Raw genomic sequence first — 260,159 nt, forward strand, 5'->3', positions numbered from 1 at the left:
GGCGGGACTGAGAATTCCCCACTGACATCAGGACTCAGCCACAGCCACTTGAGCACCGTCAAACGCAGCCACCTGTGCCCAAACGCAGCCACCTGTGCCCGTCAAATGCAGCCACTTGTGGCCGTCAAACGTAGCCACCTGTGCCCGTCAAACGCAGCCACCTGTGCCCAAACTCAGCCACCTGTGGCCGTCAAATGCAGCCACCTGTGCCCAAACGCAGCCACCTGTGCCCAAACTCAGCCACCTGTGCCCGTCAAACGCAGCCACCTGTGCCCAAATGCAGCCATCTGTGCCCAAACGCAGCCATCTGTGCCCGTCAAACACAGCCACCTGTGCCCAAACTCAGCCACCTGTGCCCAAACGCAGCCACTTGTGCCCGTCAAACTCAGCCACCTGTGCCCAAACGCAGCCACCTGTGCCCAAACTCAGCCACCTGTGCCCAAACGTAGCCACCTGTGCCCAAACGCAGCCACCTGTGCCCAAACTCAGCCACCTGTGCCCGTCAAACGCAGCCACCTGTGCCCAAACGCAGCCACCTGTGCCCATTAAATGCAGCCATCACTAACCCCCCTCAATTACTTTCTTTTAATAAATGTATTACAATGGATGCTGTGCCCCCGCTGTATGTGCTTTTAAAAAACGATGTCACTTCATACCAAATTTCGCCGGTATACGATCATGTGACTCCCGGCTCGTCCCGCCCCTCTCCGCTCTCCTCTCACATGTCTCCTGAGTCCTGACGTCAGCGGGGAATTCTCAGTCCCGCCCGCTGACTATAGTTATCGTATCAGAAGAGAGGCGGGCGGGACTGAGAATTCCCCACTGACGTCAGGACTCAGGAGACGGAAGAGGAGAGCGGAGAGGGGCGGGACGGGCCGGGAGTCACATGATCGTATACCGGCGAAATTCGGTATGAAGTGACATTGTTTTTTAAAAAAGCACATACAGCGGGGGCACAGCATCCATTGTAATACATTTATTAAAATAAAGTCATTTTAGAAATACGCTCAGAGCGCTTTCCTGGGGGGGCGGGGCTAGTAATAATGACGTCACCGGACATCGATTTTCCGGTCCTTATGCATTGATGCCGCATCGGGGACACCCGAATCGCGATGCATCGATACAACGATTAATTTCAGCACCCCTAAGCGGTATACTCACTGCTCCTAAGATGCTGCTAGCAGGACTTTTTTTTAGTGTCCTGCCAGCACACCGCTCCAGTGTGAAAGCCCTCGGGGCATTTCACATTGGAGAAATGGGAACAGCTTTTTCAGGGCGCTTTGCAGGCGTTATATTTAGCGCTGTAGCGCCCGCAAAGAGCCCCAGTGTGAAAGGAGTCGTAGTGTCTCAATACTCAAATGTGTCACTTTTTTGGCAGCCATTCTTTTGCAACTTTGAATCTGAAAAAAATACTTAAAGTGGATGTAAACCTGATACATGAAATTTAACCTAAGCACATATATCTATAGTGTTTTCTTATCTCTCTCCAAAGCCCTGAGTCCCGTGTCTTTCTGCTCTTTCGTTGCTCTGTTATCAGCATGATAACTTCTGACAAGTTCTTGTCAACCAAGATAAAACCAGCCTGAAATTTGTGTTGAGGGAGGTTGCTATAAATAGATTAGCAGAGAGCTTGACTTGCAACAGCACAGCTCTGCAAGTCTCTGCCTATGTGCCAATCAGCTGTCTTGTCTGTATGCCAAGAATCCACTCCCAGTGCTGAATAGGGAGAGAAAATCTCTAACAGGACATGAACTTTCTAAAGAATATAGCCGAATAAAGCCGAAGACAGCAGATATACATGTAAAATATCTGTAGGGAGATTTATTTCATCTCTATGTATCTTCTGAAGCTGTTCACTTCACTGGGTATATGTGAGGGTTTATATCCACTTTAAGTAATTAGCCAACGCTTCTGAGGTCTTATGTGATTCCTTTTTTTGATTTGCACTAAGTTCATTTTTTTGGGGAACCTCCTCTTCAAAAAATTAATTCAAAGAAGGAGGAGACCCCTAAAGCTTTGTCGGAAAAGAATAACTGGTTGAGCCAGCAAAAAGTATCATGGGCAATCAGTGTCGGCCTGTGCATTGGGGGTGCAAAATAGGGTGGGCTTAGGGCGCAGAAAGTGCGCCCCGATCCCATCAAATTGTGTGTCGAAAGCAAATTAATTTTTGCTATTTTTCACACTAACGTTCCTCCCCGCCAATCAGGAGGCAGGTCATCAGACCTGTTTCTCGATTGGCCAAAGCCTCAGGCAATTCTATTGGATGCCTGGCGCTTAGGAAGAGGAGGCACAAGCAGAGGAGACACGCGCTGGACTTCAGGAAGGACACCTCCACCACTGCTGCTGCTCTGGAGGAGAAACAGTCAGGAGGACTCAGGTAGGACAGGACACCAAAGTCCAGTGGTAAGTGCCACACCTCCTGCGGTGATTCTGGGGGTGTATACTTTGTCTTGTGAAGCTGAGCTGTATACTATGGGTGGAAGCAAGTGGAATACATTGGACGGAGTGGGTGGATTCTATAAAGGGTGGGGCTTATAAGTGGGAGGAGTCAAAAAGGAAGAGCGGGTTCTGGCGCCCCCCATCTTAAAACTTCACCAGCCACCACTGTGGGAAATACTCAACTATGTTGTTACAAGGGCACCAGTATGGCTACAACCACCTTACACAAAATATTGCTGCACATGGCATTGGCACAGATAGGGGTAACATGAAATATAGGAAAGTTGTGAGTGGTTAGGCAGGACCTAGACTAAAAACTGCAACTTATCATGATGAATTAGATTCAGGCTTTGGTTGTGGGAACAACTGGCAGAGGGAAGTGAGAAATGGCATAGGAGAAGGAGTAGACATCAGCAGAGAGAGTGGGAAAAGGCTCAGAAATGGCAAACTTTACCAAAGCTGCAGTAAGGGGAGGCAAAAAGGTTCTAAAGTGGGCATCTGTGGCACCAGGTGAAAAGCCCCATCTGCATCACCTTCTGCACTGTGTGCAAGTAAAAACAAAGCTACAGTCTGTGAGCTTCCTCACTCATGCAAACACATCACTTTTCCTGTGGTTAAAACACAAAAACCAAAACCAGAGGACCCATTGGCTTCCAACTCCCCCCCACCATCTTTGCCACTATATCGTTCAGTAATGATGATGGTGTAGCACTACTCCTGCAAGGGCTGCTGGTATTTATTTGTCCCCAGTGGTTGCCCTGACCATGCAAGCCTCCCAACACCTCTGACACTCTGGGTTCTGACATACTTCAAGCAGAACATACAAATGCAAAGAGACCAATAATTAGTAAGATTTGTAAATCAACACTTTACTAGAGGATTGAGTCAACCAGACTATAAAGGTTACAGATATACTCCAATTTGAGTGACATTGCAATAAAATGAGAAAATCAGAACACACGATGAAATAACAATAGTAATAAGTCAAATGACTATAATAAACAGGCTGTAACAGATTTATGACCCCAGAAACAAGACAGGGAAGAGAAGACGTTCAGGCAGTTCACTCCCTCTAGGCCCTTTTGATTTGCACTAAGTTCATTTTTTTGGGGAACCTCCTCTTCAAAAAATTAATTCAAAGAAAGAGGAGACCCCTAAAGCTTTGTCGGAAAAGAGTAATGCCCCGTACACACGGTCGGATTTTCCGACGGAAAATGTGTGATAGGACCTTGTTGTTGGAAATTCCGACTGTGTGTAGGCTCCATCACACATTTTCCATCGGATTTTCCGACACACAAAGTTTGAGAGCAGGATATAAAATTTTCCGACAACAAAATCCGTTGTCCGAAATTCCGATCGTGTGTACACAAATACGACGGACAAGGTGCCACGCATGCTCAGAATAAATAAAGAGATGAAAGCTATTGGCCACTGCCCCGTTTATAGTCCCCACGTACGTGTTTTACGTCACCGCGTTCAGAACGATCGGATTTTCCGACAACTTTGTGTGACCGTGTGTATGCAAGACAAGTTTGAGCCAACATCCGATGGAAAAAATCCTAGGATTTTGTTGTCGGAATGTCCGAACAAAGTCCGACCGTGTGTACGGGGCATAACTGTTTGAGCCAATAAAAAGTATCATGGGCAATCAGTGGCAGCCTGTGCATTGGGGGCGCAGAAGTCACAAGAAATATGAAGTATTTAATAAATGGTTGCACATATATATATATATATATATATATATATATATATATATATATATATATATATATATATATATATATAGTGGTTGTATTCTGCCACAGGTTCTATGAGCAGAGTCTGACGAAAGAAGGTCCTTGGAGAATAGGTATCCATAGCTATGGTGGGGCCCAGAGATGTTACTGTACAGTAGCAGGCCAATGAGGCTGAATGTAAGAGACATTGTATTCTCCCCTGCAAAGACCCCCCAACTGGTCAGGTGTCTACATGCAGTATCTTTAGGTAAAGTGAGAGATAAAATGGGCTTCTGCCCGCTCACTAATCCAGCCGATACATGGGTCCTGTGAGGCAGGATGTCTCTGCGCAGACTCTTAAATGTCTGCAGCATGTTGTGAGGTGCCCGAATGGCAACCTAAAGGCCCAGAAATCCAGCAATGACTGCGTGGGTGTAAAGTGGATGAGGACCCGATCAGCAATGCAGTGGATGCGGTGACAGCGAAGCCACTTTGTGCCCAACGATGCAGCCAACAGGGTGAGAGGTTCCAGCTCTGCTCAGGAGTGACAGCCTCCTGTTCTTACAGCTCTGAATCCCATGTCTCAATAGAGCAAGCCTGCCCAGGACAGTCCAATTTATCTGCTTGCCCAGAATTCTTTGGTCTTTCAGCACTCTAGAACTTTCAGTTTAAACAGTATCAAGTCTAGCGTGAATCCAAGCAACCAGACTACATGTCCCACAATCCGCTGCTATCAATGAGTGGCTTTTCCTCTGCATTCAGGAAGTGATATGATTATTCCTCACATTAAGCACTAGGGGAAAAGAGCTTCATGTATAGCATGCAAAGGAGTGTTCCTGAGTGAAGGTAATAACACAGCCAGCACTTGGCTACAATAGGTCAGGCACTAAGGCATCATAGCTTAAAGGACACACCATCATGTCTGATGAACAGAGTAGGTACACAAAGTCATACACAGGGCCATTGCTAGAATTGTATAAGACCTGGGGCACATCTAGGTACCTCAAGCAGTGATGTGGCAAACAGTGTGTGTGGCCAAATTGCGTTAGCAGCCAGATTAAAGGGGTATGATTGAATGAAATAAAAGCTTGTTTGTACCCATAAAATATGCTTTGATTGATGAGCCACAAGCACAATCATTAAATTAACCACTTGCCGACCAGCCGCCGTCATTATACTGTGGCAGTGAATATTATGAAAGTGAATATTATGCAGAGCATATCATATGAAATAGTATTTAGCTGGTGGTGTATGGCATATTATAGATGGATGGTAATGTATAGAATATTATTCAGTATATAATGTATATATACAGTATATAATGTATAGAATATTATGCAGAGTATAATGTATAGAATATTATCAGAAGAGTATTATATGGATGGTAGTGTATAGAATATTAGACATAAGATAATGTATAGAATAATATCAGTAGAATATTATGTGGATGGTAGAATATTATACAGAGTATAGTATTTGAAATATTTTACTGACTCTGCAGCATATGGTGTATTATACAGAGGATAATGTATAGAATACTATCAGTAGAATAGTATATGGATGGCAATGTATAGAACAGCCTTTTTTCAACCAGAGTGCCTCTGGGGTGCCTTGAGGTTTCTTCAGGGTTGCCTTTTCAAAATGCCTAACAATTGCCCAAAAATGTATACAGGCCAGCAGTTGGATCAAGCTTGCATTTTAGTTACACAAAGCCACAGGTTTTTATTGTGCACCATTTCAACCTTCCAGCCACCAGCCTCCTAACAACCAGTGATGTCATCAGTGTTGATAAGAAGGGTGTTGATCACCAGCACAGCATCCTTGTTTAACCCTCCCCTGCCCCTCTCCATCAACACTGGGGTGACTGGGCTGAGTGATAAAGAGAAACTGAGGGAGAAGAGAAACACTAGAATACTACCCTGTTTCCCCGAAAATAAGACCTAGCGTGATTGTCAGGGATGGCTGCAATATAAGCCCTACCCCCCAAATAAGCCCTACCCTGTTTCCCCGAAAATAAGCCCTACCCTGAAAATAAGACCTACAAGGACTTTAACTAGGGCTTATTTGGGGGGTAGGGCTTATATTGCAGCCATCACCGACAATCACGCTAGGTCTTATTTTCGGGGAAACAGGGTAGTTGGTATCAGTGTGCAAACGTGTATTTCCTTTGGAAGAATAAATCACCTCTGATGCTGGGTGTCCTTTGTGTGTCGATGCTGCCACATTATGTAAAACTATTAGAATAGTTTTTTACATTTTAGAATGGGGTGCCTTGAGACTGTCCATCATTTTAAAGAGTGCCTTGAGATTGTCCATAATTTTAAAGGGTGTCTTGACTGAAAAATGGTTTCAAAACACTGGTATAGAATATTATTCAGCAGATAACATTTGGGAAATTATACTGAATGCAGTGTATGGTATATTATACAGAGGATAATGTATAGAATAATATTAGCAGAATACTATATTGATGGCAATGTATGGAATATTTTACAGAGGACTGTGTGTACACTATTATCAGTAGAATTTTTTATTGATGGCAGAGTATAGAATATTATACAGAGGACAAGGTATAAAATAATATCAGTAGAATATTTTATGCTGTAGATGGAAGTGTATGAAATATCAAACAGAGGACAATGTATAGAATATTGTTAGCAAAATATTACATGGATGGAATATTATGTAGACTAGATAATGTATACAATATAATCAATAGAATATTATTTGGTTGTTAGTGTATATATTAAACATTATAACATAAAAATATTACTTGAATGGCAGTGTATGGTGTACAGTACATAAAATAATGTAGAGAATATTACATAGAGGATAACATTTGGATATACTGATAGGAGGGTATGGCGTATTGTGCAGCATCTCTGGACAATGTCACTTTTCCTCCCTGTATTCCACTCATATCTGATCATTTCCCTGACTGTATATTTTAGGTTTTCATGTAAACTTTCCATCTCTCCCACATTATAGCGCTGGGAATAGAAATACTTGTTGGAAGCAAAGGGGCCTCCGGAGGACAGTGAATCCATCTCTCCTACACATGTTTCTCTGTAAAGATAAATGTTTCTCCATGTCATGTTTTCATGAACTTCAGAAAGTGGCAGTTGAACGTCAGCACCAGACGTGTCAGCTGATGGTGTTTGTACAGGATAGAGGCCATGGCGTCACTCCATTACAACACTTAACATTATATGGCTGGCAGCAGGTCGGCCCTATAGCAGAGTGTTTTTTTTATATTGTTTAATCTTCTTCTTCCTGGAAGTGACAGAAAGTTTATAGCAGAGGGGCACAACCCAAAGTGAGGAGGACCTAAAGGAGTTCTCTACATCCCTAAAGACTTACCTGATCTTCTCTTGAACGTCTAAAAAGGAAGAATATTGACTTTTAGACTGTTGTGTGTAATGTGTGTCCCTCATGTGAGGTTGTTTTAGGAAAGGAAAGCCAGTGGGATAACCCAAAAAGGGGGCTCATGTGGGATGGGGAGTAGGCACCTCCATACACCAGGAGCCGCCACTAATTGAGATCAGGGACTGTTCTGACTTCTTTCTCTTTATAGTGCCTCCCACTAGAAGGGCTTGGATGGTACTTCCAGCTAAGACTTGTCCTCAGGCATTACCTCTTACTTGTAGCGTGCAATAAGTGCAGGCCCAGTTGTGGTCAACAGCAGCTGCTGCTAACTTGTGGGTTGCCGCTGCCACCCTGTTGGGTTAGCAGTGCTAGGAAGTGATACGGCATTCCTACGATAACTAAACCCATTCCTCCTTTCATTAGTAAACAAAGTACCGTATTTATCGGCGTATAACACGCACCGGCGTATAACACGCACCCCAATTTAGGAGGGAATTTTAAGGAAAAAAAAACTTTTAGGAGGGAAGTTGAAGGGAAAAAACTTACATATAAATGCCCATCATTGCAGCCTTCTCAGTGCAGCCTTGCCCCAGTGCAGCCATGTCAGTGCAGCCTTGTCAGTGCAGCCTTGTCAGTGCAGCCTTCCCCAGTGCAGCCTTCCCCAGTGCAGCCTTGTCAGTGCAGCCTTCCCCAGTGCAGCCTTGTCAGTGCAGCCTTCCCCAGTGCAGCCTTCCCCAGTGCAGCCTTGTCAGTGCAGCCTTCCCCAGTGCAGCCTTGTCAGTGCAGCCTTCCCCAGTGCAGCCTTCCCCAGTGCAGCCTTGTCAGTGCAGCCTTCCCCAGTGCAGCCTTGCCCCAGTGCAGCCTTGCCCCAGTGCAGCCTTCGATCCTCTATCCCTGCCATCCTGGGCTTCAAAATCGCCGACCGCGATTTGAAAATGGCGCCGCCGGCGCCGAAATACACAGAGCCGGTCCTCGGCTCTTCCCGGCGGCTCTCGATCACTTTCGGCTCCACTCGTAGTCCCGAGCAGAGCTATCCTAACCTAGCCGAGTAGGTTCGGATAGCTCCGCTCGGGACTACGAGTGGAGCCGAAAGTGAACGAGAGCCGCCGAGAAGAGCCGAGGACCGGCTCTGTGTATTTCGGCGCCATTTTCAAATCGCGGTCGGCGATTTTGAAGATGTGACAGCTCGGGATCACAGGAGATCGGCGTATAACACGCACCTGCGATTTTCCCCTGATTTTAAGGGGAAAAAAGTGCGTGTTATACACCGATAAATACGGTAGTTACATGACCATAATTTACTACTGGTGCTGGGGGGGACACAGCATACGGCCAATGTGTCCTGTGTTATGGTCTCCAGGAGCCATCTTGGGAGAGTCTGGGACTAGCTTGACATGAAGCTCTCATGAGATTTCAGCTACCATAGCATAAAAGGGGCCATGCAATTGGAAAGTTTGAGATAGGGTCAGGATCCTGATTGTTAGGGACAGAACAGGGTTGGATTCTGCTTCACCTGATAAGTGGAAAGCATTGGGAACTTAGGTTCTGGTCAGCTGAAGAGAAAGACATGTCTTGGGAAGCCCCTGTACCTGTAGAAGCCAGTTGTGATTAACTGAGGTAGCAGCAAAGAAGTCAGTATTTGAGAGAAAGTAGAGCTTAAGAAAGACAAGCATTGCTTGGTCCCCTTTATGAAAGAACTGAACACTCAAACTGAACTGGTATTTATGGATAAGTTTACCTTACTGATGTGGTGGAGGAATTGAAAAACCTGAGCAGTGTTTCTCAACCTTTTTTCACTCAAGGCACCCTTTAAAATTATACACAATTTCAAGGCACCCTTTAAAATTATACACAATTTCAAGGCACCCTTTGAAATCATGGACATTAATCTCGAGGCACCCCATTCTAAAATGTAAAAAACTGTTCTAATATATTTACATAATGCAGCAACATCCTCACGTAGGACACCCAGAGTTAGAGGTGATTTATTCTTCCAAAGCAAATACACTTTTGCACACTGGTACTGACTAGTATTCCAATGTTTCTCTTCTCCCTCAATTGCTCTCCATCAGTCAGCTAATGTGACCACAGTGCTGAGGGAGAGGGGTACAGGATCATAAAACAAAGATGCTGTGGAGATGACAGACGTCCTCCTTATCAACTGATGACATCATTGGTTGTTGGGATGCCAGTGTCTAGAAAGTTGTAATGGTGCATAATGAAAACCTGTGGCTTTGTTTAACTAACAGGCAGGCTTAATCTACCTACTGACTTGTATACAATTTTTGATAAATTTTTAGGCATTTTGCCAAGGCACCCCTGAAGAAATCTCAAGACACCCTGGTTGAAAAAGGCTGCCTTAAAGTATTACTGTATTTTCCGATTTCTTAATAAAACATTTTCCTAAAGGATTTGCTTTGTTCTCTTGAAACCTCTGCTACAATCTATGCACATGCTTTACAGGTTTTTGATGCATTTACACTTGAATTCAAATTTTAACCCCTTCCACTGTAGTGGCCTCACTGAATTAGGTCTTCTTCTGTGTGGCCGCATATGTGCATACCTGTGTTTTGGTGGAATAGCACACCCCCAGCACAGAGAATGAGCTGTCCGACAATTCCAGGTCTTATACTTAATATAAGTTGTGTAAATAAATACCGTCCACAGGCAGCTTAACTATTTAATAAGACAAAGAAGTTGAATCCAACACAATATTACTTCAGTTAATTGCAGTACATGGGATGTTTTTCCAGTCCTTTGAAGTGTAAGATAACAACAACTTTCCTAAGCCCAGTCTCTGTGAAGTACTAACCCTGACTGAAGGAAACAGGGAGGGTTTAGCTAGGACTCAACTAACTAGCAATATACAGGACTGCTGGACAGAGGGAGAAAACAAATTGCAGAATAATGAAGTTGTAGTGGCACAAAACAGTCACTAGATGTCAATGTACTACTGAACAATAATAACGTAACATAGTTCAATACAACACATCAAAAAATACATGAAAGTGGGGCAGAACAATGGTCAAGATTACGATCCAAAGTCATGGTCAGTGTGTTTTAGGTTTATTTCCTCTTGTCAAGCCACTCCTGAACAACAAACAACGTCAGAAGCGTCTTACCTGGGCTAAAGAAAAACAAACAGACCTGGTCTGTTGCTCAGTGGTCCAAAGTCTTCTTTTCTGATGAGAGCAAATTTTGCATCTCATTTGGAAAACAAGGACGCAGAGTATGGAGGAAGAATGAAGAGGCACACACTGCAAGATGCTTGAAGTCCAGTGTAAAGTTTCCACAGTCTGTGTTGATTTGGGGAGCCATGTCATCTGCTGGTGTTGGTCCACTGTGCATCATTAAGTCCAGGGTCAACGCAGCCGTCTACCAGCAGATTTTGGAGCACTTCATGCTTTCACAGACGAGCTCTATGGGGATGCTGACTTCATTTTCCAGCAGGACTTGGCACCTGCCCACACTGCCAAAAGCACCAAAACCTGGTTCAATGACTGTGGGATTACTGTGCTTGATTGGCCCCAAACTCGCCTGACCTGAACCCCATAGAGAATCTATGGGGCATTGCCAAGAGAAAGATGAGAGACATGAGACCAAACAATGCAGAAGAGCTGAAGGCCGCTATTGAAGCATCCTGGTCTTCCATAACACCTCAGCAGTGCCACAGGCTGATAGCTTCCATGCCACGCCGCATTGAGGCAGTAATTGCTGCAAAAGGGGCCCAAACCAAGTATTGAGTACATATGCATGCTTATACTTTTCAGAGGTCCGATATTGTTCTATGTGCAATCCTTGTTTTATTGATTGCATGTAATAGTCTAATTTTCTGAGATTGTGGATTTGAGGTTTTCATGAGCTGTAAGCCATAATCATCACAATTATGACGGCTTGAACTATTTTGCTTTGCATGTAATGAGTCTATCTCATATATTAGTTTCACCTTTTAAGTTGCATTAGTCAAATAAATGAACTTTTGCACAATATTCTAATTTTTTGAGTATCACCTGTAAATCAATTTACAGTTGGAACCTTCTGACTGAGAACAACCTTTTACTGAACCACATCATCCTCTGGTGGGCTGGATGTTATTTAAACATTTGAATAACAAACTAAGACACACTGCCAGGTCTCAGTTTCTGCATGCGCCTGTCCTCCAAGATGATCCTATTGAACAGTTGCTAGACCAAGACGATCTGTGTAAATTTCTCTCAACTTTATATGGTGCGCATCTTAGTACAGATTTACCTGAGGTTGAACGTTTATGAGATCTCTGGAAGGCGGATATCCCAACTCTCGACTGAGAGAACTGGGAAGATTGTCTAGAAAGTTGTCCTAAAGTGGTCATTTCCTCTGGCGACAAACTAAATGTTTGCAAAGAGTTTACTATATGCCTGTTTGGTTGCACAAAATTTATCCTAATCGATCACCCATTTGCCCTAGATGCTTGATCTATCCGAGTACTTATTTCCACATGTTTTGGGATTGTCCCATGGTTTCATCCTTCTGGGTAGAGATTTTTGACCTTTTTAATGTTAAACTCCAGCTGAACCTTCCTGTGACACCTGAATTGGCCTTATTGGGCATTCATGATGATAATCAGCAACCCCACTATACTAAATTGCTGATTTCTTATTTGTTGCATTACGCCAAGAACAAAATTTTATGTAAGCGGTCGGTCCGCTACATCTCCTCCTGCTGTTTTGTCCTGGGAGTCCATGATTACTGCTGCTTTGCCTATATAAATTGACATACCTCAGTCGTGGCTGCCCTTGGAAATATGATAAGGTGTGGCTTCCCTGTACATCTCAGATGACAAAGTTCTTACCATTTGAGTGTCCCTCTTTGCTATGGCCGGACAGAGTCTGGTATGCTCTCTTTTTCCTCCTGTCTCACATTTCTGGTGGCTGACTCCTGCATCCTCTCTACTCCTTTTCCCCTTCCTTCTCCCTACTCCCCCTTTCTTTTTCCCTTGCCCCCCACCCCAATACACTATTGTATTACTTTGCCAAACTACTGATTTATTACTTTGCCATGCAAAATTGTTCTTTTCTTTGTTTATTGTGCTTTGCTGATTCTATAGTTTTCTTTAACCACTTAAGGACCAGCCTCGTTTTGAGATTTTGGTGTTTACATATTTAAAACAGTTTTTTTTTCTAGAAAATTACTTAAAACCCCCAAACATTATATATTGTTTTATTTCTAACACCCTAGAGAATAAAATGGTGGTCATTGCAATACTTTTTTTCACACCGTATTTGCGCAGCGGTCTTACAAGCACACTTTTTTAAGGAAAAATTCACTTTTTTTGAATAAAAAAATAAGAGAACAGTAAGATTAGCCCAATTTTTTTTATACTGTGAAAGATAATGTTACGCCAAGTAAATTGATACCCAACATGTTACGCTTCAAAATTGCGCCCGCTTTTGGAATGGCAACAAACTTTTACCCTTAAAAATCTCCATAGGCGACATTTAAAAGATTCTACAGGTTGCATGTTTTAAGTTACAGAGGAGGTCTAGGGCTAGAATTATTGCTCTCGCTCTACCAATCGCGGCAATACCTCACATGTGTGGTTTGAACACCATTTTCATATGCGGGCGCTACTCACGTATGCGTTCGCTTCTGCACGCAAGCTCGTCGGGACGGGGCGCGTTTAAAAAAACTATTTTTTTAATTATAATTTATTTTACCTTTTATTTTTTATTTTTACACTGTTTTAAAAAAAAAAAATTGTCACTTTTATTCCTATTACAAGGGATGTAAACATCCCTTGTAATAGAAAAAAAGCATGACAGGACCTCTTAAATATGAGATCTGGGGTCAAAAAGACCTCAGATCTCATATTTAGACTAAAATGCAATTAAAAAAAAAATAAATTTGTAATTTAAAAAAATGATTTAAATAAAATGGCCCTTTAAGAGCTGTGGGCGGAAGTGACGTTTTGACGTCGCTTCCGCCCAGCAATTGTATGGAGACAGGTGGGAGCCATCTTCCCCTCACTCATCTCCATACCTAACAGGAAACAGGACACGATCGCCTTCGCCGCTGCCAACAGCTCCGGTAAGCGGCGGAGGGCACCGGATCGCGGCGGGGGGGGCCCCTCCCACACCACCAATAAAAGTGATCTCGCGATGAATCCGCCACAGGGACCACTTTTATCTTGTAGCGGACCGCCCGCTGAAGACGAGGATACCGAGGTTATGGCAGCTAGCTGCTTCAAACAGCCGCCGTAAAACTGCGGCGGGCAGTCCGTAAGTGGTTAATGAATAAATCCTATTTGGGAAAAAAAAAACATTAAACAAAATGTATCCACATCATATTATCAGTTATCACTGGCACAAAGGGGGAGATTTACTAAAATTTGTGCATTCAGAATCTGGGGCAGCTGTGCATGGTAGCCAATTATCTTCTAACTTCAGCTTGTTCAATTAAGCGTTGGTAATAAAACCTGGAAGCTGATTGGTTCAGAGCTGCACTAGATTTTGCACACTCCGGTTTTAGTAAATCAAGTTTTCCTGCAATGTGAATGCCTGTAGCAGTTTGTGTAACTTTCTAACCATTGTATCTCTATTAACAGTGATTAGCTTCCTTTATCAGGAATCTTGCCCCCCAAGTCTTATGCCTCCTGGGCCTGCAGTCTTGGGAGGGTTGCTACAAGAAGGCAGGCATGGATTTTTAGGCCTGAAGTTTGATGTTGGAAGGTGACTCCAAGAGTAGTGGAGCAGAAGGATGGCTGTCTCTTCCTGCAGAGGAAATTTAGCTGCCATGATAGTCTTGAAGGACTGGACACAAAGTTCTACTATTAGAACCTGCAGAAACCTAAACTGCTGGCCAAATACTAGGTATTGCCACTCTAGGTTTAAAGGCACATCATACCAGTCTGTGAGAGTGGCTGAAGTTGTCTACCAACCTGTGAGATGGTTGTAGTTGTTTTCTCCACTTGAGCTAGTTATGGTATCCAAAACGCTCAGGTATCCCATAAGCCTTGCACCCCAGAGTTATATAAATACATTTCACATCCATTTATCAGTTGCTGCCTAATGGTTGGTGCTCTAGGGGCTGTGAGACTGTTACCCATATAGCAGGATCCATTAAAATTCAACAGTTCCTTAGAGGGTACTGCTACATGTGGGGGATAATCTGGGAAGCCCATTTTTTGAGGTACCTGAAGTAAGTTTTTGTGCTGCAGTAACCTATAGCAGCTGACTATGGGGGGGAAATTTGTATTGGACTGTGTATTGTGAACATCTTGGGAAGTAAAGAAATTGTGCAGCATGAAGGCGAACAGTTTTTTCTAGGGCAGGCATGTCCAAAGTCCAGCCCGCAGGCCACGATTGGCTTTTGGTTTTGAACAGCCCGCCTGGTAATTTGGACATGTATATCTTTTGTGGCCCCCTACTAATCCTCGAGAGCCAGAGGCCACAAAAGATATACACGCTGGCTGCCTTGGAGAAGGTGGAACGAGTGCCGCACATACAAGTGAATTTCCTGTTTACACGGCTGCCTCTGTAATAGGAAGTCCTGTCTCCTGGGCTGCCATTGGACGACTGTTCTGTCCATCATAGGAGGCGGGACTTTGGATTAAAGAGGCTGCCAAGAAAACAGATTCTCCTGTATGTAATCTGTTGGCGCTCGTCCTGCCTCCTCCCTGTCCCATCCGAGGTTGCAGATGGGCATCAATCAGGCTGCACTGATGGCAACGGTGGGGCTGAATTCATGACAATGGTGGGACTGCATTCATGGCAACGATGGATCTGCATTCATGGCAACGTTGGGGCTGCATTCATGGCAATGGTGGGGCTGCAGATGGGCACTAATTAGGTTGCATTTATGGGCACTGACCCTTATTTTGCTTCACAGCTCTTTATTTAAATTTTTTTTTTTTCCTGAAACTTCCCTCTTAAAGTGAAGGTGCGTGTTATGTTCCGATAAATACGGTATAGCCAAATAACACGCCCAAGCTCATCTCTTCACCACACACAACCACGAAGGTAAGAGAATTCTTGTTGGGCAGTGTATTAGTGCTTGGACGAACACACTTAGACCGAATTGTAATGGTTTAAAAAATGTCAGGCAAAATGGTCAGCCCTCATGCACGTTCACTACATCAAATCTGGCCCTCTTTCAAAAATGTTTGGACTAGGGAGGCTGATCACTGTGATTGACAATTCTGCTGGTGGTTAGAGAGCTAAAATAAACTTTGGGAAATGTGCAGACCGTGTCTGGAGCAGGAGGAACTCAGCACCTGCATGCCTAATATACCATGTGATTAGCAGGGGAGAAAGGAGGAATTATCTGTTGCTGTTGCTTCTGCATGGAGTCATCCAGTGTGCACAGAGACTGTTGTACATGGCTGTAGAATACACCTAGAAAGGGAGAGAAACAAACCCTACTGTGCCCTTCTCGTCCAATGATTGGAAGATCTCTGGCCCAGGAATTTTTACCATCCTGGTTGTATAGAGCAACTGGAGCAGAGATACCATGATACAGCTGCAACCTTCTGCTGTAGGGAGTGCCAGGACCAACTCAGACGCCAGCAAGGCAAGGCTAGATCCATGCAGGGGGTTTTTGCAGCTTTGGCCCTCTTTTTTGTTATCAGACCCGGGTCCCTCCTACACCATCAGCTCCTGGCTGGAACCATCCGTATGGACTCTTTTCCATAGTATTGTGATCCTGTTGCCAAAACACACATGAAAAAATGTGCAAAAAACACTGCGCTAACTGGTGAAAGGGGAGCAGCTACATACAGTGTGACAAATACGATATAAAGATGGTGAATAAATGTAGCGCATAATAAACAAACCAAAATAACAAAATAGTGGTGATGAAATATATTAAAGTCCAAAAGAAACACAAGTCCTTGAATACAATGTAGTGAACTAAATAAGTGATAAACCAAAGTCTATTAGCCAAAGGGCAGATGATTGAGAGGTGTAATATCCAACTGTGTATGAACACGGATAAAATAGCTGAGGATGGTGGTAATTCCAAGTGTTGGCAAGAAACTGTGTTGATCCATAGATGGAATCACATCAAACGAAAAACGGCATCAATGAGAGAATGATAAGTATAAACTCTTACCAGATCCAATGGACTCCCCTGTCAGCGACATGGAGTCTGGAAGGCAGTGTTCCACCAAGGGCATATAGGAAGATATCCCGACAGTCAGAACCTCTGAGTTGAACTGCATGGAGACCACGGGGATCACCAGGTAGGTTGTCACAGTAGAAACCCACGGCAGAAATCTGGCAGATGGGATGTACCGCGTATGGCAGAGACTGGGCATTCATTCCCATCAGGTTAACATGTGGAGAGAAAAATTTTGCCTGTCTCCATGTGTTCATCGCAAAACACACATGCCAATCGATCTACACTATTTTGTTCACTTTTGATTTGTCAACATTGACATATAACCCATACAAAAAATCATATCTTGGCCGTCTCCTGAAGAAGTGGGCGCTGTCCCATGAAACACGTAGATAGCCTTAAGCCTTCATGAATTGTTCATTACATGCTTCAACCAATTATGGGTCTTATATTGTAATTATATGCTTGATATGTGGATATTGATGATGTGATCGTAATCAAATGATATTAATGTCTTCTTGTTAGTCATTTTAAATATTTGTGTAATAGATTTTGTAAATTTTATATACCTTGTTTGACCTTATTTTTAGCACCACTCACAAAAGTCAGATGGGCAGAGTTCTCTTTGCCGTTTTCTGCATAAGTGGAGACTGAGGGGTTTATTTACTAAAGGCAAATCCACTTTGCACTGCAAGTGCACTTGGAAGTGCAGTCACTGTAAATCCGAGGGGGACATGCAAGGAAAATAAAAAACAGCATTTTTGCTTGCACATAAGATTGGATGATAAAATCAGCAGAGATTCACCTAATTTCAGATCTTCCCCTCAGATTTACAACAACTGCACTTCCAAGTGCACTTGCAGTGCAAAGTGGATTTGCCTTTAGTAAATAAACCCCTGAGTGTTGCTAGGGTTCGAGTTTAGGTGGCCTTTCTTTATATCTAGTTTCTAATCAGCTGCCCTGAGCGATGGTAGAGGCAGTGCCCTCATTAGTGCCAGATCCAGACTGGACTGTTCTGGACTAATTACAAGACAGCCAGAAACCAGTAAGCCTACCGTAGTGATGGGAGAAGTTGATAGTGATGAGGCTACTTTCATTAAGTTGCAGTTAGTGCCTGCTGAGGAACTATATATAGAGACTGATTCCATTGTTCAATCAGATCGTGACAGAACCATAAGACTCAGGGGTTGATTTACTAAAGGCAAATAGACTGTACACTTTTACAAGTGCAGTTGCTCCAGAGCTAAGTAAATGAGGTAAAGCTTCATTTACAAAGGACACCCAATCACATGCAAGGAAAATTAAAAAAAAGCATTTTTGCTGGTACATGACTGGATGATGGAAGTGATCAGATCTCTTCCTCATTTACTAAGCTCTGGAGTAACGGCACTTACAGAGTGAAACTGCACTTGCATAAATGCACAGTCTATTTTCCTTAGTAAATCAACCTGTCAGTGTCTTTTGTGGGTTGAGAGTGTAATATTCCCTGCCACAATTGAGCACAGCACTGGTAGTTCCTTTACCACCGCTGCCCCCTGCTGGACATTAAAAGGTTGAGGTGCCTGTAACTCCTCAAGCTACTGAATGAACTCCTGTGTTCTCCCTGGGTTTGACACCCAAAAGCACTGTCCAAATGAGCTAGATTGCAGAGGGTAGGGATTAAAGAAGTGGCACAAGAATATGGATTGGTATACCGTTATGTGGCTAAGAGAATAATGAAGGCGATAATTAAAGCAGAGAACTGATTGGTATTACTCGACTGTTCGAGAGTACTTAGGAATCCCAAAGTTACATAGGTGGTTTGGAGATAAACAGTTGTGTCAACCCCAACAGAGTGGTGATTTGCCTGAGATAAAACACTGGGGGAGATTTACTAAAACTGGAGCATGCAAAAGCTTGGCTGCCATGCACAGCTGCACCAGATTCTGCACTCTCCAGTTTTAGTAAATAAACCCCATTGTGTTGTTTCACCAACCATTTGTTCTGGGTTGTCTTTGAATCTATGTTTAAGTTGTTTGAATCTAAGGAAGAGCCTGCTGTACTTTGGTAATACAAAGCCAACAAAGAGAAAGAGTTGGGGCCCTGGAGCTAAGAATGGGCCCACTGGACTTTGGGTTTACAAAGACAGTAAGAAAAATGTGAATGGCCAGGTATTTCCTAAGTTACGGTTGGGAGTACAAAATATTTTTGTTTCTTTCAGTGGGTGTGAGTTTGGCTGTGTCCCTAGAAAGCTCTTTGAGGGCTTATAGTCAGCCTTTTACTACAGTTTGGTAATAGTGGATCTCTGAATAAAAGAGGTCTAGGTGTTACATGTTTTTCTGCCACTAGGTGGTGATAAAGTAATGGAAAGTGAGGGTGGACTTCAGACTTCAAAAAAGAGATTTCTTTTTTTTTTTGAAAGTCAAAGTTTATGTAACATGTTTATGTTCCCCATAAGTTATTGGGAAGAAGCATCACTCTCCCATGAGGCTTTGTCGTGTGAATGTAGTTTTATTTTTTTCTTTTCTTTTGCAGATTGAGTTCCTGGTAATATTTCTACAGGCAACTGCATCTGTTTAACATCTACAATGTAAAGTGATGCAAAGTATGGTGATGTTTCTTGTATGCCTCTATACAATGGCTGTTTGGGCTATTTATTGTTACCCCTAGACAGGTTATTGCTACTGCTAGACAAGCTAGGAGGGCTCATTAATACTCAGCAGCTCCTTAAAGCGGTTGTAAACCGCTGGGTTCTTTTTTCAGACCTGCTAGGTAAAGGCATAATGTGCTAGTATGCATTGCATACTAGCACATTATGTGAAACTTACCTGAAAACGAAGCCTCCAGGGATGCGATCTCACTGGAGGTAGCTTCCATCTTCACCCATCTTCCTTTCGGATCTGCGGACTCCGACTGTGTGACTGGCCGGAGCTGCGATGACGTCACTCCCGCACATGCTGTCACTTATGGCACAGGAATCTGAAGGAACGGCCCGGGTGGCCGTTCCTTCAGAGCGCATGCGCCGATGACGTCATCAGCTGCATATAAATATATCCTAAACGGAGCACGTTTAGGAGATATTTACAGTACCAATTGCTAAGCCTTATTAGGGGCTTACCTATAGGTACAATTACAGGACTGAGGTTTACTTCAACTGTAAGGGGTACCTCAATATCATATTCTCACATGTATTAAACAACAGATGTTAATTAATTTTGTATTTGTAATAATGACTATAGAGGATTTGGGGTTGTTTTACTAAAACCCAAGTGTGCAAAATCTGGTGCAGCTCTGCATAGAAACCAATCAGCTTCCAGGTTTTAGTGCCAAAGCTTAAGTGAACAAGCTGAAGTTAGAAGCTGATTGGCTACCATGCACAGCTGTACCAGATTCTGAGTGCATTAGTTTTAGTAAATCTCCCCCTTTGTGTTACGGTAGCTGTAGAAACATTTCAATTTATAGGAATATCTCCTTTTGTGTACAGTCTGAATACTCTGTAATAAATAGTGGAAGGTGCCCGGTTCTGAGATGTGTAGAATTCCTGAAGGAGATTTGGGAGATTCAGAAGGCTCCTCGGACAGCATAGTGATGTCATTGCCGCTATTTATACATCTCCAGCTACAAAGATTCCACAAAGTCAGAATGTGATGTGAGGGGGGATCATCAGACATCCAGTCTGGAGATCTGCTGACCATTGAGAGGGGGAAAACGATGAAAACATGAGCGACATTAAACTGATCGTCCTGGGCAGCCCTGGAGCTGGAAAATCTGGTAACTTCCTAAATATTTTTTTATAGAAATAGAGAAATGCAAGGGGTCATGTCAGGAAGGATTTGGTGCTTTTTTTCACCCGTCTCTTAGTTATGAAGATGTCTGAAAGATGAACTTTCTTTGTTATCTATAGCAGCCAATCAGGTTCTTTCTTACAAGTGATTGAGAAGCAAGATTCAACATGTCAAATAATCACAGTGTTAGGAAGAATAGATCATTTTTACTTTGATCGTGCTGTGTGTTTATTTTGTGACACAGTTGTACACAAAACTAAAGATAACTGTGAGCAGATATTTAGGTTCCAGCACAGATTTACAAGTGAAACGAAAGATCTCATTGGTCACCTTGGGAAATACTCAAGGATTTTGAAGGAGAAATGGCAGCCAGTCAAATATTTCCCACTAATTTTCTGCGCAGACCAACTCCTAATATATGCTTGTATTCATTGGTCACCTTGGGAAATACTCAAGGATTTTGAAGGAGCAATGGCAGCCAGTCAAATATTTCCCACTAATTTTCTGCGCAGACCAACTCATAATATCTGCTTATATATAGGGCTACTGCACAAAAAAAGGAACTATCATCATGGATATTTTTGCATAATTTCATTGATTTAGCTTGGACCAATGTAACTATGCATATACCGTACTTGTGATTCCCTCTAGAAGTTGGAAATCACTGTAGCAGGCACCCCTACTACAAGGATCTCTACTAGCATCCAGGTCCCAGAAGAGGATGAGGTGGAGATCGTTATGTCACCACCAAGCATCTCCACCTTATCCAGAGAACACTTTACATTTATTGAGAAAATGCAAAATGAACTCTAAATGGTGCTTGCGCTCAGCGGCCAACCTCCTGTGTTTAGAATGCAGCAGGACAGCTGCTTGGCACAGTACCCGCGTACATATTTGCCAGTACACCATGAATCTTCAAGTAATGTCCAAACTCTTGGCACAGTACCCAGAAACTAGTGGAAATCACTGTAATAGAGGTGTCTACTACAATGATTTCCCACAGGAATGGTATATGCATAGTTACATTGGTCCAAGCTGAACCAAAGTAAGATTGTAAAATATCCTTGTTCAAGGTTGCACCCCTTACCAATGTTAAACCTATAAAGTGTCAAACCCTAAAAAGTGCTAAATGTCCTGTGGTCACGGTATTAGGTTCCAAAATGCTCCATGATTAATTACATACACACACAAAAAAGCAAAACAGCTAGCAGAAAAGTGTCACCATCAGAGGTAGAGAAACTTCTTTATAAACAGTACCCATGATATCTTAGATGTTCTCCTGTGAATCTCATCAGACAGGTCTATACACACACAGAACATGGGACATAAATATGGCTTTGCTTGATTATCATTATTTGTCAGCTGCAGGTTCATTTTCTTTTTGTCAATTTATATTCAGCTCTCATTGTTCGTTTCCTCACCGGAAGGTACATCAGCGAATATGCCTCAAACTCTGGTAAGAGAGACAACTGACACCCTTCTTCTTATTGGTGGAGGATGAATTTTATTTAAAATACCCAAAGTATTAAGACTTAGCTAGGACTAGGGTCAGGGTTAGCTTTGGAGTTTGGTAAGGGTTAAGGTTAAGGTAGGATTAGGGTTAAGGTTGGGCTAGGATTAGAGTTGGGATAAAATAAGTGTTAGGTTTATTATAAAGTTTTTGGTTTACGTTATGGTCAGTATTAGCTTCAGGATTAGAGTTATAATAAGAATCAAGTTGGGATTAAGATCAGTATTTTGGGCCAGAATTAGGTTACAGTCCTTGAAAGGATTAGTGTTAGGTTTATGATATGGTTCAAGGTTAGGGTTAGTAAAGTTTAGGATTAACTTAATAGTAAGGGCCAAAATTAGGGATTAGGTTTAGGATAAGGATTAGGGTTAAGGCTGGTACACAAAGGGCCAAATATTGGCTGGTTCAGCAGAAACTGGGTGACATTTGGCCCATGTGTACAGCAGCCTCTCCAGCAGAAGCTGGTCTAACCACCAGCCTTTATTGAACAGGCATGCTGGAAAATAAGCAATCCAATCAGCGCTTGCAGCCAATGGCTGTGAGCACTGATCACACCAATATCCATGATAAATGCTTAAGGATCCCACTCAGGCTGTCAAGGTCTGAGGAGTTGTATGCCACTGGCTGGATAGTGAGGGTGCAGGCTGAGGAAAGGTGCGTCCAGACCCAAAGCATACTGCAAAAATAGCAAGAGATAGCCTGGCCGCTGCATACCTCACCCAGCCTGAGTGGTTAGCAGGTAAAAGCAGCCTCTGCTTGATTCACCCACGGTGCAAAACATGTTGGAGTTGTGGTCCAAGTAAATCGAGCTGAGGCTGCTTTTACCTGCTAACGACTTAGGCCGGGGAAGGTGTGCGGCGGCCAGGCTATCTCTTCCTATTTTCAAACCAATATCACTTCTACACAATTGAGTCGCTAGCACCACAATGATGTAAATCATCTAAAAATATTATAATAATGTGCCACAGAAAAAATAAATAAAAAATAAAACTTTCTTATAAATTAATGTGTGTCAGATATAACTGACACAACCAGGTGTCAGTTATTTGTCACCAAGTGCAACCAAATAAATAGTATATTTCTAAACAGAACATGTGAATAAATATGCATTATAAACAAATAAATACATACATTAAATTGGTCAACAGTGCACGGCGAATAAATAAACAACATTTAATAAATTCATCATATACAAAGTGCATAGTTCATAAACCAGCCTTACATTTTTCATGACAGCAACATAAAAATCACTTCAGAAAAGAAGGTATTGGAGGTGATTGATATTTTGTTAGCCTCTTCCCTTCAAGCTGGGAACCACGCTTTGTTCGGAACATTTATAATTTAAGGGCCAGCCTGGAAGGTGAGAGTGTGTTCACAAGGGAATGGTGGTGGTTACAATGAAATTGTTATTATACAAAGCTACAAAGTAACTATAAAGATCACAGAGCATTGTTTCCACACACTTATATAGCAGGGACTATATATATATTATAATAATTTTTTTGTAATTACAATTTTATGTTATGAGTATTCCACAGGTCTGATTTATGAGCTATGCACCATACACTCTGTATTTGATGAATTTAGTAACTCTTCATCACTGTGCACTTTTAACTAATTAAATGTATTTATTTATTTGTTATTAATGCATATTTATTCACATCTTGCATTTGGAAGTATGTTATTTTATCGCACTTCAGTTATATTTGATGCACATTCACTTACATATTAGGAGGATTTTTTTAAATTTAATTTAGCATGACACATTATTATATACACATAAATAGAAATAAACTGAGAGCAAATTTACTTGAAGGTAACTCTTCCGCATTTTCAGGTTTGGGTGGAGAGAGGAAAGGGATCACACCCCTATTAATATTAATTATTGTTTGTTTCCTCGTTGGGAAGATTACTCCTCACATTATATTAATGAAAGATGCAAATTTTAAATGAGATGAGATAAAAACTCCCCAGCAGAGGCAAAGAAGGTAATGGAACCTGAGAGGAATGGTTAGGGTGAATAGGGTTAAAGTTAGTTTTAGGATAAGTATTTGGAGTAGGGTCAGAGTTAGGATGATAAGTATAAGGATCAGGAACAGGGTCAGAGTTAGGATGATAAACGTTATGGTTAGGCTCACAATCAGTATTATGATCGGGAATAGGTTCAATGTTAAGATAAATAGGATCAGGAATAGGGTTAGATTTAGGATAATAACTGTTAGGCTCAGGGATAACTATTACGATCAGGAATAGGGTCAGAATTAGGATACATACAGTATGAGTTAGGCACAGGATAAGTATTAAGACCTGGAATAGGGTCAGAATTAGGATACATACAGTATGAGTTAGGCACAGGATAAGTATTAAGATCCGGAATAGGGTCAGAATTAGGATACATACAGTATGAGTTAGGCACTGGATAAGTATTAAGATCCAGAATAGGGTCAAAGTAAAGATAAGTATTAGACTCAAGATAAGTATTATGATCAGGAATAGGGTCAGAGTCAAGATGAATAAAATCAGCAATAGGGTTAGAGTTAGGATAATAATTGTTAGGCTCAGGGATAAGCATTAAGATCAGAAATAGGGTCGGAATTAGGATGCACTCCATAAAACACTCCAGCGCTAAATCCAGGGGTTCTCACTTTCACAGTGCTTCAATGTGCAATGCCTCTCTAAGGTGCAGCCCTTCTCAGACTGGGAAATCTTCAAAACACTGCAAAATCTATTTCAAAATGCAAGATAAATGGATACTCACAGGTGAATAAAAAATGAGCATGATCAGCTCTGAATAAAGGGGTCTGTGCCCCGAAAAACACGTTAGCAATCCTATTAGTTTTGGTCCCATGACGAGCACACCACGTTCATTTGAAGCTTGTGTGAATCATGCTCATTGTTTTTATCCACTTGTGAGAATCTATTTATCTTGATAAATGTATCAATGGTAATGCACAAGGTGTTTGCGCCCTCCTGTGTGTGTTTTTCAGAATTAGGATAATAGATATAGGTTTGGCACAGGATAACTATTAGGATCTGGAATAGGGTCAGAGTAAAGGAGCTAAGTATTAAAGTTTGAGTCAAGTATTAGGATCGGGAATAGGGTCAGAGTTAGGATGAGAAGTATTAGTGTTACACTTAGGATAAGTATTAGAGTCAAGTGAATCGCAATCTGTATAGGCATTGCTCTGGATTTAGACTGCATCTTATCATAATCAATAATTTCCTCGACGTAGCAGGGTGTATCTAGATTGTGATCATCTGGTTTTGTTTCAGAATGTGTGTACACCAAACAGATGAATGTGGATGGGAGGCTGACCGGCCTGGAGATATATGACCCATGCTCACAGGTAATATAGAGAGACATCCAAACACATCTGTGTCATTAGATACAACCACTATGTAAGAGCTTTGTGGAGCACTTGTGTACATTTTTATCAGTGACAGTGCTTCTCACATTGTGTACTGGGGTCTCCTTTCACTGTCGTACAGTCTCTTTGTTCTTGTAAGTTTAGACTCAATGTAAATTACAATCACAGTGCATTCACTACTTTAATAGTGTTCACTACAAGCTGTCACTAACTCGTCACATGCTCAGACAGGGATGATGACATCACCACAGTATCACACTAACGGGATGCATGTGGCAAGCAGGATCGGTTTTAAACTCTGTTGCTGACCAGGGTCAGAGGTAGGAATCAAAACTGGAAACAATAGATACAGATAAAGGTATCAGGGTCACATACCTCCCAACTTTTTGAGATGGGAACGAGGGACACCTAGTAGCAAAAGTATGTAGGCATAGGACACACTCTCTGCCATGCCCCCTTAGAGGAGTATTATATCCAAAAAAAAAGAAAAAAAAACAAGATTTGTTTTTACCACTACTATTCCTTTATACTGGCTTTTGAAATGTACAAATGCAGCAATTTAGAAATTGAAGGAATGGTTTAGAACTAGAAAAGATAAATAGTGTATTTTATATACAACTATACAGATCAGACCAAAATGAGGGACAAATGAAGAGGAAAAAGGGACATGTTCCAAATCAGGGACAGTCCCTTGAAATCAGGGTCAGTTGGGAGCTATGGGGTTAGTTTCCTGCTTGTTCTTGAAAATACATTACCATGATGCAGAATAGTAGTTCATTCCGGTCTGTCATTTCATGTGAATAAAAAGAAGCTGTCGATGAGCAAAGAACTGAGCCGGGCAGACGGTTTCTTGATTGTGTATGACATCAGCCGAAGATCGTCCTTTGTCTTCGCCAAGACTATAATCTGCAGCCTACGCGAGGCCAATGTCAGAATGTGTAGGAGGTAATGAGAAAGTGGGACAAGAAACTATTGCCTGATCAGAGTCTATCTGGATGTCATTCAGATTGTTGAGGCAAATACTGAGCACCAGGAATGTTAATGAGCAAACTCCAGCAATCAATTTGTTTTCTTATCCAAAATTATTTTTCTGAGTGATGCTGACAATAGTGATTCCTCAGTGTGCTAACCAATTCTGCCACTCGCCTCTAATGATCATTCTTGTTTTGTTATGTTTTGTCATTACACTTATAATGCCGTTTTATCACCATAGTTTTATATCTGGCTGGAGCTCAGCTTTAAGCTGACCAAATCTTCATGTATACCTGAGAAGATGACAAATTCCCTTTAAATAAGCCCATATATGGGCCCACATAGTGAGTCCAAATGTATATGGCTGTTATAAGGCCTTCACAATATATGTCTGGACACAATATTTACAAAGCCTTTTATCTGTAAATGTCTTGGGTTGTGCTGTCAGTGCATGGGGTCTCTCCACCATAATGTGGTTTCTCTGATATTGTCATGTTTGCCATTGCAGAGACACAGAGGCAGGGCTCTTCTTAATTGGTAACAAGCAGGACCTGTGCCACATGCGGGAGGTGCCACAAGAGGAAGCGCAGAAGGTGGCCTTGGAGCATCGCTGTCACTATTATGAACTCTCTGCAGCTGAACAATGCCAGGAGGTCAATGACATGTTTACCACCATCGTCAGAAATATCATCTTACAGAACAAAATAAAAGATAAGAGGCGGCCAAGTGGCTCCATGGCCAAACTGATCAGCAACGTCTTCGGGAAGAGGCGCAAATCCGTCTGAGCAGTTTTCATGTCATTTAATAGTAGAAAACAATATTGATTATTGCTCCACCCTCCTATACCTCCCCTGACTTTGCACAGATAGAAGGACCTAATTATATAGGTGATTATAAATCCTGCAGATATTATAAATAACATTCATGGAAAAAAAGTCACTATTTACACAACCTTCAAATGAGACAGTATGAAGGTTCATCCTCAAAAATGAAAACTTATAGAATAAAAAAACAAAACAAATGAAATCAATACTGTGTTTACAATAACCACATAATATGTCTTTTTACCCACAGTAACAACTTCACACCCAAAAATGCCAAGATACTAAACACACAAAGCTGCAGTAAATGTACAGAGATGACCTGAATAATATACATAAAGGAATATACACCCTGTCTGCGTCCTATCAGATCCCAGAAGATGTCCCCATGTCAGGGGGTGATGGGCCTTCTTTTTCCTGTTATACTCACATTGGCTTGAATTTTTTTGTGTGTATACATATCTATATATATATAGATATATCTATATATATATAGATATATCCATATATCTATATATATATGTGTACTGTATATGTATAAGATTTTCCACATTTTGTCATGTTACAACCAAAAACGTAAACGTATTTTATTGGGATTTTATGTGATAGACCAACACAAAGAAGCACATAATTGTGAAGTGAAAGGATAATGATAAATGGTTTTCAAAATTTTAACAAATAAACATCTGAAAAGTGTGTCATGCATTTTTATTCAGTCCCCTTTACTCTGATACCCCTAACTAAAATCTAATGGAACCAATTGCCTTTAGAAGTCACCTAATTAGTCCACTTACAGACCGGAAGATTTTTCATCTTAAAGACCAGGCCATTTTTTGTGATACAGCACTACATCGCTTTAACTGTAAAGTGCAACACTGTACCCAAACAAAATTGATGTCCGTTTTTTCCCACAAATAGAGCTTTCTTTTGGTGGTATTTGATCACCTCTGCGTTTTTTATTTTTTGCGCTATAAACAAAAAAAGAGCGACAATTTTGAAAAAAAAAAAAATTATATTTTTTACTTTTTGCTATAATAAATATCCCCCAAAAAATGTAAAAAAAAAACAAATTTCTTCATCAGTTTAGTATTCTTCTACATATTTTGGTAAAAAAAATTGCAATAAGCGTTATAAAGTTATAGCGTCTACAAAATAGGGAATAGATTTATGGCATTTTTAGTTATTTATTTATTTTTTACTAGTGATGGCAGCGATCTTTAGCAGGACTGCGACACTGTGGCAAACCGTTCAGACAGTTTTGACACTTTTTTGGGACCAGTGACATTTATACAGCAATCAGTGCTATAAAAATGCACTGATTACTGTGTAAATGTCACTGGCAGGGAAGGGGTTAACACTAGGGGGCGATCAAGAGGTTAACTGTGTTCCTTGGGAGGTGCATTGGGTCCCCTCCGCCGTGCAGCTGGCATGCCTGCTATGGCTCTTAAAGGAGCCGATGTACAGCTACGGCGATTTGTGGGAAAGAGCCGACCTGCCACCGTATAATGACGGTGGCTGGTCGGCACGTGGTCGACCCTTATGGCATATTATACACAGCAAAAATACACTTTGTCCTTTTTTTAATATCAAAGAAAACCTCTACTGAAAACTTTGGAGGGTAAGACATTTACATTTACGATTACCTTTTGCATCCCTGATGTGAAAATGCTCCATCGATTTGCTCTTTATCCTTTACTTGCACATATCGCCTGTCTAATGATTCCAAGTATAGTCGGTGGGGAGGAGATGGAGGAATTTTATATGGACCTTATCAGTAAAGCTGAAACACTAACATTTAAAGTAAGAATTTATGATAATCCTAGCCCTCTTCCCTAAAACCAGTTTTTGGTGGAGGTTAGCTTAAATGTAGGAGCTTCCCTTTAGACTAAGGGCAGACAGTATACCATTAGCGGCAGCACAGACATTAAGTCTACCTGAATTAACCACTTAAGGACCGAGCCTCTTTTTGAGATGTGTTGTTTACAAGTTAAAAACAGTTTTTTTTTTTTTGCTAGAACATTACTTAGAACCCTCAAACATTATACTTTTTTTTTCTAACACCCTAGAGAATAAAATGGTGGTCGTTGCAATACTTTTTGTCACATCATATTTGCGCAGCGGTTTTACAAGCACACTCTTTTGGGAAAAAATACAATTTTTTAAATTAAAAAATAAGACAACAGTAAAGTTAGCCCAATTTTTTTTTATATTGTGAAAGATAATGTTACGCCGAGTAAATTGATACCCAACATGTCACGCTTCAAAATTATGCCCGCTCGTGGAATGGCGACAAACTTTTACCCTTAAAAATCTCCATAGGTGACGTTTAAAAAATTCTACAGGTTGCATGTTTTAAGTTACAGAGAAGATCTAGGGCTAGAATTATTGCTCTCGCTCTACAGATCGTGGCGATACCTCACATGTGTGGTTTGAACACCATTTTCATATGCGGGCGCTACTCAAGTATGCGTGCGCTTCTGCATGCGAGCTGGGTGGGATGGGGCACGTTTAAAAATTTATTTTTTTTTTTCTTATTTATTTTACCTTATATTTTGTATTTTTACACTGTTTAAAAAAAAAATGTGTCATTTTTATTCCTATTACAAGAAATGTAAACATCCCTTGTAATAGAAAAAAGCATGACAGGACCTCTTAAATATGAGATCTGGGGTCAAAAAGACCTCAGATCTCACATTTACACTTAAATTCAATTAAAAAAAAATTGTCAATAAAAAAAAAAAAAAAATAAGAGGCTCTTTAAGAGCTATGAAGTGACGTTATGATGTTGCTTCCACCCTGCATTGTTATGGAGATGGGTGGGGGCCATATTCCCCTCACTCGTCTCCATGCCCAGCAAGGGTGAAGATCCGATCGTCTCCGCCGCTGCTGACGGCTCCGGTAAGCGGCAGAGGGCACCGGAGCAAGACGGGAGGGGAGCCCCTCTCCCGCTGCCGATAAAAGTGATCGTGCGGTGAATCCGCCGCATGAGACCACTATTATCGGAAACCAGGCCGTCGGCAGAACAAGAGGATACCGGGGTTATGGCAGCTATCTGCTGCCATAACAACGATATCCCCCTTCAAATTAAGGACGTATATCGGCATGCGGTGGTCTGGAAGTGGTTAATATGTTACCTCCAGACTTACCGTCACCACTAGGCGACATCCTGGAGCCCACCAGCAAGTGTCAGTTTGACAGAAATCACATGACTGCAATTAGAATGTTGTATACCAAAAACTGGCAAATCTGTCATCCTTCAGCTGTAATGGAACATGTAAAAGTCTAAATATTTAATCTTCAAATTCATTATATAAGTCATACATTTCAAAAGCCAGGACAGTATTATCCAAATAATATCTAATAAAGCTCAACTTTACACCCTACATCATTTCAGAGTCTAAAAGCTGAACTCCAAGCAAACCGTTAAATACACAGATGAAATATATTCATGGGGGTGGTTTTACCTGCCAAAAGGATTTGTATTTCTGTCCATCTAGTTCTGAGATTTACACAGCTCCGTCAAACAGCACAGCCCTGTCAGACAGATCTGATTTTTCTCTTCTGCAGTTAAAGTGTTTGTAACCTTAGCAAAACATTAACTGCCAGCCCCTCTCTTGTATGCAGCCATAACATACTGTGTAATTTTATTTTTATTTAATCTACGCCTCTAAATACCTTTTTTTTTAGAGATCTTCAGGCAGGTCACGTGACTACCGGCCGCTCTATTCCTCCGAACCAGGCCTACAGCAGGAGGGGCTGAGATCTCCCTCTGACGTCACCTGGGGAGGTCACGTGATAGCCATGCTAGCCGCTCAGCCCCTCCTGCTGTAGCCCTAGATCGGAAGAGGAGATCGGCTGGGAGTCACATGACCAGCCTGAAGATATGTGAAAAAAGTATTTAGAGGCTTCGATTTAGAAAAACAGTTCCACTGCTTGTTATGGCTGCATACAAGAGAGGGGCTGGTAGTGAATGTTTTAAACTTTTCTACTAATAGCCACAGGAGGGAGGGGAGGAGGGGGTGGCGGAGACACAGAGGCATGGAGCTGACAGGCAGGGAGGGGGGGCAAGAAGCACAGAGGAGAGCTGCAGATAGCAGCGGATGACAGAGGAACGTAAACTGACCACGGTGTCAGGGTTCAGCAGCCATGACAAACCATGGTCAGTTTACAGAGGCAGAACCTGGCAGGATCAGTCAGGTTTTTTAAAGCTTCCAGAGAGTCAGATTAGACAGCACAAGCACTGTGCTGTTTAACCTGCTATAAGGGAACAGGATCTCCCTTTTTTGTTTTTTTAGGGTTACAAACACTTTAAGTTTCACTTACAGGTCTTATTCATCTCCCGCCTTGTGTCTGACAGTGAGATAGAAATCACTAAACAAACAAGCTCACCTCTCAGCTCTCTCCTCTAAGCAAGTTACTTACCACACGAGTACTGAAGCACAGCTGACTAGTACCTTGTGATGCTATCCCAATCCCATGTATAGAAAAGAAAGGTTGACAACAGTACAAACTTGGATGCATATTGGTTGAGCACTTAAACTAAAATGAGTGTAGATGCAGTAGGTTCTCTTTAAGCTGCTGGGAGCCTGAGCCGGCCACTCCCGCCGCCTCCACAGCCCAGCGCTCCAGTGAGTGTGGAGGGGGGGGGGGGCGCAGAGCAGAGAGACGCTGATTGACAGTCAGGAGCTTTCTGCTCGGGGAGCTGTGAGAACTGAGCAATCAGCGATATTTGATTGCTCGGTTCTCAGTGTTAAAGGCATCGGGGGCCCTGCCTTTCCTACTACAGGCTGTGTTTAGAAGTTCTGGTAATTAAGCTTTAAACCCTTAGAGTATTCTAAGTGTAAGTCTCTACTTGGGGGCTGATGAGATGTGTTATCCCTCACAAAAAATGTAAATACAAACTGCCAGCAGGTATAACGTATAATGGAGTCCCTGAACTCCAGAGAGGAACCTGGCGTCCTAGGTGTGCCAATTGTTACACACTGCCCCCCTAGGAGGTTTTTTTCCTACTTATGAGTTGGTTTAAGTTCGGTTTGGGTACTCAAACACCTCGAGGTTTATTTTGTGGGGTGTGGGGTGGGATGGGTGTTCTGTTGTTTTTTTGTCTTTCCTTTCTGTTTTTTTTTTTTTTTTTCATCTCATTGTATGTTTAAGTGCCTTATACTACAGACAGTGTTACGACAGCATAAGACCAGACTGTATCTTGACGATTCCTGCTTTGCTCTTCACCTGCCGATGCTTGAATGGGATACCGGCGGGCTATGTGTGGGTTAGGTTATTGCCCTCTTCGGGCTCAGATATATCAGGCTATCCGGTGGATTCATTTGCCTTCCCGAGCTATGGATTCGATAAGAGTCTTGTCTTGGAATGTCAGAGGACTCAACAACAAAATCAAGCGCTCTCTGGGCTTTGACTATCTTAGAAAATATACACCTCATATTTGCATCCTTCAAGAAATGCACTTGGTGGGAGGTAGAATAATGGGCCTAAAAAGACCTTGGATGGCCCACCATTATCATGCCACACACTCCAGGTATGCCCGGGGGGTTAGTATCTTGTTTCACAAATCGCTCAATTATGAACCCCTTAATGTTGTTATAGACCCGGAGGGTCGTTATGTACTGCTACACGCTAATATAGACATACTAGAAATGGTATTGGTGGGTGTGTATCTGCTGCCCCCAGCTAATATTTCCCTGTTACAAAAAATAATCACCCTGATTGCTCAATTCCACACAGAAAATGTGATCCTTACGAGATTTCAATATTCCACCCAACCCATCTTTAGATAGATTGTCCCCAGACTCGGCTACGGACTCAGTGCTGTCCTGCTGGGCTCAGGTGTTTGAATTGGAGGATGAAAGAAACACCCATCGGATTGAATGTTTACATGCCATTCTTCTTCCTATAACACACTTTCTCATATTGATCTCATGTATGCCAGTTTACCCACGCTCCCCAAAATGATTGGAATTGAGAAACTTCCTCAGGGAATCTCTGATCATTCCCCATTGATGTGTACGGTGCAAACACCCCACAGGCTGATAGATTATGGCGTTTATCTAGGTTCTGGATAGAACACCAAACTATAGAAGTAGAAATGCTCAAGGAGATTAAACAATTCTGGTTGATTAATGCCAACACCTCTACCCAGGGGACTGTCTGGGATGCTTTTAAAGTCTACATCAGAGGCTGCTATTTGTCAGCCATAGCTCAGGAACGTAGGAACGATAGAAGCATATTGGAGGAGGCGGAGGCTAAAGCTCATGATTTAGAAACCCGCTTCGCCCTTACTTCTAATCCTATTACAGCCCAAGACATGAAAGTAGCATACAGGGAGGTAATGCTCCTCAGGATCTTCGCGCAAGGGAACAAAACAGGCGGCCTTCTAGCCTGGCTGGCCAAGGAACAATCTCCGATCTCTACCATAGCCCGTATCCGTAAGGGAGATGGGACCCTAGTGTCTGACCCTATGCACATAAATGTCCGCTTGGCTGAATACTACTCGGCCCTGTATTCCTCCAGGGCGCGATACTCCCCTGAAGAGCTTTGTGAATTCCTGGACGAGATACAGCTCCCGATGCTAACTGCAGCAAGGGAGAGCTTAGATGCCCCAATTACTCTGGAGGAGGTCCAACTAGCGCTGGACTCCTTGCAAACAGGAAAGACTCCGGGAATAGACGGACTACCACCTGAATTTTATAAACAATACATACAGGAAGTAGCAACTAAAATGCATGTCATGTTTACTAAGACTCTACAGGATGGCAAACTTCCACTATCTATGGCAGAAGCCGTTATAGTGGTGATTCCCAAACCAGGGAAGGATCCCCAGTTATGTTGCTCCTACCAGCCCATTTCCCTGCTCAACTTGGATGCAAAAGTACTGACTAAAATTCTCGCTAGGCGCTTAAACGAGGTAATACTCACCCTTATACATGAGGACCAGGCTTTATGACGGGCAAAGGAACGGATATTAACATTCGTAGGTTGTATGCTGTCCTGGCCTCTGGAGATGGGGATGCTGCAGACTAAATAGTGGCCTCTCTCGATGCGGAGAAGGCCTTTGACTCAGTGGAGTGGGGCTATCTCTGGGAGGTATAAATAGAAAAATCCGCGCTTAAGACAGTGTGAGAGCTGCTGCCTATTCCCAATTAGTACCCCAACAGGTCCAATATGAAAGTAAATAAAGTGATAATGGAATAAAGACGGCGCTGCCCTCAATAGACTAATAAAGTAATAATAAGTGACCCCAAACTCTATATACACTGAGTCAATAAAAATACCCCTAAACCCAAAACAGATGCCGCAGTCTCAATAATTTCAACTCTAGTAATACATCAAATTAATAAATTAAAATCCTCCCAGTGAATAGATAAATAAGTGCATAGTATAAGTGATAGAATGAACTGTGATTGAATGTACAATAAGTGTTTCCTCAAAAATCAAAAGTTTTAGGACAAAAAAACGCCAGAGGTGATATAATTATTATGCTGAAAAATAATTAATTGGATGTGTGTGTGTTGGTGATACTGTGGTCTCTACGTATCATTACCATGTGTGTGTGAAAAAGATTCCTAACAATACCAAAAATATTAGGACACCCTGCCACTTATGTGTGAACCATAAAAACATAGAAAACTTGTTTGTGACACCCTATTGCACACTACTATTGGGTATATTGCAGTTATTTAAAGTTGTTTAAAAGTTCGTACAACAGCCATAAGACCAGTTATAAAATTACACATTCAGCACCCATTATTTCATAAAAAAAGTCCATGCCAGGGGTCATCCTTTACTGACCAAGATGGAGAAGACAAAATTCACCCTTATAAAAGCTGTAGATTTGAAACTTTAGGGGACACTGCAGTGACTTCCGTGCCTTACACTCAGGACAGTGACTTACAGGTGCACGCCCCCCTATCACACCCCACTCACCAGAGATGAACACCCCTGCAGGGGTACCGAGCGACTGAGTGGGCGTCCCAGGGCATGCGATATTCACTCCAAGTCTGCTTACTGTCCTCTCCAACATTCGATCCTCACCGCTGCTCCCAAGAAGTATAGTGATGTGATCAGGATACTACAGCAGTTTGCCACCTCCAGCTCTCCAGTATACCGGAGCAACAGAAAAAACAAAGGGGCCCTCCTTGGTGAAGTACGTTATGTCCAATTTATTGCACAAAATGTTAAGAAAAGGTTACAGTAAAAGTTCCATTTCATTTGTCCACTTGTTTACAAGCCAAAAAAACAAGAAAGATGCATAAGACAAGCACCGCTGTATGCAGGGTTGGAGCCGGCTGCTAGCCGCGGGTGTGCGTTCCACCGTGCGTTCCAGCCAGCACTTCCGGGTTGTGACGTGTGAGCGTGGCTCCGCCTTACGCGTTTCGTCATAGGACGTTTTCAAAGACGTCCTATGACGAAACGCGTAAGGCGGAGCCACGCTCACACGACACAACCCGGAAGTGCTGGCTGGAACGCACGGTGGAACGCACACCCGCGGCTAGCAGCCGGCTCCAACCCTGCATACAGCGGTGCTTGTCTTATGCATCTTTCTTGTTTTTTTGGCTTGTAAACAAGTGGACAAATGAAATGGAACTTTTACTGTAACCTTTTCTTAACATTTTGTGCAATAAATTGGACATAACGTACTTCACCAAGGAGGGCCCCTTTGTTTTTTCTGTTGCTCCGGTATACTGGAGAGCTGAAGGTGGCAAACTGCTGTAGTATCCTGATCACATCACTATACTTCTTGGGAGCAGCGGTGAGGATCGAATGTTGGAGAGGACAGTAAGCAGACTTGGAGTGAATATCGCATGCCCTGGGACGCCCACTCAGTCGCTCGGTACCCCTGCAGGGGTGTTCATCTCTGGTGAGTGGGGTGTGATAGGGGGGCGTGCACCTGTAAGTCACTGTCCTGAGTGTAAGGCACGGAAGTCACTGCAGTGTCCCCTAAAGTTTCAAATCTACAGCTTTTATAAGGGTGAATTTTGTCTTCTCCATCTTGGTCAGTAAAGGATGACCCCTGGCATGGACTTTTTTTATGAAATAATGGGTGCTGAATGTGTAATTTTATAACTGGTCTTATGGCTGTTGTACGAACTTTTAAACAACTTTAAATAACTGCAATATACCCAATAGTAGTGTGCAATAGGGTGTCACAAACAAGTTTTCTATGTTTTTATGGTTCACACATAAGTGGCAGGGTGTCCTAATATTTTTGGTATTGTTAGGAATCTTTTTCACACACACATGGTAATGATACGTAGAGACCACAGTATCACCAACACACACACATCCAATTAATTATTTTTCAGCATAATAATTATATCACCTCTGGCGTTTTTTTGTCCTAAAACTTTTGATTTTTGAGGAAACACTTATTGTACATTCAATCACAGTTCATTCTATCACTTATACTATGCACTTATTTATCTATTCACTGGGAGGATTTTAATTTATTAATTTGATGTATTACTAGAGTTGAAATTATTGAGACTGCGGCATCTGTTTTGGGTTTAGGGGTATTTTTATTGACTCAGTGTATATAGAGTTTGGGGTCACTTATTATTACTTTATTAGTCTATTGAGGGCAGCGCCGTCTTTATTCCATTATCACTTTATTTATCTCTGGGAGGTACTCCGCAGGTTCGGGTTTGGTCCGGTCTTTGTCTCCTGGGTCAGGGCAGTGTACAGGGCCCCAACGGCTAGAGTATGCATGGGCACGGTTCTCTCTCCAACCTTACCCTTGAGTAGGGGTACCAGACAGGGATGCTCCCTCTCACCAGGCCTTTTTGCCCTGGCAATTGAACCTATGGCCGCTCTCCTTAGGTCCACACCTGAGGTACGGGGGATCTTACGGGGACCCCTCCAAGAAAAGGTGTCGTTATACGCTGACGACACCTTGTTATATCTTAGGGATGATGGAACTTCGTTGCAGGCGGCCCTTTCAGTAATTAACACATTTGGATAATACTCTGGTATATGCATAAATTGGGGAAAGTCAATCCTATTCTCTCTCCACTCTAGAATCAGCCCATTGCAGACGGACCGGCAACTTCAAAGGGTCTCCCAGTTTAAATATTTGGGAGTGGAGATCCACTGAGATTTAAAACAATATGTTGCCCTAAATTTGAACCCAGTGGTCAATCAATTGTCTCAAAAATGTCACACATGGAAATCCCTGCCTCTAACCCCTGTGGGTAGGGTTAACTTAATTAAGATGTCGGTATTGCCCAAGTTTACTTATTTATTTTGCCAAACCCCGATCTCTATACCGGTTACCTTCTTCAGACATCTGGATAGTACAGTTACTTCCTTTATTTGGAATGGGAAGGTCCCTAGGATAGCAAAAACAACTCTACAACTACTGGTTACACTAGGAGGTCTAGCCTTACCCTGTTTTCTGAAGTACTACTGGGCAGCGGTCCTGGTAACTGTTAAGTGGTGGCTCTCAGAGAACCCGGCCAACCCAGCATCCACCCTAGAGGCAGCACTCCTTGGTTCATACACAGAGCCGAGGAATCTGGTTCACAGGGGCCCTAGGTCTAACTCACAGGTTACCTCCCCTATTGGTGCATCCCTTAAAGTGTGGGATACGGTTAACAAGAAGCTAATGGGACCCAATGTTTGGTCCCCAGCAACTCCCCTTTGGGGCAATCCTCATCTGCCCCATTTCCGCTTCATCCCAGATCCAGTCCTATGGGCTAGGCATGGTATCACAACCCTGGGTGATATAGTATTTCAAGGACAACTAATCTCCTTTGACGCTCTAAGAAGAAATAGAGATCTGCCGAACCACATTCTTTAGGTTCCTTCAATTGCGTCATGCTTTTCGCTCTCAGTTCCCTAATCCGCTGGTTCTGGAAATGTCCTCTGTGGAGAGTGCGCTCAGGTTACCTAACAGTGGGAGAACATTATCTACAGTGTACAATATATTGATATCCTGCGACACTTCTAAGGTCTCCCTGCTGTATGAGCTCTGGAAGGGGGACGTTCCGGAATTAGCGGATGACAATTGGGAGGAAGGCATTCAGCAATATTTACCCCTGGTAATTTCAGCGAGAGATAGATTCATGCAGTTGAAGTTTCTTCATCGGTTAGCGAAAATATACCCTGATAGAACAGCAAACTGCCACAGAGGTTACTTGAATGGAGCCGATTTCTTTCATGTGGTCTGGTCCTGTCCTCATGTGGTGGAGTTCTGGAAAAGTATTCTAACCAAGATTAACTCAGTAGGGAATCTGATGATCCCATACAGCCCAATCCCTCTCCTACTGGATATTAGTGATTTCCTTGAGGTCTCCTGGGGGGAGAAATTGTTTATCTTTTATACTAAACTGTATGCTAGAAAAGCAATACTAATGCAATGGAATCAACCCCAACCGCCCACTAAACAACTCTGGCAATCATTAGTGAATGCAGCATTACCGTTATATAAATTAACATACTTGGGTAGAAATTGTCCCAAAAAATTTGATAAAATGTGGGCAGCATGGGAGAAGGCGAAATATCTAACTATTGAGTAAGATCTGTGGACCATTACCCACTGTACCTGTCATGAGTTCCTCCCACCAGTTGTCCCCTAACCCTACTTTCTTATTTAAGATGTGAATAAGGTCGTACGGAGGGTACTTAACGAGACCCCTCCCGAGGGTAATTTTTTTTAGAACTATGCTTGTAGTATTTTTGAGCTATCTGATGCAGGGAACCTGTTAACTGGTGGATAGTTGTGCTGCTAAGGTTTTACCTGTTATGCTATGTAAGAAAAACTGTGATTACTGTCTGTAAGCTTTTGTAACTCGACATAAATGTTTGTTTTGTGAAAATCTAAATAAACTATATGTTAAAAAAAGGCACCAGGGGGAGAGATGTAGCATCGGACCGATGCTGCATCCACCTAGGTAAGTATGAATCTGAGAATAAAAAAAAAAAAAAAAAACATACTTCTCTTTAAAGGGATGACCAACAGCTCTGAAAATACTTGCAAGCTGTTTGTGACCTAGGAAACCTTTCTGTCAGACTTATAATTAGAGAAAAATGTCCTGTTAACCAAAATGCTAAGAGAGCAAAATCAGAATGCTAGACAGCAGTGGCGGTGCATCCATTAAGGAAACACAGGCACCGCCCCCACTCTCCAGCCACCCTCCTCTATGTATCATGAATAGGTTCATGCATATCATGGCTGCCTTTGTCACCCACTATTCAGGCGCCTGAATTTCAGCTGCGGGGTGTTTTTCTGAAGCACCTGATTAGAGCCACGGGCTCAAATATGCTTCAAAAAGGGTGGACTCGTGGCACAGAGCATTGCGCTCGGAGTCCACCCAGATGTGTTAGAAAAGCGAATGATTATTCGCTTTTCCAAAACTGAACCGCCTCTCAGGAGGCGCGGGTCTAATACCCATCACCTGATTGGCTGAATGCACAATTGGCCGCAAGCAGAAGGCAATAAGAGACACACGGAGGACACGGGAGCCGCCACCTGACCCACGCTACCCGTCCCACAGCTCCGTCACAGTGGCTGCATATGATGGGGCACAGTTGGCTGTATATGATGAGGTACAGTTGGCTGCATATGATGAGTACAGTGGCTGTATGGGATGGCCACAGTGGCTGCATTTGCTGGGCACAGTTGGCTGCATATGATGGTTACAGTGGCTGCATTTGCTAGGCACAGTTTGCTGCATATGATGGGCACAGTTGGCTGCATATGATGGGCACAGTTGGCTGTATATGATGGGCACAGTTGGCTGTATATGATGGGCAGAGTGGTTGCATTTGCTGGGCAAAGTTGGCTGCATATGATGGGGCACAGTTTCTGCATTTGCTGGGCACAGTTGGCTGCATATGATGGGCACAGTGGCTGCATTTCCTGGGCACAGTTGGCTGCATATGATGGGCACACTTGGCTGTATATGATGGGCACAGTAGCTGCATTTGCTGGGCACAGTTGGCTGCATTTCCTGGGCACAGTTGGCTGCATTTGATGGGCACAGTGGCTGCATATGATGGGCAAAGTGGCTGCATATGATGGGCACAGTGGCTGCATATGATGGCACAGTGAGGCTGCATTTGATGATTTTGTTTCAGTATTTTTCAAAACACTGACATTTTCTTTAATAATATAGATTTTTAAAATATTTTTGAAAATTGCAAATTTTTTTTGCACACGATTATTATATTGATGTTAGCACATGTTTTAAGTTTGTAATATTTATATTCAGGGGCACTGCACAAAAACAGTGCAAAACAGTCCACTGTGAAGAAACATAAATTGAGTGTGAAATAAATGAAAGTATTAAGTGTAAAACAAAAGCCGCAGTGCTGAAAGTGACACACTCCACTCAAGAGGGTTCCACCACCACTGTGCACAAGCCTCTTACCAGCTGCATGGGATCTCCAAATGATAAGAGATCATAATAGCACTCTGTAACAGAAATGGTGGTAGCCAAGGCCTCCAAACCCCTCCTGTTCCATCAATCTCAATCAAAAACTGCAAGGGAAATCAAGAAACAGTAGTAGTGAGTAGCACTTTCACCTAGCAGTAAGAAGGGTCGCTGGTTCGAATTCCATCCACGACACTACCTGCCTGGAGTTTGCATGTTCTCCCTGTGCCTGCGTGGGTTTCCCCCGGGTACTCCGGTTTCCTCCCACACTCCAAAGACATGCTGGTAGGTTAATTGGATGCTGTCTAAATTGTTCCTAGTATGTATAAATGTGAGTTAGGGACCTTAGAGTGCAAGCTCCTTGAGGGTAGGGACTGATGTAAATGTACAATGTATATGTAAAGCGCTGCGTAAATTGACAGCGCTAAGTACCTGTAATAAATAAATAAATAAAAGAAAGGGCACAAACCAGTGTAAAACTGCTCAAAGCCAGTGTATTTATTCATATATTGCACTCACATAATGGAGAGACAGGATTACTAAGCAAAAACTCAGCTGCTGATTCTCTGGTGGAAGTGACATCCCCACAAGTCAGGATCGATCCAAGGTGTTTTGTCAGTAGGCAGATGTCATCAGGGGAAGAGGACTTTAATTATTCTACCCAGCTGCAAAGTTTTTATGTACCTGTGAATGTCGGAAAATAGTTATTTTATAGAACACCTTTTTTTAAAAATTAAAATAACAAACATGTTATACTCACCTGCTCTGTTGTGCAATGGTTTTGTACAGAGCGGCCCAGATCCTTCTCTTCTCGGGCCCCCTGTCAGCGATATTGGCTCCTCCTCTTCTTTGTGCATCCCTATAGTAAATGGCTTGCTATGGGAGCACATGGTGCCTGCTCGCTCTAGAGCTGTGTGTCTGTGGAGCTGCGCTTTCCTTCTTACCAGGAAGGACAACGACAGAGTAATATAAAAGGTTTTTTACTTTAATGCAAGAAATGCATTAAGGTAAAAAACATTTTTCGCTTTAGTATCACTTTAACTTCCATGTGGATTCATGTGCATTGCACACCAAAGTTGGTGCCTTTTATCTAACACAACAAGAGTGCACAGAATTCTATTATTTATTGGTATCTACCAAATGCACAAACCCAAAGCTTCACATCCTGCTGCAAAATTATTCATGGTCCAAATTTTATAGCCATGAAATATACGTAGCTGTGAGACTGAAAAAGGATTCAACCAATGAAAACCTGAAATGTGTCAAAAGCAATATTCTAGCCATTGCTGACGTCTACAGGTTTGCATCGGTTAATCCACAATTAAAAGCGATTTTGTGTCTCATGGCTTCAGTTGTTTTGTTTGCTAAATAAATGCCTTGTTGTCCACCCTGATAAGTCATCCGTGTGCTATACTACTTATGGCTATGTGAGCTTTCCATTTGTCCATAAACGTTGTTTTTTTTTTTCAATGAAAACATATTCACCCTTCTGCGCTCTGCGAGATCGCATGTGATTCGCACCACACTGCAGTGCAAATCACATGCAATGCGATTTCAGCCTTACAGATAGTATGGCTGATATCGCATTCAGACCAAACCCGCACTGGACCCTTTTTTTTTTTGGTCCGCACCAGAATCGTGTCCCATGGGTGTTCACACCCATGCGCTCCGACTCATGTCCAAACTGACAGTTCGCAGTGTGATATGCGAGCTGAAATGGGGCTGTCATTAACAATGTATTGACACTCCCGGCAGTTCGCATATGGCAGTGTGAACTGCCGTGCGAGTCGGTTGCGATGCGGGAACCTGTAGTGGATTTGCAGGGTTCCTGCATCGCACAAGTGTGAACCGAGCCTTAAAAGCGATTTTGTATGGGAATTTCTGAACAATTGTAGCATAGTTCAGGCCTAAGTAAAAGTACTGTACTCCATGTTAACTGGAAGCTTTGATGGTTTCAAGGAACTATACTACTAACTTATATTATAAGTATACAAAATCTTTATTTTACCAACAAACAGTTCATACAGGGTCTCACATGTCACTGTAGGTTACTGCAGTTGATCTTCAGACAAAACTCTCTAACTGAAACCTCAGAGTTCCATGTGAACAGTGCGGGGAGGGTGAGGAGTCATTCCATTGGGCAGGGGAATGGAAGATGTCTGACGGACTACCCCTGTTGTTGCTACTAAAGCTACATTCACATAGCTATAACACAGCCATAAAATGTTACTAATTATTAGGCGACAAAAGTTCCTGTGTAAATAGATCCATTTCTTGAATGCATAAAAACAGTCCTGATCTTTTCTACTATGGTATACAGTGTATATGCATACCTCCGATGCAGTTTCTTTGGATTTTGTGTTACGGATCTGAACGCAGTGCATGTTTACACACATGTGAATATTTCCATTGAACACAATGCAGCTGCGTTCAGATCTGTAAATAAATTCTTGTAAATATGTTTTCTTTTTTTGCCATTTACAGTAAATGAGGCCTAAAGAACTATTTTGAACAGCGGAATGGCAGCTGCCAGGCTTAACTAGATCAGAGAGGCACAGGTGAAGCTTTTCTGGCTAAGGTCTTACCAGGAATCTTGGGGTGTCTGTTCTAAGGAAGGGCTTTTCATTTTAAAGCTCACCACAGAGCAAGGGATCATACTTTAGGTTTGTCTTAGGTGGACTTCATCTTTTGGCAACATGGCCATCACCAAATCTAGTGACATCAGTTCTCTAAGATCTAGAATTACTTGCATCAGGTGATTATTCTGACTATAACTAACTTCCAAGAGACAATTTCTGCTTGGCTACTTTAACCCATTCCTGCCGACCACACACATATATGTGGCGTCAAGGAAGTGGGCTTTTTTCCGCGCGGCCGCATATATGCATGCTTTGTGCTGGGAGCACGCCGCACAGTACGGTCCCAGCACAGACACAGGGCTCTCACCAACAGCCCCAGGTCTTGTGCTAACTAGAGGTGCACCAAAATTTCAGACGCCAAAACAGATTGGCCCAAAATTGTGTTTTTTGCATTCGGCCAAAAGAAAAAAAGGTGCCGATAATGGCACGGAAAAGAGAGCGGTCTGCCCCAGGTGCCGCACATTGCGGGGCTGTCATCCTGGCATGCCCCAGTCCTCCCCTCCCTCCTTGTCACGCAGAGCGGCGATCTCTCTCTGTGTCACGGAAATGAATTGTTCAGCAGCTGCTGTAACAAACTCCCGCCTCCTGTGATAGACAGAACACTGATCCAATGCCGTGAAATTGAATCAGTGTGACGTATCATAGGAGGCGGGAGTTTGTTACTGCGGCCACCCAGCCAATTCATATTCAGCTCCTTGACACAGCGGGAGATCACCGCTCTGTGATCTGGCCACTTCTGATAGGCACTGGCGAGGCTGCATCTGATGGGCACTGGTAGGCTGCTTTTGTTGGACACTGATGAGGCTGCACTGATCTCTTGTACCATGTCTGCAGTCTGACCATTTCCTGTAATGTGTGCAGTCTCTGACCATCTCCTGTATCATGTCTGCTAGAGGTGCACCGAATGGAATTTTTGCTAATACTATTAGCAGTGTGTTTAAGTATAATGACTTCAGCCCCTGAATGATTTACCCCATTCTTGACCAGGCCATTTTTTGCGATACGGCACTGCGTCGCTTTAACTGACAATTGCGCAGTCGTGCGACGCTGTACCCAAACAAAATTGATGTCCTTTTTTTCTCACAAATAGAGCTTTCTTTTGGTGGTTTTTGATCACCTCTGCAAGTTTTATTTTTTGCGCTATAAACAAAAAAAGTGCGACAAGTTTGAAAAAAAACTGTATTTTTAACTTTTTGCTATAATAAATATCCAAAAAAGAAAAAATTTAAAAAAAAAACTAATTTCTTCATCGGTTTAGGCCAATATGTATTCTTCTACATATTTTTGGTAAAAAAAAAAAAAAAAAAAAAAATCACAATAAGCATATATTGGTTTGCACAAAAGTTATAGCGTCTAGAAAATAGGGGATAGATTCATGGCATTTTTATTATTTATTTTTTTTACTAGTAATGGCGGTGATCAGCGATTTTTAGCAGGACTGCGACATTGCGGCGGACAGATCGGACACTTTTTTGGGACCAGTGACATTTATACAGCGTTCAGTACTATAAAAATGCACTGATTACTGTATAAATGACACTGGCAGGGGAGGGGTTAACACTAGAGGGCGATCAAGGGGTTAAGTGTTTCCTAGGGAGGAGATTGCTGTTCTAATCACCAGGAACAGATGATCACACTGTACTCCCCTGACAGAACTGGGATCTGTTTGTTTACATTGGCAGATCCCCAATCGTGCACCCGCTGTAGCTATTACATGAAGCGCCGTACCGGTACTGCGATTCGTGCAATAGAGCTGCCCTGCCACAGTATAACTGCGACGGCTGGTCGGCAAGTGGTTAAGAGATTGCAGACATGATACAAGAGATGGTTAGAGACTGAGGACTGCATTTTTCTTGAGCTTTTCTTGCACTAAAGGTGCCAATAATGGCCAACAATAAATTCATATTAATTAAAATTGATGAAATTAAAAAGTCAAATATAATACAATTATATATAAAAATATAAATATATTTTTTAAAAACTGTAATTTTCGGTTTCAAGCTAAGTGCATCCTGCAGTTTCGGCACCAAAATTTCCATTCGGTGCAACTCTAGTTTGGATGTATCTGGTGAGGTCAGAGAGTGTCCACAGATATTCAACTATTTTCTCAGATCCAGTAAAGATTATTTTAGCTTAGTGGATGCCATGGGATTGATTTACTAAAACTGAAACTAAAGTCTAATTTTTTTTTTTGTTAACAAACAAACATGTCATACTTACCTGCCCTGTGTGGTGGTTTTGCACAGTAAAGCCTGGATCCTCCTCCTCTCGGGTCCCTCTTCAGCGCTCCTGGCCCCTCCCTCCTGTTGAGGGCCTCCACAGCAAGCAGCTTGCTATGGGTGCACCCAATCCAAGCCGAGCCGCAGCTCCCTGTGTCCATTCAGACTCAGAGCTGCGGTCCGACCCCGCCCCCTTTTCTCCTCATTGGCTGACTGACTTTGATTGACAGCAGCTGGAGCCAATGGCACCGCGCTGCTGTCTCAGCCGATGGGGGGGGGGCTCCTGAGGCAAATAAAAAAACCTTCTGCCTTTACAACCACTTGAACAGTTTTTTTGTTAAAGCTTAACTGAACAAGCTGAAGTTAGAAGCTGATTGGCTACACAGCTACACCAGGTTTTTCACTCTCCAGTTTAAGGAAATCAACCCCATAAAAAGCAGAATGATTAAAAGATGAGCATTTCACTACACATGTATTATTATTATTTCAAGTCTATGGTTTTGTTTTGCTCTAAAGGGGCCTGAACTATAAGGCTTCATGTACACTGCTGCTGGTAAATGGACATTTAGGAGCAGTTGGGCGTTTTTTTCCAGCTGCCCCGAACTCTCCTCTATGTTATCTTATCAGTACATCTACACAGGGTCATTTATAGTCGTTTCTAGGCAGTTGTGTTTAGAAACATTTTTTGGAAAGTGAAAAATTGCGTTCAGGACGGATGTTTAGAGGCATTTAAAACGCCAAACACTTGTAACAGCTTGTAAACGCGGTTCACACACGTTTAGCCGCGTTTCGTTTACAGGCGTTTTTTTTTTTTTTTCAAATATCAAAAATTTAAAATGCAAACGTAGCTAAACGAGGCAAAACTGATGTTTTTAAACGTCAGTTACTATCTGTCAAATTAAATCGTTCAGGAGAGGTTGTAAAATGTCTGTGTACATTAAGCTTAACAGATATCTGAAGGTCATCAGTGAGTTTCAGCCCTACCAAATTCCAGCTTTCAGTGTATTATAAAGCACATTAGAAATTATGGCTCGTATATAATTGGGTGCCATAGGCTAAGCAGACTCTTTGCTCCACTGTACTTACTGAAACATAGGCAGGGACTGAGAGTCACAGGTGGCCTTTCTACTTCAGGACATTGGCAAGACCACCAGCTAGAACTCTCCACTCTGCATCACCGACTCAGAAAGACAAATATTCTTCAGGTACAATACAGCCTAAAGAAAACGAACACTAGTCTAAAAAGATTTCATTAGCAACTTGTAGTGAAACCTCTAAAACAAAACCACAAATAGAAATCATGTATATTTAAAGCAGCGCGGCTTGTAAAATCCAGACAGCAGGATACAGTCATGTCTTCAAGGGGAATGAGCAAAGGGAGAGGATCTGAAGTCGCCTGCTAAATCATAATTTGGGGTCATACCTGACATGCCAATGGATGTAACAGGGGAGCACACATCAAAACATTGACAATGATTCTGTTAAAAAAAAAAAAAAAAAAAAAACATTGGCAATGAATCAGAAAAAGGATCAGAAAAGGGGACACACTGCAAGGTCGTGCGTACCGTTAAGTAGAAAACCTTGAGTGGGCAAGTTATCAGAAAGAGACGGGGGGGAGAACACTAGGGATAAGAAAGGAGGAGGTGGCAGAGGAGGGAGAGGGGAAAGGGAGAGGAAGGGTGAAGTAGCCAGTCATCCCACTCCCAGGGCGGAGCAGAGCAAGGGAATCTTCACTCAGCGGTTGACCTCTCGGCAAGGTAGGTGTCGGTAAACACAAATTAATTCCATGGCCTCCAGGTTTCCATACACACCTCTTCTGTGTTACGTAACGTGGCTGTGAGTTCCTCAATGTCCCGTATCATATTAACTTAAGCGAACCATAGAGCCTTCGTAGGGGCAATTGTTTAATTGTCATTGCTGTCACCATCTAGAGAGCCAGGGACTGAAGGCTGAACCCACGCCATGAGTATCTGCCTCATAGGAATGTTGTAAAGTAGTATTAAACCCAAAACCAAACATTAATTGCAGCTTACCAATTCTTAGATGTGATGACTGCATTCGTTTTTAGACTTCTATTTCCATCTGGTCCAGCCAGCAAGTCTGTAGTTTTACAAAAGCACAACCTCTCCAGCAAAATGTATCAATCTACGTGGAAGAGACGAACAACTTAAAGATAATTTTTTTTTTTTTTAAATAACAAACATGTTGTTATTCTTACCTCCACTGTGCAGCTCGTTTTGCACAGAGTGGCCCGAACCTGGTCTTCTGGGGTCCCTCCCCCCGCAAGGACTCGAAACCTTCATGCGAGCTCCCTCGCATGGTGTTGAGTGCTTGCGGGCACGCTCCCGTGATACAGCCAGTGGCCATAGACGCTCACTGTATCACTCAGGCCCGCCCCCGATGCGCCGCGTCATTGGATGTGATTGACAGCAGCGCGAGCCAATGTCTGCGCTGCTTTCAACCCATCCACTGTAACCAATTAACGGCCAGGCTGAGCAGCGAAGAGGACTTTCGAGGGGTCAGGTAAGTAAAACGGGGGGGCTGGGGCGGGGCCGGTATTGTCGGATGTTTTTTCACCTTAACGCATAGAATGCATTAAGGTGAAAAAACTTTTACCTTTACAACCCCTTTAACAATGAGAGTGGTGAATAAAATGTTCAGGTTATATTTATTCATGTAAAACCTTTATCCCAAATGGAAAAATAAACTGCTGTAATTGTTTATAATGTGTGAGCTGGAGTTTGGCTTTAATTTGTTAGTGTTTCTAAATCTGCTAATACATTTAATACTACCCTCCTCCCTCTCAGACTGTCTGCGTTGCTGTGCCTCCTCTTTTCAGTCCTTCAGAGTTGTGTCTCACTAATACAGGAGATGTGTTTTTGGCCAGATCACCAGGTGAAAACAAAGGGAGGGGAGCTGTTGCTGTCGCCACATCTACTGGTTGATAAGCTGAAATATGTTACTTTTCTGTTTTTGGGTTTAATACCACTTTAAGGCTCGGTTCACACAGGGGCAACACGACTTGCAGGCCGACTCTGTGAGGCGACCCGCACACGACTTCAGCAGCAACTTGCAAAACGACTTCTTTTCTCTTCCTGCCGTAAAGACTGAACAAAGTGCCCTCTTAGTTGGTATCAGAACTAGTGCTCCACTGGAATATTTCTCCTCTATTCCTGCTCCAGGGACAACTCAACATTGAGGAATTTCCTCCCTACGTTCTGAGTAGGAAGGTGTGCGTCTCCAGCGAAGAAACAGACAGCCCCTGACAGAGCTGCTCTTACAACTTTATCCAAAACACAAATAAAAAGTTTTGTCTTGGCCTACACTTTAATAAATCTGAAAGCGTTAAATCAGGGGTCCCCAACCCCCAGGCCGCGGACCGGTACTGGTCTGTGCCTTGCTTGCAGTCAGGCCATAAAGGCTACGCTGAAAGAGGTGCGGCAGGCGAGCACAGAGATGACATCATCATCTCTCCCTGCCTGCTTTGGATCACCACTGTTCCGCCTTCTGACTGTCATAGGAAGGAATGCAGTATGGCAACCGCGCATGTGCCAGTAAAACCCCGCTCTTGAATGCAGGATGCTATACCGCTAGGGGGAGGCTGCAAGAAGAGGGATACACGTAGGTGTTTTCACTGCAGAAAACCTTTACAAACTGGCCTTAAAGTGACACTTGCTGCATCTGGTGTTTGTGCTGGCAGGCTACAGTGGGAAGCTGCATCTAATGGCAGGATAATGACGAGCGGTGACAAGTGACGTTGCATCTTGTGGCAGGGGATGGTGGCAAGTGGCGCTGCATCTTGTGGCAGGCAACGGTGGCTAGTGAAATAATCAGGGCTCCCACTGATTCTATGGCGAGTTTAACTATTTCATTTTATAATACAATTGGGTCAATTCACAAAGCTTTACCACATGCGAATGTGGTTGTTTGTTTTCATTGTGTGTCTAAAATATTTATTCTCTGTCTCCATTATGCCGCGTACACACGGTCGGACTTTTCGTCTACAAAAGTCCGATGGACTAAAGCTGGCTGACAATCCGATCGTGTGTGGGCTGTCCCGGACTTTTAGCGGACTTTTCCAGCCGCAAATCTGACGGACTTTAGATTTGAAACATGCTTCAAATCTTTACGTCGTAACTACGCCGGACACAGAAATCTGCTCGTCTGTGTGCTAGTCCGACGGGCAAAAACCCACGCTAGGGCAGCTATTGGCTACCAACTTCCTTATTTTAGTCTGGTGTACGTCATCACGTACGAATCCGTCGGACTTTTGTGTGATCATATGTAGGCAAGTCCGTTCGTAAGAAAGTCTGCCGCAAGTCCGCCAAAAGTCCGTCGAAAGTCCGTCGGACAGGCTGTCGGACTTTTGTAGACGAAAAGTCCGACCGTGTGTATGCGGCATTAGAAGCTGAGATACCTCCACTGGAACTATTATGGGTACTGTTGAGGCTTTGGTGGGTCTGAGACTGTTGTACCATTACTGTTGGAAAGCGCACATTATTCCTATGGTTGCTGTCATCCAATAACCTTCGCTGATCATTGTTTCAACAAGAGCCAGCGTCTAAGTTCCTGACATTAGGATTTGCTGGAAGAGATGTGACAGACATGTACTTGCACTATCTAATGATCATACTATTTAGCAGGGTTTAAAATGGATAATGTGAGATCATGGCAATTAGTATGCCTTGGTTTTCACTGTTGTTAGTGTGATTCTTCAAAACAGTGATTCTTAGAATCGCCTTTACATATAATTGTAATAAATATTCAGCTGAATGACGCTTTCATTATTTACAGAGGACCACACAGCACAATGCCCATAAAATAAGCCCAGTGGTTATCCACACGTACCTTGTTTGAGTCTCCAGATGGTATCATGGTGGTCCTAGATTGGGTGAATTCTTGTCATGAAGGCACAAATTTCTACTTGACGGTACGCACAACCTTGCAGTGTGTCCCCTTTTCTGATTCATTGTCAATGTTTTGATGTGTGCTCCCCTGTTACAGGGGTGAGCAGTAGTCAGTATGCTACAGGCATGATGTAGGGATTACCCTAACGTTCATTTTCCCTGGGATTGCTATTGAACTGTTTTTCTCTGTTAGCTACTTATATGTTGAAGGTTATATTGACAATGTTTTAGGCTATCTTTCTATAATGTTGGTGTTTATGTATGACTATGACTTTTGTACATAAATAAAGGAATTATAAAAAAAAACAAAAAAAAAAACTTACCTAAGTACTGGACACCCTCCGACACTGGGAAGGAGGCAACCAAGCTATTTGGGCAACCATAAGGAGGCAACCAAGCTATATGGGCACCTGGAATGAGAAGACCCACCTATGGGCACCTGGAAAAAGACCCACCTATGGGCACCTGGAAAAAAAAAGTACCCACCTATGGGCACCTGGAAAATAAAGACTAACCTATGGGCACCTGGAAAATAAAGACTAACCTATGGGCACAACACACCAACGGGTACCAAGAAAGAAAAGACCCACTAATGGGCACCTGGAAGAAAAAGACCCACTAATGGGCACCCAGAAAGAAAAAACCCACCAATGGACACCCAGATGGAGAAGACTTATCTATGGACAACAGCACGCCTACAGGCACCCAGAAGGAAAAGACCTGCCTACAAGCACCCAGAAGGAGAAGACCCACCTACGGCACACCACACCTATGGGTACCTAGAAGGAAAAGACATATCTATGGACAACAACATACCTATGGGCACCTAAAAGTAAAAGACCCATCTATGGACATATGGAAGGAGAAGACCTGTCTATGGACACAACACACCTATGGGCACCCGGAAAAGAGAAGACCCACCTATGGGCACCCAGGAAAAGAGAAGACCCACCAATGGGCACCCGGAAAAGAGAAGACCCACCTATGGGCACCCGGAAAAGAGAAGACCCACCTATGGGCACCCGGAAAGGAGAAGACCCACCTATGGGCACCCGGAAAAGAGAAGACCCACCTATGGGCACCCGGAAAGGAGAAGACCCACCTATGGGCACCCGGAAAGGAGAAGAACCACGTATGGGCACCCAGAAAGGAGAAGACCCACCTATGGGCACCCAGAAAGGAAAAGACCCACATATGGGCACCCGGAAGGAGAAGACCTACATATCTACCTATAGACACCTGGAAGGATCAGACCTACCTATGGACAACTGGAAGGAGAGGAGCCACCTATGGACAACTGGAAGGAGAAAGAGACACCTATGGACAACTGGAAGGAGAAGACAAACCTATGGGCACCTGGAAGGAGAAAAGCCACCTATGGACACTTGGAAGGAGAAAAGCCACTTACGGACACCTGGAAGGAGAAGAGCATGCTACGCAACACCTGGAAGGAGAAGAGCCACCTACGGACACCTGGAAGGAGAAGAGCCACCTACGGACACCTGGAAGGAGAAGGACCACCTACGGACACCTAGAAGGAAAAGACCCACCTACGGGCTCCCGGAAAGGGAAGACCTGCCTGCGGCACACCACACCTATAGACACCTAGAAGACTTAACTATGGACAACATACCTATGGGCACCCGAAAGGAAAACACCCAACTATGGACACATGGAAGGAGAAGACCTGCCTATGAACACAACACATCTATGGGCACCCGGAAAGGAGAAGACCACGGGCACCCAGAAAGGAGAGGACCCACCTGTGGGCACCCGGAAAGGAGAAGACCCACCTATGGGCACCCGGAAAGGAGAAGACCCACCTATGGGCACCCGGAAAGGAGAAGACCCACCTATGGACATCCGGAAGGAGAAGCTACACCTATGGGCACCCGGAAGCAGATGAGAGCCACCTATGGGTACCTGCAAGGAGGTGACCTAACTAAAGACACCTGGAAGGAGGGGACTAATCTATGGACACCTGGAAGGCGGTGCCCTACCTATGGACACCTGGAGGGAGGGGAATCACCTATATACAACAGCTTGATGTTCTCCTCCAGGGCCACAGAGACATTCTCCAGATGCATCTGACTGAAGGTAGGTGCCTGGTTGTACTTTCTGTCCATCCTTTTCTAGCTCAACACCTCTAGCAGGCCGACAGTTGGAGGACATCGCTCTGCAGGTTTCCCATCCTCTTGGTGACACATTTGAAGTCCTCGTTACACCACCGGGTGAAAGTGTTCTGCTGGATCTTCTTCCATGGAGCGTCCTCCGCCAGGTCCTTCTCGGTCACCGGCATCGTGCGGGAGATGGAAGAGCTGAGCGCTGCGATGTCTCCGTGTGTGAGAAATCAATGGCGCGGTTCCGCGATCGGCAATTACTGCGCAAGCGCGACCGGGCTCCTTCTCCCGAAGGTTCTGCTACAGAGCCGAATCTATTGTTGGGCGACTAGTGCCATCTACTGGGCAACAGATTATAAAACAGCTACTGCCAGCCTCGGGATTCTGCAATACTGCCAGAGCCATGACCCTCCACAACTGTCAGCCAACCCAACCAATAGCGGGGGGGTGGGGGTTACAGATGTCCCACAAATCACTTATACTGCTTCATTCAGTTGATTCATCTGTATTCATAATTCACTATTATATTTCATATAAGGAAACCTCATAACAGATATGTTCTTGTGTCTTGGTGGATCTGGGTCTTATCATTTACTGAGCAGTCTAATAAGGAAAGCAGAGGGGAGAGGAGACCTCCTACAGATGGAGAGGAGCTCCACGGAGACCTCAGTATAAAGAAGACATCTTCTAATTGTACTTTATAGAAAAAGAAATGGGAATCAATCAGTGCCTTTATAATGTGACAAACATATCATCAGCTCAAAGTTAGAATTGAGGCACAACAATGGGATTTTCATCCAGTGGCTTGGCTCTTGCTCTGTGAAGGGGCTGTGTGCATGTTGTGCCTGCAGAACTCCAATGTGAAGGAGAACACCCCTCACATCTCAAGAAAAAAAGGCTTTTTAGGTTTGGCCAGTCTAGTGCCATCTCAAGTCCATGTTCTTCTACTTGGCGGTTTCTGTAACTCTCTAGTCCTGCATCGAACACGGAACATCCCTCATGTACATGTGAACACCATTTACTGCACTATCACAGTGACCCCAGGCTGGAATGAAACAACCCCAGGAGACACCTCCATGCATAGCTCCCAACTGTCCCTGATTTCGAGGGACTGTCCCTGATTTGGGGCAATGTCCCTCTTTCCTTCTCATTTGTCCCTCATGTTTGTGATCTATATAGATGTATATAAAATGCACTTTTTATCTATCAAAAAGTGTTTACCAGCACTAAACCTTTCATCCAATCTCTAAATTGCTGCATTTGTAAATGCCAAAAGCCAATATAAAGGAATAGTAGTGGTAAAAAAAGGACTTGTGGGTTTAACCAATCTTGTTTTTTGTACAATTCTCCTTTAAGGGGACGTGGCAAGAGGTGTGTCCTATGCCTGCATACTTTTGCTGATAGGTGTCCCTTATTCCCATGTCAAAAATTTGGGAGGTATGTCCATGACATCCTGGGCTCTGAGGAGGGGAGTTAAAACACAATGGCTGTCATTCAGTCTGGAAGAGGAGACCCGTCTATTGGAGGAATGGACCTTCTGTGGGGACAGTACCAGTATTTTTTTTTAATTAATGGGCAGTTTATTTTTATTTTTAACAAAACACACAGAGTTCTACTTGAGGGCCAGTTCACACCAGATGCTGTTCTGTGCACTTTTTTTCTGCACTAAAAATGTATGCACGGTGTTTCCCATGTGTTCCAACGGCTCTAGTTCACACCAATGCAGTCAGTTCCAGACAGTTTCCGGTCAGTTTCTGCACCGGAAACTGACTGCACTGGTGTGAACTAGAGCCATTAAAATACATGGAAAACACTGTGCATGCATATTTTAGGGCCAGTTCACACCACAAAAATGCACTCATACGTTCCAAATCAGTTTTTGCTTACAGTTTACACCACAAGCAGTTCCAGTGCGTTGTTGATACAATTTGCTAGGTTCCAGTACAGTTCTGTGCAGAAAAAATGCAGCACACTCTACTTTTTTTCTGCACCAGAAACTGACTGCACTGGTGTGAACTAGAGCCATTGGAATACATGGAAAACACTGCATGCATTTTTAGTGCAGAAAAAAAGCGCACAGAACTGCATCTGGTGTGAACTAGCACTAAGTTAAAAATGTCTTGATTCCATATTGCTTCTTTACCCTGCGTTCAAACTAGTGCGATGTGGGAACTGGCGCAATTCCAGCGCTGGTTCCCGCATTGCTCCTCTCCCGCAGGCAGTTCACACTGCCTACTGCGAACCGCTGCGGATGTCATTAACAAAGTTATTGACACCCCCCAGTTTAGTTTACAGATCGCAGTGCGAACGGTGAACTCGCACAGGAATCGGAATGCATGGACGAGAACACTAGTGCGAGGAGATTCTAGTGCGGGAAAAACAAGTCCCTGCACTATTTTCTGTGCGAATCTAAAGCGAGTTCAGCCATACAACTGTAAGGCTGAACTCGCATCTCACAGACATCGCATGTGATCGGCACCTGCAGTGTGGGTCCGAATAACATGATTCGGATCGCAGCAGTGTGAACCTAGGCTTAAAGTGAAACTTTAGTCAGAAAATGACCTCCTACTAGATCACTTCTGTACAACATTAAAAATAAGTATCTATACCGTTTAACCACTTGAAGACCAGGCTTACAAGTTAAAATCAGTATTTTTGTTCTAGAAAATTACTTAGAACCCCAAATATTATATATATTTTTTTAGCTGAGACCCTAGAGAATAAAATGGCAATCGTTGCAATATTTGATGTCACACTGTATTTGCGCAGCAGTCTTTCAAACGCAATTTTTTTGGAAAACATACACTTTCATGATTAAAAAAAAAAAAAAAACAGTAAAGTTAGGCACATTTTTTGTATAATGTGAAAGATGATGTTACATGGAGTAAATAGATACCTAACATGTTATGCTTTAACCCTTTCATGACTAAGCCTATTTTTGACATTTGGTGTTTACAAGTTAAAATCTCTAGAGAATAAAATGGTTATTGTTGCAATATTTCATATCACACGGTATTTATGCAGCAGTGTTTTAAACGCAACTTTTTGGGAAAAGGGACACTTTCATGAATTAAAAAAAAAAACAAACAGTAAAGTTAGCCCAATTTTTTTGTATAATGTGAAAGATGATGTTGTGCCGAGTAAATAGATACCAAACATGTCACGCTTTATAATTGCACGCACTCATGGAATGGCGACAAACTACGGTACCTAAAAATCTCAATTTTTTTTACGGTTACCAGGTTAGAGTTACAGAGGAGGTCTAGTGCTAGAATTATTGCTCTCGCTCTGACAATCGCGGCAATACCTCACATGTGTGATTTGAACACCGTTTACATATGCGGACGCGACTTTCGTATGCGTTTTCTTTGCTGCACGAGCTCGCGGGAATCAGGCGCTTTAAAAAAAAAAAAAATTCTTATTTATTTTAATTATTTTTATATTTATAAATTGTGTTTAAAAAAAAATATTTTTTTTTTTAATCACTTTTATTGCTGTCACAAGGAATGGAAACATCCCTTGTGACAGTAATAGATGGTGACAGATACTCTTTATGGAGGGATCGGGGGTCTAAACATACGGTGGATCGGGAGGCCTGATAAGAGCGGCGGGAGGGGGGGACGTTCCCTCCCGCTCCTCCGGTATAACAGCCGAGCGTCTTTTAGCCGCATCGGTTGTTATACCTGGAAAGCCAATCCACGGCCCTAAAAAACAGTACCGGGATGATGCTTGCAGCTGCGGGCATCATCCCGGTATAGCTACCGAAAGCCGAGTACGCACATCTGCGTACGCTCGGCGGGAAGGGGTTAAAATTGCGCACACTTGTGGAATGGCAAAAAAACTACAGTACGGTACTTAAAAATCCATAGGCAACGCTTTAATTTTTTTTAAAGGTTTAGAGCTACAGAGGAGTTCTAGAGCTAAAATTATTGCTCTCGCTCTAACGATCGTGCTGATACCTCACATGTGTGGTTTGAACACTGTTTACGTTTGCAGGCACGACTTACGTATGCGTTTGCTTCTGCGCGCGAGCACAGAGGATGGGGTGCACTTTCGATTTTTTAATTAATTTTTTTTTTTTAATTTTTTTTACAATGTCCCTTTAATTTTTTTTATATCTTTTATGGCTGTCACAAGAAATGTAAACATTCTTTGTGATAGCAATAGTCACATGTCAGATATTTTTTGGAGGGACCCCAAATCCCTCCTTTGCACCTAAAAGCATTCAAAACGCCAAGTTTGGCTGTTTTGAATACTGTCATTTTTTTAACCACTTGCCGACCGCCTCACGCATATATACGTGAACAGAGCGGCACGGGCAGGCAAAATCACGTACCTGGTACGTGATTGCCTTCCCGCGGGCGGGGGGTCCGATCGGACCCCCCCGGTGCCAGCGGCGGTCGGCATTTGTCTAGGAGCGATCAGAGATGAGGGGGAGGCCATCCGATTGTGGCCCCCCCCTCGCGATCGCTCCCAGCCAATGAGAGACATCCCCTGCCTGTGTATAGTACACACAGGCAGAGGATGTGATGTCATCTCTCCTCGGCTTGGCAGTTTCCGTTCCGACGCCGAGGAGAGAAGACATCCAAGTAAGTGTAAAACACAAACACACACAGTAGAACATGCCAGGCACACTAAACACCCCCGATCGCCCCCCGATCCCCCCCCCCCCTGTCCCTGTCACAAACTGACACCAAGCTGTTTTTTTTTTTTTTCCTGATTACTGATTGGTGTCAGTTTGTGACAGTTAGAAGTGGTAGGGCAGTGAGTATTAGCCCCCTTTAGGTCTAGGGCACCCCCCTAACCCCCCCTAATAAAGTTTTAACCCCTTGATCACCCCCCGTCACCAGTGTCGCTAAGCGATCATTTTTCTGATCGCTGTATTAGTGTCGCTGCGCTGGTGACGCTAGTTAGTGAGGTAAATATTTAGGTTCGCCGTCAGCGTTTTATAGCGACAGGGACCCCCATATACTACCTAATAAATGTTTTAACCCCTTGATTGCCCCCTAGTTAACCCTTTCACCACTGATCACTGTATAACCGTTACGGGTGACGCTGGTTAGTTTGGTTATTTTTTATAGTGTCAGGGCACCCGCCGTTTATTACCGAATAAAGGTTTAGCCCCCCGATCGCCCGGCGGTGATATGCGTCGCCCCAGGCAGCGTCAGATTAGCGCCAGTACCGCTAACACCCACGCACGCAGCATACGCCTTCCTTAGTGGTATAGTATCTGAACGGATCAATATCTGATCCGATCAGATCTATACTAGCGTCCCCAGCAGTTTAGGGTTCCCAAAAACGCAGTGTTAGCGGGATCAGCCCAGATACCTGCTAGCACCTGCATTTTGCCCCTCCGCCCGGCTCGGCCCAGCCCACCCAAGTGCAGTATCGATCGATCACTGTCACTTACAAAACACTAAACGCATAACTGCAGCGTTCGCAGAGTCAGGCCTGTTCCCTGCGATCGCTAACAGTTTTTTTGGTAGCGTTTTGGTGAAATGGCAAGCACCAGCCCCAGGCAGCGTCAGGTTAGTGCCAGTAGCGCTAACACCCACGCACCGTACACCTCCCTTAGTGGTATAGTATCTGAACGCATCAATATCTGATCCGATCAGATCTATACTAGCGTCCCCAGCAGTTTAGGATTCCCAAAAACGCAGTGTTAGCGGGATCAGCCCAGATACCTGCTAGCACCTGCGTTTTGCCCCTCCGCCCGGCCCAGCCCAGCCCACCCAAGTGCAGTATCGATCGATCACTGACACTTACAAAACACTAAATGCATAACTGCAGCGTTCGCAGAGTCAGGCCTGATCCCTGCGATCGCTAACAGTTTTTTTTTTTTGTAGCGTTTTGGTGAACTGGCAAGCGCCAGCGGCCTAGTACACCCCGGTCGTAGTCAAACCAGCACTGCAGTAACACTTGGTGACGTGGCGAGTCCCATAAGTGCAGTTCAAGCTGGTGAGGTGGCAAGCACAAGTAGTGTCCCGCGCTGCCACCAAGAAGACAAACACAGGCCCGTCGTGCCCATAGTGCCCTTCCTGCTGCATTCGCCAATCCTAATTGGGAACCCACCGCTTCTGCAGCGCCCGTACTTCCCCCATTCACATCCCCAACCAAATGCAGTCAGCTGCATGAGAGGCATTTTCTTTATGTCCTCCCGAGTACCCCTACCCAACGAACCGCCCAAAAAAAGATGTCGTGTCTACAGCAAGCGCGGATATAGGCGTGACACCCGCTATTATTGTCCCTCCTGTCCTGACAATCCTGGTCTTTGCATTGGTGAATGTTTTGAACGCTACCATTCACTAGTTGAGTATTAGCGTAGGGTACAGCATTGCATAGACTAGGCACACTTTCACAGGGTCTCCCAAGATGCCATCGCATTTTGAGAGACCCGAACCTGGAACCGGTTACAGTTATAAAAGTTACAGTTACAAAAAAAAGTGTAAAAAAAAAAAAAAAAACACTAACAAAAATTAAAAAAAATAAATAGTTGTCGTTTTATTGTTCTCTCTCTCTCTCTATTCTCTCTCTCTATTGTTCTGCTCTTTTTTACTGTATTCTATTCTGCAATGTTTTATTGTTATTATGTTTTATCATGTTTGCTTTTCAGGTATGCAATTTTTTATACTTTACTGTTCACTGTGCTTTATTGTTAACCATTTTTTTGTCTTCAGGTACGCCATTCACGACTTTGAGTGGTTATACCAGAATGATGCCTGCAGGTTTAGGTATCATCTTGGTATCATTCTTTTCAGCCAGCGGTCGGCTTTCATGTAAAAGCAATCCTAGTGGCTAATTAGCCTCTAGACTGCTTTTACAAGCAGTGGGAGGGAATGCCCCCCCCCCACCGTCTACCGTGTTTTTCTCTGGCTCTCTTGTCTCAACAGGGAACCTGAGAATGCACCCGGTGATTCAGCCAGCTGACCATAGAGCTGATCAGAGACCAGAGTGGCTCCAAACATCTCTATGGCCTAAGAAACCGGAAGCTACGAGCATTTTATGACTTAGATTTCGCCGGATGTAAACAGCGCCATTGGGAAATTGGGGAAGCATTTTTTCACACCGATCTTGGTGTGGTCAGATGCTTTGAGGGCAGAGGAGAGATCTAGGGTCTAATAGACCCCAATTTTTTCAAAAAAGAGTACCTGTCACTACCTATTGCTATGATAGGGGATATTTACATTCCCTGCGATAACAATAAAAATGATTAAAAAAAAAAAAAAAATGAAAGGAACAGTTTAAAAATAAGATAAAAAAGCAAAAAAATAATAAAGAAAAAAAAAAAAAAAAAAAAAAAGCACCCCTGTCCCCCCTGCTCTCGCGCTAAGGCGAACGCAAGCGTCGGTCTGGCGTCAAATGTAAACAGCAATTGCACCATGCATGTGAGGTGTCACCGCGAACGTCAGATCGAGGGCAGTAATTTTAGCAGTAGACCTTCTCTGTAAATCTAAAGTGGTAACCTGTAAAGGCTTTTAAAGGCTTTTAAAAATGTATTAATTTTGTTGCCACTGCACGTTTGTGCGCAATTTTAAAGCATGTCATGTTTGGTATCCATGTACTCGGCCTAAGATCATCTTTTTTATTTCATCAAACATTTGGGCAATATAGTGTGTTTTAGTGCATTAAAATTTAAAAAAGTGTGTTTTTTCCACAAAAAATGCGTTTGAAAAATCGCTGCGCAAATACTGTGTGAAAAAAAAAATGAAACACCCACCATTTTAATCTGTAGGGCATTTGCTTTAAAAAAATATATAATGTTTGGGGGTTCAAAGTAATTTTCTTGCAAAAAAAAAAAAATTTTTTCATGTAATCAAAAAGTGTCAGAAAGGGCTTTGTCTTCAAGTGGTTAGAAGAGTGGGTGATGTGTGACATAAGCTTCTAAATGTTGTGCATAAAATGCCAAGACAGTTCAAAACCCCCCCAAATGACCCCATTTTGGAAAGTAGACACCCCAAGCTATTTGCTGAGAGGCATGTCGAGTCCATGGAATATTTTATATTGTGACACAAGTTGCAGGAAAGAGACAAATTTTTTTTTTTTTTTTGCACAAAGTTGTCACTAAATGATATATTGCTCAAACATGCCATGGGAATATGTGAAATTACACCCCAAAATAAATTCTGTTGCTTCTCCTGAGTATGGGGATACCACATGTGTGGGACTTTTTGGGAGCCTAGCCGCGCACGGGACCCCGAAAACCAAGCACCGCCTTCAGGCTTTCTAAGGGCGTAAATTTTTGAATTCACTCTTCACTGCCTATCACAGTTTCAGAGGCCATGGAATGCCCAGGTGGCACAAAACCCCCCCAAATGACCCCATTTTGGAAAGTAGACACCCCAAGCTATTTGCTGAGAGGTATAGTGAGTATTTTGCAGACCTCACTTTTTGTCACAAAGTTTTGAAAATTGAAAAAAGAAAAAAAAAAAAAAATTTTCTGGTCTTTCTTCATTTTCAAAAACAAATGAGAGCTGCAAAATACTCACCATGCCTCTTAGCAAATAGCTTGGGGTGTCTACTTTCCAAAATGGGGTCATTTGGGGGGGGGGGGTTGTGCCATCATGGCATTTTATGGCCTTCAAAACTGTGATAGGCAGCGAGGAGTGAAATCAAAAATTTATGCCCTTAGAAATCCTGAAGGCGGTGCTTGGTTTTTGGGGCCCCGTACGCGGCTAGGCTCCCAAAAAGTCCCACACATGTGGTATCCCCGTACTCAGGAGAAGCAGCTGAATGTATTTTGGGGTGCAATTCCACATATGCCCATGGCCTGTGTGAGCAATATATCATTTAGTGACAACTTTTTGTAAATTTTTTTTTTTTTTTTGTCATTATTCAATCACTTGGGACAAAAAAAATAAATATTCAACGGGCTCAACATGCCTCTCAGCAATTTCCTTGGGGTGTCTACTTTCCAAAATGGGGTCATTTGGGGGGGTTTTGTACTACCCTGCCATTTTAGCACCTCAAGAAATGACATAGGCAGTCATAAACTAAAAGCTGTGCAAATTCCAGAAAATGTACCCTAGTTTGTAGACGCTATAACTTTTGCGCAAACCAATAAATATACGCTTATTGACATTTTTTTTACCAAAGACATGTGGCCAAATACATTTTGGCCTAAATGTATGACTAAAATTGAGTTTATTGGATTTTTTTTATAACAAAAAGTAGAAAATATAATTTTTTTTCAAAATTTTCGGTCTTTTTCCGTTTATAGCGCAAAAAATAAAAACGGCAGAGGTGATCAAATACCATCAAAAGAAAGCTCTATTTGTGGGAAGAAAAGGACGCAAATTTCGTTTGGGTACAGCATCGCATGACCGCGCAATTAGCAGTTAAAGTGACGCAGTGCCGAATTGTAAAAAGTGCTCTGGTCAGGAAGGGGGTAAAACCTTCCGGGGCTGAAGTGGTTAAATCTGGCGCTTTTAGGGCTCCATTAAACCAGAAGTTATGTCATGATGTCGCTTCTGGGTTACTAGATCCGAGACCCGATGAAAGCTGATTCCGACGTGCCGGCTGGTTGCTTGGGCCTCCTGGTGGGAGAGCCCGGGTGGAGTGGCAGAAGGCGACGGAAGGGGTGGGTGGGGGACGCCCCCCCCCCCGCTGCTTGTGATAACAATCGACAGGACACTTGGACATTCAACAGGCTAACGTGTTTCGAGGACTCTTCCTTAGAGCCGACCAGTTGGTTTGCATTTGTCACTTCGTGAGAATAATACTTACCACTTTTATAAATAAAAACAATGTTTTATGGATAATTCACTAGGCCAGCTTTATGGTTTCAGTGTTTTCAGACTTCCCCAGTCTATGAGAGCAGCAAGGTGAGTCTTAACCAAAAGAGCCAGGATGTGGATCTAACCAACTGTGTTCTTGGGTCCACTTTCAAGCATAGGAGGTTTTTAAAAGATTTGAAAGTTAAGGAGGAGCTCCAGTATCCCCACAAAAATGTAAAAGTCAGCAGCTGAAAATACTGTAGCTGCTGACTTTTAAATATAAGGACGCATACCTGTCCAGGGATCCAGAGATATTGGCACCCGAGCTGATTCTTCAATCAGCTTCAGGTGCAGGCACCACTGAAGAGGCAACGAGGGTCAGTTTATATGCCCATAGTTATGTGTGTAGTAAGACTGATTTCAGCTAAGAATCATATTTCTTGTATTTCACGTTGAAACTACTTGTGACAGGTTGCGGTTAAAGACACTGGACTTACTCACCCCCCCCCCCCCTCCCATCACAGAAACCTGCTAAGTTGTTCCTCTTTCTGTGCAAGGAAAACGAAAGTTTTGCATAAGGTTTAAAAATACATGTTTTGCAGAACTTGTCTGGTTTAGGATTGTAATGGAAATTTGTAGGTTCTGTATATAATTGTATTGTATTTTGTATGTATTGCACACTGCCCTCACTGTGCACACAGCACTAATAATGTTTTCAGTAAATGTTTACATTCTTTCGAGTCCTGATTAGAATTAGCCTGCCTATGTAACTCCCCTTGTTACCATAAACGTACAATTGTAATATTAATGTGATACCTACGTAATCATGTGCATAAAAACCTTCAATTGCGTCATAATAAAGCAGAACAGTAGTTTGGAAAGATGCTGAGCGTATCTTTTGTGTCTGTTCCCTACTGCAGTTGTTATTATTAATTTGGAACCACTAATTAATATGAGGATAGGAGTTGCCTATCATCAATTTAACCAAGTCAAGGATGCGTAGGTTGATTTTAGGTTGCTTTTTAAAAGGTTAAAATGTTTGTATAACGGAAATGTACCGCCTGTTCGCTTGTAACGCAATATGCTGAAATTATATGTACACTGTATGAGCTGTATTTTGGACACTTGACATTTGGACGTTAGCCGGGTCAGGTGGTCCACTTTTGGCCAAAAGTGGAATAAATCTCCCATAATTGAGTCCTTTGTCCAGCAACGTCATTTTACCGATATTCTACTTGCTACTTCATTTGGTACATTTGGCCGTGAGGGGGGAATATCGGTGTGACCTGTTGAGGCAGGTGGCACTGTTTTCCACCAGACCTACAAGGAGTGGTCCGAGAGGCCAGCCCTGTGGGCTATATCGTAGTCTCAAAAGGCGCCTTCTAGAACTGTTATCTAGGAGACTGCGCTGTGTCCCATTTGGTGGCCTGCTGTGGACGACCTTGGTGGCGTCAAAAGGACCTGGGAACCTGAGAAAGCTGGAGCTCCAACGGAAACAGGTGAGAGTCTTTTTACTTTTGTTTTTGGATAACATGACAGATCGAGAGAAGGGAAGTCTGATCACCTTCCGAAAGGGACGTCCGTTCAGATGATTGTGCATATTTCGGACAAATCCTCAGTCAGTCAGTAATTTTTGGGTGGGAGTGTCTGGTATGATTGATGTGTGTATGAGACATCACTTTGTGGTGAGGCGACAGTTGACCTTTTCTAAGTGCGTTTTCTGGCCGGGAGACCGCGCCCAGGCCACTGACCGAGGGAAGCGTTGTCTATTGTTCCTACTTGTGTCGAGAATTCAGACCCCTTACTGAATTCTCATCATTTACCCTACCCTCTGTGTCTGTCTTGGTGTCTTTTAGGTTATAAGTATGGGTGGGAAACATAGTGTTGAATCTCCCCTACAGTTCATGATCTCCGACTTTAGGAAGGGATTTTCTAAGAACTGCAATTTAAAACTTAGTCCTTAGAAATTGATAACATTGTATGAGAAAGATTGGCCCCGCTATGGAACGCAGTGGCCCTCGCGGGGAACCTTTGACTTAGAGACCATTGACCACATTTTTGAGAATATTATGTCAGACTCACAGAAACATGACCAAGACACACCTTCCAGAAGGACTGTTCGTCTGGATGATTGTGCATCCCTCGAATAAATCCTCAGCCAGTAAGTTAGGAGGAATATCTGTCCGCATGATTGTGCATCCCTCGGATAAATCCTCAGCTAGTCAGTCAGGAGGAATGTTCGTCCAGATGATTGTGCATCTTTCGGACAAATCCTCAGTCAGTTAGTCAGTCAGCTAGGAGAAAACGTCCGTCTGGATGACTGTGCATCCTTCGGACAAATGGGAGATAAAGACCTGCAGTGGATAGAAGCCACAAAAAGAGGAACAGTGCAGAATTATGGTTATGACAAGAGTAGTGCCACTGACAAAACAAACAAAACACATATATTCTCAACCCGAAGAGACAGATCAGCCTCCCCCATATGTAGAAGAACGAACCTCAGATAGAGACAGGTCAGAGCCATGTCCAAATGCCCCATCCAGTAGACAAGAGGACTCAAGTTGCTGTCCACCTACATCAGATTCAGCAAGTTTGTTAATGCCAAATCTCAGTAAATATACTCCTAACAGTAACACTCTGGGTATAGGCAGGACAGAAATAGGGAACTCAGTAGTAGTCAATGGGCTCCCCAATCAAGTGTCCACTTCCACTCTGGGAAATCCCGATGCAAATAGCCGGACCCTTGCCTCGTCTTTCAACATACCTCTGCAAATGCCCCTAAGGGAACAGGCGGTGGGGGGACATCGAACTCTAGTTTACACCCCTTTTACCACAACAGATTTACTGAACTGGAAGATTCATAACCCTGCCCACTCTGAGAAGCCCCAAGCCATGACAGATTTGCTCCGGTCAATAATTCAGACCCATAACCCCACTTGGTCGGACTGTCAGCAACTTTTATTGACCCTTTTTAATACTGAGGAGAGACATAGAATTAACCAAGCAGCGCAGAAATATAAAGTCAAAAGACCCTTCCTAACAGAAAGACTTTGTAGTTTGGGGGGCATCAGGTCTAACACCAGTTCCTGTAGATGCCAGATTGCCCTATTCCCTTGCTGGGCAGAGACTTCCCATTGCTAAACTCAGAGCACACATATACTTCCAATATGACGTAAAGGCTATCCTAAAATTGCCCCATCCCTCTGAAGCCCGCATACTGCAAGACATCCCAGGACTATGGGCAGAAGACAACCCACCAGGATTAGCCAGACACATTCCCCCAATCCTTATTGAATTAAAACCAGGAGCCACTCCAGTCAGCCTGAAACAGTACTCAGTCCCTCGAAAGGCCCTAGTAGGAATACAAAAGTACTTGAACAAATTCCTACACTATGGAATTCTAAAATCTGCCAGTCTCCCTGGAATACACCTCTACTCCCAGTACAGAAACCCGGAACAGCGGACTACCGTCCTGTTCAAGACCTCAGAGCGGTCAATCAGGCTGTAATGACCATCCACCCAGCGGTCCCGAACTCATACAACCTATTGGGATTAATACCGGGGGAGGCCACCTATTTCACAGTTCTGGATTTAAAAGATGCCTTCTTCTGTCTCAGAGTGGCAGAACAATCCCAGCGCATTTTTGCTTTCCAGTGGGAGGACCCAGAGACTGGGGGTAAGGGACAACTGACATGGACACGTTTACCCCAGGGATTCAAAAACTCCCCTACACTATTTGGAACAGCCCTGACCCAAGACCTGAAATCCTTCAAGTCTGATCCTGAGAATAGAGTCCTCCTTCAGTATGTGGATGACCTATTGATCACCGCCAAAAATAGAGAAGAGTGCCTTCAAGCTACTAATTAACTGTTACAATTATTGTGGGAGGCAGGTTATAAGGTGTTCCGGAGAAAGGCGCAATTGTGCCAAGAGACTGTAAAGTACCTGGGATTCAGAGTATCACAAGGACAGAGACAATTGGGAGAAGGCAGGAAAGAAGCTGTTTGTCAGTCCCCCCCCCGACTACCAGACGGCAAGTACGTGAATTTCTGGGGGGCGGCAGGATTCTGCCGAATCTGGATACCGGACTTTGCCACAAAAGCCAGACCCCTCTATGAATCCACAAAGGGGGGAGAAAAGGAACCCTTTCAATGGGGAGAACAACAAAACAGAGCATTCCAAGACATTAAGGTTTCCCTAATGCAGGCCCCCGTGCTAAGCCTGCCAGACAGCCAGAAAGTCTTCAACCTGTATGTCAGTGAAAAACAAGAAATAGCAGTAGGAGTCCTGACACAATACTTGGGATCGTGGCAGCGCCCTGTAACATACCTTTCAAAACAACTGGACACTGTAGCTCAGGGCTGGCCCTCCTGCCTGCGGGCCATCGCAGCAACAGCCCTCCTTGTGGCAGAGGCTGACAAGTTGTCATTGGGTCAGGAGACTTATGTCCAAGTTCCACACCAAGCACAGACATTAATGGATTACAAGGGAAATCACTGGTTCACTAACAGCCGAATGGTTAAATACCAAGCTATGCTGTGTGAAAATCCTCATATCCACTTAGAGACTGTAAACACTTTAAACCCAGCCACTCTGCTCCCCATCTCACAAGAACCAATAACTGATGACTGTCTCCAGGTAATGGATATGCAAGCCGACCAGACTTGAAAGACAGCCGCTTGGAAAATCCAAACGTTGAATACTTTACTGGCGGAAGCAGTTTTGTAAAAGATGTTTATCCCCAGATATGGAATCCCCTCCGCCATAGGCTCAGACAATGGCCCTGCCTTTGTCCACAAGTGCCTCCAGGAATTAGCAACGGCACTTAAGATTACTTAGAAACTACACACCACATATAGGCCCCAAAGCTCTGCAAAAGTTGAACGAATGAACAGCACGCTCAAGTCACAACTGGCCAAGCTCTGTCAGGAAATCCAAATGAAATGGACCTTGATGTTGCCCATTGCTTCACTGAGAATTCGAAGTACCCCAACAAAGAGGACAAATCTGTCCCCTTTTAAGGTACTGTATGGTAGGCCCCCACCCATCATTAGAGGGATAAGAGGAGACTTGCATCAGATAGGAGGGGTAGTTAACCGTGAATTGATACAGAGACTTGGGGAGAGTATGCAAGACATAGGGAAATGGGTTCAAGAGAAACTTCCCATAAGCTTGTCGAACCCAGTACACCCCTTTAAACCAGGAGATACAGTGTGGGTAAAGGAGTGGAACTTAACCCCACTAGGGCCAAAATGGAGAGGTCCTTACACTGTTCTGCTATCTACCCCAACAGCCATTAAGGTATCTGAGGTGACACCCAGGATACACCACTCCAGGGTAAAACGAGCTGCTGACCTCACAGACTCCTGGCACAGTACAGTAGATCACCAAGATCCTTTGAGACTGAGATTGACAAGAGAAATCAGAAGATAGAAGGACTGCAGCCCTGTGGCCAGCACACCCCTGGAAGCTGCTGGCTCAACGCAGGGCAGAAGATAAAGGACATCTACTAAGCTCTGCTCCAACCACAGCCCGGACGCTGGTTGGTCTACGCATAAGCTGAAGCTTGAGGATATTCATCGATGTAATGTTTACTAAAATCTTTATAATGAGACTGTTGATAGCCATAGCAGTGATACTGGCCGAGCTAAAAAGGGGGGAGGGTAATTCATGTAACCCTTGTATAAAGACCACCAGAGTAGGATCCATAACTACCAAGATGTTACTGTGGCACTCTCATTATCAATGCAAGGGCACAGTAGCTGGTACCTGCATACATAATGAGACTACCTATTCAATGTGCTCCGTTGAAAATCAGATAACCTGTTATGACCCCACTTATGCACCCTATAAAACTTGGCTAACTGTTCGGAGCTTTAAGCTGGTAAACCATACCCTGATCACCAACTCAAGTATTGCAGAGACAAGTTTTAATTATTTTCTGATTCTCCCTATAGTGTATGGAGTGCTAATATTTTTACTCTTTTTGTATTCCTATTGTTATCATGGGCCAGGGGTCACTATCCCAGTGTTTTATAAGTTAATGAGAGACCCGACTGGAGCTGACAATGGGGAATAGTCTCGGTAGAAGAATGTTTTGTACTTGCTAGTGAGGCCACCATAAAGAAGAAAGAAAAAAACTGTATGTTATCTAGTGATGCTTAATCTCGCTCATATTAATCGCTATGATTATGATTAAATGGGGGAATGAAGTGGCACTGAGGGTCAGTTTATATGGCCATAGTTATGTGTGTAGTAAGACTGATTTAAAATTTCAGCTAAGAATCATATTTATTGTATTTCATGTTGAAACTACTTGTGACAGGTTGCTTTTAAAGACACTGGACTTACTCACTCCCCCTCCCATCACAGAAACCTGCTAAGTTGTTCCTCTTTCTGTGCAAGGAAAACGAAAGTTTTGCATAAGGTTTAACCACTTCAATACAGGGCACTTATACACCTTCCTGCCCAGACCAATTTTCAGCTTTCAGCTCTTTCGCAGTTTGAATGACAATTGCGCGGTCATCCAACACTGTACCCACTAAATTTTTATCATTTTGTTCCCACAAATAGAGCTTTCTTTTGGTGGTATTTGATCACCTCTGCGGTTTTAATTTTTTTGCTAAACAAAAAAGAAAATACCGAAAATTTTGAAAAAAATAAAAGTTTTGCTTTTGTTTCTGTTAAAAAATTTTGTAAATAAGTAAGTTTTCTCTTTCACTGATGGGCACTGATAAGGCGGCACTGACAGGTACTGATAAGGCGGCACAGATGAGGTGGCACCAATGAGCGGGCACTGACAGGCACTGACGATGGGCACTGATATGCGGCACTGGTAGGCGGCACTGATATGCAGCACTGATGGGCATTGATAGGCGGCACTGATGGGCACTCATGGGTGGCACTGGTGGGCACTGATAGGCGACACTGATGGGCACTGAAAGGCTGCAAAGATGGGTTCTTATGGGTGGCACTGATGGGCACTGGTAGGCGGCACTGCTGGGCACTCATAGGCGGCACTGCTGGGCACTGATACGTGGCACTGATGGGCACTGATACGCGGCACTGATGGGCATCCCTGGTGGCACTGGCAGTGGTAGGCATTGTATGTGGGCACTGATTGGCAGCTGCCTGGGCACATATTAGTATTTCCCTGGGGGTCTAGGGGGCATACCTGGTGGTCCAGTGTGGATGGCTTCCATGGTGGTCCTGGGCGGCTTCCCTGGTGGTCCTGGGCGGCTTCCCTGGTGGTCCTGGGTGGGATCCAAGGGGGGGCTGTGCTGAGTAATAATCAGCACAGACCCCCCCCTGTCAGGAGAGCAGCCGATCGGCTCTCCTCTACTCGTGTCTGTCAGACGCGAGTGAGGAAAAGCCGATCACTGGCTCTTCCTATTTACATCGTGATCAGCCGTGATTGGACACGGCTGATCACGTGGTAAAGAGTCTCCGTCAGAGACTCTTTACCTAGATCGGTGTTTCGGGGTGTCAGACTGACACCCCGCAACAACGATCGCCGCGATGCGTGCCTCCGGGGCGCGCAGCGGCTCAATATCCTGCGGATGTCATATGACGCCTAGTCAGGATATTGAAACCACTTTGCCGCCGTCATTCTGCTATATGGCGGGCGGCAAGTGGTTAAAAATACATGTTTTGCAGAACTTGTCTGGTTTAGGATGTGTAGGTTGACTTTAGGTTGATTTTTAAAAGGTTAGAATGTTTTGTATAACGGAAATGTACCGCCTGTTCGCTTGTGACGCAATATGCTGAAATTATATGTACACTGAATGAGCTGTATTTTGGATACTTGACATTCGGACACTAGCCGGGTCAGGTGGTCCACTTTTGGCCAAAAGTGAAATAAATCTCCCATAATTGAGTCCTTTGTCCAGCAACGTCATTTTACCGATATTCTACTTTTTACTTCACCACCTGGCAGTGAAACCTTCAGGCTTCACAGCCGGATTGCTACTGCGCATGCACGAGTGGTGCTGCGCTTTGTGGATGGACCCACAATCTACTGGGACCTGTGTCTGTCCCAGAAGGCAATGGGGTGGAAGAAGAAGGGACTGGACATACGTGTAGATCGCCGTGGTACCCGCTCCACCCTCCCCACCCAAAAAGTGCCAAATGTGGCAGTGGAGGGGGTGCAAACAAGCAAAGCTTCCCCTTTTGGATGGAGCTCCGCTTTAAGTTGAGGAAACAAGCAAATGTGAGTTAGCAAATGTGAGTTAGCAATCCTGGCATTCCGGTAATGTAACTTTTTTTAAGCTGTTTAGTTCCGCTATTTGATTTACTTCTGCTCAGAGGCTCTGGGCTTCAATAAAATGTGTGTAAAAGGGTGGCCAGACCTGTAAAACATCTGAGACACTGTCAGTTATGTACATTTTCTGAGCACACTGTTGGTTATGTCAGGGAGGCAAAATGAGGCAACAAAATGACAGTCAGTTTGTTTGGTCTATGGAACTTCTGGACAGGACGTTAGCTGTGTGTGAGAAGTTATTCCTAGCAACAATTCCACATAAATATAACAAGATTTTCAGTCTAGATAGTTCATTGAAAATGTTATACAATTATCTGTGAATTTTATGTAGCGCCCCCCCTGGGTCTACTGGGAGCAAAGAAGTACCTCCAGAGACATGGGGCAAGCTTACATTCACCCCAGGGCTGAGTTCATGGCTATAATGGGAAGTTAGAACAGAATTTGGGCGAAAGTCACTTTATATGGTTGCAATGCTTTAATAAGGAACTTGAAAGAAAAATACGAGAGAGGGTTGGGGAGGTTTCAGATACCATTTGTAGATCACTTACAGACTCCTTGATTCCAAAGGTAAAACGGCCTTCTCATTTAGCAGACTTTGACAACCTGGATAGGCCTCTCACACAGACCTAGCAGCCGGTAGAATTTCTGGACAAGCCTCTCTCACAGACTTAGCAGCCAGTAGAACTTCTGGATAAGGCTCTCTCACAGACTTAGCAGCCAGGGGCTAGTTACCACGGTTTAGATTTGTAGGAACGAATTCAGCTTCACAGTGTCAGAACCTTTAAGCCATCTGGCAACACGGTAGGAGTAGTTTAGGTATAGGCCGATGGGCCAAAACCAGAAAAAGGGAACATTGTTGGACCAAAAAATAGATAAGTAAAACTGTCACAACATAGAGCAATACCATGCCTAATAGAGGAGGTTGAATCTACAGGCCGGTAATGCCCTACATTGTTACCCCATACATGAATGATAAGAATGAAGGGGACTAAAACAAATTGTCTCAGGTAATACCAGCAGCCAGTGTAGGCCATGAAAACTGCGACAGCTAATTCTACCAACTGCAAAATGAAAATTCTCCCCACAGTATCAAAATTCAGCATGGCAAGAGGCCTAATAAAAGAAGGAGTCAACAATGATCCAAAGTAATTCTGGGGAGAGACATGAAATCAGAACAAAACGTGAGGGCGAACATATAGCAAAAATTTTAATGATTCCCATCTACCTAAAAGCCATCTCTGTCATCCGAAAAAACCCATCCCATGGGCAGCAATGGCTGCGCCACTGGGAAAAGAGTACATGGGAAAAATCATGAGGAGGCAAGACCAGTTGGGAAAAGGAAAAGGTGCAAGACCAGTTGGGAAAAGGCGCAAGACCTGAAAAAATTTGAATTAGTTGAGGTTGGAAGAATAAGCGAGAGATAAAAACAAAGGATTCTGGGATCAGCACATCCTCTGAGTTACCATAAACTGGGCGTTGGTCCTCAGCAGCAAGTTCACTAACCCTAAAGGTGCCAAAGAATGCCGAAGAAAAGACAACTCAAAACAAGTGAGCATTAAAAAGTGCAAAAACAGACAGAGGGCAAAATGGAGAGGAGGTCGGTTAAGTTGTGCACAGAAAACAGGTGCCGAGAATAAGGGAAGCAAGTCAGATGTTTGCAACCATTTTCCTTTAAAAATCCTCCGAATAAGAAAACTTTTGAGATGTCCTCCCAGCTGAATAGTCTGAACCAAACAATACAGCAGAGGGAGCGGTACCCACTGTGGAACCAGCCACGACTATATCCTGCAGGTAGAGAAGGTAGGAGAAAAGATCCAGGTGCCCGACCTCTGGGGGTAAAGGGATATATCATTAACAGGTGGAGGCACCCATTCGTCCGAAAGTTGCCGACAGGTTACCTGGGAGGTCTGGGAGGGGAGGCACGGAGGGTGAGGGGGTGGCAACACTAGTCAGAAACGAGACTATACAAAAAAGGAAGGACAAGGAAGACCCACAGCAATTAGCTACATCTGAAACCACACAGTCAACTGAAGATATCCAAGCACCAGAAAAACACAACAGGGAGAACAAATGTAGAGAGCGTGCAGAAAGGCAGTTAACCACTTGACCATATTAGGTAAGGGCTCTAACAGCAGAATGTTACACAACAAATAGTTGGGCCAATGAGGTCAGCCAAGGCTCAGCAGACCAGTCATCCTGGAACAAAATGCCAAAGCTACAGGAGCTGAATGCAGACCTGTAAAAAACTCCAGCTGTGTGTTCAACAATTCCTCCATTCATCAAAGAAGGACCATTAGAGGAGTGCAAGAAGGACAACCACGCTTTCAAGTCATCACGCATGGGAGCTGATAATTGGTACATAATGATGTGTATCTGATATACATATCATAGACGCCCACAGAAGGGACTGCCCATCAGAAGTATGTGGAATGTGAAAACAAGATGGCCCAAAAAGGTTGAAGCTGCTACAGCCATAGCTTCCTAGAGTCACTTGGGAATTTAACCAAGGAAAGAAGCTAACCCCAGGAAGTCGGCAGACCATCCCCACAATGTCAATCTCAATGCCCAAAAGGACAGAAGATGGGCAGGACCTCCATGCTGTTGGGATGGAACAGTCGCAGTGTACAGAAAGGAAGCGAAAGGCAAATTTGATGTCAGCTTTCACCAGAAGGATAGAAGCACCAGAGAACTTAGCAAAGAAAGTGCTGTATCAAAAGTGGCGTATTGGACCCAAGAAATCTCCTGATCAATACCACCATTAACTGAGAAGCCTGCAGGGAAATAAAGTGTTGTATAAGTTGATATATACAGTATCTCACAAAAGTAAGTACACCCCTCACATTTTTGTAAATATTTTATTATATCTTTTCATGTGACAGCACTGAAGAAATGACACTTTGCTACAATGTAAAGTAATGAGTGTACAGCTTGTATAACAGTGTAAATTTGCTGTCCCCTCAAAATAACTCAACACACAGCCATTTATGTCTAAACCGCTGGCAACAAAAGTGAGTACACCCCTAAGTGAGAATGTCAAAATTGGGCCCAAAGTGTCAATATTTTGTGTGGCCACCATTATTTTCCAGCACTGCCTTAACCTTCTTGGGCATGGAGTTCACCAGAGCTTCACAGGTTGCCACTGGAGTCCTCTTCCACTCCTCCATGATGACATCACGGAGCTGGTGGGTGTTAGAGACCTTGACCTCCTCCACCTTCCGTTTGAGAATGCCTCACAGATGCTTAATAGAGTTTTTAGGTCTGGAGACATGCTTGGCCAGTCCATCACCTTTACCCTCACCTTCATTAGCAAGGCAGTAGTCGTCTTGAAGGTGTGTTTGGGGTCATTATCATGTTGGAACACTGCCCTGCGGCCCAGTCTCCGATGGGAGGGGGTCATGCTCTGCTTCAGTATGTCACAGTACATGTTGGCACTCATGGTTCCCTCAATGAACTGTAGCTCCCCAGTGCTGGCAGCACTTATGCAGCTCTAGACCATGACACTCCCACTGCCATGCTTGACTGTAGGCAAGACACACTTGTCTTTGTATTCCTCACCTGGTTGCCGTCACACATGCTTGACACCATCTGAATCAAATATGTTTATCTTGATCTCATCAGACCACAGGACATGGTTAGCGTAATCTATGTCCTTAGTCTGCTTGTCTTCAGCAAACTGTTTGCAGGCTTTCTTGTGCATCATCTTTAGAAGAGGCTTCCTTCTGGGACGACAGTCATGCAGACCAATTTGATGCAGCGTGCGGCGTATGGTCTGAGCACTGACAGGCTGACCCCCCACCCTTTCAACCTCTGCAGAAATGCTGGCAGCATTCATACGTCTATTTCCCAAAGACAACCTCTGGATATGGTGCTGAGCACATGCACTCAACTTCTTTGGTCAACCATGGCGACTGAGGCCTGTTCTGAGTGGAACCTGTCCTGTTAAACTGCTGTATGGTCTTGGCCACCGTGCTGCAGCTCAGTTTCAGGGTCTTGGCAATCTTCTTATAGCCTAGGCCATCTTTATGTACAGTAACAATTCTTTTTTTTAGATTCTCAGAGAGTTCTTTGCCATGAGATGCCAAGTTGAACTTCCAGTGACCAGTATGAGAGAGTGAGAGCGATAACACCAACTTTAACACACCTGCTCCCCATTCACACCTGAGACCTTGTAACACTAACAAGTCACATGACACTGGGGAGGGAAAATGGCTAATTGGGCCCAATTTGGATATTTTCACTTAGGGGTGTACTCACTTTTGTTGCCAACGGTTTAGACATTAATGGCTGCGTGTTGGGTTATTTTGAGAGGACAGCAAATTTACACTGTTATACAAGCTGTACACTCACTACTTTACATTGTAGCAAAGTGTAATTTCTTCAGTGTTGTCACATGAAAAGATATAATAAAATATTTACAAAAATGTGAGGGGTGTACTCACTTTTGTGAGATACTGTATATACACACACATTTTTTATTTATTTATTTATTTTTTATTTTTTTTGGTTACCACACCAAGAGAGGAAACCCGAAGGAGCATTAGGGGTGGATGAAAGGGGTCCACCCCCCCCCCCCCAATTATATCCCGACTGTAAGATCCAAGCCTCCCTACTGAGAGGGTATTGGTCTAGCCAGTGCAACATCCTTGAAACTTTCACTGACATCCTTCGTCTTAGGAGGGTTGAACTTGGAACCTAGTTTGGTAGGTGGTGTATTCCCCATTCAGAAAGTCGACTGCTGGGTGGGCACCACCACCAAGGGAAAAGTCGTGCGCACACAGTGGCTCTCATTAAACAGTCAGCAGTTGCCTATTTGTATACCAATGACGATCTGTGCATGTGACTGAAAAGAAGTGGGCCTGTGCCAACCATATGCAGAGTAAAAATCAGCGCTAGAGTGAATAAAGTTGGCAGATACCAATGCAGGTCAATATACATATACCATAGACTAACATTTCGGCAGTCAAAACTTAGTTATTTCCAGGCAGCCATTTTTGGGCAAAACTGGGTATCAAAATTAAACAGCACAGCCCTCCATATATTTTGTAGACCTCCCAACTGAGATCCACAGAACTGAATAGGGAAGAATGGACTAATTCGGTATTTTTTTTTAATTAATTTTTTTAGAGCATTGCATAGGCACAGAAACCCATAGTTGCCAACAGTCCCGATTTTCCCGGGACAATCCCGATTTTGGGACCCTCGTCCCGATTGGAGAGTGTCCCGAATCGGGATTTTCCATAAGGAAAATCGGGAATGTTGTTTTTTTTTTGTTTTTTTGGAGCAGCGGGCTCCAGCAAAATGGCGGCCGGCGCCGCCGCTCTATTTGCCTCTAGTGTTGAGTGGAGAGGGGAAGGGGGCTCGATCCGTGCAGCCAATGAAGCGGCTTCTTTGGCTGCACGGCCCCTCCCCTCTCCACTGAAGTGAGCCGGCGCCGTGTCTTCCTGAAAGTTCCCCAGCCCCGTACTGCGCAAGCGCTGCGCCTGCGCAGTACAGGGGGTCCGGCATTGCCGAGGGGAACTTTCTCGGCAGAACACCGGCCGCTCCTCCACTGAGCGGGGGCCGGGCTGCATTGAGGGGGGAGGCTGCACTAACTGAGGGGGGGCTGCACTGAGGGGGGCTGCACTGAGGGGGGGCTGCAATAACTGAGGGGGGGCTGCACTGAGGGGGGGAGGCTGCACTAACTGAGGGGGGGCTGCACTGAGGGGGGTCTGCACTAACTGAGGGGGGGCTGCACTGAGGGGGGGCTGCACTAACTGAGGGGGAGGCTGCACTAACTGAGGGGAGGCTGCACTGAGGGGGGCTGCACTGAGGAGGGGGCTGCACTGAGGGGGGGAGGCTGCACTAACTGGGGGGGGCTGCACTGAGGGGGGGAGGCTGAACTGAGGGGGGGCTGCACTAACTGAAGGGGGGCTGCATTAACTGAGGGGGGGCTGCATTAACTGAGGGGGGGCTGCACTAACTGAGGGGGGGCTGCACTAACTGAGGGGGGCTGCACTGAGGGGGGGCTGCACTAACTGAGGGGGGGCTGCACTGAGGGGGGGGAGGCTGCACTAACTGAGGGGGGGGCTGCACTGGCAGGGGCACCTGATGCAAGGACAGACTCTGGCGGGGGCACCTGATGCAAGGACAGACTCTGCCGGGGGCACCTGATTCAAGGACAGACTCTGCTGGTGGCAGGCGACGTGGCTAGTGACACGCTCAGGGATCCCACTGATTCGGCATTATGGTGAGTTGAATGATTTAATTTTATATTACAATGTAATAATAGAAATAATGCGCTTCAATCATCCTGACACCATAACAACCATGGTGCCAGGATGATCGAAGCGTTAACACCAGGTGTTTGGAGTATCTTTATCTGCTGATTGTTAAACTTTCTAGAATACACATATTTCTATTGTTGTGTAGGATCTGGGGCTGCTGTCCCATCATTCCTCTCTCCCCCTCTCCCTCTCCCTCTCCCCCTTTCCCTCTCCCTCTCCATCCCTCATTCATCTCAGACTCTAACCACACCCTCTTGAGCAACGCCAATTTAAGCCACGTCCACTTTCATGCAAGCCACGCCTAATTTTCATGCAAGCCACGCCCACTTTTCGTGCGCCGCAACTATTATTTTTTGCTAGACCACACCTACAAATGAATGCCCCGCCTCCTAATTATTAATCGGCTCCGCCTACAGCCAAAAAAGTGTCCCACATATTTTTTTTTCAATGTTGGCAACTATGGAAACCCTGCAGCCAGTTCCCAACAATGCAAGGAAGGACCCTCAGTATTAACATCAATATCTTTCTATATGTCAACTGTCTATGTATCACGGCGCCATTTTTAAAATGTATTTATTTAATCCCCTGTACTAAGTGCAAATCGACGGGGGAAAATTGATTATAGAGGGCTACCCAGGTGAGAACCAGACCCTGGGGATGGAGTGGGAGCCACAGCTGGCGTGACAGCCAATAAAGTAAACAATAGATTTGATTGGACTGCTGCACAAATGTATCAGTGACCCTAAAACAGCTACACTTGACTTATCCCAGACCACCCCACAATCATACTTACCCAAAGGCAGTAGACTAGGAGGACTGATGATTGCTTGCAGAAAGAGCTGGAAGGAGAGTCTGACATCCAGAAGTTGACCCTGTGTGTCAGAGGTTGTGCTGGGACATGCAGGGTTAATAAGGAGCCTCCTGCCTCAAGTGACACAGAAGCCCTGTCAGAGAATCTGAGGCATGTCACTTGGGGAGGCTGTAACACTGAAATCACATGTCACTGAAGAGGAGAGCAGGCTGGCATGCAGGCTGAGGTAGGAAAGAGTTAATAGGTGCCTCCTGCAGTATGGAAACCTGATCTCTCACACAGGCAGTGAGAGGAGATGAGTGAAATGCTGGAGGGGATGAGAGCTGACAGTATACATCAGTTCCTGCCCTGTAGGGCACAAGGACATCAATCTCTGACAGAATCCAGGGAGTGAAATGCTGCAAGTGTCCAAGGTCTGAGGTCCATTCACATGTGATGGAAATGGTCTGGGAATCCTAGGATAGGGAAGGCAGTGTCCATTAATAGAGGCAGATGCTGTATTAAAAGACTTCACATGCTGTGGGCAGAGGAGTGAATGATGAAAGTAGGAGAGGAGCCAGCACCATCAGCACCAGTAGCTGTGGTGAAGGGCCCCATCCCATGCAGGAATGCATAGTTGCCAACTGTCCCGGATTTCCCGGGACATTCCCGGGACTTACACTCCATTCACAAATTTTTTGTGTCCCGGGAAATGTCCAGAAAAATCCGGTTTTTTATTTTTGCCGCCGCCGCTGCCGCCGCTAGAGGTCTGCGGCCGCCATCTTGAAGAAGCTTGAAGACGGCTGGGGGGGGGCTAGACGGAGCTCCTCCGACGCCGCCCACCCTCCGCCCCGCCTCACTCCGCCCACCCTCCGCCCCGCTCCGCCCCGCGTCACTCCGCCTACCCCCGCCCCGCTGCCAGGGGGTTTTGCCATGCATGCGGTATTCGAAAAGACCGGCGGACACCTCTGAGGTAGGGGAGGGGGGGCGCACGCCGCTGTGGGAATTTGTAAGGGGAGCTCCACTGGGGGACACCTGATGTGAGGGGGGGCTCCACTGGGGGACACCTGATGTGAGGGGGGCTCCACTGGGGGACACCTGATGTGAGGGGGGGCTCCACTGAGGGACACCTGATGTGAGGGGGGCTCTGCCGGGGACACCTGATGTGAGGGGGGGCTCCGCCGGGGACACCTGATGTGAGGGGGGGCTCCGCCGGGGACACCTGATGTGAGGGGGGGCTCCGCCGGGGACACCTGATGTGAGGGGGGGCTCCGCCGGGGACACCTGATGTGAGGGGGGACTCCGCTGGGGACACCTGATGTGAGGGGGGGCTCTGCCGGGGACACCTGATGTGAAGGGGGGCTCTGCCGGGGACACCTGATGTGAGGGGGGGCTCTGCCGGGGACACCTGATGTGAGGGGGGCTCTGCCGGGGACACCTGATGTGAGGGGGGCTCTGCCGGGGACACCTGATGTGAGGGGGGGCTCTGCCGGGGACACCTGATGTGAGGGGGGGCTCTGCCGGGGACACCTGATGTGAGGGGGGGGCTCTGCCGGGGACACCTGATGTGAGGGGGGGCTCTGCCTGGGACACCTGATGCGAGGGGGGGCTCTGCCTGGGACACCTGATGCGAGGGGGGGCTCTGCCGGGGACACCTGATGCGAGGGGGGGCTCTGCCGGGGACACCTGATGCGAGGGGGGGCTCTGCCGGGGGCAGGCGACGTGGCTAGTGACACGCTCAGGGCTCCCACTGATTCTGCATTATGGTGAGTTGAATGATTTCATTTTATATTACAATGTAATAATAGAAATACTGCACTTCAATCATCCTGACACCATAACAATCATGGTGCTGGGATGATTGAAGTGCTAACACCAGGTGTTTGGAGTATCTTTATCTGCTGATTGTTAAACTTTCTAGAATACACATATTTTTATTGTGTAGGATCTGGGGCTGCTGTCCCGTCATCCCCCTCTCCCCCTTTCCCTCTCCCCCTCTCCCCCTTTCCCTCTCCCCCTCTCCCCCTTTCCCTCTCCCCCTTTCCCTCTCCCCCTTTCCCTCTCCCCCTTTCCCTCTCCCCCTTTCCCTCTCCATCCCTCATTCATCTCAGACTCTAACCACACCCTCTTGAGCCATGCCCATTTAAGCCACGCCCACCATGACGCATAAACCACGCCCATTTTTCGCCACGACGCGCTTCACGCGCCGCACTTGTGTTTTTTTACTGAGCCACGCCTACAAACGAATGCCCCGCCCCCTAATTATTGTACGGCTCCGCCTACAGCCACAAAAGTGTCCCACATTTTTTTTTTACAATGTTGGCAACTATGGGAATGAGTATAGGGGAAGAGAAGCAGTTTCCAGGGGATGTGATGGCTGAGAGACACACTCTTTGGGGGGGGTAGTAACAGGGGTCCATGAATTATAGGAGAGGTCAGGGCCATGTAAATGAACCTGTAGAGCTGAGGACAGAGTGGGGATTGTAGAAGTGGAGCCAGCAAATGTATTGTCTGTGGCTCCAGTACTAATCCAATGATGTCTGACTGAAGTACTGAGGATCCCGTAGGGGCTAGGGATCAGTCAGTATGGTAGATCAGAGCACCTGTGAGATCTTTGTAGTGAGGGGCCTTAGAACAGAGGGGGGATACTCACCTAACAACTCTTGTGAATCTCCTCAGAACAGTTGGATGTGCCTCAGCATAGCCTTTTCCTAGAGTACAGGCTCCACCCAGACACCTCAGGTCTTGTAGCCAATCCTAAGGGAGCTACTTAACTTCCCTTTTAGGTTCACACCCACAGTGATACCATGCTTCCAGCGGTCCAGGCTCCCTTTCCCTAAAGGCGGTTCAAGGGGCCTTCAGTATCACTGATCAACTTGGGAGCAAAGCCTCACTCCCAGGAGAGTGAAACTTTCTTCCACATTTTAAATGCAAAGCAAACTAGAATGTAAGCTAAAAGTCCATCCCTTTCTATAAGTAACTTAGCCATCATCTAGCCGCAGAAATCATTATGACTGAAGTCCTTAGTGGCAAAGTATTGAAATTACTGTACACATGTAGAAAATCTTGACCACAAAGTTCTCAAAACCTAGAACTATCTGGCTATGTACCCCATAGTCAATTTAGAGTAAAGAACTTTTCTCAGTCCTTGTTCAAAGGACTGAAGACTCTTTTCTGAGTTTTAAACAGGAACAAACTGTTGCTTTAGAGCAGAGACTGATATTTGCCAGCTGAACTATGACAGTCCCTTTAAATGGTTATCAGTAGAAACAAGGATCTGGCAAAGTAACTGGCTTCCCTTATTTATCCACAGTAGTAACATAGTAAACAACATCTTCTTTTCCAGGTCTGCAGATGACCACTTTGTCAAATTAGATATGCCGGTGTCTTGCCGAGAAAGTTCCCTCGGCGGATAAGGACCCCTCTGTACTGCGCAGGCGCAGCGCCTGCGCAGCACGAACTACTATCAGCCCCCGGAGATAGCCGAAGCTCAAAATCTTCAATCAGCTGTACACGGCGCCTGCGCCCTAGGTCCAGGTTCCTTCCCCACCATCCAAGTGGGAAGCGAGGCCGTGCCTGAAGCGTGGCGAGCGAAGCGTGGCGAGCGAAGCCAGCCCGCGAGGGGCCCTCTTACAGGCGCCGTGTACAGCTGATTTTCATCTATTCACCTTCGGCTATTTCCGCCGGATCCTACTGCGCAGGCGGAACTTTCTCGGTAGAACACCAGCCATAGTTCCATTGAAGCATGCATATGTCATAACGCTCATCTATGACAGATGAATAGCCAGCTTTTCTGGAAGGCTTTGGTAAAGACAGGTAGTCCCAGATAGCTTCACTGTACCACTCCTCTCGCTTTGATTAAATTTCTTGCATAGTCTCTGAAGGAACATATGGAAATCCCAGGCCATATTCTGTAGCAACCCTTTTGGTGAGCACTCTTTGTAAGCGAACAAGCTTTTGGCAAGGCTCTGGTATTCCCCAATCCAGGAAGCGCACACACAGATTCAGAGACTTTTGTACCATGGCTTTAGCAGACAACTTTTTAGTTGCAGCTGGACTGATCATTTTAGGCAGAGGCTCACTAGTAAGTAGTTTCCATACTAATTGATGTCTCTCCAAAGTCTAATGCCGCGTACACACGAGCGGACTTTCTGGCATACTTGGTCCGACTTTATTATTATTGACACTTTTTCCCTAGGTGAATGGGTAGGGGTACCATGTACCCCATACTCATTCACATAGGGTGGGGGGCCGGGATCTGGGGGCCCTCTTATTATAGGGGGCTCCCGGATTCCAATAAGCCCCCCACCCGCAGACCCCGACAACCAACGGCCAGGGTTGTCGGGAAGAGGCCCTTGTCCTCATCAACATGGGGACAAGGTGCTTTGGGGTGGGGGCCATGTTGAGGGCATGCGGCCTGGTACGGTTCTGGAGGGGGGGGGGCGCTCGTCCCCACCCCCTTTCCTGACCGGCCGGGCTGCATGCTCGGATCGGGGTCTGGGATGGATTTTTGGGGGGGACCCCAAACCAGACCTAAGGGCCTGGGATGCCCCGCACTCGCCGCAATAGGAAAATTTGTTTTTCCTATTGCAGCAAGCGCGAGATGCAGTACTCTGCCCTTGCGTCGTATCCGGTCTATCGGACCAGCATACAGACGCATGCAGATGAACGGGCTTTCCGTCAGGAACCGAGTCCGGTGGACTAAGATTTAAAGCATGCTTTAAATCTAGGTACGGCGGACTTTTGGAAAAAAAAGTCCGCCGGAGCCTACACACGGTCGGATTGTGCGGCGGACTCTGGTCCGCCGGACCAAGTATGCCGGAAAGTCCAACCGTGTGTACGCGGCATAAAGCTGCCCAATCTGGGAAAATGAAGGTAGAAGCAACATCCTCACTATTAGCCCACAATAGTTCTTGTGACATAGATTCAAACAGTTCATCATCACCAGATAAATCAGACATGGAATCCAGCTCAGAATCCTTTGATTCTCCTGCAGGCCTATATTTACACATTTACACACATTCCTGACGTGGATTTCCCAGGAGTGACGCCTTCCTCGGGTTCTGGTGGTCTCTGGGGTAGGCTTTGACCGCGGTCGCGGGATGCCTTTACATAGCCTACCTCCTTCTGGACAGGTGCAGCGGGCACAGTAGCGATGGTGATGTCTGCTGATGGCACTTTAGGAACAGTAGCAGCGACATCATCAAATAGAACACTCACAGTAGCAGGCGTAATAAGTGTAGGTTTCCCAGCAGGAGCAAAAGCAGCAGCCTCTGTAGGTGGCATGGTAGGGTGTACCACAGCAAACAGGTACTCCCCGTAGTGCAGGCAATGAGCAAATGGACGGAGATGTACGGCCAGTCCTCCACACATGTGGCATAAAATACCCAGCATTTCATGGTCTCCAACAGTATACAGCACAAACCGACCACGTGGCTTCAGCACAAACCGACCATGTGGCTTCAGGCGGATGCTGGTTTCTGTTAGCAGGGTTCCAGACAGCATAGCACTTGCAGCGGTGCCGACAGGAAACATCTTGGACCCCACTGCAGTTTGCACAAGAGAAAATTCAGCAATGACTGGCCTGTGATCTTCCCTGTAGTAACAGCAAACTTTCTCTCTTCGGCATCAGACACACACACACACACACAGCGTCTCACGTGGCAGCAGGCAGTAACTCCTCCCACTTGTTCTTCTGATCAGGTAGCTCCCGGGCTTCTCTCACTCCACCCACAGCTCACGCAGTCAGAAATGTAATCTTGCAATTAATCCCTGTTTTCCTGGAGAAAGTGACGAAGTCCAGGAACCCCTCTTTAGCACAGACTCTCAGGTTCTTCCCCAGTGAATAATGCAGCACTTTGGAAACAGTCTCAAGGGCTTTACTTGAACTAACAGTTCACAACCCCCACGGTGCCATGATGAAATTCCTGAGTTGCAGTTGGTTGCTAGGGACAACAGCAAACTTGTTTTGCCAGGCCCCACATTGGGTGTCAAAATGTAGCGCCCCCTGGGTCTACTGGGAGAAAGGCGGTACCTCCAGAGACAGGGGAAAGCTTACATTCACCCCAGGCTGAGTCCATGGCTATAATGGGAAGTTAGAACAAAATTTGGGCGCCAGTCACTTTATATATTTGCAATGCTTTAATAAGGAACTTGAAAGAGGTAGTAGGAGAGAGGGATAGGGGAGGTTTCAGATACCATTTGTATATCACTTACAGATTCCTTGAATCCAAAGGTAAAACAGCTTTCTCTTTTAGCAGACCTTGACTACCTGGATAGGCCTCTCACACAGACGTATTAGCTGGTAGAATTTGTGGACAAGCCTCTCTCACAGACTTAGCATCCAGTAGCACTCTTGCATAAGCCTCTCTCACAGACTTAGCAGCCAGGAGTTAGTTACCACGGTTTAGATTTGAAGAATGGGATTCAGCTTTCAAGGTTCAGTGTCAGAACCTTTAAGCCATCCGGCAACACTGTAGGAGTAGTTTAGGTATAGGTGTGTCCTCCAAATTAGTTATCAGGACCTCCTGAGAGACCAGCCTTCATCCTGGCTCTCTCCAACAAGGGTCCTCCCCTGGATTCCCTCAGCTTGACTTCTTCCACACAGGCAAGACAGCCTAAGGACCACCGCAGGATTAGTAGGCCCCAGACAGGCTTCTGGGCCTACTTGCAGAACTTGCAGCAACACATCCTCAGTGCAGGATGGCCCAGAGGTAATAGAAGACACAAGAGCACATGGCTCTGCTCAATAAATACCCCCTTACCAGAATGCACAGTGGCCAGGAACCTCCTACTGGGCTGTTCTGGAAAAATAATATTTATTACATAGCTCAACCTAGTTGTAATTCTCTTACTGACCTGTGGTACCAGTGACACCTACTGGCATCAGTGAGACATGCACAGCTCAGTTAAGTTTAGAGAAGAACCAAATGGGGGCATGTCCAAGATGGCGAGGTGAGCAGTCGCCTGTTCCGGAGCTCCGCTGAGGCCTACTCTAATATCCGCAGCCATCGGCACACAATCGGCACATAAATTGTACCCTGAGGCCAGCTAAACGATTGTGCACCAGACAAGCTGCTCCCTGGACCCTGAGGGGCTCGCACAGGGGCGAACAGCCGTCCGATTTATAGAGGCCCGGTCCTCGGGCTTGGCGGACTCTCCGGGGCCTACTGCGGGACAGCACAGGGAGCCTGGAGTTCGGTGGGGGCCCCCTGCTAGCGAACGCTCTGATCCCCTCTCCCTCCCACCCCGGCCGCCGCCGGTCTGACATCCGCCGGACCGGACATCCCCTTGCTGTGGACGCGGGGCCTACGATTCCACTAGGCCCCGGGTGAAGCCGCGGTCTCGATTAGAGGAGCGGCCGGGACTATCGGCGGAGGAAACCGGAGCTGACGGGCTCTCCTCTCCCTCCCATCGCGGCCGCCGGCTGGCTGCCGTCCCCCGGACTTGGCCCTCCCTTGCTGTGGACGTGGAGGCCTACTTCCATTAGGCCCCAAGTGAAGCCGTGGTCTCGCCTAGAAGGGCGGCCGGAGCCGCTGGTGGAGGAGGCGGAGCTGATTGCAGGACCCAGGGAGCCCTCTCTCATCCTGCCCCAGCATCACCAGGGACACTCTGATTGGACCTGATTGGACCTCCAGGCGCAGGGGACCCCAGCGGATCCTGAATGAGGCGACGCCAGTCGGGCGCAGCGGCCGGTAAGGGGAAAAAATATAAATTCCTTCCCTCCCCAGAGATACCCCCCCTGCAGCCAGCACCCTCACAAGTACCCAGACCCACACGCAGTGTACACAGGGCCTCGCAGACTGCACTGATGGAGGCTGCTGAGGCCAGACCCCCCTGGCTGGCAGAGGTCATGGCAGCTATAGCCACATGCCAATCCATGCTCACTGCAAAAATAGACGCAGTACAAATGGATGTGGGCCTCTTACGACAGGATATGGACAGGCTCCGTTCCAGGGTGACAGAAACAGAACAGAGGGTCAGTGACGCAGAGGACACAGTCGCTCAACACAGCGCAGCACTTCATACTCTCCAAACTAAGGTTAAGGCCCTGGAGTACAGGGCAGAGGACGCGGAGAACAGGAACAGGCGCAACAACCTGCGCATTGTGGGATTGGCGGAGGGGGCTGAGGGCAACAACCCCACATGCTTTGTGGAGGACATGCTACGCAACCTTCTACCGGAGGCTCGTTTATCCCCCCAATATGCAGTGGAAAGGGCGCATAGAATTACACCAAAACCTGGCCCTCCAGGGGCCCCTCCTCGTACTTTTATTCTTCGACTTCTCAACTTTCGAGATAGGGACGAGATCCTGCGAGCTTCTAGGAATGTGGGTGACCTACGGTATCAAAACAACAAATTGATGATCTTTCCTGACTACTCGATAGAAACACAGAAACTCAGGAAGTCATTTGACCATGTGAAAGCGGCATTGCGGGCGCGCAACATCCGCTACAGTGTCCTATTTCCAGCGCGACTGAGGGTTCAGGATGGTGAATCAGTCCGCTTTTTTACCTCCCCCAGGGAGGCATCCGCCTGGCTTGACACACTACCCCAGGACCGACAACCAAGAGCTTGATATGGAATTACTGTCTGTTCATGTTTGAATACACTGGGCCCTGAGTATTAATATGAGGCAGTTCAGCTCCACCTGTTTACCTGATCTTAAATGTGACAGCCTCCATGAGGGACCCACAACTAATAAGCCAGTGCCCCTGGTGGCGTACACCAGGAGAACTTTTAAGTTGGAAGTAGTAATGTTCCTCTCCTGCAGGGACTTCAGGGAACCGGTTCACCACACACATTCAGATGGCGGAATTACCCCTCTTTTTCTTCTTTTTTTCTAAAAAAAATCTTTTTGTTTCACCATTTTTGCCTTTTCCCCTTTTTTTTCCTTTTTATTTTTATTTTTTTTATTATATACATGCAGGGACGGGCCCAGCCCAATGTTTAATTGACTTGTTTCAGTTACCCTCCGTATTGCGGGTCCCCCCGAAAGATTTGATGGTGCCCCGGCGGGGCCCCAAGTTAGAGGACAGCGTTTTGGCTCACCTGAGACCCCCAAGGACTCTTGAGGGGTCGAACCGCCTTTTGCACAGGACCCCCCTTTGCAGCCGGCGTGCTGATTTTTGTTGGGATGGAAGCCTGCCTCAGTTTCAAGGGGTTGGGTGGGGTGGGGGGAGGGGTTAGTGGCCCCATAAGGGCAGATTTATTGTTTTGGGTTAAACTTTTGTTTTTGAAAAGTTTGGTTTTGCAAAAATGGGTTATAAATGCATTGCAAGTGTCAGTAATGTATGGCTTTATGTGTTGTATTCTCTGGGTCGGGGTGGCAGCCTCGAGGGAAGAGTATGCTTGTAATTTGCGCATCCCCAATATACCGTACAATTATGGCACCCCTTAGTATTTTGTCCTGGAACACCAGGGGTCTGAACTCTAAGGTTAAGAGATCACTGGTGTTCCAATTTATCAAAGCTCACAGCCCACATGTCTGTATATTACAGGAAACCCACCTAGTGGGTAGAAAAACTATGGCCCTAAAGAAACCCTGGATTGGATATCATTATCACTCCACATACTCTAACTTTGCGAGGGGCGTAAGTGTCCCAGTCCATAAATCTCTCCCCTTTAGGCTGCTGAACCTGGTACTTGACCCGGAGGGTAGATATGTGGTGGTTTACGCTCAGATACATTCTATGAGATGGGTAATAGTGGGGGTGTACTTACCCCCCCCCGGCATCGATACCTCTCCTGCACCAGGTAGCCGCTAAGATAGCGGACTTTCAAAGTGACAATATAGCTATTTTGGGTGATTTTAATATGGCCCCCGATCCGGAGGTGGACAGGATGTCCAGTACTGGGCACCCTCACCCCGGCTTAGCGGACTGGGCGGAGCTATACGGTCTGACGGATGTGTGGCGATGGAGGAATCCTCACCGTAGGGCCTACACCTGCCACTCAGCCTCACATAGATCCTTTTCCAGGATCGACTTGGCCTATGTGGACCGTTCCGCCCTGTCTAGAGTTAGAGACATCATAATCCTTCCCAGGGGCGTGTCCGACCATGCACCACTCCTCCTGACACTGGAACTATCTCACACTCCAGGATTATCCCTGTGGAGACTGTCCAGATTCTGGGTGTCGGATGAGACGGTGGATGGACACTTCGGAGGGGCTATGAGGGAGTACTGGGATACCAATCCTGGCTCGGCCAGTGCAATGACGGTTTGGGATGCCTTCAAAGCATACACCAGAGGGAGATACCAGACTATTATAGCCAGGGTTCGTAGGGAGAGGCGAGCGGACTTATCTGACGCAGAGAGGAAGGCAGACCTGCAAGAGGCACAGTTCGTTAGGACGAAGGACCCTGGTGACTATGACACGCTTCAACTTCTGACCGGGGAGGTTGTCCGGATTCACACTTCCCTCACTCGAAAAAGCCTTCTCGCCCAGACACAACGCATATTTTCGAACAGGGGGAGAGGTCAGGGAAGTTATTAGCCTGGTTGTCTAGGGAACAACAGGGGGGGATGTGCTTACCACACATTCAAGGACCTGACGGACGTCTCACATACGACTCAGACGAGATAAACGATAGCTTCGCCTCCTTTTATAGGAAGCTCTATGGCACTAGGGTCACATACACTAGGGACGAACTGACCGATTACTTGGAGCCCATTGTCTTCCCGGTCCTGACGGTAAAATATCGTGACAACCTTGAGGCCCCCATCACCACAGACGAATTACTTAAAGCTCTTAAGTCACTCCAGTCGGGCAAATCTCTGGGTCCGGACGGAATACCCGTCGAGTTCTATAAACAGTATGCTGAGGAGCTGACAGGGAAATTACAGGCTATGCTAAAGGAGGCGCAACGACTGGAGATACTTCCAAACTCATTAAGTGAGGCGGTGATTGTTGTAATCCCCAAGCCAGGGAAAGATTTGTCTCTATGCTCATCTTATCGCCCTAATAAACGTTGATGCTAAGCTCCTGGCCAAGGTGTTGGCCATGAGACTTAACACAGTAATAACAGCCCTAATACATCCGGACCAAACGGGGTTCATGCCGGGGAGGGGAACGGACATCAACATCAGGAGGCTTTTTACCCATATGGATAGGGTGCAGGCGGAGTCAGCAGGAGTGGTGGTCTCCCTTGACGCCGAGAAGGCCTTTGACTCCGTAGAATGGGTCTTTTTATGGGAGGTCCTCTCGAGATTTGGATTTGGGACGAATTTCCTAAAATGGTTACGGATGCTCTACGCCAACCCCACAACGGAACCCTCTCTGATTCTTTCCCCCTGGGTAGGGGCACACGTCAGGGTTGCCCTTTGTCGCCGGGGCTTTTCGCCTTGGCGATAGAACCCCTTGCCATCGCTTTGAGGGCGGAGGCGAGGGTGAAGGGAATAACGGTAGGCACAATTGAAGAAAAAGTGTCCCTGTACGCGGACGACACATTACTTTATCTTGCTGATCCCAATCAATCGTTGCAGGAAGCTTTAAACCTATTTCAAAACTTCGCCCGATTTTCAGGTGTCCGCATAAATTGGGACAAGTCGGTCTTGTTTCTGCTTCATCCCATGCTTCCCAGGGTGGACACTGCCACCCCACTTCAGTGGGTGGACGAGTTCACGTATCTGGGTGTAAAAATCAGAAACACTTCCCACGAGTTTTTGGAAAAAAATCTGTAGCCCCTCATCTCCCAACTCACAGTAAAATGCACGGCCTGGCGTTCCTTACTGCTCACCCCCGTAGGCAGAATTAATTTGCTTAAAATGGTATTTCTCCCGAAATTTCTGTATTTTTTCCGTAACACACCATCCCACACACCCAAGTCCTTTTTTAGATGTCTAGAGGGGATTTTGACCGCTTTCATCTGGGCTGGGAGACCCCCCAGAGTGGCAAAGAGGGTGCTTTACCTTCCTCTATCAGAAGGGGGACTTGCCCTGCCAAATTTTTTGATATACTATTGGGCCGCTGTACTGGTTACGGTGCGCTGGTGGTTCTCTCAGCCCAGACAAAATCCTGCAGTTAGACTCGAGGCTGCCATCTTGGGCTCCTACGCGGCCCTGTCAAACCTAGTGTACAGGGGTCCCAAGGCACCCTACCCTCTGACGACCCCAATGAAAACTACCATTAGAGTGTGGAGGGAGGCCAGGGCAATATATGCTGAGCCAAATCGCATATCTCCTCACACTCCGCTTTGGGGTAATCCTACCCTATCCCATCTCTATGATATTCCAGATCCCTCCCAGTGGGCTACACGGGGAATAACCACTCTAAAACATGTTATAACCAATGGTAGGCTAACGTCCTTCAACGACCTTAAACGACAGTGCTCTCTCCCACGAACTTTTGAGTTCAGATACTGGCAATTGAGACACGCGATGAGGGCGCAATTCCCGGATAAACTGACTCTGGAACCGGACTCAGTTGAGCGACTTTTGACCTCAAGTGCAATGGGGAAGCCCCTATCCACATTGTACATGTACCTGACGGTAGCATATGACATTAAGCCCACCCGTACTTTTGACAAATGGAAGGAGGATATTCAAGCACTGGGGGAGGAGGAATGGGAGGATTGTGTCTCGACCTACATCCCAACTGTGATGGCAGCTAAGGACAGGTTCATGCAGTTGAAGTTTCTTCATAGGGCCTACTTCACTCCGCATAGGATGGCAAAAATGTATCCCCATGTCAATCCATCATGCCCTCGGTGCAGGAGCAGAGAGGGGACATTTTGGCACATGGTGTGGGCGTGGCCGAAGCTCGGACCATACTGGGAAGGGGTTACAGGGGTGTTAAATGACATATGTGGAACTGAGTTATCACCTGATCCCATTCTGCTTCTGTTGAGCTACTTGGGTGATGTTGAAGGGGACAGATACACTAAACTTTCTATAACACTTATGCTGTTCTATGCAAGGAGGGAGATAATGCTACATTGGAAGTCAGCTGAGCCCCCCACCCTCGGGTCCTGGAAGAAGGCAGTAGACTCAGTGCTGCCACTGTACAAACTTACATATGAAAGTAGACAGTGTCCTGCTAAATTTAATAAGGTCTGGTTGGCCTGGATGGCTACGCGTGGTTGAGGGACCGGGAGCTGGGGACCGAGTGACTTGCCCCTCCCTCGGACACGGGGGGTCGTCGGATTATATTTAATCGGAGGAACTCTTCACACATGCGCCGGATCTCGGGGGGTAGTGAACACGCTACCTGCTGATACTCGGAGCTGGCTCCAGATAGGAATATCCTACGATCTCATTGGGGGAGGGAGATGGGGAATAAGCAGATGAAGACTAAAGGGGAATTACTAATAAGGCTGCCCAATACTTGGATGTAAGTTGGAAATAGGATAGAATGGGTTATATGTAAAATGCGCAATATTGTTGTTCCATTCTCTCTATATGTTACAAGATATACAGGAAGCTAGTAAATATGCATTTGTGAGATCCTGCACTGTTTCCTTAAAGGGATGCTTTACCATAATGATGTAATGACTGAATACTAATTGTCGTACACTGATGATTTTGTAATGCTGATTTGTTAAATAAAAAACCTTTAGGGCTCTTTCACACGGGGCGGATCAGTGATGATCCGCCCCGTGAACACCCGCTGGCTCAGCGGGGATCGCTCCGCCGATCCCCGCTGAGCAGAAAGATGACAGGTCCATCGCTGCACGCTGTGCAGCTACGGACCTGTCAGAGCGCCGCTCTCCCCTATGGGGGGATCGGATGATGACGGACCGTAGTGTCCGTCGTCACCCGATCCGATCCGAAAACAGATGGAAAAGTAGGTTTTTCCTCCGTTACACTTTTCGGATTGGAGCGGCGTCGGATGTCAGCGGACATGTCACCGCTGACATCCGACGCTCCATAGGGATACATGTATGTCCGTTTTTCATCCGAAAACGGAAGGATGAAAAACGGACATACGGATCCCCCGTGTGAAAGAGCCCTTACTGTTAAAAAAAGAGAAGAACCAAATAAACTATACAATCAAATCTGAGCTGTTTACAGCTCAGCCAAACACTAAATTTACACTATAGCCACAATTTTAGGAACAGGGGGCTATTTTATTATATCTTTTCATGTGAAAACACTGAAGAAATGACACTTTGCTACAATGTAATGTAGTGAGTGTACAGATTGTATAACAGTGTAAATTTGCTGTCTCAAAATAGCTCAACACACAACCATTAATGTCTAAACCACTGGCAACAAAAGTGAGTACACCCCTAAGTGAAAATGTCCCAATTGGGCTCTATTAGCCATTTTCCCTCCCCGGTGTCATGTGACTCGTTAGTGTTACAAGGTCTCAGGTGTGAATGGGGAGCAGGTGTGTTAAATTTGGTCTTATTGCTCTCCTCTCACTCTCTCATACTGGTCACTGGAAGTTCAGCCTGGCACCTCATGGCAAAGAACTCTGAGGATCTAAAAAAAAGAATTGTTGGTCTACATAAAGATGGCCTAGGCCAGTGTTTCTCAACTCCAGTCCTCAAGGCACCCCACCAGGTCATGTTTTCAGGATTTCCATTATTTTGCACAGGTGATTTGATCAGCTTCACTGCCTTAGTCATTACCACATCCGTTTTATCTAAGGGAAATCCTGAAAACCTGACCTGTTGGGGTGCCTTGAGGACTGGAGTTGAGAAACACTGGCCTAGAAGATTGCCAAGACCCTGGCACTGAGCTGCAGCATGGTGACCAAGACCATACAGCGGTTTAACAGGACAGGTCCCACTCAGAACAGGCCTCGCCATGGTCGACCATAGAAGTTGAGTGCACGTGCTCAGCGTCATATTCATAGGATGTCTTTGGGAAATAGACTTATAAGTGCTGACAGTATTGCTGCAGAGGTTGAAGGAGAAGGGGATCATCCTGTCAGTGCTCAGACCATACGCCACACACTGCATCAAATTGGTCTGCATGGCTGTCATTCCAGAAGGAAGTCTCTTCTAAAGATGATGCTCATGAAAGCCCGCAAACAGTTTGCTGAAGACAAGCAGACTAAGAACATGGATTACTGGAACCATGTCTTGTGGTCTGATGAGACCAAGATAAACGTATTTAATTTAGATGGTGTCAACAGTGTGTGGCGGCAACCAGGTGAGGAGTACAAAGACAAGTGTGTCTTGCCTACAGTCAAGCATGGTGGTGGGAGTGTCATGGTCTGGGGCTGCAAGAGTGCTGCCATGCCAGCACTTGGGAGCTACACTTCATTAAGAACCATGTCTTGTGGTCTGATGAGACCAAGATAAACTTATTTGATTTAGATGGTGTCAACAGTGTGTGGCGGCAACCAGGTGAGGAGTACAAAGACAAGTGTGTCTTGCCTACAGTCAAGCATGGTGGTGGGAGTGTCATGGTCTGGGGCTGCAAGAGTGCTGCCATGCCAGCACTTGGGAGCTACAGTTCATTAAGGAAACCATGAATGCCAACATGTACTGTGTCATACTGAAGCAGAGCATGATCCCCTCCCTTCGGAGACTGTGCTGCAGGGCAGTATTCCAACATGATCATGACCCCAGACCCCAAACACACCTCCAGGACGACCACTGCCTTGCCAAAGAAGCTGAGGGTAAAGGTGATGGACTGGCCAAGCAGTTCTCCAGACCTAAACCCGTTTGAGCATCTGTGGGGCATCCTCCAACAGAAGGAGGAGGAGCGCAAGGTCTCTAACATCCACCAGCTCCGTGATGTTGTCATGGAGGAGTGGAAGAGGACTCCAGTGGCAACCTGTGAAGCTCTGGTGAACTCCATGCCCAAGAGGGTTAAGGCAAAGCTGGAAAATAATGGTGGCCACACAAAATATTGACACTTTGGGCCCAATTTGGACATTTTCACTTAGGGGTGTACTCACTTTTGTTGCCAGCGGTTTAGACATTAATGGCTGTTTGTTGAGTTATTTTGAGGGGACAGCAAATTTATGCTGTTATACAAGCTGTACACTCACTACTTTACATTGTAGCAAAGTGTCATTTCTTCAGTGTTGTCACATGAAAAGATATAATAAAATATTTACAAAAATGTGAGGGGTGTACTCACTTTTGTGAGATACTGTATGTAATTTAGGTATAGGGACCATTATCATGAAGCTGTGTTAGGTTCTACTTAGTTAAAGTGATACTAAAGGTTCCGTTTTTTTTTTTTTTAAATAACAAACATGTCATTCTTACCTCCACTGTGCAGCTCGTTTTGCACACAGTGGCCCCGAACCTACTCTTCTGGGGTCCTTCGGCGGCTCTCTCGGCTCCTCCTCGCATTAGATAACCCCCTGGGAGAAGCGCTCTCCCAGGGGGCTACCTTGCGGGTGCACTCCCAAGTCCAGCAATCGGCATCCATAGACGCTGAATGCAGGATTCAACCCCCCGGCGGCTGCGTCATTGGATTTGATTGACAGCAGCGGGAGAAAATGGCTGCGCTGCTATCAATCTATCCAATCAACAGCCGAAAACCCCTTAGCTGAGAGATGGTGCGTCCCCGTGGGACAAGTTCGAGGGTTCAGGGAAGTAAAACGGGGGGAGGGCTGGGTTGTTTTTTCACCTTAATGCATAGCATGCATTAAAGTGAAAAAACACGAACTTTTACAACCCCTTTAACTCTTATGGCTTATTCAATTATTTACACTTTGCCATTTTTGGTTTGTTGTGTTAATGCACACACAATAGCATTTGCTATGCCACATGTCGAAATTTTATAGTGTTCCCTCTGCTTTTCTTCCTGATCTAAGAGATTACAGTGGGAGGGGCCGAGACTCCCTTCTGATGTATGCAAGATGGCAGAGGGAGGTCACGTGCAGCACTGTGCTAAGAAGGCGTGTAGCATTAACATTTTCTGAAAACACACATACTGCACTAAAGATGGACCTAAAACAGAGAGGATCAAAGTAATTAACTTTTCATTAGGTGTACTGAAGGAGAAATGAAGGTGATCATCTATTAATTATTACATTTTGATAAGAAATCTCTCAGGAGTTGTATAAGAGTCAGTTACTGTGCCAGGATGGTCATGTGACATAAAACAAAGACTGCGTTTCTCTCCCAGTCCTGAATATTGATTCAGAGATATTATCTGAGTTCAGCGCCAACCAGGTGACACCAAGGCGACGCAGAACAATTCCCAGTTAGAGCCTGGCCAGGACTCGCCTACCTGAGAGAGTGACAACACTAACACATTTAACAACCGCGAATCACACTGACTCATAGAACACCCCTATGCTAGGTGGAAGGCACTCATATACAACATTTAGGTGGTGATCTGTGCTTAAAACATACAGCGCTTACTGTATATACTGTAGGATATATTCCCTCACTGTATATAAGATATACAGTACCCAGCTCACTGTGTATAGGATAACCCTCCCTTACTGTATATAGGATATACCTCGCTCACCATACTGTATATAGATCTACCCATTTCACTGTACAGTATCTCACAAAAGTGAGTACACCCCTCACATTTTTTAAAAATATTTTATTCTATCTTTTCATGTGACAACACTGAAGAAATGACACTTTGCTACAATATAAAGTGGTGAGTGTACAGCTTGTATAACAGTGTAGATTTGCTTTCCCCTCAAAATAGCTCAACACACAGCCATTAATGTCTAAACCGCTAGCAACAAAAGTGAGTACACCCCTAAGACCCCTTTCACACTTAAGGCGCTTTTCAGGCATTTTAGCACTAAAAATAGCGCCTGTAAAGTGCCTGAAAAGCCTCCCCATTCTGAAAGCCCGAGTGCTTTCACACTGGGGTGGTGCGCTTGCAGGATGGAAAAAAAAGTCCTGCAAGCAGTGTCTTTGGGGCGGTGGAGGAGCGGTGTATACACCGCTCCTGCACTGCCCTTGCCATTGAAATCAATGGGCAGTGCTGCCGAAGCCCCGCTAAAACTAGCTTTACCGCTAACGCACCCAGGCTACCATTAAAAATGTCCAAATCGGCCCCAAAGTGTCAATATTTTGTGTGGCCACCATTATTTTCCAGCACTGCCTTAACACTCTTGGGCATGGAGTTCACCAGAGCTTCAAGGGTTGCCATTGAAGTCCTCTTCCACTCCTCCATGATGACATCACGGAGTTGGTGGAGGTTAGAGATCTTGCACTCCTCCACCTTCCGTTTGAGGATACCCCACAGATGCTCAATAGGTTTTAGGTCTGGAGACGTGCTTGGCCAGTCCATCACCTGTACCCTCAGCTTCTTTAGCAAGGCAGTGGTTATCTTCAGCAAACTGCATGCAGGCTTTCTTGTGCATAATCTTTAGAAGAGGCTTCCCTCTGGGATGACAGCCATGCAGACCAATTTGATGCAGTGTGCGGCGTATAGTCTGAAGACTGACGGGCTGACCCCCCACCCCTTCAACCTCTGCAGCAATGCTGGCAGCACTCATACATCTATTTCCCAAAGACAACCTCTGGATATGACGCTGAGCACATCCACTCAACCTCTTTGGTCGACCATGTTTGTTCTGAGTGGAATCTGTCCTGTTAAACCGCTGTATGCTCTTGGCCACTGTGTTGCAGCTCAGTTTCAGGGTCTTGCAAATCTTCTTATAGCCTAGGCCATCTTTATGTAGAGCAACAATTCTTTTTTTCAGATCCTCAGAGAGTTCTTTGCCATAAGGTGCCATGTTGAACTTCCAGTGACCAGTATGAGAGAGTGAGAGCGATAACACAAAATTTAACACACCTGCTCCCCATTCACACCTGAGACCTTGTAACACTAAAGAGTCACATGACACTGGGGAGGGAAAATGGCTAATTGAGCCCAATTTGGACATTTTCACTTAGGGGTGTACTCACTTTTGTTGCCAGCAGTTTATATATTAATGGCTGTGTGTTGAGGTATTTTGAGGGGACAGCAAATTTACACTGTTATACAAGCTGTACACTCACTACTTTACATTGTAGCAAAATGTAATTTCTTCAGTGTTGTCACATGAAAACATATAAAATATTTACAAAATTGTGAGGGGTGTACTCACTTTTGTGAGATACTGTATATGCTGTACTCTGCTCACCATATAGAAGATATAGTCTGCTCACTGAATATAAAATTCCCTCTGCTCACCATATACAGGATTATATACTTGGTTAACCATATAGAGACTATACACAGCTTATTGTATATAAGATACACTCTCTTCACCATATATGCCCCACACTCTGTATAAAAGATATACCCTGCTCACCATATACACTATACTCATTGTATACAGTGTTCAGTCCTGGATAACATTCATTAACAGGTGGCATAAGTTATCAGAGAAGAACCCGTGACATTTGTATCTTCCTCCCCTTATGTGTGGAATAATCTCTTCAGGGGAAATATGAGATCTGATAAACAGCCACTCTGGTCATGTGCTGCTCCAGAAATAAAGTGCAGACTGACCATACAGACAGGCGTGTGTGCTGATGGCTGGAGAGCACTGACCTATCCTTACTTGGGCTGTACTGTGCATGTATGTATCCTGTACACATATATGTATACTGTACATGTATGTATCCTGAACACGTGTGTATCCTGTATATGCGTGTATGCGATACAGATATGTATCCTGTATACATACTGTATATTTATTCTGTACATGTCCTGAACGTGTGTGTTTCCTGTACACATTTGTATCCTGTACACATACTGTTTATGTATTCTGTACATGTATGTATCATGAACACGTGTGTATCCTGTACATGCGTGTATCCTGTACAGATATAGATATATAGAAAAGCAGCGCTCGCAAAATTAATAAGTGCACCACAAGCCTTATTGCAGCTGCTAGAAACAAATACTGTGATTTAAAATGAATATACAAAAAAAACAGCGCTGGCAACTAGCATGATAAAAAAAAAAATATATGAAAGTGAAAAAAGTCGCTACATAAATGCGACTATACAAATTGCATTTGGTGAAAAATAAGTGATAAAAATATTGCCACTATTTATCATAAACCCTCTAAAAATATACAATATGCGTAACCATAAGCAATCAAAGAAAATGTTGGTGATATTCACCTCAATAAAGAAACAATTGTGAGTTCAAGATGGATAGAAATGTTCATTCAGAGAACTAAAATAACAATAACAGCAGACTTCCACCTTCTCATCCAACAAGTTGATTACAGTCACCTGGAATACTGCGGTGGATATGAAGAGATGGGATAAAACTTGGACTGCTGATACTATAATAGAAAAATCTTGGGAGCCGCGGGCCACCCAAAAAACAAGAAGAAATATATATGGTGTAATACTGTGAGATGAGAGATCAATTGCGCATGATAGCGCTGCTCACGGAACGGATATGCAGAGCAGGCATTCAGAGTTTGACGGTGATTGCCGCTGTAACAGCGCGCACTCCACTGACTATAGGAAACAGCGTCACTGGTTTTTCAGACGTGAGCCGGATATTGCGTCGACGCGTTTCACCCCTCCTCCAGGGCGTCATCAAAGACATAACATCCAGCCCACACAAGATCAAATTTATATGCAGTATCAGGTGAGTGACAGCCAATTAAGGCTAGTGGATAAGAATTACCCACCTCTTCCTGGTTCATCATATCCGGTTGCAATTACAACAAACTTTAATAGATGAACAAGAACACGACATCCCTGTCATCAAAAAGTAAAAGTATAAACACACATTTGTATTGGATAAGCAAAGATATGAAGTACTGATATATCTCAACGGAATGCCTAAAAATAAAGACATACATAATACATACTTAAATAAAATCATTCCTAAAACAGCGTACGTATACATCTACCATAGAATCTTTCATTTTGTTAAAAACATTTCTAGAATTTAAAAGAAAAATATATATTCTGATGACCTACTGAAAATTTTTTTATATATGATGAAAATTGAAATAAGAATAAAAATAATAAATAAAAATAATAATAAAAATAAAAATGAAAAAAATACAAATACGAATAAAAATAGAATAAAAATAAAAATTAAAATAAAATAAAAATAAAAATAAAATAAAAATAAAATAAAAGTAAAAATAAAAATAAAATAAAATAAATAAAAATGAAAATAAATATTAAGATATAAATAATAATAATAATGAAAGTAAAAATAAGAAATAAATATATAAATAATAAATGAAATTAAAAATAATAAAATGAAATAAAATAGAAATAATTGATTAAATAAAAATAAAATTATTATGGAAAGATATGAAAAATTGGAAAAATTACAACCAATAAAAAATAAAAAATATTAAATATTAATGCAAGGAGTTACCAATTTGATAAAAAAACAATTGAGGTCCAGCGCAATGTTGAGGCCGAACGGACTCAGCGTACATAATCTATGGATCCATTGAGTTTCGTTTTGAGATATAGCCTTTTTGAGATTGGAGCCTCGCCAATGCTCCTCAACCCTGTCAATCCCACAAAAGGTGAGTACACTAGAGTCTTTGTTGTGAAACAACCTAAAATGGTTGGAAAGACCATGATGTCTATACCCTTTCTTGATCCTATTAACATGCTCTCTGAGCCTTACACCTAACTGCCTGGTAGTTCTCCCCACATACTGAAGATTACATGGACAGGACAGGAGGTTAGTAACGTGTGTAGTACTGCATGTTATGAACTTTTTAATCTCATAGGATCTCCCCTCTGACAGAGAGCTGAAATGGGTAGTTTTCCTCTTACGATATTTGGATGTCTTGCACATCATACATCTGCCACAACTGTAAAACCCAGTACTATCTAGAAAGGTACATCCTTTCTTAGGGGGGTTAATGACATTATGTGCCAATACATCTCTGAAAAACAATTCTATCTTTAATCCCAAGATCAGCAACAACCACTTCGTTGGAGTGTTTAAATCATTGGTTGAGCAGGATTTAGATAGACTACTATTAAACTGCAGAGACGCAAAAAAGATCTAGAAAAAGGTTTGGAGTTACTAGAGAAAAACAAAAATGTAGTCATTAGGGCAGCTGACAAGGGAGGGGGGTAGTGATACTCAACAAAACTGATTATTTAGAAGAGCTTAATAGATTAGTCAGAAATCAAGAAACATATGAAAAATTGAAGGGCAACCCTACAAAGAAATTCAAGGCCAAACTCAAAAGTTTGATTAAAACAGCAACCGATGATGGCATTTTGAAAAAGAAGAAGGCCAGATATCTTATCCCAGAATCACCACGAGTACCCGTGATATATATCAGTTACCGAAAATACACAAAAATCCTTCTAAACCTCCCGGTCGACAGATAGTCAGTGGAATCGGGTCACTTTTTTCCAGTCTTGGTGAATACCTGGACTATTTTTTGCAACCGCTCACCAAAAAATGTCCTGCATATCTTAAGGATAGTAAAGATCTAATCAAATTAATTAGCACAGTGACAGTGGATGACAATTGTCTGCTGGCAAGTATTGATGTCAACTCACTGTATACGAATATCCAGCAAGAACATGCTCTACAAGCAGTGGAATGGGCATTGGAGAGCACCAATATGAAACGCAAACAGAAAAAAGTTATTTTGAAGGCTCTCGATTTGGCAATGAGCCATAATTTTTTCTGGCATGAAAAAAAATATTATAGACAAACAAAAGGAGTCGCAATGGGGGCCAAGTATACACCATCAGTAGCCAACCTGTTCATGAGTTTTTGGGAAAATGGAGCTATCTACCAGTATAATATACCAGAACTTAGACTATATAAAAGGTATATAGACGATATCCTGATCATTTGGGCAGGATCACCGGATTCCTTTTTTGAATTTTTAGCCAAAATAGGTGCCAACCGTTTTGGTATTTCTTTTTCTGAGAGCTTTAGCTATCATGAGATTAATTTTTTAGATCTGACACTATTCACGCACCTTCTTCAAAGATGTTGACAGGAATGGTTACATTCCGTTAACAAGCTGCCATCACCCCAGATGGCTAGGAGGTATCCCCAAAAGTCAAATGCTCAGGATCAGAAGAAATTGTAGCAACATAGAGGACTATAATTCACAGGCCAATGTCATCATGAAACGGTTTCAAGATAAAGGCTATAGATTGGAAGATCTAGAGAAGACAAAAGAAATGATTGGTGGGATGGATAGGGATGATCTTGTTCAAATTGAGAGACAAAAAGGAACATAATTATGGTTTAGCATTTATGACTGGGTTTAATAGGCAGTATCGGGATTTTGAGAAAATTATTAAGAAACATTGGCCCCTTCTTTTACAAGATAGAGATCTGAAGAAAATCCTGCCAAATTAGCCCAAATTCATTTACACGAAACCACCTACGCTTAGGCTGCAATTGGCACATAATGTCATTACCCCCTAAGAAATATACAAAAAGGGGAGTTGGGACTTTAAATGAAGCGGTTGGAGTGCGGAGGGTTGAAAAATGGTAATTTAATAGTCATAATAAATAGAATACAAGGATTTCACATATATCAACACACATATATGTTTTTGCATAAAAATGAAGCATATAGTATGGAAAAATACATACAGTAGATATAAAATCATACTAGGTAGATGGTAATTGAAATACTAATGGTACAACGGTAACTGGAATTATAATCACATAGCCATGATAATAATCATAATCATAATAGGTGCCAGAAGTGGCATGCCCGGAACCTGGTAGCTGGAGTTTAAATCGCATGATAATAATAATGGTTATAGTGGGTGCCCGAAGTGGTGTGCCCGGGACCTGGTATGGAAAGGACATAATACTGGTAATAATATAAAAATATAAAAAATAATGATGACATCAGAGTACAAATAGTTAAGGTTGAAGCATCAAGTGTAGCTTGACGCGTTTCGTGGATGATATTCTCCACTCATCAGGAGCTGATGCAGTGCAAACCTGTAGGATATATACATATAATAAACCTCCATCTTAGTAGAGAGGAATAAAATAGATCTATTCACAAAATGGTTGGTCAGAAGACATACACTTACCAACCCTGGCACTGAGTGCGATGCACGGCAAATGGCACGAAGTGAGCCAGAGGCAACAAACCCCAGCACGGGAGCTGAGGCAGCATAATATGTCTAAATGGCAAAGGGTGATGGAATGGCAGTGTCTGGATAATGGGGTGGTGTCCATGTGACAGAAATGATAATGGAGAGCTTGTCAGAATGAAGGGATATCTAGGAACAAAATGTAAATTTGTAGATGGTAAATATTTGTAATCTGAAATAAAATTAGTAATATTAAATAATGTGTAGACAATGTACCCAAAGACACCCTTGTATATGATGTTGATAAATAATATTATAGAAGTAATCAAATTAGTAATATTGAGTAATGTATAGATAATGTATCCAAAGATACCCTTGTATATGATGTTGATAGATAATAATATGGAAGTAATAGTAATAGATACCTTTATATATGATATTGATAGATAGTATTGTGGATGTCATGGTGAAACAATTAAAATAGTAACTAGTGCAGATCTACATTTTTGTTTTTCTCTAGTAACTCCAAACCTTTTTCTAGATCTTTTTTGCGTCTCTGCAGTTTAATAGTAAGTCTATCTAAATCCTGCTCAACCAATGATTTAAACACTCCAACGAAGTGGTTGTTGCTGATCTTGGGATTAAAGATAGAATTGTTTTTCAGAGATGTATTGGCACATAATGTCATTAACCCCCCTAAGAAAGGATGTACCTTTCTAGATAGTACTGGGTTTTACAGTTGTGGCAGATGTGTGATGTGCAAGACATCCAAATATCGTAAGAGGAAAACTACCCATTTCAGCTCTCTGTTAGAGGGGAGATCCTATGAGATTAAAAAGTTCATAACATGCAGTACTGCACATGTTACTTACCTCCTGTCCTGTCCATGTAATCTTCAGTATGTGGAGAGAACTACCAGGCAGTTAGGTGTAGGCTCAGAGAGCATGTTAATAGGATCAAGAAAGGGTATAGACATCATGGTCTTTCCAACCATTTTAGGTTGTTTCACAACAAAGACCCTAGTGTACTCACCTTTTGTGGGATTGACAGGTTTGAGGAGCATTGGCGAGGCTCCAATCTCAGAAAGGCTATATCTCAAAACGAAACTTAGTGGATCCATAGATTACGTACGCTGAGTCCGTTCGGCCTTAATATTGAGCTGGACCTCAATTGTTTTTTATCAAATTGGTAACTCCTTCCATTAATATTTAATATTTTTTATTTTTTATTGGTTGTAATTTTTCCAATTTTTCATATCTTTCCATAATAATTTTATTTTTATTTAATCAATTATTTCTATTTTATTTCATTTTATTATTTTTAATTTAATTTATTATTTATATGTTTATTTCTTATTTTTACTTTCATTATTATTATTATTATTATTATTTATATCTTAATATTTATTTTCATTTTTATTTATTTTATTTCATTTTTATTTTTACTTTTATTTTTATTTTTATTATTATTTATTATTTTTATTCTTATTTCTATTTTCATCATATATAAAAAAAATTTCAGTAGGTCATCAGAATATATATTTTTCTTTTAAATTCTAGAAATGTTTTTAACAAAATTAAAGATTCTATGTTAGATGTATATGTACGCTGTTTTAGGAATGATTTTATTTAAGTATGTATTATGTATGTCTTTATTTTCAGGCATTCTGTTGAGATATATCAGTACTTAATATCTTTGCTTATCCAATACAAATGTGTGTTTATACTTTTACGTTTTGATGACAGGGATGTCGTGTTCTTGTTCATCTATTAAAGTTTGTTGTAATTGCAATAGGATATGATGAACCAGGAAGAGGTGGGTAATTCTTATACACTAGCCTTAATTGGCTGTCACTCACTTGATGCTGCATATAAATTTGATCTTGTGTGGGCTGGATGTTATGTCTTTGACATAAGGAGGGGCGAAACGCATCAACGCAATATCCGGTTCACGTCTGAAAAACCAGTGATGCTGTTTCCTGTAGTCAGTGAAGCGCACGCTGTTACAGCGGCGATCACCGACAAACTCTGAATGCCTGCTCTGCATATCCGTTCCGTGAGTGCGCTATCATGCGCAATTGATCTCTCATCTCACAGTATTACACCATATATATTTCTTCTTGTTTTTTGGGTGGAATATGATGCCGCAGCTCCCAAGGTTATTCTATTATAGGATCAGCAGTCCAAGTTTTATCCCATCTCTTCATATCCACCGCAGTATTCCAGGTGACTGTAATCAACTTGTTGGATGAGAAGGTGGAAGTCTGCTGTTATTGTTATTTTAGTTCTCTGAATGAACATTTCTATCCATCTTGAACTCACAATTGTTTGTTTATTGAGGTGAATATCACCAACATTTTCTTTGATTGCTTATGGTTACACATATTGTATATTTTTAGAGGGTTTATGATAAATAGTGGCAATATTTTATCACTTATTTTTCACCAAATGCAATTTTTATAGTCGCATTTATGTAGCGACTTTTTTCACTTTCATATATTTTTTTTTATCATGCTAGTTGCCAGTGCTGTTTTTTTTGCATATTCCTGTACAGATATGTTTAATGTACACGTATGTATCCTGTACACATACTGTATATGTATTCTGTACATGTATGTATCCTTACCTGAACATGTGTGTATCCTGTACATGCATGTATCCTTTACAGATATGTATCCTGTACACATACTGTATATGTATTCTGTACATGTATGTATACTGAATATGCATGTATCCTGTACATGCGTGTATCCTGTACACGTATGTATCCTGTACACAAACTGTATATGTATTCTGTACATGTATGTATTCTGTACATGCGTGTATCTTGTACACATACTGTATATGTATTCTGTACATGTACAGTATATATCCTGTGAATGCATGTTTTCTGTAACTATATGTATAACTGTACACATATGTGTTATACACTGCATGTTTATTTAGAACTTTCAATTTAAATTCAAATTTCAAGCTGTGCATATCACTGTCTGTACAGTAGAACTGAGGAACAATCTGAGCTCACATCCAGACAGTATAAACAGCAAGCAGTGTGTGGGTGGGGTCTACTCACCCTGCCCTTGGGGGCGCCTCTCTTGTGTAAGCTCTCACCGATGCCAAGGACCAGGCAGGGGCCGTGTTCATGTGAAAGTCAGAGATGAGTCGTACACTGTGTGCAGCTGTGTACAGTTCTGTGAAACACTCTGTCTCATTTCGCTGAACACCCTATCTTCCAGAATGTAGCATTCAGAGGGGGATACCGCAGAGTCCATGTCCCACTCCACCAGTCCATCTTTACTCTGCCGTCTCACTTCCAATGACAATGCACTTATTAACTCCTACAACTCTTCTGTAGTATGCAGCTAGGTCCATGGGGTCTCTGTACTACGGATTTGGTCCCAATAGGGTGACAATGAGCAGTGACCAGTGTAACGGTGTAGTAGTGAGCAGTGTGACAGTGTAGTAGTGAGCTGTGACCTGTGTGATGGCGTAGTAGTGAGCAGTGACCTGTGTGACAGTGTAGTAGTGAGCAGTGACCTGTGTGACAGTGTAGTAGTCAGCAGTGACCTGTGTGACAGTGTAGTAGTCAGCAGTGACCTGTGTGACAGTGTAGTAGTGAGCAGTGACCTGTGTGACAGTGTAGTAGTGAGCAGTGACCTGTGTGACGGCGTAGTAGTGAGCAGTGACCTGTGTGACAGTGTAGTAGTGAGCAGTGACCTGTGTGACAGTGTAGTAGTGAGCAGTGACCTGTGTGACAGTGTAGTAGTGAGCAGTGACCTGTGTGACAGTGTAGTAGTCAGCAGTGACCTGTGTGACAGTGTAGTAGTGAGCAGTGACCTGTGTGACAGTGTAGTAGTGAGCAGTGACCTGTGTGACAGTGTCGTAGTGAGCAGTGACCAGTGTGACAGCGTAGTAGTAGTGAGCAGTGACCAGTGTGATGGTGTAGTAGTGGGCAGTGACCAGTGTGACAGTGTAGTAGTGAACAGTGTGACAGCGTAGTAGTGAGCAGTGACCAGTGTGACAGTGTAGTGTAGTAGTGAGCAGTGACCAGTGTGATGGTGTAGTAGTGGGCAGTGACCAGTGTACTGCCCTGTACACACGGTCGGATTTTCCAATGGAAAATGTGTGATAGGACCTTGTTGTCGGAAATTCCGACCGTGTGTAGGCTCCATCACACATTTTCCATTGGATTTTCCGACACACAAAGTTTGAGAGCAGGCTTTAAAATTTTCCGACAACAAAATCCGTTGTCGGAATTTCCGATCGTGTGTACACAAATCCGACGCACAAAGTGCCACGCATGCTCAGAATAAATAAAGAGATGAAAGCTATTGGCTATTGCCCCGTTTATAGTCCCATTGTATGTGTTTTACGTCACCGCATTCAGAACGATCGGCTTTTCCGACAACTTTGTGTGACCGTGTGTATGCAAGACAAGTTTGAGCCAACATCTGTCAGAAAAAATCCTAGGATTTTGTTGTCGGAATGTCCGATCAATGTCCGACCGTGTGTACGGGGCATGACAGTGTAGTGTAGTAGTGAGCAGTGACCAGTGTGATGGTGTAGTAGTGAGCAGTGACCAGTGTGATGGTGTAGTAGTGAGCAGTGACCAGTGTGACAGTGTAGTAGTGACCAGTGTGACAGTGTAGTAGTGTGAGCAGTGACCAGTGTGACAGTGTAGTAGTGTGAGCAGTGACCAGTGTGACAGTGTAATAGTGTGAGCAGTGATCAGTGTGACGGTGTAGTAGTGAGCAGTGTGACAGTGTAGTAGTGAGCAGTGTGATGGTGTAGTAGTGAGCAGTGTGATGGTGTAGTAGTGAGCAGTGACCTGGGTGACAGTGTAGTAGTGAGCAGTGACCAGTGTGACAGTGTAGTAGTGAGCAGTGACCAGTGTGACAGTGTAGTAGTAAGCAGTGATCTGTGACCCTCCTGTGTCTCTCCCTCAGCACTGGGGTGGCATTGGCTGACTGACAGAGAGAAATTGAGGGAGAAGAGAAACACTGGAATACTAGTCAGTACCAGTGTGTAAAAATGTATTTGCTTTGGAAGAATAAATCGCCTCTAACGTTGGGTGCCCTATGTGTGGATGATGTAGATGACCAAAAAAGGTTGAAAAACACTGTTCTAGGATGACAATGGACAGTCAGTAATGTTCTAGGATGACAATGGACAGTCAGTAATGTTCTAGGATGACAATGGACAGTCAGTAGTGTTCTAGGATGACAATGGGAAGTCAGTAATGTTCTAGGATGACAATGGACAGTCAGTAATGTTCTAGGATGACAATGGACAGTCAGTAGTGTTCTAGGATGACAATGGACATTCAGTAGTGTTCTAGGATGACAATGGGAAGTCAGTAATGTTCTAGGATGACAATGGACAGTCAGTAATGTTCTAGGATGACAATGGACAGTCAGTAATGTTCTAGAATGACAATAGACAGTACTGAGTGTTCTAGGATGACAATGGACAGTCAGTGATGTTCTAGGATGACAATAGACAGTCAGTGATGTTCTAGGATGACAATGGACAGTCAGTAGTGTTCTAAGATGACAATGGGAAGTCAGTAATGTTCTAGGATGACAATGGACAGTCAGTAATGTTTTAGGATGACAATGGACAGTCAGTGAGTCAGGACACACACAGGAAGATAGAAGGTAGTGATGTCCAGTTCATGAACGAATCGTTCTTTTGAATCGATTCTTTTCAGTGAACTGGATGAATCGATTCATCTGAGTGAACTGATCCATTTGAAACAGTTCACTATGCACTCAATACATAGCAGAGCAGAGCAGAGCAGGCCTGGTAATATGATCCTAGAGTGAGAGAGCTTGGCCCCTCCCTGCAACCAATCAGCATGCTCAAGGCACAGTGACACTCAGGAACTGGATACAAACTTAAAACAAGAGTCAGGAGTACACAGTACACCGAGTTAAAGAATCATACAAGTTACCAAGTTAAAGAATCATAGGAGTTGTTAGAACATAGTACACTGAAAGAACCATGAGTCGCCACCAGTAGAACAATACACTAAATCAATGATCAGGTAGCAGCACTACACTACAGACTGCTTTAAAGACAGAGAGGACAAAGTCAAGATAACAAGCCTCTATATGATAGTGACAGGTTCTCTTTATTGCATCTTGGGTCTGTTATATGATCATATGAGTATAGGATTGTGCTCAGTAACCTGGGTAGCAGGTGTTCTGTCAGATCAAGCAATCTATAGGAGTAGCCAATATTGCCACTTACGTGATGCACAAACAGCTGTGTAAACGAAAAGCGGGTTTTTGTGCATGTGAACTGCATTCTGATGGGCCAACTTCACAGTTAAGATTGCTAGCCATCAGATTTGTCTGTAGTCTTTACAGTGCATAATGAGGCCCCTTTCACACTTGTGTGACTTGTCCTGCAACTTGGGACTACAAAGTCGCATGACAAGTGGTACCCCATGATTTCCAATGAGTACCGTTCATATCTGTGCGTCTTCAACTCACAGCGACTTCAAAGTAGTCACTGCATTACTTTGGTCCTATTTTGATGCGACTTGAGGCAGAGACCTCAAGATTACATAGGTAATTCTTCAAGTCGCATCAAAGTCACGGTAAAAATCGTGGCAAAAATTGCACGACTTTCAAATGGCACAAGTGTGAAAGGAGCCTAACGATTGGATTTTACTACCGTGGGTACTTCGCCCGCCCGTGGTAGTAAAATCCGATCATTTTTCCTGTGCATGCGCTGTAAAGACTATGGAAAAATCTGATGGCTAGCAATATTAACTGTGAAGTTGGCCCATCAGAATGAGGTTCACACGCACAAAAACCCGCTTTTCATCTACACAGCTTTTTGTGCGACACCAAAATTGATGACGCTGGCTGCTCTGACACAATAGTATTGTGCTTGTGCTCTGAGCAGCAAACTAAATACAAGTAAACCTCCCCAGGACCTGCCAACCTTCTGTGAAGGATCATTCTTTTGATTCTAATCATTTAAGGTTGAGTCAGAGATTTGGTTCACTTGCTTGTCAGTAGACTCAGCAAGTGAACCGAAGAACCGAAGAATCGATTCATTGAATCAGTTCATTTCAGTGAGTAGTTCGAAATGAACCGATTCAATTAAAAGATCCGGACTTCCCATCACTAATAGAAGGCACTAAAGGTTGTAGCCAGTGAGGAGGGGAGATGTGAGGAGACGCTCAGCTCTGCAATCCAGGAGAATCATTAACTAGAGAGTGTGCCGATATCTCCTCCACCCTGTACAGGCCAGGACGTGAGTGGGGCGGAGAGTGGAGGGGGATCCGCTCACTGTCTCCCTCACAATACCAGACAAGTCTTCTCACTTTGTGTTCTATTCCAGTCAGAGGTCTGTGCGGGCTGAGGAGGCGGGCTGTGTGTAAACAGTGCTTATCAGGGATATCAGGAGCTCAACTGCACCAGGATGACACACAACAAGTTCTGTCACAATCCAGACACCCAGCCGGGAGAGAGTGACAACTGACACCGAGATCACAGCAAAGGGGACACCACAGGTAACACTGACAATACCAGGGGGACACCACACAGGTAATACTGACAATACCAGGGAGACACCACACAGGTAATACTGACAATACCAGGGAGACACCACACAGGTAATACTGACAATACCAGGGAGACACCACACAGGTAATACTGACAATACCAGGGGGACACCACACAGGTAACACTGACAATACCAGGGGGACACCACACAGGTAACACTGACAATACCAGGGAGACACCACACAGGTAATACTGACAATACCAGGGGGACACCACACAGGTAATACTGACAATACCAGGGGGACACCACACAGGTAACACTGACAATACCAGGGAGACACCACACAGGTAATACTGACAATACCAGGGGGACACCACACAGGTAATACTGACAATACCAGGGGGACACCACACAGGTAATACTGACAATACCAGGGGGACACCACACAGGTAATACTGACAATACCAGGGAGACACCACACAGGTAACACTGACAATACCAGGGGGACACCACACAGGTAACACTGACAATACCAGGGGGACACCACACAGGTAACACTGACAATACCAGGGAGACACCACACAGGTAACACTGACAATACCAGGGGGACACCACACAGGTAACACTGACAATACCAGGGGGACACCACACAGGTAAGACTGACAATACCAGGGGGACACCACACAGGTAAGACTGACAATACCAGGGGGACACCACACAGGTAACACTGACAATACCGGGGGGACACCACACAGGTAAGACTGACAATACCGGGGGGACACCACACAGGTAACACTGACAATACCGGGGGGACACCACACAGGTAACACTGACAATACCGGGGGGACACCACACAGGTAACACTGACAATACCGGGAGGACACCACACAGGTAACACTGACAATACCGGGGGGACACCACACAGGTAACACCGACAATACCGGGGGGACACCACACAGGTAACACCGACAATACCGGGGGGGGGACCACACAGGTAACACCGACAATACCGGGGGGGGGACCACACAGGTAACACCGACAATACCGGGGGGACACCACACAGGTAACACTGACAATACCGGGGGGACACCACACAGGTAACACCGACAATACCGGGGGGGGACCACACAGGTAACACCGACAATACCGGGGGGACACCACACAGGTAACACTGACAATACCAGGGGGACACCACACAGGTAACACTGACAATACCAGGGGGACACCACACACAGGGCCGTCTTTAAGGCAGGGCAAAAGGGGCAGCTGCCCTGGGCCCTGTCATTGTTGTGGGGCCCAAAGCAGCTGCCTCATACTTGCCAACTATCCCAGTTTAAATTCCCTCATCCCTTAAGGTTTTAGTCTCATGCTGTGTCCTGATATCTCAGTATGAAGTTCTGTTACTAATGCTGCCCAGCTCTGCCCTATTGTTGAGTACAGATGACTCACCTGCAGACCCTGTGTTTACATGTAAATACCGGAATTTATATATAAATAGCAGCAGCATTCATATGTAAATAGCGGCAGACCGGCAGCATTCTATGTAAATAGAGGTGGTATTCATATGTATATCATGCCCCCTGAGGTCATATCCACCATCACCTATACTGAATGCTGCTCACTGGGGAGATAAAGGGCATGCTTGAAAGTCCTGCCTACAACTGTGTTTACTAAGCCTACCATCAGCCTTTTCTGCAAAGGTAAGCAAATTAGTTGTTGGGGAGGGTAGTGTGGGGTGTGCAGAGGTAGGCAAAGAAGGAATTACAGTTTGGGGTGCACAGGTGAGCAAGGAGGGGATGTATAGAGGTAAGGAATGTGGGTGCAAAGATGAGCAGAGGAGACAGGTAGAGTTAAAGGGGAAGGGGATTTGAGTGGTGTGGTGTCAGGAAAGCGATTTTGCATGTGTTCCCAACACACACAAATTTGAACGCAGGCTAAATGTCTCAGTTACATTGGTGGTCAATGTAAATCTTCTCATTACATTGGTGATTGGTGTAGAGGCATTTCATTCACACCAGTGGCCAGTGTGAATGTCCCCCTTACATTGGTGGTTACTGTGAATGCTTCTATTACATTAGTGGTCAGTGTAAACCCCTATTACATTGGTGGCCAGTGTTAAAACTCCTCTTTATATTGGTAGTTGGTAAAAAAAAATCAGCATTACCATTGATTACACCCTCCCCTACTCCCAGCACTGCCACTGATCCCAGGAGTTCTAGGATCCCTAGGAGTTTTCTGTCCATTAATGGGCCCCCTCACCTCCCCAGTCCATGGTGTGCAGGCAGTGAGAAAATGATGTGCTGTAACCTCTAGCAACCAATCAGTAAGCAGTAATGATGTGCAGTAACCAATCAGTGAGCAGTGTTGATGTACAGTAATCTCTAGCAAACAATCAACAAGCAGAAATCATGTGCTGTAACCTCTAGCAACTAATCAGTGAGCGGAAATGTTTGCTATAACCTTTAGAAACCAGTCAGTGAGTGGTAATGATACACTGTAACCTCTGGCAACCAATCACAATCACTGTCTGATCTGATTCAGTAAACAGATTTTGAGTCTAGCTGCTATTTATTGTATGTCTCATAGCAGGTGGAGAGCAAAACTGCATGGGGGGGCCCAAGAAATCTTTTGCCCGGGGTCCAATTAATATTAACCGGTTCAATACAGGGCATTTTCACCTCCTTCCTTCCCTGGCCAATTTTTAGTTTTCAGCGCTGTCGCACTTTAAACGACAATTGCACGGTCGTGCAACGTTGTACCCAAAAAAAATTGACGTCCTTTTTTCCCCACAAATAGAGCTTTCTTTTGGTGGTATTTGATCGCCTCTACGGTTTTTATTTTTTGCGCTATAAACAAAAGAAGAGCGACAATTTTGAAAAAAACACAATATTTTTTACTTTTTGCTATAATAAATATCCCAATTTTTTTAAAAAAAATTTTTTTCCTCAGTTTCGGCCAATACGTATTCTTCTACATATTTTTGGTAAAAAAAAATCGCAATAAGCGTATATTGATTGGTTTGTGCAAAAGTTATAGCGTCTACAAAATACAGGATAGATTTATGGCATTTAAAAAAAATATATATTTATTTATTTTTTTAGCAGCGATCGCGATTTTTTTTTGTGACTGCGACATTATGGCGGACACATCGGACACTTTTGACACATTTTTGGGACCATTCACATTTATACAGCGATCAATGCTATAAAATTGCATTGATTACTGTGTAAATGTGACAGGCAGTGAAGGGGTTAACCACTAGGGGGCGGGGAGGGGTTAATATGTTTCCTAGGGAATGCTTTTAACTGTAGGGGGAGGGGATGTACAAGGGGAGGAGATCGCTCTCCTCTCACCTGACAGGCTGTGGATCTGTGTGTTTACACACACAGATCCACGGTCCGGCCCGGTTAACGGGCAATCACGTGACATTGCGGCCGCCGGGCACACGCACCGGGTCCCGAGCAACGCGGCGGTGCGCGCGCGCCCCCTAGACGACCGGGAATCCCAGGACTTCATATGACGTCCACCCAGGATGGGAGACCCCATCCCAGGATGTCATGTGACTATATGTGGGTAGGGAAGTGGTTAAAGACGGCCCTGACCACACACGTAATACTGCCAGGCAGGGCCGCCATCAGGTGTGTACAGCCCACACACTTGTAAGGGGCCCGAGAGTCTAGAAGGGCCCGGCTGTCTGGCGGGGATGAGAGAAGGCAGGGAGGGGTGCATGAGAGCTCCGTGGCTGCGCTGGCTTTCAGAATGTGTGCGAGTCAGCAGCTGCTGCTGTGTCACTGACATCGGGCTCTTTGCTGCCACCTCTGGTAAATTCCAGCATGTGCACTCCTCGTGTGTTTTCCACAAGAGCTGGGACCAGTGTAGCAATAACTCTCGGTGGAGCTGCTGGTTTAAGCAGGTCTGTTACCTTCACTCTGCTTCCCTCTGTTTCACCAGCACCAGGTCTAGGGTTCCGTTGAGTTTACCTCTGGACGACACACGCACCAACACTGGAGTACGTTTTCAATGCTTTATTAAACACTTGACTTAGGAAATAGCAGGAAAGAGGCGGAAAGGAAACTGCAGAAGAAACTCAAACATCTTCTTGTAGGGTTCTTTTGACAAATGTCCCGGTAGAATTCAGATATTGTATGGAATGCGCTCCTCTCGTGGGACACACTCCTTGCTCGTCTGGATAGGCCTCTCTCAATAGCCGAGCAGCCAGTACGCAGCACGAATCAAAGTATCTGCCACAGATTGCTTGGGAACAAAACCCGTACGATCCTCTGCCACAGGATGTATCAGATGTTCTGTAATGAATGTCAGTCACAGTGCCTGAACCTTTAAGCCAACCCGGCAACACTATGCTGTATAGTTACTTTCGGATATGTCCTCCAACCGAGTCACCAGGCCCCTCTATAGACCAGCGCTCTGCGTGATCTCTCCAAGACGGGTCCTCCCCTGGGATCTCCTCAGTTGTCCATCTTCGCCACACAGGACCGACAGCTCAGGACCATTCCTCGGACCATTCCTCGGCCGCGGTGGTAGGCCCCAGACAAGCCTCTGGACCCACCCCTGCGCCGCAGTATCGTGGGCCTCCGGAACGGATGCATACCTGTCGGCCAGGAGGGCCAGCAGGTGGCTGTAAAACGAACCCCAAAATATGGCGTCTGTCCCATAAATACCCTCACCCAGAATGCAACTCAGAGGACCACCTCCACCGAGTTGTCTTCGGGACAGAAGAGCATCCATACGCTTCAACACACTGCCTTTCCAACACTAACCAGTGGTAACAGCGACACCCACCGGTCAGCACGGAAACACACACAACGTCAGCCAAGCTGGAACAGAGGCAAACTTAACCTTCCTAATGAACAAGTTACTAAATTTACCTAACATGCGGTAGATTGCAAATCTACCAGCGCTACACCAGGAACAGCACCTTCCAAGTAAGGATTAATGTAAAACAGAAGAGGAACGGGGGTGGGGTGGTGTACATGTGTGTGTCTGTGTACATATGTGTGTGTGCCTATGTGCATGTGTACATATGTGTGTGTGCCTGTGTTCATGTTTGTGTGTCTGTGTACATATGTGTGTGTGCCTGTGTACGTGTGTGAGGGGGGCTTAGAGCATACAGATGTGAGGGGGTCTGAGAGCGTACAGGTGTGAGGGGGGCTGATAGCGTACAGGTGTGTGGGGGGCTGACAGCATACAGGTGTGAGGGGGCTGAAAGCAAACAGGTGTGAGGGGGGCTGAGAGCGTACAGGTGTGTGGGGGGCTGAGAGCACACATGTGTGTGGGGGGGCTGAGAGCGTACAGGTGTGTGGGGGGGCTGAGAGCGTACAGGTGTGTGGGGGACTGAGAGCGTACAGGTGTGTGGGGGGCTGAGAGCGTACAGGTGTGTGGGGGGCTGAGAGCGTACAGGTGAGAGAGGGGCTGAGAGTGTACAGGTGAGAGGGGGGCTGAGAGCGTACAGGTGTGTGGGGGGCTGAGAGCGTACAGGTGTGTGGGGGGCTGAAAGCGTACAGGTGTGTGGGGGGCTGAAAGCGTACAGGTGTGTGGGGGGCTGAGAGCGTACAGGTGTGAGGGGGCTGAGAGCGTACCGGTGTGTGGGTGGCTGAGAGCGTACAGGTGTGTGGGGGGCTGAGAGCGTACAGGTGTGTGGGGGGCTGAAAGCGTACAGGTGTTGGGGCTGAGAGCATACAGGTGTGTGGGGGGCTGAAAGCGTACAGGTGTGAGGGGGGCTGAGAGCGTACAGGTGTGTGGAGGGCTGAGAGCGTACAGGTGTGTGGGGGGCTGAGAGCGTACAGGTGTGTGGGGGGCTGAGAGCGTACAGGTGTGTGGGGGGCTGAGAGCGTACAGGTGAGAGGGGGGCTGAGAGCGTACAGGTGTTGGGGCTAAGAGCGTACAGGTGTGTGTGGGGCTGAGAGCGTACAGGTGTAAGGGGGGCTGAGAGCGTACAGGTGTGAGCGGGCTGATAGCGTACTGGTGTGTGGGGGGCTGAGCGCGTACAGGTGTGTGGGGGGCTGAGAGCGTACCGGTGTGTGGGGGCTGAGAGCGTACAGGTGTGAGGGGGGCTGAGAGCGTACAGGTGTGTGGGTGGCTGAGAGCGTACAGGTGTGTGGGGGGCTGAGAGCGTACAGGTGTGTGGGGGGCTGAGAGTGTACAGGTGTTGGGGCTGAGAGCGTACAGGTGTGTGGGGGCTAAAAGCGTACAGGTGTGAGGGGGGCTGAGAGCGTACAGGTGTGTGGGGGGCTGAGAGCGTACAGGTGAGAGGGGGGCTGAGAGCGTTCAGGCGTTGAGGCTAAGAGCGTACAGGTGTGTGGGGGGCTGAGAGCTTACAGGTGAGAGGGGGGCTGAGAGCGTACAAGTGTTAGGGGGTCTGAGAACATACAGGTGTGAGGGGGGCTGCGAGCATACAGTTGTTAGGGGGGCTGAGAACGTACAGGTGTTAGGGGGTTGAGAGAGAACATGTGAAGAGGGGCTGCGAGCGCACAACTGCTGGTTTGGGATGTCTCTTTTGGGCAAAATATAAAAATGAAAGCACTGATGACTTATAATACACTAGAGGTCGACCGATATGGGTTTTTCTCTGGCCGATGCCGATATTTAGAAATCGCGGTGGCCGATGGCCGATATGTGATGCCGATTTTTTTGGGCCGATATATTAGGCCGATTTTTTTTTTTTTCCCCCTTCATCTCATAAAATCTAACAGTTAGACCCCTTTCACACTGGGGCGTTTTTTTAGGCGTTTTTGGGCTAAAAATAGCGCTGTAAAGTGCCTGTAAAACGGCTTCCCTACAGTCTCAGTGTGATATCCCGAGTGCTTTCACACTGAGGCGATGCGCTGGCAGGATGTCTTTGGAGTGGTGTATACCGCTGCTCCACCATTCCTGCCCATTGAAATGAATGCGCACCGCTGCCGAAGTGGCTGCAAAGCGTTTCGGCAGCAGCACTTCAGGGGCGCATTTAACCCCTTCCTCGGCCGCTAGCTGGGTTATAAGCGCCCCGCTAGCAGCCGAATAGCGCCGCTAAAATGACGGTAAAGCGCCGCTAAAACTAACAGCGTTTTACCGTCAACGCCTGCCCGCTCCAGTGTGGAAGCAACCTTAAGTAATAAGTGATACAGAAAAGTTTTTACATTTAAACATTTATTGAACAAAACAAACCTCCAATCAGTTCACTTGTATGTATAATTTAGATTAAAAAAAAAATAACTATATCTTAAATATTAAATACACAAAAACAGGTAACCAAAACTTTTGGACGAAAAAAAATGGGCTAACTTTACTGCTTATTTTTTTTTTTTAATTAGTGTATTTTATTTTAAAAAATTGCGTTTGAAAGACCGCTGCGCAAATACCGTGTGACATAAAATATTGCAACAACCGCTATTTTATTCCCTAGGGTCTCTGCTAAAAAAAATATATATATAATGTTTGGGGGTTCCAAGTGATTTTCTAGAAGAAAATACAGAATTTTTACTTGTAAGCAACAAATGTCAAAAAAGATTTAGTCTTTAAATGGTTAAACTGAGAGCTTCTACACACAGAGTTCAGTCTATTGATAAAAGAACCCAAAGAGATACAAATGTATCTTCTTATCAGACTTGGCAGGCTGCCCAGAGGAGGAGAGAAGAAACCTTCAGACAACTTGCAATTGACTTCTATTACAGAAGTCATTTGCAAGTCCCGCTGAAGTTATAATCGTCTTTTTTTATCAGCACAATCCGCCGATTAAGTAAAAAAAGCCAAATATCGGCTGATATATCGGTCGACCTCTATAATACACTGTTCATTTTCATATATGACGTTGTAAGTGTTAAAGTAAAATTGCACGGAAGGACTTGATGGGACGGCCAGTGGGCAGGCCCTGGGGAATGTTGGCGGTCAGGCCTGGAGGGGCCCAGGCCTAAAGCTGTCTAAGGGGCCCCACAATTTCTGATGGCTGCCCTGCTGCCAGGGGGACACCACACAGGTAATACTGCCAGGGGGACACCACACAGCTAACACTGAGAATACCAGGGGGACACCACACAGGTAACACTGCCAGGGGGACACCACACAGGTAAAACTGCCAGGGTGACACCACACAGGTAACACTGACAATACCAGGGGGACACCGCACAGGTGATACTACCAGGGTGACACCACAAAAGGTAACACTGACAATACCAGGGGGACGCCACACAGGTGATACTGCCGGGGGACACTACACAGGTAATACTGCCAGGGTGACACCACACAGCTAACACTGACAATACCAGGGGGACACCGCACAGGTGATACTACCAGGGTGACACCACAAAAGGTAACACTGACAATACCAGGGTGACACCACACATTTAACACTGACAATACCAGGGGGACACCACACAGCTAACACTGCCAGGTTGATACCATAAAAGGTAACAATGACAATACAGGGGTGACACCACAGAAGCAACAAAAACAATACTGGGGTGACAACACAGGAAACAATGACAATACAGGGGTGACACCACAAAAATAATACCGGAGTACCACCACACAGGTAACAATGATAATACAGGGGTGACACTGCACAGGTATCAATGACACCACCAGGGTGACACAACACAGATAACACTGACATTACCAGGGTGACATCACACAGTTATCACTTACGCCTCTTGAATAACATCACGCAGGTAACAATGACACCGCTGGGGTGACACCACACAAGTACCGTGATACAGAGTGATTGTATATCTGTCTGCCTACTATGGGAAAAACACATCAATATGACTGACTCTGCACTCCCCTAAGTAGCTGTCAGTGTATGGAGAGTGCTCAGCCTGTGTAGGTGTGCAGTGTGTGTATATAGGATGTATGATACTTTGTATCCATGTACAGTGTTTCTGTAACTGTGTACAGAATATGCATGTGTGGGTACAGTGTGTTGGTGTACATTCACTGATATGATATGATATCAGAAGTGTCCTTAGCTCACAGGAATAATCATTCTGACTCAGTGGGAGGCACTGTGTTGGCATATCAGTGTTGGGCTGTGACACCCGCTGCCAGTTACTGCTCTCTGACCTTTAAGTTGGGCTGCCGTTTTAGTTTCCTGGACACCTTTCCTTGTTTGGTGCCACCAGGGCATTGAACTATTGGTGTGATAACAGAGTGAAATAAATTAGTAAATTGCATACCTCCCAACTTTTTGAGATGGGAATGAGGGGCACCTATTATCAAAACAAAGCAATTTAAAAGAACCGCGCTAAAAATTCCAAATATCTCAAATGATGTGATAAAATCAACGTGTTATATTAAATTCTGAACCCAAATGTCAACACAATATATATGTGATAATTTGAATAATCAAAAAAATGTATTAAAAAACTTTATGCAAATAAAATATAAAAAGTGGCAAAAAAGATAAAGTCCGTGACTTTAAAAGTGACTTCGGATACCAACAGTCCTTAATGTAAATAATTCCACCAATAGTGATTGAAAACTTTAGTGAGTAGAAACATCTCGTGAAAAGGATCCACCACCTATGCAGATATATGTTTACCAGAGGTAAGCTGTAATGAAGCTTATGCCAGAAATCCACTCTGTGGGGACACCACCATCGGTCTCAGCATAGAGGGAGGATCGCCCGGAACTCACCGATAAGAAGGCCAAATATCTCAGCAATAGGAACCCAGGGAAATAAAAAACACATCCTCCATAGTGTGAATCCGCTTTAACAGTTTATTGAAAGGAGTAAAAATAGCGCACTTACTAGAAATGACGAATAAAACAGCATAAAATATAAATCAGCCGGCCGGCCTGCATGCACCCGTTCACAGTGGGATGGAAACGATGACGTTCACAGCGGGATGGAAACGATGACGTCAGACGCGCTGACGTCATCGTTTCCATCCCACTGTGAACGGGTGCATGCAGGCCGGCCGGCTGATTTATATTTTATGCTGTTTTATTCCTCATTTCTAGTAAGTGCGCTATTTTTACTCCTTTCAATAAACTGTTAAAGCGCATTCACACTATGGAGGATGTGTTTTTTATTTCCCTGGGTTCCTATTGCTGAGATATTTGGCCTTCTTATCGGTGAGTTCCGGGCGATCCTCCCTCTATGCTGAGACCGATGGTGGTGTCCCCACAGAGTGGATTTCTGGCATAAGCTTCATTACAGCTTACCTCTGGTAAACATATATCTGCATAGGTGGTGGATCCTTTTCACGAGATGTTTCTACTCACTAAAGTTTTCAATCACTATTGGTGGAATTATTTACATTAAGGACTGTTGGTATCCGAAGTCACTTTTAAAGTCACGGACTTTATCTTTTTTGCCACTTTTTATATTTTATTTGCATAAAGTTTTTTAATACATTTTTTGATTATTCAAATTATCACATATATATTGTGTTGACATTTGGGTTCAGAATTTAATATAACACGTTGATTTTATCACATCATTTGAGATATTTGGAATTTTTAGCGCGGTTCTTTTAAATTGCTTTACTTATTTGATTCTTTTACCTGAGAATTAGAACTGCAGCTTGGGGGTGTAGGGAAGCGCAGTAATTTTTTATTTTTACCTATTATCAAAAGTATGTAGACATAGGACACACCCCTGCCACGCCCCCTTAAAGGAGAATTCTACAAAAATAATGATTAGTTAAACCCACACGTGTTTTTTTTAACCACTATTATTTCTTTATACTAGCTTTTGACATTTACAAATGCAGCAATTTAGAAATTTTAGCACTTGTTAGCACTAGGAAAATCTTTTTTGAAGGATAAAAAGTGCATTTTATGTGCCACTATATAGATCAGACCAAAATGGGGGACAGATGAGGGTGAAAGAGGGACAGAGGGACTTTGTTCCAAAGCAGGGCTAGTCCCTCGAAATCAGGGACAGTTGGGAGCTATGAAATTGTAGCTCATTCCTTAAAGTGAACCTAAAGCCAAAACTTGTATTAGTTTTGACACAGTTGGAAATAGTTAGAACTTCTCTGTCAGTTTTTTTAATGTCTGTATCCTATTGGGGAAATTTCCCTTTACTTCCTGTTCCAGAGACACAATAGGAAGTGAAAGGAAAAAATCTCAGATTTTAGAAAGCTGTCCCCAGAACAGGTGACTCCATTGGAAGATGCCACTCTATCAATTATTGTATTGTTTTGTATTGGCAATCAATACATTTCAAGAAAAATTCTCACCACGTCAGCCATTCAATGCCCCCCCCCCCCCCAAGGCAACACCAAACTCTACCTTAGCATTGTGTGTACAGACTGTTTGTGTCCTCTCATCCACAGATCCTGACACATCCACCATAATAAAGATCTTCAAATGAAGGATGGATCCTGGTTTCCGTATTGGATTTTCAGACTATGTGACCAATTTCAGCCCCAATGCCCAAAACTCACAATTTCCTTGTCCAGGATATGAACTGGATCCATTGGTTCAGAATGCACAGGCTTATCCTGGTGGGTATGGACCTCCAACTTTTGGATTTGAACCTACCCCGTCTCATCCTACTAGCGCAACACTATCCTATCATAGTACTTTGGCACCACATCACATGACCGGCAGTCTGGAACCCCATCACATGATTGGCACAATGGCTGGCCATCATATGTTTGGCACACCGGCACCCCATTACATGGCAAGCAGTCCAGAAACCTATCACATGACCACCACTCCAGCACCCCATCAAATGTCCAGCACGCCGGAACCCCATCACATGATCGGCACATGGGCACCCCATCTCATGACCAGTACGACAGAGCCTCATCATCACATGACCAGCACAGCAGCTCTCCCACCAACCTATGGATTCATAACAAACAACTATATGGAAGAGCAACAGTCGTGGTACCCAGAGGTTCCACTTCCCTCCATGGACAGCTATGACCCAACTGCAGAGCCAGAGCTACAAAATACAGCAAGCCTCAATGGATTCAAAATCGGTTTTGAACATTTTGGGGATTTCTCTCACGTTGATCCTGCCATCCATTATCACCAGATTGACTGCCCGAGCGGTGCCTTTCTCATATCAACCATTGGCGGACGAAAGATGGTGAGAAGTCAGACTCTGAGAGAGGATGCCTGGCGGGATGATGAGGGTGAACGACAGACGAGAAGATCCTCCATGTATGACATCCAGCCCAGAGCTCCCAATTATTACCGCCAATCTCAGGTGAGACAATGAATCACTGATAGAATCTCCCATATTTATTACATCACTTAAAAACTATAGGGAGGGTTTACTAAAACTGTAGCTCTCAGAATCTGGTGCAGCTGGACATAGCAGCCAATCAGCTACTAACTTCAGCTTGTTCAATTAACCTCTTCACACTGACCGCCTCTCGACCATTTAAGAATTCTGAAAGCCGAGAGGCGGAGGCTGGCATTTGGCTCATGTGACCGCTGTGATTGTCTGTCACAGCAGTCACATGATTGGAAATCTCCCGTTCGCATGCATGCATTCTTTCCAGTACCTGATGGCTATCGTGCTGGGAGCACGCTCTCAGCACAGTCAGTTGTGTTAACAGGGCTGCATATATGTGGCCGCTCTGCGTTAAGGCTCAGCCGCTGAGCGGCCGTTTAAATGCATGCAGACGGCGTCAAGGGGTTAAGCTTTGACAATAAAAACTGGAAGCTGATTGGTTTCTGTGCAGAGCTGCACCAGATTTTTCACTCTCCAGTTTTAGTAAATCCACCCCCCCCCCATAGTGTCATCTTAGTAAATGCACATTATGAGTGCTTATAGTAGCATTTATTCATCTTTAATATGACTTCACATTTTACTTCAGTGCTGATCCATATTTCAAATGTACTGTCTGTATAGTGCAACCAGCATATTTGCTGAACAGCTGATGACAAAAGATCAATGTACACTCAGAGACTGAATTTTGTGTATTGAACCCATTTCAATCAGAACTGACCACAAATTTGCACTGTAAGATGAACAGTAAAGCGCACTTTACTGTTCATCTCACAGTGCAAATTTGTGGTCACTAAGTGGGAAGCAGAGCTTGAATAACTCTAGCTGCCACATATACATCTTTATATGATATACACAGAGACAAGCTTTGTGAACTGTTATCACATATGCATTAGACTGTTTACATTTACACAATCTGAAAATGGAGTGAAGAAGTGTTAAAAGAGAAGTATGGATATGTGTTTTTTTTTCAATCATGCTTACCTAGGTGGATGCAGCATCGGTCCCCCGCCAGCTCTAAGACTGAGTACCGAGCGATCAAACACCGCTGATCGCTCGGTTCTCAAAGCTCCCTGAGCAGAGAACTGGTGACTGTCAATCACCGGCTCTCTGCTCTGGCCCCCCGCTCTCACTGGAGTGCACTGGACTGTGGGGGTGGGAGCAACTGGCTCAGCCTCTCAGCAGCTCGCTGAGAGACTGAGACGAATGCCTGTCCAGGCATGTGGGCAGATCCTGACCATACATGAATTTTGATCCATGTATGGGCTACCAGTCAACTTCTGTACAACCAGCCTGTCGGATAAATGCCATTTAATGGGTGCCAACAGCGAGGAATTGGGGGGAATCTCCTCACTGTCAGAACACAATAGCTCAGTGGGAGTGATTCCCCCATCCACCCCACAAATGTATGGATATACGAATCGGGGTCAGTCTTTTTTGTTCAACCCGCTGATTGAACGAAAAAAAAAACAAAGTCATCTTTGGACTTCAGGTGTCCGTTTAACAGGTGTCCCCAGTGGAAGATTTAGCCCTCTATTTCTGTTTTGGCGACAACTGTAACATTTTGGATCTTGCTTCCAGCCTCAATAACACCAAGACAAAACGTGAGGGGGAATCTCCCCAGTGGGGACACAGGCAGCAAAAAAAAAAAAAGTTGTGGCTTTACATACATTACATACATTACATACATTTTAAAGTGCCTATATACTCCCTGGAGTAATGACAGTGGGGTATATTTACTAAAGGGAAATAGACTGTGTACTTTGCAAATGCAGTTGGTCCAGAGCTTTTAGTAAATTAAGTAAAACTTCACTTAACAAAGAATACTCAATCACATGCAGGGAAGGAAAAAAAAAACAGCATTTTTGCTTGAACATGATTGGATGCTGGAAGTCAGCAGAGCTTCCCCTAATTTACTAAGCTCTGGAGCAACTGCACTTCCAAAGTGCACAGTCTATTTGCCTTTAGTAAATTTATTCTATTTAATAAAGGCAAATAGACTGTGCACTTTGGAAGTGCAGTTGCACTCTTCTTTTCTTAGTGAATGTCAATGTGATAAGGCTTCAGTTTGTAAAGAGTACCCATTACAATGTTCCGGCAGATTGAATTCTTCCATCCACCTTGTTTTTTGTGGATGGAGGAAACTGTTAGTTCTATTTCATTCAGCCCGGTATATGGCCAGTTTAAGACCTCAGTGGAAACCACTACACCTACCTACAATGTACTGTATGTTCTTACATGTCTAACTTCCCCCTAATGTATGTGGACAGTTTAAACCAGGAGAAAATCATCTTCTGCCAGTGTTAGGCCTCATTCACATGGGCACTGAAGCCTGTACAATGAGCCATTTATTTACATGTCTGGAGCGGCCTGGATCTGCATGCAGGCAGCCTATGCTAGTGAATGAAGACTCAGAGGCTGTACAGACAGCCACATATCCAAATCTGACTGGCATAAGTGTGCCCATTGTCTGTGCTTACACCTCATTTCACTCTGTATAGGCCTCAGCGCCTGTGTGAATGGGGCCTGTACAAGTGGGACAATCTGTAATCACGCATGATTTAATTTGTATTCCCCATCAGACTGCTGAGCTAATCACACCGAGTGAATCATTTTGTATCAGATTTATGTGATGACCGTCATTGAGGTGTTTACTGATCGTTCAATTCATTTCACTTCAGATAACTGACTGGAAAATTCAAATCCTGGAAATGTCCTCAGATAGAAATACGGCGTTCACTGCGTTCTGTGAGACCGTAAAACTGTATGTAGATGAGAACTTCACTATCATATTATATTTTTATCCCCAAATCATTGTCTCTACTGTATTATCCATCTCGGATTGTATTATTATCACTGTATGAATGTTCTCTGTACAACACTTTGGAATATGTCACAGGTGTATAAATGTATAATAATAGTGTGTGACTGTGGTGGGACAGTAGCGTGTAAGCTTCCCTGGTGCAGAAACTGATGTGATTGGTTCAGTGTTCTCTGTACAGCACTTTTATATCATAATACAAATAATAATGATAATAGTGTGTGACTGTGGTGGGATGGGTGTGTAAGTTCCTCCAGTACAGAAACTGATGTGACTGGCTCATTATTCTTAGGTAATATTACTATTATATTGCCATTTTGTTGTTCCTCGCAGTATTGGGATCTGGCACTTGGGTCACTTGTGTTATTTCCTCTCTTTTAGTATACGAAAAAAATTCTGTGCTGCAGACACTGCTTCAAATTCTGGCAGATTGTGGAGTGTTGCCATTCCCTTCCCAGATGAGGTGGAAGATTCTGAGGTGGAAATTTCTGTCTATGTGGAAAATCTCCAGGCCCCCCTCTTGCTTCTTCATAGAGGTCAGTAATCTGATGGGGGCGATGTTTTTAGATCATCATTGAACAAGAAAAGATGGGTAATCCACACTCATCACATGATAAGCTTGTATTGGAATTAATAACCAGGAGAGGAGGAAAACGCTTTCTATTCACTGTTGTCAGGACTGCTGTTAGAAACCACAGGGCCCCATACAGCCAACCTGACAGGGCCCCCAATTATCACAGTTTACTATGCTTATGTTATGAATGAACACAGTGAGTGATCGTTACTGATCACTCAATGTGTTCATTCAGGAAAGGAAGGGGCTGGTAAATATGACATATTTACCGGACCATTCCCCCACTTTTCATCCTGTTGTAAGCTTGCAGCTGCCTGAGTAGGGAAGCCAGAAGCACTGCAGGGGTAGGGGGGCTGGGACAAGGGCACAGGGAGGCAGATCATTGCAGCGGGGGGGGGGCAATTACTGGTACCAATCCCCTGCTGCAGAGAGACATATACAGGGGATCGATTCCAGTAATTGCCCCCCAGCCATGCTGATCACCCTCCCTGCCCAAATCCGATTCACTCTGTTGCCTGGGCCCTGTATAGGAGGACTGGTGGTGCCCCCTTATCCACAGTCCTGACTGTAGTGCTCAGTGATTACTAATGACCAGTGCACAGGTCATTAACTTTCATAGAATAACTAAGGGCAGTGTGAGGTCTGAGGCCTTGTCTTTCACAGGATGATGGTGGTGAGAGGCTGTCCTAGAGATCTGCTTGCCATACATTATACAATTTTCTTGTTCAATTTCCTTTAGATATACCTTCAACTATTGTATGGTGTGCAAGGGCCTGGCTGATTGCATACAAATTGAAAGTATGCAGGCCTCATATTATACGGTTTTGGTAAATCTAAAGGAAAAATGTACAAGAAAATTGTATAATGTATGTCCAGCCTTACATTACATAGGGCCCCACACAACTGATCCCTGTACTCTGAAGTTAATAAGCAGCGAGCTGGCAATCATCGGAAATCTTCCCCCTTCTCAAGTGAATGATAAAACGATGGAAGTTTAATTGGTTGAATTTTCTTTTTCAGACACAGTGCGGGTAGAAGAACTAATTTCTGATATTCTCCATAAATTGGCCAAATCTGTCTCTTCTGTGTACCCGTCTCTACACATGCCGGATTACATTCCTCAGACTCAATATTACCTGGACCAGAATCCAGCATCTAATCTGCAACCACCATCACAGAGCCTGTACCCAGTCCTGGACTCTCTGCTACAGACACAGGAATCTCTGCCAAACCCACCGTATCCCAAAAGGAAAGTTGGTTTTCTTCAGATCTGCGGCCGGGATGAGTATCTACAGAGGTAAGGGTCTGCCAAAACTCAAATCTTCCTCTATGAAGAAAGCAACAGACACTGGGGTAAAACAGATATTTTCCTTATAGACTTGTGAGTTGGACAGTTGAAAAAATTGAAAACTTAGACTAATGCCGTGTACACACGGTCAGACTTTTCAGCTTCGAAAGTCCGACAGCCTGTCCGACAGACTTTCGACTGACTTTCTAACGACCGGACTTGCCTACACACGATCACACCAAAGTCCAACGGATTCGTTCGTGATGACGTACGACCGGACTAAAATAAGGAAGTTGATAGCCAGTAGCCAATAGCTGCCCTAGCGTCGGTTTTTGTCCGTCAGACTAGCATACAGACGAGCGGATTTCTGGGTCCGGCAGAGTTACGACGTAAAGATTGGAAGCATGTTCCAAATCTAAAGTCCGTCAGATTTGTGACTGGAAAAGTCAGCTGAAGGTCCGGTGAAGCCCACACACGATCGGATTGTCCGCCGGATTTGGTCCATCGGCGTCCGTCGGACCAGTCTGGTCGAAAAGTCCGACTGTGTGTACGCGGCATAAGTACACACTGTGAGCCTTTTTTCAATCAGCCACCAGGCTGAATGAATTACAAAAAACTCACAGATTCCTGCATCAACACGAGTGATGTGAATGCAGGAATCCCCCCACTGCGCTATTGTATTCGGGGACTCCTTCCCCATCAAAATTCAATGATCAGCGCTGCAGCCATTGGCTGCAGAAGCTGATCAAATGCTGATTTTCCAGCAGGACCATTTGACAGTAATCAGTCTAATGATCGTCTTTGGTTGAAATCATAATTTTGCTGGTTCCTCAATCTATGTGTACCCAGCTTAAACCTCCAGATGAATACTGGAAGCATAGTGTAGCTAAAAAATATTCATGTCAACATTGTTTACAGCGCCTTCCACCCTACCACCTTCTGTCTGTCATCTGATGATTCTGGAACTTGCCTGCTGTTGATCTGAAACATCCTCCTTGGTGCTGCTCACTCTGCATTTTTTCACAACTAGATTTAATCCCTAAAGGCTGAATGTGATTAGTAAGAACTGATAAGAAAGCAGAGAGAGGTTATCTAGCACAGGCTCAGGAAGTATACTCCTACTGCTTCTATAAGGTGTTCTGTTTATCCTGGTATTAAGGCAGTCCATAGATGAGTAAATTTTTTATTCAACCAGCAGGTCGACTGATTTGATTCAGATATCCACACGCTCGATGTGGAAAAGGGAATCCTCTCTGATGAGATATTGTATTCTGATAGCAGGGAAACTTCCCTGCTGTCAGAATACACTGATCAGTGTTGCAGACTAAAGCTTGCAGTGCTGATCCAGTGGGGAAAATCTGACAGGGCGGATGTACAGAAGTCGCAGAGTGCCTGTCTCCGTATGGTATATAGCAGAATGGCCTGTTTCCATGTACATATGTACATATGTCATATGCATTGGGGCATTGCTTATCCTAATTGACAATGAAACCACATTGCTGGATGACGTGATTAACATTGTAGGACACACACCTCCACATCCACTGGGCCAGGGATGTGGGTATGGGGTATTTGTTCTTATTAACATGGCACGGTATCTTCCCAATGTAGAGGGTATGTGGCCTGGTATGGTTCAGGAAGAGGAAGGGCACACGCTCTCTGCCTCCCTTTTCCTGGTCAGCCAGGCTTCTTGCCCAGATAAAGGCCTAGTATGCATTTTGAAGGGGACCCCAAAGGATTTTTTTTGTGTCTATTCTCCCTCTCATAATCCATACCAGACATGCATGGCAGCCTTGGTGGCCAGGAAAAGGGATAGGGAGCAGTTAAACAATAATGGGCAACATGCCCTGAAAAGAAACAAAAGCGTGTGGCCCCCTCAAAACCCATACCAAACCCTTATCGTGATAAGGAGAAGGCACTTTAGGTCTTGTTTTTAGAACTGGCCCTGCAAGTTTGGTATTGGTACCCTGTCATTAACACGTATTACTGATGCCTATATGTCTGTTGCTTGGATACATTTTGAACTGCTCCTTGATGTGCTAGTGTTCAAATATCATCTAATGTAGGCTAGACTGTAAACTTCTTAATGTCATGGGCAACTAAACTTACAAAGACTGCTAAGCTGGTATCTGAAGACACATAATATTTTTTTAAACGTAACACTGAGATATATTTTATGGTCGCAAATGTATCAATATTTCTTTGAGGACAAAAGTACTACTTTTTCATGTTTGGATAGAAGTTGTCAAGATAAATTAAATATAGTAATTGATGCTGCACGTTTACTTTTGTTTGTATAAAAAATTATTTAGGTTTATCTTTTTGGTTTGTGTTGAATTCCAGCTTAAGGGTGTAGGGGGAAGAGGTCCCTGCAGGGGGAAACACACTCACTGTCCCCAAGGTTTTGGTGTCAATATTTGATGCAAAGTTGTGCGATGAGCACGATGCGCAACGAATGTGCAATTAGTTTTGGTCCGAATATACCTTTTTGGTTATTTGGAGATTCGGATATACAGTGCCTTGAAGAAGTAATCATACCCCTTGAAATTTTCCACATTGTCATGTTACAACCAAAAAGGTAAATTTATTTTATTGGGATTTTATGTGATAGAGCAACACAAAGTGGCACGTAATTGTGAAATGGAAGGAAAATGCTAAATGGTTTTCACAATTTTTTACAAATATATATCTAAAAAGTGTGGCATGCATTTGTAATCAGCCCCCCTGAGCCAATACTTTGTAGAACCACCTTTCTCTGCAATTACAGCTGCAAGTCTTTTTGGGGATGTCTCTACCAGCTTTGCTCATCTAGAGAGTGACGTTTTTGCCCATTCTTCTTTGCAAAATAGCTCAAGCTCTGCCAGATTGGATGGAGAGCGTCTGTGAACAGCAATTTTCAAGTCTTGCCACAGATTCTCAATTGGGTTTAGGTCTGGACTTTGACTGGACCATTCCAACACATGAAATGCTTTGATCTAAACCATTCCATTGTAGCTCTGGCTGTATGTTTAGGGTCGTTGTCCTGCTCGAAGGTGAACCTCTGCCCCAGTCTCAAATCTTTTGCAGACTCTAACAGGTTTTCTTCTAAGATTGCCCTGTATTTGGCTCCATCTTCCCATCAACTATGACCAGCTTAGCTTCCCTGTCCCTGCTGAAGAAAAGTATCCCCACAACATGATGCTGCCACCACCACCATGTTTCACAGTGGGGATGGTGTGTTCAGGGTGATGTGCAGTGTTAATTTTCCGCCACACATAGCGTTTTGCTTTTAGGCCAAAAAGTTCAATTTCCAAAACGTCTTTCAGGACAGCACCCAAGAGATCATGGCTCCTCCTCCCACAGGAAACACCTCATCAATTAAGTCTTTAATTGGAGTCCTCCACGTTGCCTCGTCGTTTTTTTGTTTTTCCTCCAGCTGGAGGAACACCTCTGGTGGGAGCCATGATCTCTGGGAGACACAGGTTCTCACCTGTTAGGTCTTTTTTGGCTAGGAGAGTGAGCCTCCCACTTGCCTCCTAGATGGATGGTCCCGTGGGCTCCCTCTCCCTCTTCCGCGCTCGGGGAGAGCCTGTACGTCTGGGGGTGCTGCTTCCAATTTTTGGCCGCCATGTTTCTGGTGGCAGAGGAGCGCCTCAGCCACGTCCTGTAATGGGAAGAAGCAGCACTTCCGGGTCGGTGCGCGCGTCATTTCCGACCGCAAAGCGCAGAGGGAGAGGGCAGGGTCACCTGGTGCCTTATTTCCGGTTCCAGGTCAGCGCAGCGGCGTTTTCTAATCTGGAACCGTTCGTTTCACCACGCGCCCGCAGACAGCTATGGATAGCGATGCAGCGGATAAGGGTGCAAGCCAAGGCGCCAGCAAGGCTAAGGTAAGGGACTGTGTCCTCTATTACCCTGGGCCGTTTTCTCCTGTGGGGGGGGGTTACTCACCCTTTCCCCCCCTTCCCCCACCCCCCCCCTCCATTCTTGGGAATGTATGTTGCAGTGGCTAGGTTTAGTATATTTGCCCTGCAACAGGGGATTAGGTGGTGGTGGTGGTGGCTTGCTGGGCACATGGAAGTAAGATGTTATCTTCCTTAGTGCACCTGGGTGTCTTATTTGTGCTGTATTGCAGCCTTTTAAGCGTGGTTCCATGTCTCTTTTCTGTTTGTCCAGGCCAAAGGTTCTGCCCAACCAGTCAAGAAAAGGTGCCCTGTCTGCAAAGAGAAATTAAGCGATGTTTGGACCAAAATGCTTTGTGCAGAGTGCATTACAAATTTGGTCAGAGAGGAGACTCCATCCGTGTATGGCGATTTGTTACAACAATAAAGGATGAGCTCCGGGCCACCTTTCAAGCTTGTAGGTCAAACCTAAGAGAGGAACCAGGTCCCTCTAGGGATTCTTCGGTTCCACAGCCATCTTCAGAACCCCAGGGCGGCTCTCAAATAATTTTGGGGGGTCCGATATCCCAGGACGCTTCCCAAGGGTCCGTTTCCCTCGCTCCAGATGAAACAGATTCTGAGGAGGAGGAAAATGAATCAGATGCCACTTCTAAATACAAAATGTCGCTAGAAGAGGTGGGAGGACTCCTGAAAGTAATCCATGCCACTTTGGGGATAGAAGAGGAAAAGAAGGAACTCTCCCTGCATGACCGCATGGATGCTGGTTTAGGGGATTCAAAAGGCCATTCTTTTCCAGTCCATTCGGTTATCACTGATATGATTAAAAAAGAGTGGCTGGAACCTGAGAAAAAGCCTTTCTTTTCCCGGGTTCACAAGAAAAGATTTCCATTTGAGGAAAATCCAGATTCTATATGGAACAAGGTTCCAAAATTGGACTCTGCCTTTTCTCAGGTCTCTAAGTCTACGGACCTCGCCTTTGAGGACATGGGCAGGCGCAAACCCATAAGCATTTTTTTCGGCCCCAAAAAGGTCAGCAGGAAGGAAAAACGCAGGGCAAGAAGAAGTCATGGTCTTCTCAGAAGCCCAAAGGTAGGGGTGGAGTGCTCTTCAATCCTCCTGCGACCTCCGGAAAACCACAATGACTCCCTCAAGGTCGGGGGAAGACTGTAGGAGTTTCTTCCTCAGTGGAGAGCCATTTCTTCAAATCAGTTCATTGTAAATATGCTCTCCCAGGGGTATGTGATAGAATTCACGGAAGAACCTCCAAAAAGATTCTTAGTGACAAACATCCCAAGGGATGCAGTCAAGGCTTTCGCCATGAAGTCCCTAATTCAGGAACTGAAAACTCAGAAAGTCATTGTTCCGGTCCCGGCGGGGGAGTTCTTCCAGGGGTTCTACTCACATGTTTTTCTTGTTCAGAAACCTTCAGGAAAGTTCCGTCTTATCCTGAATCTCAAAATGCTGAACAAATCAGTAGAGTACAGAAGGTTTCGGATGGATTCCATATTTTCAGTAAGAAACCTCCTGTATCAAGAGTGCTACATGGCATCAATAGATTTACAAGATGCCTATCTCCACATTCCTATTGCCGCCAGGTCGCAGAAATATCTGAGGTTAGCACTGAAAGAAGGGAAGAAGGTGGTACATCTGCAATTCAGAGCACTCCCGTTTGGTCTGTCATCATCCCCAAGGGTGTTCACGAAAATAATGGCCGAAGCACTGGCGCCTCTGCGTCTAGAAGGGATCTCAGTTATTCCTTATTTGGACGACCTGCTGTTTTTTGCTCAGACCAGAGAAGGTCTTCAAAAAAACTTGCTCAGAGCCCGTGTTCACCTAGAATCCATAGGGTGGATTTTAAACCTTCAAAAATCAAATCTGATTCCCTCACAGGAAGTGTTATTCCTGGGTTTCCGTATAAACTCTTTGGAACAAAAAATTTTTCTTCCAGAGGAGAAACAGGAAAAGTTGGTACAAGTGGTGTCACTGCTACAGTCCAATCAATTTCTGTCCATCAGGTAGGTCATGTCAGCATTGGGAACCCTGACCTCTTCCATACCGGCCGTCCAGTGGGCAAAGCTCCATTTCAGACCTCTGCAAAGTTTCCTGTTAAAACCCTGGAATCACCAGAAGGATTCACTAGATTCACTAGTGAAGATCCCTATTTCAGTGAAAAGGAGTCTTTGGTGGTGGAAGAACCAGAAAAGATATTCAGAGGGTCTGTTATGGTCCTTCCCAACCCAGGTGAGGTTGACAACCGATGCCAGTTCCTGGGGTTGGGGGGCTCATATGAACGGTCGGTAGGCCCAGGGCTCGTGGGCCACAAAAGATGCACTGAGGTCCTCAAATTGGAGGGAACTAAAAGCTATAGAGATAGCCTTACTGACCTTTGCGAAAAAAGTCCAGGGACAGCATACTCAGATCCTGTCAGACAACGCCACGGCGGTGGCCTACATAAACAGACAGGGGGGAACCAGAAGCAAAGTTCTGCAAATCCTAGCAAAAGGCATTCTAAGTTGGGCAGAGCTCCATACTCTATCCTTATCCGCGGTCCATTTAAAAGGGACCCTAAACAGAGTAGCGGACTTCCTAAGCAGGAACCAGGTATTAGAAGCGGAGTGGCAATTGAATCCAGAAGTCTTCCATTTGATAGTGCAGAAATGGGGGCGCCCAAGAGTGGATCTCTTTGCGACCCAGGAAAACTCGCAAGTGTGTCGTTTCTTCTCCCTGAACAGGAACGAGGCATCACTGGGAGTGGATGCTCTGGCGCACAATTGGAAATTTCACCTCTGTTACGCATTTGACCCATTTCAGCTTATCCCTCGGGTCATAGCAAAAATCGGGAAGGAGGATACAACGGTGATCCTCATCACACCCTTCTGGCCCAAAAGGCCTTGGTTTTCATCCCTTCTTCAGATGCAACTAAAACCGTTCTGGCAGCTTCCGTTAAGGAAAGACCTTCTGTTACAAGGTCCTCTGCTTCACCAGGAAGTAACAAAACTAAAACTCACGGCCTGGCTACTGAGGAACAGCTCTTGAAGAGAAAAGGTTTCTCAATTAGATTGGTGGCTACCCTCCTATCCAGCAGAAAGAAGGTTACAAGAGCAATATATTCCAAAGTTTGGAAAGTCTTCAACTCCTGGTGCACTGCATCTGACAGATCACCAAAGCAAACTTCTTCTGTTCTTGAGTTCCTGCAAGAAGGAGCGGACAAGGGCCTAGCGGTCAGCACCCTCAAGGTTCAAGTTGCTGCGCTGGGGGTATTTCTGGAAAAATCCATTTCATCAGAACCCTTAGTAATTAGATTCTTCAAAGCTCTCACCCGGTCTAGACCAGTGGTGATCAGAAGCTGTCCAGCATGGGACTTATCGGTTGTTCTTCAGGCCCTGACCAAGGAACCTTTTGAACCCATTAATTTAGCCTCCCTGAAATTAGTTACTTTGAAAACAGTTTTTTTAGTGGCGGTTACAACAGCTCGAAGAGTCAGTGAGCTGCAAGCCTTATCAATCGGGGAGCCTTTCTTTTCCATTTTTTCAGACTGAATTGTTCCGAAGACGGATCCTATTTTTTTTGCCGAAGGTCGCTTCGGTCCAGAATCGAACTCAGGAGATAATACTTCCTACCTTTTGTTCTAATCCATCGGGTAAGAAGGAAGAAGAATTCCATACCCTGGATGTTAAAAGAGCAGTCTTGAGTTACGGTACTTGGAAAACACTAAAGACTTTAGATGTTCAGATGCTCTATTTGTTTTATTTTCCGGTAATAAAAAAGAAAGACAAGCTTCTAGAGGAACCATTGCCAGATGGTTGAGAATGGCTATCTCAGAAGCCTATTCTCTTACAGGTCAAGAGAGTCCAGTGAATGTCCGGGCTCATTCTACAAGAGCTTCGGCAGTGAGTTGGGCAGAAAAAGCTGGCGCCACCCCCGAACAAATCTGTAAGGCAGCTACTTGAACAAGTCTGACAACCTTTGCCTGTCATTATAGGTTAGAACTCATGATGGCTGGGGAACAGGCTTTTGGAAGAAAAGTCTTACAGGCTGTTGTCCCATCCTAAATGGAGTAAGTCTTGATTATCCTCTCGGGTGCTGTCCTGAAAGAAGTTTTGGAAAATTGCAAGTTAGACTTACCAGTAACTTGTTTTCCAATAGGCTTTCAGGACAGCAGTAACCCGCCCTTTTGTTATGCTAATGCTGTAATACTATGATATAACTGTCGCTTATGTGTTGCAGCTGGGGCTGGAGTTCTCTACAAAACAACTGACGAGGCAACGTGGAGGACTCCAATTAAAGACTTAATTGATGAGTTGTTTCCTGTGGGAGGAAGAGCCATGATCTCTCGGGTACTGTCCTGAAAGCCTATTGGAAAACAAGTTACCGGTAAGTCTAACTTGCAATTTTTGGTCTCATCTGACCAGAGCACCTTCTTCCACATGTTTGCTGTGTCCCCAACATGGCTTCTCACATACTGCAAACGGGACCTCTTATGGCTTACTTCTTACCACTCTTCCATAAAGGTCAGATTTGTGGAGTGCACAACTAATAGTTGTCCTGTGGACAGATTCTCCCACCTGAGCTGTGGATCTCTGCAGCTCCTCCAGTTACCATGGGCTTTTTGGCTGCTTGCAGTTGTGCCATAGTCTTTTCATTTTCGGATGATGGATTGAACAGTGCTCCATGAGATGTTCAAAACTTGAGATGTTTTTTTCAAACATAACCCTGCTTTAAACTTCTCCACAACTTTATCCCTGACCTCCCTTGTGTATTCCTTGGCCTTCATGATGCTGTTTGTTCACTAAGATTCTCTAACAAACCTCTGAGGGCTTTACAGAACAGCTGTATTTATACTGAGATTAAATTACACACAGATGGACTCTATTTACTAATTAGGTAACTTCTGAAGGCAATTGGTTTCACTAGATTTTAGTAAAGGGGGCTGAATACACATGCACGCCACACTTTTCATATATTTATTTGTAAAAAAATGTGGAAAACCATTTATCATTTTCCTTCCAGTTCACAGTTTTGTGCCACTTTGTGTTGGTCTATCACATAAAATCCCAATAAAATACATTTATGTTTTCGGTTGTAACATGGCACAATGTGGAAAATGTCAAGGGGTATGAATACTTTTTCAAGCCACTGTATCTGATTCTCTGAATGAAATAGTAACAAATTTTGTTTAAATTTGTTTTATCTCATATTTTCGTTTTCTAACAAATTCCAAATTTTCAGAACGATTTAACAAGGGAGCCCCCCAAATCCCGCCCCCCATGTGAATGAGTATGGGATACATAGTACCCCTACTCATTCGGCGTAAAAAGTAAATCAAAACACAACAGCAGTCTTTGAATATTCCTTTATTAAAAAACAAAATAAAATAAATGCCCCCTGAAGTATATCCAACGTCAATCACGATGGCCGCCGCAATCACCAACCCCCCAAAAAAGAAAAGAGTTCGGCACCAGACAAAGGCTCCTGCCATCTGACAGTTTTTAAATAACTTGTAATGTCATAGACCCAGTATGCGCCGGTCAATTATGTCATCGTGTGCCCCCTTCCCCTTCGTTTTTCAAGAGCTGTTAGAGAACGGAACTGTCAGATGACAGGGGATCCTTCGTCGGGTGCAGAGATTTTTTTGGGGGGGGGTCAGCAGGAAGCGGCGGGCATCGTGATTGACATTGAATCTACTTCGAGGAACATTTATTTTTTGTTTTTTAATAAAGGACTTGTCAAAAACTGTTGTGTCTTTATTAACTTTTTTACATTTTTTTGGTGAATAAGTAGGGGTACTATGTACCCTCAGTAAAGCATTAACAACACTTTTCTGGCAGTAGCTCCCTTTAAAACTACTTGCACTTAATTTTGACACCAGTTTCGTCATGTGGACAGATTCTTACTACTGCCACTTTAAGAACTCGTCGCTATGGTTGCAACAGTTTTTAAAGAATGGCAGTAATCAAGGTCAGCTTTGAGCTGACATACAGAGAGATGCCAGTGCTTTGAGTGGAGGCATGTACAGTATGTGCTGGGAACGTCTCATAAATGTGAAAGCTTCTTGCATAGGGCTCTATCCTCAGCCCTATTCAACTGTTGGCCAGGAGTGTCCCCAGCCCAGCGCTGAATGTAAACAAAAGGGCGAGGGATGCTGGGGACATTGTTGCTCAAGTATGGCCATGCCTATGATTCCCACTGATAAAGTCCACTTCCCTGGATGTAACGCGTATGGGGGATGGGGGGGGGGGGTGAAGCCTGGAGCATGACGTCATCCCGTGGCCATCTCTCATTGTGTTCGTGAGCCAATGTATGCATGCATTTTTAAGCTAGCACTGCTGAAGTGCCTTTTATGTAAGTGCATTACTTTTATTCCACATATTAAATATTTTTTAATGGAGAGCACTAGATGTGGTATGTTCTGTTCTCTTTTATATATGACAGCGAAATCGAATGCTAGTATTGCGCTATAGGATACACTGGGAAGCTGGGACATCAGACCATTAATTTTAATAGAAAAGGACTTTTCACGCATTTCTGCACTGCACCTGGTGTGCACGGAGCCTGAAAAGTAGCTATGGATCTGCCCACTGTTACGTGCTGTCAATCAACAGCATGGCAGACCTGATGGTGAACTTGTCTCTCAGGCCCCACCCACCTCACATATAAAAATCCTTAGCCAGACCTATCAAATCAGCTAAGAAAGATGTCCTCTGACACTTCCTGGCGGCTGTCAGAATGGTTATTTGCCATCACTGGAAAACTTCCACCATGCCTTTCCTTGTGGAATGGGCGAGTAAACTCGACTCTGTTTGAGACCTTGAGCATCTGTTGGTGCAGGAAAATGGCAGAGAAGAACCAAAACCTGGGCTTCCTGGTCTCTGTTTCTATTTTGCTCGGAGTTTCAAACCTGGATCATGGAAGATGACCCCCTTAACAAAAATTAGCCATGATGGAGTAAACACCTTTCTCCACTTTCTCCTCCCTCTATACTTCCCTCAGCTTCAACCTTCCATCTCAACAACTGTTTCCCCATCTTTCCACCTGATTCCTTACATATTCCACTAGACGTACCTGTTTTGCTCCATGCTTCTCCATAGTTTGGTACACCCGTCTGCCATTCCCTCATCCACATTTTTTACTCTGAACAAGCTCTTGCCTTTTAATGCTTTAGTTCTGCCAGTATACAGGATATATAGACACAGACTGGGAGGACTTGCCCCGAAAAGCCTAATTTGTTTTTTTTTAATTCTTAAAGCCTAATTTGTTTTTTTTTAAATTCTTTTAATGTTATTTTTCTCATCGGTTGCATTATGCTCTTCTACAATACTAATGTTGGCAAATTGACAACTCTGGAAGACCGCAACATGTTATATTTGATATATTTCTTTTGTAACGTTTATCTTAGCTACATTTCCCTCAATAAAATATAATTGAAATAAAAATCCTTGGCCATAAGCCTTTCTGTGTGACGGCGTAGGGAGCACACTAAGGAAGGAGAGTCCAGTATGGATCCTCCAACCTCAGTGCCGGGCTCCAACAGATTCATGTACCTGTCTCTAACAATTTTGGAGTTCCGGCCTGACCGAATTTTAAAGGGTGTCTGCCACACCCTTTATGAATTCCTCTACTTTATTTTAGGGCTTATTCACACCAGCAGTGATGCCCAAAGCAGTCCCCCTGCAATAGCGATTTGCCTTTATGTCCTATGCTTTCAGTTTGCACCAACGCGCTGCAGTGCGTATGACATATGTTCAGTTGGGGTAAAAAAAAAAAGAAAAAGCTAGCACAGCAATTCCAATACAGCAGTGCATATGTTGATGTGAACAAACCCTTACTAACACTGTACTTGGAACTTAAAACACTCTTTAACTTTTCTCTCTTACAGTTTATTTTGCAGGAGTTTTTAGTAGACTAGTTAAAGTATAATTTACAGGGGTAATAAACAGGAAAGTGGATTGTATGTTGATTATCTCAGTTATATATATACAGTATTCATGATTTACCACTGACAACCAACTCTCCTATCTCCCTATAGCATTCTGGAATAACCCCACTCATCTGAGAGCGGGGATTCAAAGCTATGGAGGGGAGTAATCACTATCACTGGAGGGAGAGGAGCCACTGCTCTGGAAGCAGAGGGGTCAATAGATATGGATGAGAGGTCACTACTCTGAAGAGGGAAGAATTGCTGCTTAGTTGCTCTGAATGGGGAAGAGTCACTGCTCGGGATTTGTTTTGTGTTCAAATTTGAGTTTAGGTTTTTGATCCCTGTAAACATCAGACATTTTCAGCAAAGCAACTAAGGTTTGCCCTGTACACATGTGAAAATTCTCCAAGAGTGCCACCTGCTGGCCAGAAATTAAAATATTAAAAAAATATATTTTAAGCCGACCTTCACCCAAAAATTGAAGTGCTACTTATTTTCTTCCTCCCCAAGCCCCTAATTTCCAACCTTTTTTTTTGGGGAGTGGGTTACAACTGGAGTTGGCTCGGCTGCGCGAATCGACGTACTGGTACGTCGGTTCGTGCACTGGCTTTTGCAAGCGCGCAAAGGGAAAGAGAGCCAGAACGGGGATCTGTCAATGTAAACAAACAGATGCCCATTCTGACAGGGGAGGAGAGAGAGATCTGCTGTTCCTAGTGATCAGGAACAGCGATCTCTCTCTTTTCCCAGGCAGCCCATCCCCCATACAGTTAGAAACACCTCCCAGAGAACACAGTTAACCCCCTGATCGCCCCCTAGTGTTAACCCCTTCCCTGCCAATGCCATTTATACAGTGATCAATGAATTTTTATAGCACTGACCACTGTATTGGTGTCACTGGTCCCCAAAAAGTGTCACTTAGGGTCAGATTTGTCCACTGCAATGTCACAGTCATCACAGATTGCCGCCATTACCATTAAAAAAAAAAAAAAGTTCCCAAATCTTTCCCCTATTTTGTAGACTCTATAACTTTTGCACAAACCAATCAATATACGCCTATTGCGATTTTTTTTTTTTTTTTACCAAAAATATGTAGCAAAATACATATTGGCTTAAACTGATACATTTGTTTTTTTATATATATATTTTTGGATATGTATTATAGCATAAAGTAAAAAAAAAAAATATATATATATATATATATATATATATATATATATATATTTTAAATTGACACTCTTTTTTTGTTTATAGCGCAAAAAATAAAAACCACAGTGGTGATCAAATACCACCAAAAGAAAGCTCTATTTGTGGGAAAAAGGACATAAATTTTGTTTGGGTGCAACGTCGTACCAACGCGCAATTGTCAGTTAAAACGATGCAGTGCCGTATCGCAAAATATGGCCTGGTCAAGAAGGGGGTAAATGCTTCTGGGGCTGAAGTGGTTAAGCATGTGTCTCGAACTCAAACTCATTATATACAGAAATAAATAATATAGCTAATAGCATGTTATTATTTCTGGTATTAAGGTTTGAACATGCACTACAGGTCGATTTGTGCCCTCCGTCGAAAAGTGCCCATGCATGCGCAGAACAGAAGGGCACTCCAGCTGATTTCCCGATCAGCTGGAGTGACGTCACTGTTGCGCATGCGCACATCGTATGAGGCTTTTTTTGACGGGAGATACCATTTCTGATACCATACCATTTTTGATCGGGAAATCAGCTGGAGTGCCTTTCTGTTCTCTGCACTTTGCGAAGGAGGGCACTATTCGATAGAACACAGGCACAGATTTAGCTGTTGTGATATATAACGTCTTTATAAATAAAACCAAACAAGTGCAACTTTAAAATAAAAAAAAAAACTGTAATCTCTATTTGCTGTAACGCCATTGCACACATTACCTGAATATATTACTAACATTAAATATTAAGAAAAAAAAAAGAAAAGCACTTTTCTTTTCTTTTTTTTTTCCAGCAGCTTAGTATATGCCCCTACTTATTCTTATGTAATAGTGCAACAATACATGTTTAATGTTTATTGTGCTATTATTAATCACTTGCCGACTGCCTAACTGTAAATGTACGTCATGTTTTTTACTTTAAATAACGGGGTTGTGGCAACAGTTAGTTACTATAACCCCCCAGTATCTTTTTTTTTTTTTTGCTAGGCAGCCGGCTTTCAGATAAAAGTGATCCTTGCAGCGGATTGATTATGGGACCACTTTTATAGGTGGTGCCCCCCCCCCCTTTCCTGCCACTTACCGATTGTGTTTGGGTTTACCAGACTGGCGATCCGGTCCCCCAGATAGCTGGGCAGGAAGTCAAGTGAAAGCAAGATGGCCCTCACTTGGCTCTGTGCCCTTGGAGGACCAGAGCAGCCTCCGACATCACTTCCTGTTCCCGGCCATGAGCTTTTTTTTTTTTTTTTTAAAGTTGAGGATGAAACCGTGTCATCGAGTTAGAAAAGGCCAGCAGAGGGCACCAATAAGATAGTGTGAATGAGTGTAATGTGTGGAACTGCATAGGAAAGGAAAAGGATTGATGATTCAGAGAGCAGAGCACTGACTCAGCTGGGCAGGAATGTGTGATGTGGGGGGAGCAGATTTAGAAAATTTAGTGGTGTGCTGTATACTTTTCTGGGATGGGGAGGTGACCTAAAAGTGGGAATGGGGAAATAAATGAGGGTGAGGGATGGCACAGGGCAGGCTGCTTTATACTTTGGGGATGGGGAGGTGACCTGCAAGTGAGGATGGGGAAGTAAATAGGAATGAAGGGAGTGCACAGGGCAGCAGGGTTAATTTTGTCAATGAAAATATTTTCGGCCACTAAATTAACACTGGTGAAAATTGGAATTGATTTTCAACATTTTTGTTAATTGACTTAATCCTAATTTTATTTTCGTTTCCTTTTCGTCACCGAAGACAAAAACTATGATGAAAATGTTTTCGTCAACAAAATGAACACTGGCAGAAATGACAGACTGGATTGTCTGTTCTGCCCAACATTTATTTCAGCTGAGGGATTTCTAGAAAATATTTGCTATCGTGAAAAGTGGAGCAGCGACTGAGAGGAAACAGATCAATCAGGCAAACTGGGAATTATTTATTGATTCCCGATTGCTCCCCATTGTTCTGTTCTTATCGTACAGGTGTATGACAAATCATATTAAACTGATCCCCTAACAGCAGTATGGGGCCCCTCCATTGGATGTCTGTGTGAGTAAAATGAGATTTGATGAGCTATACCAATCACAGACAAATTACTCTAAATTACATTTGCTTGATGTGGTGAGGTGCAGAACTAACATTCCCCAGCAGGTGGTGCTCCTTATCCACAAATCATTTTCTGCATTGTGTGACTACTAAGTGTCAGCTCTTCCCCATCACCATCAATCAGCAATTAGATTGTCTACATTTGGGTACCAGGACTCATCAGCTGCTGCTGTAGGAATACAAGTCCCAGAATTACCTTCACTCATATGAACCTATAGGGTAGAGGGGTAAAATATATATTTTATACTTAGCCGCTTCTCTTTCTGGATTTTTCCTATAAGAGCTACAAGTTTCAGTATTCCCTTCACCTGGAGTGGCATCTGGCCAGTCTTTAAGAAAGAGGTGCAGAAATATATTCCATTCTTCCCCTCCCCCCAAGGTTCTTCCTATAGGTTGTCACCCAGTACAGACTCTCCGATCTCATTAGGGCTCATCACTGTGAGGTCCGGAATCTTCCCATGTGTTTGGATAGGGACCTTTCTGTGTATCTGGGGGGAGAGAAGTCTACTGAAGATGAGCATTGTACATCATTGTAGGATATACCGCTCAACTGCCACATCCATAAATATACATCCATAGAAAAAACACAGAATCAACTTTACTGGCAATGAAAGGGAACACAAATAATTCAATAAAAAAATATTGTTTATTTACAATCATATTAACCACTTGCCTACTGGGCACTTTTACCCCCTTCCTGCCCAGGCCAATTTTCATCTTTCAGCACTGTCGCACCTTGAATGACAATTGCAACACTGTACCCTAACAAACTTTTACTTTTTTACTTTTATTCACACAAATAGAATTTTCTCTTGGTGGTATTTAATCACCATAGTTTTTTTTTGTTTTTGCTAAATAAATGAATAAATACCGAAAATTTTGAAGAAAAAAAAAAAACGTTCTCATAGTTTGTTATAAAATTCTGAAAACAGGTAATTTTACTCTTTCTCTAATGTGTGCTGATGAGGCTGCACTGATGTGCACCTGGTGGGCACGGATGAGGAGGCTGCACTGATAGGTAGGCAGCACTGATGGGCACTGATAAGTGGCATTGATGGGAAGTGATATGGGTACTGATGAGGAGGCAGCACTGATAGGTGGCACTGATGGGCACTGTTAGGCGGCACTGATAGGTGGCACTGATGGGCACTGGTAGGCGGCACTGATGGGCACTGATAGGTGGCACAGATGGGCACTGATAGGCAACACTGATGGGCACTGGTAGGCAGGATGAGAGGCGACACTGATAGGTGGCACTGATGGGCACTTATGGGTGGCACTGATAGAGGGCACTGGTGGGCACTGATGAGGAGGCTGCACTGATAGGTGGCGATCATGTAACACTGTACCCTAACAACATTTTTAGCATTTTATTCACACACAAATAGAGCTTGCCTTTGGTGGTATTTAATCACCACTGTTTTATTTATTTTTTTTGCTAAATAAATGAATAAATACTGAAAATTTTGATTAAAAAAAACAAGCAAAAACTTTTTTATAGTTTGTTATAAAATTTTGCAAACAGATAATTTTTCTCTTTCACTGATGTGCGCTGATGAGGCTGCACTGATGGGCACTGATGAGGAGGCTGCACTGATAGGCGGCACTGATAGGTGGCATTGAAGGGCACTGATAGGCGGAACTGATGGGCACTAATAGGTGGCACTGGTGAGCACTGATAGGCAGCACTGATAGGTGGCATTGATGAGGAGGCTGCACTGCTAGGCGGCACTGATAAGCAGCACTAATAGACGGCACAGATGGCCACTGGTAGGTGGCACTAATGAGCACTGGTAGGTGGCACTGATGGGCTCTGATAGGTGGCACTGATGGGCACTGATAGGCGGCACTGATTTTTACAGTTAGGCGGCACTGTTAGGCAGCACTGATGGGAACTGATAGGTGGCACCAATGAGCCCTGATAGGTGGCACTGATGGGCACTGATAGGTGGCACTGATGGCCACTGATAGGTGGCACTGGTAGGCAGCACTGATTGGCAGCACTGGTGGGCACAAATTGGCAGCATTGGTGGGCACTGTTGGGACTGCACTGATAATCAGGACACTGATATTCAATGCCATGATTATCGGTGTACATGTCCCTTTTACACAAGCCGGTTATCGGCTCACCTCTCCTCACACTGTCAGCATGAGGAAAGGAGTCAACGCGTTTCTCTGATTTAGCTTCCTCAGGATGCATGAGAATTCAGCAGCAATCACTAAAAGTGCAAAGAATAACAAAAAACACATACGATTTATAGACAAATTACATAATCAATACTAGAAATAATATTAATAGCCATTTAATTTATTGAGATATAAGCTGTTTTAATATGATGGTAAATAAACAATATTTTTTATGAATGATTTGTGTTCCCTTTCATTGCCAGTAAGGTCCATTGATTTTTTTCTATAAACATTGTTCATCACCATGGGAAATGACAGCAATGGACTGTAATTAACATCTATAGTGATCAAATCAGTTCTGTTCTGGCAGATGTGAGTTTCAGGGAAGTTTTTGGTATTTAAAAAAAAAAGCAAAAAATTTTTCCCTTTCAGGAAAAGTCTCTGATGTTTTTCTGAAGCCTTTTTTCTCCTTTTGTAGCAGATTCAGCTTGCGGAGTCATTGGAACCTCTGGAGATTGTCCCGCATTCAACTCCAGCTCCATCATGGGGGGGATGACACTCCTCCACTCGCCCGATCCGTGAGTTCCATCATTCACTGTACAATATTGGTTGACCTATCAGAATTCACTTTACTGAAGTCAGAGCATGGAAGGACAGATTCTGATTGGTTTTCCTGCACAGTACTTGGGGTCGTTTAATTCCTTCTTTCCCTTTAAACTGGAGATTAATACTGATCATGAATATTGGAACATCTTCCACTACTGAAATACAGTCAGATCGATTGATTGATCTGTAAAAATGGCAAAATTGAGAACATTTCTATCAAATAGTGACACAATAACCAATTGCATAATCTAAAGGCAAATAACCATCAGGGTCAGGCAGCGACGGGCATCGGGCTCCTGTGTCTTTTTCTCCTCCTCGCTTCCGCCGTGCGTCTCCTCCCATCCTCCTAGGTGTCCAATAGGATCGCCTGACCTTTCAGCCAATCGGGTGACGGGTTTCAGACCCGCTTCCTGATTGGCCGGGAGGAGGATCAGGGTTACAACAGCGAATATTCATTTGCAATTGCAACACACCTGGGTGGACTCTGGACGCAGTGCTCTGTGTTCGGAGCCCACCTTATTTTTAAGCCTATTAGAGCCTCTGACTCTAATCAGGTGCTTAAAAAAACACCCCCACCACTGTAATTCATGCGCCCGGCATCCTGCATGGGGCCGGACGCATGGATAGGGTGGCGTCGGCAAGCATAAGGGGGGCGCCCATGTGCCCTTAATGGATGGGCCCTGTTTAGGGTGGAGTAAATGATCTGGAAAATAGTGATGAAATCAGTAATCTGTCGTACCCTCCTCATTGTCTTCTTATATCTTATAGGTTGAGGATGATTTGAAGCAGCTGGAGCTCAGTGACCGACAGGAACATTCCCACTACTGGACAGAGCTTGGGTAAGCAGCCAATCACAGCTGAAGCGTTGTGTAAAATGTGACACTTCAATGACTCTGTCCCTCTCAGGGGGCCATTTGGAGGAATTTGAGTAATTATATAAATATGAGGAGCTTAAAACCCAACTCTAACCTTTGGTTTAATATAGGTTGGAGTGCAGAAAGGTTGGCCCTTTGTTTAATTTTATTGTCATCCTTGTCCTTATTGAAGGGATTTCTCCTCACTTCTTATTCCATTTGACACCTGTCACCAGATGAAAACATTTCCCCAGCAAGCAAGGGGTTGATCTCGCCTTCTGTACTCCACCCAAAACAAATCCAAAGGTTAGAGTTCAGCTTTAATAGAAAGTAAATCAAAGTAGTGCTTTGTAAGATAACCAAATGGGGATCCAGAATCCCCTCCCACCATTCCCAAGGAAGGACTGACACACTGATGAGATGTTTTAGAACTCCGGTCTTTTACACGTTTTCCTACAAACGTGTGTGAATGTGATCAGCTTAATGTGAGTTCATATAATGCTGTGTATGTACAGTATATAATGTGTACTTATATATAGTATGTGGATGGGATGGCCATATTTACATACATGGCTTTGCTTAGTAGAGCTGCACAGCTGCAAGTTTACCAGTTAGGGTCTGTCTGAATGAAAATAATAGAGTCTCTAATTACATGAAACACCAACAATGCTAGCTGGGAACTTTCTGAACTTTAGCATAATTTTGTCTCAAAATAATGTGATTTTGTGACAATGAGCCGTCATGATTTATTAAGATAGTAATGACAAGCCCACCTAAAGGTAAGAGATACATAGCGGCAGTATTTGGTCATGGTGCCCTCTGTCCTGAGTGACTAATTCCTCTCAGGTACCTTTGTCACATTATCTAACAAATGCAATCTTACCAACTGTTCTGTGATAAGATCCTATGATCAGGACGGATGGTCGGGATTCGTCCAAACAGGCAGCTGTCTGGAGTTTCCAACATGGAGAAAGTTCTGCTGCTCCCTTTTCCCATACTGTCTCATTGGGGTTAACAGGTCTTCTTCCCTTCCAGAAAGAGACTCCGCAGTGCCATCTGCCAATATGAGGAGAGAGTGCTACATTTCCTCTATGACCAGGTGAGAACATCCCCATAAACCCCACAAAATCCAACCTCATCCTCCGAAAACCCCATGACTTCAACCCTATCCCCCAATCCCCAACGAATTACCACCACAAGCTCCCTCCTACCCCCAGCCCCCATTTATGACGGGTATTTCCAATCATCCTTGACTAATGAACATTCTGCTCACATATTTTTTTAGCACACTGGCATTGAAGGTCTTCTTGGAGCCGTGAAAGAAATCTGTTACCTTCTCCGCTCGGTGGAAACCAAAGAGATCAGTGACAGCCTGCAGGATGTGCGTGCTGCTTGTTACCGGCCAAATCAGGTAAGTACATTGCAGGGGTGCCCAGCCATTACAAACAATGCAATTCATGGACATGAAAAGTTTCTAGAGCGTGCTTGTAATCAGAATAAAGCGCTCAGCCTGGAGCTGGAAAATATTGGAGTATTGCAGCCATTACACAAAGTGTCATTCCAGCCAGCATTAAGCCATTTAAAACAATACAATCTGATTTGTCAATGCTATGTAGAGTTTAACAAGACTTGCGGCCACTCATTAAAATTAGAAGAAAAGAGGTTTAACCTTAAACTACGTAGAGGGTTCTTTACTGTAATGCCGCGTACACACGGTCGGACTTTACAGCAGACTTTGCCCAGCGGACTTTTCGACGGACTTTACGACGGACTTTCTGAATGAACGGACTTGCCTACACACAATCCACCAAAGTCCGTCGAATTCGTACGTGATGACGTACGACCGGACTAAAACAAGGAAGTTCATAGCCAGTAGCCAATAGCTGCCCTAGGGTGGCTTTTTGTCCGTCGAACTAGCATACAGACGAGCGGACTTTTCGACCGGACTCGAGTTCGACGGATAGATTTAAAACATGTTTCAAATCTAAGTCCGTCCAACTTTTGAGAAAACAAAGTCCGCTGGAGCCCACACACGATCTAATTATCTGACGAAATCCCGTCCGCCGGGCAAAGTCTGCCGTAAAATCTGCTCGTGTGTACGCGGCATTAGAGTGGCAAGGATGTGGAATTCCCTTCCACAGGCGGTGGTTTCAGCGGGGAGCATTGATAGCTTCAAGAAACTATTAGATAAGCACCTGAATGACCGCAACATACAGGGATATATAATGTAATACTGATACATAATCACACACATAGGTTGGACTTGATGGACTGGTGTCTTTTTTCAACCTCACCTGCTATGTAACTATGTAGCTATGCTATGTAGTATACATATGCATAGATGCCAACTGTCCTGGATTTGCTGAGACAGTCCCGCATTGTAGACCTCAGGCCCCATTATGCTGTATCCTGAGATCACAGTGTCACCCTTATTTGAGATACTGCATATGCACAGTAAATCAATAAAGCATTCATTATGGCGCCATGAGCGGGTAGTTCCTGGATAATTAGAGGGGTACACAAACATTTAGCCATTTATTATAGCACCATAACATCTGAATCGCATTGCGATTTTCATTAAGTCCTCTTCCCTGCCAAACAACTGCTGAGATAAAACCAATTACAAGATAAATCATGAAAAGAGTCTACTGTTTTATAAAGGTGCCACAACAGTGACTCAATAGATATGCAGGGTGTGCTTCTTATGCCGCGTACACACGGCCGGAATTTCCGACAACAAATGTTCGATGGGAGCTTGTTGTCGGAAATTCCGACTGTGTGTAGGGTCCATCGGACATTTTCCGTGTGTACACAATTCCGACGCACAAAATTCCATGCATGCTCGGAATCAAGCAGAAGAGCCGCACTGGCTATTGAACTTCATTTTTCTCGGCTTGTCGTACGTGTTGTACGTCACCGCGCTCTTGACATTCGGAATTTACGACAACATTTGTGTGACCGTGTGTATGCAAGACAAGTTTGAGCCAACATCCATCAGAAAAAAAACATGGATTTTGTTGTCGGAATGTGCGATCGTGTGTACGCGGCATTACTGTCTCACAGTGATTGCACTTTACTGTCCCTCTCCTAATGTTTCACAAATTAAAGGCAATCAGTCAGAACAGAGCTGCCATTGCCACCCTGTGTACACGTCATCATGTACCACACATGCTGTGTACATGCATGTTGTCACACGCATAGAACGCTCTGTGACTGGGTAATTTACATTCGTCTGCTAGCTAACATAGTTGCAAGAAGCACAGAGTTCCATCTAGGCGCTGTGAGAGCGTGCTGGCCTCTATCTTCGACACAGAATCCTAGGCACTAAATGTTGAATATTAATGGTTCCCCCGCAGGCAATGTTCCCGGGACCAGCGCCCAGGCTGAGCTGCGTTTGCCGAAGTTCATGGCCAGTTCAGCCTGTTCTTCGGGCAGAGGACTCCACTAATTTGCAGCTTTTCCTGTGAAGTGTCGGATCTGATCGCATGATAAATTGTCTCCAGGGATCTCACGTCAGACAGTACTGACAATTTGCTTGTTAGGCAGCGGACACAGCATGGCCACTCAGCGGCCAGATCTAAGGGATTAGTCTGACAATGTCCTTGCCTTGGTGCCCCATCCTATATGACTTGGGCCCCCCCCCCTAATTATTCTTTATACACACTGCACAGTGACCGCATTTGTTGCACTGTAATGCCCCGTACACACGGTTGGACTTTGCTCTGACATTCCGACAACAAAATCCTAGGATTTTTTCCGACGGATGTTGGCTCAAACTTGTCTTGCATACACACGGTCACACAAAGTCGTCGGAAAATCCGATCATTCTGAACGCGGTGATGTAAAACACGTACGTCGGGACTATAAACGGGGCAGTGGCCAATAGTTTTCATCTCTTTATTTATTCTGAGCATGCGTGGCACTTTGTCCGTCAGATTTGTGTACACGCGATCGGAAATTCCGACAACGGATTTTGTTCTCGGAAAATTTTATAGCCTGCTCTTAAACTTTGTGTGTCGGAAAATCCGATGGAAAATGTGTGATGGAGCCCACACATGGTCGGAATTTCCGACAACAAGGTCCTATCACACATTTTCCGTCGGAAAATCCGACCGTGTGTACGGGGCATTACAGTTACCCCGCTGTACAGTCATTGTAGGGATCATCTGTAGTAGAAACACAATGCTAAGTCCATATGATATGCAGCAATCTGGACTTACAATCACTTCCCTATTTATCAGTACAGTGTCAATGAGCACAGAGCAACTAATTTACTAATAAGATGTCATGTAAGTGTCTTTGAGATTATAGTGTGGACAGGGATTGACATTAAAGTGTACCTGTCAGTACCTTTAAACGTCTACATGAATAAATCCCTGACATATTACAATACTGTATACAGCAACAGTATGATTTTTCAGAAACATTCCACCTTTTCTCTAAAAAAAAAAAAAAGACTACCTTAGGCTTGTCTACCTTGGGCTTCACTCATTTAGTGACCTTGCCTATGCTGAGATAATGCTATCAACCTTCTGCAGGCAGACAGAAGCATTTCCATAGGCCTGCCATAGACAGTTCGAATCTTGGCTGGTTCAGCAGGAACCGGCCGAGAATTAAACTGAGTATGGGCAGGCTGAATGTACCAAGTTGATCGATCGATCAACTTGGGTACAACCAGTCTGCTGGATTTTACTTGTGATTATTGCTAGCGGCTGCTATAGCCGCTAGCAATAATCTGTCTTCTCCCAGCAGGGACAGCTACCCCAGCCCCTCCACCAGGAGAATACAATGTCTCAGCACCAGGGATTCCCCTGTCAGCACGGTTTGTGTTGATAGGGGAATCATGTGAATTTGCACCGTCTATTGCCTGTCTTAGTCTCCCCTCCCCAAGCAATAAGATCATTGTAACTTTGCAACAAGTCTCAAGGTGAAAAGGTGCAGCAGCGGCTGATCTGTATCACAGCCAAGAACTGCACAGGTACCAGGATTTTACATGATTGTGCTATCCCTGATCTGACATCTATGCCCAGGCGGTAGATGGTGACCCTGGATAATGGCTAAACAATGATGGCACCACCCTTCTCGCTAAAAAACATGAAGATTTTCACTTTAAAAGGAATGTATAGCAGTTTTGTATGTTTTCTTTATTCTTAAAAAATAAAATGTTTAGGTAAAATAGTTTTTTTAGGAAGGTCATTATGAAATAATGTATATGGATATTTGTGTTTTCACCACGATGCTGCAGGTGGTGCTCTTGGCTCCCGTTTGTGTTTTTTTAGGCTCTAATTATCTGCTTTGTTTATAATATAATAGAAAAAAAATGACACCCACAAGTGTATGTGGGGCAATGACTTCTCCCTCTGCAGAGCACTGGCTCCTCCCCCCTCCCCAGCTCACAATGTCCTTTCAATCATAGGCAGGGACCCTGAAAGCGCACACTGTTTTCTAGAGAATCTGCAGTTATCTGAGAAAGCAGTGTCATGTCCGCCCCCTGTGTTGTATTTAGATTTTATGAATATAGAAAGACAGAGGTATAAAATATCAGTTTAATATCTTATACACTGAAAACAAAAATGCAATGACCCCCCCCCCCTCTTCTCCTTCCCAAACCATTCAATGACCTACCTCCCCCAGGCTACATCTAGTGAGCAGTGATTTGAGGGTATCAAGAAATCATGGCCTGAGCGCTGCAGTGAGGGGTGGGATTGAGATACATCACCCTGCAGGGTACATACACCATAGAGCTGTTAGTATCAGGTAGAACTATGAAATGCGACAATCCATCTGGCATAGTATTCTTACCAATCACCGCAATTCTTTTCTCTCCACAGATCTGGACTATGTTACCGCAGGGGAATAGTAAGTGATGTCAGGTTCATTTATTGTCATTGGAACTGAAGGGGATGGTATGTTTCCTCCTCTGTGACATCTGACAGCCAAAACTGACCTATCGCTTGAACATATGCAGAGAATAGGCGTTACATTCACTAGGCACTGGCTCATGAGCGCAGCTAAGGAAAAATAAAGATTCACAGAACACAAAATTATCCTTTAAGATTACAGTGAAGGATGTATGCAAGTAGAGCAGCTGGTTGTAAATGGGAAATAGTGTTATATTAAGGCTGCCCATGATGAGCTATTCTTTTTTTCCCTGGCTGCTCTGCTAGCCTAATCGTTTCAATGCTGTCTGAGTCGCTGCCTGAAAAAGAAAGTTTGGTGAACTTTTATTGTTTCCAGTAAAAGCCAGGCAATCTGCGTGTTCTGAAAGCCAGCAACAGCAGCCCACATATTTCCTTTATGACAGCTGCACTTTAAATCAGAATAATGTCCTCTGTGTCCTGCACTCATGGACAGATGGTGACAGTGTGGGGGGATGGAAAAGGGTAATACAATACAACACAATAAGAGAAATTGTAACACCATCAAATTAAACAGTAGAAAGAATGGAGGGGCAGGAACCCAAACCAACCAATCAGAATTAATCCTTGTCACCTGCTTCTAGTATAGTGAAATGTGATTGGTGCGTAGTTCTAGAGAGGGATTCCTCCAGTAATATCTGATTTGTATTATTATAATATTTATTTATGCTTTTAGATTGTCTCATTCTGTTACTACATTATCCCTGTTATTATATTATCCCTATCTGTTCTTGCATTGTTTCCTACTGTAATATTTACTCTTGCCCTTTTTTCTTATGCTGGAGAGGAGAGATTGCCTTCTATCCAGCATGTATCTTTGAAATTCTCAGACTATCCAGCTGTAATCACAATAAAGATGTGGTACTGCGCTAATCCAATCTCAAGACTGATATTAAAATTATAGAAAATATATATAACAAATATAAAACACAAGTGACAGTGCTAATATTATACAGATCAAAATATCCTCAGATACTATAAGGTGACTGTGCTAATGTAAACGTAAAAGTATACAATATAAACTCGTGATATAGCATATAAATTCACATGTGACATACAACATGTGCAGGATAGCAGAGGTGAATCTGATTAACAAAAATTACCATAATCTTTAGATACAAAAAATCCTGTAGATGATGTGCAGACCAAGTGCACAGCATGCAGACAGAAAAAAATATAAATAAAGTGACTAGTGCAAACACGCAAAAAATTGTGACAAATGACTACAATGTCCAAGATTAAAGTGCATATATAGTGGTCCTCTTTCTATCTATATAGATATTCTTTCGTTATATTTCTTTCCCTCCCTCACACATGGTAGCGCAGGAATAACTTTACTTATATCAAGCTGTCATGTCTCTCTCCTGCAGCCCCGACACAGGACACAGTGACCAAAGTTTCCCTCGCTATCTCCAGTCTCATCAGTATCTACAGCCGCAGTTTCTGTACAGATTTCCAGGTGGGATCTCCCAATGAGATGAAGTGGACAGTGGGGACACAAGATCACCTGACCTTTCACCTGTATGCTGTGCACAACCTGCCCGGTAACTGGACGACCAGGTCAGAACTCCACAATTACCCGCTAGCCCTCTGAGCACATCGATGGAAAGGGAATATACAGAGTCTGTGTGGATTTATTATGGTCAAGACATGCAAAAAATAATTAGATTTTTATTTTTTTTAGCTCAGTAAATGTTAAACAACATTTTATACTGTGCATGTTCAACATACAATATTGTATATTGTTTATAACAAACATGCAACAACATTATACACTGTGCATATCAAACATGCAACAACATTGTATACTGTGCATAAAAACACACTTTATTGTATACTGTGCATATCAAACATATAACAACATTGTATAACTTGTACATCAAATATACACCAGCATTTTTATATATCAAAGATATAACATTGTACACTGTGCATATCCAATATACATATTGTATACTGTGCATATCAAACAAACAATAACATTGTAAACTGTGCTTATCAAACATGCAACAACATTGTATACTGTGCATATCCAACATACAGCACTGTGCATATCAGATATACACCAACATTTTATACTGTGGATATCAAACATATAACAACATTGTATAGTATGCTATGCATATCAAATATAGAACAACATTGTATAATGTGCATATCAAACATACAACATTGTATACTAATGTATATCAAATGTGCAACATTTGATATTGTGCATATCAAACATACCATATGGTACACTGTGCATATCAAACATACAACAACATGTTATACTGTGCATATCAAATATACAGCAACATTTTACACTGTGCATATCAAACATATAGCAAGATTGTATACTGTGCATATCACATGTCCAATATTGTGTATTGTGCATTTCAACATACAACTGTCTTCAGATCGCAGCAATTATATTTCCTAGTGCTCCATTCTAACTCAACTCTATTTTCAACATTGTATATTTTGCATATGAAACAAACACCAGCAATGTACACTGTGCATATACAGCACCGCTGTATACTGTGTAAATCGAATGTATAACAATATTGTATTATACTGTGCAGAGCTTTTTTCCTCAAACAATAGGTGCTGGAACTTAACCACAGCCCCACAAAACCCCTCCCCCTACACACACCCTCCAAATCACATCAAATAGTGGGTGTGTTCAGTCAAATTTCACGAAAACAGTAGGAGGGTCTTAAAGGGGCATTAAATACCAGGATTGCATTACATACAGAGTGCAGAGCTGTAACTTGTAAACACAGAAACCAGACTTCTGTGTTTACAAGTGATTGTGGTGAGCAGGCACCAAAGAGTCTGAGCCAGAGGTGGTGGAACTGAGTTCTACCAAGTTCCCCCTGAAAAAAGCCCTGATACTGTGCATATCAAACATTCTACATTGTACATAGTGTATCAAACATACAAGATTGTACACTGTGCATGTCAAACATACAACATTGTATACTGTGCATATCAAACATACATGGTATATTTTGCATATGAAACATAGACCAACATTGTACACTGTGCATATCCATCAACATCCTTGTATACTGTGTATATAAAATATATAACAACATTGTATACTGTGTATACATTCAACAACATTATATACTATAAATATGAAACATTCAACATTGTATACATTCTATATCAAACAATTTAGGATTGTACACCATTTACAGTACATCCCAGGAGTCTCCCATCACACATATTAGAATTATTAGCCATGTCATCTAAATAAAGTCATTACAGCATATGGAAAGCCAAACCTTTTTCAGGTTTGAATTGGGTAGGAAAGCATTAGACCCTCTGGCAGATTTCTGTTGTTGTTTTTAATCGCACTGGAACTATTCACCCTCTCTATCAGGGGTCTCAAACTGGCGGCCCTCCAGCTGTTGCAAAACTACAAGTCCCATCATGCCTCTGCCTGTGAGAGTCATGCTTGTAACTGTCAGCCTTGCAATGCCTCATGGGACTTGTAGTTTTGCAACAGCTGGAGGGCCGTCAGTTCGAGACCCCTGTATCCTGGTGTCACGGAGACAGAAAGTGAGGGAGGATCCAAAATATATAATACAGTTGTCACTAGAAAAATAAAATAGAGGGGGAATCTTCCAAAGGGAACACCTGTTCTGGTGACAGCTGTCTCATCATTTTTGAAAGATTTCTGCTTACTTCATGTTGTGTTTTTGAGATAGGAATTGAAAGGAAATCTGCCCATTGAGATGCAAAAAATAAACAAATACATAAAGTGTCAGGCATTTAACTCTTCCGCAATCTATCCAAAATTAAAAAACAAAATACACTTTAAGGGGACCTGCACTCACCAGTAAAAATCCCCCCCGCTACAAAACTACATTACGGATCTAATGTTCCCATTAAAGCGCTGTCTGTGCAGATTGTGCCCCAGTTCTGCCTCGGTACATCTTATATAACGGCCCCCTGGGGCCCCATTTATGAGAACAACACTCAGAGATCTCATTAACTATTTAGAGGAGAAATTACTAAGACAAACAGAACTCCGCCCAGAGACATGATTCGTCTTATGATGGAGATTCTTATGGAGCAATAAAACCAGCACAAAGTAGATGTAAACCTGAACTGGATGACATTTAGTTTGCTCTGTGTACTGTATGCTATAATCAATTGCCCTTTTATTAATACAAAGCTCCTGTATTAACCAATTTTTATTCTTTGTTAAATCTCAGTTAAGCCGATCTCCTGCAGCCTCTTTGCAGCCACTGCTTGTCTACATGCACTCCAGTGGCATTTCTCAGGGCAGGTTTAGAAATGTTTAATAAAAACAACCACTTGTAGTCTCCATTGGAAGCCTGTTTGATAGGGTGGCAACAAAGGAGATCGTTTGGGAGACAGGGACAGAGCACTGACACCCAATTACAGGAAGTGCCTGAATGAGGACCTTCATGGCAGGACCATTAGGGATTACTTTAATGAAAGCTGCAGATTTAAAAAGATTGAAAATAACTTGAAAAAGATTGAAAATTAAGTTGACATGTTAAAGCACCTATGAGGTTTTACTTATTGGATTCACATCTACTGGAACTTGTATTTTTGTCGTAGTGTATGTAGCTGGATGAAGTCACGTCCAGACGTTATTGGTTGGTGTGTCGTGCGTTGAATATTTGTATGGAGTCACTCTTTATAATCTGACATTTGTCTTCTGTTTCCAGTCAGGATTCCGACTTTTATATCTCATGTTCGGTGACATACAGTGGGAGGAAAATATGCCCTGAAATCAGATCTCAAAATGTGAAGGCCACACTATCACTCTTCTCCAGACTTGTGTGGGACGAAGTGTAAGCTCTTTTGTCCAGTCCTTCCTTTTGGTTCACCTTAACGCAATATTTACTCAATAAATGTTAAGCTGACCAAACATGGATTGAAATTCGACCAGTTCAGCAGAGACCAGCTGAATTTCGATCCATGTATGGTCGCCATGGTTGTACAGAAGTCAACTTTTTTATATTACCCTGACTGTAGTGCTGATCTATGTATTATGATGGCAGGCAGGGGAGCTTCCTCGCTATCAAAATACAAAGATGCAGCGGGGAGTATTCCTCCATCCACCTTGAATGTGTGGATGGAGAACAAATAAGACTGACTCATCTGTGGCCAGCCTTAAACTGGCAACACATTATACAATTTTCTTGTTCAATTCCTTTAGATGTACCTTCAACTATGTAGTGCAAGGGCCTACCTGAATGCATACAATTTGAAAGTGTTTAGGTTTGACCTCATATTATATGGTTTGGGTAAATCTAAAGGAACATTGTACAAGAGTATTTTATAATCTGTAGCCAGCTTTAGTCTGACCACAGTTACAATCTGGTTGTATAAGCAGATTTAGATCTTTGGCATAGTGCAGGGGCCTGTCTGAATAGATGAAGGGTTTAGTTAACTGTGATATTGTTTTGATAGATGTAATAGAGATTACACAATTGGATTGTAATGCACAATGCCTTGAAAAAAGTATTCATACCCCTTGAAATTTTCCACATTTTGTCATGTTACAACCAAAAACGTAAATGTATTTTATCGGGATTTTTTGTGATAGACCAACTCAAAGTGGCACATAATTGTGAAGTAGAAGGAAAATGATAAATGGTTTTCCAAATTTTTTACAAATAAATATCTAAAAGTGTGGCATGCATTTGTATTCACCCCCCTTTACTCTGATACCCCTAACTAAAATCTAGTGGAACCAATTGCCTTCAGAAGTCAATTAATTAGTAAATAGAATCCACCTGTGTGTAATTTAATCTAAGTATAAATACAGCTGTTCTGTGAATTCCTCAGAGGTTTATTATAGAACCTTAGTGAACAAACAGCATCATGAAGGCCAAGGAACACACCAGACAGGTCAGGGATAAAGTTGTGGAGACGTTTAAAGCAGGGTTAGGTTATAAAACAATATCCCAAGCTTTAAACATCTCACATAGCACTGTTCATTCCATCATCCGAAAATGGAAAGAGTATGGCACAACTGAAAACCTACAAATACATGGCCGTCCACCTAACCTGACAGGCCAGGCAAGGAGAGTATTAATCAAAGAGGCAGCCAAGAGACCCATGGTAACTCTGGAGGAGCTGCAGAGATCCACAGCTCAGGTGAGAGAATCTGTCCACAGGGCACTATTAGTCATGCACTCCATAAATCTTTCCTTTATGAAAGAGTGGCAAGAAGAAAGCCATTGTTAAAAGAAAGCCATAAGAAGTCTGTTTGCAGTTTGCAAGAAGCCATGTGGGGGACACAGAAAACATGTGGAAGAAGGAGCTATGTGTGGCAGAAAACGAACACTGCACATCACCCTGAACAAACATGGTGGTGGCAGCATCATGTTGTGGGGATGCTTTTCTTCAGCAGGGACAGGGAAGCTGATCAGAGTGCATGGGAAGATGAATGAAGCCAAATACAGGGCAATCTTAGAAGAAAATCTGTTAGAGTCTGCAAAAGATCTGAGACTGGGGCAGAGGTTCACCTTCCAACAGGACAATGACCCCAAACATACAGCCAGAGCTACAATGGAATGGTTTAAATCAAAGCATATTCATGTGTTAGACTGGCCCAGTCAAAGTCCAGACCTAAATCCCATTGAGAATCTGTGGCAAGACTTGAAAATTGCTGTTCACAGGCACTCTCTATATTCAATCTGACAGTGCTTGAGCTATTGCAAAAAGAATAGGTAAAAATGTCATTCTCTAGATGTGCGAAGCTGGCAGAGACATTTCCAAAAAGACTTGCAGCTGTAAGTGCAGCGAAAGGTGGTTCTACAAAGTATTGACTCAGGAGGGCTGAATACAAATGCACGCCACACTTTTCACATATTTATTTGTAAAAAGTTTGAAAACCATTTATCATTTGCCTTCCACTTCACAATTATGTGCCACTTTGTGTTGGTCTATCACATAAAATCCCAATAAAATACTTTTACATTTTTGGTTGTAACATGACAAAATGTGGAAAATTTCAAGGGGTGCGAATACTTTTTCAGAGCACTGTATATGGCCAGCTTTAGAAGTTTAGGAGACTAATCCCATTACTGGAGCTGCTACACAGGAATTAATATACTGTACATCCCTGAAGATATGCACAGTAAATCATCACCCCTTTTCTGTAGTGCTATACAGGAGGATGTTGACAGTTCTGCACATTGTGTGCTATTGCCCTACCACTTAACATCACCTGCTTACCCTGAGCAACTTGAATTTTATTATCACCTCCCTGTTCCATCTATTAATTTACAGAGCAGCTACTGCCACTGAAAGCATGATTTCAGCCGCAGTGTGGCAGCTTAGAGAACCTAAAAGCCGAAAAATAAAGACATTGGGGAATTAAAAGGGTATTTTTTTATTAGGAGTTCTCTTTTATAAGTGACCTCGCCATGCTGGCTGTTACCATGTGCTTACTCTTGGAGGTAGAGTTACTGGGACATAGTAGTCGTAATGTCTGTGTGGTGCTGTAGAGGTGACCTCTGCACACAGAACTATAAACATTTCCAGGATCTAGCCAATGGCAGCCCTGGGCTCTGACATGTCTTTGTGTTTTGTGTTCCAGGATGACATTCCCACTCCTGCTGGGAGCTCTGCCATATGAAACGATGTTGGTGCTGAGATTGTACGCAGTGACAGAAACTCGCAGCACCTTCCTGGCCTGGTCCTGTCTGCCGCTTTACTCCACCAAGTGAGTTATCTGTGTTAACTTCCCTGACAGTGGAGCCCTGAGTTCAACACAATCCTTGGACTTCCCTGAACGGCTTCATCCCAGTGGATATCAGAGCAGCCGTTGCTGCTCATCCATTAGGGTCTATCGATCACTTTCTTTTCTGTATTTGTTTATAATTAGGATGTAAATTGGGGAGATCAATAACTCGGTGATATCCTGTTATGCATGTGAGCGTAGTTCCCTGACACACAGTGATTGGATATCTGTAGGCAAGAAGACAGTGGTGACCACGGACTGGTAGTTCTTCTTCTGTTTAATAGGAAAAGGCTGACTGCCAGTCCAGAGATGGAGACTTAAAGCAGAACTACACTGCATCTGAGCACCACAAGCCAAAAACGCTATTTCATTCATTTTTAATATTTAAAGCAAACTCCCCCATCCATCCATGTCTCCATGCTTTATTTTGCTGAGATATCACTTTGAAAACACCCCCCTAGAAATTCTGGCCGTGGCTATCTTGAGTAAGAGCAGATGATTCCTGTGGCATTTACTTCCTGGAATCCATCTGCCCTTAGCTCAGACATGCAGGGAGGGTGCACTTAGCTGGAAAAAACTCCCCTCCCCTCTTCTACTCCTGAAGACTCCTGAGATGTATGACAACATTTGCCTAGTTCTGGAAACCAGGAAGTTAATGAAGAAATGTAAAAATATGATATACTTTCCTAACGATTTACCAATGCTGGCAGCATAAGGATTAAAAATAGACAATGTTGATTGAGAGAATGTGAGAATGTACCAGGAGTTCAGCTCCTCCCAGGCCTCTAACAGCCAAGAACACAGAGAGAAATTCAAATAATTACAACTGTGTGTGGCCACGGCTCCCTCTTAGCATGTTATAGCTGAGCATTCCTGCTCACGTGATACACCTTGGGAGCCCCCTGTTCTGCACTGAGCAATGATGGCTGTACTTATAATGATGGATAATTGACCAATTGGATTCATTTCAGTTAGCAAATTTTTACTTAGACTCAATCAGATTCTTCACACACATCAATCTTTGGTGATGATTTATTGATGGAGGCACTCAATTAGTACAGTCAGTTATGTGATATAATTCTCTGCTGGAAATAACGTCTAGACATCAGAGAATTGTATGGGGGTGTCAGTGCTGGTTGATGGCACTCTGTGTTCCCCATCTGACCTTTTTCTCTCTTCCAGGCAAATGGTTCAGGGGTTTCTGCTGATTAATATGATATCTCACGCTGAACCACCACCCGCTATCACCCCAGGAGCCTTTGATGTCACCCTGCCCACACTCGTCACTGTACAGGTCAGTCATCTGACCCGTTGTGTATTATATTTTATTAAATTATATTATATTAGACTGAGTTTTATTTTGTTATGTTACATTACATTATACACATAAGGCCATAGGGGACGGGGTGTATTAAAATGTAAAGCAAAAGAACACCAATAACTATCAAGTACAAAGAAGACATATGAACTACTTAAATACACCCCCTCCCCTCTAAATAAGGAGATTTAGAGAGTACATTATCTCACAAAAGTGAGCACACCCCTCACATTTTTGTAAATATTTTATTATATCTTTTAATGTGACAACACTGAAAAAATGACACTTTGCTACAATGTAAAGTAGTGAGTGTACAGCTTGTATAACAGTGTAAATTGTCTGCCCCCTCAAAGTAACTCAACACACAGCCAATAATGTCTAAAGTGCTGGCAACAAAAGTGAGTATACCCCTAAGTGAAAATGTCCAAATTGGGCCCAAAGTGTCAATATTTTGTGTGGCCACCATTATTTTCCAGCACTGCCTTAACCCTCTTGAGTTCACCAGAGCTTCAGAGTTTGCCACTGGAGTCCTCTTCCACTCTTCCATGATGACATCACGGAGCTGGTGGATGTTAGAGACCTTGCGCTCTTCCACCTTCTGTTTGAGGATCCCCCACAGATGCTCAATAGGGTTTAGGTCTGGAGACACGCTTGGACAGTCCATCACCTTTACCCTCAACTTCTTTAGCAAGGCAGTGGTCGTCTTGGAGGTGTGTTTGGGGTCGTTATCATGTTGGAATACTGCCCCGTGACCCAGTCTCCAAAGGGAGGGGATCATGCTTTGCTTCAGTATGTCACAGTACATGTTGGCATTCATGGTTCCCTCAATGAACTGCTCCCCAGTGCCGGCAGCACTCATGCAGCCCCAGACCATGACACTCCCACCACCATGCTTGACTGTAGGCAAGACACAATTGTCTTTGTACTCCTCACCTGGTTTCCCGCCACACACGCTTGACACAATCCAAACAAAATAAGTTTATCTTGGTCTCATCAGACCACAGGACATGGTTCCAGTAATCCATGTCCTTAGTCTGCTTGTCTTCAGCAAACTATTTGCAGGCTTTCTTGTGCATCATCTTTAGAAGAGGCTTCCTTCTGGGACAACAGCCATGCAGACCAATTTTATGCAGTGTGCGGTGTATGGTCTGAGCACCGACAGGCTGACCCCCCACCCCTTCTACCTCTACAGCAATGCTGGCAGCACTCATACATCTATTTCCCTAAGACAACCTCTGGATATGACACTGAGCACGTGCACTCAACTTCTTTTGTCAACCATGGCGAGGCCTGTTCTGAGTGGAACCTGTCCTGTTAAATTTGCTGTATGGTCTTGGCCACCGTGCTGCAGCTCAGTTTCAGGGTGTTTGCAATCTTCTTATAGCCTAGGCAATCTTTATGTAGAGCAAAAATTCTTTTTTTCAGATCCTCAGAGAGTTCTTTGCTATGAGGTTCCATGTTGAACTTTCAGTGACCAGTATGAGAGAGTGAGAGCTATAATACCAAATTTAACACACCTGCTCCCCATTCCCAAATGAAACCTTGTAACACTAACTATTCACATGACACCGGGGAGGGAAAATAGCTAATTGAGCTCAATTTGGACATTTTCACTTAGGGGTGTACTCCCTTTTGTTGCCAGCGGTTTAGACATTAATGGCTGTGTGTTGAGTTATTTTGAGGGGACAGCAAATTTACACTGTTATACAAGCTGTACACTCACTACTTTACATTGTAGCAAAGTGTCATTTCTTCAGTCTTGTCACATGAAAAGATAGAATAAGATATTTACAAAAATGTGAGGGTGTACTCCGTTTTGTGAGATACTGTAGATACATTGATTGAAATTAGATTTATTATTTACTTTTTATCTATCTACTATATACAATATGAGCCCCATAATACTATCTATCCATCTACAATGGGCCCCTTAATATTCTGTATCCATTCTCTATATATTGTTCCTGTAATACTCTCTATATGCTGTATCTATCTACTATATGGATATCACACTCTGTATTTTGTGTGATATTCCAGTATTGTCTTTGTCCGCTAAAAATGAATAGTGTATTGAAAGAGTCTCCCTTCTGCCACTGCAGTTGAGGACTCTATAATAAGATGTAATGTGTTTTATCCTAGTACAGTCTCTGTCATTTAATATGAACAGTATATTGTATAGTATGTATTGTATCAGTTAGCCTGCCTTCTGCTGCAGCAAGCACTGATATATAATGTATTTTTATTCTGATACAGTCTCTGCTTCTAGTTCTTTATATTTTTATAACATTTCCAGTTCATAGCACAGTAACTGCAACATGTTATTTTGTGCAGGTTGATTTCCCACAGACAGTGCACAAATTTTGCAGACCCACTGCAGACAAGTCCAACATTAGCGTCACATTTCAGGATCCGACACATCAGATGGAAATCCTGGCGCAACGTGGCTCTGTGCTCTTGTAAGCTTCATCACTGGTGATTAAAAGGATAAAACAAGCTATTATTTTGGTTTTGGGTGGAGAACAATAAATGGAATTACCTTTATATGGTGGGAAGATTACAGTGCCACAGCTTTTGGTGTCACCTACTCACAGTCAGACTCCCTGGTTATCATTATAGAGAACCCTGGGTGACATTATCATTTGGCTTTGAAGTGGTTGGGGGGTAGCAAGGGATTCTTCTGGGAGGAATTTACTTGTTATTTAGCATATGTGTAGCTAAAAAGAAAAACAGAAAAGTCAGCGCAAGGCACATAACTTACAGTGAGAAGAATGTGTCCCTTCTGCTGATGCCTGTTCTGTTAGTAGAAAGTCTCCTCCATCCATGCCCCAATGAAACATCATCTATGAATGGAGGAAAGGCGGGTGATTGATAGGTTAATTAATAAATCACGTTTCATTCATAGGAGCTGTATTGCGGTTTCTATGAATGGAGTAGCTGGGCAGAAAGGGCAGGCATAGTCAGGCTCTCCTGATGAGAGCCTGTGACAGTCCCTTAGTTGTATTAAGCCTCACTGCACCAGAAGTTAGGGGTAGGGGACATGGATGGAGGAGTTCTACTAACAGAAGAGGAATCAGAACAAGGGACTATTGTAGGTTATGTCCCTCGTGCTGATTCTTCTTTTTTCTGTTTTTAATTTCAGCCTTTAAGCAGCAGCCATGCAGAACTGAAATGTGAATGTTGGTTAGAGTTGTCAGCAGCTAAAGGAAAAGGAAATAATGAGCAGAGTAGAATCTTTGTGGAAAGAAATCCAATCAGGAAAAGGCAGGCAGAGCATTAAGTGGGAGGTGTTATCAGGAAGTGCAAAGTGCAGCCAATTAGATCCCACCGCTCAGTTATTTTAAAGTGGTGAGATTGATTGGTGAACTGATATACAATCGGTCACTTCAAGTGAACTTTCCAAATTCCTTTCCATCTCAATAAAGCTGGGAATAGACGAATCGAAATTCAGCTGGTTCAGCAGGGGACTGGTTGAATAGACTGTTTGTGCCCAGCTTAAGTCGAGAAATCTGGCAGAGTTCAGGAGGAGGTAAGGTGGATCACTTATGAGCCATTTTATTTACTGGCAGAGGTAATTTTCCCTCCACATTGTCTAGTCACCATCACTTATCAAATAAACCAAAACTCAGGTTCAGCACTCATAAAACAAAACTAAAATAAGTCCATTTTATGTGTCTAGAGTAAAATGTCCATGCAAATTGACATTGTTTGCATGGACATTCTATTATAGACACACATATTAGACTTAGATTAGTTTTGTTTTGATTCACAGCACTGCCCCAAATATTCCACCTCTAATATTATCACTCTTAAATAAAGTGCTCAGTGTCCAAATAATACAGTCTTTGCAATAGGTGCTGGTGCTTGGATATCTTGTGCTGAGGCGCCAATCACTCCACTGCTTCACATGCATCAATGTCAGTGCCGTGCCGCCCTCAGATGTTCCCACACTCATCAAAGCTTGTGGACTCTATGCATAAGCATTAAGAGTCATGAGCGCTTATGATGCAGGTTTCACTGGCATATATAGGCTCTCTGGATGTAAACTTTATGCCTTTCCATACTCCAGTGTGGTAATTGGACTCAGTATCTGGTAGATCTCTCACCATGCAAAGAATAAACATGGGTTTACACTCACTTAAAGATGAATATAACAGATGAGAATGCTGAACTTGGAAGCGCTACTTGCAGCGCGTGCTCCATGGGCCTGGATGTGATGTCACCAGTTAACTCCACCCAATGCGTTTCTCCCCTTTCACGGGGCATCTTCAGAAACTCGTTGGGTGGAGTTAACCAGCAACATCACATCGTTCAGCGTTTTCATCGGTTATAATCGTTTTTTAAGTACTGTAAATAATACTATTGAAGTAATTAAAGTGGAATTACACTTTGGGAACTCCTTTTGTTTGTTCTTTGCATGGTGAGAGATATACCAGATACTGAGTCCGGTTACCACATTGGAGGAGCAGTGGAGGACAAAGAGAAAAAAATAAGTCTACATCCAGAGAGCCCATATATGTCAGTAAAACCTGCATTATAAGTGCTCATGACTCTTAATGCTTATGCATATTGTTCACAGGCTTTGAGTGTAGGAACACCTGAGGGGGGCACCCCACTGACATTGATGCATGTGAAGCAGTGGAGTGATTGGTACATCAGCACAAGTTGTTGCAAGATCGCACAAGATATCCAAGCATCAGCATTGTATTTAAAAGACTGTATTATTTGGACACTGAGGACTTTATTTAAAGTTTGGCACTTTGTGTTTACAGTATGATGATTTTAGAGTGATAATATTAGAAATTGAATATTTGGGACAGCGCTGTGAATCAGGATACTATCAATTAAGGTTTTAGAACCTTTGTAACAGCGGCAGTTCTTTTATTCTATAAACATTTATCACTTTGACACTGTAGTTTTGTTTACATCCTTGCATCGGTTAGTACCGGTAGTTTGTTGTTTATTCATTTTGTTGTGTTTCTGCTACACTTGAGTTTGGGTTTACTGTATTTTCTATTACTCTTATGTATCTAATGGTGTGCTAGCGACTAGTTTAGGGATTTTACCATTTACCACAGTTTTTTTATTTTAAAGCATCATCACCTATCAGCTTGGAAATGACTTGCTGTTGTCGTTGTTTTCTGTTATGTTCTTTCATTCCAAAACTCCTTTTTCATCTCCCTCCTCTTCATTTCTTCCCTCTAGGCTCTCTGAAGCAGATAAACAATGTCTGTGGCATTACCGCCACTGTGTGAACAAGCTGCCAGGTAACATTTCATTGCTGCTGGGCAGTGCACCCGGTTGGGATCCCCCAACTATATCCATCATGTACCGGCTGCTGCAAGACTGGAGCTTCTCAGATCCGCTGGAGGGCCTGAGCCTACTGAGCCCCTGGTGAGAATTTCTTTCTGCAGGGTTCAGGTAGAGTAATGGGCGCTTTAAGAAATATTCTCCCCCCTCATTCCCTACTGACTAGCCTTTTTGTTATATTTCTGTTGTGCATCATTTTGTTCCTCAAATACAGCTCACTGATCATTGTGTTATCTCTGCTGACCATCATCAGCTCAGCATGTATAAAGTAGGAATCCCTTTTATATTACAACCTATTTTTAAAGCAGTTTTCCCATCATTGTCTTATATTTTAATTTTCCATAAACAGCTTTTCATGTCCAGGGTAAGATGGAGATTCCCCTAGTATATAATAACCCTACAACCAGTATTTATTCCACACCTCACCCTGGATTTATGTCCCATGGTATTTACCCCACCTCCGGGATATTAGTTTCACCCCAGTATTTATATCCTGCCTCCCGGAATTATTCACCCTCCCCATTATTAATATACCCTTTGGTATCTAGCTTTTACCTAATTATTTATCCATCTCTAGTATTTATTTACCTCTTAGTATTAATCCCCCTTTCAGCATTTATTGCCCCCCCCTGTTATTTATCACCCTGACTGTGCTCCCCATCTTGCATGTTTCTTTTACTTTGTGTAATGGTTCCCAATTTCCTCCAGCTTCTCAGATGGAAACATTCGTGATGCGGCCTGTCGGCAGATCGGTAAGATGTCAGATGATGAATTGCTGGAATTCCTGCCACAGCTCATTCAGGTTAGAATCCCACTGTGCTGCGTACTTTGAAAAATTATTTCAATAAACCCCTCCAGCAATCTATCTTCCAGCCAGAGGCATTGTGAGACTCACAGGGCCTAACTTTACATTCTTCTGTCATCCTCCATGTCATCATCCTCCTTTTCCCTCTGTTATCATCCGACTCTCCCCTGTGTCATCATCCACTTCTCCCCTGTATCATTATCCTCCTCTCCTCTGTGTCAACATTCTTCTTTCCTCTATCTATCATCATCCTCCTTCTTTCTAAATATCACCCTCCTCTCTTTTGTGTCATCATCCTTCTTTTCCCCATGTCATCATCCTTCTTTCCTCCATGTCATCATCTTTTGCTCCTCGCTGTCACTATCCTAATTTCCTCCATATCATCATACTCCATTCTCCTTTCATCATCCTTCTTTCCTCCATGCCATCATTCTTCTCTCATCTGTGCCATTATCATCCTTCTCTCCTCTTTGTCACCCCCCCCCCCATATATAGGGTGAGTACTACTTCTTTTTACTAGGTGGGATTGCCATTTTTCTTTTTTTTTTTTTGCATATATCATCTTTCCTTTCTCCATGCTATCATCATCCCTGCCTCTGTGTCATCATCCTTCCTTCCTCTATGCCATCATCCTCTATTCCTCTGTATTATCATCCTCCTCTCCTCTGTGTCCTTCACCTCCCCTTTGCATAATCCCCATCTTTTCTCCGTATCATCATACTGCTTTCTTCCATATAATCATTGTGATCTCTATGTTATCATACTTCTCCATTTCATCATACTTCTTTTTCCTCCATGTCACGATTTTCTGCTCATCTATGTCTCTGGGCTGGATGTGGCCCGCAGAGAGAGAGAGAGACCCCTGTGACACTTGTGTGACAGCTCTGAGTCTGCCTGGACTGCCACTATCATATCCAAGATGGTGGCGCCCAGCAGCAGTTTCTGGGCTTTTGAATGTCTATACAAGGAAGGGTTTTACAGGCAAATAATATGCCTATAATACATTCAATACACAATCTTATAGGAAGATTGTTGATGACATGAACGGTTTAGTGACAGGGTCTCTTTAAAGGTTCTAAGAACTCCATCTGCCGCCTCCCATCTTTTTTTGCTGACAGTTATTTCTTTGGCAGGCAGTAAAGTTTGATTGGTGCCTAGACAGCAGTTTGGTGAAGCTCCTCCTTGAGCGATCACTGCGATCTGTCCAGATCGCCCACAGATTATTCTGGTGAGTTTTTATGTCTTACAGAATGTGAAGTGAAGTTACCAATAATGCAATCAATAAATGTTTTAGTCCACAAAGGAGAAGATAATTATTACCAGAGTGATCAATGTTTCATGCAGGCTATGAATAATCTGTATAATTTGGAGCACAGCCTGTGAGATATATGACAGTATTTATATTTTATAATGTTATTATATTTATATATTCCTGAGTGTGTAGATACTGGTTAACTGATCCGCTACTCCCACTAACACAGTATTCTTAGCTCACTGCTTATTTTTTATTGGGAAGCACATCAACAGTACTGAGATGGATGCATGGAAAATGGGGGCTGTGTGATGTACTCCTGAGCCATTAAATAGGAATGCATTGTGAGGCATTGCACACCTCGTGCCTCACACTCTTCTTAGCAGCTGCAGCTTCGACATTTTTTACTTTTTATTGCTCTCATGTTTGAGCAGAAACATTTTTTTTGTGAAATAAACATGAAATTTGTTCTCCTCTTGCAGGCTGTTAACAGATGCTACAAATGAATCTCATTATAGACACTTGTATCAGACGCTGCTGGCTGCACTCCAATTCTGTATGGGGAGTGCCCTGAACGCTGAATTCTCCAGAGAGACTAAAATGATAGGAATTCTACAGAAAATTGCTGAGAGGGTCAAGAACGCCCCAGAGGAGAAAAGACAGGTCTCTGCCCTTGTATATTATTATTATTATTTTATTATTAGTTAATCAGGACTCTAAGGTAGCTTTTTGGACTATTGTCATTGTCAATTGTCAATACACATAAGATAATGTTGATAGAAAGCATTTTATACAGAGAATATTACATAGATGAACTTTGCAAAAAAAATATAATAATAATAATTAACCCACCGACACCTGTGATTGATGTACAGTGCCTTGAAAAAGTAGTCCTACCCCTTGACATTTTCCACTTTTTGTCATGTAAATATATTTTATTGAGATTTTATGTGATAGACCAACACAAAGTGGCACATAATTGTGAAGTGGAAGGAAAATGATAAATGGTTTGTAAAATTTTTTACAAATAAATATCTGGAAAGTGTGGCGGGCATTTGTTTGCAGCCCCCTTTACTCTGATACCCCTAATTAAAATCTAGTGGAACCAATTGCCTTCAGAAGTCACCTAATTAGTAAATAGAGTCCACCTGTGTGTAATTTAATCTCAGTATAAATACAGCTGTTCTGTGAAGCCCTTACCAAAACATGTCTGTCCACCTAAACTGACAGGCCAGGCAAGGAGAGCATAAGGCCTGGTTCACACTGATGCGTTGTGATTTTGTTCCGTTTTTTGTCCTTTTTGAGGTGCGAATTTACCACGATTTTACCACGAATTTCAGGAGTTGGACATAGCTGCGATTGATATTCTAGCCAATGGAATCATAATGTAAAAAAAAAAAAAAAAGGTGTTAACTTCCTGTGTACTTCCTGGTTTTTGTGGAGAGTAGTGTGGTGGAATTCGTACATATGTGAACCATCAATGCGATTCAAGAACGATTTACATTGATGTCTACGGAGACTAAATTCGCAACGCAGTAAACTCGCACAAGACCCTCTTTTTAATCGCATTCGTAGAGGAATCGCAGCGCATGTATGTGAACGACCGTCATTGAAAACAATGACTTTAGGGAGGACATGCGAATTTAAAGTGTTTTTGACGCATCGCATTCATCATGAACTCACATCAGTGTGAACCGGGCCTTAATCAGAGAAGCAGCCAAGAGGCCCATGGTAACTCTGGAGGAGCTGCAGAGATTTACAGCTCAGGTGGGAGAATCTGTCCACAGGACAACTATTAGTTGTGCACTCCACAAATCTGGCCTTTATGGAAGAGTGACAAGAAGAAAGCCATAAGAAGTCCAGTTTGCGAGAAGCCATGTGGGGGATACAGCAAACATGTGGAAGAAGGTGCTCTTGTCAGATGAGACTAAAATCAAACTTTTTGGCCTAAAAGCAAAACAAAATCCACTTTGCACTGCAAGTGCACTTGGAAGTAAAGTCGCTGTAGATCCGAGAGGGGCATTGAAGGATAATAAAAAACAGCATTTTAGCTTGCACATGATTGGATGATAAAATCAGCAGAGCTTCCCCTCATTTCAGATCTACCCCTTAGATTTAGAGCGACTGCACTTCCATGTGCACTTTGAAGTGCACTTGTAGTGCAAAGTGGATTTGCCTTTCATAAATAACCCCCTATGTGTGGTGAAGAACTAACACTGCACATCACCCTGAACACACCATACCCGCTGTGAAACGTGGTGGTGGCAGCATCATGTTGTGGGGGTGCTTTTCGTTAGCAGGGATAGGGAAGCTGGTCAGAGTTGATGGGAAGATGGATACATACATCCAACAAATACAGGGCAATCTTAGAAGAAAACTTGTTATGCCGCGTACACACAACCGGACTTTCCGTCAGAATAAACTCTGACGGTCTTTCCGACGGAGTTCTGACGTTGTTCCGCTGAAACAGACTTGCCTACACACGATCACACCAAAGTCCGGTCCTTTAGAACGCGATGACGTACGACGGGACTAAAAAAGGAAGTTCAATAGCCAGTAGCCAATAGCTGCCCTTGCGTCGTTTTTGGTCTGTCGGAATAGCATGCAGACGAACGGTTTTCCAGATAGGAATTGATTCCTTCGGAAAGATTTAAATCGTGTTCTATTTCTAGGTCCGTCAGAATTTTTGAAAAAAAAAGGTCGCTGGAGCCCACACACGATCACAATATTGGATGAAATGATTCCGTCGGACCTTTTCTGCCGGAAAGTCCTGTCGTGTGTACGCGGCATTAGAATCTGCAAAAGACTTGAGACTGGGGCGGAGGTTCACCTTCCAGCAGGACAACGACCCTAAACATACAGGCAGAGCTACAATGGAATGGATTAGATCAAAGCATATTCATGTGTTTGAATGGCCCAATCAAAGTCCAGACCTAAATCCAATTCAGAATCCGTAGCAAGACTTGTAATTTGCTGTTCACAGATGCTCTCCATCCAATCTGACAGAGCTTGAGCTATTTTGCAAAGAAGAATGGGCAAAAATTTCACTCTCTAGATGTGCAAAGCTGGTAGAAACATACCCAAAAAGACTTGCAGCTGTAATTGCAGCAAAAGGTGGTTCTACAAAGTATTGACTCAGGGGAGCTGAATACAAATGCACTCCACACTTTTCAGATATTTATTTGTAAAAAATTGTGACAATCATTTTTCCCCTACACTTCACAATTGTGTGCCACTTTGTGTTGGTCTATCACATAAAATCCCAATAAAATACATATACGTTTTTGGTTGTAACATGGCAAAATGTGCAATCTTTCAAGGGATCTAAATACTTTTTTAAGGCACTGTATCACGTTTAGTGGAATTTATCGCTGGCAGTTTATGTTGATATATTTGGCAATTCCTGCAACTGAAAGCTGGTTCAAGTGCTTAAAATTGTGGTGTGTGTAGCCAACATCTGACTGCACTACCTTGTACTCAGCTTTCCTTTAAATAATTTCCTACACTGTGTCTTTTTCCCCCTCTCCTGTCATCCTCTATATTGCCCCCCCCTACTGTGTCCTCTTCTCTCGTTTGCTGTCATCCTCCATATTGACCTCCCCTCCACTGTGTTCTCCTCTCCCCTCCATTGTCAATCCTTCTTATTGTCCTCCCCTCCACAGTGTCCTTCTCTCCCCTTCTCTGTCATCCTATGTATTGTCCTCCTCTCCACTGTGTCCTCTTCTCCCCTCCACTACCATCCTCTGTATTGTCGCCCTGTGCACTCTGTCCTCCTCTCCCCTCTGTTGCCTTCCTCCATATTGCCTTCTTTCTACTTTGTCCTCTTTCCCTTACACACTCATCTTTCGTATTGTCCTCCCCTCCACTGTTTCCTCCACACCCGTCTGTTGCCATACTCTGTATTGTCCTCTCTAGTGTCTTAGTCTCCCCTCTGCTTTCATCCACTGTATTATCCTCCGCTTCACTGTGTCCTCTCCCTTCCACAGTCATTCTTTGCATTATCCTCTCCTCCACTTTGTCCTTCTCTCACCTCCATAGTCATTATTTGTATTGTCCTCTTCTCCCATCTGCTGTCATTGTACATATTGTTCTCCTCTTCACTGTGTCCTTTTTTTCCTCTCCACAGTCATCCTCTATATTGTCCTCTTTTCCAGTGTCCTCTTCTTCCATCTGCTGTCATCCTACATATTGTCCTCCCCTCCACTGTGTACTTCTCTTCTCTCCACAGTCATCCTCTGTATTGTCCTTCCCTCCACTGTGTCCTTCTCGCCCTTCCACAGTCTTCTGTATTGTCCTCCTTTCTACTGTGTGCTCTTCTTCCTTTGCAGTTATCCTTCATATTTTTCTCCCCTTCACTGTTTCCTCCTCTGACCTCTGCTGTCATCCTCCTTATTGTCCTCTCTCCCACTTTGTCTTCTCCTCTCCTCTGTCATTCTCTGTATTGTGCACCCTTCCACTATGTCCTCTTTTACAGTCTGCAGTCATCCTCTGTATTGTCCTCCTGTCCACTGTGTCCTTTTCTTCCCACTGCTGTCAGACTCCATCCTGTCCTCCCCTCCACTGTATTCTTCTCCCCCCTCTGTTGTAATCCTCCTATTGTCCTCCTCTCCACTGTGTCCTTCTCTCTCCTCAGCAGTCATCTTCTGTATTGTCACCTGTGACACACCCAGCCAGGACAGGGGCTTTTGGAGAGGACTGAAGGGTGGCCTCTTGTCTATTGACTATGGGCCCTGGCATTTAAGGGAACACTACTCTTTGGGAAGTGTGTGCCTGGAGGACCCTTGGAGACATGGAATTGAATCAGAAACAAAACCACACCAAGGGTCCCCCAGGCACACACCTCCCAAAAAGTAGTCTTCTCTTAAATGCCAGGGCCCATAGTTAGTAGGCAAGTCTTCACCAAAAGCCCCTGTCCTGGTTGGGTCTGTCACATCATCCCTTCCACTGTGTCCTCTTCTCCCTCTCAGCTATAATCCTTCATCTTTATCTCCCCTTCACTGCCCCCCTCTAATGCCATCCTTTGTATTGTCCTCCCCTGTACTTTGTCCTCTTCTCCCCTCTGTTGTCCCATCTGTATTGTTGTCCCACCACTGTCATCCTCTGTATTGTCCTCCTCTCCACTGTGCCTTCTCTCCTCCTCTGATAAGTCTGTATTGTCTTCCCCTCCACTGTTTCCTCTTCTTCCCTCTGTCATCCTCCTTACTGCCCCCCCTATACTGTATCCTCTTGTGTCATCCTCCATATTGTTGTTCCCATCGCTGTGTCCTCTTTTTCCCTGTACTGTCATCCTCTGTATTGTCCTCCACTTCATGTCATCCTCTTCTTCCCCCTGCTGTCATCCTCTGTATTTTCCTCCTTCTCCATTGTGTCTTATTCTTCCTTCCACTGCCACTCTTCATATTGTTCTCCCCTGCACTGTGTGCTTTTCTCCCTTCTGCTGTCATCCTCTATAATGTCCTCCACTCCACTGTGTTTTCTTGTCTCCACTACTGTCATCCTTTGTATTGTCCTCCCTTCCACTGAGCCTTCATCTCTCCTCTCATATCCTCTTGTATTGTCCTCCACTCCATTGTGTCTTCTCCCCTCACCTGTCTTCCTCTTTATCCCCCCCCCTTTACGGTGTCCTCTTCTGCTTTTTGTTACCATCATCTGTATTGTCCTTCCTTCACTGTGCCCCTTCTTTCCCCTTCACTGTCATCCTCTGTATTGTCCTTCTTTCCACTGTGTCATTTCTCCTGCTCTGGTAAAGTCTGTATTGTCTTCCCCTCCCACTGCGTTCTCTTCTCCCCCCTGCTGTCACCCTCCATATTGTCCTGCCTTCCACTGTGTCCTGTTCCACCTCACCATTGACATCCTCTATACTGTGTCCTCTTCTCCCTGAACTCTTTTCTGTCTATCCATTATTCCCCTTTGTCCCTCCTTCCCTGCGGTCATGTGTGGGGGATTTTCACTGCTTATTTAATCAGTGTATTCACTATTCTTTCTTCTCTGATCTATTTTATCAAAAGTCTGTGTACCCCTATTCATCACACATTTTGAATGAGTGCACCTGGCTCAAAACTGGAATTCCAATTCATAACAGAGGTGTTCAGTAGGGATGAGGTCAGGGCTCTGTGCATTCCACCTGATTTTCTCCACACCAAAACTGGCCAAACTGTCCTTTGTGCACAGGGGCAGAATAATACTTGAACAGAAACTATTACCACAAGATAGAAAGTACACAATTATCTAAACTGTTCTTGCATGCTGTAGTTTAACAGTTCTCTTCCCTGATAACATTTGAAATCATTTGGAGGGTGTTTGCATAGTTTTGGCCATATAGTGTAGATTATACACACAAATCCTCCAATAGCAAAAATATATAAAAAAAACAAAGCATAGACAAAACTTTAATGTCTCCCTTATAGAAGTAAAGTTTATTGTAAACTTTAAATTGTTATCTTGGATCTTACACAATAAGAACGCCTAATATGTATGAATAGAATACAGAACTAATATTCTGAATTGGCCAATGAGGGGATCACTGAACATCAAACTTCCTGCACTCTACAACAGCAGAGATGGCGGACCTCTGCAGCTTTTTTGGATCCTGTAAATTTCCCTCTAATCCTCCTTCAGTTTTGGCCAGTGTTTTATGCGCCCAAAGAGTTATCAATTATTTACAGCATGAAATCTCCTCTCCGCTCCGCTTGGCACTTTTATCTTAGCAAGTTTTATATAAATATACAAAAAGTACATTAACTTCATTATTTATAAGTAGTGACATCAGAGCTGCTGATCTGCAGTCTGCAGTCCTAAAATCAGTGTATACTCACAATATGCTGCCAATCTGCAGGAGTTGAAAGGCATATATAAAAAATTAATGGAAAGGGTTATGGCAGGGGCATTCAGTATTTGAGGACTGTGCACATATGGGAAAAATGTAATCATTATACCAAATTGTCAAGAAATCACACCCATAGCGACTTGCTAATTGGAGCAAAATCCTTGTCCAGTGAAGTAGGAATGAGGAGGTAGTTAGTTATCACAGCCTGCAATACTGCTGGCCACCACTGGACCAAGTTATGACTGAGTATACAGGTCCTAGCAATATAATGCACCAATCTTTCTAGGAGTATGAATTCTTATATTAGTATACAGATGGCCACTTATTAATTTTGGATATACTGTATAACATCCCTAAGCAACCCTTGGCCCCTCCTCATTTGTTTCCTCCCCATATATATAACGAACCCCCCTTCCACCCAAACCTAACCACCCCAGCTAAGTAACCCTTTGTAATTCCCTCCCCCTAAAAACACCCCTGGATACTTAAATGGAATAATCAGGAACACCCCGCACAGAGCCCAAAGATGGATGATGTCTCTGGGAGATATACAATGTGAATCCAGCTTGCAGAGTATGTATGCAACCATCCTCTTAAATGTGATGCAGCTTACTGATATACAGCCCAGATGAGCTAAGGCCATGATCCTATAGGGGCTGATACTGTGTTAAAGTCCTTGGTGAGTCCTAAGACATGTCCACAGTATATCACTGTGTGCATTGCTCTACGTCCCTAATACCTGTTGGCCCAGCCTGATACATAAAGATGCACAGAAGTACGTGTAAAAGTAAAAATGGCAAAAATGGAAATGACATACAGCAATGTGGCTTTTTGCTGTTGAATAAAAAAGAAAAAAAAACATAAATAAGCATTACAATTTGAGCAATATTGTTCTACCCCGTTGGCAGGGGAACACCCAAAATTCCATAAACGCTACAGTGGGGGAAGAAAGTTTTTGATCCCCTGCTGATTTTGTACATTTGCCCACGGACAAAGACAAGGTCAGTCTTTAATCTTAATGGTAGGTTTATGTTAACAGTGAGATACAGAATAATAACAAAAATATCAATAAAAACACATTTCGAAAAAGTTATAAATTGATTTGTATTTTAATGAGTGAAATAAGTATTTGATCCCCTATCAGCAGGATTTCTGGCTCCCAGGTGTCTTCTATACAGGTAACGAGCTGAAGTTAGGAACACTCTCTTAAAGGGAGAGCTCTGAAGTATACAGTATCTCACAAAGTATGGTGGTGGGAGTGTCATGGTCTGGGGCTGCATGAGTGCCGCTGGCACTGGGGAGCTACAGTTCATTGAGGAAACCATGAATGCCAACATGTACTGTGACATACTAAAGCAGAGCATTATCCCTTCCCTTTGGAGACTGGGCTGCAGGGCAGTATTCCAACATAACAACCCCAAACACACCTCCAAGACAACCACTGCCTTGCTAAGAAGCTGAAGTTAAAGTTGATGGACTGGCCAAGCATGTCTTCAGACCTAAACCCTATTGAGCATCTGTGGGGCATCCTCAGACGGAAGGTGGAGGAACACAAGGTCTCTAACATCCACCAACTCTGTCATGTCGTCATGGAGGAGTGGAATGGGACTCCAGTGGCAACCTGTGAAGCTCTGGTGAACCCCAAGGGGGTTAAGGCAGTGCTGGAAAATAATGGTGGCACACAAAATATTGATTTGGGCCCCAATTTGGACATTTTCACTTAGGGGTGAACTCGCTTTTGCCAGTAGTTTACACATTAATGGCTGTGTGAGTTACTTTGAGGGGACAGCAAATTACACTGTTATACAAGCTGTACACCCACTATTTTACATTGTAGCAAAGTGTTATTTCTTCAGTGTTGTCACATGAAAAGATATTATAAAATATTTACAAAAAATGTGAGGGGTGTACTCACTTTTGTGAGATACTGTATCTTTGAATCACTCTCCAGACAAATACAATTTTGATTTTTTATTCCACTCACCTTATAGAAGTGTAGATGTGGGATGGACTCTGAGCATTTGCCTATCACCTCTGGAGGTGATAGGTTCTATGGACCAGTCAGCTGGGTGGTTGAGTCAGTGTTAAGATTTCCGACATCAGTGCATCATCCCAATTGCAGAAAGTCTAAACATAACATGGCTTCTTTGAACAGGGTCCATTTACAATTTTGACAGTCCCTAGGGTGTTCTATAAGGCCTTCAATGCATACTGTCAGAAGAAATCATTTTAATCTCCCTATGACAAATAATATTCTGCTCTAGGAATAATGAGCTGGGGTTCCTAGACAGTGTGGAGTCTCAGTTCATAAAGACAATGTTATGTAACGGTGGTGTGCCAGATGCTGGGCTGCATGATCACCACATGTACTTTTCAACCTATTTATGCCTGAATATGGGTGTCGTTCCTTTGAGCACACTGGGATACTCTGGGCACAAGGCTCTGCAGGGTATTCGCGGCCTGTGGCCTATGATATGACTCACCCCTTTGCATGAGCTCACAACTTTAGAGATACCCAGGCCTGGCATGACCAGTGTTCTCCACCTGAGCTTTCAAAAGTGTAAGCAGAGGCAGTTATCTAGTCTGCCACTAGGTGGCTCTGTCCCAGAACAGTGTGTGGTAACAAAGAAAAGTGTAATCAGGTTCTAGATCACTTTTAGCTAGAGCCCACCTGTAGCGATGTCATGAGTGAGTCAGTGGATGTATACTGTATATGCCAGGTTGGGAGTAGCCCAATGCAGTCAGGGATGAGAGCCGGATACCCCATCAGCATGCAGGTGTAGTCAGCTGTGTAGAGACTCTGGATAGGGTTAAAGGACAGAGAGAGGTAGTTCTACACCCAGAAGAGCCAACTGTAGTCTTCCTGTCTCTTATGGTTGGTGGAGGCTACAGTGGGTTGCAAAAGGCTTTTCAGGCCAGGTCAAGTGTTCTCTGCAGTGAGTTCTATCACCCTGGAGAATCTGGGAGAAGTGTACTGAAGCTAGAGGTTCAGCTGCTGTAATCCTGTCTCTGGAGCAAGTAGTGAGTCATGAGCTGGATACATAGAGCCTATGGCAAGTCAGAGCCCACTGAGTGAGTATAATGACCCTGGAAAGGAGAGCGACTGTCTAAAGGGAAGATGGCTTAAGGGTGATGTACCATGTGCTCATTTCACATAATGACTACTGCGGTACATCCATTATATGTGATTGACAAAGTAATGTCTAGTGACCACTGATATGAGTATATCTATGAGATGCGACTGGTTACTGCCACCTCATAGCGCTCACCCTCAAAAGGACCCACTGATTTTGTCCCAGGTTCTTTTCCCACACTAGTATAGTAGCATCCAGGCACCAAGTAACTTTTTGATGCTTTATTGTAAGTTGAACTTGGATAGGGTGCAGGGAGGCCGTGGCATACTCTAGTACAGTGATGGCGAACCTTGGCACCCCAGATGTTTTGGAACTACATTTCCAGGGCCGGACTGGCCTACCGGGATACCGGGAGATTTCCCGGCAGGCCGCCTGAGTTGCGGCTGCAGTGCTCCCCTCCTGCTCCTGTGTGTCACGGAGCTGGCTGGATATGTGTTCGGCGGCCGCGCTGTAACACTGTCCCGCCCCCCTAGACCGGCTTGTGTGATAGTGGATGGAATCAGTGTTCCGCCTATCACACGAGCCGGTCTAGGGGGGCGGGACCATGTTACAGCGCGGCCGCCGAACACAGACCCAGCCAGCTCCGTGACACGCAGGAGAGAGGGATCCAGTAGATGCCCGCCCGTACAGTCCGCCCTGTGTGCCTGTATAGGAGGATCGGCGGGGGGGCGCATATAGAGGAAATTAGCTTTCTATATTCCTCCATGCAGCCGCTGAATACTTGCAGGAGGGAGAGGAGGAGAATCAAGTATTCAGCGGCTGCATGGAGGAATATAGAAAGCTAATTTCCTCTATATGCGCCCCCCCCGCCGATCCTCCTATCCAACTTCTTTTACTGGCCCCCCCCCAGTTCTCCTTGTGCTCCCTGGCTCCCCCCCATGCTCTCCTCCCCTCACCACACTCTCCAGCCCCCCCCCCCCCCCTCACAGTTCTCTCCACCCGTGTTTTTTCTGCCCCCCCGCTCTCCAGCTCTCCCCATCCTACTCTAGCCACCATCCCAGTGCTCTTCACTCCCCCAGTGCTCTCCACCCATGTTCTTTCTCCCCCCCCAGTGCTCTTCAGCTCTCCCCATCACTCTCCAGCCCCCACCCCAGTGCTCTCCGCCCCCCACAGTGCTCTCTAGCCCCCCATTCTCCGCACCCCTGTTTTCGGTCCCCCCTTGGTGCTCTCAAGCTCCACCCATCGCTCTCCACCCCTGTTTTTTTTTTGGCTCCCCCTCCAGTGCTCTCAAGCTTCCCCCCCAGCACTCTCCTCTCCCCACCCCTGTACTCTCCACTCCCCCCTGCATTTTGCCCCCACCCATGTGCTCTCCAACCCCCGCCAGTGCTCTCCAGTCCCCCGTGCTTTCCACCCCTGTTCTTTCTGGCCCCCACTGGTGCTTTCAAGCTCCCCCCATTGCTCTCCACTCCCCCCTGCTCTTTGTACCCCCCAGTGCTCTCCACCCCTGTTTTTATGCCCCTCCCCCACTGGTGCTTTCAAGCTCCCCCCATTGCTCTCCACTCCCCCCTGCTCTTTGTACCCCCCAGTGCTCTCCACCCCTGTTTTTCTGCCCCTCCCCCACTGGTGCTTTCAAGCTCCCCCCATTGCTCTCCACTCCCCAGTGCTCTCCACCCCTGTTTTTCTGCCCCTCCCCCAGTGCTCTTCGCCACCCCACACTCTTAGCCCCCACAGTGCTCTCCACCTCTGTTCTTTTTGGACCCCCAGTGCTCTTAAGTCCCCCCCCCCCCAGCGCTCTCCGCTCCCCATCCCTGTGATCTCCACTCCCCCCTGCTCTTTGCCCCCACCCATGTGCTCTCCAACCCCGCCAGTACTCTCTGCTCCCCCTTCTTTCCAGCTCCCACCCAGTGCTCTCCACTTCCCCAGGACCAGAGGACAGGCTGACTGGGGCCGGAAAATGAGGATGGCTGAAGGTGCAGGTGGCCAGGGACCACTCCATCTCACAGCAAACAGATCCTCTGGAAGGAGCACTGTCCCCATCCAAAACGAGAACAGACCCTGCCTGCTGTTGGCCATCATGGATATCCTGCTGGCATGCAAGGTACCGTACCGAGCATCAACAACACACCTTCCCACAGACAGGGACTGCTGACTGGGCCATGGGGCACAGGAGGGGCTGCAATGATGGGCACAGTGAAGCTGCATTCCTGGGCACAGTGAGACTGCATTTGATGGGCACAGTGAGACTGCATTTGATGGGCACAGTGAGGCTGCATTGATGGGCACAGTGAGGCTGCATTGATGGGCACAGTAAGGCTGCATTGATGGGCACAGTGAGGCTGCATTTGATTGGTACTGATGAGGCTGCATTTGATTGGTACTGATGAGGCTGCATTTGATGGGCTCTGGTGAGGCTGCATTTGATGGGCACTGGTGAGGCTGCATTGAGCTCCTGTATCATGTCTGCAGTCTCTGACCATCTCCTGTATCATGTCTGCAGTCTCTGAGGGAGTCTGCAGAGGAGTCAAGAGTGGGAGCACCGCCGGGACGGTGCACCTGAGAGGAGGTCAGTGACAGCACCGCTAGGCCAGTCTGAAGGGGGGGTCACTGATGTAAGGGGGGAGTGAATACGATAATGTAAGGGGGCACCGATATAAAGCACAGCCTTATATCAGTAACCCACCCCCCCTTACCTTAGTGTATTCTTTCTGCGGAAGGTGGTTTCCCCCCCCCCTCCCACGTTCTGAGTTCCTGGGGTCCCCCTTGATGATTGATCACTTACCACTTTTAACTGGAATTTGCTTTTATATATATATATATATATATATATATAAAGCCCTATGTGATTTCATATCTGTCTTATCTATATATAATACACTCTTCAAATGTGCATTTTATGGTTTTCCCTTTCATGAACAAGAAATCAATGACGTTATGCTGTTGCGGTGGTATAATAATGCTGTGGGGCTGGTATGAAATTTTTTCCAGGGCTGGATGTTATTCCCAGTCCGGCCCTGTACATTTTCCATGATGCGCAGGCACTCTGTAGTGTAGTGGAGCATCATGGAAAATGTAGTTCCAAAACATCTGGGGTGCCAAGGTTCGCCATCACTGCTCTAGTATCATTATGTGAAAACACGAGGACAATTCTCACTTTCTCAAACTTCTTAATACAGTCCCTTCAGTAGTAACTAAGGGGCAAAGCAATATAGAGAGACCATAGAAAATGTCCCACTTTAAGCAAGCTCTGGCACTGATGCACAAGGAATAGAAACAGCACAGTCCCTAGGACATAGGTCTGTACTCACAAATGTCTCTGGATACTTGGATGCTTCCTTCCAATATCAGCCAGACATTTCTCCTGTGAACTCTCAAGACCAGATCCTTAGTGAAAATTACCCAATCAGTTCCAGCAAGATCCAGTAGAACAGCTCTCTCCCAGCTCTGACACAGCTGGGACCTCAATGATAACCAGAACAAGCCCCCCAGCTCTGCCTGAGCTGGGAGTTTGATAACCATTTGTGAAACTTCAGCTGCTTTGCCCAGAAGGGCAGTAGCCCTTCAGGCTGGGAACTTCGTCCTGGACGAGAACCCTGCTGCTCTAGGCCTCCGATTATTTATGCACACCTCAGCCACCTACTGGGCTTACTCCCCCAGGGATTGGCCAAGACCCCATAAATATTCTGTTGGTCGTTCCCTTCCAGCCCACTACATTCTAGAATCCACTAGAAGACAGAGGGAAGAAGTTGAGTCTGCAGCCAGTGAAACCTAGAACAGCCCAAAACAATCCCACACTGCTCCACTGACTGCAGAGAAGTCCAAAAACAAATCTTACCTGACATTTCTACTAACCAATCTTGGAGGGTGCTACATTCTGAAGAAACATCAGTAAAGTGCGGACACTGTACTGTTGGTGTGGACAGTTCCTTTCCTTTTGAAAAATAGAGGGTAATGGCCAGGGATGTCATGGGAAGCCTGCGGCATGGACTTTGGCACAATATGACAGTGGTAGAGGGCTACAAGAAGGTGGGTTGTTGATTATTTAAGAAATAAGGTGGGGGCTTGTATCTCTTGGCACCAACACACAGCCAATCAGATGCCCCCCTAACACATAACCGCGACAGGCTTTTCAGCAATGAGTCCACACAGACACAACCTAATTACCAGGAGACATTCCTAATAGAAGTTAGGAGAAGGAAGAGTCCAGAAACAGAAAATATTTTCAATACTTTACTTGAACAATCAATTAATTCCATACTTATATATTTTAGTATACCTGTTTCCAGGTGATGGCATAATCCTTAGTTGCAAACAATCATTAGATAAGTGAGGAGAGAGAGTTGAGGAGTAGCCCACACTTTTACAGGGGTTGTCCAGAGTCCGGCATCTGTAACAGCGGACACGAGTATCTAAAAAGTTCTGCATGTTGCTTAAGTCCCTTCCTTCCCTGAAGAAGGTCCTACATAATGTTGCAGCGTGGCCCCAGTTATATCTTCTTATAGGCACCCCTGCCAAACGAATTATATTTTAGCCCTCTGCCCCACTGTTGGCAGAAGCATGGCTGGTATTACCTCTAAGTGACCTTTCTAATCACTGCTATCATGCATTTAGGGACCTCTGTTGGGTCCTACGGTACCCGCACTGCCTAATAATCCATGTGGTACTCTAGCGCTATCTTGTGGCAAAAAAGAACAAATACACTGGGGAACCTACCTGCCCTTACATTTTTTTTTTTTTTTTTAATAATCCTTATTTTTTTCTCGGTTACAAAAAGATATTGCTTAAAAACAGTACACCTTGTACCTTACACAAATCAATTAATACATTGTATTCCCTCCCCCCTCCTCCCTCACCCCACCTCCACCAACACCATCCAATCCATTATTTAAACATTCTTGTCTAATATCTCTCTACCTAGAGAAGGAGAGATCAAAAATTAAAGCGAAAAAAAGGAGGGGGGGGGGGCAGATGGAAAGAAGATCATCTTCCAGGGGCAGCCCATCCTGTCCAGCCAGGGCTTCCACATCTTCACAAACTTCCTATAATTGCCATCACCACCTTACCACCACCTTCTCCCTCCAAACTGTTGCATTTACTGTCTTAACCCATATTTCAACTGACGGGGGCTCTAAGCCTGCCAGTTTTGTGCAATCAGTTTTCTCGCCAGGAATAAGCATCTCAGCACCACAGCTATAGTACCTGTAGGTACTCTATCTTCCTCCATGCGTCCCAACAGACACGTCCTGACGTCTGGTACTAGTGTGGTCCCAAAAGATTTTTATTTATTCTGTCCACTATCCCTACCTAGTATCGAAACAGCTTTGGGCATCTCCTGCCCTTACCTTACACTCTCTCCTTCCCTGCTGCTTTTGCAGGTGGAAGGTCTGTAGAAGTCTTTTGAGGTATTGCAAGGTAATTTGATTACTTTTATCCACAGGCACAAGCCTACAGGCTCTGTCAGAGACCTATTGGCAGCTAGGTGTTATTTCAGGTCTGCAGGCCTAAACTGTGTTTTCAGATTATAATTTGTGAACATTTGTCTAACCTATTCGTCACCAATTTGGGAAAAATATTATCAAATTCGCAAAATGTCATCTTACTTTTTTGTTTTAATGTCACACCACTAAAGTAAAACCTTTTCTGTGGTATTATTTACCAGCTAGGACAGTTCAAAATCATCTTATGGGAAAGGGTAATGTGATCTCTCTTCAGCTGTCATCATCAACTGACACTATGCAGCTGTGCCATATGTATTGTAACCCATGGCAAACATTCATAGCTACTCTGAGGATTAGACTTCTCCCATTGAGCCTGATAATAAAAAAACTGTGAAACTGAGCTCTAGATAAGATGCAAATTCCTTTATCCAAAATATGCTGGTAAAACAGATTAGCAACAAGTTACCAATCATATTTTACTGAATGCTCCCCATGTATACTATTGTTCAGGTTACCTGTCATTTGGCAGACGCTTGTCTTTATCACAAAGGTGTCACTTTAAAGAGAGAGAGATAAAGGGGTTGATTTACCAAAGGCAAATCCACTGTGCACTGCAAGTGCTCTTGAAAGTGCAGTCGCTGTAGATCTGAGGGGAAGATCTAAAATGAGGGGAAGCTCTGCTCATTTTATCATCCAATCATGTACAAGCAAAAAATAAAAAAAATGTTTTATTTCCCTTGCATGTCCCCCTCAGATAACGACTGCACTTCCAAGTGCACTTGCAGTGCAAAGTGGATTTGCCTTTAGTAAATAAACCCCAAAGTCTCCTTCAGCCAGGGTGGCGAAGTGAAGCTTTCGGTGTGGTGATGGATTTTCTCCATTTCACCTTTTATCTCTGGCTCAGTCAGAGAGGAAGCTTCTCTGACATCTCTGGGGCTCTGTGATTTCTAAGAGCCCTTGCACACTGGGGCGGTTTGCAGGCGCTATTGCGCTAATAATAGCTCCTGCAAACCGCCCCGAAAGTGCCGCTGCTTTCATTCCAGTGTGAAAGCCCCGAGGGCTTGCACACTGGAGCGATGCGCTGGCAGGACGGTAAAAAAAGTCCTGCCAGCAGCATCTTCGGAGCGGTGAAGGAGCGGTGTGTATACCGCTCCTTTACCGCTCCTGCCCATTGAAATCAATGGGACGGCGCAGCTATACCGCCGGCAAAGCGCCTCTGCAGAGGCGCTTTGCGGTGGTATTTAACCCTTTCTCGGCCGCTAGCGGGGGGTAAAACCGCCCCGATAGCGGCCGCATACCGACGGTAAAACGCCGCTAATAATAGCGGCGTTTTACCGCCGACGCCGCCCCGGTGTGCAAGGGCTCTAACAGGACAGATGGAGGCATCTAGATCTAAATGACAGAGAGATGTCCACAGGTGTTTACCACAGAAATCCAAAAATAAGAAATCCAACTACGACAGCATAAAGTTTCCAATTGTACCATCGTCCCTTATTTTATTTTAATATTATATCTAATAATACATTCAATATTTTCATTATAAACAGAAGACTTGAAAAGTTAGTGTTGAATTCACAATATAGCCCTTATATCTGTACACCCTTCTTTTCCTCTCTTTCACTTAAATTAAAAATAAGCATTATTATCAAATCCATATGGGTCAATATATGAGAATAAGAAATTGTGACAATGCAAAGCCCCACCTCTACGGCAATGGATATAGGAATGGCACAGGATTTGCAATAATGCAGTGTGCGGGGCTCCGGCGTGTTTATTGTAAGCAGAGAAAACTGAAGCTTGAAGGCTTCAAAGTGTCTTGGGTGGGATTAAAGCTTCAATACTTTGGAGTTGCTTTACTAAAGGCAAATCCACTCCGCACTACAAGTGCACTACAATGGCACTTGAAAGTGCTCTTGGAAGTGCAATTGCTGTAAATCTGAGGGGAAAATCTGAAACCAGGGGAAGCTCTACTGATTTTATCATCCAATCACACACAAACAAAAATACTGTTTTTTTTTACTTCCCTTGCATGTCCCCCTCGGATCTACAGCGACTGCCCTTCCAAGTGCACTTGTAGTGCAAAGTGGATTTGCCTTTAGTAAATAAACCCCTATGTCTGGGTTTTGCTGAAGACCTGTAGGCTGTGAGAGTACACAGGTGTGAAGATCCATTATAAGTCAGGCCTGATCATAGCTCAAAGCTCCTATTCGGAGACAGAGACTTTGGGGTTTATTTACTAAAGGCAAATCCACTTTGCACTACAAGTGCACTTGGAAGTGCAGTTGCTGTAGATCTGAGGGGGACATGCAAGCAAAATAAAAAACAGCATTTTTGCTTGTACGTGATTGAATAATAAAATCAGCAGAGCTTCCCCTCATTTCAGATCTCCCCCTCAGATCTAAAGCGACTGCATTTCCAAGTTCACTTGTAGTGCAAAGTGGATTTGCCTTTAGTAAATCAACCCCACTGTGTGGAGATAGGTGTGTGCTCCAGCTAGGATAAATGAACCACTCAGGAGACAGTACCCCATGTGAGTGAGACACCTTACCTGCAGGACTGGGAGAGTTGGGATAGTTGAGTGAGTTGGCAATATTGAGAGAGCTGAGGCAACTAGTGCGTCCAGGGGACTGGAGGAGGTCTGTTAGTCTCGAAAAATTGAGAGCCCAGGATGCTAGGAGAACTCTATCTAGAGGCCAGGAGAGGGCCCATGCAGTAAAGTGCTGTATCTAAGCCTGAGTGAACCTGAAGACCCCATGGTCTAGGAGGCCAGAGAGGAGGCCAGAGGTGTTACTGAAAAGAGTCAGATGACTTAGCATTTTTTGTTATTTCTTTTACTGTTGGGAAACCCCTGTGTGGGCAACCTGTTGTCAAGACCTTGCTTTTCCTTTTAATGAAAGTGGGCCAGAAGGCTCTTAAACCACAGTTCAGACTGGCATTACTCATTAAAAATGCTCAACATCACTGAGATTAATCAGAGCCATTGTGTTCTCCCAGCAGGGGGAGCTGTCCCCGCTGGGAGAACACAGTGATTACTGCTGGCAGCTATAATAGCCGCTAGCAATAGTCACATGTAAAATCTAACAGACTGGTTGTACCCAAGTCATGGTTCGAGCCGTTTATGGCCGGCTTAAGGACTAAGTTCAGGAAAATTATCAGGGTAAAAGATAATATAAAAGCGATAAGATTTGAATCTAGGGACATAATCAAAGGTAAGGGATAATGGAAAGGGGATAGGAGGGGAGCCCAGGGACATTATCAGAGTAAGGGATAATATAAATGGTATGGGGGATGAGTCTTGGTACATTATCAGTGGTAAGGGATAATATAATAAGGATAGGAGGAGAACCCAGTGGCATTATCAAGGGTAAGGGATAATATAAAGGGGATATGAGGTGAGTCCAGGGAAATTATAGGGAAAGGGGATAATATTAAGAGGATAGGAGGTGAGCCCAGTGAAATTATCAGGGGTAAGGGATAATGAAATTGGGATATGGAGTGAGTCCAGAAACATTATCAGGGTAAGGGATAATATAAAGGGCATATGAAAATAGTTCAGGGACATTATCAGGGGCAAGGGATAACATAAAGCAGAAAGGGGGTGAACCCAGGCACATTAGGAAGCAGTCTTTACTCCCCAGGACCCCTGGCCACTCCACTCTCTCCCCTCACCTGCATCTGTATATCAATGTGTATTCATCTGTATATAAATGAAATACTTTTTGTCCTCCAGGAAACTCTGAAGTTGGGTCTGATCGATCTGGATCGGTTCTTTGAAGAGGTGAAATGTTGTCACCTTCCTCTGGATCCCGCTATCGTTGTGAAAGGAATCAACAGAGAGGTCAGTCTCCGCAATATATGGACATATTTTTTCTCTGTGTGTAATGGTGGAGTAGATGTGATATCAGACTTTTTCGAAGTGCTGTATTAAGATAAAGGGATACGCAGGTGGCTAAGGCTGAACATACATGAGTCTTTATTTTTTTTTATTCAACCAGCAGGTTGAATAAAAGCAAATGACTCGATTTCCCATCCACATATTCATTCTGGATGAAGGAATCCCTCCCGCTGCGCTATTGTATTCTGACATCGGGGAGACTTCCCCACCATTAGAACACACTGATCACTACTGCCGGCTGTAATCGGTGGCGGTGGTCATGCAGAAATTTTTCAACAGGTTGATGTACAGGCCACATTTTGATCCATGTATGGCCGGCTTAAGTGCAGCAATTTGCACCAATTTGACATTGTATGAAGTGTATATATAATATTACCAGTTATATCCAAGCCTTCCATCCTCCATTCCACACTTTTCCAGAAAAAAAGCCAGTCAGGCACGTTACAATTTAATTGTACATTCTTTATATAATCTCCTTTACATTTACCAAAAAATTATGTGGTGTAATGGCCAATTAAAACCCTCCATTTTATTTGTATCCATTCAGTTAGGTCCTTGCAGTACACAATTGTTGGTTTATCTAAAGGAGATTGTACAATCAGATTCAATACACAGGTGTACATACATGAACAGGTGATGGTTGTAGGTTATTAGGAAAGTTTCTGTTAATTTTGCCATCTCCGGATGGGAGGAGGATGGATTATGCGTGATTGGGCGATTATAAATCACCAAGTCTCCTCCAGTAATTCATATTCCCGCTCCATCCTAGGCTGCCGCTGAATCACAGCCAGAAGCAAGATTGTAAAATTTAGTTTTAATCGTTTTTCTAACTTGTGTGACTCCGTTCCAGCTGTGTTCTTACTTCAAATCCAACGCCAGACCACTCAAGATCACCTTCCTGAATGCTGATAGCAGAGGTCCAGATATCCACCTCATATACAAGGTAAAGGAGAGCATAGGAAATAAGAATTATCAGGTAAACCAACGCAATACATTTTATGGTCTGGGGTCAGTTTAGGGATTGAAATCTGAATTTTGTGTGAATAGTCCAGAAGGGCCAAGTTGGCTTATTATCCCTGTTAATGGCTCAAAGCTCAGCATGGTAGATTAGAAGCAGCATTCTGCACTTTTTGGTTGTCGCTCAATAGAGCTGACATGGAAATATTATGGGGATAGTAATAATTTTCTGGCAATTGATAAACTGTTTCATTTTATTTAGTTTTACTGTCCTATGGATCATGAAATATGATACAAGATACATCCATTACCCACAACCCTCCCCTTATGGAAGAAGAGGCGTAGCAACTGCGTTTTACAGGCATTTTGTGAACACATGAGAAAAACTCAGTGAAGGCCTGAGAGGGGCAGGAAGAGTCAGGACTATAGAAAAGCAGATTGGATATAATTCCAAATAACCCATACAGTGACATATTATTCACCTTTCAAATGATCAAGAAGGAAAAATATGTTCCAATTAATTCCATAAAGAAAGAGCAGGCAAATTCACAGTGCTGAAGTAAGAGGAGCATACAGATAATTCTGATTGGCTGATGAACTTAGCAACAAGTGCTTTGCTCTTGCCACTGTTTATTAAATAAGCCATAGCATTAAATACATGCCAAAATAAGACCTCACTGACCTCTGTAGCTGCAGGCACTAAACTTTAAATCAAATCTCAGCACTCTGCTCGTCCTCTTCCTGTGCACCTGCTCAGCATTTGCATTAAACTAGCCATATACTATACAGTCTGATTATACAATCTCTGTACAGCCTTCAGTCTTGTGTCTTGTGTCAAATATAATATGAGGACAAACCTAAACAATCCATTTAATTTGTATGAAATCAGGTGAACCCTTGCACTACGATTAATGGTAGATCTAAATGAGATTGTACAATCAGATTGTAGTGTCTGGTCATCCTTAAAGTTGTTCTAAAGCATTTTATGCATTAAGGTGAAAAACCTTCTCTGCTGCAGCTGCCCCCCAGACCCCCCTTTTGCTTACGCGAGCCTGGTTCGATCCAGCGATCTGCATGAGTGCAGCAGGTCCAGTTGCTGTCTCACTCCTCATTGGACAGATTGATAGTAGCAGGAGCTATTGGCTCCCACTGTTGTCAATCAAATCCTGTGACACGGGAGCGGAGGGTTCGGCCAAGTCCAGCTTTCTGTGGGGGCACCCGATTAAGAGGAGGGGCATGGAGCAGCGGGGGGGGGAGTCCCCAGAAGAGGAGAATCGGGGCTGCTCTGTGCAAAACTATTGCACAAAGCAGGTAAGTATAAGCATATTTGTTATTTTTATTAAAAAAAAAGAAAGGTTTATAACCACTTTAAGCCTGGTACACACCACTAGTTTTTTTTTCATTTAACCCAGTGGCTTGAATGAAAAAAAAATTGACAGCTCCAGTCAAAACCACTGTACTAACAATCCGATACAGCGATCTCCCCTGCTGTTCTTTTGTGTTCTGAAAGGGGGATGGCGCTCGACATTTGGCCCGTGTGTACTAGGCTTTAGTTGGCTGCCAACTCCCTACTGGAGAAGCAGGATGTGCAGAGCTATTGAGTCTTTGTAAGGAGGGGGGACCAGTGTGTGGGAAAGGTCTCATCTGCTGAGTCATTGCTAGAAGTTTGATGCAGTAGTGCAGTCAGCTGCTGAGTCACTACTGGGTGGGTACCGGGGTCTGGAGAAGGGGGAAGCTCAGTTGCTGAAATTAAAATGTAATTTTGCAGTAAATTTTGAGGATGAATCACGCCAGAGAACCTGCAGCTACAGAGGTCAGTAGTTGCGTTTAAAGTTTTTTTTCATAGAAAGAGGTAAGACTTCTCTTCCGTACACCATTTCTAGTCAATACATCATTACTATATACTGTAGGAGTTCACCAGTATGGGCAGTGGGGTGGGGAAGTAAGAATAGTTTGCTTTACATGTTGGCTATTTTTTAAATTTTTAAAAAGCGACAAAGTCACTTTAAAGTAGATTTTATACTTGTTAAGAATATGTCAATTTTTGAAAGCCTATAGCCTGGCCACAGTTCCATTTTTAAGGCATACTGACATACAATACAATTGGTTGATTGCTTATTTCAGCATGCCTTTGCTAACAGTATTTGGCACTTCTTAGACTGCAGCTTGATGACTCAGTGTTGATGGGTGTCATATCAGGTGTAACTGTGCGCAGTTAATTGTGAGTGTAATTTGTGACTCTTCAGACAGGAGATGACATCCGGCAGGACATGCTCATCCTCCAGCTTATCAATCTAATGGACAGAATCTGGCTTTATGAAGGGCTGGACCTGAGGATGGTGACCTATCGGTGTTTATCCACTGGCAAAAAACAAGGTGAGTCGCTGGTGGGAGAAGAATTATGTGCTAATATATTAAGAATGCCATCACTACTATCAATATCTGATCTGGCTGCAATCATCTATCAGTCATTTTAAAAAAATAATTTGAAAAGGACCATCTTAAATTGTAGTGTGTGTGAGATTGATAATCTTCAATATTCAGAATGACCACTGATCACCAAGAGCATTCCTATCCCAAGTACTACCAAAGGTGTGTGTTCTCCTGACTTCTAGGTATCAGCACAGTTGTGACCATTAGAAACAGATAATGATTGAATTACCAGGTAGCTGCACAGCTGCGATAATCAGGAACAGACAATGATTTCCAGACTTCTAAGTAGGAGCACACCTGTGTTACTTAGGCAGGCCATAGATGATGCGATTTTATTTCCTGCAGCCACGAGTTGCAGGAAAGTAAATAGCTAGATTCCCGTGTCGGGGGGGGTAATCCCTCCCGCGGAGCTATTGTGTTCTCCTGGCAGGGGAGCTCGGGGAGCCGTCCCTGCCAGGAGAACACAGTGATTATTGCTAGCTGCTTTAGCCGCTGACAATAATTGCATGATGAAAATATGACATGCTGGTTGTACCCAAGTTGATTGATGGATCAACTTAAGCCTTGTATACACGATCGGGAATTGTGTGATGACAGGTTGTTGGTGGAAAATCCAACCATTTGTATGCTCCATTGGACAATTGTTGTCGGATTTTCCACAGACAAATGTTGGATAGCAGAAAGTCCAAAGTACAAACACGCATGCTCGGAAGCAAGGACGAGCCAGAAGCAGTCGGTCTTGTAAACTAGCATTCGTAATGGAGAATTAACATTCGTGACGTAGCAAATTATGAAATCTCGAAATGCAGCGCACATTCTCTTCTTCTTTAATGGGATAATTATGAAGCTGCTTTGTTGGTGATACTGATGGAGTTATTGCAAACAAATTTTCAAAGGCTTTTTTTTTCTAGTGATATCAAGAATAATATTATTATGCTTTTTTTTTTTTTTATTTGGGCAAGTTACCACAACACCATTATCCCGTAGTTTTTAAGATCAAAGATACAACTATGTTGGTGTCCCTTGTCAATTTTACATTGTATTTTTTAAAATGTAACTGCCTACTCCCAAACTGTCATTTGAAGTAAAACACATATTATTATTCTACACAATTTTTTTTTATTGTGCATTAAAAAGAAAACAAATACAATTAAATATGCTTTCTGCCAATAGAACTTAACCAAAAAGTGCATTCTACGCATCCAAAAATATATAAAATAACCCAAATCAAATCATTATTCAACCAAGCAATAAAATAAAAGCCTCATGCATGTGTCCTGCTTCTTAATATAGGGGGTCAACAATGCCAAGATTTGGTGAAAGCAGGGGTCCGTCATCCGGAGATAATTCCAAAATTCATCTGGATTATTCTCCTGGAGCTCCCGCAGCAAAGGCATATGACATAATTGGTCACGATTAATAAAGCAACCAATTTTTGGTCCAAGATCTCCTCCTCCTCCTGTTTCTGGACTGGACTTGGGTCAAAGAAATAACTCCACGGCCAATAATAAATAACACGTTATCTCCTCCGATTCCGCAACATGTCTGGTTGATGAACGGCCGTTCAGAAACAAACTGAAAAGGGTGAACTGAAAAGCGTGAACTGAAAAGCACGTATCAACACTCACCAAACTTCTACTAACACGAGATTAGCAGAAGGAGCCCAAAGGGTGGCGCTAGAGAGCTGAAAAACCACGTAGTACGTCAGTACATTCGTGTTTGTTGGCGGACAATTCCTTGCCATTTGTGTGCAAGGCAAAATCCAGGCGCACGCTTTCGGACAAAAGTCTGAGGTTTTGTCTGCGGAAAATGTGATCATGTGTACGAGGCTTTAGGTACAATCAGCCTGAGATGCTAACCATTTATGACCGGCTTTAGAAGCAGGTGATTGCTAGACTTCCAGGGGCAGCTCAGCTGTGACAATTGGAAACCTGTGATTTCCAGGCTTCCAAGAAGGAGCACAGCTGTGTTAAGTAGAAGCAGGTAATGATTTCTAGATTTCCAGGTAGGACCACAGTTGTTACAGTTGGAAAGAAAAGATGATTTCCAGACTGAGGTAGGAGCACAGCTTTGATAATTTAAAAGAGATAATGATTTGCAGAATTCCAGGTTGGAGCACAACTGTGACAGCTGAAAAAAAATTGTTTTTTGGACATTCCAGGTAGGAACACAGCTTATTTTAGTAAAGTATAAAAACAGAATTGTATGAATTCCACTGTGATTTTGTGAGGTTCTCTGGAAAAACATGACCTGTTAGTGTGATTGTGGAAAGGTCTGGAAAATACGTGACCTGTAATATTGATTGATACTTCCCAGTCCCTCAGTATTCTGTTATTGTTGTCCTCTGTGTTCTCTCAGGTCTGATTCAGATGGTTCCAGATTCCACAACCCTTGCTAAGATTCAAAACAACAGCGGTCTTTTTGGTCCCTTAAAGGATACATCAATGAAGAAATGGTTTGGAATTAATAAGACGGTACTTACCATCATCTCACCTCCAGAGTATTAATACTACTCATACTGGCAGACACATAGAACTATTTTTCAATTAACATACTAGAAATACAGTATAAATCATTTTTCCCCATCTGGGCTACACATTATGGTAGAGTTCTGCTCTAGTGCACTTCCCTATAGAATTTGGGACACCAATGGCTGATGAGCCTGCAGGGGGAACCTTGGGTGGCCAACACTGATTGTCCATTTATCTTACCTGGTACAATTCCATTCACTCTCTGCTCAGGTGGGGTTGTCTTCAATCCTTCTCTGTTTTAAAAACCAGAAAGAAAATGTCAGCACAGTGCAGGTCTGATTGTCCAGAAGAATATTTCAATGAAGTTTTCTATCCTTCCCAGTAATTTTCTGACATTCAATTTCCAACCATCTGTTTCAGTTTTCTACATTGTAAAGTGTTTTGGGGATTGAGGACTGAAAATGGAATGAAAACTAAATGATAGTACAGCAGGGAAGAAAACTGCAGAGGAATGACTCGTGACTTCCTTAGAGCTTAATTCTGCTTTCTTATAATGGAAAATAAATGTTGAGCACACCTTTAATCACATCTCCCTGCACCGTCCAGCGCCCCCACGTACTGTCCGCTCGGATAAACAGCAGAATGTCATTGTCTGGTCTTCACAAGCTGCCGTTTCATTATTCAGTGTTACATAGTGTGAGATGTGACTGAATAATTCTCAGCAATATATTCATTTCTCTGCCCAGATGAGGAATCCTCTGTGCCCTTTTCTTTCTCCGACTCTATTATAAAAATCCAATTCTCATTTATCAAGCCATTTGCTTTCCAATAGACTTTAATCAACCTTCAGCCTCCCTCCTACTCTGCTAATGTGATGGAAGGTGAGACACAGAGCCGGCGCTCTAATCATTGTAAAGAGACACTCGCTGACCGGTGCATATTGCCCACCTCTTAATAGAACAGGAGGAGTCAGAAAATTCCAGTGAAGGAGACCGGGCCTAATGCAGATTTATGACTGCAGTCAGAGTGCTTGCCACAGTGATCTACTGTATACACAATAATGTATATATATATTTAGGGACCCTGCCATAAGCTAGAGTGCCTAAATTTAATGTTGGCAGCTAGGCTGTAGCCAGCCTGAGCTTTGTTTATATGTAGGTTTGTTGGGATTATCCTAGGCCCAAGGACATTGTTTGTTTTTGTCTGCTAATGGAGATGGTTGTCCAGTAGTTATAGTGAGAAGATACCATTTACTGGGTTATGAATATTTGTAGTCCTGGACAAACACTGAGGAATTAATGTCACTGATGTGGGCTGGGGAAGAGGATAAATAATTGGAGAGACCTTCTAGAAAGGATTGTGAAGGGTTCAATCTCCCGGAGCTTCTGCTTGGGGAATAAGCCAAAGTGGGAAAGGTCTTTGACTGGGGCCTAAGTGAGCTTAAAGTGGTTGTAAAGCTCAGACATGAAATATGAATAAAGCATATCCCTCTATAGTGTGTACTTGTCTTAATTCAGAGTGATTGTAAACAATCACCTTGTAAAACAACCCATTCATTTTAAAATAGAAATGAAAGGCAAAACATTTGTGTAAAGATAAAAAATACCCTTTTCCCCCTTTTTTTTATAAGTGATCACATTCCCTCTGCTCTTAGTTGCATAAGAGCTGGGGGGAGGAGAAGCAGCAGTACACCAAGCTTTCCAGTGAAAGGCTGTGCCGGGGGGGTGGTCATGTCAGGACAAGTCTGATCATTGGAGGAGAGTTCCCAGCATAGATAGAGAACTGACCACAGTGTGTTCTCATGCTTAGTGTGGTCAGTTTTTGATAGAAAAGCAGAAGGACTGGCAGGAACACCAGGGATTTCACACAAAGGAAGCAATACAAAAAGAACATACAAGTACATGGTACAGCAGGCACATATCAGGAATATGAAATGTTGTATGCTGTCCTGTTCCTTTGCTATCTGCATAAGTCACTTCTGACAAGTTCTCCTGACACCAAGAGAAAAAATGATGACAGGGGTGGGATCTCAAGCAGATTGACAGCCTCAGCTCTGTACCTGTGTGAAGGGGGGCGTGTCACTTCTCTCCAATCAGCTCTCAGAGCTCTCCTCACTGATGTAACTTCAGCCCCCCCGCTTTTCAAAGCTGAGAGATGCTGTGTAAATTTTGGACTTTGAATGGATGTAGATAAACAGCTACAACTTATGTACAAGGATTTGTTTATTCTATCTGTATCACCTGAGGATAGTTCCTTCACTATGCGAGAGTTTACAACCACTTTAAGCTGGCCTGTGTTGGGGCTGAAGGATCAGGAAGATGTCGTTAGAGGAGTCTGTCATGTGTGCTATGTAGAAGAATGTCCTTGGGATATTGGGAGAAGCTGCTTCGGATGGACAGTGCATGGAGTCCTTATTACTTAGCAGTTTAAGGTATCATTGATTGTTTGCATGGGCCTAAAGGTTAGCTCCTATTGGGAGGCTGCTACTGCGGAATCCAAGGATGCCAATAGTGCTACCCAAAGGATCTATTCATTGGGAGGATGCTTTGAAAAACTAGTGCTACCAATTAGTCGATCTCAAAGAATCCATTTACGGGAGGCTGCCACTGAAATATTAGAGCCACTATCAACTTCAAAGGTAGTGGATTTGCTGTGACTTGAAGGCCTGATTTACATTTTTACTGTTTCTAAATATCCTGTACTCCTAACTGTCTGTTCATAGACAATGGGCCAATGGGGCGTGGCGTAACGCAGCATGTGAGCAGACGTCTTTCTTAGCAGCTCTGTGATCCCTCTGCACAATCCTGTGTAATCCTCTTCACCTGCCACACAAACTCGACTGAAATCTCTCCTGTATGCTTGGGGTAGACTCTGCAACATTCCTGGGGGATTCTGGTGGATGGGAAAACGAAAGAAACAGCCCCCGGCTAAGATGAGTATTACCACATGCTCCGGTCAAGATGGCTGCCGCTCCACCATCCAACACTCGTCCCTGGCATCCACGCCGGATCTTTTTGATGAGGAGCCTGATCCCTTACTACCACCTTCTCCCGGGATCTCGGCACCCCCGGCGCTATCGGTCATCCCTCCCCACAGCGATGATGGCCTAGAGGACGGTCCGGAACCGGAACCTACCCTGCTGGATGTTCTTAAACTAATTAAGGTAAGCCATTCAGATATTATGGGGAAAGTGGAGGAACTTAAACTGGACATAACAATTATGGACATGCATAAAATGAGGGACTGGGTCTCTGAGACTGAGCGCCGTATTAGCGACTTGGAAGATGCTCTCGGCCCGGTCCAAGCTACCCAAAAAACGCATAGCACGAAAATCCTTTCCCTGGAGGACAAGGCAGACGATTTGGAGAACCGTCTGCGCAGAAATAACCTGCGTCTGGTGGGCCTACCCGAGCTGGTTGAGGGTTCCGACCCGGTCTCTTTCCTGGAAAGCTGATTTACTCAGGAATTCAGTAAAGACTGCCTATCCCCCTGTTTTGTTCTGGAGCGTGCACATAGAGTGCCTGGCAGGCCACTTCCTGCAGGCATCCCCCCCCCCCCCGCACCATGGTAATCCGTCTTCTTAATTATCGTGACAGGGACTCTATTCTGCATGCTGCCCGCATAAAGGGGAGCCTAAAGATCAACAACGCATCTGTGTCTCTGTTTCCTGATTACTCTCCGGCGGTCCGCGCCTCAAGAGCCAAGTACCAACACGTTAAGCTGAAGTTGAGGGAGAAGACCATCCAGTACTCTATGCTGTTTCCTGCCATGTTGAGAGTTGTGCACCAAGGCCAGGTGCACTTTTTCCAAACCCCAGCAAATGCTCTTTCTTGGTTTGAGTCTCTGCATCAGCCGGGTCGAATGTCTGACCGGACCCCGGACACCTGAGCTGACTATTCTCCTGGAAATAAGTTTATTTTTCCTCTTTTCTTTCTTCCCGGCCGGAGGGCCTTTATCTGTGGCAGGTGATTCAAGTTACCTGTTTTCACAAGAGGACATGATCTCAATATGGGATCTATGCTGCTACTTATATGCATATTTGGTTGACACCTGACTTTCTTTAAGTTTCAGTCGCTGATTTGCCTGTATTGGCCATGTTTCTAGTATTTACTAGCAGTTCGGGGTCTAAGCCTGCTCCTGGTTTTTGGGGTAAGGCAGGGGTTAAATACATGCTACTGCCAGTTCTCATTGTGTCTTTGATAAACATGGGTATGATGTGTGCATGGATGATTGTGGTGTGTAAGTGTGTGTTTGGTTTTTGTCTTGCCTTGTCCTCCCTCTGGAATTGCAGCCGTGACAACACCTTTGATTTGTTGACTTTCACTAATTTAATATGTCTTTGGTCAAGTGTGTCTCCTGGAATGTCCGGGGGTCTAAATTCAAAATTTAAAAGGGCTTCCATGTTTGAATTCCTCAAGACACATAAGCCTCATATACTGCAGGAGACACACCTTAAGCGGTCAAAAGTTCTTGCCTTAAAGAAACACTGGGTTATGCATGGATATAATTCCATATTTTCTAATTATGCCAGGGGGGTGTCCATCCTCATAAGGAAGGGCCCCCCCTTCTCATGTGACAGAGTGATTTTAGACCCTAACGGGCGGTACATTTTTCTTCAATGCAAAATACACGCCACCCCATTACTTTTGGTGGTTGTGTATGCTCCCCCCCCCCCCCGTCACGGCTGCACTCTTTACTGATCTATGTATGAGGTTATCTGATTTGCCCACATTAGCCACCCTTATTGTGGGAGATTTTAACTCTGTAATAGACCCTATCTTGGATAGACTGAATCCCATCCAGTACGCATCTAGGCTGTTTTGTCAGTGGTGTACCTCCTTTGGATACATTGACCTATGGCGACGACAAAACCCTTTGGCCAGGGAATACTCTTGTCAGTCCCGGTCTTACCGTACTCTTTCCAGGCTGGACTACACCCTCGGGACTTCTGACCTGACCTCATATATCCAGACAGTGTATTACATATCTCAGACGATTTCCGACCACTCCGCAGTGTGTTGAATTACTGCTTGGCCACAGACCCTCCTTTCGGTTGTGGAGGCTCAGTCCCCTTTGGATATCCACTACCAAATTTGAGGAGCCGGTCCGGCGTGACATGTCCCTATATTGGGGGGACAATGCTGGATCTGCTTCTTTTGGCCCCACATGGGATGCCTTCAAGGCGACTGTAAGGAGCTCATACATCTCTAACATTGCTAAACATAGGAAGTCCTCCAGAGCTGTTCTTCTGGCGTCCTCTCTGGAGCCCGCTAGGGCCCAATACTCTGCGCTCCCCACCCCGGACTCTCATGGAGTACTGGTGGGGGCGCACAGGGCCCTGGATCTCCATAGGGTGGACGCAACGCGGACTCAGCAGTTATACTTGTCTGCCAGGCTACATGAGTATAGTGGGAAAAATAGTAAAATGTTAGCTTTTCTCTCTCGCACTGAATATATAGATAGGACTATACCACAGATTCAATTGCCGGATGACACTGTTACCTCGGATCCATTGATCATAAATCAGATGTTTAAATCCTTCTACCAAAACTTATACGCAGCCCCCCCTTCCCCAGACGAAGTGGAAACACTGGGGTTCTTTGACTCCCTTCAGTTTCCTGTATTGGAGGACTCCCACGTCTCCATCCTAGACACTCCTCTGACAATTGATGAGATTACTGACGCTATTTGCTCTCTACCCCCCAATAAAACTCCTGGGTTGGACGGTTTGCCAGCAGAATGGTACAAAACATATGCTGATGAATTGGCACAGAAATTACTGCCCCTTTTCAATCGGGCAACGGAGGAGGACGAACTTCCTCCCTCCATGACAGAAGCTCTTGTTGTAGTGCTACCCAAGCCTGACAAAGACAAACTATTGTGTGGGTCATACCATCCAATCTCGTTACTAAATAGTGATGTTAAAATACTAGCGAAGGTTTTAGCTCTAAGATTACAAAAGGTTATTCTCCATCTTGTCCACAGGGACAAGATAGGGTTCATGCCTGGGAAGAGTACATATGACAACATTCGTCGCCTTTATTTACATATTCATAGGGCTGCCACTGACAAGAGGAGTGGACTGGTGTTATCACTAGATGTGATGAAAGCATTTGATACTGTAAGCTGGTCATTTCTTTGGGAAACTATGCATCGTATGGGTTTTAGTGTCCAGTTTATTGCGTGGGTCAGGTTGCTTTATACCAACCCCAAGGCAAGAATAAGTACCAATAAAGATGTGACGGACATGTTTAATTTGCAGAGGGGTACCAGGCAGGGCTGCCCGCTTTCGCCACTTCTGTTCGCACTAGCCATTGAGCCACTTGCTCTGGCAGTGCGGCAGACGGTGACAGTGAGAGGCATCTGCTATGGCAAAGTGTTGGAGAGGATCTCTCTATATGCGGATGATGCTTTGAACTATTTGGATGGCTCAGAGCAGTCATTTATCTCTTTGATGGAGGTTGTGGAGGAGTTTCGGAGGGCCTCGGGACTGAGAGTTGGCTGGGAAAAGTCTGTTGCATTCCCTATAGGCCCCGAAAGGGATTATGCTTACCTAGCCCGATCTAAGTTGACCATATGTCATACATTCAAATACCTAGGAATAAATATTAACAATAACCTATCAAATTTCCAGACCCTCAATAGTACCCCGATTATATCACATATGGAGGCCAGGTTACGCTGCAATCTGCAATCCGTAGAAAGCCCTTGTTGGACCACCATTCAAAAGCGGGAGGGGTGAGGCCCAGGGTGAACTCTCTGTTTCTCAAGAGGAGTGCTAGCGGGTTGTGGGGCGATTTAAATTTGAGTCCTCGTGAGTCTGTCCCAAATGTCTAGCGAGAAGGAAAGAGAGGGGCATAAAATAGGTGGCCTCTCTTTTGTTGGTAGCCACATGATATGCGAGATTGGATTGGGATGACAGGAATACGATTCCATCGCCATCCATAGTGCCTGAGGTTGTTGGGAGTGGAATTTAGTAAGGTGGGCCAAGTGGGCCGCATAAAAATATTTCTGTAGATCCGGTAGTCCTAGCCCTCCCTTCTGTTTTGGTGTGAATAGAGTGCGTTTGTTCACCCTGGATCTCCCCATACAAACTTGAGAATCTTTTTCTGAAATGATATCAGGTCAGATCTGACTAATGCCACTGGCAAGGTGCGAAACAAGTCTAATATTCTTTGAAGAATATTCATTTTTATCGAGTGAAGTCTCCCAAACCACGATGGGGGATGGATTTGCCACCTAGCTAGGTCTCCTGACAGGCGTCTATATAGAGCCGGGTAATTGTGTGCATATAGGGTGTGCAGGGACGGGGTCAGTCATATTCCTAGATAAGGTAGGGCTGTAGAGCTCAGCAATGAGATATTTAGTGCCTTCGATTTGTCGTGGTTAATTTTAAGGCCCGATGTTTCTGAAAATGGTTTTAGGATTGCATATAGGTTGGGGAGGGAGGTGATAAGCGAGGACAATGCCAGCAAGAGGTCATCCGCAAATAGTAAGCACTTGTGTTCTCTATCTCCACACTCTATACCCCTAACATCTGGACAGGAACGAATCCTTATCGCCAGTGGTTCCATTGCTAGAACGAATAGCAGCGGGGACAAGGGGCATCCCTGCCTAGTCCCTCTCCTAATGTCCAGGGAGCAGGAGGAGTACCCCCTAAGCATCAAAGATGCAGTTGGTGTATGCTATAATGTTCGAAGGAGCGCTAAAAAACGTCCACCAAACCCAAAGCAGGATAAAACGTCCAGTAAGTAGTCCCATGATAGGGTATCAAACGCCTTCTGAATGTCTAATGAAAGCAACATGCCCTGTCTAGGTCCCTTGTGGTCCCAGTCTGACTGAATAGCTGAGATAAGATTTATGATTCTGCAGGTGGTGGTTAGGGACAAAGCCCGCCTGGTCCGGATGAATGTATTGTGAAAGAATAGAGTTTAATCTATATGCGAATATTTTTGTCATTATTTTTAGATCCACATTAATCAGGGAAATTGGGCGGTAATTGGCGCAATCTCCATGATCTTTCCCCGGTTTTGGTACGACGTGTATGTAAGCTGAGTTTTCGTATCTAGGGATGATGTTTCCCCGTCTCAGGTCATTAAAGTAGGAGCACAGGTGGGGTACTAGGATGTCCTGAAATTTTCTATAATAGTGACCCGAGAAGCCATCCGGGCCCAGGGCCTTAGAGGGATGTATAGTTTTAATGGCCACTCTTATCTCTGATTCCGTGAATTCATTATCCATAAGTTCTGCATGGGCTTGTGAGAGCTGGGGTAGTTGGATATCTTGAAAGAAAGATTTGGCTTTTGTATGAGAGAATTTTTGGGCGTGTGTGTTCGGGGTACCAGTTTTCTAGCCAGCATTGTGGTTGGTTTGTCTCCGATTGTATAATACCTATGTTTCGACCATCGAATACTTTTTTCCGCTGGGGTGGTTAGGCTTACATTAAGTGCCAATCTAGCCATTTATCAACTTTAAACTTAATTTGTCACATAGTTACCCAACTAACTAATGGCTACAGTGTGGTCGTCCAGTTCTGAAAGGGTGTCCATGGACGTCCCCCCAGAAAAACACCCCCCCTCCCCTGTGCACCGCTGCGGTGCAAATCCAGTGCGCTCTGTGACCAGGGTAAAGGGCCAATCACAGCAGCCCTTTATCATGTGATCAGCTGTGTCCAATTACAGCTGATCACAATTAAACACATTTGCCAGTTATCATCATTCACTGTCAATCAGTGTTGCCTATCAGTGCCGCCTTATTAGTGCCGCATATCAGTGCTGCCTCTTTAGTGGCTACCTATAAATGCCCATTAGTGCAGCCTCATCAGTGCACATCAGTGAAGGAGAAAAATTACTTATTTGCAAAATTTTGCAAAACAGAAACTAAAAACATTTTTTTTTCACTCTTTAATAATAAAAAATAAAAAGCCCCGTGGTGATTAAATACCGCTAAAAGAAAACTGTCTAAAAAAAAAACTATAAAAATGTTGTTTGGGTTCAATGTTGCATGACTGCGCAAGTGTCATTTAAATTGTGACAGCACTGAAAGCTGAAAATTGGCCTGGGCAGGAAGGGGGTAATAGTGCCCAGTAGGCAAGTGGTTAAAAAGTGCACTGAGGTCTGCTTGGTGGTATGATTATTTCAGGTTTTAGGTGCTAAAAGCGGTACAATTATTTTGCATGGAAATTTGGCGTTTTATATTGTAGGCCTGTAATTCTTAGGAATAACTCACTTAAATCTGTCCAAACCAGAGTCTAGTAGACATCCCGGGTATGATAAAGTTTGAAAAACAAAATAATAAATTATAATATAATAAATAACTATAAGTAATTATGCCAAATAATAATATAATAATAAAAATTATTCAATAATGTAATCAAATCAAAAACACTGAAATTTGCTCAGTTGCAGAATTGTCACTGTCATTACTTTTCAGTGTTTGATGACGGATCTCCCCACAAATCATTATCGCTCAATTCTGCGAGTGATTCTAATTTATTATTGCTGTTTTCTAGCTGGTCTAAAACCACTTTTGATGTAAAGGGACGGTTTTGGTTGCTATGGACAATCTCCAGTTTCCAGGCAGAAAGAACAGTTTTTATAATATAAAACTGCATGCAGGGCACTGGACAAACCACTAGGGACAAAGGGGATGTGTAATTATTTGATACAGTACTGTAATCTGTAAGATTACAGTATACTGTATCTATACTGTGTGTTTTACTTTTTCAATTTGGTGCCGAACTCCGTCCCCGTGCGTCGCAATGCTCGCAGGGAACGGAGCATGGCACTGTGAATCGAGCGAGACACAGCGGCTCACAGATCACAGCGGGGAGACATCTCAGGGTCCAGGGGACCACGTAACCTCTACAAGGATCCTGCGATGCGATCCCGAGTCTGGCTCGGGGTTACCGCTTTTGGTATTGAAAATCCACCCCGAGCCGGACTCGGGAATACCGCTAGGGGGGTTAAGGACCCTGCATAGCTTGGTGTCATCTGCAAATCCTGAAATGGTACTTTTAATCCCAAAATCTGTATCATTTATAAATACTGTATATTAAAAAGTAATGCCGCGTACACACGGTCGGACTTTTCATCTACAAAAGTCCAACGGACGCTGACGGACTAAAGCTGGCTGGTAATCCGATCGTGTGTGGGCTTCTCCGGACTTTCAGCAGACTTTTTCAGCCTCAAATCCGACGGACTTTAGATTTGAAACATGCTTCAAATCTTTACGTCGTAACTACGACGGACCCCGAAATCCGCTCGTCTGTGTGCTAGTCCGACGGACAAAAACCCATGCTAGGGCAGCTATTGGCTACTGGCTATGAACTTCCTTATTTTAGTCCGGTGTACGTCATCACGTACGAATCCGTCGGACTTTTGTGTGGTCGTGTGTAGGCAAGTCCGTTCGTTAGAAAGTCTGCTGCAAGTCCGCCGAAAGTCCGCCGGAAGTCCGCCGGAAGTCTGTCGGACAGGCTGTCGGACTTTTGTAGACGAAAAGTCCGACCGTGTGTACGCGGCATAAGGGTCCCAACACTGAACCTTGGGGTACATCTCAAATAACCTTAGATCACTGAGAGTCTGAATCATTGATCACTACTCTCTGAATACAGTCTTTTAGCCAGTTTTCTATCCAATTGAATTTTCTAAGCCTGTAGAATTTATCTTAAACATTAGCTGTTCGTGGGGAATTGTCAAGCATTTTTGCAAAATCCAAGTATCCTAACTGCATAGCCACTCCTTTTGTCTAAGTTTTTGCTTGGTGTTGTTCAGTCGTTTAGTTGTGTCTGACTTTTCGTGACCTCATAATCCATTGCGTGCCAGGCTTTTCTGTCCTCCACTGCCTCCCGGAGCTTTCTTTTTTTCATGTTCATTGTTTTGATGATGCTATCTATCCATCTTGTTTTCTGTCGTCCTCTTCTCCTTTCTCCTTCCATGTTTTCCAGCATCAGGGTCTTTTCAAATGAGTCCTCTCTTTGCATTAGGTGGCCAAAATATTCGAGTTTCAGTTTCAGGAATTGTCCTTCCAGTGAATATTCAGGGTTGATTTCCTTCAGGATTGACTGGTTTGATCTTCTTGCCATCCAATGAACTTTCAAGATTCTTTTCCAACACCATAGTTTAAAATCATCAATTCTTCTGAGTTCATCCTTCCTTATGGTCCAACTTTCACAACCATAGGTTACTACTAGGAATACCATAGCTTTGACTATACGGCACTTTGTCGGTAGGGTGATGTCTCTGCTTTTTATAATGTTGTCTAGGTTTGCCATTGCTTTCCTCCCAAGAACCAAGCGTCTCTTAATTTAATGGCTACAGTCACCGTCTGCCGTAATCTTGGAGCCTATGAAGATAAAATCTGTCACTGTTTCCATTTCTTCTCCTATTTGCCCAGGAGCGATGGGACCGGTTGCTATGATCTTAGTTTTCTTAATGTTCAATTTCAGGCCAGCTCTTGCGCTCTCCTCTTTCACCTTCATTAAGAGACTCTAGTTCTTCGCTTTCTTGCCATTTTGCTTACTTCCTCATAAAACAAAGTGTACATGCACATGACCGTATGAAAATACAACTAGTACGCAGGATCTTGCTGGTAGCAAGAGCCTGAGTAAAGATGGGCTCAGGCGTGTTTCCAACTCTACGTGCCTGCGCCTGCCAGGAAGCTCACACTGCGCAGCGCTAATCACAGGTAGTGAGACCTGTGCAGCCGCAGATCGGGAAATGTCTCACTGCCTGTGATTAGTGCTGCTCGGTGTTAGCTTCCTGGTGGGCGTGGGCATGTGAAGTTGTGAACACGCCTGAGCCCATGCTTAATCCTGAGTAAAAAATGCCCTGTAAACATATAACTTTTGAGCAATTTTTACATGCATATAAGTGTACAACATTAATGAAGCCTTTTGGTTGCTAGGACACAGGTGGCTATTGCTACCTTACATACTCCTTTGCTAGGATGCAGGCAGCTATTGCTGCCTAATGTCCTCAGTTGCTGTAACGCAAGTAGCTATTACCACCTAGCATCCTCCTTTGCTAGAATGCTGGAAACTTTGCCACTTAGCATCCTCAGTTTCTTCAGACACAGAAAGCAACATCCTCCAGTGCTTGGATGCAGATACAGTGGGGACGAAAAGTATTCAGACCCCCTTAAATTTTTCACTCTTTGTTATATTGTAGCCATTTGCTAAAATCATTTAAGTTCATTTTTTTCCTCAATAATGTACACACAGCACCCCATATTGCCAGAAAAACACAGAATTGTTGACATTTTTGCAGATTTAATAAAAACAAAAAAACTGAAATATCACATGTTCCTAAGTATTCAGACCCTTTGCTCAGTATTTAGTAGAAGCACCCTTTTGATCTAATACAGCCATGAGTCTTTTTGGGAAAGATGCAACAAGTTTTTCACACCTGGATTTGGGGATCCTCTGCCATTCCTCCTTGCAGATCCTCTCCAGTTCTGTCAGGTTGGATGGTAAACGTTGGTGGACAGCCATTTTTAGGTCTCTCCAGAGATGCTCAATTGGGTTTAAGTCAGGCTCTGGCTGGGCCATTCAAGAACAGTCAGGGAGTTGTTTTGAAGCCACTCCTTCGTTATTTTAGCTGTGTGCTTAGGGTCATTGTCTTGTTGGAAGGTAAACCTTCGGCCCAGTTTGAGGTCCTGACAACTCTGCAAAAGGTTTTTGTCCAGGATATCCCTGTACATGGCTGCATTCATCTTTTCCTCAATTGCAACCAGTCATCCTGTCCCTGCAGCTGAAAAACACCCCCACATCATGATGCTGCCACCACCATGCTTCACTCTTGGGACTGTATTGGACGGGTGATGAGCAGTGCCTGGTTTTCTCCACACATACCGCTTAGAATTAAGGTCAAAAAGTTCTATCTTGGTCTCATCAGACCAGAGAATCTTATTTCTCACCATCTTGGAGTCCTTCAGGTGTTTTTTTAGCAAACTCAATGCGGGCTTTCATGTGTCTTGCACTGAGGAGAGGCTTCCGTCGGGCCACTCTGCCATAAAGTCCCGACTGGTGGAGGGCTGCAGTGATGGTTGACTTTCTACAACTTTCTGCATCTCTGGAGCTCAGCCACAGTGATCTTTGGGTTCTTTTTTACCTCTCTCACCAAGGCTCTTCTCCCCAGATAGCTCAGTGTGGCCGGATGGCCAGCTCTAGGAAGGGTTCTGGTCATCCCAAGCATATTCCATTTAAGGATTATGGAGGCCACTGTGCTCTTAGGAACCTTAAGTGCCGCAGAAATTTTTTTGTAACCTTGGCCAGATCTGTGCTTTGCCACAATTCTGTCTCTGAGCTCTTCAGGCAGTTCCTTTGACCTCACGATTCTCATTTGCTCTGACATGCACTGTGAGCTGTAAGGTCTTATATAGACAGGTGTGTGGCTTTCCTAATCAAGTCCAATATAATCAAACACAGCTGGACTGAATGAAGGTGTAGAACCATCTCAAGGATGATCAGAAGAAATGGACAGCACCTGATATATGAGGTGTCGAAGCAAAGGGTCTGAATACTTAGGACCATGTGATATTTCAGTTTTTCTTTTTTAATAAATCTGCAAAAATGTCAACAATTCTGTGTATTTCCATCAATTTGGGGTGCTGTGTGTACATTAATGAGGAAAAAAATGAACTTAAATGATTTTAGCAAATGGCTGCAATATAACAAAGAGTGAAAAATTTAAGTGGGTCTGAATACTTTCCGTCCCCACTGTAGCTATTGCCCCTTAGCATCCCCCATTGCTTGGGTGCAAGTTGCTCTTATACTCCAATAGATTTATTTGTGCTGTACGGTGTACACGTGTAAATGTTAGCACAAACAATTAAAATATGATCCATACGCAGAACCTCAGATGCAGTTTTTTCAATTTTTTTTTTTTACATATCTGAATCCAGCACAAGTTTACTGTCTTTACGCAACTATGTGCATCCATAGTTCATAGGAAACAATACAGCTGGCTTCAAATATGTTAAAAAAATACTGATGGAAATGTCACATCTTTTGCCATGTGCATAAGCCCCTAAGCTGAAGGTTCAATTGGATTTTATTCTTTCCTCATAGCTGATCTCCTTCTTGCCACTTGTTAGTTTTGTGTCCTTTTTATGCATTTTCTTGTGAGCTGGTGTTCAAAACTGAACTGCATATTCTAGATGAGAGGTCTTACTAATGCTTTGTACTAGGGCGGATCATGTCTCTCTCTCCAGAGTCTATAATTCTTCTATAATACAAGAAAGTATCTTGCTCGCTCTAACTGCAAGTTCACACCAGAACGCGGTGTGGGAAAGGCGCATTCTGTGCACATTTCCCGCAGGTGAACATGCTACCCTTGCGATCTGCATATGAGTACCAATATAATGTTAATGGCACCCCTGACAGATCACAGACGCAGTGCGTTTGCGAGCACCAAATCACATGGTACTGCATTACCGCGGGGTTTGGTGCATAGCATTTTTAAAAAGCAGCTCTTGCGCTACTTTTTCCATGGTCCAGTGCACTTTGCAACCCATTCAATTGAATGGGCTGTCAAAACACACCACGCGGTAATCACATGGGAACATGCACATTATCGTGCGATCCGACTGTGAATGAGCCCCAGAAGCTACTGATTGGTGCTAAGTGCAGAGTACTGAGTTTATGCTCTACCATAACACCCAGACCCTTCTCCATCATTTACTTTCCCAGATGTATGATATCTGTATACGATTATCCTATAAATGTGCATATTTCATAAAATCTATACACATTTCTAATATGACTCATCTACCAAGATCATGTGTGTAATGTGTAATTTATTGTGATGTTTTCCTCAGGCCGCAGATAATTTCCTGTATTCCTGTGCCGGCTGGTGTGTCGCCACCTTCATCCTGGGTATCTGTGACCGCCACAATGACAACATAATGCTGACAGGCACAGGTCACATGTTCCACATCGATTTTGGGAAGATTTTGGGCAATGCACAGATGTTTGGGAAGGTAAAAAGGTGGGTGGAGCTTCTGTACAATTTGTTGGGTAAGAGGAGTCCATGACTGGCGCAGACAATTATACAAATCTTACAATGACTCAAAATACTACTTATGAAGAGATGCTTACTGCTGGCAACTTTGTATAAGGGAGACTTTGTTAGCATGGCTGCCCTCTGGCCAAACAGATGTACAATATATACAACACGCTGATGGAAAATACAACGTGGGTCCCTTTAAATAGATAAAATGTGTTTTTGTGATTAGGAGCAGTGCTTTCAGACATTGTACTTAATAATGTCCAGAAAATTCTGCAGTTTTTTTCACCTTCCAGAAATTTCTCTGCTAGTTTTTGGATGACATGTTATTATCATCACATCATGGGAAGATTGTCAGTGGTGGGGTACTTCCCGTGGGACTGAGATGTGTTTTAATTTATTTTCCCATAAAAGGGGATAATGAGTTGCTTAGTGACACATTGTGTGGAGACGTCACACACACACATGCCAATCTGCCACAGATCTTCTGCACACCACCCGCTGAGGAAGGGAATATGTGGGGTCAGGAAGTGTAAACTTTCCCAGGACTGAAATCTAATTCATGAGAGGAGTCCTCTGTCAGTCTTTTCCTGTGTGTGCGGTTGTCCCACAACAATCATAAGACCCAGCATCCATCGCTGTTGGAGGACAGATATTCTCAGCTTGAGATCAGATTACACTTTGCTTTTATTACTCTTCACGAGGCAGTATGAAGGTATGTTAGACACCCCATGACCCCAAATCACTTCTAACCATGTTTAATTCAGAAGGCAGTCCTGTAGGTCACAGTTGCTTCAGTGTAACACCACACACCAACTAGCCTTTACATACAATGCTGTTCAAATCAGCAGTTGGGCAAGCCATAGATGATTTGATTTTCTTTCCTTCCACCACGGGTGGAAAGCAAGGAAATCGTCCAATTCACCCATCAATCCCTTCTGCAGCACTATTGTATTCTGCCGGCAGGGAGGCTTCCTGGCCAACAGAACACAATGATTACTAGTAGCGGCTTTAGCCGGCAGCAGTAATCACACATAAAAATATCGGACAGGCTGGTTGTACCCAAGTCAATTGATGAAGTGACTTGAGTACAACCAGCCTGCCCATAGATGGATTGAATCTCATCAAGTCATGGCTGAACCACCCAAGATTCGATGCATCTATGGTCAGCTTTACTCTCCTCCACAGGGAATAATGTAAAATGTTCAAGTTTTGCAGCTCACAGCTATAGCAAAAATTAAACCGCATGTTGCTAATTCTAGTTTATGGTGCTGTACCTCAAACATGTGCAATCCATGCGATTACGGTGGGATGGTGCAGCATTTACAGGGTTAAATCAGGTGGTGAGGAGGCAACATAACCCCTCTTTGCCTTCTGTCAAATGGCCTCTGAAGAGCATTGAATCGTGCTTCAGAGGACATTGCATGTGTGAACGAGCCCTAATTTTGGATGAAGCAGAGAAGACTATGTATCTGTAGGGGAGATTCCCGCTCTCTAATTGTCCTGGTGTCACCAGAATAGGAATAAAGAGGACATCTTTTAATGGGCACAACTGTTCTGGTGACAACTGTCTATGGGGTAGAGTTCTTCTCATTTCCTGTTTTGCATCTGGAACTGGAGATAAAGGGAAAATTCCCTGACAGGACACAGGAATTGAAAAAGAACACTGCCAGGTGTCTTATCTGTTTTGCATTTCATCCAAAACAAACAAAAAAAAGTTTAATTGTACAGTATCTGTAAATGTTGATTCTGACCATTTCATCATGAGGTTATTTCATCATATTATCCAGTCTCCACCTTCCCATTCTTTACGTTGCAGTACTTTTATCGTCTCTCTTCCCTGATAGATGGACATGTTTTTTCTGACCTCTCCATGTTGAAGTGGTAGAGATGTCCCCGGGGTCACCCGGGGTCCCGGCTTATTATGGTTGATGTCACTTTTCATCAGCCGGTGAGGAAAACGTCTATTAGATGTTTAATTGGTAGACGTCAGGTATGATTAGTGTCAGGCAGAGAGATGGAGATAATGACACGGGGGAGCCATTAGGCCTTGTTCCTAGCCGCTGCGCCATATGTAGGTCAGAAAACAAGCTGTGCCTTCATCTCAGCGGCCGAGATACGACTTTCATGATTCAAATGACTGGACACAGTGGTTTATAGTGGAGCTCAATCCTGGGATATGGGATAACAGGGAATGTCCCGACACACCACAAAACTTCTATTGTTGTACTCTGTGTGGTGATGGGGATTTTAATTATTAACATCATCCTCAAAGTTGTCAGCACTGACATGCTTTCAATAGAATTACATCCATAGCAGGAAATTCTTACATACACAGTTTTGAATATTGTGACTTTGATCATTCTAAGTTTGTTGGTTTAATATTGACACAGAAGGTTAATTAAACAAAATATTATAAATGAAACTCCTCAGGACAAAAATATGGGACCTACCATTGCTCTGGACCTGTTATCCTCATCTTCTTCCACTAGTCAGTAAGTCTCTGGCCCAGAGCAAGCATGCACATATCACTTATTCAGCTAATCATCTGTGTGCCTTCATTAAATGAGGATGAATTCTGGAAAAAATACACATTATTGGCCTGAGCTCCTGTTCTGCCCCCTCAGGGCAAATTATTTTTATACTCTCTTTCTTACTCTTTAGCCTCATTCTAAAGCTAACCATACATTATACAATTTTCTTATTCAATTTCCTTTAGATTTAACTTCAACTATGTAGTGCAAGCGCCTGTCTGATTGCATACTAATTGAAAGTGTTTAGGTTATATGGTTTTGGTAAATCTAAAGGAAAATTTACAAGAAAATTGTTTAATGTATGGCCAGCCTAAGTACCACTGATTGCTATTGTTGCTTATAAATGATGTAACATGAAGGTCCTGGCTAGTGTTGCCCAAACATGCCCATGTTCCATTCATTGTCAGTTTGGCCATACAGTACAAGAATTGGCAAAAATCCAAAACTTGACTCTGAACACCTTTTGAAGGTGTCACGCTTAGGTGGTTAGACACTATAGCTGCCTTCTGTGTTCTTCATCTTTAGCAACCCCCTTTCCCATAAGGCAAGCAGGCCTAACAGTACTTGGATGCCCCCAGGACTTATACACATAGCTATAGTGCCTGGTTACCATACCAGGGCATGTGCAAACCGAGCAAAGCAAAGAGTTACTTGCAGTTGGCGGACAGGCAAGGTTCAGAAATGTCAGGGTTAATGTCTGAAGTCAAAAGGCAGGCATATTTCAGAGAATAGTCCATATCCGATCCAAGGTCGTCAACAAGGGAATCCAATCTAGCAGAGCTTGCTCAGGTATTACACATGTTCTCACAAGCATGAGACTGCAGGCTTGCCTAGCTTAAAGTGATTGTAAAGCCTAAACATTTTTTTACCTTAATGCATTCCTTGCATTAAGGAAAAAAATGTCATTCTGTGCTGAGAGTGCGCTTCCAGCACAGTGACTGAGCTGTCACTGATAGCTGTTGCCCATTGCTTATGATCTGGAACTCCCAATCATATGATTACTAATCACTGTGACAGCCAATCACACTGCTCACAGGATCGGGAAGCCCACCTCCCTACGTTAAGACCCTCTTAAAGGGCTCCTTCACAGCAGTGGCAAGAGGGTAATAAACCTAATTTTAAAAGTTATTAATTATGTGTTTGTCTATGATTAAGGCTACTTTTACACTGAGGCATTTTACAGGCATTTTAGCTCTAAAAATAGCACCTGCAAAGCGTCTGTACAGCGCCTCTCCTGTCACTCCAGTTTGAAAGCCCGAGTGCTTTCACACTGGAGCCGTGCGCTTGGGGGACAGTAAAAAAAGTCCTGCAAGCAGCATCTTTGAAGCGCTTTAGGAGCGGTGTATACACTGCTCCTAAAGCGCTCCTGCTCATTGAGCTTATTGAAATCAATGGGCAGCACCGCCGAAGCTCCTGCAAAGTGATTTGGCAGCGGCGCTACACGGGCGGTATTAACCCCTTCATCAGCTGCTAGAGGGGGTTAAAAGCGCCCCGTTAGCGGCCGAAAAGCGCAGCCAAAACGATGGTAAAGCATCAGTGCTTTACCGCCGATGCCCGCACCGCCTCAGTGTGAAAAGTGCCCTATAAGATTTTTAACTTGGTGTTACCTTTTTTTTTTTTTTTTTTTTCTTTTTGTGGCAATGGGTAAGGGGTACTAATGTACCCCTGTATTCATTCCTTTGGGAGTATCTGGTTGCACCCTTATTGTAATAATAATACTGCACATTTTTTACTATTACCCCTACCTCCTTCTTGGGGTACACAGAGGAGAGGAAGAGGTTCATGTACCTCAACATTGGGATAAGGTTCTGTGCAAGATGCAAGGTACCTGTACCCCAATGTTGAAAGGCATGTGTTCTGGTTCAGGAGGAGGAAGGGGGTCCACACTCTTTGCCCTCACATTACTTGGCAGCACAGTGGTGTCTTGGTTAGCACTAGCAGCAAAAGGGTTGCTGGTTCAAATCCCAACAATGATGCTCCCTGTGCCTGTGTGGGTTTCCTCTGGATACTCCGGTTTCCTTACACACTCCAAAGACATGCTGGTAGGTTAATTAGTCCCTGTTTAAAGTGGCCCTAGTATGTATGAATGTGAGTTAGGGACCATAGATTGCAAGCTCCTTGAGGGCAGAGACTGATGTAAATGTACAATGTATATGTAAACCTCTGCATAAATTGACAGCGCTATATAAGTACCTGCAATAATAAAAAAAAATTACTGGCCACCCAGGCTGCATGCCTAGCTAAGGGTCAGGTTTAAAAATTAACGAGAACCCTCAACTCCCCCCCCCCCCCCTTCTTTTTTTTTTTTACTTTGTGAATTTAAATTTAGGTGTCATCTTGGTGACAACATATTGCTGGATTATAAACCAGACCTTAATTGGTTTATAATTTACCAATGTAAATAAACCCCCATGCAGCAGGCATAGATAAATGTGTATAATTACTGCTATGTACTGGTTAAATCTCCATGCTACGTGGATTTTCAGTGCACTCGATTCTCATACATATTTGGTTATAGAATCTGTGATGTTCTGGACAAATTTCATGTTTTTATGAAGAGCAGTCCTTGTCCTAGCTGGATGGAGAGAGCAGTCGTCACTAAAGGATCCTGGGGAGTGAGTACATAAATTCTATTTATGCAGGCAGCTATTGCTGGCCTTCAGCTAAAAAAATACTATTTTCCCTGCTGTGCCTGGTTTTAATACCTCAAGCTACTGACCTGCAACCGGCATGCTGGGGATGCTGTAGAGGTCAGTAGCTCTGATATAAGGATGGCCTCAGTTTTCAGTGAGCTGGTTGACTGTGTGCTGGACACCAGGTGGCATCCTGGGCTGTTTGATCTTCTTAGGTCACTGCACCTTGCAACATCTAATAACCCTAAACTGATATAAAAAAGTGTATATCGTGCAGACCCCAGCTTGGAATTCTGGTTACTTCCCTAGAGCTAAGTTGTGAGATTTATTCTGTGTGATGCAGTTTTTTTGGCTTATGCTTTGCAGAGATCGGGCACCGTTCATCTTCACCAGTGAGATGGAAAACTTCATCACAGAGGGAGGGAAGAGCTCGCAGCGCGCTCAGGAGTTTGTGGATCTCTGCTGCTGTGCATACAACATCATCCGAAGACACAGCGCCTTACTGATCACTACCCTGGAGCTGGTGAGCCATCTGCACAAACTGCAATGTATTCTGCAATACGAATTGTCAGTTAACACACCTCCTTTTCCGGCTTAGCCCACACTTGAAGGTATTCCTAGACTGATATGTAGCACCCCCTCCTTCGACTCTGACTTTATCTTGGGATAGAGTGAATGTGTACATCTGTGCGGTCAGACAGTCAGCCTCCAGTCAGCTCAGACATAGCTCGTTCTTCCCCTACTACTGCTAGATTTTGTAACTTGTGTTTACAGAGTTCAGTAGTCTACATTTAGATTATGAAGATAGCTGGTTGAGTTAGAGGACAGACACAACCCCACTGACTTCCTCCTGCTGCTACTGTAGTCTGTCTATAGAAAACCAAGCCCCCCCCCCAAGCAGAAAGTGCTGCTAATGACTTCCTGTCCTTCTGTGTACCCCTAGATGCTGCAGGCTGGTCTTGATGAATTATCTGGCATTCATGATCTGAAGTACGTCCATGACAACCTGCGGCCATATGACTCTGATCTACAAGCAACAGATTATTTTACAAGGTAAGGACATTGCAGATCTCCTTCATCCATACATACAAAATAAAGAGATCTCAATGGTGGCTAACAAGTTATGACCCAGGCATTTCTGTAAGTGTAAGAACACAAGATCCAGGTATGTGGTAATGGAACCCTGGTCCTAGTATATGGTGATGTGACCCAGGATCCAGGTATGTGTTTATGGGATCCAGGAATGTAGTGATGGGTCCTAATATCCATTAGGGGATCCAAGTATTTGGTGATGAGACTTGGGATCCATGTATGTGGAGACGGGGTTCAGGTATGTGGTTATGGGGCCTGGGATATATGTATGTGATGATGGGATCCAGGTATGTGATGATGAGACCCAAGATCCAGGTATGTGGGGATGAGACCTGGAATCCAGGTATGTGGTGAATGGATCCAGGTGATGGGTCCTGAAATCTAGGAGTGTGGTAATGGGGTTCAGATATGTGGTGATGGGACCTGGGGTGCCAGTATGTGATGATGGGATCTAGGTATGTAGTGATGGGATCATGGGATCCAGGTATGGGACCTGGGATCCAGGAATTTAGTGATGGGGCCCGAGATCCAGTTATGTGATGATGGGACCCAGGATCCAGATCTGTGGTTATGGGACCTGAGATCCTGATATGTGGTCATGGGACCTAGGATCTGGGTAGATGGTGATGAGACCTGTTATCCAGGTATGTAGCGATGGGATCCAGGTATGTGGTGATGGGATCTGGGATCCAGGTATGTGGTTATGGGGTTCAGGTATGTGGTGATGGGGCCTGGGATATCAGTATGTAATGATGGGATCCAGGTAAGTTGTGATGGGATTATGAGGTACAGGTATGTAGTGATGGTACCTGAGATCCAGGTATGTGGTGATGAGACCTGGGATCCAGGTATATGGTGATGAGACCTAGGATCCAGGTATCTGGTGATGGGATCCAGGTATGTGGTGATGGTACTTGGGATCCAGGTATGCAGTGATGAGACCTGGGATCCAGGTATGTGGTTATGAGACATGGGATCCAGGTATGTGGGGTTAGAACCTGGCATCCAGGTATGTAGTGATGGGGTCTGGGATACCAGTATGTGATGATGGAATCTAGGTATGTGATAATGGAACTTGGGATCCAGGTATGTAGTGATGAGATTCAGGTATGGATTGATGAGATTCGGGATCCAGGCATGTGGTGATGGAATCTAGGATACAGGTTATTGAATAATTCTAGATTTTAATTAACAAATTTTTATTCTGTCTTCAGAAATAAAACCCTTAACAGCTGATAGCTTTCCTATTGTATTTATTACAAGTGACATGTGATTCATTTTCCACAAGGTCCGACCATTGTGAAAAAATTGCACATAGCACAGCTAAAGCCTTAATCCAGATCCAATTAAAAATCATCTTTTGTTAGTCTGCCAAGTCCTTGATTGGTTTGCAGGAGTTGCAGCTAATGGCAGTAATCGCTGATAATCTGTAAGCTGACGATGATACATAGCTCTACATAGCTCTAACTTAGAAATTATTATTAAAAGATTCCTTTAATTGTGAAATATTTTCTCTGTTCCTCCAGCAAGATTACAGAGAGTCTACAGTGTGTTTCTGTGAAGTTAAATTTCTTGATCCATGCTTTCGCAAACATGACCCCAGGGGACGCGGCAAAACTAGCCGGACAGGCAACCCCATCTCTGTCGAAATTTGTCCGGAAAACGGCCACAAAGGGCTTAAAGAAGATCTATAAAATGGTGAGAACTTCATGTGATACCCCCGCCTACACCCCCCTAGGAGCATGAGATCATATCAGGGGACCAAGGCTAACAAATTATCACCAAAATTCTGACCTAAGCGCTGTCAGCATTGTGATTCTATGTTCTCTCTGTTTTTCTATGAGTTTCCACCCACAATCCAAAAAAAAGTGAAAGGTGGCCTGACCCTATTGTGTGTATATATACTCAGCTTAGGACAATATAACTCATTGTTATAATTACATTATATATCTGATATACCCTCTATCCCTGAAGAAGGAAACCCTTTTTCCAAAATGCGTCGGGATCTGGCTGATGATTTTACGCAGACTGACCAAGCTGTATGATTGTTGGCAGTTTTTTCAGTGTACCTCAGTCTAGTAGGGTATCTGCACTCCTGTATTGTATAATATTGTACTTTTATGTCACTTCTTGTGAAATTAAGGTATTATTTTATTGACCTATTGGTCTTTCTATGATGTTTGTAATAAAGATTGGCACCCGCTTTTTATGCATATACTGTATAAGTCCCTTGGGGGATTCTTTTTTTTGTATCTATGATTTTGGGATGTTGGCAGGACATTGTGTTTTGAACATATCACCAAGCTCTATTCTTTGGGGATAAATGTACAATAGTAATAGCGTGTGACTGTAGTGGTAGATTAGATTGTAGATTCCTTTGGTGCAGAAACTGACTTGCCTGTTCCGGTATTCTCTGTACAGCACTGTGGAATATGTTGGAGCTATATAAATGTATAATAATAATAGTGTGTGACATTAGAGTGTAAACTCCTCTGTGTTCTGTATATTTACACGGTATTTCTCAACATTGTAATAGTTTGTTATCAGTATTCCAGTGCTTCCAGCTTTGTAAAGTACTCAACTCCCCGGTATCAGATTTTGGTCATTATTTGGTCACATGGAGGAACTGGAGATTTTTATTATTATACAGGATTTATATAGCACTAACGGTTTGTGCAGCTCTTTACAAAATTAAGGCAGACAATACAGTTACAATACAATTTAATACAGGAGGAATTAGAAGGCCCTGCTTAGAGCTTACAACCTAAAAGGAAGGGTCAAGTGAAGCAAAAGGTAAAAACTCTGAGCTGATTGAGAAAACAAAAGTTAATTTGTTAGGTAGAGGCAGGATAGGCTTCTCTAAAGAGATGGGTTTTCAGGGATTGCCTAAAGGTGAATAAAGTGAGAGATGGTCAGACGGATTGGAGTAAGGAGTTCCAAAGGGACAGGTAAGGAGCTCTGGAGAAGTCCCCGAGGCAAGCATGGGAGGAGGTAACAGGAGAGATAGAGAGCAGGAGGTCTTGGGAGGAACAACAAGAACTATTTGATTGGTATTTTGAGACTAGGTTTGTGATGTAGCTGGGGACAAAGTTGCGAATGACTTTGTAAGAAGCTGTTAGTCTTTTGAATTTCATTTGTTGGGTGAGCAGAAGCCAATGGAGGGATTGACAGAGATGAAGAGCAGACAATCAACAGTTAGTAAGGTGAATAATTCTGGCAGCAGCATTCATGGTGGACTGAAGGGGGGGGGATAGCTTATGTAGAGGTAAGCTAATGAGGAGGGAGTTGCAGTAGTGGAGGTGAGAGATAACCACGGAGTTAATTAGAAGCTTTGTGGTGTCATTGCTTAAGAAGGAACACATTTTCGCTATGCTGCGGAGTTTGAGGTGGCAAGATTAGGACAAGGATTTAATGTGAGGCCAAAAGGAGAGTTCAAAGTCCAGGACTACACCTAACAACCTGGCATGTAGAGACAGACTAAAAGTTGTGCCATTCATTTTGACAGAGTAGTCAGGCGAAGGGGCACGTGGGGGAAGAAATATTAGGAGCTCAGTTTTGGATAGACTGAGTTTGACAAAGGGGTGTGACATCCATACTATGTCTGTTAGTAAATTAGTGATGTGTGAGGAGACTGAAGGTGTAAACTGAGGGGTACAAAGATAGGCTTGGATGTCGTCAGCATGGATATGCTATTGGAAGCCACAAGAGGTTATCAGCTGACCCAGGGAGGAAGTGTAGATCGAGAATAAATGAGGTCCAAGGACAGAACCTTGAGGGGTGCAGATGGAAAAGGGAAGAGGAGAGGAGCAGGTAGAGTTGTAATTGACACTGAAGGTGCAATGAGATGGGTAAGATAACAACCAATAAAGAGTACAGTCAGGAAGACCGAGGGATTGGAGCATTTTGAGGAGGAAGAGTTTTTCAGCTGTATCAAAAGCAGTAGAGAGGTGCAGTATAGTGACCATTGGCTTTAGCCATTAGTAAGTCATTTGTGAGTTTTAGGAGAGCATTTTCTGTGGAGTGTTATGCGTGAAATCCAGACTGAATGGGGTCAAGAAGGTTGGAAGTGTAGATCGAGAATAAATGAGATCCAAGGACAGAACCTTGAGAGGTGCAGATGGAAAAGGGAAGAGGAGAGGAGCAGGTAGAGTTGTAATTGACACTGAAGGTGCAATGAGATGGGTAAGATAACAACCAATAAAGAGTACAGTCAGGAAGACCGAGGGATTGGAGCATTTTGAGGAGGAGGAGTTTTTCAGCTGTATCAAAAGCAGTAGAGGGGTCCAATAAGAGTGCAGTATAGTGACCATTGGCTTTAGCCATAAGTAAGTCATTTGTGAGTTTTAGGAGAGCATTTTCTGTGGAGTGTTATGCGTGAAATCCAGACTGAATGGGGTCAAGAAGGTTGGAAGTGTAGATCGAGAATAAATGAGGTCCAAGGACAGAACCTTGAGAGGTGCAGGTGGAAAAGGGAAGAGGAGAGGAGCAGGTAGAGTTGTAATTGACACTGAAGGTGCAATGAGATGGGTAAGATAACAACCAATAAAGAGTACAGTCAGGAAGACCGAGGGATTGGAGCATTTTGAGGAGGAGGGGTTTTTCAGCTGTATCAAAAGCAGTAGAGAGGTCCAATAAGAGTGCAAAATAGTGACCATTGGCTTTAGCCATTAGTAAGTCATTTGTGAGTTTTAGGAGAGCATTTTCTGTGGAGTGTTATGCGTAAAATCCAGACTGAATGGGGTCAAGAAGGTTATTCAAAGTAAGGGTCAGGCAGTTGAAGACTAGGCATTCAAAGAGTTTGGATGGAAAAGGAAGCAAGGAAATAGGTCTAAAGCCACGTACACACGGTACGATTGTTGGCAAGGGATTGTCTGTTGACAGACTGTTGTCCTAAAATCATACCGTTAGTACACTCCTTTTGACAATTGTTGTCCAACTTTCGGCCAACAAATGTTGGATGACAGGCTAGTAAATTTTCAGCGGACAACGGTTTGACGTCAGATTTTTGTATGGTCAGTACACAAATCCGTCACACAAAAGTCGAAAGTACAAACATGCATGCTCGGAATCAATGCTCACCAAACACGAAATTAGCAGAAGGGGCCCAAAGGGTGGCGCTCAAGAGCTGAAATTCCTCGTAGTACCTCACTACGTTCATGTTGTCGACCGACAATTTGTGTAACGTTAGTATGCAAGACAAGTTCCTGGTACACATCCTTTTGACAATCGTACCGTGTGTACGAGGCTAAAGACCCCATACACACTATACAACTTTTGTTTGATTTCCTCTAGATTTACCTTCAACTATGTAGTGCAAGGGCCTGCCTGATTACATACACATTAAAAATGTTTAGGTTTGACCGCAAATTAAGTGGTTTTGGTAAATCTAAATGAAAAAATCTAAATAAAGTTGTATTGTGTATATCCAGCTTTAGTTAGATTGGTGGGGTCCAGCAAGGGCTTTCTAAGTATGGGAGTGACCAGAGCTTATTTTAGAGGATTGGGGAAGACACCAGCAGAGGAGGAGAGATTGAGGCTGTCAGTTAGAGAGCATGGGAGAGGTGGCGACTGTAGTATTTGTGAGGGAATGGGGTTCAGGGGGCAGGTAGTTAGGTAGACATTAACAAAAAATGTAGTGACCTCCTGTATAGTACCATTGTTAAACGAGGGAAGTATTGAGTGTGCAGGTGGACACGGAATGTTTGATGCAAGAGATCTCTGTAAAATGGAGATCTCATCCTGAAAAGTCTTTTTTTAAATGATTTGCAAATTCTTAGGCAGTGAGTGAGTTAGTGGGTGGAGGCAGTGAAGGACGAAGTAGGGAGTTAAAGGTAGAAAAGAGTTGACAGGGACTGTGTGAGTGGGGGTTAGTGAGAGTGAAAAAATAGTTCAGAGGTAGAAATTGTATGTTTGAAGGGCAGAATTCTACTGGGTGTAGTCTTGCCAGGACTTAGTCTTACACCACAGACACTCAAGTGTGGCTATGTTTTTTGAAACTTCTGGTGTCATCTGTTTGCACCATTTATTTTTAAACGAGCGCTGTGTTTTATTTTCCCGACTTTCTGTCCTCGGCTGTTTGCGATCCATTGCTCGACAGCTGTAATTATTTTCAACTTATTTCACTTCTAGCGATCTCTGAGTAGCAGTTCCCCTCCCTACCGGGATAAACGCCGATGGGGATTCCTGAAAAACTGATCAATCTTGTTTCTCGGTGTGATAAATTGTCAGCGGAGTTCTCTAGCCGGAAGCCGTTATGCATCTGGTGTGGAATAAATGAGTGGCTGATGGGAATTTGGAGACATTTCAGGTGGAGTTGTGTACAGCTCCTCATTTTACATCAGTACATTTTCTACTGTCTCGCATTGTGATTCCAGAGATAAATAATCGGATGATTAATTCAATGAGATCCTGAAGTGAGAGGCCCGAGGTGTCAGCGCATATTTATTGGGGAACCTCTGTGGAACATTGATCACTTTGCTGATACTTTCAAATGTTTGTAAATAAGGCGGTTGATTTATCTGAGTGCTTTTCTCGTGTGTATTAGAGACGGGATAAACTGCTCTGCTCTCCGGACCTGATGTACTATAGACTGGCAGCCGGAATGCTCAACCTCGCTGGGCCATAGAGCAGTCATCTGCCCGTTGTCAGGTTTAGAGGGAATATCTGCGTGATGCGCAAACCCTCCCGCTTCCTGAATACCTGCCGTTTAACATGATTCCTCAAATGTGCACTTAAAGCTGAACATCAGTTTTCCCTTCAGTCTTGAACAGTTATACAAGCTCCTCTCCTGTACTGAAATTGTTTTCTCTGATTTAACAGCACACTTTGCTGCGGCAGGTCAAACCTGGCTAATCCTTTTCTTGTACAAAAGGTTTATTGAGCATAAAGACCATCAATAGTACAGAAAAAGAATAACATAAATGAACACATTGCATTTACATTTTTACATAGTTGAAATAACACCAGAAATAATTCGGGATACAAAGACTATCAAAATTACCTGAGTGAACATGGAGGGTTCTATAAGGTTAGTAAAAATGGTGAAGTAGTTACACCCTGGGTCGTAGAAGCATAGCGATACCGATATCGGACATTATAAAGAGTATAAATCAAGAGAGAATACGCTATGCAACCTTACAGTAATAAACAAAACTCTAGAAAGGCAATATGTGTTTGTAAGCATTTTGCCATCATGCATCCTGACCCAGCAGGACTAAGAAAGAGAACAGAGAGAGATAGCTAAGAGGAGGGGGGAGGGGGGGGGTCCGCAGGGTGAGGGGGTGGAGACATAATACAGAGAGAGTAGTGCCGAATCAAAACGGGAAGGGTGGGCATATACCACCCAAGGTTGCCATGTCCATAGAAATTTATCGTGTGTCTGATAACACGGCTGTCAGCTTCTCATTAACCATGATATCATTAACAAGGTTTTTAACCGCTTCGAAACTGAGAACCGGAATTTTCCAAGCCTTTGCAATTGTTAACTTAGTTGCAGTAAATATATGAGATGCCAATTGGCGTTCTGGTCGCAGCAGTTCAGTAATTGGTTTCCCCAAGATGGCCTCAAAGGGGTCCCTGTTTATAGTAGTGTTAAAAAGATTACGAAGAAGTGCATAGACTCTGACCCACAGTCTGCATACCTTGGGGCACTGCCACCAAATGTGTGCCATCGTGCCTTCTTGAGAACACCCACGGAAGCATAAAGGGGAATATGATGGGATAAAACCCGCTAATCTGGCCGCGGTATAATACCATCTGTAAAGTATTTTATAAGCATTTTCCAAGAAAAGAACGTTCTTGGAGCACTTAGACAGTGCAATAGTCATGATCTGCCAATTCTCTGGGTCTAGCCTTTTACCCAATTCCGCCTCCCACTGGATATGATATAGTCTTAAAGGCGTTTTTTTGGAGCCAACAATGGCTGCGTATATTAAAGAAATCAAACCCGAGGATTGGGGTCGTGATCTACAAAGGCTTTCAAAAGCAGTTAACGTTTAAGGAGTAGATTGGAATCTTATGAGGGATTGGAGAAAATGTCGGATTTGTATATATCTAAAGTGTTCCCTGAGGGGGATGTCGTGAGAGGAACGTAAGGCTGCAAAGGTTATAATCCTAGTTGGGGAAAACATGGAATGGACATCAAGAAAGCCATTTTCAGTCCACCACCGGAATTGCCCTGAGTTATCGCATCCAGATGGGAACAAAGGACACTGAAGAAGGGAAAGTAGGGGAAGATGCAGCTGATATTTCTCATGAAGGTGGGATAATGGGGCGATGGCTGCTGCTGTATAGTAAGCCTGTAGGTTGGGAACGGATAGGCCACCATTAATCCTACGAGCAAAAAGCACCTGTTTCTTAATCCTGGGTCTCGTGGAGCCCCAGATAAACTGCAAGATTTTGCGCTGATGTATACGGAGGATATGAGAGGGGACCTGGACGGGCAATACCCGAAAATAATAGAGCAGTTTTGGGAGATAGGTCATACGGATGGTTGCAATCCTGCCGAACCAGGACAATGGGAGAATGGACCATGAAGAGAGCATACCCACGAGTTTCCTAAACAGTAAGGGAAAATTGGCTTGATATAGGTCCGGTAAGCCGGATCCCAACGTAGGGTAGTGAATTTAGCCATTGGAAAGAAAAGTTTGACTGCAGGATTGCTAATTCAGAGGGCGAGAGGTTTATCGACATTGCTTTAGATTTAGCGGGGTTAACTGATAGGCCCGAAAAGATGGCAAAGGTATCCAAAAGAGATAGCAGGTTAGGGAGGGTGATTCTAGAGTTAGTAATGGTCAATAAGTTGTCATCTGCAAACATTGACAACTTATGCGGGATGCCCGCTACTTCAACTCCCGCTATATCCCTATGGGATCTAATGGCTTCCGCCAGGGGTTCAAGTGCTAGAATGAATAATAGTGGGGAAAGTGGACAACCCTGGCGGGTACCCCTTCTAATAGGGAAGGTATGTGATTCGAACCCATAATATTTCACTTTGGCTTGGGGGGAGTCATAGATAGCAGAGACCCAACTCATAAAAGAGGTGCCAAAACCAAAGTGCTTAAGTATTTGTGTCAGGTAGGGCCAGGACAATGTGTCAAAGGCTTTGTTGATGTCCAATGATAGGAACATTGTTTCTAGGGACCTATTATGAACAATATGCTGTATTTGAAGAAGATGTCTTATGGCATCCCCTGCCTGTCTCCTTGGGACAAAGCCCACCTGATCTATCTTTATTAGGCGTAGAAGAAAGGAGTTGAGGCGAGTGGCCAGGATCTTTGTTAATATTTTCATATCTATATTGATTAGGGAGATTGGCCAGAAGTTAGCCCAAGATGAGTGAGCTCTATCTGGTTTAGGGATCATGACAATATTGGCAGTCAACAGACTAGGTGTGAACGGGTTACCTTCCCTAACTTAATTATACATATTAGCTAAATGGGGGGCAATGACATCTGCCATTTTGCGGTAATAAAGTGCCGTGAAGCCGTCTGAGGCCAGGCCTCTTACCCACCTTCAACTCCTTAATGCATTGGAGAACTTCCGAGACCTGTATGGTCTCGGTATGGGCTCGGTATGGTTTTCAGACAGGGAATGTAAAGATAAATTTGTGAGTAAGGCATCAAGGCCTTGGGTGGAAAGATGGTCTGGCTCTGAGTAAAGTTTAGTGAGGCGATGCCGGAATTCGTCCAGGACTCGCTGGGGGTTACCAGTTAGGGAGTTGTGACGGGTGCGAAGAGTAATGGGAATTTCGGGGTAAAGGTGCGCTGTCTGTTGGCTAACATGGCATTAGGTTTATTAGCTTTTGCGTACCATTTCTGTCAGGCCCAGCTTAGGGTGCGTTCTGCCTCATCAGTCAAACATAAGTCTAATTACTGTGCGGGCCTTATCTAAGAGTGTGCGGTTAGCGGGGATAGGTGATTGCTTGAAGGCCTTTGTCGCAGCCTCTAGTTTTAACTTAAGATTGCGTTGAGCCTTTGCCCTCTCTCTTTTGCGTCTAGACGCTATACGTATAACATGTCCCCTTGTATGCTTCCCAAAGTGTGACTGAAGATGAAACTGTTCCTGCATTAAATCTAAAGTATTCAACTGAAGCTTTGTGGATATCAGTAAGAATCTCTTTATAGGATAAAAGAGTCATTCATCACCCAGGGAGAGTATTGTGGTTTGCTCAGGAGAGAGTGACAAACCGTTAAAATAGGGTTATGATCCGACCATGGGGCAGCAAGGATAGAGATTGATTCTATTAAGGGGAGGTGTTTACGGAGGACAAACATATGATCAATCCTAGAGTGAGAATGGTGAGGGTGGGAATAGTGGGTATAGTCCCTACCCAGAGGATGAAGCTCCCGCCAAATATCTATTAAGTCGTGGTTTTGTAGGGAATGTGAAAATGATTTGGCAGTCGGGGAAGGGAGTTTATGATCCGATGGGTAATCGTCAAGAGAGGGATTCAGAGTCACATTAGAGTCCCCGCCAGCAGGAGGGTGCCCCTTTGGTGAGACCGTAACAGGGAGCAGACGTGGGTGAGAAAAGGCCCTGGGTTTTTGTTTGGGGCATAGTAAGTCATGATGGTTACCTCATTATCTTGAACAGTGCCTTGCAGAATTAGGTATCTGCCGTTTGGGTCTGCTATTTGTTTACTGCAAATAAATGGAACCGATTTGCATATGCCGATCATGACACCCATGTGTTTAGTAGAAGCATTAGCCAGAAATACATGGGGGTATTCCGCCGCAAAATATTTGGGACAGGAGGTTGAGGAAAAATGGGTTTCTTGCAAACATGCAATATCTATTTTTTGTTGTTTGAGATATTTGAAAATCTTGACCCTCTTCTGCGGGGGAATTCATGCCCTGAACATTCACGGAGAGCCAGTGGAGAGTCATGGTAGCAGGGGGGTACTCCTATGCAAATTTCCAGCCGAACAGCCTGCAGACCGAGGGGTCTATTGAACTTCTCCCTGCTATAAACTGTCTGTTGTGCCTCTCCTTGCTTGTCGACTATAAACTGTCTATTGGACTCTCCTTCTGCCTCACAGTAAACACTTATTTTAGGCCCCTTCTCTTTTCCCCACTAGTGAGAAGCAAACCACTAATCCACTAATGAACTAAATCCACTAATCCCCAATAAAATCTATGAGGGCCGATTCTTGTTATTCTTAATGGCCTTTTTCAATGCTACTCTACAAGTTTTTATCTAAAACAGGCATGGGTAGCTAGGCACTGCCATTGGGGAGAGGGCAAAAAAAATTTTTAAACATTGTGAATGCCTGAAACCAGTAATATGTACTCCTTCAAATTCTTTTTTTTTTGTACACAGGGATCCATCATTTAGTGGTGGTATCACTACCCCTCTGAGAGATTCTTTCTGGCTTGTTTGTATACAAATCTGGGTGAATTCATTTTGTCAAACCTTCCCCCCTACAAGGCACCTTGTCCTCATGCTGCTGGGAACAAGGGCCTCATCCCCACATCCTGTCCCTCAAAATGTGGGTATGGGGTGGAAAACCTCTTTGGAACAATGGCCCCTTCCCCGTACGTACAGAGTAAATAGTACGCTTTCTTACTCATTCACAAACAAAAAGGTAATGGTAAAAAAACACCCACTCAATAGTAAAAAAACCTTTATTAAAAGTGGTTGTAAAGAGAGGTGCACCAAATGGAAATTTTGGTGTTGAAACCGAAAATGCAGGATGCACTTGGCCAAAAACTGAAACCAAAAAATGAATTTAAAAAAAAAAAAATTATATATTTTTATATATAATTGTATTATATTCAACTTTTTAATTAAGATCATAAATTAATATGAATTTATCTTCGGCCATTATTGGCACCTTTAGCGCAAGAAAAGCTAAAAAAAAAAATGTATCCCTTTAAATTCTATATATGTCTGCACACTGGTCCGTTAGGCTTTCATTGTGGTATTAAAAATCCTGCTTGCTGCATTTTTGGTCAGTTAAAAAAAACACACCTCCCAGTTGAAATGCATTAAAAACGCAGCAAGGATGCATCATTAACACACCTGTGTTACTTTTTATTTTTCAGTCACATGACCTAAAAAAACACACCATAAGCACGGTAAAATCGTCAGAAATCGCTGCTAAATCATACATTTTCTGTGCCATTATGATGCCGATAACATCATTTCCATTTTCAGCCGAAATTTCGGTGCATCTCTAGTTGATAAACTTCTAACATGAAAGATTAACAAAGCATATGCTTCTTTTGTGTACTAGCCTCAATCCAAAGCATCAGGTGTAATTTCTTTCTAAACTCTCTTCTTTGCTATCTTCATGAGTGACTGATAATACTCTATGCAGACTCCACAGCCTCTTGGGTGAGGGCCCACCCTGAAACACACGACAGCTGACTAACAACTTCAGCTGTGTATGTTTGTTTTTTTTGTTCTTTTTTTTTTTTAAATTGCAGTATTTAATCGTATCAAATGTGGAAAAGTTAACAGAACAGAGCCTCTGGGCATTCCCTGGCTTGGCACTTACATCGAGATAGAGGTACATAGCAACAAGCTAGCCGAGAACAAAAGAAAAACTAAAAAACTAAACTGCTCAGGTCCACTAAAGAGAAGAATAAACTAGACATGATACAACAAGTAAATACACTTAACCCACTACTACCTGTTGGAGACATAGTGAATACCTGTTGTCAGGAGTTAGAAAAGGGCAATCAAAGGAGATTTCAATTCAGGACCATAGTAACAAGTACTAAGTAGCATTTGTGGTAAGGGATTCCTTTCAAATGTTCCAAACTTTACCAAACTTGGCAGGGCAACCATGAGAAAAAGTGGCTTTGTACTTGAGTAAGGAGGAATTAACCAGGGATTTCCAAAAATTCAAAGACAGTGCTTCAATTCATTTCCATTTTAGCACTATGGCCTTCCTCGCATAGAACAACAGTAGGCCTATGGAGTCTTGGTTGCTTGGAGGAAATCCAGTGAGCCCACAAGGCCGAGCAAGCACGCTGCTATGGTCAGTGGAATGGGATTAAGAGTCAGAATGGAGATAAATTGACTGACCTCTCTCCAGAAACGTTGTATCTTGGGACATGACCAAAACATATGTCTGAAATCAGCTGCTGTATTAGTACATTTCCAACAATGGGGAAGAGCCCCAGGGTAGATTCTGTTCAGGCGTTGTGGTGTTAGGTAGACTCTTAAACTGAATTAGTCGATCTCTGACTGCTACCAACTGTTGGAAGGGCTATTCCCAAATGTCCTCCCAATCTTCCGCATCCATATCTGGGACATCTGCCTCCCACTTAGATTGGAGGCCTTCCATACCAAAATGAACTGAGATCATGAGTGCTTTATAAATATTAGGGTTTATCCAGGGGATCCTATCGCAATAGGGATTCTAAATTACGGTGCAGGAGGGTCAGGTTGCCAAATTGAGAAGAGAAGGCATGGCAGAGTTGTAGATATCTGAAAAAGTGGGAATTAGAAAGTCTGCTGTGTATGTTTCCCTATGATAGTGTGTAGAGAAGAGGTGTCCATTCCCTCACTAAGGTTCAAGGTTTCACTGAGCACTGTGCTCTAGGTCTACAGTATATGTACATCAGATTCCTATCCCTTGCCTTTTTCCGTTGAGTAAAACCTTTTTATCCGTGTTTTTTAGGGGGATGTAGAGCTAAGATTAGCTGCAAATAAACAGATACAACTTCAAAGGATGATTTGTCGCTGGATACAAATCACTTCTCAGGGTATATGTAAGGGTTTACACCATTAAAATAACATACAAAAATCAACAATGTCCCCAATGTAAATCAACTGTCAACCATGTCATCCAACAATCTAGATCCACATCAATCACAATGAGTGATGCCTGACAATGTAGACCTACTGCCATTATGATGCTGCTCCACCTCTATTCCCACTGTAAATGATAGCAACATACAATGCCTTGAAAAAGTATTCATACCCTTTAAAATTTTCCACATTTTGTCATGTTACAACCAAAAACGGAAATGTATTTTATTGGGATTTTATGTGATAGACCAACACAAAGTGGCACATAATTGTGAAGTGGAAGGAAAATAATAAATGGTTTTCAAAATTTGTATTTTTTTTTTAATTCTTTATTTATTTAAGGCAAAGTTCCTTGACATACAATATTCACATCTTTTATACAGACATAGTAATCAAACAGATTCCGTGAATTACAAGATATGTTCAAACACACCAATATCGTTATTAACAGTTCAAGGATTACTTCGACTATGTGAAAACCATTATAGACATAAAAACCAGAAGGCCAAAGATACTTCCTTGAAAAATGTTCACATAAACAAACCATAAAGAATAAGGCGATCCAGAGTGAAGATCATGTGCCGTTATCTTACCTCTATAAATTGCTTAACTTTTATGGGTCTTATGATCTCTACATTTATGCTACGGCTGTACAGCAGCCTGAATATCTTAACAAAACTTGTATGTAAGGAAGAGAAAGAGAGAGAAAAGAACAGGAAAGCAGAGAGAGGGGGGGGTAAGGGAGAGGGAGGGGAAGCGTTCCCATACAGGTTATCAATACTCAGTTCAATCTTATTCCCAATATATTAGAGTGTGAGTCATTCATGTCATAGAATCAGCCACTTCTTGCAAGTATGCATTCATGCCTGTATAGTGTCTCCAGGGCCTCCACCTGTCCCTGAATTGTTCCTCCGTGTTATGGAGGGTAGCAGTCAATTCCTCCATACGTAGTATACAATTGACTTTGGAGTACCACAAGACCCTGGTCGGCGGCTGGGGTTGCCTCCAGAGTGCGGGAATACATGCCCTTGCTGCATTGAGGAGTTGTATTGTCAGAGTTTTTTTATATTTCCGAATGGGTCTCTCTGTCAGATGTAAGAGACATGCAGCCGGATTGTCTCGCAAGTCTACTGAAGTTAGACTTTTAATAGTCGTTGTCACCTCCTCCCAGAACAGTCTCAATACTGGACAGGCCCAAAAAATATGGATAAGGGTATCAACTGCTATATTGCATCGCCAGCACTTATCCAAGACATTTTTATTCATCTTATGGAGTAAGTAGGGGACTCTATACCATCGGGACATGATTTTGTATCCCGTTTCCTGATATTGTTTCGCTATGGAAGACTTATGTGCCAGAGTTTGGATTTTGTCTATCTGTTGTGGTGAAAACTGAACCTCCAAGTCCTTTTCCCACTTTTGAATAAATGGCAGGGTTGGCTCTTCGGTCTGAGTAGTCAGGTAGCTGTACAGCAAAGAGAGCGTATGCCGTGAGGGTTCCCCTGCCTTACAAAGCGATTCGAAGGGGGTAAGGTCTCGTGGAGTGTACAATGTTTTCTTTCCTTGTAGAGGATGACATGGTAAAAAGGGGGGGGGGAGAGGGAAGGACGAGAAAAAAAAAAGGGGGGGGGGATGAAAGAAAGGAGATCGAAGAAAAGAAGTAAGGAGGAGACAAGCACCAAAGAATAGGAAAAGGAAGAAAGGTAGGTAGTAGGGTGCTCTAATATTTGCTAAGCAAATTTTTGCGCAAATATGCGCCGCCAATAAGCGGGGAGTGGGAGTCTGACTCTGTAAAGCAGTGGGAGACGTGCAATCGGGTTAGAACCTATACTATGTTAACACTCGACTTAGACCTCATATGGAGGCAGCTCAAAGGAGCCCTCTCTTTCATATCAGAGTAAGTGCACTAGCGGGTAACGGAATGGTGACCCGTCCTCTCCAGGAAAGGACACATATATTCAGTATTAATCGAAATCATAAACAAATTTAAACCACATGGAACCAATGATATCAACCATAAGAATCAACAAACTCAGCGCTCCAGAGCCTTCGGAGAGAGGACCCGCAACACGCCCCAGCCACATTCCAGGAAAAATCACAAAAGTAAACCTGCTGGGATGTAGTGGCGGGGGGGTGCCGCGGCCCCATCCCCTTCTGGCTCCAGATCGCGGCCAGACTATACGGTCCTGCCATCTATATGTTAAAACTATCTAAAGCTCAAAGTTTGGAAGTTCAAAGCCGTATAAGCCAATTATGTGATTCCACAAAACCACGGCCTACTTAGAGGGCAAAAAGGATATTGACAGTCTGTGTCATTACAGCAATATTGAAAAGAGGAGTAATCTCCTTGCGGGCTTCAGCTTAAGATACCTTCTCTAGCTATGGTTCAGGAGATATTGGATTGTCTCTGAATACAGCTTCTGAACTGGAACGTTGCCGTCATCTGCTGCGTCTTTGTGGTCTTGAGGACGCCGATCGGATGTTGTCAAATGTGAGCGGAAAGTCCAGCCAATCAGGAATGGATATCGCAGGGCTACCCAGAAATATGAACAAATCTATTAGCTGCTCCGGCCATTGCAGGATGAAGGAACCGCCACCTTTGAGCACTACAAGATGAAAAGGGTGGCCCCATCTGTACGTGGCTCCCGCATTCCTAATTGCTTCCAGTAGGGGGCACATCATGCCTCTCATTTTGAGTGTGAGCTGTGATAGATCTGCAAATAAATGCACTGTTGCACCGTCAAAGTCCACCGGGCCTTTGGACCATGCCTGTCGCATTATTTCTTCTTTGACAGCATAAAAATGGACCCTGGCCAGGACGTCTCTAGGGAGAAGAGCTTCTTTTCCTCTGGGACCCTGTACTCTGTGCACCCTGTCCAATTCCAATTCTGCTGTAGGCGATTTGTCCAGGATGCGGTTAAAAATAGCTGTGACTGTAGACCTGAGGTCCCCCCCAGAGGTAGCTTCTGGTAAGCCTCGCAGTCTAATATTGTTTCTGCGACTGCAATTTTCCCCATCATCAACAGCAAGCTGCAGCAAAATCAGACGACGTTTATAATTAGATTGTGTCTCTTCCAAAGCTACCATTCTGGTTTCTATAGCAGTTGAGGAGGACTCTACCATAGTCACACGTGAGTCTACCGTGTCTATTCTTTGTTTGAGATCATGAATCTCTCTGGAAAGGGTACTCGCGATTGTTGCAGCAGATTCTGCTATGTCCTGCTTAGTGGGGAGGAGTGAGATAATGTCCCTCCCTGTGTCCACTGACGACTGCCCCTGCATGTCATTCCTCTGTGAGAGCTGAGATAAATCCGTTCCATGCAGTTCAGGTGAAGGAATCGGTGAATCCGCTCGGTCTGGAGGTTGCTGTGTCTCCTGGACTGTACCAGATATGCCTTTGCCAGCTTTCTTTAGTGCGGCCGTGTTAGTGCGCGACGGCGCCATCTTGGATTCCAGGGCCTGGGACGGAGTCGCCAAATTCCTCAGGAAATATGCCGCTATGTTCGTTCCCCTTTGTGCTGTGGGTGTCCCTGGAGCTTTAGCTGTCGCGGACATGTAAGATCCGTGAGGTCTGTGTACTAGGGAAGGTTCGTCACCCGATTTCAGCACGGACCTCCTGTTCGAGCAAGCTCACAGCGCCATTGCCAAGCCACGACTCCCCCCTGTTTTCAAAATTTTTAACAAAAAAATATATCTGAAAAGTGTGGCATGCATTTGTATTCAGCCCCCTTTATTCTGATACCCCTAACTAAAATCTAGTGGAAACAATTGCCCTCAGAAGTCACCTAATTAGTGAATAGCTGTTCTGTGAAGCCCTTGGAGGTTTGTTAGAGAACCTTAGTGAACAAACAGAATCATGAAGACCAAGGAACACACCAGACAGGTCAGGGATACAATTGTGGAGAAGTTTAAAGTAGGGATAAGCTTTAAAAAAAATATCCCAAGCTTTGAACATCTCATGGAGCACTGCTCAATCCATTATCTGAAAATTAAAAGAGTGTGGCACAACTGCAAACCTACCAAGACATGGCCATCCACCTAAACTGACAGGCCGGGCAAGGAGAGCATTAATCGGTCAAATTAATTGGTCAGCGAGTGCACGTTGGTCTGCGAGTGCCTGTGTATTGTCTTGTTGAGTATCTGCATATTGTCTTGTTGAGTATTAGTGTCAGGAAGCTAGTTGTTTGGTAATTTGGACAGGGCATAATCCCCAATCCTCATTAAATTAGTAGGTATGATGCCCAGTGGGTGTGGAGATGCGACTTGGTGTACATCTTGCGGCATGTATGCGTTCCTTGATCATCCGATCGAGGGCGAATACAGCTGTGCAAAATGTAAGCACATTGTTTCCTTGGAAGCCCAGGTTCTGAATCTGGGGAAGCAACTGTCAGCACTGAGAAGTCTCTCCATACTAAAGGAGAGCCAAGAAACGTACACGGCAGATGCCGGCAGGGGCCAGCACAGAGGCGGGTGGAGACAAAGAGGTGCAGGCACTTAGGAAAGAGTAAATGGGTGACAGGAAGGGTACAAGGGGAAGTGCCATGGAGGCCGATCCAGGGCTGGAGCATCCCAATAAGTATGCTCCATTGAGTGACATTGGTGAAACCAGTCAGGGACCAGCACTGCTGGAGCTGAGGGACTCTCCTAGCTGCCGGGGGAAGAACTCCTCCAGTGAGAGTGGGGGAGAAGCGAAGGGAAAGGAAAGACAGATTCTGGTGGTAGGGGATTCAATTCTTAGAAGGACAGAGAGGGCAATCTGTAACAAAGACCTAAAGCGCTGAACTATATGTTGTCTACCGGCCGCTTGGGTTGGGCACATCACAGATCTGGCAGACAGATTACTGGGAGGGGCTGGGGAAGACCCGGCTGTCATGGTGCACGTTGGCACCAATGACAAAGTTGTGCTATTGATCTTGATGATAAACTTGTTGGGGAAGATATTACTACCTCAACTTTGACAGATTAAGTTTGAGGAAGTGGTGTGGCATCCATACTGATATGTCCGTCAGTAAATGCATCAGGAGATTAAAGGTGTTAGCTGAGGAGTAACGAGATAGATTTGGGTGTCTTCAGTGTAGAAATGGTATTGTAAGCAATGGGAGGTCACTAACTGGCCCCAGGAATTGGTGTAGACTACAGAATGAATAGAATGGTTCTGCGGGCAGAGCCTTGGGGGACCCCCAAAAGACTAAGGAAGAGGAGAAATCGTTGAATGTGGCACTGATATTGTGCTGATAGGTAGGAGGAGAACCAAGAAAGAGCAGAGTCACGGAGGCCAAGGGAGTGGAGTAGGTTTGGGGGGCAGTTGTAGGTTCGGGCAGGCAAATTAGCCAAAAATGACCAATATTTTCACCTGTTCGCCAAACTGCGAACATTTGTTAGACACAAACCCCTACCTTATCCATGCTCCCCACTTTAAACCGTCTACTAGGACTCTCTGCACTGAATGCCTTAATTTCTAGCTGAAGGTGAGATATGTGCCACATTGGTGGGGTGGTCTAAAATGAGCTTTCTAAACTAGAGTGTCAACTCAGATGTTTCTTTGAAGAGAAGAATCTCTGAATATCCATTTTTAAAACTGATAGGTGCTCTTTAGTTAAAATAAAAAAAGTTTCTCTAATGCAACAATTCATCCTTCTCTTCCCACAGAGTGAGCGAATTCTGACAGAGTTCAAGGCACCCATAAACATTGAGCCGACTGGTGCAGTAGGTAAGTGTCCCTCATGTGATGACGACAGAGACATATTTCACTGATTTTCTTTACTGTGAGGGGGGCAGATGTTCTGAATGAATAATATGAAACCATGTCAGATTTTACAGACAGTTCTCTTTTCTGATTGAACAGGTGGTGAGCGTGGGATTCAGATTCAGTTCTCCTTCTCTCCTCCAATTTTCTCCGTCCACCTTAAGCATCTCCGAAATATTGTAAGTTCCTACCTAAATAATAATCATTGCCACCCAGTTGTCTGTGAAGCAACTCATAGCAGGGAACAATAGATGTGGTCTGGCAGTTTGCAGAGGGCACACACGGGAGGGCAGTGTGCTCAGTGTTCTACATAGAAATCGCTGATAGTTAGACACAGCATGCCTGAACCTAGGGGCAGCAGAAGTAAAGAAGATGCATTCTCCCTGTATAGTTATCGGCCAAATATATAGTTTTCATGATTGGTACGAGTACTGTTTTATCTGATAGGATGATTTCGCCACTCCTGGAATTTTTGTGATGATAAATCTATGAGTCTCCCACCTCTTTTTCTGTATTTTCAGTATTTATCAGATGGCTCCATCCCCACTGCCAGCGTCACCATCTCCCTCTTTTATCAGAACTTGGAGATATCCAGAGAGGAAGTCAAATCCTCAGCCAGATCTTCAGCTCCAACCTTCAACAAGCTGGTGAGTACAATGACGGTGACACCATGGTGTGAGGGGTTAAAGGTCACCTGACAACCAATCCCTGTCCAGTGTCAGCGTGTCGTGTATTACCAGCCTGATCCATAACCATCCTGGCACCTTGCAGCGCTAAGATCCTGGCTGCAATACCCATGAAGGACTTTTCCTGCCATGACCCAATAACATGCTTGTTTGGTTAATTGGCAAAAAATGTCCCCACTGAGTTTCCCTGTCACTGCAGTATTAATTGTTTAAGGCATGATGATTATAATTATGATGATAATGAAGATGTTGTGGAAAACATAAATGTATGACAAAGATTCTACCTGTCACAGTGTTATTAATGATGATGCTGATTATGTGAAAACAAGGACTGATCAAGGAAGGAGCATGCAGTGTATATGCACTGCTCCTCTGTAAACTCTTTTCTTTCTCCTCCATTGAGGGACATAAGAAGTTATCTTGCTGCCTACTGGAGGATTGGACACTGGCAAACAAAAAACTGTAGGCCAGCCTAGGATATCCCTCCTACTACCCAGTGTGCCTACGTGTTTTTACTAGTGTTCTAGGAGGATGGATGTCTTTTCTTCGGCTCTGCTGGAAAAAACCTAACCTATTTGTTGCTAAAAAAATGTTTTATTCTTCAATGAAGACTTTTCTCTACATTCTGCTAGAGCTAATCTCTGCAGCTGCAGCTATCTAGTGTGGCCATCCTTACTCTGGCTTTTGGAGTACCACATCTGGACCCTGCTGTTCTGGTTGTTGTGGGATTGCCTTGACGTGAAGATGATTAATGATTAACCTCATTGTGTTATCACTGGATTACTTTACACTTCCTGCTTTCTATCAGTCTCTATTGCAGAAAGGGTTAATGATGAGGGACTAAGTGCTTATATTATCCGCTGGGTGGAGATTTTCATGCAAACCACGCTATTTCATGCCGCTCAGTGTTGAAACATCTTCCCGCTGCTGCTTTGCAAAGGACCATGTGGAATTCTGATCTCTGGTCCAAATCCTACTGCCCACCTACAGTGACCTTGATCACCTCTGGCCATCCAACCATCACCCGCTACCAGTTGTCTGGGTTTATTCGAGTACTTGAAGCCTTTCAACAAAACAGTCACAACATTTATATATCTAGACACAGGAAAAATTGATCCCTCTGCAAGGAGTGACCTCAACTTACACTCCCCCGAGAGTTCTGGGGATATTTGTTTTGTGCCTTCTAAAGGTACTGAAGTCTGTAATCTGGAGTTCTACCGAACAACAGTAGGAAATCCCCCTCTGGCAAACCATGGCAGAATGGTCTAAATCCATCAAAAGGGATCTCTCCACTGTGGCAGTGGACCCTATACTGATATACTGGCAGCACAGTGGTGTAGTGGGTAGCACTATCGCCTAGCAGTAAAAAGGGTCGCTGGTTCGAATCCCAACCACGACACTACCTGCCTGGAGTTTGCATGTTCTCCCTGTGCCTGCGTGGGTTTCCTCCGGGTACTCCGGTTTCCTCCCATACTCCAAAGACATGCTGGTAGGTTAATTGGCTTCTGTCCATAATTGGCTCTAGTATATGAATGTGAGTTGGGGACCTTGGATTGTGGGCTTCTTGAGGGTAGGGACTGATGTGAGTGTGCGATGTATGTGTGAAGTACTGTGTAAATTGATGGCGCTATATGGGTACCTTAAATAAAAATAATAATAATAGATGAGCATCTTAATGAGAGATGCATAGGGATAGGGACAATTGTAGACGCGCACACACTCAGGTTGAACTGGATGGACTGGTGTCTTTATTCAACCTTACTAGCTATGATAGAGTGTGTGGAGCCTTACACTTCAGCTACTGCTGAAAGCATCTGGGCTTCTCTCCTTTATGAGCATAACACTCTGGTTTAAGTGCTAGATTGTGGACGCTGCATCCATGGAGAGTGTGTCCCTGCTTGATAATTGAGGTATGACGTCTATTTGGAAAATCCTTTGATGTCCAGAATATCACTGGAGGCCAAAATCTCCTCCCTCTCCTTGCCACGCTCCTGGAGTAGTGAGGTAGAAAGAAATCCTGGATAGCCGCACTCTGGGATAAGGACATCTTTATTTCAATAAAATCCAAACATACAGCTACGAATAAGCATGCAAATGATGTGAAACGCGTTAGCAGTCTACCACCCTGTACGTCTCTGCAATTGACTGTATGTTTGGATTTTATTGAAATAAAGATGTCCTTATCCCAGAGTGCGGCTATCCAGGATTTCCAGCAAAGCCAGCACCTGGAACCAGTTCTTACTAGGGCGGTGTCATTCCAGAGCAAGAGTGTTTGTGAGCTGCATCTCCTTTTTTCCTGTCTACTTACCTGGATTTATGCTCCTGGAGTAGGCATGTGTAGGTTTTTTAAATCTGGTTTTCCAGCCTCCTGGAAGGTCTGAAATAGGAAGCTTGCTAAACCTTCAGGGAAGCCTCCATTAGCATGAAAGTGCGCCCATGAGGGGGATGTTTAATAATCATTGTGGGCGCTTGGGTGCTTTGCTCTTCAGACAATAAGGTGCAGAGTTCCCTTTCAGGATTACAGACTGAACCTTACCACCAGCATGGCCTTCAGCGCCCCACCTTCACTGCCCAGATTAGCAGACCAACTTCTGAATCCTGTACCTAATGATCCTTGGTTTAGCTTTTTTGCCAGTTTGGTCTCATTAAAAGAGAAAAGGAGGTGTATGGGATTTTTTTTTCTCAGAATCATACTTACCTAGGTGGATGCAGCATCGCTCCGATGCTGCGCCTGTCCCCCACTGTCTCTAACACTGGGAACCGAGCAATCTAACACCACTGATCGATTGGTTCTCAGGGCTCCATGAGCAGAGAGCTGGTGACTGTCAGCCACTGCTTTCTGCTCTGCCCCCTCCTCGCTCACTGGAGCACTCAGCTGTGGAGGGGGCGGTAGCATCTGGCTCAGGCTCTCAGTGGTTTGCTGAGAGGCTGATTTGGGTGCCGGTCCAGGCATGCGGGCGGATCCCGACTCCACTGTCGCAATCTTGCCCAATCCTGGACTGGCTCTGTGATGTCAGCAGACAGCGGACTTTAGTCCGCTGTCTGCTGAATATGGGTCACAGAAGTGCAGAATGAACTGCACTCCTGTGATCCATAGGAGGGGTACAGCCAAACAGACATTTTTTTTTTTTTTTTTAATCCAACAAATTTTTTTTATTGAAGATACATCATCATACATTACCAATGGTACATGTAAATGTAAGACCCGGGGACACACACACACCCCGAAGTCAATGCTAACCAACCATTAAGCTTGGTAGTACAGGAGACAGTGCCGTTTATCTAACCAGCGTAATCAAACTGCAGGAAGTTTTACATCATTCAAAAACACAAGATATCCCTTCTCAATCATTCTAGTAATACACCATGCGGAGATACACCTAATCAGCCATCATTAAGTCAAAGCAGTCTATCCATGGTCAAATCCACCGGGGCTAGCCCCAGAACATCCAACCACAGTGCCCATAGCCTCTCAAATTTATGCTTGTTTCCCCTATGCTGGTATATAAGCATTTCCAGTCTTAAGAGCTCACCAATATTCTTGACCCACTCCCTCACAGTGGGGGGAGCATCCGACTTCAAGTGAACCATAATCAGTTTGCGGGCCTGGAACAAAACAGTGAGGACGGCCTCCCTAGTACACACTTCCCATCCGTACTCATCCACCACACCCAGTAGGCATGCTTTTGGGTCTATGGAAAGGACCACCTAAAATACAGAATTGATCCGTTGTACCACCCCCACCCAGTAGGAGTGTAGTTTCGAGCTTCGCCACAAAAGGTGTATTAGGTCACCATGGTCCCCCTTACACCTTGTGCAAGTAGAATCTAATCTCAAGCCCATCAAGTGGAGACTGTGAGGAGTATAATACACCCTGAGAAGGAGATGCAGGTGAATCAATCTTTGCGAAACATTTAAGGATCACGTGCCCACAGCCACTGTTCACCATCCAAGTGCCCAATGACTCTTTTCCAACATTCCATCACTCTCAAGGGATGCCGACTCAGGTAGGACTGCAGGAGTATAGCATAACTTTGTGAAATAAATCCTTTGAAGGACTCGGCATTCCTGATGAGACTGAATATCGGAGTGGGCGACAAGTGCCATTCCGAGGAGTTACTATGTGCCTTAACAGCGTGCTGCAGCTGCATGTAATAAAAATACGTAGACTGTGGAACATTGAACTTACTCTGTAATGCAGCAAATGTCAAAGGTGCCCTGGTATGGAATATCTGCTTAAGGTGTGTTACTCCATATGCTGACCACCTAGCCCCACACTGCAATTTCGCCAGTTCCATATAGGTGTCATTACCCCATATGGGGCGAAATTCCATGTAGCCCATAACCTTCTGGAGATATTTAGTCTTGTTCCAAACCTTCTGAATGAGATTATACTACGGGTATCACTTGTGTGGTAGTCCAAAAGCTTGTGCTTCCAGCGTCAATACCATGGAACCCCTATGTGTGGTGTGAGACCTGTACTTCTCCTTTAATACTATCCCAACCCGGCCATTGATCTCTCTCCCAGAGAAAAGGTTTGTCTTTTTTGGGTCATGCAAACCTAACAATTTTGCACAATATCAATCATATCTACCATTCCTTTATTTCTCCAGCAAGAGTATCACAGCATCATTTCCTGGACAGATATTTGGATACGGATACCTATGGACAACATCATAGTGCTGACCTGCCATTACCATAGTGGAGGTACAGGGGTTCTTGCTGTGATAAGAAGGGCAGTTTAGGTCCTGAATTGGATGAAACCTTTTAGAGGCCAATTTTCCCCAACTGAATCCCTCTGGACATGGGGGAGCGGTCCACCAAGGTGTGCTTCAGATCCTGTGTTGCAGGTGAAGGATGTCAGAGGGGGGGCCAAGATGCCCTTGCCCTGGACCATCTGTATGCTGAACATCCTAGTTCCCTAATGCAGAAACCCTCTAGTAGTAGCTGAGAATGCTCTAATGACTGCACACCTCGATTTACGTCCTTCCTTCTTGTTTGTTTTACACACTCGAAAGGAAGGCCTTTCTGGCAGTTTTCCTTGCTTTGGATTCACCCAAATTAATGTTTCTCACCATCCTGATAAGGTCCCTTAGTGCTGTTTTAAGGATTCTGATGCATCGTTGGATCTGCGGAGTCAGGAGCATCTCTAGTCCTGCAACTCTTTGAGGCTCCAAATACTGTAAGCAGGATATTTCAGTAGGTTCTACCTTAAGGGCTTTGCCCCAGGGTTATCCTTTTCCTTGCAGAGAGGTGAAAGCTAAGTTTGGTCATCAGCTCTATTTGGTCTGCATTCCTCCTTGTTAAAATTTTGTGAGGGGATGTACCTTCAATCCCCTGCCTAATTCATACTTCTTGTGATCAAATCTTGGTTCTCTAAATGGGTTCAGGAACCACTCAGTGGACATTGCAATGAAAGGCAATAGAGAATAGATTAAATGAATAAAGTTTTTCAATATTGCAGCAGCGCTGTATGCCCCAAATTTAATAAGGGCACACTTCTCAATTTAGTTCATTAAGTTCAATGAATCCGGTGGTAAGAATCCTACTAGTGGGTATTGCTGTATTCTGTGAGGGTAGTTATTCCTTTCACCAAGTGATACACCACGTGCGGGGAACCCCAATGAAAACGCACTCACCAGAAATCCAACCAATATCAGCCTTGAATAGTAATAGCAGGTCTGCACCACTTTCCAAACGACCACCAAATGTCAGTCTTACTCTTGGTAGCTCCAATAAGATATGTGGGAGAAATGGAATGTCCACATAGTGTGATATTGCTAAAACACTTTATTAAAACATCCAAATATCCCCCTTAAGTAACATGCGTACCAAAGAATCATTAAAAAAGAGCAAAATAGAAAAGTGCACTGTTGCTGTTGCGTCCTCCAATCGTAAAAGATGTCAGGAGCGCTCGCTGTGTATGACTACAGCCACACGCTTCCTAATTCCTCCTTGGTCGTTGGAGCGCATGCGTCACTTCCGGTGCGTCACGTCCCTGACGTTTCATCACTTCCTGGACTTCTTCTGAGGGCGTGACACACCAGATGAGCGGCTGGTATTTATATTAGTGACAGGCGCAGCAACCAATCTCCGGAGACAATAGACCGGGAGAGCCATGAATCCCCGCCCATGTACCAAGTACTGTCAGCAGTGGGTGAAGCGGCTCTTCCTCGGCGTGTCCGCTTCTATGGACTATACTGAGCTTGCCACTTACCGGATTATAGTGGAAGATGACACCAAACATATAAACAAGTACCTGAATACCCATAGTCACTCTGTATGTATGCCGTGAACGTAAATCCACGGCATAGCTACTGAGGGAGTGGAGACCACAGGTATTCATTAAAAAAATCTATATTCACACACATGGCGTATTTTGCATCAAACAATAAATATTTCAGTACAATGGCATAATAATTAGTAATAATAAAACTGCATAGCAATTTTTTATATATATATATATATATATATATATATATATATATATATATATATATATATATATATATATATATATATATATATATATATATATATATATATATATATATATAATTATACTGTGTAAACTAAAAACCCCAATGCTGAGTTACATCCATAGTCAAAATAGATGATAAATACTCGTACATCTAAACAGAACCCAAAATAGATGCAGAAATATATCTAGATTGCACTCAATAAATTTGCCCTCGATAAATATATTTATGAATCGAGTATGGCCATAAAATAGAATAAAGATCACAATTAAAATTAAAATTTAAAATTTAAAAATTGATAAATGAATTCTACCATGGGGTGTGGCTATGTGTCACTAATTAAACAATTAATATCCAGTTCTATGTTGAGGATCTTGGGAGAAATCACATCCACAGAATAAATCCACTGGGTTTCACGTTTGGATAATTCACGGATGCAATTTATACCTCTCCAATGAGGCTGGAGGTGTTCCACCCCCCAAAATTCTAATCCCGTCTGATCCCTGTTATGTTTTAATTTAAAATGCAGTGAAACATTATGATCCTTATAGCCTATTTTGATATTATGTATGTGTTCAGAGATTCTCACACGCAATAGTCTTTTCATGCGGCCTATGTAAACTAGACCGCATGGGCATTTTAATGCATATACCACAAAAGTACTGTTGCATGGGATGAATTGTTTGATTTTAAAGTTGCGATTTTTAACTGGGGAGCTGAAGTTGTTGATGCCCCTAAGAGGTCTAGATACCTCTCTGCAAGCTTTAAACTTCCTGCACGCAAAGAAGCCGTTACAATCCCAAAATGTCAGAGGGCGCTTAGGGGGGTCGATCACTTTTTTTACTACCCTGTCCCCAAAACTCGTGGTTTTTCTGTAGATAAACTGGGGAGCAGGAGGTAGTACAGTGGTAAGTTTCTTGTCCATCAAAAGTATATGCCAATGTCTTTTAAAAATTTCCTCAACTTCCTTATATTGAGCATGGAATTGAGAAATAAAGCCCCATTCTTTATTACGATTCTTATCTGTTGGTGATACTTCAGATCCTGCTGGGCGTGTTTCTTGTAAGCATATGGCCCTAGGAATTGTTGCTACTTCTTCGACCACTCAGTGGACATATTTCTGACTAATGCCCCGTACACACGGTCGGACTTTCCGACATAAAATGTGCGATCGGAGCTTGTTGTCGGAAATTCCGACCGTGTGTAGGCTCCATAGGACAGTTTCCATCGGAATTTCCATCGCACAAAATTTGAGATCTGGTTCTCAAATTTTCCGACAACAAAATCCGTTCGCATAAATTCTGATCGTGTGTACACAATTCCGACGCACAAAGTTCTGCGCATGCTCGGAAGCAAGCAGAAGAGCCACACTGGCTATTGAACTTTTCTCGGCTCGTCGTACATGTTGTACGTCACTGCGTTCTTGACGTTCGGAAATTCCGACAACTTTGTGTGACCATGTGTATACAAGACAAGTTTGAGCCAACATCCATTGGAAAAAATCCATGGATTTTGTTGTCGGAATGTCCGATCAATGTCCGATCGTGTGTACAGGGCATAAGGCCATCCCCAGAGTAGTAGTCATCACCTTGGCAAGGTGACTGTGTGCTCTGTCATTCATTCCAGGTACGGACTCCTTTTTTGTTCCTCTTTATTCTTTTGGGATTGGGTGAGTTGATAGTAAGGGTCTTCTCTAATTTATGACGGCTCCGGTGTTTCCTCTAACAGGACATTGTTCTTATTTCCCTATGTCTAATCCCAGTTCTTAGAAAGGGGGCATTGCACCTTGTTGACCATAGTTCAGACTGTGAGTTTTTGTCCTGTTGAGAAATAGTTTCTCGTTTCGCTTATCTGGATGAATCAGGTAGACCTGTTCCATGCTTATGGTCTATGGTTCAGTGTTTTTCTCCCTTGTTGAACTGTTTCTCACTAGTTATGTGAGTAATTGTTTGGTCTTCTGCCATCAAGAATAGTTCCCCATACTAATTTACCACCTAGCTTTATTTTTCTCACATCCTCCTTACTAGATGGGAGTTTACCCTCACCCAATGCCATCTTTGAGCATTGGTTCTTCAGGCGGCTCTTGAGCTGTATTCAGTCCTCTGTTTTCCTTGTTAACATTGGTCCTGTTTTTTACTGTTGCCCACCCCTCAGCTGGGCTGCTTTTGTTTATCATGAAGGTGAAAGACTTCCTGGGGTTGATTTACTAAAACTGGAGAATGCAAAATATGTTGCAGCTCTGCATAGAAACTAATCAAATCTTACTTGAACATGCTGACATTAGAAGCTGATTGGCTACCCTGCACAGCTGCATCAGATTTTGCACTCTCCAGTTTTAGTAAATCAACCCCCGTGCCTTTCAAGGGGTGGGGAAAAAACCTTTTTGTAGCCACCGTGAGATCCTTTTCTTGGAATCCATTGAAGGACGCAGATCCCACCCCTCTGTGTTTAGGATCATGCTCTTGGTGCTGCTTGCTACATAATTGAGGCAATTTGGAAGTGGGAGGGGTTATCCTGGGCTGGTCTATAGTTTTTTTTGTTTGCCAGTGTCTAGTCCTTCTGTAGGCAACAGTATAAACTGAGTCACTCAATGGACTCCAAAAAAAGTATTTTACAGTGAGTATAAATATATTATTCTTGATCTACATATTAATCATGTTTCTGTGTATATGTATGACTCCTCTGTATACTCCTAATCTGGATATACAGATTGAATGTGTACATTGTTGCATGTTTGTACATCTCTATATGGTCTTATTCTGAACATACATATTGATAATTTCTCTGTTTCTGTGGCAGGTGCAGTTCTCAGTGGGGCATTTGGATGGTCATGTGATAAAGTTCCAGGTGAAGAGTAAAGGGGCTTCTCTGGGAGAGCTGTTTGTCTCGTTGAGCACTGTCCCACTAAACAAGGATGTCTGTTATTGCCTGGGAGGATGACCCAACACATCTGCAGCTTCAGGAATAAGGGGGATGAATCTGATGCTATTTATATGGGTAGTGGCCAACACCTAATGGAGCAATTGCTATCAGATGGTGCCATTCTTGTCATTTGGCAACAGTGGAAAATTCTTTATTATTATGGACACACCTGGTTATTATGGAATTACTGATATTTTAGTGTTTGCCCAAATATGATGATTGAGTCATAGTATCTTGCCCTTTAGGAATAGGACCATATTAGGTCTGGCCAGGATGAGGCTGAGTGGCTTCCTTCATCAATAGAATTTTGGTGCTGCTGAGTAGCTAGATGAGGAGGGGAGTCAGTTGACAAAGCTCAGCGAGTTATAGGAGAATCCGGTCTGATGTGTGAGCTCCAATATCCACCACGTCTCCTGCCACAGCACGCAGTGCAGGAATATTAAAATCATGTACTGACTACAAACTACTTTTATAGATGGAGACAATTATGGATGTGATTTATCACTGAATGAATAAATTATTTTGTCATTTACTGGTGATTGGTGGTGATCTGTTTAATGTAAGGCATCATTGAAGACAAAAAACACACTTCACGCAATAACTGACACACATCAAATGGAAATCCTCCCAAATTACTGCATGTACAAAGATCCCTCCCCCCCATCCCTCATTTAAAAAACAAACAAAAAAAGGTCCTATATCAATACTCTCCCTCTCCATGCTCCAGCACTGCACTCCTCATCCTTCTCCTGTCCTGGCCACCACTTCTCTATTAGGTTGAATGATACAGTCCAACATTATTCCAATCGCTTTTTGTGAGCCCAGTGTGTCAAGGACCCGCTCTCTAGAGAAGCAGGCTTACAGGAGACTGCAGCGGAGAACCATGCACATGTGACTTGGTAAGCACCATTCTCTGCATCATTGATGATTGCCCACTGCTGCCACAGAAACAGGAGGGCATACTGATGATAGCTCCAAAAAAGGTATGTATACAATTTTTTTTTTTAAGGACTGGTGGGCTTTTCTAAGGTGGCAGGGTCTACCTAACCTAGAGGTGGGGTTTAAACTGTCCGCACACATTCAGTAAACATATTTCTCCTTGTATCCAATGAGGAAATGCCAGTGTGACCGGTCGCTTTACTGTAGAAACACCAGACTCTGTTTTCCCATCTGTCGGCTCTGTAGCAGGATGTTCCCAGCCACCACTGGAGGGTGCTGTGTGTTGTGAGAGAGCTGCTCTGCATTGGGTGGGTGAGCAGGCTTAACTCCAGGATGGTCCCACACGGTGCCAGAGTCAGGATTTCTAATGGACTATAGACACTATATTGGCGTTTATCAGAGACTGCGGGGAAAATACAGATGGATTGGTTTACTTTTATGTTTCAATATTTGTATTAAGGTTTTGAGTTGAATACACGAATGTATGCAGGTGCAAAGGTACATCATAATCAGCATGTGTGAATAGGTTGTAAATAACAAAAGATATATCCTGAATGTAAATAAATGACAATCAAGAACCCTGCATCAGATACATCATCTTTGACCACATTTACATAGAAGTTGTGTTATTGTTATATTCAGAAGAAAAAGGAAAAACTAGAAAAAGTAAATGTAAATGTTTTTAGCCTGCTACCTCCAAGGAGGGCAAGGGGTCGATGGTGGCAACTGTGGATATGGTTCAGTCAACATCTCATAACAGACCTATATCCATACCAAGCTGTCACTGATTCATAGGCAAGGTAGATCAACCTGACCTGCAAGTGATAAACCAAACAATAAAGAGAAGATAAAGGGAGAGGGGGTGTGACAGAAAGGCGGAGAGAAAGAAGAGAATAAAAGCGGGAGGGGCAAGTAGGTAAATGGCAAGGTGTAGAGAAAAGGTATTGCATACCTCCCAACTTTCTGAGATGGGAACGAGGGAAACCTATCAGGAAAAGCATGTATGTATAGGATAAACCCCCTGCCAAAGGAGAATTATATAAATAAATAAAAAAATTAGTTAAACCTACAAGTGCTCTTTTTTTTTAATTACTATTACACTGGCTTTTGAAATTTACAAATGCAGCAATTTAGAAATTGGATAAAAGATTTAGCACTGGGAAACACATTTTGAAAGATAAAAAGTGAATTTTATATACAACTATATAGATCACTGAAATGAAATATGTACTAATAAACAAAAAAGAGTGACAAAAGATACCTTACTGTATGTCAATCACAATGTGAAATACACTCAGAAAAAAGTAATAAATGTGAAAAAACAAAGTGCATAAACATATCATAACAAATGATGAATAAAAACACAACACCCTGTGACAAATGTGAGATAATAATATTGATTAAAGTGTTGGCATAAAGTTCATAAATGTTGCATACTCTGATGAATGGTCTGAAAAATAAATACATTTCTTTGTTGTCTTTTAGTGATCTTCCACCACACCTCAGTGTTTGTGCTTCCACTCCCGCTTACAGATTTGCACTCACCAGCTACAATTGCCTCCCACTCTCGTGTTTGGCATAACTTGCCTCAACCCGCACTAAAATGGGGGTTTAAAATGTGATCTCCAGATTTTAAACGTGATCTCCAAATAGCAAGCGTAAATGCCACAAATCCTTTTCCTCAAGAAGTGATTGTTCCACATGAAAATGAAAAAATGCTCCAAATAGTGTGATAAAGTACAGCAAATTTATTAAAATCTTAAAACCTCACACACCATTGTACTCACACGTGTAAAAATCAAAACAAGCCAATAAGCCAATGACACGCCAACGGAACGTAACATAAACTCCATGCACTAGTAAAGCGATTTATAGCAATCGCGGCGGACCCAGGATAGTGTGTCAGCTGTGCAGTCTCACCCACTCCTAGTCTAAAGCCTCCACCATTCGATGCAGCATGTCACGTCAAAACGTCCTGCGTCACGCTTCAGATGCTTGCCGTATACCCACGCCCCGACATATTTCGTCACAAACGACTTATTCATGGGATTGGCTGTACGGCGTGATACTTCTCCCTTTATTTCCTAGACTCCCCAAGTGGGCGGAGACAAAGCAACTTGCTACTGCGCACTCCCTGTGTCCCCATCGCCGCGATACATCGCCTTTAACAGCCTAATATTGCAGCAATGTTTTAGATAGCATTCAAAAATTATGATTAAGTAAATGTACAACTTAATAAACAATATCAATATGATTCCTCATATGATAAACACACGTAAGTGGATCTAATATCTCTAAAAAAATAAAGTAATAAAACATAATCGCTTGTTCAAGAAATAAGGTATTCAAATCAGCAAAAAATTAGCAGAAAAAGTAGAAAATAGAGACTGGAGGTTATTAAAATAACCTACTGAATGAATGTAAGCGGGCTAAGAAGCAGCAGTATGAGACCTCCTGCTAGTCAGTCCCATCCCATTGCTCACCAATCAAGCGCATTGTCCTGTGCTATCCATAAGCAAAAATGCTCATAGGGAGCATGGTGTATTAAAAATGTATATATAAAATGTGAATTCCCCAATGATTCATACTGTACAAGATGTTACTCATAATCATTAAAAATTTCTTATAAAGCAATTCAGGTCTAATTCAATGTTCATCCCTCTTGGAAATAGACTCTTCATCAAAAAAAATCCATCGGGTCTCTCTCTGAGAGAGATCCCTGACCCGATTGGATCCCCTCCAAGAGGGATGGACATGATCAATACCACAAAATTGCAATAGGCTTGGGTCCTGATCACGTTTCTCCTTGAAATGAAGAGACACACTATGGTGTTTGAACCCCTTCCTGATGTTTGCCATGTGTTCTGCAATTTGTAAAAAGAAAAAAGAAGATGAAGAATTATAATAGAGACTCAGCAGACTTTAAGAATGCGAAAATTTATGTGTGGCAGCAGGTAAATTTGGGTAACAATGGGGGATCCCTGGAAATTAAAGATACCAATAACCCTGCTGTCGCACCAAGAGATGACCAGAAAAAGAGTTTGGGTATTAGAGGAGGTAAAGGAAAAGGTGAACAGGGAGCATCAGGCTATACCCCTCAACCACACATTGCTTGGAAGGGAACCCCACACCAGTATGGAGGTAACAATTACGAGGGTGACTATCACCGAGACCACCTCATTTTGGTAGAGGAGGACCACAGCAAAACTACAACCAATACCCACCGCGTCAGGTTCAACAACATAGAGACAATTACCTACCGTATTATAATTCCCACTGACATGGACATTCACTGTACTGTTCATTTAAGCACAAGAGACTCCATTTTGTGCTCACTGTTGAAATATGTTCTGTAACCTTCACCTAACACACAGACACATCTCCTACTAAACACTCTCTACTCCCCGCTCCCTTCTAAATGTCTTATTTTTGCAATTGTTCTATTCGCTAGCTTTTAATAATATATTTCTATTTGTTAGCTTTTCATAAAATATTTCTATTTGTTAGTTTTTAATAACATCTCACACCACCCCTTTCTTATCTATGTATAAAATAACATGTAATAATACATTTTGACACTAAACGGACATTTTAAACACAGTGATTGAGTCCTGTGAATCTGTTCCTGCAGCTGCAGTATTAACTTTGTTTTAGAGTCCCAATCAGAAATCAGTCATAACAAGTTTGGCGAGTCAAATATCAGGAGTATGGCAGAGTCTCTAGAAGGAACCGCGCTTCGATCGGGATCATCGGGGAAACGCAGACCTCAAATGCTGGCTATGTAAGTTACCCTTAAGCTTGCTATATTTCTGCCTCTCCTATGTATCCTATCTGTCGGTTCTCAAGGAAACCAGACCACTCTCGGACCTTTCTGGCTGGGTAACGTGTGTGTGTGAATGTGTTTGTGTCCCCCTTCACGGGTTGGACTGTGTGTGGATAGGGAAAATCCTCTGCAGTTCCCTGAGTTGACTCCTTGTGGGCGACCTGGGTCAGAGGCGCATGGTAGGGTCAGACAAAAGTCACAGAGAAGAGACGAGGAGGGTCTCTTAATGAGTGTTTTGTCTATTGTCATAAACCCCTTCTATCCACGTAGATAAGTGGAGACTATTCTTGTAAATCTGCAGATTTGCTTTACTATTTGTTTTAAAGGCAAGAGGGTATAGGCACAAGTAAAGAAGACTGGCCAGTCAATATGGGCATTAAATTAATTAAGGGAATGAAGGGAGAGAGGCCTTCAGAAAATGCCCAGCACAAGATGAGCGCTAGAGAATATATGAACCAAAGGTACGGTTCCGCCTATACTGAGCCCCTAGATAAATGGGTAGAATGAACAAAGGGAACAGCTAAACCTTTAAAATCTGAAGGGACTTTTGATTTAAAAGTATGGCAAACTTTTCTGCACGATTATGGCCCACTACTGTGCAGTGAAGGAACGTGGAGAATAGCTTGCACATGGGAGACAGAAGCTAAAGTAGCAAATTAAACTGGCTTGATGGAGATGTTTAATAAAAGTACTGCCCAAATTTACTATGTCTGGCCAGAAGACTGTAGAGGAGGACCCCCCACCTTATGTGGCTGCCAGTTTGGCTTTAAGGGGTCCACGCACAAAAGCACAAGATTACATGGAACACACAAAAGATGAGCTATGCAATATAGTAGAGAGCAGAGGTTTCACATCCCAATATCAACCAACAAAGAGGGATTCGGCTTGTACCCTAGAGACAGATGATTGGCATAAATCAAAAGGCACATATGCAAAACTAGATCTCTCTGAACTTAAGGCTTTGGCCAGAGAAAGAGAGATGGAGTCTGAACTTCCAGAGAAAACCATAATTTCCAAATTGTGGCAGCAAGATGAAGAGAGAAGGAAGGGAGATGCCATTTCTTCTGCCCCTGGCACAGAGCAATCTGTTGCAGTTTATCCTGTCAGAACCCAATTAGTTTTTAAAGGTAATGCTGTTGACATAAGTCTCAAATTAAATGGCATGTACCTTTTAGTCCCCAAGATATGAGAGCCATATTAGAGGGATTGGGAGATCCTAGAAAGAATCCAATTGGGTTTGCAAACAAACTTAGCGCTGAACAGGAAGCATATGAGGCTTCAGCTACTGACATTCATCAGCTTTTTATTAAAGCAGTGGGAAGCAACATGTCTGGATATATATACTTATGCCGCGTACACACGATCGGACTTTACGGCATACTTGGTCCGGCGTACTGGATTTCGTCGGACAATTCGATCATGTGTGGGCTCCAGCGGACTTTGTTTTCTCAAAAGTTTGACGGACTTAGATTTGAAACATGTTTCAAATCTGTCCGACGGACTCGAGTCCGGTCGAAAAGTCCGCTCGTCTGTATGCTAGTCCGACGGACAAAAAGCGACGCTAGGGCAGCTATTGGCTACTGGCTATGAACTTCCTTGTTTTAGTCCGGTCGTACGTCATCACCTACGAATCCGTCGGACTTTGGTTGATTGTGTGTAGGCAAGTCCGTTCATTCGGAAAGTCAGTCGAAAAGTCCGTCAAAGTACGCCGGACAAAGTCTGCCGTAAAGTCCGATCGTGTGTACGCGGCATTGAAAGATTGTGGTGTAGATGTAAAAAATCTAGGTAAGATGGTTAGTGGACAGGAGGTTTGTAGAAATTGAAGGAAAAATGGACAAACCAGACATGCTGAATTTATGAATGCTAAGCAAGGGAAAGAAAAAGCAGCAGGGGCTTATGAGGAAGCAGGCATTAACCCCTTCCCGCCGAGCATACGCAGATCTGCATACTCGGCTTTCGGGGGTTATACCAGGATGATGCCCGCAGCTGCAGGCATCATCCCAGTACCATTTTGTAGAGCAGGCAATCGGCTATTCATGTATAACAACCGATGCGGCTAAAAGCCGCTCAGCTGTTATACCAGAGGAGCGGAAGGGGACGTCCCCCCCCTCCCGCCGCCTCCCGCCGCTCTTACCAGGCCTCCCGATCCACCGCCCGATCACCAATCCGCCGCCTCCGGCGGCTGCTGACAGTCTGGAACGAAGCCGTGAGCGGCTTCGTTCCAGCCCTCTAATTGTAAATGCGGAAGCGACATCATGACGTCACTTCCCGTTTACTAGGCTGCCAATGGTGCCGGTTTAAAAAAATATACAGTATTCAGAATCGCCGTTTTCGGCGATTTGAATACTGTGAAGTGCAAAGGAGGGATCGGGGGTCTTTTAGACCCCCGATCCCTCCATAAAGAGTACCTGTCACCACCTATTACTGTCACAAGGGATGTTTACATTCCTTGTGACAGCAATAAAAGTGATAACATTTTTTTTTTTTTAAAACACAATTTCTAAATATAAAAATAAATAAAATAAATAAGAAAAAAAAAATTTAAAAGCGCACCCGTCCCCGCGAGCTCGCGCAGCAAAGAAAACGCATACGGGAGTCGTGCCCGCATATGTAAACGGTGTTCAAATCACCCATGTGAGGTATCGCCGTGATCGTTAGAGCGAGAGCAATAATTCTAGCACTAGACCTCCTCTGTAACTCTAACCCGGTAACCGTAAAAAAAATTTAAAGCGTCGCCTATGGAGATTTTTAGGTACCGTAGTTTGTTGCCATTCCACGAGTGCGTGCAATTATAAAGCGTGACATGTTTGGTATCTATTTACTCGGCGTAACATCATCTTTCACATTATACCAAAAATTGGGCTAACTTTACTGTTTGTTTTTTTTTTTAATTCATGAAAGTGTTCCTTTTCCCAAAAAGTTGCATTTAAAACACCGCTGCACAAATACCGTGTGATAAAAAATATTGTAACAATCACCATTTTATTCTCTAGATTCTCTGCTAAAAATATATATATAATGTTTGGGGGCTCTAAGTAATTTTCTAGCAAAAAAAGGATTTTAACTTGTAAACACCAAATGTCAAAAATAGGCTTAGTCATGAAAGGGTTAAAATAGAGGAAGAGAACGTGGGAGAAACTGCAAGTCCATCTACACAACTAGTGAAACAAAGGTTTCTTGACGGTTTAATACCCCAGTTGAAAGAAAAGTTGTTCACAGCAAGGCCTGAGGCAGGCAATATGTCTATTCGAGACATCCAGCCTATCCTGTTACCCATAGAAAACAGGATTAACCAAAAAGATAGCAAACCCAAGGCTATGTACATGTGGAAGCAGAGAGGAAGAAGAAGAAACAAAGGCAATTTCAGAAATCATGGCAATCAGGGACCAATTATATGCTACAATTGTAATGGGGAAGGACACATAGCCAAATTCTGCCATCTTCCTGACCATAGACTGGAAAAGAGTTTAGAGGCACCTCATGCTGATCCAAGTTCTCTGCCAAAAGCAGTGGATCAGGCATAGGAAAATGGCATGCCAGTATCAATCATGTTAAATAGGGGAGACAATGGTCCCGAGGTCAGAGTAAAAGTATTTTTACAAGAACTCCCCTATCCTGGAGGAGAAATAGAATTAACCTGTTTAATCAATACTGGTGCAAGCCAAAGTGTTTTTAATATAGAGGACTTACCTCCAGGATTATTATCTACAAATGTTATCTCTGGTGTTGGCCTAACCGGGACCTCTACTGATTTGGTTGAGTCCAAGCCACTTAAACTCAGGCTAGGACAGCAAACAGAAATTGTCACTAAAGTGTTAGTTTCAGACACAGTTCCTACCAATCTTTTGGGAGCTGACATTTTGAACCAAATTTTAGCAAACATAGATTACACTCCTGTAGGAGTCCAAGTGGTCAGTAGTCTGTCAGAAGAAGTTTTAAATTCTGCCTGTGGAGTATTTTTAATCCAAGACTCCACTCCGCCATTTCCACCAGAATTGAAAGTGATTCCCGCTGAATTATAGGCCACTAGCAAATATGATGTAGGTCTGCTGGATTGCACTCCAGTCATGATAAAAATTAAACCAGGAGCCCATCTCCCACAGATTAAACAGTACCCATTGAGTATTGCTCAGACTGAGGGGATAAAGGATCAAATCACTCAACTGAAAGCAGCACGGGTTGTTGTACCAATTAAGTCCCAAATCAATACACCCCTGTTCCCAATTGCAAAGAAGCCAGACAAGAAGGGTGGGCAGGTGACATACTGCATGGTGCATGATTTGAGAGCCATTAACAATATAATTGAGGCAGATGCCCAACCCCCACACTTTACTAAGTGGAATACCTGCCTCCAGCACCTGCTCTAGAGTGATTGATCTTGCAAATGCACCTTTTATCATTTACCCATGATGCCCAAAAGTTAGCATGGACAAGATTGCCCCAAGGCTGTATGAGTAGCCCCTCTGAATATAATACTGCGTTAAAGCAAGTATTGGACCAATGGTCCCCCTCACACCCAAACACAGTTTTGCTTCAGTACATAGACGATTTGCTTATTTGTTCTGATACAAAGGACATTTGTAGCAAAGGAACAGTAAGCCTTCTCATGTTTCTCTATAACAGTAACAACAAAGTTAGCAAAGATAAGCTACAATACTCTCAAGAGAAAGTGATCTTCCTGGGTCACTGCATTTCACATGGAATCTGTCACCTAACCCCAGATTGAGTTAAAACTCTACAAAACTTTGAAAAGCTAAGAAATGTACGGCAACTACGTGCCTTCCTGGGGTTAGTGGGATATTGTAGGGACTGGATTCCAAATGCATCAGAACTTATGGCTCCTCCTATATGAGGCTACTACTAGAAACCCTTTCAAACTCACATGGGACAATGAATTGCAGATAAAGGAGCTTATTAAAATTTTGTCTGAAGCTCCCGCCATTGGACTTCCTGACTATACTAAGACTTTCTCGTTGTTCTGTCATGAAGTCAATGGATTTGCTGCAGGTGTACTCACCCAGCTACATGGAGACAAACAGAGGCCTGTGATGTATGTATCAGCCTCAGACCCTGTCATCAAAGGCTTCCCCAGTTGTATGTGAGCCATAGCAGCCTGCATTTTCCTGCTAGACAAAGTAACTGAGCTTGTACTAGATTCTGCTCTGATCCTGTATGTGCCACATGCAGTACAGGAAATCATGAATCAAGTAAATACCAGACATGTGTCTGCCAGTAGATTTGACAAGTACCAGTCTGCTCTTTTCGCTCCATCGAATTTAACAATCAAACGATGTGTTACTTTAAATCCGGCTACTCTTCTTCCTATAATTGATGAGGAAGATGCAACAAATGATACTGATGTAGAACCTGAGAGTTTTTCTCATGATTGTATGGCTCTGATGGAGGTAAAAAGGGCCTCTGTCACATCAGCAAAAGATGAGCCTTTATCAGATTGTGACACACACTTATTCGTAGATGGTTCCAGATTTTACACTGATGATGGTCAGCCACACACAGGGTTTGCTGTAACCACTACAGACCCCATTTTACATCAGGAAGAATTGACACCCTAGATGTCAGCACAGGAAGCGGAGTTGTGTGCTGCAGTCAAAGCATGTCATCTCCTAGAGGATCAAAGGTGAAACATTTACACTGACAGCAGATATGCGTTTGGAATAGCTCACGATTTTGGGCCTATTTGGAAAGCATGGAACTTTTTGACTAGTGCAGGGAAGCCAATTAGACATGCAAAACTCATAGAGCGGCTATTTGAGGCCTTTCAGAAACCAGCAGAAGTTGCCATCTTGAAGGTAAAAGGGCATGCAAGGGGAAATGACATGACATCCAGAGGAAATGCTTTAGTGGACCAAGCTTCAAAGGATGCTGCCCTTATAGCATTTGGAGTCACACCCACTGTAGGGGTCGCCCAGGTAGAGGGGACAGATTCCCCTCATCAAGAGCAGTGGGATGTAGAAACTCTAATTCAGTTGCAGAACCAGGCCCCTGATGATAAGAAGGATAAGTGGATCAAATGCAATGCTACCCAAAATCAGCAGGGCCTGTGGTGCGCTGACAACAGGTGGTGTCTACCCAGGAGTTTGTGCTCAGTTTTAGCACAACTGGCACATGGCGTCAGTCATCTTGCTAAGGGCGCGATGGTGGCACTTACTGACTGCTATTGGATAGCACCTGGATTTAGTGCATTTGCAGCCAGGTTTTGTGCTTCATGTCTCACTTGTGCTCTATACAATGCAGGGAGGCCTGTCCATGTTCCCCAAAAGCATTCAGCTAAGCCAGATTTCCCTTTCCAAAGAATTCAAATAGACTACATTCAGACGCCCAGAATAGACACCTATGAGTTCGCTTTAGTGTGTGTTGACATGTTCTCAGGTTGGCCCGAGAGCTGGCCAGTAGCTAAAGCAAATGCAATAACAACAGCAAAATTTTGAATGAAATAGTTTGTAGATATGGAGTTCCTGAAACTATTGAGAGTGACAGAGGAACCCATTTTACTGGGGAAGTAATGAAAGAGGTCATGGAAGCACTTCACATACAGCAAGCTTTCCATACACCTTATCATCCACAAAGTAGTGGTAAAGTTGAGAGACTTTATGGAATTTTGAAAAACAGATGTGTAAAAATTAAAGCAGATACAGGAAAAGGATGGGTGGGAGCTTTGCCATTAGCCCTATATTCTGTACGAACTACCCCTAAACAACCACATGGGCTGTCCCCCTATGAGATTTTATTTGGAGGGCCACCCAAAACAGGGCTATATTTTCCCCAACAGTTACAGGCTTCTCACTCTAGTCTGTTAGAATATGTTCAGATTTTGCAAATAACATTGAATAAAGTACATGAAGGTGTTTATAAATCTATCCCCGACCCAGATTCTGTTTCAGGTATTCACAGAATCCAACCAGGTGACTGGGTGGTGATCAAGCGACACGTCAGAAAACCGCTAGAACCAAAATTTGACAGACCACATTTGGTGCTTTTGACAACCGGTTTCGCTGTCAAGTTGGAAGGAAAGCCCACCTGGATTCATGCCAGTCACTGCAAGAAAATCCTGAAGTGATGATATCCTTTGAAAAAATTCTGATGATGTTTCTTTTCTTTTTTCTGTTGTTTGTGAGAACTGAGACATGGAAAAATAACCCTTTCATCCAAATGTTAAAATTGTATGCAACCCATAGCAACGCTAGTAACTGCTGGGTGTGTTCTCACTTACATCCCCAAACAGGGACAATACCCATGATAGCAATGCCTCTCAACTTCACTGATCTAAACAGGACCAGAATAAATGGCTCATACATCGTCTCCACAGCTGAGCACAGATCAGTAACTTTGATGGTTTCAAAACAGATAAACGCTCCACAGATTTGTTTAAACATTACATGCCCGTTTAACACTAAATGTACATGGTTGGGCAATTCAGATTGCACCGGAGCAAAAATTACAGTTTATGAAGGAAACTATGGTCAATATTATTATATCCCAGATCCAGAACTAAATAGAACCCTTTATAGTACAAATTGCTCACAGTTCCCAATATGTGAACATATCGGTTACGAGAGATTCCATGTTATATTGGGAAGTTAGCACCTGCTTTGGCTGTTCGCAAAGATACAGTGCAACCAGATCAAAGTCCAGAATACCCTTTAGTGTTCAAAACAGAGCGATTCACTGAAGGTGACATGGCATGGTCATGGTTTCCTTCCTGGACAGGATGGGGAATTGAAGCAATGAAAAGAATAAATAATTACACTAGAATTGTAGATGAGATTATTGACATTACTACCACTGCACTGATATAGGTTTATTAAATGAAGAAATGGCTAAATTATCTCACTGCAGCTCAAGGTGGGATGTGTAAGGTATTTCACACTGACTGTTGTATATATATATATATATTTCTGATAATGAGGGCATTATTAAAGGGCATCTTGCTAAGATAAGAGAACTACAGAATAAGGCCAGGGATATTGCTAAAGATGGAACCCCTTTCACAGAGGCGGCTCTAGACTTTGTGAGGCCTTAGGCAAAACTTAGACATGAGGCCCCACTCACTCCCATAATGGGAAAAATAATTCAAGGGATGAAAATGAACTGTATTAGGAGGGTACAGTATAGCGGAGTGGACAGTACAGGGGGTAGGTAAGTGGGCATAATAAAGATATATTTTCCTCAAGCAGAGCTGCACAGGGAAGCTGCTCTCACAGATCCTACCTATTCTGGTAGGCTGTCACAAAGAGAGAAATAAAGCGGGATGGGTGGAGAAGGAAGGAAGGAAGGAAAGAGAAAAAGAGAGAAAGAAAGATGGAAGGAAAGATGGAAGGAAAGAAAGTAAGAGAAAAAAAGATGGAAGGAAAGAAAGAAAGAGAAAGAGAAAGAAAGATGGAAGGAAGGAAAGAAAGAAAGAGAAAGAAAGATGGAAGGAAAGAAAGAAAGAGAAAGAAAGATGGATGGAAGGAAAGAAAGAAAGAGAAAAAAAAGATGGATGGAAGGAAAGAAAGAAAGAGAAAGAAAGATGGAAGGAAAGAAAGAAAGAGAAAGAAAGATGGATGGAAGGAAAGAAAGAAAGAGAAAAAAAGATGGATGGAAGGAAAGAAAGAAAGAGAAAGAAAGATGGAAGGAAAGAAAGAAAGATGGATGGAAAGAAAGAAAGATGGATGGAAAGAAAGAGAGATGGAAGGAAAGAAAGAGAGATGGAAGGAAAGAAAGAAAGAGAAAAAAAAGAAAGAAAGAAAGAGAAAAAAAGATGGAAAGAAAGACAGAAATAGAAAGAAAGATGGGAGGAAAGAAAGAAAGATGGATGGAAAGAAAGAAAGATGGATGGAAAGAAAGAGAGATGGAAGGAAAGAAAGAGAGATGGAAGGAAAGAAAGAAAGAGAAAAAAAAGAAAGAAAGAAAGAGAAAAAAAGATGGAAAGAAAGACAGAAATAGAAAGAAAGATGGGAGGAAAGAAAGAAAGAGAAAGAAAGATGTAAAGAAAGAGAAAGAAAGATGGAAGGAAAGAAAGAGAAAGAAAGATGGAAGGAAAGAAAGAAAGAAAGAAAGATGGAAGGAAAGAAAGAAAGAAAGAAAGAAAGAAAAAAAAAGAAAGATGTAAAGAAAGAGAAAGAAAGATGGAAGGAAAGAAAGAGAAAGAAAGAAAGATGGAAGGAAAGAAAGAAAGAGAAAGAAAGATGGAAGGAAAGAAAGAAAGAGAAAAAAAGAAGGAAAGGAAGAGAAAGATGGAAGGAAAGAAAGAAAGAAAGAAAGAAAGAAAGAAAGAGAAAGAAAGGTGGAAGGAGAGAAAGAAAGATGGAAGGAAAGAAAGAAAGAAAGAAAGAAAGAAAGAAAGAAAGAAAGAAAGAAAGAAAGAAAGAAAGAAAGAAAGAAAGAAAGAAAGAAAGAAAGAAAGATGGAAGGAAAGAAAGAAAGATAGAAGGAAAGAAAGAAAGAGAAAAAAAGAAGGAAAGAAAGAGAAAGAAAGAAAGATGTAAGGAAAGAGAAAGAAAGATGGAAAGAACGAGAAAGAAAGAAAGATGTAAGGAAAGAGAAAGAAAGATGGAAAGAAAGAGAAAGAAAGAGAAAGATGAAAGGAAAGAAAGAAAGAAAGAAAGAAAGAAAGAAAGAAAGAAAGAAAGAAAGAAAGAGAAAGAAAAAGAAAGATGGAAAGAAAGAGAAAGAAAGATGGAAGGAAAGAAAGAAAGAAAGAAAGAAAGAAAGAAAGATGGAAGGAAAGCAAGAAAGAGAAAAAAAGAAGGAAAGAAAGAAAGAAATAGAAAGATGGAAGGAAATAAAGAGAAAGATGGAAAGAAAGAAAGAAAGAAAGAAAGAAAGAAAGAAAGAAAGAAAGAAAGAAAGAAAGAAAGAAAGAGAAGGGGATGGGGGAAGAAGGGAAGGAAGAGCATCCCCTACATCAGTGTACTCACTGGGACGCAGGAGGGACTGGATGGATGGATGGATCAGACTCCCCTTTTCCTTTTCTGTTTTCTTCTTCAGCATGAATCTTCCCGCCCACACATCCCCTTCTGTGAGGCAGAACAGAGAATACTGCCGAGGAGAGTGGGCGGGGCAGACACAGGAGAAGAGGGCGGGAGGAGGAGGAGCAGAAGCTCTCTTTCCTCTTCTGTCTGGCTGTGCGGGCAGCAGGGGGAGGGGGGAGATCTGTCAGAACAGGCTATGCTGAGCGGCTCTCCCTCCCTGTCTGTGATCCGGAGATGTATGTGAGCTCCGATCACACGTCTCACTCGCAGCCTGTATCTCTCCCTGTAGCAGAGCGAGGGGACTCGGGACTGTGTGATGGCTGATACCTCTGCTGCTGGAAGAGGCGGCTCTCTAATTAGGTAAACAATCCAGCTGTGCGAGGCCCCTATGACTGCGAGGCCTGAGGCCACCGCCTATTTTGCCTAATTAGAGAGCCGCCTCTGCCCTTTCAGGATTTAGGAGGTTTTGGTGACTTTTTATATGGCATTGCAACATGGTTACAGAAACTAGGCGCTTACATTGTGATGTTCCTATTTCTCACATTTGTTATTTATTTCCTTATCAGGCTATGCCTCTGTGTGACTACCTGCTGTACCAACAAATGTACCAGCCCTGATGAACCCATTATTATGAGAAAGCTAGAAGAGAGCTGAACAGGACGCCTTCTCTCTGCGCCAATGTAACAGGAGTTACCAGCAATCGGCTGAATGTAACGCGGAGAAGAATGGTGTCAAATAAACAAAAGGGGGGAAATGACATGGACATTCACTGTATTGTTCATTTAAGCACAAGAGACTCTATTTTGTGCTCACTGTTGAAATATGTTCTGTAACCTTCACCTAACATACAGACACATCTCCTACTAAACGCTCTACAATCCCCCCTCCCTTCTCAAGGTTTTATTTTTGCAATTGTTCTATTCGCTAGCTTTTAATAATATATTTCTATTTGTTAGCTTTTAATAACATATTTCTATTTGTTAGTTTTTAATAACATCTCACACCACCCCTTTCTTATCTATTTATAAAATAACATGTAATAATAAATGTTGACACTGAACGGACATTTTAAACACAGTGATTGAGTCCTGTGAATCTGTTCCTGCAGCTGCAGTATTAACATTGTTTTAGAGTCCCAATCAGAAATCAGTCATAACACCACTATAATCAGAGATGGCAGTCTAATCCCCCTTATGATCATCAGTTTTATACAGAAAATCAAATTCCTGTTTATAACAGATATGCTCCAGAAGATGACCCTAGTGGGCATCCCAATGGCTATTATAATGAAAACACATCACGGGGACCACCGCCTTTTTTAGATCAAAGAGGGGGAGGGGGAAGGGTGGAGGAACCCCGAAAGGAAACACTCACCCAATGAACAGAGGAGGAATGAGAAATGGGACGGTACAGAATCCCGGCAGGGATATGTCATCACATCAAAGAGGACAAGGGGTTGCCGAGCAGGTAAACGTAAACAATCCAAGAAAAAGGATGAAGGACACATGATCAAAAAGAGATGAATATATTAAATATAGGCCTTAAATGTGCCCCTAAGAAATCCATGAACAAATTTGCTGTTTACATAGATACGCACAAGTTTGTGCGTACTCTTAATATCAAAAAGCACTTTTTAAGTCATCCAGTGGCCCCTAGGATCAATCATTATAGCACTGTAGATAGAATTGATAGTGGTTTGAAGAATAAGTCTATCTTCAACCCTCAAAATTCTAACAACCATTTTGTAGAAATTTTTAAAATTGTAAATGATTTAGAGCTATTGACCCTGAAGAAAAGAGTCAATCCGGAATATATCAAAGAAGGAATCAAGTCTCTTGAGGATAGGAAAGATATTATTGTACACCCTGCGGACAAGGGTGGAGGGGTGTTAATTATGGATACAGCTTTTTCTATCATAACCAACTTATGCAATTAAGGCAATTAAGGGGGCCCTCACCTCTGCATCCTATCTGAGCTGGGTGTGTGGTGGGTGGGGTGTCAGGAGCTCCTCCTGTTTGTATCTATCCTCCTATATACACCCACCCCCCTCCATTCCTGTCCATAGAGAGAGAGAGATCCCATCCTCTGTATATGTCACACCTAGACAGGTCCTCCCCTCCCCATCTATATACCATCACCTCTCCCATCTATATACCATCACCTCTGTATATATACCTCTCCTCCCCATCTATATACCATCACCTCTGTCTATATACCGTTATCAGTGTATATAACTCCCCTCCCCATCTATATCCCATCACCTCTGTATATATACCTCCCCTCCCTCATCTATATACCATCCCCTCCCCAGCTATATACCATCACCTCTGTATATATACCTCCGCTCCCCGTCTATATACCATCACCTCTGTATATATACCTCCCCTCCCTGTCTATATACCATCACCTCTGTATAAATACCTCCCCATCTATATACCATCACCTTTGTATATATACCTCCCCTCCCCATCTATATTCCATCACCTCTGTATATATACCTCCTCTCCCCCGTCTACATACCATCACCTCTATATATACCTTCCCTCCCCATCTATATACCATCACCTCTGTATATATCTCTCCCCATCTATATACCATCACCTCTGTATATATCTCTCCCCATCTATTTACCATCACCTCTGTATATATACCTCCCCTTCCCATCTATATACCATCACCTCTGTATATATACTTCCCCTCCCCATCTATATACCATGACCTTTGTATATATACATCCCCTCCCTCATCTATATACCATGACCTCTGTATATAAGCTTCCACATCTATATACCATCACCTCTGTATATATACCTCCCCTCCCTGTCTACATACCATCACCTCTGTATAAATACCTCCCC

The 260,159-nt window shown here is 43.8% G+C and overlaps 2 protein-coding genes across 9 annotated transcripts; both read left to right on the forward strand.

The window, feature by feature from the left end:
* The first annotated feature begins 20,204 nt into the window (after positions 1 to 20,204).
* On the forward strand, positions 20,205 to 27,734 carry RERGL (RERG like). Of its 3 annotated transcripts, XR_012243247.1 has the most exons (6): positions 20,205 to 20,363; positions 21,777 to 21,833; positions 25,161 to 25,234; positions 26,064 to 26,200; positions 26,736 to 27,114; positions 27,302 to 27,734. XR_012243247.1 is itself a non-coding variant. In XM_073624083.1 (5 exons), the coding sequence occupies exons 1-5, from the start codon at positions 20,312 to 20,314 to the stop codon at positions 27,010 to 27,012; spliced, it is 597 nt and encodes a 198-aa protein (XP_073480184.1). In that variant the 5' UTR covers positions 20,205 to 20,311; the 3' UTR covers positions 27,013 to 27,734. The 3 variants fall into 3 exon arrangements, 2 of the variants coding, with proteins under 2 accessions (XP_073480184.1, XP_073480185.1); XM_073624083.1 differs by having other exon boundaries at positions 26,736 to 27,734; XM_073624084.1 differs by lacking the exon at positions 21,777 to 21,833 and having other exon boundaries at positions 26,736 to 27,734.
* A 24,430-nt stretch (positions 27,735 to 52,164) lies between these two features.
* On the forward strand, positions 52,165 to 243,097 carry PIK3C2G (phosphatidylinositol-4-phosphate 3-kinase catalytic subunit type 2 gamma). 6 transcript variants are annotated; one of them, XM_073621369.1, is made up of 32 exons: positions 106,879 to 106,908; positions 108,401 to 108,779; positions 120,049 to 120,932; positions 123,641 to 123,723; positions 124,162 to 124,316; positions 125,375 to 125,651; positions 143,315 to 143,414; positions 144,211 to 144,281; positions 145,332 to 145,395; positions 145,582 to 145,707; positions 150,128 to 150,155; positions 151,585 to 151,774; positions 154,906 to 155,031; positions 157,791 to 157,916; positions 159,117 to 159,228; positions 161,584 to 161,708; positions 164,455 to 164,643; positions 165,268 to 165,361; positions 166,498 to 166,592; positions 167,099 to 167,279; positions 185,682 to 185,789; positions 186,697 to 186,789; positions 189,050 to 189,179; positions 191,595 to 191,710; positions 206,525 to 206,694; positions 212,246 to 212,402; positions 212,823 to 212,932; positions 214,498 to 214,669; positions 232,382 to 232,442; positions 232,578 to 232,657; positions 233,000 to 233,125; positions 242,443 to 243,097. In XM_073621369.1, the coding sequence occupies exons 3-32, from the start codon at positions 120,090 to 120,092 to the stop codon at positions 242,581 to 242,583; spliced, it is 4,449 nt and encodes a 1,482-aa protein (XP_073477470.1). In that variant the 5' UTR covers positions 106,879 to 106,908; positions 108,401 to 108,779; positions 120,049 to 120,089; the 3' UTR covers positions 242,584 to 243,097. The 6 variants fall into 6 exon arrangements, 5 of the variants coding, with proteins under 5 accessions (XP_073477472.1, XP_073477473.1, XP_073477470.1 ...); XM_073621373.1 differs by having other exon boundaries at positions 143,318 to 143,414; XM_073621371.1 differs by lacking the exons at positions 106,879 to 106,908; positions 108,401 to 108,779 and adding an exon at positions 52,165 to 52,295.
* The last annotated feature ends 17,062 nt before the right edge of the window (positions 243,098 to 260,159 follow it).

Source organism: Aquarana catesbeiana, linkage group LG03 (assembly GCF_042186555.1).
Source record: "Aquarana catesbeiana isolate 2022-GZ linkage group LG03, ASM4218655v1, whole genome shotgun sequence".
In the NCBI taxonomy this organism is placed as follows: domain Eukaryota; kingdom Metazoa; phylum Chordata; class Amphibia; order Anura; family Ranidae; genus Aquarana; species Aquarana catesbeiana.

What these genes read in the sequence shown, in the direction of transcription:
- RERGL (XM_073624083.1), top strand. Translation starts at nt 20,312, where the DNA reads ATGAGCGACATTAAACTGATCGTCCTGGGCAGCCCTGGAGCTGGAAAA. An exon ending in CCCTGGAGCTGGAAAATCTG is followed by an intron (nt 20,364 to 21,776) that starts GTAACTTCCTAA and finishes ATTTATATTCAG; the next exon opens with CTCTCATTGTTCGTTTCCTC. An exon ending in AATGTCAGAATGTGTAGGAG is followed by an intron (nt 26,201 to 26,735) that starts GTAATGAGAAAG and finishes TTGCCATTGCAG; the next exon opens with AGACACAGAGGCAGGGCTCT.
- PIK3C2G (XM_073621371.1), top strand. Translation starts at nt 120,090, where the DNA reads ATGGATCCTGGTTTCCGTATTGGATTTTCAGACTATGTGACCAATTTC. An exon ending in CTGAGCCTACTGAGCCCCTG is followed by an intron (nt 164,644 to 165,267) that starts GTGAGAATTTCT and finishes AATTTCCTCCAG; the next exon opens with CTTCTCAGATGGAAACATTC. An exon ending in ATATCCACCTCATATACAAG is followed by an intron (nt 186,790 to 189,049) that starts GTAAAGGAGAGC and finishes GTGACTCTTCAG; the next exon opens with ACAGGAGATGACATCCGGCA.